Below are 226714 nucleotides of genomic sequence, written 5' to 3'. Positions count from 1 at the left end.
TAGATTTCTTTCGACAATCCTGTTTTTGTTAGACAGATATATTGACGACAAGCTGACAGTGTGTCCCACTGGAACCCCCAGTATTTAGCTTTAGTCCACCCAGATAGCTGCATATAATATCAAAAAATGGACACTAACCACCTGGACGGCAACACAAATCCATTCTGAGCCCTGTGTCCCCAACCGGACATGTGACATAAACAATATCACGTGACCAGTACAGCTAATCAGTGGATCATCTAAACAAAAATTACACATAGGAAATAATATAATATTATAATTAGAGATGGATGAACCTGCAGATATTCAAGTTTGGTGGGTCCAGCCAGGCATAACAAAAAGTCCAGTTCGGGACCAGACTTGAAACCGAGCTTGAGCCCGTACACTAAACACCATAAAGGTCTATGGGGCACTGAACTAGAAGGCTACATAAGGAAGTAAAATGCGGATTAAAGCAGGACTATTATGTTTACCAAGTTTTCCCACTGCTGTCACACTGCTTCCGGGTCCGTTTATTAACTCTCATGTATATTCACTATTTCTCCCACCCACCCTCTGTGACAGCGTCTGTCATTGTTTGCAGTCAGACTGCTGGGTGATGGCGTCTCTGATTGGTTGCCCTCACAGTAGCTTTTTGGGTCCCCGAAGTGAAGTGTAAAAATAGTGAAAAAACTGGCATAGGGTCCCCCGTATTTTCATACCCAGCGCAGATAACTGGAGGCTGCAGATCCAACTCAACTGTGTGTGTTATCTTGGTTGTGTATCATAATACAAGGGACCACATGTGGCTTTTTTTTTTTAAATTATTTTGATAAATAATGTTAAATAATGGTGTGTGGCCCCCCCCAATATTGATACCAGGCCTAAAAACAGCAGCCCACAGGCACCCCAGAATTGGAAGCGCCAATCCTGGCACTTACCCAAGTCAACCCCGATTGCCCTTGATCGATGGCAATCGGGGTTAATGACAAATGTGATTTTTCAAAAAAATCCCAACATCCCTATATGAGTCGTTCCGCCCGTAGCCATCATTTGCCTAGGTCCTCACTTGAAGACAACCAAAAACAAATGATTATTGGTGAACATAAGAATTGATAAGTAATGACCTTAATGGGGACCTCAGTCATCAGTCAGCACTCAGGCCAACTGTAACCACCGGGTGTACTTCATAGATTTGCAAAAATAAGTACATCAAACACTTTTAACAAACATTTTCTACAGAAGACCCAAAGAGGGATTCTTATTTAATAAGTATAATCCTAAGATGCATACGCCAGGCCTTAGGTCCCCAAAGATATTCCTCACCGACCCAACGCGTTCCCTCCAGGGATTGGGGTTCATCAGGGGTCGAGGGACTAAAAAGCATCCCCCAATAAAGGCCACCAGTCAAGCAGTCTTCCAATGGAAATATGATGCCCAAGAATAGTGATCCATCTAATCCTAGTGAGGCATATCACAATATCCTGTCATCTTGTAGAGATATAGATGATCCATCGACCCCTGATGAATGCCAATATCTGGGGGAAATGCTTCGGGTCGGTGAGGAATATCTTTGGGGACCTAAGGCCTGGAGTATTTTAGGATTACACGTATTTGATAAGTATCCCTCTTTGGGCCTTCTGTATAAGATATTTGTTAACAGTGTTTGATGTACTTATTGTTGCAAATCTATGAAGTACACCCGGTGGTTACAGTTGGCCTGAGTGCTGACTGGTGATCAAGGTCCCCATTAAGGTCATTATTTAAAAAATTCTTATGTTCAACAATAATCATTTGTTTAGGGTCTAATTCTCTAAATAGGGTCGAATACTAATTCTTTCCAAGTATACCAGTATGTGTGTACATGTTTGATGTTTTTTATCTGCACTTCTGAGGTCTGATGGAGGGTGATTCATCAGTGATAGATCAGGGTGCAACAGGGATAGCCGCCATGGAACGGGGGCGCCATACAAGTCAGGGCGATTTTAACCTCCGTTGTTAGGCAGGTTGAGGCTAGGGAGAGGCCCATGCCCCTTTTTTGTTTTTTGTTGTCTTTCTTTGTACACCTCTGGTATCTTGAGTACATTTAGGCCCTCACTTGCCTTGATTTCACCCTGGCTAGTGAGAAGGCTGAAGAGATCACTAGTGCCACCACTGCAATAATGCAACACAAGAGGATGATTGTAGGATGACGGCTGTAAAACACCTGAAAAATATAATGCTACACATCCAATTTCATAATTTCCATGATGTAAATTAGCAGGATGGTGTGTTAAGAGGAAAAAATTTGACGTAGTTGGACTTCTTTTGACTTGCTTGTCATATGTATTGTGACACACCCCAGGGCCTTGGGGTACTCGGTCCCGGGCCTTGAATCATGGGGACGTGTCATGGGTGGCCGTTGCCCAGCTCCGTGACCATGGGGGTCGCTTAATAAAAAGATGAAATAAAAGGGAAAATAAAAATAAATTTTTTTTGTGACACCACTTGCAGTATGTGGCTATATGGGGAAAGCCACTGCTGCCAAGTATCTCACTACTGGGGCTGGTGGTATTGAGCAGCTTGGAGGTTATGGCCCTCCGCAAGTAAAGCTAAGCCCCAGGGGAGAATGGTGGTGGTTCAGCATGGTGAAAGTTGGTGATGCAGAGGTGTAGGAGGAATTCAGACAACACAAGGGCTGTGGTTTAACTTGTCCTTTATTCACTGGTTCTGAGTAGCTGTAACCTGGCTGGTGCTGGTCTCTACCAATCTGGGCCTCAGGTAATCCGGTATTCCCTTCATCCCAGTGCCGGTGTAGTGACCTGGTGAGCTTTACTTCCATGCACCTGTCTGTAGTTGGTGGGTCCCCATGGCCTGAAGCGTTCTGGGATCCCGTCCTGTTGTCACAGTCCTGGCCCGTATGGCAGGCATCTTGAACCTCTCTTGGGTTGGACCTCTGTCCCAGTTCCTGGGTTCCCTCTTTGCTGCTGTGCCTGAGACACTAATGTTGATGAGGAAACCTGATGATTAACATTGATGATTCCCTCACCGGGCAAATTTATCATGTGAGCTTGAAGCGTCTCCCTGAACTAGGGCTCTGCACCCCGCCTGTGCGCGGTCCCGTGAGTACTCACACCATACTCTCCCTGGCGACCATACTCCTTTAGCCTAGTAACCCATTTTACACTTTCTGTCTGAACGTCAACTTCTGACTGACTGTCTGACTGACTCCATGTCACGATGTCCGTCCCTTGTCAACTGCACTGACTAGCCCCTCCTGGGTTTCTGACTAGCGGATTGGATAACTCCCGACCAATAGGTGGCCATCCATCAGATCTGTTTCTGGCCTGTTACCCAGTCTAGGAAAAAGGGCATGGATGTGTGAGTTTAAATGGTATTTACCGGAACTGGTCTTCCAGGAACCCGGGGTTAGCACTGCACCTGTTACTGGATGCAATACCCTGTGGCACCTGACGCCTCAGGGGCGCCAAAATTGGACTATGTTGGTGCGACAGTAGTCACTGCCCAAGTTGTCATATAGCCTCAGCCTTAAGGGTCTTTTGAGTTTTGTGGCTTATTTTAACAATTTTATACCCATGCAATGACCAAATAGGGTCTGCGTAACAATATGTATGGATATGATATAATGTTCTCTGCAGAACAGTTCTTCTTCTGGTCTTCTCCAGGCAGAGGTAATGCTCTTCAGAAAAAATGTCAACCTTGGTTATTTAATTATTGTGATCGATAGGGATTCCTGTGATCACACCCAATGACTAACAAGTGAAGGCCTACACCAACATAATGATGTTATTAAAGATGGCCGGACCTGCAGATAACCAGTTGAGGTGGGTCTAACCGGGTTAAAATAAAAAAAAAATGCTTCCAGCCCAGGATTGATCCCAGATATCTGTCTTGACGCCAGTCCCCATATAAGTCTATGTGGACCAGAATCTGGGGATTAAAAATGGTGGTAAGAGATAGGGGGATAGGAGTAAATACTTCATACTTACGTAGTCTATGTGGCTGTAACTCCTTCCTGGCCGCTTTACTTCCGAGGCTGCTCATTACCTTCATTGCATATGCACTGCTTTCCCCGCCCACCGGTGTCTGTGATTGGTTGTAGTTAGACACACCCCCATCCTGAGTGTCAGCTGACTGCTTCCAATCACAGACACTATGTGCATCTATCATGGTATAAAAATAAATAAATAAAATTGACATAGGGTCCCCCATCTATTGATACCAGCACAGATGAAGCATTGAAGCATACGGCTATAGGCTGCAGTCCCTAGTCATTCGCTTATCTTGGCTGTGTATCAAAATAAGAGGAACCACATGCGGCTTTTTTAAAAAAAACAACTAAATAAATAATTTTAAAAACTGACTTGCGGTCCCCCCAATCTTGATACCCAGCCAAGGTAAAGCCTGACAGTTGGGGGCTGGTATTCTCAGGCTGGGGAGAGCCAGCTTAAAAATGGCAGCCTGCAGCCGCCCAGAATTGTTGCAACCATTATACATGACAATCACGAAACTTTACTTGGCTCTTCCCGATTGCCCTGGTGCAGTGTCAATTGGGGTAATAAGGGATTAATGTCAGCTCACAGCTGCCACTAAGCCCTAGATTCGTAATGGGGAGGATCTATGAGACCCCCCATTATTAAACTGTAAGTGTAAAGAAATAAACACAAACACCAAAAAAATCCTTTATTTGAAATAAAATACAAAAAAAGCACTCTCATTCACCACTTTATTAACCACCAAAACACCACTGCAGGTCTGATGCAATCCACACGAGGTCCCACGACGATTCCAGCTCTGCTACATCTGAAGTCACAGAGTGCGATCAAGGAACATGACCGCCTGCTGTGGACTTCAGGCAGAGATCGAGCCGTGATGAGTGGTGACATCAGTCAGGTAAGTTGTGGGCACAGCTGGAGAGTCCCACAATTCTTCACCTGTTTATGCAAGTAACTTCACCTTAGGATATTTCATTAAACTCAGTGACCTCACCTCTGGTTACCTGCGGTCACAGGTTGAAGGAACCTCCAGCTCTGCCTACAACTGACCTGAGTCACATTACTGATTTATCGCTGCTCAGTCTCTTCCTGAAGTCCGCAGCAGACGGCCATGTTACATGATGACGCACTGTGACTTCAGATGTAGCAGAGCTGGAATTATCGTGGGACCTTATGGGGCTTATATTGGACCTGAAGGGTTGTTTTTGGGGTTAATAAAGTGGTGAAAGAGGGTGGGTTTTTTTGTCTTTTATTTAAGATAAAAGATTTTTTCAGTTTTTGTGCTTATTTCTTTTCACTTACAGATTAGTAATGGGGGTCTCATAGATACCTCCCAATACTATTCTAGGCCTTATTGCCAGCTGTGAGCGGCAATTAACCCCTTATATTACCCCGATTGTCACCACTGCAATCAGGAAAAGCTGGTTAAAGTGCCGGGATTGTCGCATGCAATGAATGCGGCAATCTAGTGGGGCTGTAGGCTGCTATTTTTAGGCTGGGGGGCCCAATAAGCATGGGTCTCCCCAGCCTGAGAATATCATCCCCCAGCTGCTGAGCCTTATCATGGCTGGGTATCAAAATTGGGGTGGACTGCACATCATTTTTAAAATCATTTATTTAAATACTTTTTGTTTAAAAAAGCCGCATGTGGTTCTTCTTGTGTTGATACACAGCCAAGATAAGCGCACGGCTGGGGGCTACAGCCTGTAGCCCTATGCTTTATCTGTGCTGGGTATAATGGTATGGGAGGACCCTATGCCAATTTTTTATTTATTTATTTAGTTTTACTTTATGATATAGAAAAACGCAGACAGGGTCTGTGATTGAAAGTGTCAGATGCAGTCACTCAGCATGGGGGTGCATCTGACTGCAACCAGTCATAGACTCTGGTGACTGGGAAAAGCATTGCATATGTATGAAGGATAATACGTGGCCCTGGAAGTAGAATGAGCGGACGTGGGAGTGGTTACAAGTGCGCCTGAGACTCGCTAAGTGTAACACGCTTGCTATATTATTTTTTTCTTTATTTTTCCTTTTATGTTTTGTATTATTCGAGTGCCGGATCTGGATCAATACCCGGAATTTCCTGAGAATTCGGGGTATGGGCCGGGCGCTTAGGTACCTTTTGAACCCACGTGAGTCTGAACTTTTAGAGTTCGGGTCAGCCCGTCACCTTTAAACATTTCATATAAAGTTGGAATAAACTAATTACTTGGCATCGCTTTTGCTTTGGAAGCTGTAAATGTACAACACAACAAAAGAATATAAATCACAGCTCAAAAGTAGGTTAAAGATGCCTCCAGGGTGTTGGTCTCAGGTCAAGTTCCATTCATTTTCTATTCTTTGTAGACTTTGAATGGGATTTACCTTGGCATTAAGTTCCTGTCTTAGAGGTTTCCAGTATTGTTCTCATTTATATTCTATACACAGAAGGTTTGATAATGAATTTCCGGGTAAATCACAGGTCTGAGGTAAAGCAATGCTGTGGAAAATTGATCCATTTGCTCTATTATTGCAAGTTTTTCAAGGCAAAAAAAAGTAATATTAGATGAAAAAACCTCAGTAAACACATAACTAAGGAATGTCCCACAATCTTTTTGCCCTGCATTTTATCATACAACCCCCTTTTCCTGGTCACACAGAATAAAGACCAAACAAACGTGGGACATTGGAATAATGGCCGCAGCAGCCTTGTATGCGTTACATAAATAATATATTCATAAATAATATATATATATATTTATTTACATATATATATATATATATATATATATATATATATATATATATATATATATATATATATATATACATATATATGTATATATATATACAGTTAGGTCCAGAAATATTTGGACAGTGACACAAGTTTTGTTATTTTAGCTGTTTACAAAAACATGTTCAGAAATACAATTATATATATAATATGGGCTGAAAGTGCACACTCCCAGCTGCAATATGAGAGTTTTCACATCCAAATCGGAGAAAGGGTTTAGGAATCATAGCTCTGTAATGCATAGCCTCCTCTTTTTCAAGAGACCAAAAGTAATTGGACAAGGGACTCTAAGGGCTGCAATTAACTCTGAAGGCGTCTCCCTCGTTAACCTGTAATCAATGAAGTAGTTAAAAGGTCTGGGGTTGATTACAGGTGTGTGGTTTTGCATTTGGAAGCTGTTGCTGTGACCAGACAACATGCGGTCTAAGGAACTCTCAATTGAGGTGAAGCAGAACATCCTGAGGCTGAAAAAAAAGAAAAAATACATCAGAGAGATAGCAGACATGCTTGGAGTAGCAAAATCAACAGTCGGGTACATTCTGAGAAAAAAGGAATTGACTTGTGAGCTTGGGAACTCAAAAAGGCTTGGGCGTCCACGGATGACAACAGTGGTGGATGATCGCCGCATACTTTCTTTGGTGAAGAAGAACCCGTTCACAACATCAACTGAAGTCCAGAACACTCTCAGTGAAGTAGGTGTATCTGTCTCTAAGTCAACAGTAAAGAGAAGACTCCATGAAAGTAAATACAAAGGGTTCACATCTAGATGCAAACCATTCATCAATTCCAAAAATAGACAGGCCAGAGTTAAATTTGCTGAAAAACACCTCATGAAGCCAGCTCAGTTCTGGAAAAGTATTCTATGGACAGATGAGACCAAGATCAACCTGTACCAGAATGATGGGAAGAAAAAAGTTTGGAGAAGAAAGGGAACGGCACATGATCCAAGGCACACCACATCCTCTGTAAAACATGGTGGAGGCAACGTGAAGGCATGGGCATGCATGGTTTTCAATGGCACTGGGTCACTTGTGTTTATTGATGACATAACAGCAGACAAGAGTAGCCGGATGAATTCTGAAGTGTACCGGGATATACTTTCAGCCCAGATTCAGCCAAATGCCGCAAAGTTGATCGGACGGCGCTTCATAGTACAGATGGACAATGACCCCAAGCATACAGCCAAAGCTACCCAGGAGTTCATGAGTGCAAAAAAGTGGAACATTCTGCAATGGCCAAGTCAATCACCAGATCTTAACCCAATTGAGCATGCATTTCACTTGCTCAAATCCAGACTTAAGACGGAAAGACCCACAAACAAGCAAGACCTGAAGGCTGCGGCTCTAAAGGCCTGGCAAAGCATTAAGAAGGAGGAAACCCAGCGTTTGGTGATGTCCATGGGTTCCAGACTTAAGGCAGTGATTGCCTCCAAAGGATTCGCAACAAAATATTGAAAATAAAAATATTTTGTTTGGGTTTGGTTTATTTGTCCAATTACTTTTGACCTCCTAAAATGTGGAGTGTTTGTAAAGAAATGTGTACAATTCCTACAATTTCTATCAGATATTTTTGTTCAAACCTTCAAATTAAACGTTACAATCTGCACTTGAATTCTGTTGTAGAGGTTTCATTTCAAATCCAATGTGGTGGCATGCAGAGCCCAACTCGCGAAAATTGTGTCACTGTCCAAATATTTCTGGACCTAACTGTATATATATATGTACACACAGTACAAAAGTTTTAAGCAAGTGTGAAAAAATGCTGCAAAATAAGAATACTTTTAAAATAATAGTATATTTATAGCAATTGCCAAAAAGCTATGTGAATGAGTAAAAAAGAAATCTAAATCACATCAATATTTGGTGTGGCCACCCTTTGCCTTCAAATCAGTATCAGTTCTTCTAGGTACACTTTGTGGAGACACGGGGCTCAGTGGGTGCTCTCGTCCACTAAAACCCGCCGCCTTTAGAAAGACAGCGTGGCTCAGGGCTCATCCCAACTGAACGCCGGCCTCCTTAACCGTGGGCGTAACACTACTCAGACAACACAGGGTGAGGGAACCACAATAATTAGACTTTATTGGATCCCCAAACAATTAACGGCACATAACACATAACCAGCAAAACACAAATGTAACAGGCAACAGAGTCTCACCCTTCCGCTGGCTCACCAGGGATTTAGAATGTCCATGCCTCAGAGCTTCCAGGGCCGCTTACTCCAGTCCAGCAGCACCCCGCTTTTGGCGGGCACCCACCGAGAAAGGAATAATGCCAGATTCAGGAAGCTGTGTGAGGTCTGCAAAGTCTGTAACAGGTGACTGAACTGTCCCAACCTGAGTGTCCTCCTTAGGTAGTCCTGGTTTGATGTTACAATCCTGGCAGCCGGAGTCGAAATCCCTAGGCTGTGGATATGGTCTCCAACCGGAACCGGGGTCCCTAGATTGAAGCCATAAGATATCCTGATCCTCTAGTCAGCTCCAAAGAGCTTAGACTGGATCCATCAGCATCCATCAACCTTCATCAACCCTGGTGGCTTAAAGAAGTCCCTTTTATAGCCATAACCTTCCCTTAGGATACACTGCGTCCTCATCGATTGGTTGGACAAGATTGCTTCTCCCATTGGATGAATTGCAAGCTGCATGGATAATGTTCATTTAAATGATGTGCATAGAAAGACTCAGTATATCTACATGGAGTCGGCAAGTCACCGACTAGACAATGGCTACTAAGGTAATTACATTATCAATACACAACTACAATACAATGATTACTGGAAAAGTCTGGAGAGCAATAGCTAAGCAAACATGACTTAGCACACATAAGAACAATAGTCTGGCTGAATGTTAAGAAACTTTAACCCATGAGAGTCCATGTCGTCACATTCCTCCCCCTTCTTAATATTAGCCAGACATGATAGGCTTCCGATCATCCTTCTCCTCTTGTCGGGAAAGCCCATCCGCATTTCCATGGTTCTTGACCTGTTTATGGGAGATGGAAAAATTGTAAGATTGTAATGCCAGACTCCACCTGAGCAAGCGTCCGTTGTCCCCGGCAGTGCGATTTAGCCAACTCAATGGATTGTGGTCAGTGAGGACTGTGAACTCATTGCCATAGAGGTAGGGCTGCAATTTTTTTAGGGCCCAGACTATGGCCAGGCATTCTTTTTCTATGGTGGCATAAGCCCTCTCTCGGTCCAACAGCTTCCGGGAGAGGTACGCTATTGGATGTTCCTCACCGTTGTCCCCCACTTGGCTAAGTACAGCTCCTAGTCCTGTGTCCGATGCGTCTGTTTGGACAATGAATCTGCGACGGAAGACAGGAGCAGTCAAGACTGGGCTTTGGACTAGCCGGTCTTTCAATTGGAGGAACGCAGTTTCACATTCTGGGGTCCAGATAAGGTTACGGGCATATCTTTTGGTTGTGAGGTCAGTGAGCGGTTTTGCTATGGTACTGTAATTGGGGATAAACTTTCGATAGTAGTTTGCGCTTCCTAGAAACGCACGGACCTGTTTTTGATTGACCGGGCGTGGCCACTGGATAATGGCTTCTACTTTTGCAGGTTCGGGACGAATGCACCCACTTCCCACCCGATGTCCCAGGTATAGCACTTTGGCCATCCCCATTTGGCATTTGTCAGGTCGGATGGTGAGCTGGGCTTTGGCTACCCTCTGCAGCACCTGGGACACATGCTGAAGATGCTCTTCCCAAGTGTCGCTGAAGATAGCGATGTCATCCAAATAGGCCTGGGCATACCCCTGACATCCCTCTAGTAAATGGTCTACCATCCTCTGGAAGGTGGCTGGGGTATTTTTCATCCCAAAAGGCATGCTGGTAAACTCAAGAGGCCAAAAGGGGTTATGAAGGCCGATTTCTCTTGAGCGTCTTTTGTGAGTGGGATCTGCCAGTATCCCTTGCTCTAATCGAGGGTAGATATAAACCGAGACCCCCCTAACCTATCTAGTAGTTCATCCACCCGGGGCATGGGGTAAGCATCTGTAATCGTGACCTCATTGAGCCGTCTATAGTCCACACAGAAACGAGTACTCTTGTCCTTTTTTGGCACGAACACCACACTGGCAGCCCATGGGCTATGGGAGGGGACTATGACTCCCATATTTAACATGTCATCCACCTCGGCCTTCATCATTGCCAACACAGGAGGGGTCACCCGGTAGGCGGGTTGTCTTAGTGGGGTGGCTGCCCCTGTATTGACATGATGCTGGACCAGGGGGGTTCTACCAGGCTGACTTGTGAACAGTGTTTCATATGTTTCGAGTAGGTCTGATATCTGTCGCTTCTGTGATGGACAAAGCTGCTCCCCTAGTGATACATCTTTTACCCCCATTTCCCTTTTGGAGTCCACTAATAGGTCTGGGATCTGGTCCAACTCTGAATCATCTAACTCTGGACAGCAAACTGCTTAATTGGTGACTTCTCGTTCCTCATAAGCTTTTAGCCTGTTGATGTGGTAGGTACGCTCACGAACACCTGCTCGATCCAGGGCCACGGTGTAGTCAGTATTGCCACATTTCTTGGTAATGGTGAATGGACCCGCCCACATGGCTTGCAGCTTGTTTTTCCGCACTGGTACTAGTACTAGGACCTTCTGTCCACAGGCAAATTCTCGGGGCCGGGCAGTGCGGTCGTAACATCGTTTTTGCCCTTCCTGAGCCACTTCTAAATTCCCATGGGCTAACGCCATGAGGTGCCTCATCCTTTCCCTAAACTTTTGAACATAGTCCAGTATGGGAACCTCTTCTGTGGGGAAGGTGCCCTCCCAACTCTCTCGTACCAGCTCTAGGGGCCCTCGTACTTTTCGGCCGTACAGCAATTCAAAGGGAGAGCACCCAGTGGAGTCCTGCGGCACCTCCCGGTAAGCAAAAAGGAGCTGCTGCAAGTTTTTCTCCCAGTCTCCCCCCTCGGACTCCACATATCGGCTAATGAGCTGTTTGAGCGTTTTGTTGAAGCGCTCACACAATCCATTTGTTTCAGGATGGTAGGGGGTTGTGCGCATGGGGCGGACTCCATGTTTTTCCCACAGGGTGTGAATCAGTTCACTTTGGAACTGTGCCCCCTGGTCAGTCAATTCTTCCTGTGGAAACCCTACCCGGCTAAAGATGTCCAGTAGAGCCTGAGCCACGTGCTCTGCATCTATGGAGGTTAAGGCAACGGCTTCTGGGTAACGGGTGGCAAAGTCTACCAGGGTGAGGATGAATCTTTTTCCACTGCGGCTGGGGATGGCTAAGGGGCCTACTATATCAATGGCAACTCTCTGGAACGGTTCTCCTATCAAGGGCATGGGTTGAAGTGGGGCACGGCATGGGGCTCCCCCCATACGCTGACACACTGGGCAAGAGGCTCTGTATTTTTGCACTTCTTGAGTGACCCTTGGCCAGAAAAAACTACGCAGCAGGCGGGCCCGAGTCTTTTTGGTCCCCATGTGCCCAGCCGCAGGAACATCATGAGCTAAATGCAATAGTTGGGGTCGGTATTGCTGGGGTACCACAAGCTGGTGTACACGGGTCCAGGGTTTTTCTGGGCAGGATGCGGGCTTCTCCCGATATAAGAGGCCTTTTTCCCATCTATATACCTCCCCCTGATTTCCTCCCCCAGGTTGGGCGGCCGCACTACGGATAAGCTCTAGGGTGGGGTCTGACAGTTGAGCTTCCCTGAACTCCTTACGATCTATCTCCCCCCAATCAATGGCCACAGTTGGGTCTGATGTACTCACATTTGTTGGCTCTGATGAGGAGGCTGAAGATTGAGGAGTTGGGTTCTCCTCTGATGGGCTGGAAGAAAGACCTGCACCAGGATGGTGTTTGGCTTGGCTGCGGGTGATGGCGGTGACAAACTGGCTGGATAGTCCTTGTCCTAGGTCATTTCCCAAAATTACAGGGGTGGGGAGGCCGTCCATGAGCCCCACTTCAACCTCTCCTTGGTCAGTTCCCCAGTCCAACTGCACTCGTGCCAGAGGGATGTTCGAGCGCTGGCCCCCAGCAAGGGTGATGGTCACTTGGCGGCCAGGTAAATGATGTTCTGTGGGAACAATATCTGGGCTGACCAGGGTGATGGAAGATCCCGAGTCTCGAAGTCCCTGAGCCTGTATATCACCGACCTTGACCGTCTGGATGTGGGGATGGAGGTTAGCTGGTGTACGGTGTCCGGCCTGCCGTAGGGTGAGGACTGGATAAACCACTTCCTCAGCTATTGGTGTTTCTTGGGAGTAGCATTCCTCAGGTCTCGTTGGTTCATCTCGGCATATGTTGACTGGTAGACGGGCTCCAGGCATGGGGCTCCAGTTTTGTAGACACTCTTTGGCCATGTGTCCAAGGCGCCCACACGTATAACAGCGCCGTGGGTTAGACAAGTCACCCACCCTGTTGGTAAACCTTTGTCTTGTTGGGGCTTCTGTGGGGTAATGAGTTAGTCCAGCACGTGAGTCTGGGGGTCGCTTGGATCCATGGTTGAGGGACCTCCTCAGATCGGTGGGCCTATTGGGCCTCCAGCTGGGTCGGTTGGCTGTAAATTCATCAGCCAATCGTGCTGCTTGCTCTGGGGTGTCAGGCTTCCTGTCAGCTACCTATTCTCGGATTCCCGGGTCCATCTGCTCCAGCAGATGTTCAAGCACTATCACATCCCGGAGGGCAGCAGCGGAGTGGGCAGCCCGACCATCGAGCCAGCGATTACAGTGTCGTCGGAGTTGACTGCCAAATTCGACGTACGAGACACCCTGGCGAGACATAGTCCGGAACTTAGTGCGATGTCTTTCGGGTGTTATGGTAAAAAGGGCCAACAAAATGTCCTTAATAATTCCGTAGTCCAAGCAGTGCTGAGGCCCAAGTGATCGGACAGCCTCCTGGGCCCGGACCGGCAAGCTTGTCCACAGGTATTTGGACCACTCATCTGTGGGCACCTGGTGCATACGCATTAGCATCTCAAAGTTTTGCAAGTGTTCATCTATCTCAGTGCTGGAATCATTAAACACTGGCACATCCCTGTAGCGAAGATGACTTCCTTGGTGGTAGTCTATCCTGGAGGTAGGTGCTGATGGTGAGGAAATTGGAAATCCAAACACAAATTGCAGAACACCAGCCCTCTCTTAACTTGAAGCTTCAGGCCCCAATGCAGTAAACAATTCCTTGACTCGGTCTGCTTGGGTTTGGTTTGTTTCCAGACTGTCACTGGATCTAGGATGAGATACAGGGTTTACCTCCTCTGATACCACAACGGCAGTGTCCTCATCATCCTCTGCATCATTCTGGGCATCCCAACAGACTAATTTCCGGATCAAGTCTGACCGAGTGTCAGTGTTCCTGTAGTCAATCTTTCGCATCTGGCACAGATACTGTAGCATCCATTTACTGCTGCGGTCGTAACTCCTCTCTGGTCCTTGTCCCATGGCTGAGCTGGTGGGGTTGGACATGGCAGCGTCCGAAACCTGAATGCCTCCCCTATGGCCTGCTGGGTGTGCTTATGTGCCTCCCTGGTTGTTGAGCCCTGGACGGTGTCTGAAAACACCAGTCCACTGCAGCTCCCCTGGGTAAACCAGGCTGAGTAGTATCTCACTGCTGCCACCAATTGTGGAGACATGGGGCTCAGTGGGTGCTCTCGCCCACTAAAACTCGCCGCCTTTAGAAAGACAGCGTGGCTCAGGGCTCATCCCAACTGAACGCCGGCCTCCTTAACCGTGGGCGTAACACTACTCAGACAACACAGGGTGAGGGAACCACAATAATTAGACTTTATTGGATCCCCAAACAATTAACGGCACATAACACATAACCAGCAAAACACAAATGTAACAGGCAACAGAGTCTCACCCTTCCGCTGGCTCACCAGGGATTTAGAATGTCCATGCCTCAGAGCTTCCAGGGCCGCTTACTCCAGTCCAGCAGCACCCCGCTTTTGGCGGGCACCCACCGAGAAAGGAATAATGCCAGATTCAGGAAGCTGTGTGAGGTCTGCAAAGTCTGTAACAGGTGACTGAACTGTCCCAACCTGAGTGTCCTCCTTAGGTAGTCCTGGTTTGATGTTACAATCCTGGCAGCCGGAGTTGAAATCCCTAGGCTGTGGATATGGTCTCCAACTGGAACCGGGGTCCCTAGATTGAAGCCATAAGATATCCTGATCCTCTAGTCAGCTCCAAAGAGCTTAGACTGGATCCATCAGCATCCATCAACCTTCATCAACCCTGGTGGCTTAAAGAAGTCCCTTTTATAGCCATAACCTTCCCTTAGGATACACTGCGTCCTCATCGATTGGTTGGACAAGATTGCTTCTCCCATTGGATGAATTTCAAGCTGCATGGATAATGTTCATTTAAATGATGTGCATAGAAAGACTCAGTATATCTACATGGAGTCGGCAAGTCACCGACTAGACAATGGCTACTAAGGTAATTACATTATCAATACACAACTACAATACAATGATTACTGGAAAAGTCTGGAGAGCAATAGCTAAGCAAACATGACTTAGCACACATAAGAACAATAGTCTGGCTGAATGTTAAGAAACTTTAACTCATGAGAGTCCATGTCGTCACACACTTGTCACTTGCGCATATTTTTTTAAAGAGCTTGGCAGAGAGGCTGTTCCAAACATCTTGGAGAACTAACCACAGATCTTCTGTGTATGAGGCTTGAGCAAATAATTTTGTTTCTTCATGTAATCTCACACAGACTTATTGATGTTGAGATCCGTGGGGGCTAGATCATTACTAGCAGGAATCCTTATTCTTTACTGTAGAAAATTCTTAAAGGCGTTGTCCCGTCTTACTGTATAATTTGTGTGTGTACCTTGGCTGCAGAATGCTGACTATTTGTAATAGACTCACTGTCAGCATTCTGCACTGGTGCCTAGCTACCACACTTAGGCTGCTTTCACACTACGTTTTTTTAACATGCGTCATGAACATTTTTTTGCTGCAAAAGCGGATCTTGCTTTAACAGCAAAAAAACGCATGCAAACGCATGTATTATTTTGCAGGATCCTGTCACTTTAAGTTTATGGGCGGGCATTGGAGTCATGTGATTGGGATTGAGGGGAACTGAACGCGATAGACTGGGAGCCGACATCTAACAGCTGTGGAGGCTCGTAACCAAGGTAAACATCGGGTAACTTGCTTGGATACCCGATATTTACATTGGTTACGAGCGTCTGAAGCTACTAGGAGCCGGCTGCCTGCACACGTAACCAATGTAAACATCGGGTAACTAAGACCGCGGTTACCCGATATTTACCTTGGTTACGAGCGTCTGCAGCTGCTAGGAGCCGGCTGCCTGCACACGTAACAAAGATAAATATCGAGTAACTAAGACCGCGGTTACCCTATCTATCTATTTATCTAGTTTAGAGTCGCCAAGCATGTACAGCACAGCGTGACCCCCAACGTCTGATGAGTGGTAACGTTAAATAGTCGGGTCTCACTCCCCAGTATGACTAACTGAGGGAGCTTGCTCTCAGGGTTCACGCTTGGGATTTCCTGTACCGTTTTAGTGGAAAGTCCTATCACTCTCATTGCACTATTACCCCAATTTTGGAGCACTTGGAGAGCGGATCTTGAAGGCTCCGTTCTCGTCGGGTCAATTGTCAGGTTGCCTGAAGCTACTCCCTGACCTAGGGTCCACGTACCCCATCGTGGTCTGGTCATAGCCCGGTGATGGTACAAGGCCGACGGCTGTCCTCCTCGACAATACCGTGCCCCTTGTCACGATCCCCTGCGACCGGGGGTCCAGCTCCTACTAGTCCCAGACCACCATCTGCTACCTAGTACTTCCAAGGAGCCCAGCTCCTGACCTCCTCTCACTTCCTGTCTCTGACTCTCACTCTCTCTTACTGACTCCTGACACTCCTGACCTCCCCTTAACCAACCATCCAAGTGGGTGACCCTATTCCACTCAGGCCGTCCACTGGTGTGTTTGGTGGGTATGGTGCAGAGTGTTCCTAGGATTTTAATTAGCTGCTGTTGGCAACTTCTTTGGTTGGGGACCCATAATAACCAAGGAGGATATGGATATTGCACAGAAGGGCAGATTGCACAATACCCTGTGACGACCTGATAGGCCAGGACATCACAGAAGATCTTAGACCTGAAGGGAAGAGTTTGGGTTGTCAAAGATGGGGTCAACAGGTCTGGCCTATATGAGAGAGGCCATATTTTAAGGAGTCTAGTCTAGACTAAAAAAATTAAAGAGGTGAGAACAGAAAAGGGAGACTTGGGAGATATCATCAGCATTTGGAGGTATTAAAGGGAGAGTCCTAATGTAAAGTGGTCAAAGGTTCTTTTCTAAAAACACTACAACTTAGTATTGTCATTATGAAACCAGTGAATGAGTCTGTAAGCAGGGAGGCCCAATAAGAAAGCTGTAAATCAGGGAAGCCTGCTCCACCCCTACACTTAGGTTTTATCAAAATGGATTTGGAAATGTGGGGTCTATTAACTCCCAAATATAGCAAATAAATGCTGAAGATGGTTGCCTGAAATATATAGCAGATTGAGCGATGAGATAATCCGGAATAAATTTAGTAATCTTAAGGCTACTTTACATCTTACAATTTATCGTAAATTGTAACGAGCAATTTGTTGCTCGTGTCGCACAAAGTCGGTAACCCCCGTCACATGTACTTACCTTCAAAACGACCTCGCTGTGGGCGACGAACATCCTCTTCCTGAAGGGGGAGGGACGTTCAGCGTCACCGCGGCGTCAAACAGCGGCCGGCCAATAGACGCGGAGGGGCGGAGATGAGCAGGATGTAACATCCTGCCCACCTCCTTCCTTCCGCATTACCGGCTGGACGTAGGTGCAGGTAAGCTGCAGTTCATCGTTCCCGGGGTGTCACACGGAGCGATGTCTGCTGCCTTGGGAACATTGAACAACCGGACATTCGATTTTTAGAAAATGAGCGACGTGTAAACGATCAACGATAAGGTGAGTATTTTTGCACGATCACAGTCGCTCATAGCTGTCACACGCTACGATATATCAAACGATGTCGGATGTGCGTCACTGATGACGTGACCCCGACGACATATTGTTAGATATATCGCAGCGTGTAAAGCCCGCTTTAGTAAAATGTTCATCTTTAAGGGATCCTGTCAGGTCCAATAAAACTACTATTATAAAGGTGCCTGCCTAAAATTGCAACACCTGGGAGAAAATTTACTTTATTTCTCCTGGGTGCTGCTGACTTTCAGTCATGCAGGTGTAGCAACAGTCTGTGTCTGTGTCTGTTTGAGTCTGTGACTCAAAGAAGTAAAGTTCCGTTGTTTAAAGAGAATACTACAGTGTGCACTTTATTGTCTCAGAAAGAGAATGGATTGAAGAATGGACTGTGAGGAGTCATCCTTTTAGTGGAGTGGCGACTAGAAGGCAAGGGGTTGCCGAGTGGCTGTGCTACGGTCTGGCAAACCCTGAACTCACAACTGCCACTACCTGCCCAGTGCCCCCACATAGAGCCCTTCACTTTTAGGCCTCTGACAACTCCAAGGGACATCAACGTCACAACCAGATGTTCCAGGAGTGCGAAGCATGAGGAGAGACAATTACCAGATTGGTGGGGTGAAACCACTGCCTGTATCTTCTGTCTGCAGCAACTCAATTTCTGTTGTAGCACAATTGTCTGTTACTGCAAAGCAAGCTGTGCGTCTCTTCATGCTTCTGAGGGGATTGCACAAAGTGGACAGATGAGACCAGGGGGAGACCCTGTACCTGTAAATCTAAAGATAATTACAATTTTTCCAAATGTTTTCTCAATTTAAAAAAAAGAGTCAAAACCGATTTCAGCTACTTTTGTGTCTCTGGTATCCAGCCACGTGTTGCAGTAATACACGTGTTTCCATTATTGTAATCAAAATTGTATTAGCAAACCTCACGTCTGCCAGTAGCCCTAGGAGTCTTCCTTCATCTATTCAATAAGTTGTCACATCTAATGATGGATTTCCCACTGTCTTAAGGAATTAGGTCATATGCCTACTTATGAAGAAGCTACAAGTAATCGCAATTAGTAACAGAACAATGGTTATAAAAACAATTAATGTATTGTGTTTAGGCCAAAACTGTAATACTCAACATGAACTGTTGTAAAAATGCCCAAAGACACAGCAAGAAAGAAAAAAAATAGCAGCACTCACCATCCCAGGAACTAGATTTATTGCAGCATAAATACGAGTCAGGGGGAACAAGAGGATGATGCCAATTTTATGTGGCCCACATGCTTCAACGGGAGTGAGGGGGTAAGGAACAAGAGGACCATGGGCTTTTTGTGTCGCCCTCACGCTTCAAGGGAGAGGGTAAGGAAGACAAGGACAACGGCTGTTTTGCATCATCCACATGCTTCAAGGGAGGGGGTAGGGAAGAAGAGGACGATGGCCGTTTCGCGTGGCCCACACACATCAACGGGAGGGAGGGGGTAGGGAACAAAAGGGCGACTGCCGTTTTGCATGGTGAACATGCTTCAACAGGAGGGAGGTAGGGAACAAAAGTACGACTGCCATTTTGCATGGTCCACATGGGAGGGAGGGGGTAGGGAACAAAAGGACAATGGCCATTTCGGGTGGCCCATAAGCTTCAATAGGTCCTATGGCCTCCTGTTTAAGCATATGGGCCACGCGAAACGGCTGTCATCCTCTTGTTCCCTACCCCTTCTCTTGTATTTATGCCTGTAGTTCCTGACGATGAGTGCTGCTATTTTTTTCTTTCTTACCTTGAACTCCATTTACACTTGCATAGTGTGCACCACCAATGCCCTACAGGTCGTGTGAAGCTCTATGCCCTATCCTGGTCTTTAAAAGTGTGCTAAAAATCTGTATTTTGTAATTTCCATCACAAAGTATAGGAGCTTAATTCCTGTGAAGCAATTAACTAAGTTTGGCCATTTGTCAATGGTCTTTAAAAGCAGTTTTTATGAGTCTCTAGGACAACGCGTTTTGGTGCACTTATTACATCCTGAGATTTCTAACAACAATATTTGTGTATATTTATATGTGTGAAATGTTTCCATATGTGTACTTGTTGGGTGCACTGTTGCCAGCCCACCACTAGGTGTCCCTGGTCCCTTAGTTTAGAGGAGAGGTTAGGGTTTGGATGGTGTGACAGGGCTGAAGGAGTTAATGGGGAAAGAGGTGGCCCATAGTAGGGGTTAAGGCAGGGAATACTTCCTGGTTCGAGTCAATTAGGGACACCAGTGTGGAGAGTGAAGAAGCTGTACCTGAGGGAGGTATAGTGAGAGAAGCCCAGAGTAATTTGGGCGGACCCTCACGGTCACCCCAGGAAACCCCGATCAAGTGGACAAAGGAAACTGTTCAGTAGCATAAACAGGCATGGACTGGACCTGAAGTTGTGGGCCTTAATTCTAGTGGAATATCCGGGAAGCAACTGACTCCAATAGGACCGGTCTAGGCATGCGGTAACATAGACCTGGGCGAACGGATCGACTCTCAGACAGTGGTGAAGGAACTCCATTCGATGGTGAATCAAATCCCTGTGGGAATAGACGGGGTTAGATCCATGTGGGACTCCATGCATTTACTAGCTGCCACTGTGGTGTTGCCAGGGAAAACAGACCGTCTTACAGTAACCGGAGAGATGTGGAGGAGGGAGCAGTGTGCAGGAAAATGTGAAATGAAACCAAACTGTAATATTCCTGTAATGTTCAAGCTATGTGCCCACAGTGGATGTGCTCCACAAAAACTGCACGAGTTATTCAGTAAAGAAGTGTTAAACGTTATCCTGGACTTCGTGTATGAATTTGTCCTGAGGAGAAGAAGCGGCGGGGTCCCTGGTTGCATACTGGAGGTGACAGGAGTGCAGCACCAAAGAGAGTCACTGCCTGGAAGCAGGGAATCGCCTTTGCCCACGACTACGCCCCCCTGCCACTCCCTCAACAAGCTTACACTGTACAGGTGAGAGAGAGGACCCCGCTGACCATAAAAGCTTACACTGTACAAGTGAGAGAGAAGACCCCGCTGACCATAAGAGATTACACTCTACAGGAAAATAGAAAGGGCTCCGCTTACCATAAGAGCTTATACTCTACAGAAGAAAGAGAATCTCGCTGACAATAAGAGCTTATACTCTACAGAAGAGAGAGAGAATCTCACTGGCCATAAGAGCTTACACTCTACAGAACAGAGAGGATCCCACTGATTACTGAAGCTTACACTCTACAGGAGAAAGATGACCTCAAAACCATAACAGCTTACTCTACAGAAGAGAGAGAGGACCCACTGATCATAAAAGCTTACACTCTACAGGGGAGATAGAGGACCTCTTGACCATAAGAGCTTACACTCTACAAGAGAGAGAGAGAGAGGACCTCCTGACCATGGGAGCTTACACTCTACAGAAGAGAGAGAGAGACAAAACCCAAGTGACTATAAGAGTTTACCCTTTACAGGAGAGAGAGGACCCCGCTGACCATAAGAGCTTTCACTCTCCTGGAGAGAGAGACTTAACCAGTAACTCTGGCGATAGAAAATGACTCTGTCATACAAACTGCTCCATTGTGAACTACTGATCTATGATGGCTGAGATGCTGATCACCACAAGACACGGTATCTGCTAGATGTCACAGCTGCAGGCAAGGCCAGATTATAGGCAGAGCCGTATGTCCTGTCCTCTGCAGCTGTGTGTGTGGCCCCTCAGAGCTGTGTGTGCAGATATCTAAGCTGCCCCCACTATAAGCTACAATTCTTGTATAAAAAGGAGATAACTAAAACAGTGTATGTGTGCAGCAGAGCAGTGTATACTGTATATATGTGTGCCGCCCCTGCGTCAGCAGAACGGGCTGCTCGGATCCGGATCAGTGGTGGCTCGAGAGGGCTCCGGACCCGGGGGTCGTGCGGCTACTCCAACAAAGGGGGAGTTATGTACAGGGGATGGAATGGAAAGTTTGTGACGCCACCCGTGGTGTGTGGTAAGGTGGAGTACCACCGCTCCGAGTGGGAGTACCCGGTGGCGATAGTGCAGCCAGCTAGGTGTTTAACCCCTCCACGGGTAGGGGGGATGCCCCTGGACTCTGTGATGGTGGTTGGGAGGTGCCGTTGGGGAGGTAAGGGTCACTTGCGTACTCACTCAGTCCAATAACGCTGACACCGACAACTGTAGTAAACCAAAGTTCTGGACACCGCTGCCGCTTGGGGGGAGCACGCATGGGTCCCGTTCCCTTAGTGTTGCCTGTTAGTCTGTGACCTTTTCCGTGGCACCTTGTCTTATAGCTGGTCCCTTTAGTCTGAAACTAATCGGGTCCCGCTCCTCAGTGTGGCTAACTGGAGGAGCTTGCTCTCAGGGTTCACGCATGGGATTTTCTGTACCGTGTAGTGGAAAGTCCTATCCCCCTCATTGCGCTAGTACCCCGATTTTGGAGCGGGTGGAGAACGGATCTTGAAGGCTCCGTCCTCATCGGGTAAATTGTCAGGACGCCTGAAGCTACTCCCTGACCTAGGGTCCACGTACCCTGTTGTGCCCTAGCCCCTGCCCGGTGATGGCACAAGGCCGCCGGCTGTCCTCCTCGACAGTCCGTGGCCCTTGTCACGATCCCCTTTGACCGGGGTCCAGCTCCTACTAGGCCCAAACCAACGTATGCTACATAGTAGTTCCAAGGAGCCCAGCTCCTGCCCTCCTCTCTCTCTCTGAGAGCTACTTCTATTCTCACTGACTGTCTCCTGACACTCCTGACCCTCCCTTAACCAAGCCCCCAAGTGGGCGACCCTATTCCACTCAGGCCGTCCACTGGTGTGTCTGGTGGGTGTGGTGCAGAGTGTTCCTAGGGTTTTGATTAGCTGTTCTTGGCAGTTGTTAGGGAACTCGTAAACAAGGGGGAGGTGGATATTGCACAGAATGGCAAATTGCACAATACCCTGTGATGACCTGATAGGCCAGGGCGTCACATATGTAGCAGAGATTTGTGCATGTGTGCAACAAAGCTGTGTGCTTATATACTTTTTGAGCAGCAGAGATGTGTGTATATGTGCAGTAGAGCTGTGTGTATGTATGTATATATATATATATATATATATATATATATATATATATATATGTGTGATGCCCCAGGGCTATATAGGATAAAACACAGAAGTAGGTTAAAGATGCCTCCAGGATGTTGGTCTTCCGTCAGGTTCCATTCATTTTCAATTCTTTGCCGTCTTTGAATGTTATTTAGATTGGCATTGTGCTCTTGTCAGAGAGGTTTCCAGTATTGTTCATGTATGCAAAACGTTGGAAGGTTCTTTACACAATTATTAATTTTTTGGGGGGGGGAAATCAATAGGTCTGACAAAATAAAAATTTCTATTTACAGCACTGTGGAAAATTTAAAACACAACATGAATTTCCTACATTTTTTTTTACAGGAAAGCTGATGGGACCCAAAAGCACGATAGGACATTATCCAGAGAACAGTGCGGTGGTAATCATCTGGCATTGTTGTGAGAAAGCGCAACACTTTATAGGAAAAATATAAAAATCCAGCTGCTGCTGCTCCGCAGGCTGGGGAGTAAAATGTAGAGATCAGTTGTAATAGATGCAGGTGTGCTGCGCTGCTGGTCGGTGTGGAATAAAAGATATCCAAAGAATCCAGGGTATGAAGAATGACAGCGGTTTTATTCTCAATGCATTTTTTAAGTATCTACTGTATAATGTCTTCATCAAAAGAATCTCAGGAAGTCTGTCTTTTGTTTTTTACCAACTTCCTGTTGATGACATTTCGTTTGACAATTCCCAGTACATGATTGGATACTGAAATGAGACCTCATCAGGGGGTAGAGTCTGTGGTCTGTGTCCCCATCCTAACACGCAGTGTCATCAGTGACGTCAGTTTCAGCGGGTGGGCTAGTCCCTGCTCTATGGAGCATGCAACTATTTTCAATTCCGACGTATGCTCCCTAGGATCTTGTCACTGTGTAATATTCTTTTTACTGCACAGTTACAGTGCACTCCCTTGCTGGTTTTGATGAGAAGTGACGGGCCGAGTGCAATGTCAGTGTGTATTTTAACGAAATACTGGTGAGCGGAAAAAGCAAAGAGAAATCTCTGGTCTCTGCTCACTGCATTCTTCTCCCCTGTTGTAGTGGAATTACTCAAAATGGTGTCAACTAAGTACCCAATATTTTTTTTATATGCATCACTATTATTTATTTACTTACTGCAGGGAATTTATTGTTTTATTCTAGATTTTGTTAATTTTATAGTTGACTATATATTTTCATTGTTATTAGCCACCTCTGCCATGTCTATTGGAGGAGGCTGGTTTTCTAGGCAAGGGGTGTATACTTGCAAGCTATTTGCTATGGAGCCGATCTCTGAAGCTCTCTTCTCCATGATCCGGGCAGCTTCAGTGGCCCTGGACTCCTCTGATACAGCTTCTGCTATCAGCATGGAACAGTGCACAGTTAAAACCAGTGGCGCAACATGACAATATTTAGCCTACATTAGGGATCTGCTAAACACCGAAACGCGCATCGGGACCTGGTACCATTCTAGCCGGATGAGATAATTATAGGTCCAAATACCTAATTACTATTTGGATATTTACTGTTTATATCTATTCACAGTCACATCGCTGTTATTGTCACAGGGCCGTTTTCTTCACCTATCTATCTAATTATATACTGTGACTGTAGTATGTATTTTTGTACATATCTTACCTGCTCCTGCTGGTTTGTGCTGTCTCCTATGTGTACTCATGGTGCCCTTTTTTATTATTATTGTTGCTAAAGATTTATTAGGGTACGTGCACACAATCAGGACCCACTGTGTCCTGGATGCGGCAGGCCCTGACCTGTGGGGCTGCGAGTCTCCTCCGCAGGAGACTGGCAGCTGTTCATGCCCATGATCCGGGCTCGTGCAGTTACAGTCTCTTGTTGCTTGTACGTTACAACATATAGCCATACAAAAAATGTTTTTGTGGGTCCATGCGGTATTGGAACCCCACATATAGCACAAACTCAAAAACATAATATGGAGAAGAAGAACAAAAGTTTTTAAAGTGAAAAATCATAATAATTTATTAAGGGAAAGTGACAATTGATTTTGTTTAAAATAGTAGCAATGTTAAAAGCTAAGACAAAACCGGGCTAGATATAGCCACCCCACCATTTGGTAAAATGTACAGATCATAACATAATGGCAGGTATATAATAAATAGGACATACAAGACTTCTAGATCTTGCATCAACAAATCTCTTTCACATAGTGTGATATAAAGCAATCCATAATCAAAGTTCACGTGATAACACGTATCATGCCCACAAAGTAATGACATGGAATAGGGCGGCGATGTCATAACAGCAATGTCACCGGCTAGTCTTGGGAAGAAAAAGGACCTAAGATAAGCCCAAAGGTCCTATTTATTATATACCTGCTATTATGTTATGATCTGTACATTTTACCAAATGGTGGGGTGGCTATATCTAGCCCGGTTTTGTCTTGGCTTTTAACATTGTTACTATTTTCAACAAAATCAATTGTCACTTACCCTTAATAAGTTATTATGACTTTTGCACTTTAAAAACTCTTGTTCTTCTTCTCGATATTGTACTTTACAATGCAGCGTTTTGGACACAGCAAAACATGCTGCATCCAAAACGCTATGAATCCTGATTGTGGACACGCAGCCTCATGCCGGCGTCACACGGTAAGATATATCGGGCGATATGTCGTCGGGGTCATGTCGTTAGTGACGCACATTCGGCATCGTTTGACATATCGTATCGTGTGACATCTCCGAATGACTGTGAACGAGCAAAAATACTCACCTTATCGTTGCTCGTTGACACGTCGTTCATTTTCAAAATGGCGGTCCTCCTTCTGCGCGCCGGTTGTTCGTCGTTCCCGAGGCAGCACACATCGCTCCGTGTGACACCCTGGGAACGATGAACACAGCATACCTGCGGCCACCGGCAATGCGGAAGGAAGAAGGTGGTCGAGATGTTACGTCCCGCTCATCTCCGCCCCTCCGCTTCTATTGGCCGGCCACTGAGTGACGAGGCTGTGATGCCGAACGTCCCTCCCCCTTCAGGAAGAGGATGTTCGCCGCCCACAGCGACGTCTTCAGGGAGGTAAGTGCGTGTGGCAGGGGTTTAACGACTTTGTGCGCCACAAGCAACAAATTGCCCGTGATGCACAAACAACGAGGGCGGGTACGATAGCTCGTGTGATCGTACGATAGATCGTCCCGTGTGACGCCGGCATTATGCCGGCATCACACGGTACGATATATCGGGCGATATGTCGTCGGGGTCACGGATTCCGTGACGCACATCCGGCATTGTCAGAGATATCATACCGTGTGACACCTCCGAATGACTGTGAACAAGCAAAAATACTCACCTTATCGTTGCTCGTTGACATGTCGTTCATTTTCAAAATGTCAGTCCTCCTTCTGTGCTTCAGTTGTTCATCTTTCCCGTGGCAGCACACATCGTTTCGTGTGACACCTCGGGAACGACGAACACAGCTTACCTGTGTCCCGCCGGCAATGTGGAAGGAAAGAGGTGGGCGGGATGTCACGCTCATCTCCGCCCCTCTGCTTCTATTGGGCGGCCGCTGTGTGACGCCGAACGTCCCTCCACCTTCAGGAAGAGGATGTTCACCGCCCACAGCAACGACGCCCGGGAGGTAAGTGCGTGTGACAGGGGGTTAACGACTTTGTATGCCACGGGCAACTAATTGCCCATGACGCACAAACGACGGGAGTGGGTACGATCGCTCGTGCGATCGCACAATAGATCGTCCCGTGTGACGCCGGCATAACTGTACCCCTCCCCTTTTTGGCTATACGTTTTGTGAATAGGCTTCTAGTATCAAGCAGAAGAGTTCTAACTGGCAAAATGGAAAGTGGGAGGCAGAGGAGCGATTGACTCCTGAAGAAGGAAGAGTATACAGTGGCCAATGTGGCATTCACCCACTTGACTCTTGGTAAAAGGAGGAAAATTATCAGCTCACCTTACCCCTTTGAAGATCTATTGCATGGATTCTGTGGTGCCAAACAGGAATTTGTAATGAATGAAGGAAGTCCAGCAACCGATCTTCTAAAAATCCAAATCCTTTATTATCAAAAAAGTTAAAATCATAAGGATGGTAGTACAAAAAAACAGAGAGCCATAGTATTAAAAACAGACGAGTTTCGGAAGTTTATTCCTTAGTCATTGTTCTCTTGGTGACCAAGTTCTCCTTTGGTTTAATTTAATCTCCTCTCTACAAATTCAGAACACCCTGATAAGGCAGTAGAAATGACCGCAATCTTAACCTTCTGTAAAATAAAAAGGATTGCTATGTCAGGCACCTATACCACCCTGTCTCCATCTCGGTCTCATACAGCCCTTTCCTATACGACTTGATGTCAATCATATGTGATGCCCTGGGCAAGCCAGGGGTCACAGGTCACAACACCACACGCACCCCACATTCCCTGCAGGTACACCGAAGTCAAAACTAAAATCCTTGTTGCCTTCCTCCAGGGGCTGGTGTCCACACCAGGGGGTGGGCCAGGCGGTTGGCTCCATCCACCGAGGAGTTCACAGCCCTGGAGGCGGGAAAACCAGGCAGATAGAGTTTGGAGTTTGAAGTGGAAGGAGTAAACAGTGGAGTTGTAGTGAAAGAAGGAAGAAGTGACAGAGAAAAGTGACAGCAAGCAGCCTGAAGTTAGTCCGGGTGTGTGCCCCAGACTGAGACAGCAAGGTTGGCAAACGGCGGTGACCGTCTGCAGGAGAGATTGCTCGGAGGTTGCCGAAAGGACCGTGGATGGGTGGTGACCCGGCGGTACCGGAGCGGTATACAAAGAACAGTCAGCACCAGGGCAGGGGCCTTTCGGATCCCGGCAAGGCTAGGAGTCGCCATAATTTGCCAAATCCGTCAGTGAAGGGGACGTCTGTCTCCCAACAACCAAGTCCCGTTTGAAGGCAACAGTCCGACCGTTAAGGGGAGACACCGCCACCGCCAAGGCACCAGTTTCCCAGGGCCAGCGCCTGCGGGCAAGAGTGGGGCTCCTCCGGCTCATATCCAGGTCGGGGAGCGGGTTACCGGTGGGAATCCATCGCTACCAAAAGATTACACATAGGTGCAGGGAAGAGACCGTCACCGTCAACTGCAGGGAACATCAGCACCGTAACCGTCTGAGGGACCCGTCCAACCAGCTGTTTGTTTACCGAGAACTGTGTCGTGTTTACTGGCTGAGTGAGTACCTCCGTGCCGTGCGGCACAGCGCTGCCCCTGCGCCCCTGCACCTCTACAGGCCCCATACCCGCCTGTCCACCATCCAACCCCCTCACTGGGCCCCGGGATTACCAAACCCCCTACCCACGGAGGTGCAAATCTACAACTGGCTGCTCCATACCATCACTCCCGGGCTCCCCAGACAGAGCAGCAGTGGTGTCCACTCAATCACTACAACTGTGGGTGGCATCACGGACAATAGACTATCCCAAAAACCAAACCCCTTTCACTCACGGGCGAGGAGCGCCGCTAGAGTCCCGGGGATCCGGCCCATCGCTCGAGCCACCGAGCAGCAGCAGGCCGCAGCCGCAGCGGCAGCTGGACCCGAGCAGTGGGAGAGCGCGGCGTCCCCTCCTCCGTCCGCGACAACTTGGCGTCACGAACAGGATCTTACCGCTCTGCCGTTGGTTAGAGGTGCGCCTTGTGACCGCCTGTGGTGTCCGGCCGGAAAATTTCAGAAGCCGCCATCTTTGGCGCGAAGAGTTCCCGCTCGAGCGTCTTCTCGAGTAGCAGAGGCGCGAAGGCGAAAACCCCGCCCCGATAGAGGAGGGGCCGGAAAAAAGCTAAGGGGGACGCGATGGCGACTGGATATATGTAGCGCGCGGCTGTACAAGCAGGGACGCTGGGACCCTGCGATTTGCCGAGCCTTGCAAAGAAATGTCTATTCCACCCAGCTATGCGGAGGCTACTGAGCCGGTGCCCGGGACAGCGGCATGGCTGAGGGCCCGAACGGCAGGGATCTGCCGACACTATCGGAGCCAGATTTGCAGGCTGATGGAGCAGTGGACCGTGGAGGTGGAGGATGTAGCTGCGGTCGCACGAGTATATGGAATGGAGGCCATGATGGAGGAGCTGGTGAGTGACCCACGCCCCTGTGTCCCCGAGGGACCGGCCGTTGCGGCTGAGGGACCCGGTCTGCCCCTGGCCCACACGCCACCTCCGTCCTCCTTGCCCGTGCACCACACTGCGCCTGGCCCATCGGGCGTACACCCCTCCTTGACCGTGGCCGAGAGAGTGGCAAGCCTGGAGGCTGCGGCCGCTGGCGGTAATCCGCCTGGCGCAGGGACTGACGATAGTGATTCCGGGCCTGACACCGAGCCCGTGTCGGAAGAGGATGAAGGAGTTGTTGCTCTGCATGGCATGGAGGCCACATATATCCCCCGAAGTGGAAATAACGGGTATCGGGCGGCCCTTGCTCGCCGTGCTTGCTATGCACTGGAGGGGCTGGTGCCCGTGTTCTTCCACCCAAAGCCGGGTGAGGAGGACGAAAGTGCACAGTTGGGCAGCGGAACCCCGTTGTCCAGTCCCCGTTGGGACCACCAGTGTGCCTGTTTAAAAGTTGAAAGTTTTGCAAATGATGATAAGAAAATGGAACCGAACAGTTACCTGATTGTCTACCGTGATTTGGAAAACCGGCCGTTGCCGGCACCGTTGTCCCTGTGGGGACCGTTTAAAGTTGCATAGAGAACTTTCTATGGACAAGCCCGTGAACTTGCAGGGCAACCACAGACGCTAGTGGCTTGTAAATAAGTTGTGTTACCGTTTCTGCAATTGCCGCCTCCGGAGAGGCAGATTGGAGGGAGGGCCCGCAGCAGAGCAGGCTGGGGCCCAGCCACCACAGGAACCAGTGGCTACCCTCTGGAGGGGAAGGACACTCGGGTAACTTGGTGCAGGACTGGGGTCAAGGGGTGCTGCCTGTTTTCTAGGGGCAGCATCAGGGCCAGGTTGCTTGGGTGGGAGAGAGCGGAGACCGTAACCGTAAACCGTTTGAAACCGTAATGTTTAAAGAAGAGTACCTCCCGATGTGGGAAGATGTTATTTTACTTGTAAATATGTTACCGTTTTCTACTTTTTCACAGAAAAACAAAAGGAAAATAAAACATGTGTTGGACGGGCAGCCCGAGGACGGTCTGCGTTTTGCTAAGGGGGAATGTGCAAGCCAGGGGTCACAGGTCACAACACCACACGCACCCCACATTCCCTGCAGGTACACCGAAGTCAAAACTAAAATCCTTGTTGCCTTCCTCCAGGGGCTGGTGTCCACACCAGGGGGTGGGCCAGGCGGTTGGCTCCACCCACCGAGGAGTTCACAGCCCTGGAGGCGGGAAAACCAGGCAGATAGAGTTTGGAGTTTGAAGTGGAAGGAGTAAACAGTGGAGTTGTAGTGAAAGAAGGAAGAAGTGACAGAGAAAAGTGACAGCAAGAAGCCTGAAGTTAGTCCGGGTGTGTGCCCCGGACTGAGACCGCAAGGTTGGCAAACGGCGGTGACCGTCTGCAGGAGAGATTGCTCGGAGGTTGCCGAAAGGACCGTGGACGGGTGGTGACCCGGCGGTACCGGAGCGGTATACAAAGAACAGTCAGCACCAGGGCAGGGGCCTTTCGGATCCCGGCAAGGCTAGGAGTCGCCATAATTTGCTAAATCCGTCAGTGAAGGGGACGTCTGTCTCCCAACAACCAAGTCCCTTTTGAAGGCAACAGTCCGACCGTTAAGGGGAGACACCGCCACCGCCAAGGCACCAGTTTCCCAGGGCCAGCGCCTGCGGGCAAGAGTGGGGTTCCTCCGGCTCATATCCAAGTCGGGGAGTGGGTTACCGGTGGGAATCCATCGCTACCAAAAGATTACACATAGGTGCAGGGAAGAGACCGTCACCGTCAACTGCAGGGAACATCAGCACCGTAACCGTCCGAGGGACCCGTCCAACCAGCCGTTTATTTACCGAGAACTGTGTCGTGTTTACTGGCTGAGTGAGTACCTCCGTGCCGTGCGGCACAGCGCTGCCCCTGCACCTCTACAGGCCCCATACCCGCCTGTCCACCATCCAACCCCCTCACTGGGCCCCGGGATTACCAAACACCGTACCCACGGAGGGGCAAATCAACAACTGGCTGCTCCATACCATCACTCCCGGGCTCCCCAGACAGAGCAGCGGTGGTGTCCACTCAATCACCACAACCGTGGGTGGCGTCACGGACAATAGACTATCCCAAAAACCAAACCCCTTTCACTCACGAGCGAGGAGCGCCGCTAGAGTCCCGGGGATCTGGCCCATCGCTCGAGCCACCGAGCAGCAGCAGGTCGCAGCCGCAGCGGCAGCCGGACCCGAGCAGTGGGAGAGCGCGGTGTCCCCTCCTCCGCCCGTGACACATACTGTTTGTAGCACATTATATATTTTCCTTATTACAACACAGACAGTGTTTGGTTGAAGCAGTTTTGCCTCTTTTTCACTTTAGAGGATTATGGAATATTTATGGCATATTGTATTATTCCTGTTGACTATAGAGTGAAACAAAACAGTCACCTTCGAGTGGGGCCAAGGGACCTGCAATCTCTTAATTAATGGGACTCATTTATGGTTATATAACGTGAATTAATTTTCAGGACAGTGTTAATGCGCTAAGTCATTAGCCTGTGGTCGATGAATGGAAGCCCTGCGAACTCCCTCTTACCTGCTGGCATATTTGGCTTTTCCCTCAATTAGTATCCTTGCCCAATGTCATGTATGTGTCACGCTGCAAACATGTTGCTCCAGCGCTGCAAATGAAAAGAGGAGAAGATGCTGACAGGTAGGACGACATCTGTAGGGTCCCCGTCTGGTGGCCATGGGAAACTTATGTGCCTGCTGTGTAGGTGGTGGAACCCCTACTAAGGATTTTAATGCAATGTTGAGGCGATCAAAAATATGTAATTCTGTTTTTTGATTTTTTTTTTTTTCTCGCTACACCATTTACCGATCAGATTCACTGATTTTATATTTTGAGAGATCGGGCATTTCTGAATGCGGCAATACCAGATACCGTATGTGTATTTTTTTTATTATTGTTTTATTTAATTTGTTTTATTTTTTGAACTTTTTGATTTTTTTTTTCATATTATTAAAAACTTTTTTTATGTTTATTTATTTTACTAGACCCCATAGGAGACTTGAAGCCTGTACTGTCTGTTGGGTCCTCGTCTGGTGGCCATGGGCTACTGATGTGCCTGCTGTGTAGGTGGTGTAACCCCTGCTAAGAATTTTAATGCAATGTTGAGGCGATAAAAATATGTAATTCTAGTGTTTTTGATTTTTTTTCACACTACACCATTTATTGATCAGATTAATTGATTTTATATTTTGATAGGTCAGGCATTTCTGAATGCGGCAATACCAAATACAGTATGTGTATTTTTTTATTTTATTTTTTTTTATTTTTGAACTTTTTGATTTTTTTTCGTATTTTTAAAAACTTTTTTTATGTTTATTGATTTTACTAGATCCCATAGGAGACTTGAAGCCTGCACTGTCTGATCACTTGTGCTGTTCAGAGCGTGCTGAGACAGAAATACTGTTCTCCTGATTCACAGCACAGATTGTAATGCGACCGCAAGTGATTATATCAAGGTACAGTGCGGCTGAGACACCTGTCAATCGGGCAGCCATGAACAGTTACTAGAGGACCGGCCCGGGGGCATCTGCCCCCTGCCCCCCAGCTGGGCCCGCTTCTGGTTATATGTAACATCTGGGAAAAATATATATGTTTTGGAGTTAAGACATTGGAAAAACTTTTGGAACAAACTACTAAAATATCTAATAATACATCCTTAGTTGAAGCTAATTATAAGGTGCTACTGAGATGGTATTTGGTCCCAATCCAACTGCAGAGCATGTTCCTGTAAATGTTTTTGGGGCTGCAGAGGAGATGATAAAGTTATACATCTGTGGTCTGATAATACAGTAATATTTTCCATAGCTGAAAAAAAATGCTGCATGTAGCTCCAATTTATATTGTTTCTATGACTTTTATAGTAATCAATAAGAACGAGCTATACATTTTTCTTAACTGGGGATTCCGCTGTATAATCAGCCAACATCTACAGTGTATGGGGTACTTTGCACGTTGCGACATCGTTACTGCGATCTCGTCGGGGTCAAATCGAAAGTGACGCAAATCCAGCGCCGGTAACGACGTCGCAACGTGTAAAGCCTAGAAGCACCAATAAACGATAACAAAAGCGTCGAAAATCGGTGATCTGTGTAGTGTCGGTCATTTCCATATTTTCGCTGCAGAGACAGGTACGATGTTGTTTCTCGTTCCTGCGGCAGCGCACATCGCTGTGTATGAAGCCGCAGGAGCGAGGAACATCTCCTTACCTGTGTCCCACCTGCAATGAGGAAGGAAGGAGGTGGGCGGGATGTTTACGTCCCGCTCATCTCCGCCCCTCCGCTTCTATTGGCCGCCTGCCGTGTGACGTCGCTGTGACGCCGCACGACCCACCCCCTTAGGAAGGAGATGGGTCGCCAGCCAGAGTGACGTCGCAGGGCAGATAAGTGCGGGTGAAGCTGCCGTAGCGATAATGTTCGCTACGGCAGCTATCACAAGATATCGCATGTGCGACGGAGGCGGGACTATCGCGCTCGGCATCGCTACAATCGGCTAGCGATGTCGCAGCGTGCAAAGTACCCCTAAGGCGTGGGCTCAGCCAACATTCACCCTTTCTCACATCTTCCCAACAAATACAGTGGAGAGGACTTGGATCAAGATGGATACATAACACTTATCTACAGGATAGGTGATAATTGTCTGGTCGGTGGAGGTCTGGCCTCAACAATCATGAGTTCCCCATTTGTATAAGGCTATAGCCAAGCTTGCATACTGTCACTCCATTCAAAGTCTATGGAACTCGCGTAGTTAGCCAACATTTAATCAACCTCTACATTCCCATGAGATCCTCCACGATGACCTAGAATTATGCTACAGTGACACGAGTATATCATTTATTGTGGTGACCTTGTGGGATATGAAAATCCATTGTGGAGGAAATACACGTGACAATGGTTTTTTACACAGGCTACATTGTTTATTGTGTATTCTGGATACAACTGAACTTCCCAGTTTCTCTGGTTGACAAAGGTCAAAAAAGTTTTTGCTACTTTTTGGCACTCATACATTTTACTTCACGTGTTGCAGTAATCCTGTATACGTCTATTAGTGTGATTAACAATGCAAAGCAGAAGCCTCCTGTCTGCCAGTAGCCCCAGGAGATTTCCTCCATCTATTTAATAGCATCTCATCTAATGATGAATGCCCTACAATTAGTATTAGGTAACTAGGTGAAACCCCAATAATGATCAGATCTGTATATTGTGAAGAGCCTCGCAAAACACCGATAGTAGATAGTAGAATAATCGGCATAATAAATAGGTAATGTGTCATGTCCCCTCCTCATTATCTTTCTGTGTATTATCAACTTCAATACAGTGTGTCCACCCATATCCTGTCCACCGCCATTATCTTGAGAACGGCGGCAGCTATAGGCATAGAAGTGGTGTCTAGGTATAGTAAAGTAGCCATGCGCCACACAATGAAACTACCTATAGTGCCACCTGGTGGAAAACAACGGAGTTAGCATTTTTATCTCGAAAACGGAACGAGATAGACAAAAGAAGTGAAGTAAAAAATTGTACGGCATCATCAATTCAATACGAATTGACACCTTGCATGCAGAAATGCTATCATATGAAACCCATGACCCCCCAAAACATTGAATGCTGGTCACGCATATGGCGCTCATTTAACTTTGATGCTCAAAGTATCCACCGTCAGCTGCAATGCACATCTGGACTCTGGACAGCATACTGTATCTTGCTGCACGTTGTGCAATATGGTAGGTGACACGTTTGCACAAGCATCTGTGATACGTCGTCGTAGGTCCTGCAATGTTGGTGGCGGGGTCGCATACACCTGCTGTTTGATGTGACCTCACAGAAAGAAGTCCAATGGGGTCAGGTCAGGTGAGCGTGGAGGCCACTCCACACAGCCACCATACCCAATGACTTATAGGAAGGTCTCCATGAGGTATCGCTTCACGTCCGCAGCCTTGTGAGTTTTACACGTTCTAATCATAGTATTTCTATATGCAAGGTGTCGATTCCTAATGAATTGATGCCCTACAACTTTGTAATTCACTTTTTTTGTCTATCTCGATCCATTTTCGAGATAAAAATGCTAACTCCGTTGTTTTCCACCAGGTGGCGTTATAGGTGGTTTCATTGTGTAGCGCATGGCTACTTTGCTATACCTAGACACCACTTCTATGCCTATAGCTGCCGCCATTCTCAAGTTAATGGCGGTGGACAGGATATTGGTGTTGCCTATTAGTCAGTGCGTTGTTAATTCTCAGGTCCCATTACGCTCCTGTATCTAGTTCTACTAATTGTGTCTTAGTACAAGTCTTGTGTTCCTAACCTGTGTCTCATCCTAGAGCCTGCTCTCTACCACCACCTCTGTGCTGTCACGTCTGAGCCACCACCGCCATGATGCCATCTCTGAACCATCTACTGGCTGCTCCTTCAGGGGAGTCCGGTGTAAGGCCCAGTGGGTCCACTCCTGGACGCTCGCCGCCCCTCGGTGAACGTAACAGCCAGGAGTGGGTAAATATAAGGGCATGATGACAAGATGCTGCAGTTGTGATTTAAGGCTATGAGTAATCTCAGCCAGAAAGGATAGAGTCCTTAACCCTTTCAGCGTGCAATTGAAATACATCTGCTCTAACACAAGATGTAACCTGGGCAAGTGACATACTTGTGACAGATTTTAGCTATACCAAATTTACATAGATGTTTCACGTTCTACAGCAAAAAAAAAATGATAAAAAAACCCATAACTATTTTTCCACGGTTTACTACAGGCTGTGGTTACATATATGCAGGGTCGGACTGGGGTGCCAGGGGCCTACCAGGGAAATTGCCTCTAGGGGCCCACACTATAGCTACCATAAACGTTTTTATTACTTGATCATTTTTGGCTTCTCTCAGTATAACGTGCGCCTTTTAGCAAACTATAGAGTGTGCAGTAGAGCCCTGTCCTGTGCCTGCAGATAGCGCAGAAGAGCCCTGTCCTGTGCCTGCAGATAGCGCATAGAGACCTGTCCTGTGCCTGCAGATAGCACAGAAGAGACTTGTCCTGTGCCTGCAGATAGCACAGAAGAGCCCTGTCCTGTGCCTGCAGATAGCGCAGAAGAGCCCTGTCCTGTGCCTGCAGATAGCACAGAAGAGACCTGTCCTGTGCCTGCAGATAGCGCATAGAGACCTGTCCTGTGCCTGCAGATAGCGCAGAAGAGCCCTGTCCTGTGCCTGCAGATAGCGCAGAAGAGACCTGTCCTGTGCCTGCAGATAGCACAGAAGAGACCTGTCCTGTGCCTGCAGATAGCACAGAAGAGCCCTGTCCTGTGCCTGCAGATAGCACAGAAGAGACCTGTCCTGTGCCTGCAGATAGCGCAGAAGAGACCTGTCCTGTGCCTGCAGATAGCACAGAAGAGACCTGTCCTGTGCCTGCAGATAGCACAGAAGAGACCTGTCCTGTGCCTGCAGATAGCACAGAAGAGACCTGTCCTGGGCCTGCAGATAGCACAGAAGAGACCTGTCCTGGGCCTGCAGATAGCGCAGAAGAGACCTGTCCTGGGCCTGCAGATAGCGCATAGAGACCTGTCCTGTGCCTGCAGATAGCGCAGAAGAGACCTGTCCTGGGCCTGCAGATAGCACAGAAGAGACCTGTCCTGTGCCTGCAGATAGCACAGAAGAGACCTGTCCTGTGCCTGCAGATAGCACAGAAGAGCCCTGTCCTGTGCCTGCAGATAGCACAGAAGAGACCTGTCCTGTGCCTGCAGATAGCGCAGAAGAGACCTGTCCTGTGCCTGCAGATAGCACAGAAGAGACCTGTCCTGTGCCTGCAGATAGCACAGAAGAGACCTGTCCTGTGCCTGCAGATAGCACAGAAGAGCCCTGTCCTGTGCCTGCAGATAGCGCAGAAGAGCCCTGTCCTGTGCCTGCAGATAGCACAGAAGAGCCCTGTCCTGTGCCTGCAGATAGCACAGAAGAGCCCTGTCCTGTGCCTGCAGATAGCACAGAAGAGACCTGTCCTGTGCCTGCAGATAGCACAGAAGAGCCCTGTCCTGTGCCTGCAGATAGCACAGAAGAGACCTGTCCTGTGCCTGCAGATAGCACAGAAGAGACCTGTCCTGTGCCTGCAGATAGCACAGAAGAGCCCTGTCCTGTGCCTGCAGATAGCGCAGAAGAGCCCTGTCCTGTGCCTGCAGATAGCACAGAAGAGACCTGTCCTGTGCCTGCAGATAGCACAGAAGAGACCTGTCCTGTGCCTGCAGATAGCACAGAAGAGACCTGTCCTGTGCCTGCAGATAGCACAGAAGAGCCCTGTCCTGTGCCTGCAGATAGCACAGAAGAGACCTGTCCTGTGCCTGCAGATAGCACAGAAGAGCCCTGTCCTGTGCCTGCAGATAGCACAGAAGAGACCTGTCCTGTGCCTGCAGATAGCACAGAAGAGACCTGTCCTGTGCCTGCAGATAGCACAGAAGAGACCTGTCCTGGGCCTGCAGATAGCACAGAAGAGACCTGTCCTGTGCCTGCAGATAGCACAGAAGAGACCTGTCCTGTGCCTGCAGATAGCGCAGAAGAGACCTGTCCTGGGCCTGCAGATAGCGCATAGAGACCTGTCCTGTGCCTGCAGATAGCGCAGAAGAGACCTGTCCTGGGCCTGCAGATAGCACAGAAGAGACCTGTCCTGTGCCTGCAGATAGCGCAGAAGAGCCCTGTCCTGTGCCTGCAGATAGCACAGAAGAGACCTGTCCTGTGCCTGCAGATAGCACAGAAGAGACCTGTCCTGTGCCTGCAGATAGCACAGAAGAGACCTGTCCTGTGCCTGCAGATAGCGCAGAAGAGACCTGTCCTGGGCCTGCAGATAGCGCATAGAGACCTGTCCTGTGCCTGCAGATAGCGCAGAAGAGACCTGTCCTGGGCCTGCAGATAGCACAGAAGAGACCTGTCCTGTGCCTGCAGATAGCACAGAAGAGACCTGTCCTGTGCCTGCAGATAGCACAGAAGAGCCCTGTCCTGTGCCTGCAGATAGCGCAGAAGAGCCCTGTCCTGTGCCTGCAGATAGCACAGAAGAGACCTGTCCTGTGCCTGCAGATAGCACAGAAGAGACCTGTCCTGTGCCTGCAGATAGCACAGAAGAGACCTGTCCTGTGCCTGCAGATAGCACAGAAGAGCCCTGTCCTGTGCCTGCAGATAGCACAGAAGAGACCTGTCCTGTGCCTGCAGATAGCACAGAAGAGCCCTGTCCTGTGCCTGCAGATAGCACAGAAGAGACCTGTCCTGTGCCTGCAGATAGCACAGAAGAGACCTGTCCTGTGCCTGCAGATAGCACAGAAGAGACCTGTCCTGTGCCTGCAGATAGCACAGAAGAGCCCTGTCCTGTGCCTGCAGATAGCACAGAAGAGCCCTGTCCTGTGCCTGCAGATAGCACAGAAGAGACCTGTCCTGTGCCTGCAGATAGCACAGAAGAGACCTGTCCTGTGCCTGCAGATAGCACAGAAGAGCCCTGTCCTGTGCCTGCAGATAGCACAGAAGAGCCCTGTCCTGTGCCTGCAGATAGCGCAGAAGAGCCCTGTCCTGTGCCTGCAGATAGCACAGAAGAGACCTGTCCTGTGCCTGCAGATAGCGCAGAAGAGCCCTGTCCTGTGCCTGCAGATAGCACAGAAGAGCCCTGTCCTGTGCCTGCAGATAGCGCAGAAGAGCCCTGTCCTGGGCCTGCAGATAGCACAGAAGAGCCCTGTCCTGTGCCTGCAGATAGCGCAGAAGAGCCCTGTCCTGTGCCTGCAGATAGCACAGAAGAGCCCTGTCCTGTGCCTGCAGATAGCGCAGAAGAGCCCTGTCCTGTGCCTGCAGATAGCACAGAAGAGCCCTGTCCTGTGCCTGCAGATAGCACAGAAGAGACCTGTCCTGTGCCTGCAGATAGCACAGAAGAGCCCTGTCCTGTGCCTGCAGATAGCGCAGAAGAGCCCTGTCCTGTGCCTGCAGATAGCACAGAAGAGACCTGTCCTGTGCCTGCAGATAGCACAGAAGAGCCCTGTCCTGTGCCTGCAGATAGCGCAGAAGAGCCCTGTCCTGTGCCTGCAGATAGCGCAGAAGAGCCCTGTCCTGGGCCTGCAGATAGCACAGAAGAGCCCTGTCCTGTGCCTGCAGATAGCGCAGAAGAGCCCTGTCCTGGGCCTGCAGATAGCACAGAAGAGCCCTGTCCTGTGCCTGCAGATAGCGCAGAAGAGCCCTGTCCTGTGCCTGCAGATAGCACAGAAGAGCCCTGTCCTGTGCCTGCAGATAGCACAGAAGAGACCTGTCCTGTGCCTGCAGATAGCACAGAAGAGCCCTGTCCTGTGCCTGCAGATAGCACAGAAGAGACCTGTCCTGTGCCTGCAGATAGCGCAGAAGAGCCCTGTCCTGTGCCTGCAGATAGCACAGAAGAGCCCTGTCCTGTGCCTGCAGATAGCACAGAAGAGACCTGTCCTGTGCCTGCAGATAGCGCAGAATAGCCCTGTCCTGTGCCTGCAGATAGCGCAGAAGAGCCCTGTCCTGTGCCTGCAGATAGCGCAGAAGAGACCTGTTTTGTGCCTGCAGATAGCGCAGAAGAGCCCTGTCCTGTGCCTGCAGATAGCGCAGAAGAGCCCTGTCCTGTGCCTGCAGATAGTGCAGAAGAGCCCTGTCCTGTGCCTGCAGATAGCGCAGTAGAGACCTGTCCTGTGCCTGCAGATAGCGCAGAAGAGCCCTGTCCTGTGCCTGCAGATAGCGCAGTAGAGACCTGTCCTGTGCCTGCAGATAGCGGAGTAGAGACCTGTCCTGTGCCTGCAGATAGCGCAGAAGAGACCTGTCCTGTGCCTGCAGATAGCGCAGTAGAGACCTGTCCTGTGCCTGCAGATAGCACAGAAGAGACCTGTCCTGTGCCTGCAGATAGCACAGAAGAGACCTGTCCTGGGCCTGCAGATAGCACAGAAGAGCCCTGTCCTGGGCCTGCAGATAGCGCAGAAGAGCCCTGTCCTGTGCCTGTGTGAAGCCCCGCATGTGCAGTGTCGGTGCATTACCTTCAGGGACTCCACTCGGCTGGATCTTGTCACAGGTAGGAAATCTTCTATTTGTCGTGACGCCACTCTCAGAATTGCGGTCAGTGGGGACCGCCACTGCAGGTTAGGGGTGCCTGGGGCTGATGGTATGTGCAGTCAGGTGTAGTAGCCTCCTGAGAGTGAGGCAAGCCCCAGGGCCCTGTGTAGGTGTGTAGAACCACAAGGCGCAGAATAACTCCACACAAGCAGAATGTCTTTCAGGGGTTTTACTCACAGTTGATGGCAGGGTGAGTAACCCGGGCGTAGCTGGGATGAACCAGGCTGGAACCAGGTATCCTTCAGGCTGACTGATGATGGTGACTACCGACTCGCCTTCCTTAGCCCTTGGTGGTTTGGGGTAACCCCGACTTTTAGTCCCTATGGGGGTCACCCAGGGAAGTTGCTGAAGCCTCTCTCCCCTTCGTTTGCCGTTTGCTTGTTGCCTGGGCCAGATCACTCCAGCTGCTTGCCTCCTGTGAACTATGGGCCCTAACTGTGGCTACGTGGCTGCGGCTTTTGTGGTGTTGTGGTGTGGGCTTTGAGGGCCCCACACCGGCAGGTTTAGCAAGGAAAGGTGGATCTATCCCCGCTCCGGGATCTGCCGCCCGTTTGGGCCTGGTACTCCCTAGCAGTCTCCTTACTTCCCACTCCGTGCTCTCTCTTTAGCTGAAGATGGATTTCGGGTAGCACTCCTAGGTGACCGTTCTCCCCCGTCGGTAGCCACTGCGCGGGCGCTGTCAGACTGCAACAGCCCCAGGGGTAGGGGTCAGCTCCTCTCGGAGCTCCCTGGACTCTGCACTGCACTGAACCGGCTCACTGCTCCTCCTCTCCTGTTCTTGCCTACGCCACCTAGCAACCAGGCTCTCTTACCACACCCCTTGAGAGGAGATGGAGGCTTTTGGCCCCCTCCACTATTCCAGTGAAGGTGAAGGCTTTTCCCCCTCCTGGGATCCCCAGGGGTCCTCTCATAGGTACATGTGTGAGACCTGATCACTATGCGCCTGTGTAGTCACACCTCGGTCAGCCTTCTGGATTACCTGTATTGTACTGTCCCCAGCATGGGTGCAGTACTCAGTGGTGCCTGACCAGGTCAGGGGCGCCACACTTGCAGATAGCGCATAGAGACCTGTCCTGTGCCTGCAGATAGCGCAGAAGAGCCCTGTCCTGTGCCTGCAGATAGCACAGAAGAGCCCTGTCCTGTGCCTGCAGATAGCGCAGAAGAGCCCTGTCCTGTGCCTGCAGATAGCGCAGAAGAGACCTGTCCTGTGCCTGCAGATAGCGCAGAAGAGCCCTGTCCTGTGCCTGCAGATAGCGCAGAAGAGCCCTGTCCTGTGCCTGCAGATAGCGCAGAAGAGACCTGTCCTGTGCCTGCAGATAGCGCAGAGGAGCCCTGTCCTGTGCCTGCAGATAGCACAGAAGAGACCTGTCCTGTGCCTGCAGATAGCACAGAAGAGACCTGTCCTGTGCCTGCAGATAGCACAGAAGAGCCCTGTCCTGTGCCTGCAGATAGCGCAGAGGAGCCCTGTCCTGTGCCTGCAGATAGCGCAGAAGAGCCCTGTCCTGTGCCTGCAGATAGCGCAGAGGAGCCCTGTCCTGTGCCTGCAGATAGCACAGAAGAGACCTGTCCTGTGCCTGCAGATAGCACAGAAGAGCCCTGTCCTGTGCCTGCAGATAGCACAGAAGAGACCTGTCCTGTGCCTGCAGATAGCACAGAAGAGCCCTGTCCTGTGCCTGCAGATAGCACAGAAGAGACCTGTCCTGTGCCTGCAGATAGCACAGAAGAGACCTGTCCTGTGCCTGCAGATAGCACAGAAGAGCCCTGTCCTGTGCCTGCAGATAGCGCAGAAGAGCCCTGTCCTGTGCCTGCAGATAGCGCAGAAGAGCCCTGTCCTGTGCCTGCAGATAGCACAGAAGAGACCTGTCCTGTGCCTGCAGATAGCACAGAAGAGCCCTGTCCTGGGCCTGCAGATAGCACAGAAGAGCCCTGTCCTGTGCCTGCAGATAGCACAGAAGAGCCCTGTCCTGTGCCTGCAGATAGCGCAGAAGAGCCCTGTCCTGTGCCTGCAGATAGCGCAGAAGAGCCCTGTCCTGTGCCTGCAGATAGCGCAGAAGAGCCCTGTCCTGTGCCTGCAGATAGCGCAGAGGAGCCCTGTCCTGTGCCTGCAGATAGCGCAGAAGAGCCCTGTCCTGTGCCTGCAGATAGCACAGAAGAGCCCTGTCCTGTGCCTGCAGATAGCGCAGAAGAGCCCTGTCCTGTGCCTGCAGATAGCGCATAGAGACCTGTCCTGTGCCTGCAGATAGCGCAGAAGAGCCCTGTCCTGTGCCTGCAGATAGCGCAGAAGAGACCTGTCCTGTGCCTGCAGATAGCGCAGAAGAGCCCTGTCCTGTGCCTGCAGATAGCGCAGAGGAGCCCTGTCCTGTGCCTGCAGATAGCGCAGAAGAGCCCTGTCCTGTGCCTGCAGATAGCACAGAAGAGCCCTGTCCTGTGCCTGCAGATAGCGCAGAAGAGCCCTGTCCTGTGCCTGCAGATAGCGCATAGAGACCTGTCCTGTGCCTGCAGATAGCGCAGAAGAGCCCTGTCCTGTGCCTGCAGATAGCGCAGAAGAGACCTGTCCTGTGCCTGCAGATAGCGCAGAAGAGCCCTGTCCTGTGCCTGCAGATAGCGCAGGATTTCTTGTAGCATATTATTTATTGTAGTTAATAATGGAATCTGTTATTTACAATCAGTCGCAGTATTTCTTACACACGAACATTCCTTGTCCTAGGAAAACCACCGAGTCCATCAGCCAAACAATATTTAAAGAGAAGCAAAATGTTATCCAACATCTTCAGATGGAAAAGATTACTAACGTTAATCCCCCTCTGCCTCCATCTATCCACCCATATAGGGTCTGCCCTAACTGACTTGGGAACTCCCCTATAGAGTCAGTATGTGGAGGTGCGCAGCATTACCACCCAATACTCTTTCATGTGGAGACTGGTGAATTCTCTTCTCTTTCCACCCTCACACATTACATAATTACCAGGTAATGATCGGCCCCCAGTGTCTGTACTGGATGTGACCAATCATTCTGTGGGGACAGAGGCCATAAAAGCTGCACTATGGTGTCCACATTAGTCTTACATGTTGGATAAACCCTTTATTAGCCCTGTGTATTCTGACAATACTGCTCTATAGGCAGATCATGTAATTTTTTTATTTTTACATATACAGTATTTATACTGAATCTCCTCCTGTACTATTATCACATATAGAAGCCGCCTAAAGAGTAATTACATATAGCCTAAGATACTGACACTGGGGGTACAGAATAATGACACTGACACTGGGGGTACAGAATAATGACACTGACACTGGGGGTACAGGATAATGACACTGACACTGGGGGTACAGGATAATGACACTGACACTGGGGGTACAGGATACTGACACTGACACTGGGGGTACAGGATACTGACACTGGGGGTACAGAATAATGACACTGACACTGGGGGTACAGAATAATGACACTGACACTGGGGGTACAGGATAATGACACTGACACTGGGGGTACAGGATAATGACACTGACACTGGGGGTACAGGATACTGACACTGACACTGGGGGTACAGGATACTGACACTGGGGGTACAGGATAATGACACTTACACTGGGGGTACAGGATACTGACACTGGGGGTACAGGATAATGACTCTGACACTGGAGGTACAGGATAATGACACTGGGGGTACAGGATAATGACACTGACACTGGGGGTACAGGATAATGACACTGACACTGGGGGTACAGGATAATGACACTGACACTGGGGGTACAGGATACTGACACTGACACTGGGGGTACAGGATACTGACACTGGGGGTACAGGATAATGACACTGACACTGGGGGTACAGGATACTGACACTGGGGGTACAGGATAATGACACTGACACTGGAGGTACAGGATAATGACACTGGGGGTACAGGATAATGACACTGACACTGGGGGTACAGGATAATGACACTGACACTGGGGGTACAGGATACTGACACTGACACTGGGGGTACAGGATACTGACACTGGGGGTACAGAATAATGACACTGACACTGGGGGTACAGAATAATGACACTGACACTGGGGGTACAGGATAATGACACTGACACTGGGGGTACAGGATAATGACACTGACACTGGGGGTACAGGATACTGACACTGACACTGGGGGTACAGGATACTGACACTGGGGGTACAGGATAATGACACTGACACTGGGGGTACAGGATACTGACACTGGGGGTACAGGATAATGACACTGACACTGGAGGTACAGGATAATGACACTGGGGGTACAGGATAATGACACTGACACTGGGGGTACAGGATAATGACACTGACACTGGAGGTACAGGATAATGACACTGACACTGGGGGTACAGGATACTGACACTGACACTGGGGGTACAGGATACTGACACTGGGGGTACAGGATAATGACACTGACACTGGGGGTACAGGATACTGACACTGGGGGTACAGGATAATGACACTGACACTGGAGGTACAGGATAATGACACTGGGGGTACAGGATAATGACACTGACACTGGGGGTACAGGATAATGACACTGACACTGGGGGTACAGGATACTGACACTGACACTGGGGGTACAGGATACTGACACTGGGGGTACAGGATAATCACACTGACACTGGGGGTACAGGATAATCACACTGACACTGGGGGTACAGGATAATGACACTGACACTGGGGGTACAGGATAATAACACTGACACTGGGGGTATAGAATAATGACACTGACACTGGGGGTACAGAATAATGACACTGACACTGGGGGTACAGGATAATGACACTGACACTGGGGGCACAGGATAATAACACTGACACTGGGGGTACAGGAAAACACTGACACTGGGGGTACAGGATAATCACACTGACACTGGGGGTACAGGATAATGACACTGACACTGGGGGTACAGAATAATGACACTGACACTGGGGGTACAGGATAATGACACTGACACTGGGGGCACAGGATAATAACACTGACACTGGGGGTACAGGAAAACACTGACACTGGGGGTACAGGATAATCACACTGACACTGGGGGTACAGGATAATGACACTGACACTGGGGGTACAGGATAATGACACTGGGGGTACAGCATACTGACACTGGTACTGGGGGTACAGGATAATGACATTGACACTGGGGGGTACAGGATAATGACATTGACACTGGGGGTACAGGATAATGACACTGGGGTACAGGATAATGACATTGACACTGGGGTACAGGATAATGACACTGGAGTACAGGATAATGACATTGACACTGGGGGGTACAGGATAATGACACTGGGGTACAGGATAAGGACATTGACACTGGGGGTACAGGATAATGACACTGGAGTACAGGATAATGACATTGACACTGGGGTACAGGATAATGACATTGACACTGGGGTACAGGATAATGACACTGGAGTACAGGATAATGACATTGACACTGGGGAGTACAGGATAATGACACTGGGGTACAGGATAAGGACATTGACACTGGGGGTACAGGATAATGACACTGGAGTACAGGATAATGACATTGACACTGGGGGGTACAGAACAATGACACTGGGGGGTACAGGATAATGACACTGGGGTACAGGATAATGACATTGACACTGGGGTACAGGATAATGACATTGACACTGGGGGGTACAGGATAATGATACTGGGGTACAGGGTAATGACATTGACACTGGGGGGTACAGGATAATGATACTGGGGTACAGGGTAATGACATTGACACTGGGGGGTACAGGATAATGACACTGGGGTACAGGATAATGACATTGACACTGGAGTACAGGATAATGACATTGACACTGAGGGGTACAGGATAATAACACTGGGGTACAGGATAATGACATTGACACTGGGGGGTACAGGATAATGACACTGGGGTACAGGATAATGACATTGACACTGGGGGGTACAGGATAATGACACTGGGGTACAGGATAATGACATTGACACTGGGGGGTACAGGATAATAACACTGGGGTACAGGATAATGACATTGACACTGGGGGTACAGGATAAGACACTTGATGTCAAAGAATGGGAAAGCTGAAAGCTGAGGACAAGATGGATATCTATCAGACCATATGAAAGATGGATGATTAGGAGGAAAAGAGCCTCTTTCCCTCAGCACAGCACCCAGGGTTCCCAATCCCATCCCATGCTCTGACTGCTGTTATCCCTCTTTCCCTAATCCCTACTACTGATATATGGCTACTGTGTGGACTTCATTTACATTATGCAGCCCCCCTAAATCACACGGCACACACCCTTTTCCGTATATTACTATTATTATATTACCCCTCTCTCAAACACACTTAAATCGCATGTGCCACACCCTGTATCCCTTAACACCCCTCTGTCACAGTCTGGACCCCCCATATGCCACTCACCCTGCACCCCCCCCTCATGTCCCACTCATCCCCCCCCCTCACCGGACACTTCTTCCTCCGGCACACATCATCCCTGAAGGGCAGCTCCTGCCCGGCTCCTCCCACACGGTCACATGGGCATGAGTCATCGCAGGTCCTGCACCACTAGAATGCATCTTCTTCCTCTCGGATGGATCCTGCTCTGCCCCTGCCGCGCTGCAGCTCAAACCTCCGGGTGCCTCCAGGTCAGGAGCTCGCCTCCCCCCGTCATCTGACTGCTGCCCCTGCATACAATATTATCACCTGTGGTGGCGTCTGGCGAGCCGCGGCCGCAGGCATTGTAATACACCCGGCGGGGGGCCCTGCATGCTGCCGGTGACAGCATAGATTACAAACAAGGGCGGGGCCTACCGGGGGAAACCGGTACCCCGCCACGCCAGACTGAGCCTGCATATATGTTTTGATCTCCTTTTTATTCTAATTTTTTGGGTTGGAAAGGAAACATGACTAAAACACTGGACTGGCATTTTTTATGGTGTATATCATGTGAGATTGAATAAATTAATATTTTGAAAGTTTGTAGTTTTACAGAAATGGAGTTACCTACTTTTTCATTTGACAGGTGTTAAAAAAAGGGGGACATTTTTTTAATTGCTCCATTTTTTACAAAGGATTTTTTTGCATATTTGTTTGTCCTGCTGTTGGACTTGAACCAAGTTCAATACTTTTGTTTTGCACATTTTCAATCTCCTGATTATCTGTAAAAGCTCAATGAATGACTGACATACAGTACAGACCAAAAGTTTGGACACACCTTTTCATTCAAAGAGTTTTCTTTATTTTTATGACTCTAAAAATTGTAGATTCACATTGAAGACATCAAAACTATGAATTAAAACATGTGGAATGAAATACTTAAAAAATTGTGAAACAACTGAAAATATGTCTTATATTCTAGGTTCTTCAAAGTAGCCACCTTTTGCTTTGATTACTGCTCTGCATACTCTTGGCATTCTCTTGATCAGCTTCAAGAGGTAGTCACCGGAAATGGTTTTCCAACAGTCTTGAAGGAGTTCCCAGAGATGCTTAGCACTTGTTGGCCCTTTTGCCTTCACTCTGCGGTCCAGCTCACCCCAAACCATCTCGATTCGGTTCAGGTCTGGTGACTGTGGAGGCCAGGTCATCTGGTGTAGCACCCCATCACTCTCCTTCTTAGTCAAATAGCCCTTACACAGCCTGGAGGTGTGTTTGGGGTCAATGTCCTGTTGAAAAATAAATGATGGTCCAACTAAACGCAAACCGGATGGAATAGCACGCCGCTGCAAGATGCTGTGGTAGCCATGCTGGTTCTGTATGCCTTCAATTTTGAATAAATCCCCAACAGTGTCACCAGCAAAGCACCCCCACACCATCACACCTCCTCCTCCATGCTTCACGGTGGGAACCAAGCATGTAGAGTCCATCCGTTCACCTTTTCTACAAAGACACGGTGGTTGGATCCAAAGATCTTAAATTTGGACTCCTCAGACCAAAGCACAGATTTCCACTGGTCTAATGTCCATTCCTTGTGTTCTTTAGCCCAAACAAGTCTCTTCTGCTTGTTGCCTGTCCTTAGCAGTGGTTTCCTAGCAACTAATTTACCATGAAGACCTGCTGCACAAAGTCTCCTCTTAACAGTTGTTCTAGAGATGAGAAGGTGTGTCCAAATTTTTGGTCTGTACTGTATGTCAAATTCTACGACCTATTAAAGAGGACATGTCATTTTCCATAAATATATACTAACTCTACCTTTGTGTAAATGTCGTTCTGAATGTGATGTTCTTTTTCTTTTGCTCTTTGACCTCTCCGATCCTGAGTTATTTCCCCCTATTATTAGCATGTAAATTTAGTTTTTATAGCCAAGTGGGGATGATTATTAATTGTTCTCAGTAGTTGTCTACTTGAGGACCACACCCAGTTGGCTAAACATATTACATTTATATACAGGGAAAAGAGGGCAATATCTCAGGAATGGAGAAGCGCAGGAAAAATGTGAAACATCGCCAGATTCAGAATAACAGCGGGATTTACACCAGGTGAATAATTACATATTTTTAGAAAGTGACAAATACTCTTTGAGTTACCAATTTAATGAGAATTAATTTTCTCCACACAATGTCTGACTTGCAATATATTAAGGAGAATATTCCTCATAGTGTCCATTTAGACAGTATTATATTAAGAATGTACTTATTGTCATCCGCTTTATACTTATACTAGCTGTAGTACCCGGCATTGCCCGGGATAGTAACTGTGTCTCTGTCTCTTTCCCAGTCTCTGTCTGTTTGTGTATGTGTCTCTGTCTCTTTCCCAGTCTCTGTCTGTTTGTGTATGTGTCTCTGTCTCTTTCCCAGTCTCTGTCTGTTTGTGTATGTGTCTCTGTCTCTTTCCCAGTCTCTGTCTGTTTGTGTATGTGTCTCTGTCTCTTTCCCAGTCTCTGTCTGTTTGTGTATGTGTCTCTGTCTCTTTCCCAGTCTCTGTCTGTTTGTGTATGTGTCTCTGTCTCTTTCCCAGTCTCTGTCTGTTTGTGTATGTGTCTCTGTCTGTTTCTATCTGTCTGTGTCTGTGTGTTTGTCTCTCTCTATCTCTGTGTCTATCTGTCTATCCCTGTCTCTTTCCCTGTCTCTTTCCCGGTCCCTGTCTGTCTGTCTGTCTGTCTCTTTCCCTGTCCCTGTCTGTCTGTCTCTTTCCCTGTCTGTCTCTTTCCCTGTCTGTCTGTCTCTTTCCCTGTCTGTCTGTCTCTTTCCCTGTCTGTCTGTCTCTTTCCCTGTCTGTCTCTTTGCCTGTCTGTCTGTCTCTTTCCCTGTCTGTCTCTTTCCCTGTCTGTCTCTTTCCCTGTCTTTCTCTGTCTGTCTCTTTCCCTGTCTGTCTCTGTCTGTCTGTCTCTTTCCCTGTCTGTGTCTGTCTGTCTGTCTCGTCTACTGTCTTTCTCTCTGTCTCTTTCCCTGTCTGTCTCTGTCTGGCTGTCTCTGTCTCTTTCACTATCTGGCTGTCTGTCTCTTTCCCTGTCTGCCTTTTTGTCTGTGCCTATGTCTGTTTGTCTCTTTCTGTCACTCTACTTGTCTCCCCACCGACATCTTATTACCTCACACATAAGCTTCTTACACTAACAATTTATTTTATTCCTATAGCAACCAATCACAACTCCTATTAATAACCTGTAGCTCACAGCTCCATTGACTTTAATGGAGGCAGGTTTTTTGGAGAGTAACTGTAAAGTGTGGGGTTTAATTTTCTTGTAAAACACAGTCTATGATGTTCCCTGAGTCACATGGCGGTGTCTGTGTAAAATTTTGTGATTGTAAATGCGACAGTGTGTATTCCTTTAGCGGACATACAAGCATACATACATACACTCAGCTTTATATATTAGATTTGTTGAGACAATCCCTTTAATTACTGTGATGACGGCTTTTTAAAAGAAAAGACAGTTCTCAATAAAGCAAATATTTGTCATTTATTGAAGTACTGACAGTTGTTAGCAATCCCGTAGGAGCTTCATACGACTTCAGCTGACTGCAACGTTCAATGATCTTTTTCTTTCACTAAAACAAAAGACATTCTTAAGTCAGAAATAATAACATGAGAAAACACCAATCGAGTATTTACATGGTTACACCCCCTGGCGGACACAGGCGGAAAAGGGCCCCCGAGAAAAAAAACAAAAAACAGAAAATGGGTCCTATGGAATCCAATAACTCATCAAAACTCCCAATTCCCCCAACTTTGGAGGTAGAAATTTGTCCACCCTAACCCTTGGGCCTTTGTGCGGCTTCACAGGTTGCACCAATAATATGTCCACCCCTCATTATACTTTCCTAGGAGTGGATTGAATGCCTTATTATGCCTGAGTGTCTCTCACCCATGGTATAAAGGCCACCAGATGTTTGCTGTATACCACCATTGTACCTCAGAGGACTCAATATTTGGAGGCTGTGCAGGTCTAAAGATTATCAGAAAATATAACTTATCATAAGTGATAATTAGGAACAGACAGTGTGGTTACTAGCTAATTATCTGATAAACACCGGTTTGGATGCTGTAAAAACTGTAAAAGAACCCCAACCCCCCAAAAAAAAGGAATGTGATTTGAATATAATACAAGCCTATGGGAGATCCTGGCAGAAAAACATAGTGTAAATTACACTTTAAGAATTGATATTAATTACCTGTACTGCAGGGGGAATTGTATTCAGTCATTGCATGCTCTTCTAGAATTGGAAGAAATAGAGTAAGACACTGATGATGGAAAGGTAAGAAACATGATAGCAGTTCAAGTGGTTATCCGATCACATGATATTGATGATGGTCTACCCTTAGGCGGGCTTTACACGTTGCGACATCGGTAACGATATATCATTGGGGTCACGTCGTTAGTGACGCACATCCGGCGCCATTACAGACATCGTAGCTTGTTAAACCCTAGGAGCGACGATCACCGATCGCAAAAACGTCAAAAGGGTGATCGGTGACACGTCGCTCCATTCCATAATGTCGGTACGATGTTGTTTGTCGTTCCTGCAGCAGCACACATCGCTATGTATGACACTGCAGGAATGACAAACATCTCCTTACCTGCGTCCCGCCGCCAATGCGGAAGGAAAGAGGTGGGCAGGATGTTATGTCCCGCTCATCTCCACCCCTCTGCTTCTATTGGCCGGCCGCTTAGTGACGTCGCGGTGACGCTGAATGCTCCTCCCCCTTGAGGGAGGGATTGTTCGGCAGTCGCCGACAAGGTATGTGCGTGTGAAGCTGCCGTAGTGATAATGTTCACTACGGCAGCTATCACCACATATCACATGTGCAATGGGGGCGGGTGCTATCACGCTCGACATCGCTAGCCGATGCTAGCGATGTCGCAACGTGTAAAACCGGCCTTAGGGTAGGTCATCAGTATTAGATTGGTGGGGGTCTTACACAAAGGACTATAACAATGAGCTGCTAGTAGCTTCATCATTGTAAAAAAATTGAATGGAGCTGTAGAGGCCACTGCTGCTAAATACTGAATGGCTCCAATCCTTAGATACATCTGGTCACCGCCAGGGCTACTAGCAGCTGATTGCTGGTGATGCGAGTGCTTCGGAACGCCACCAAACTGTGAATGTATAACCCCTTTAATCACAAGTTCATAAACTACTGGTAGTTTAAAAATGTCTTATCCTGTGCAAAAGCAGTATATGGGCCCTTTTCAGTCTAATAGCTCATCAAAATAAACAATTCAACCTTCTTTGGAGGTAGAAATGGGCCCTCTTAACCATTGGGCCCCTGTACAGTCGCACAGGTTACACCAATGAAATGTCCGCCACTGGCTGATTGACTGTCATGGCACTATAGGACCCAGTATATGAAGTCTAGCAGAATCACTGTATGTCGCTTACGTCATTGTGCCGAAAAAAATGGAATAAAAACAGATCAGAAAGTCATATAGAGTCCAAAATGGTACCAATAAAAGTTCAGATCACCACATAAAAAAATGAAGTCTTTATATGGTTATGTGAAAAACAAAAAGTTATGACTCTCAGAATAAAATGGTTGAAGCCAACATTTTTTTTGCAAAATTTAAGTAGTAAAACAACAACATAAAATAAAACTTAAATAAATTTGGTATCTCCATTATCGTAAATTAGAACAAATTTACTGAATCATTTTTAGCACAAAATTAAACCAAATCCAAAAAAACAATGGTGGAATTGATGTTTTTTTTTTCAATCCCACCTCACTTGGATTATTTTCTCGCATATTTCAATACACTGTATGACAAAAGGAACAAAGGTTTTCAAAACTACAACTTGTCCTGCAGAAAAACAAGCTGTTACTTGACTGTCAATGGAAACATTAAAAAGTTATAATTCTTGAAAGGTGAGGAGGAAAAAACTAAATGTAAAAAAAATTTTAAGTGGACGAATTTATAAAGAGATTAATTGAATTATTATTATTTAATTTAATTCTTAATTTTTTTCTAACTTAAATGTATGCATTTGGGGTTGAAATCATTTTTGCTATTGGGTTCTATCAAAATCTGGCACTGTTTTGGTTTTTACAGCCTTTTTCCTTCCCTACATACTCAACGTTCATGTGGTCTTCAGTCATAAATCATCTGAGAGCAGCTCAGAAAAATACGGAAAAAAAAAGGTTGTCATTCTACACACAACAATAGATACAAAGGCAACAGTGCAAACGTTTCTATAGAACTCAATTGCAAGGATGATTTTTCTTAAATCTATGTATTATCGCTAAGATCCTAGCTCAATAGGCAGTAGGTGTAATACAAATATTAGAAAATCCCTCCAATTAGATATGTAATATAGTTGTCCTGATATAGCCATGTCTCTTACCATATGTGCAGGGCATTGCAGAATCTTAGGTATCAACGGTTACGATCACGCATATTGTCACAGTTAGTTGCTAGTGGTCATAATGACTCGCCCACCCCAGGGCTATGGGACACCCGGTGCCGGGCCGGACTAGTCCGGGGGTCGTCAGTGGTGGCGGGGCCCGACTCCGTGACCCTGGCGGGAGTCAATTAATAAGGCTTCAGTGGGGGTGCTTAAAGCTTATAATATTCGTGACGCCACCTGTGGTTTGCGGCTATTAAGCCGCCGCTGCTGTATGGAACCTCCGGGGCTGGTGGAATGGCAGCTTGGATGGTCCTGCTCCCCACAGGTGGAGCGGTACCCCGGGGCAACAGTTGGTGCTCGTAAGAGTCTATGCAGTGATGGAAGTCTATGCAATGATGGAAGTCTATGCAGTGCAGATGAAATAACAAAAGGCAACACCAGGGGGTGCAGTTTCAAGATATTTACTCACAGTTCCTGGCTGGTGTACACTGGTGCCTTTGGACTGCTGAGACCCACTGTCAGGGACCTCCGCCGATCCTGGGCAGATCTGGGAATAAATGCCGATGCACCCTTCTATTGTGTTCCTCTCTTCAGCTGACTTCTGAGCCTCACCCTTGTTGGCTGAACCTGGCTTGGCCTCCACTACAGCCTGCGGGCCAGGGGCTTGCCTGTCGGTAGTTTGCTTGCAGCTACCCTGGGCCTCGGTTTTTACTTTTGGAAATGACTTCTCTTCCTCCAGTTTCTAGGGACCGTCCCCTGTGTGCAGCTTGATCCCTCCACCGAATCTTCTTGTGGAACAGGCCACTAGCCTGAAAGCTCTCTGTGGCCCTGGAATCCCTTCTGTTCTCTACTTGGTGTCACCTGGACCTACAGGGCCCCAGGGTCTTCACCAGGAAGCATCACTTTTTCCTTCTTGCTCCTGACTGACTAGAGCACTTCTCTCAGCTTTCCTCCTCTGCCTCACGCAGACCTCCTCACTCCCCTCCTCCCTGAGGTAAACTGAAACTCTCTGACTTGACCTTCCTGTAACTACTCTTCTCTACGCTGGCTCCTCCCACCCACCCAGTTGCTAAGCTCTACCCTATGGAAGCAGGGATGGGTCTACGGCCCCTCCCAGCATGCAGCATGGGAGGGTGGCTGCCACTGTCCCTGGTCCCTGTGTGTACCTAACAATGGGTGTAGTGTGAATTTGCCTGTGGACCGGCGTTTACTCCTTTCCTTACCCAGGATGGGACATCACACCTCTGGCTGGGGTGCAATGTTCCTGTGGCGACGGAAGCCTCATGGGTGCCACAATAACCAAGGATACCTTAGGTCCACTTATATAGTGACAGTTAGTAAGTTGTGTGGCGCCCTGGACAAGCCAGGACGTCACAGGTACTACAACAATATACCCCACACCCCGGCTAGGCACACCTTGGTCAAACACAAATCCTTGTTGCCTTCCTCCAGGGGCTGATGTCAACACCAGGGGGTAGGCCAGGCGGTTGGTCCCGCCCACCAAGGAGTTCACAGTCCTGGAGGCGGGAAAGGAGTGCAGAGGAGTTCAGGAGTTGAGCTCGGGCAGAGCTCGAGTGCAGTTAGGGAAGTGAAGTGGTAGTGGAGCAGACTGACGGCGTCCGGGTGTGTGGCCCGGACGGAACAGCAAGGTTGGCAGATGGTGGTGACCGTCTGCAGGAGAGGCCGATTGGAGTGAGCCGTAAGGACCGTGGATGGGCGGTGGCCCGGCGGTACCAGACCGGTGAACAAAGAGAAGCCAGCACCATCCGACAGGGCTTACGGACCCCGACCAGGCTAGGAGTCGCCGTAAAACTGGTCAAATCCGTTAGCGAAGGGAACCTCCGGGGTTTCCCAGCAATCAAGGCCCGATTGAAGGCGACAGCTCAAACCATAAAGGGAAACACAGTCACCGCCAAGGCTACAGTTCCCAGGGCCAGAGCCTGCGGGCAAAAGGGGCTCCTTCAGCAACCATCCAAGCTGGGGAGCGGGTTACCGGTGGGAACCCATTGGGACCGTAAACACAACACAGGTGCAGGGAAAGGCAGTCACCATCAACCTACCGGGAGAACTACTGCAGCCGTCTGTGGGACCCGTCCATCCAGCCGTTTGTTTGACCAGAGACTCCGTGTGAATTACTGGCTGAGTGAGTACCACCGTGCCGTGCGGCACAGCGCTGCCCCCGCGACCCTGCACCTCACCAGGCCCCGTAACCTGCCTGCCATCCATCCCTACCCCTCACCGGGCCCCGGGACAACCAACCCCCCTACCCACGGAGGGGAGAACTAACATCCAAGCTGCTCCCTGTCATCGCCCCCGGGATCCCCATCCAGAGCAGCGGTGGTGTCACCAATCTCACCACAACCGTGGGTGGCGTCACGGACAATATCCCTAAACCAAACCACCCCCTTTCACTCACGGGCGAGGAACGTCGCTCGAGTCCCCGGGATCCGGCCCACCGCTCTAGCCACCACCGAGCAGCAGCAGCAGCCGGACCCAAGCAGTGGGTGAGCGCAGCGTCCCCTCCTCCGCCCGCGACAACTGTTCATGGTCGTAACCATGAATACATGACCTGCAATGCCCTGCACATGAGGTAAGAGACATGGCTATATCAGGAGAACTATACTACATTTCTAATTGGATGGATTTTCTAATATTCTTATTATTACACCTACTACATATTGGAATAAGATCTTGAAGATGGGCATACCCCTTTAAGTAAGAAAAAAAAAATTAATGGCCCCAAAGGTGGACAACTCCCTAAAATACATTGGCATCAGAGATAAAAAAGAATTATTGATATATGTAATAAATTGTTTAATTTAGGTCTTTACTACTCACCTGGAGCATAGCAGTCACAAATCTTCACTTTTGCAGGTTGCAGATTGCTTATGTTTAATTCTTGCTTGATGGAGAATCTGAAATGCTCAACTTCATGGGTGAGCTGTGGACAAAAGAAAATTGTAAAAGAAATGGACATGTGCAGAGGTACTGTATAATTGATGCTATAGGGCCACAGTTTTAATATAGCTATCAAAAAAATAAAAACACAAGAGTAGGATAACTCTGCCCAACTAGGATCAATAATTTGGCTTCTAAAATTATTATTTTTTTTATTATTATAGCGCCATTTATTCCATGGCGCTTTACATGTGAAAGGGGTATACATAATAGGGACAAGTAAATAATCATACACAATACCAGGCACAGACAGGTACAGGATGATAGAGGTCCCTGCCTGCGAGGGCTCACAGTCTACAAGGGATGGGTGAGGATACAGTAGGTGAGGGTAGAGCTGGTCGTGCGGCGCTATATCAGACTGAGGGTTACAGCAGGTTGTAGGCTTGTCGGAAGAGGTGGGTCTTGAGGTTCCTTTTGAAGCTTGTCAAGGTAGGTGAGATTCTGATATGTTGTGGCAGAGCATTCCAGAGTTTGGGGGAGTTACGGGAGAAATCTTGGATGCGATAGTGGGAAGAGGAGATGAGAGGGGAGTAGAGAAGGAGATCTTGTGAGGATCGAAGGTTACGTGCAGGTAAGTACCGGCAGACTAGGTCACAGATGTAAGGAGGAGACAGGTTGTGGATGGCTTTTTAGGTCATGGTTAGGGTTTTGAACTGGAGTTGTTGTGCAATGAGAAGCCAGTGAAGGCATTGGCAGAGAGGAGAGGTCGCGAAGTAGCGGGGAGACAGGTGGATTAGCCTGGCAGCATAGTTTAGAATAGATTGTAGGGGTGCGAGACTGTTAGAAGGGAGGCCACAGAGCAAGAGGTTGCAATAATCCAGACGGGAGATAATAAGAGCATATACTAGGGTTTTTGCAGCTTCTTGAGATAGGAATGTACATATCTGGGAAAAAATGTTTCTTCACTGAATCACCCTGCAGGAGCTGTCCTTATCTATACTTGTTGTTCTACATGAGTTGTATGCGGGCTTTACACGAGACGATCTATCGTGCGATAGATCGTCGGGGTCACGGTTTTCGTGACGCACAAGGGCATCGCTTGCGACATCGGCCCGTGTGACACCTATGAGCGTCTGTAAACGATCGCAAATCGGTTACGAATTGTGAGTCGTGTACAGGTCGCTCATTTTTAAAAAATCGTTTAATCTTCTTTGCGCCGGTTGTTCATCATACCCAGGGTAGCACACATCGCTCCGTGTGACACCCCGGGAACGATGAACAGCAGCTTACCTGCATCCCGTGGCACCTGCCGACTATGCGGAAGGAAGGAGGTGGGTGGGATGTTTACGTCCTGCTCATCTCCGCCCCTCCGCTTCTATTGGCCGGCGGCTGTGTGAAGTCGCTGTGACGCCGAATGTTCCATTACCTTCAGGAAGAGGATGTTCGCCGCCCACAGCGAGGTCGCTCATCAGGTAAGTACGTGTGACGGGGGTTTAATGACTTTGTGCGACACGGGCAGCGATTTGCCCATGACGCACAAACGATGGGGGCGGGTATGATCGATCGTGAAATGGCACGATCGGTCGACTCGTGTAAAGCCCACATTAGTCTTAACATGTCTAAATCAGTCACTGACCACATTTAAAAACACTGAAACAGATACTCCCCTGATGACATCACAATTGATTAAATAGGTTACACATGTGAACTAACCCTACTAACCACTTATATATAATATAGTATTATTTGTCTATCTTAACCACTTAGCCATATTAATAACTTAAATTGATTATTAGCAGCAGCCACTACATTAACAGGCATGAATAAATCTATACAAAAAAAATGGTGTTTTTAAATGTGGTCAGTGACTGATTTAGACATGTTAAGACTTAAGCCTGCTTTACACGTTGCAATTTCGCATACGATATCGTATGCCATCGTAACCGCCCCCATCGTATGTGTGGCACGTTCAATTTGTTGAACGTGCCGCACAAACGATTAACCCCCGTCACACGTACTTACCCGTCCATACGACCTCGATGTGGGCGTCGAACGTCCACTTCCTGGAGTGGGAGGGACGGTCGGCGTCACATCGACATCACGCGGCAGCCGGCCAATAGAAGCGGAGGGGCGGAAATGAGCGGGACGTAAACATCCCGCCCACCTCCTTCCTTCCGCATAGCTGGCTGGGAGCCGCAGGACGCAGGTAAGATCTGTTCATCGTTCCCGGGGTGTCACACACTGCGATGTGTGCTACCCCGGGTACGATGAACAATCTGACGTTCAATTCTTGAGAAATGAACGATGTGCATGCGATGAACGTTTTAACGTTCAATCGCAATCGCACGTACCTGTCACACAGTACAATGTACTTTACAATGCCGGATGTGCGTCAGTTACGACATGACCCCACCGACACATCGTAAGATATATTGTACCGTGTAAAGCGGGCTTAAGACTCAAGTAGAGTCAAAACGCGTCAACATACTTGTACAGACTCAACAGGTGTTTTAATACTTGGAATACATAAAATAATTTTATGGATTCCTGAATTGCAGTATTGGAAGTGTAGGAAATTATTGGACACACCTACCATAAGCTACAGGTGACTGCAGACTTGGAACAGGAGGAATCGCTGCAGCAATTCTTGGTGTGCAGAAATTTATAAATGTTCATGGGGAATTAGAACAGATTGTCCACGTATTAGAAGGTGAGTGATAATCATCGCTTATTGTGAATGGCCAATGCTTTAAGTTTTACCTTTTATTATAATCCTGTCTGCGATGATAATGAAATGACTGCTGAAAAATTATCTATACACAACAGGTAGCATCTGATGATTATTAGAGCCAGTGGCCAGAGTGAAAACTTAAAGATTTCAGGACAGTTTTAATACACACATGGACATGGAAAATTAGAAATAACATCACCAAATTGGTAGCATTTCTGACCATACACTACCGGCAGAGAGGAATACAAATTATAACCTGAATACAGAATAGATATTGATTAAAGAAAAAAAAAAAAAAAGTGTGTGTATATATAATAAATATATATATATATATATATATATATATATATATGTATATATATTAGTGTGATGACTATTTTAAAAATTTTGCAAAAACGAAAATAAAACCCCTTACATTCGAGGAACAATTGCATTCAAATGACATTAGTATCATCAAATTTGTAAAATATTCAAAAAAGTTCCCCCTCTTTTTCATTTCAAAATTTAAAAAAAAAAACGATTTTTCGTGTTTTAATTTTTTAAAGATTCTGGAATGATTTAGAATATTCAGGAATAATTTAGAACATCTAGAATAATAATAATCTAGTGAAAAAAAAATGACAATTTTAATTGTTACCCATTAAAAATTTATATTTAACGTTTTCTTTAAAAGTAAGATCTAGCCTTACAAACATGTGCTATAAGAAGAGCTGAAAGAATTGAAAAGCATGTGGTACGTTTGGAGTCAGGCAGCCATCTTGGATACTAGAAAGTGAATTTTACTGTGAATAAGTTTTTTAATTTAAAAAGTGTATATGAAGTGAATAAGTGATAAAATTATCGTAATAAATAAATAGTGTAAATGTTTATAGATTTCTAAGTAATATTGGGAAAGAAAATAAGAAAGTAAATGTTGATATGAAAGAGTGCGTACAGGGATAGGTCTGGTAGTTCAGTGAAAGATATAAAAAGAAAGTGAGACAAATATCATAATTTGTTTGAGGAATTTAATACGATATTGCCCTGAGGCAAGTTGAGAGTGGAGGCAAGGTTGGTTATTTGACACTCAAACAAGCTCCTTTGGAATCAATTCATCCAAGAAAACGAATCTGACTATCAATATTTCAAGCTCAAGCCAGCACTTCGCAATCGCAACCCACACATGATACTGTCTCTGAATCTTTACCCGAGACTCCAAAGCCAACCTCTTCTTCCGCGTCATCTTCTCCTGAACGCACACCGAAATACAAAAGAACAAGCACTACAACAGCGAGTTTACTGGTACTGAAAAACAACATTTCTACACATAAAGCAAATAAGGTGCTTGCAACCATTGCTGAACAAGGTCATGATGTACCGGCTCCAAGTCAGTCGAGTGTCTGGAGACGAATAATCTCAGAAGGACAGAAAATGAAAACCAAAATTTTTGCAAAACTTCAAAGCAAAGATCCCTATTGTCTCCACTTCGATGGTAAAAGAATCCAAGGGGAAGAGTATCAAGTAGTTCTGCTGAAAAATACCACAACCGAAATCAAACTCGGTATTCTGAAATGTGAGAATGGTTCTGCCACGGCTATTCACAAGGAACTACATCAGCTAATTGATGAATACGACGCTTGGGAAAATATTCGCATGATAATCTGCGACACGGCAGCAGTAAATACTGGTCGTTTGAACGGGATTGCAACGCTGATACAGGATGATGTCTTGAGAAAGGGCTTTCAGAAGCCACAATACATTGGCTGTCAACACCATGTACTCGACCTCCTACTGAAGCACGTCATGAATTTCCTTATTCCAGAGTCAACGAAGAAACCAGAACTCAATTATTTCTTCATTGACAAATTAACAGAAAACTATGCCTCACTTCAGATTGATTACCACCAAGTTGCAACAGATGATGTCAACACAGGCGAGAATCCTGGGTGGCGAGATGATTTCAAGTTCTTATATGAACTATGTCAGGCATATCGTCATTACAAAACAACATCACGTTGGCCTCGAATCAGTTGGAAGAAACTCCCAAACCTGCACATGCCAAGATGGAACTCGCGAGCTGTATATGCTGTTATAGCATTTTTTCTGATACCAGAGTGGCGCCGCGTCATCGGTATAGCATGCGACTTCAGCTGCTATGAATGGGCAAATGCCTGGTTCCAGTCGCAACACTACAACGAAGCGTCCTTCAATGAACTGTTAACCTCACTCACCAACACAAAGTGCAAGAAGGCAATTAAGTGTTTGAAGGCGCACTGGTTGGTCGAGGAGTCATTAATTGACATTCCCAGATCTAACCAAAATGCTGAACGTGCTGTAAAACTGATGGAGGAACTACATGCGAAATCGAAAAAAATTGAATTTTTGAATCTAAAATTCATAGGAAAAATTTTTTTTTAAACACTTCTTTTGTACATATTGTACTTATAATTAACTGTTTTATACCGTATTTGTTAAAAAACGAATAATAAAAGTTGCTTAGTTATTACTATTATTGTTTCAATAATGAAAAATTGCATGTCCTTTTTTTGGGGGAAAAAAATAATGTTTGCCTTATTTCATTTGAATGAAAGGGGGAAATTTTTTTTAAAAAACAAAAAAAAGCAATACTTATTCTTAAATTACCCATAAAAGTTCCTCGATTGCACATGGTTTCATGAAATTTTTTTGTCATTACACTAATATATATATATATATACCGTATATATATATATATATATATATATATATATATATATATATACACATATATATATATATATATATATATATATGGGTTTGCCTAGGAGAAAAACATGTCATTACCTTCGCCATGTGAATCATAACTTTATCAGGTCTGATCTCTGTTCTTTCCACAATAGGATTATCTTTCAACTAAAATAAATAAGACACATGATTAAGGGATCATTTTTATGTCTTTGTTTTAAGCTTTGTTAAACTAAAAAATGATGCAATTATATCAAAATATGAGGTTAAAATACAAATATAAAATGATAAAAAAATGTATTTCAGTTTGCAGAAGCAAAAATATTAAAGCTTAGGTAGACAGCAAGTATATTGCACTGAGCTAACACTTGCAACACTTTTTTCTTGTGCTTGCATCAATCCGCTGGCAATCACTTCAGCAGCTCTCCCATTGCAGTGCAGCACACATCTACAGTTCTGGGCACAGACACAATCATCTCATTTGACAGCAGCTCTCTCCAGTAGCTCTCGTGTGGAAAATTGCACACTTTTGCAGCCAACTAGTGACTATAATTCTTGCTTGGCTGCAAGTCTGCATATGTGTCCTCTTTTTTGTTCTCTGTAAACATGAAGGTACAAGCATACAAATTCATACTCCACATATCTCATGACTCACACAGCAAACAGTTTTTAACGTTTTATGCTCTTTTACGTCCTCCCCTGTCCAGAAACTCTGGTATGATCAGACCATGTCCTTGTACGGTCAGACACGGCCATTACACAGTACACAGCAGGCCACATATATAAGATTATCTCAGCACAGGAACATTTTTTTAATCACATCCAATTGTGGAACTTATTATTATTCCAAGATCTATTGATGAAAATTAACTTTTAAAATTAACTTTGTTTGTAGGAAAACCCCTTTTTGTCTTAATGAATTTGACTGCTTCGCATCACTGCAAGAAATAATACTCCAGTCCCTGATTTTTCTGTTATAATTTGCTCCACTTTGGTAGCATAAATTATGATGAGTTTATCGGGCGCCACTTGAACTTTGCCCACTTTGACAGAAGTGGCAAAATGTTGGCACAACATTGATTTGCACAAGAATTGTGAAATTTCAATTAAGTGCCTGGATGAAGTTTTGTATGACGTTTCTTAATGGAAATACCTGTGCCTTACCTTTTTCACACTTCTTTTAATAGGGAGAAACCCTGATAGAACTTGCACCTCTATTATTACTGCATTGGCTTCGGTTCTTTTGCCTGAATACCTGCAAAAAAAAAAAAATGAGAATCCAAGCTCCAAACTAATAATAGAAGTAAGTACCGTATTTTTCAGACTATAGGACGCACTTTTTTCCCCCCAAATGTTGGGGGAAGTGGGGGGTGCGTCTTATAGTCTGAATGTGGCTGCGGGGAATGAGGGTGCTGCGGTGGAGCGGGTCATCGGCGGCACGAGCAGGCTGTAGCAGCCTGCCGTGACCACGTGCGTCCGCTCATTTCACATGCATGTATCCTCCCGCCCATCATCTCTCAGCGCCAAAGCCAGCGCTGACAGGTGGGCGGGATGATGGGCGGGTGGTGCGCGCATAGTAAAGAGCTGGCCCACGTGATCACCGATGGCAACTGCAGCCTAGAGTGATCATGTGCGGCTATATTTATTGCCCCCCCCCGCGCAGATGATGAATAAGTACGGTATACTCACCCGTTACCGCTCCCCTGCAGCATCGCGATCTCCTCCTGTCTGCCTGCCCGCTGATCTGTGTAGAGAACGGTGAGCACAGGGATGACATCATCTCTGTGTGCACATGGCTCCACACACATCAGCCGGCAGACAGGAGGGCATCATGGTGCTGCAGGGGAACAGCTCCTCACAGGTCAGCGGCGCTGCTGCTGACACAGACAGGAAGAGAGCGATGCTGCGTGGCGTGAGGAAAGGTGAGTATAAACGTTTATTTTTTTTTTCTGTGCCATAGGATACAGGCCATATACCAGGATGGGAGTATATAGCAGGATGGGGGTATAATATGAGCAGGATGGAAGTATATTATGAGCAGGATGGGGGTATATTATGAGCAGGATCGGGGTATATAGCAAGATGGGGGTATATTATGAGCAGGATGGAGGTATATAGCAGGATGGGGGTATCTTATGAGCAGGATGGGGAATATAGCAGGATGGGGGAATATAGCAGGATGGGGCTATATGGCAGGATGGGGCTATATACAGTTAGGTCCAGAAATATTTGGACAGTGACACAATTTTCGCGAGTTGGGCTCTGCATGCCACCACATTGGATTTCAAATGAAACCTCTACAACAGAATTCAAGTGCAGATTGTAACGTTTAATTTGAAGGTTTGAACAAAAATATCTGATAGAAATTGTAGGAATTGTACACATTTCTTTACAAACACTCCACATTTTAGGAGGTCAAAAGTAATTGGACAAACAAACGAAACCCAAACAAAATATTTTTATTTTCAATATTTTGTTGCGAATCCTTTGGAGGCAATCACTGCCTTAAGTCTGGAACCAATGGACATCACCAAACGCTGGGTTTCCTCCTTCTTAATGCTTTGCCAGGCCTTTACAGCCGCAGCCTTCAGGTCTTGCTTGTTTATGGGTCTTTCCGTCTTAAGTCTGGATTTGAGCAAGTGAAATGCATGCTTAATTGGGTTAAGATCTGGTGATTGACTTGGCCATTGCAGAATGTTCCACTTTTTTGCACTCATGAACTCCTCGGTAGCTTTGGCTGTATGCTTGGGGTCATTGTCCATCTGTACTATGAAGCGCCGTCCGATCAACTTTGCGGCATTTGGCTGAATCTGGGCTGAAAGTATATCCCGGTACACTTCAGAATTCATCCGGCTACTCTTGTCTGCTGTTATGTCATCAATAAACACAAGTGACCCAGTGCCATTGAAAGCCATGCATGCCCATGCCATCACGTTGCCTCCACCATGTTTTACAGAGGATGTGGTGTGACTTGGATCATGTGCCATTCCCTTTCTTCTCCAAACTTTTTTCTTCCCATCATTCTGGTACAGGTTGATCTTTGTCTCATCTGTCCATAGAATACTTTTCCAGAACTGAGCTGGCTTCATGAGGTGTTTTTCAGCAAATTTAACTCTGGCCTGTCTATTTTTGGAATTGATGAATGGTTTGCATCTAGATGTGAACCCTTTGTATTTACTTTCATGGAGTCTTCTCTTTACAGTTGACTTAGAGACAGATACACCTACTTCACTGAGAGTGTTCTGGACTTCAGTTGATGTTGTGAACGGGTTCTTCTTCACCAAAGAAAGTATGCGGCGATCATCCACCACTGTTGTCATCCATGGACGCCCAGGCCTTTTTGAGTTCCCAAGCTCACCAGTCAATTCCTTTTTTCTCAGAATGTACCCGACTGTTGATTTTGCTACTCCAAGCATGTCTGCTATCTCTCTGATGGATTTTTTCTTTTTTTTCAGCCTCAGGATATTCTGCTTCACCTCAATTGAGAGTTCCTTAGACCGCATGTTGTCTGGTCACAGCAACAGCTTCCAAATGCAAAACCACACACCTGTAATCAACCCCAGACCTTTTAACTACTTCATTGATTACAGGTTAACGAGGGAGACGCCTTCAGAGTTAATTGCAGCCCTTAGAGTCCCTTGTCCAATTACTTTTGGTCCCTTGAAAAAGAGGAGGCTATGCATTACAGAGCTATGATTCCTAAACCCTTTCTCCGATTTGGATGTGAAAACTCTCATATTGCAGCTGGGAGTGTGCACTTTCAGCCCATATTATATATATAATTGTATTTCTGAACATGTTTTTGTAAACAGCTAAAATAACAAAACTTGTGTCACTGTCCAAATATTTCTGGACCTAACTGTAGCAGGATGGGGCTATATAGCAGGATGAGGGTATTTATCAGGATTGGGGTATATAACAGGATAGGGGCTATACCAGGATGGGGTTATTTATCAGGATGAGGGACAAATATACAAGGATGAGGATCATATACAAGGCAGGAAGATCATTACCAGGATGGGGTACCTTAGTAGAGAATTTGGGAACATTACCCCCATAACAGTGTCAGCAGCAGATCCTCGCCCCATAACAGTGTGTCATGACCACATTTTTTGCTTAAAATTTTATTTTCCTATTTTCCTCCTCTAAAACCAGGGTGCGTCTTATAGTCAGGTGTGTCTTATAGTCTGGAAAATACGGTACATAAAGTATGTACATCGCTAATTTGTTCCAAGGAAGGAGCATAGAAGACAGTAGATGGGGCTATGCTGCCTCTGCGCACCACCAGGATACATTGTACTTTGTATGTACGAAGATTTTATCCATAGAACGTGTGCTCTATAGTAGAACAATTCTACATATATAGAGTTCCAAAGGGAATATTTAAACAATTTGTATGCGTCCACAAATCAGATCTGCAATTCTGCGCTGCTTCTATAGCGTAAATGCTGCATTACAAAGTACTTGGTTTACTCAATGGATTGTCCGTGTAATGCACTGATGTGGCAGATCCTCCAGAGACTCTCTATATGTCAGCTCTCTGCAGTCTGAGACCCATCCAATAATCTGAATTTAATGGTTGTTATTGTTTTAACAAACTTTGTGATAATGATTGTTACAAGCAAATCTAAAGCTGAAAACAAACTGGAAGAGAAAAGAGTGCAAATACGGTCTTCTACGAGTAGGAAACAGGGGTAAAGCACTGATAAAGGCTCACCTTGTAGGAGTTATGAAAGTTACAACCACTTGTATTCGTATGAAAGCTGTTTCAGCCCCCCATGGATGCAAACTGTAGTGTAGGCGGTAATAGAAGGGGTTAACGTCCCACTGCATTTGGAGAAAAGACAATCCGAGGATTACTCAATGGTGATTTTATTATACAACGCGTTTCAGGGATTTCATCTCCTTCAGGAAAAAATCACTGTGGTGATGGAGTGTCCAAACTGCGTTGTATAATAAAGTCACTATCGAAGATTCCTTGGATTGTCTTTTCTCTGCGGCAGTGCGACGTTAACCCCTTCTATTACTGCCTACAGTTTTCATCTACATGGGGCTGCAACAGCCCTGTTTTTCATACAAATACAAGGGATTGTAACTTTCACAACCCCACAAGGTTCGCCTTCAGTGGTGTTTCACCCCTGTTTTCCTACCCGGATAAGACCCTATTTGCGCTCTTTCTTTTCCGGCTTCTTTTACCACCTACAGTAATCAATTCTAATACACTTTGTTGTATATCTTTTCAAAGAATATACGGTACTCCTTTCTACACTTATGAGCCACTTCTCCCTACTTTCTTCTGAACTCTTCATTTGAACTTTTCCTATGTACACAAATGGTAGAAATCTGTCCGTCAACTGGAGAAAGGAGAAGTTGGCTGAGGGCGGTGCCGGACTAGTCTTATCCACAACTATAGTCCCTTGCCCGATTTTTGAAATGCCGGAGTTTTCCTGAAAAAAATATAGCCAATTGCAATTGGTCAACGAGGCTGTGAGTCATGCTGCCCGTGGTAGTGGTAGTATGAATTGACTGACAGGTTCCCTTTAAGGGGGTTTCTTTCAGCATGAAAACCCCGTCTCCTTTTTAATGACCTTTCTTACCTGACTTCCACTAGTATGTCCAATTTTGTCTTTGCTTCATTGGTGCAAACCGATGGCTCCGTGCTGGCGGTGATAATGAAGAAGGAGTCGGATTTGATAAGAGGGGTATAGTATTTTAAATGTGTCTGCAAATAGAAGGACATGATAATTGTATGGATTTAGTATCCAAGAATGACAGGAATGCAAAAAATGGGACAAGTCAATCATTGTCTTGAAATATTCAGTTCAATGCAGTAATATTAATCATATATGGGGACCAGCTTCTTCATTACAAATCTGTATGTTTTACCTATAACCACTTCAGCATTTCTCAAAAGGCATAATGTATACAGGGCCAGAAACAAGGAGACTAGGAAGATATGATTGACAGTTTTTCCCCTATGTGGATATTGTAAAATTATGTAGTTGTATTCTGGAAATTGCATATGTACAGTATAGAGGGGGTAGGCAATTCTATATTACACTATGTTTAGGTACAGTGATAAGATAATATACGGTAATACTGCATCATTATTATTATTTCTGCACTAGGATTATTACTGGGCATTGCATTGTTTTTTTTTTGGAAATTGTATGGCAATATTATTTTAATAGCAACAATGTGGTAGAAAAAGGAAAAGGCCGCACATCTAAAATTCATAACTTGATCTAATGCCGCCAAGCAGAAAATTAAATACCTGAACATGAGGTTCTTGGTTTAACATTCTGATCAGTTATGAATTTTAGATGTGCGGCCATTTCTTTTTTCTACCACATTGTTATTATTTTAATAGTGTAAACCACTGCTTTAAGACTGCAATTGTAATACTGTAATTTGCACATATGTTTTTAATAATTAGGTCACTGGGCTGTATCATTACAACTAAGCATCCGTATTGTAAGCGTTCCTAGTGCTATTATTTACCCACGGTAATCTTATTAAAACTTTTTGATGCAGTGCAATTAACGATCTTCATGGGAGTATGTTACGTCCCTACCGGAGTCCGCTCCATCGACTTCTGCTCCGATCGCCAGGCGACGCCGTGTTCCTGCCGTGGATAGTGCTGGTGATAGGAGAGGAGTCGATACCAGCGGCGCTGGTGGGCGCAGGCTCCGATCATCCACTGGTCTGGGTTTCCTGGGGATCTGCAGTACCACTGGCTGACTGTAGGTGGCGGGTGTCTCCCAGCTGAAGTACCATCATTCAGCTACAGCCAATGGGAAGACACCCTTCTTAGTTCCCTTCCTGTCTGCTGACCTCTGCCAGAGATAGTTCTGATTTCCTGGCTCCTGGTCCATCCTATTCTGTTTAATGATTCCTGTGTGCTGACTTCTGTGTTTTCTGACTACCCTCCTGCTTACTGTTTTTGTACCTCACTGCCCGATCCGGATTTGACCTCTGCTACATTTTCTGATTACGTCATTGCCTGTCGATTCTGTCCCTGTTCCGCTATTCCTGGTTTGACCTTGCCTGACTACTACTCTCATCGGAGTGCAGCCTTCCACAGGTAGTGATCACCGAGGCCCTGTGTAATTCCAAATCCCTGTATAGGGGTTAAAGGGTTTCAGGATTCTGGGGGTCCTGCTTGGTGAGTGGCTACCCTCTAGCCTGTCCATTACAGCCCGTCTGAGTCTGTGTATCCAGGCAGGTGTTACAGAGTATTATAGAGGAACTACATAAAGGGAAGGTGGTGCGATTTTTATTTTTAAATTAATATTGATTGTATAGTCAATTATTTTTAATACAAAATAAAATTCACCGTTTTTCACTTTTTATTTTATTTTTTTATTTTATTTATTTTTGTTACTATTCTTATTATTATTAGTATTTTTTTTCTGCAGCTACTGGGGGCTGCAATTTGTATTTGCTGGTGTGTAACTACACTAAGGCCCTGTGTGCACACTGCGTTTTTACCCGTGTTTTTGTTGCGTTTTTGCTGCAGACATTTCTTGTGAAAATGGCTGTAACCTTTCTGCAGACATTCCCCAGCAAAACCTATGGAAAAAAAAAATAGCTGTGTGCACACTGCGTTTTTTTCTCAAGAACATTCTTTCTGCAGAATTTCTTGAGAAAAAGAATGAGCATGTGTAGCGCCCAGGACTAGCCAGGTCGTCACAGGTAAGACACCAACACACCCCACACCCCCAGACAGGCCCATTAGTCAGACACAAAATCCTTGTTGCCTCCCTCCAGGGGCTGATGTCCACACCAGGTGGGGTGGAGCCAGGCGGTTGGCCCCACCCACTGAGGAGTTCACAGTCCTGGAGGCAGGAAAAGCAGTTAGTTAAGCTCGGGGAGAGCTCGAGTACAGTTCAGGGATTGAAAGTGAAAGGAGCTACTGCTGGTGTCTGGGTTGGAGCCCAGGCACTGACAGCAAGGTTGGCAGACGGTGGTTGCCGTCTGCAGGAGAGGAAAATCGGCGCGGAACCGTAGGACCGGGGTCGGGCGGTGGTCCGCCGGTACCGAACCGGGGAGCGAAGTGAAGCCAGCACACACAGGCAGGGCCTGCGGACCCCGACCAGGCTTGGAGCCGCCGACAAAGGTCAAATCCGTTAGTGACCGGAACCTCAGGGGTTTCCTAACAACCAAAAACCAGTGAGAAGGCAACCGTCCGCACCAGAGGATATACAGCCACCGCCACAGGCTAGAGATCCAAGTGCCAGCGCCTGCGGGCAAAAGGGCTCCTCTGGCACCTATATGTGGCGCCCTAGGACCTGGTCGCCACAACGGCATTGCCCTCCTGAGGGTTAATGCTGAGCCTGGAGGTAATGGGGAAATCTACTGGCCAGTAAGTTAACATCCACCGCAGTTTCTCCCTCAGGCCAGTAGGGGGAGCTCTGAACCTGAAGTTTCAGGGAGCTTCCTTAAGCCTGACCTGGGGGAGGAGTGAGGTAGTCTGTAGGGAGCAGCAGAAGTGAACAGACACAGAGTGAGCTGTCCTGTGAATCTGGGGCCTAGAGCTGGAGCAGTTTGGCCCAGAGAAGCAGGAGTAGCTGAGAGGCAGCAGAGAGACTCGGACATCGGAGTCTGTGGTTGCCAGGGTATAAAATCCGTCCCTGGTAGCCGAATCCGAAGGGCAGGGGAGCTGCAAGCCCCTGGCCCAGACACATCCAAGGTACAGCTGCAGCATCAGGGCCCGGTGTGGACCCCAGCGGAGAAGCACCAGGGAGTGGGCCTGCGCAGCCACCTACAGAGGGAAGGGACGTGCTATTGGTCCCAGCAGCGAAGAGGGCCATTGCTGGATTCAGAGAAGCAGGGTCCTATCATCACCAAGAAAGGTACAGGAGTAGGCCTCATACTCAGCTGGCCAGAAAGATCACCCCAAGTACTTCCAGGCCGACCGGATCCCCATCACCACCTGTAACGGTCTCCCAGGACTGGACTGTTCCCAGAGTAAAAGAGGAAAAGGTAAAGAGACTGTTGTTTGTGCCTGGTTCTTTCCTCGCCTGTCGGCCCTGCACCGTGTTAGTCACACAGCACCATAGACTTTCACAAGCACCAACTGTGCCCCGGGCATTGCTCCACCTGTGGGGAGCAGTACCATCATAGCTGCCATAATATCATCCCGGAGGCCTCACACAGCAGCGGCGGCTTATTAGCCGCATACCACAGGTGGCGTCACGAACACAACCATTAACAAGCAAGCCACATATTCTACTGACACCCACCAGGGCCACGGAGCCGGGCCCAGCCACCACTGACTACCACCGGATTAGTCCAGCCCGGCACCGGGTGTCCCATAGCCCTGGGGTGGGCGAGTCAACGTTTGGCGTCACGAACAGGATTTCGTGCCCGGTCCCACCGGGTACTGTGCGCCTGCCGGAATTGTGCTTAAAAGATTGTGTACTGGCTGCAGACCACCGCCGCCATTAGCCTCGCCGAGCGCAGGAAGAAGGGGGGCGTGCCTGACAAAGAGCGCGAAGGGAGCGCGCCATCAGAGCAGAGCGCTGTTAACCCCGCGCGACCCGGAAGAAAATTTGAAAAGTGAACGGAGCCTGGTAAGGTTCACTAAGGGGGAGGAAGATGTCCGACTCAGAGGGAGGGCAGGTGGCTGCCATAGCCCGAGACGCCGCAGCACCAGCAGAAGCAATCCCAGTCGCCGTCGCCCCGGCCCCCACTGTAGCGCCGGTAATGCCGATCACCATGCCATACATACCGGGAGCAGAATGGCTGCCGCAATACTTCGGGGAGTCCCATACCTTGAGTGACTTCAGAGAAAGCCTGCACAGCTTATTCCAGGTGTATCCGCTGACTGAGAGCCAGAAGGTGGGCATATTAATGGGACAGCTAGCCGGCGCAGCCCAGCGTGAAGCGAAGTCATGGCCTGATACAGATAAAGGGACAGCAGCCCAGATACTGGCCAAGCTAAAGAGTACGTTTGACACTCGCACCGCAGCAGAGATAAAGATGAGATTCTTTGGGTGCAAGCAGCGGGCCACAGACAGCATAAGGGACTATGCCCTAAACCTGCAAGAGGCCCTGAAAGCAGTTAAACAGGTGGACCCAGAGAGTGTACGTGAAGAAGACAAACTCCTAACTGAGCAGTTCATAGAGGGGCTCCTGTCAGATGCCCACAGGACCCAGCTGCGTATCCTGGTCCTGCAGAACCCTGCTCTGGACTTTGCCAAGTTTAAGGACCAGGCCATCAGGGTACTGAGAGAATCTACGCCGAATGACCCAGTACCCCTCCGGCCTCCTGCTATCACGTACCCCGGGGTGGTGCCTGCAACACGAGCCACTGCAGGGGCTGAGGCGCAGTCCCTGGATAAGGATCCCACTGCGGAGCTCAGACAACAGGTCCAGGAGCTGACCAAGACTGTGGCTGCCCTTGCCAAGACCGTGCAGTCTCTACAAATGACCCCCTCGCCTGCGAAAATCGAGTTGGCCTCCAGCCCAGAGGACGTCCCATGGATGCGACAGAGAAGGATTCGGCCGACCCGAGGCAGAGACACAGACCGGTACGATTCAACAGGACAACCGATCTGCCGCAACTGCAACCAGGCGGGCCACATTGCACGACGCTGTCCTTTAAATGGGCCGAGCCTGGGGCCAGGAGCCGACCCCCAGGTGTAAGGAAGCCCGGCTCAACCCCCAGCCGCAGCAAGTATGTGGGAGGACGACCGGTCCTTCCTATTGTGCTGGATGGAATCCCTTTGAATGCCCTCCTGGATACGGGGTCCCAGGTAACAACCATCCCCCACAAACTGTACAAAAGATATTGGGCCGATTCAGACATTGACCATGGCCCAGATGATGATTTAACAATTGTGGCCAGTAATGGTCAGCCCTTACCTCAGATTGGGTACAAAGAAGTAACCATTAAAGTGGGGCGGGTGGAATTGCCATGTCAGGGGATGATAATTGTAGATATTGATCGCAAAGAATCTGACCCACTGCTAACTCTTGGTACAAATGTGATAGAAAATTGTATTGCCGAAGTGATAATTTTGTTACAGCAGGCGTCTGAAACTGCCAGCTCCGGGCAGCAGCGTGTCCTACAGAGGGAGATCAGAGCCCTGATGAGGAGGCAGCAGGTAGAGCTGGCCGGAGGAGAAATTGGCAGTGTGAGGGTAAGTGACCCCCTCCCCATTGTAATACCCCCAAGAAGTGAAATGTTGATATGGTGTCGGGCAGCAATAGGCCTCAAGGGTCAGGATTACCATGCCTTGGTAGAACCAATGTATTCAGACAGTAGGCCTGGAGTCCTGATAGCCAGAGGGGTAGCGGACGTCCGCAAGGGGAGAGTGCCCGTCCGTGTCCTGAATTGTGGGGAGGAGGAGGCCAAATTGCCCCGGTATGCCACTGTGGCAAAATTGTACACTGTCAGCAACAATACCATTAAAGCAGTGGAACCCTTGATCCCGTCCGACCAGGCGGAAGACAATGGCTCCAAGGGGCAGCCGGAAGACTGGTGCCAAAAATTACATGTGGGCACCGACTCCACCCCCTCACACCAAAAGCATGGGGTTTACCGGGTGGTACAGGAGTATGAGCGGGTCTTCAGCAAACACCCCCTAGATTTTGGGCAGGTGAAAGGGGTTCAACATCAAATCCCCACGGGTGATCATCATCCCATTAAAGAAAGATACCGCCCTGTACCCCCCGCACAGTATCAGTGTGCCAAGGAAATGTTACGGGAAATGAAGGAGGCTGGGGTTATCAGAGATAGTTGTAGCCCCTGGGCAGCTCCACTAGTGCTCGTAAAGAAAAAAGATGGTACAATGAGAATGTGTGTAGATTACAGGCAAATTAACCGCATTACACATAAAGATGCCTATCCACTACCCAGAATAGAGGAGTCACTAACAGCCTTAAAGTCAGCTAACTATTTCTCCACCTTGGATCTCACCAGTGGGTATTGGCAGGTTCCCGTGGCAGAGGCGGACAAGGAGAAGACTGCCTTCACGACACCAATGGGTCTCTGTGAGTTCAATTGTATGCCATTCGGGCTCTGCAACGCCCCAGGGACATTCCAACGGTTGATGGAGTGCTGCTTGGGCCACCACAACTTCGAAACCGTGCTGCTGTACCTGGATGACGTAATAGTCTACTCCAAGACTTATGAGGACCACCTGAAGCACTTAGCAGAAGTGTTTGAGTCCTTGTCGAAATATGGCCTGAAGATCAAGCCGTCCAAATGTCACCTCTTGAAGCCAAAGGTACAGTACCTGGGTCATGTGGTCAGCGCAGAAGGCGTGGCACCTGATCCGGAGAAAGTCACGGTAATTAAGGACTGGCCAAGACCCACCACAGTGAAGGAGGTGCGGCAGTTCCTTGGACTGGTGGGCTACTACCGAAGGTTCATTGATGGGTTCACCAAGATAGCAGCGCCCCTTCAAGATCTCCTGGTGGGCCAGCCGAAGCAGGCTAAGAAGCAGAGCCCTCCATTTGAATGGGGCAGCCAACTGGAAACATCCTTTGTCCGGCTGAAAGGGGCTCTCACGGGAGAAGAAATTCTGGCCTACCCTGACTACAGCCAACCGTTTATACTGTACACAGACGCCAGCAACGTGGGACTGGGAGCAGTTCTGTCCCAGGTACAGGGAGGCAGAGAGAGGGTAATAGCGTACGCCAGTAGGAAGCTTCGGCCCACGGAAAGGAATCCAGAAAACTACAGTTCCTTCAAGCTGGAGTTCCTCGCTATTGTGTGGGCAGTGACTGAACGCTTCAAGCACTATCTGGCATCGGCCAAGTTTACCATCTTCACGGACAACAATCCGTTGACACACCTGGCAACAGCCAAGTTAGGTGCGATGGAACAGCGATGGATGGCCCGGCTGTCTAACTTTGACTTTACCATCAAGTATCGGGCTGGCAAGAAGAATAACAATGCTGATGCGCTGTCCAGAATGCCTCACTTACCCGAGTCTGGAGAAGACCTGGATGAACTCGAAGAGATAGAGTTACCGGCTTTCCATCACCAGGGTGTTTCACAGTGTGAGCATGCTGTGGGAGTGAAGCGCTTAACCCAGCACGAGGTCTCGGTCAATCCATTACTCCACCATAATTGGGAAGAAACACAGAATGGTGACCCGGCCGTGCGATTGGTCAAAGAGAAGCTAGCGCAAGCTGAGACCCATCTTGGCCCAGACGCTCCAGAGGAAGCCCAGCAGCTGTGGAAGGAGAGGGGACGACTGTTCACCTACCAGGGCAAGCTCTGCAAGAGATATGTCAACTATCGAACAAATGAACTTGTCTGGCAGATAGTGGTTCCGCAGAGGGATGCTCCAATGGTCCTAGCAGCGTATCATGATAACGCCGGGCACTTCGGGTGGAAGAAGTTGGAGGCCTTACTCCGTGATCGGTTCTACTGGGTGCACATGAGAAAGATGATCGAGAAATGGTGCCGAGACTGTGGCCCGTGTAACTTGAGGCGGAAGGATGATGCCAGCCAAAGGTCTCCCCTACAGCCAATTGTCACGAAGCAGCCCCTGGAGTTGGTGGCCCTGGACCACGTGAAGTTAACACCAAGCCGGTCAGGCTATGTGTACACCCTCACCATTGTGGACCATTACTCTCGTTTCCTGGTAGTAGTGCCTGTGAAGGACCAGACAGCCAGGACGGCAGCTAGAGCGTTCCAGGCATCCTTTTGTCGACCGCACGGCTATCCGGAAAGGGTACTGACGGATCAGGGTCCTGCATTCGAGGCTGAAGTGTTCCAAGAGTTCTGTAACATGTACGGTTGTAAGAAAATTCGAACCACACCGTACCACCCCCAGACCAATGGACTGTGCGAGAAAATGAACCATGTGGTTATTGATATGCTGAAGACCCTACCGCTGGAAGAGAGGAACCAATGGCCAGAAAAGTTGCCAGATCTGGTAGACTTGTACAACCACATCCCAGTGAATTCGACCAACTGCAGCCCCGCTTACCTGATGCGAGCCAGACCAGGCAAGTTGCCTGTAGACTTTGAGATGGGGACTGTGTCGCCTGAGGCGGTTCAAGAAATAGAGGATTGGGATGCAGAACGGCAGCAGCGGTACCGTAAGGTCCAGGAGTGCGTGGAAAGGAGCCTGTCTCAAGCAAGAACGAGACAAGAACAGCATTACAATCAAACAGCCCCAGCAACTCCCTTAGCACCTGGAGAACAAGTCCTCAAGAAGAAGCGGAAGACGCATAAGTTGGATGATCAGTGGGAAAACGAGCCCTACACCATTATCCCCTCCAACTTTGACAATAGTAAGGTATGCCTCATAAGCAAAGATGAAGGCAAGACCTGTCAAGCAATTTCCCGAGACCGCCTGAAAGCGTGCCCTGAACGGTGCCGAATCCAAAGAGAAATGGAAGGAGTACAAGGAAGTCCCCAAAGTCAAGAGAAAGAAGGGGAGATGATTCAAACCATCCTTGGGAAGTTCCCCAAAACTTGGACCCGAATCAACAATGCCATAGTGGTACCAGTTTTGGCGTTTCCGCAGTTGGTCGAGCCAGAAACAGAAAAGGTTCCGGATCCACCTAAAGAATCGTCCGCTCCAGCACGAGATGACACGCCAGCAGTGGAACAGGAGGATCAACCCCCTGTCAGTGGTGAACCTGTCATACCCTTGGCGACTCCTGGACCACAAAGGCAACCATCACGCTTACCTATTGGGGTTAGGCCCACCTGTAGTGCTGAGATAGAAGACGTACCACGTAGTCAGGGGCAAACACCAGAGCTACGTAGGTCCCAGCGCAGCACTCGGGGACAACCCCCTCTAAGGTATAGGGAGTCTACTGTATAAAGTAAAGAGTACTTATTAGAGTGTAAATAGTTATGCAAAATGTCTGTCATGTTGTGCACAAAATGTTTTCTTTTTCTTTGATTGCGAAAATGGACAATTGGGCCACTGGACTATGGGTGGCCAACACCTAAATTGTTCATAGTTAGCACCAGTGTGCTCAAACACCCCTGAAGAAAAACCCGTCCGGCGTGCATAGAGTGGGGTCATCAATGCTCTGACGCACGCCCAGAGCCTACGTTGGGGGTTTGATCGCGGCGGGTCCCCCATGGAGCAGTGTAATGGACACCCGGCAGGGAGCCACACTGGACTCTTATAGAAATGTTTAAGATTGTAACGTTAAAGAGAATGTGCCTCCCATATTGGGATGAAATGTATGACATGTTATGTTTTGTTTCTACAGTCCGGGAGTACTGAATTTAACTAAGGGGGAGTGTGGCGCCCTAGGACCTGGTCGCCACAACGGCATTGCCCTCCTGAGGGTTAATGCTGAGCCTGGAGGTAATGGGGAAATCTACTGGCCAGTAAGTTAACATCCACCGCAGTTTCTCCCTCAGGCCAGTAGGGGGAGCTCTGAACCTGAAGTTTCAGGGAGCTTCCTTAAGCCTGACCTGGGGGAGGAGTGAGGTAGTCTGTAGGGAGCAGCAGAAGTGAACAGACACAGAGTGAGCTGTCCTGTGAATCTGGGGCCTAGAGCTGGAGCAGTTTGGCCCAGAGAAGCAGGAGTAGCTGAGAGGCAGCAGAGAGACTCGGACATCGGAGTCTGTGGTTGCCAGGGTATAAAATCCGTCCCTGGTAGCCGAATCCGAAGGGCAGGGGAGCTGCAAGCCCCTGGCCCAGACACATCCAAGGTACAGCTGCAGCATCAGGGCCCGGTGTGGACCCCAGCGGAGAAGCACCAGGGAGTGGGCCTGCGCAGCCACCTACAGAGGGAAGGGACGTGCTATTGGTCCCAGCAGCGAAGAGGGCCATTGCTGGATTCAGAGAAGCAGGGTCCTATCATCACCAAGAAAGGTACAGGAGTAGGCCTCATACTCAGCTGGCCAGAAAGATCACCCCAAGTACTTCCAGGCCGACCGGATCCCCATCACCACCTGTAACGGTCTCCCAGGACTGGACTGTTCCCAGAGTAAAAGAGGAAAAGGTAAAGAGACTGTTGTTTGTGCCTGGTTCTTTCCTCGCCTGTCGGCCCTGCACCGTGTTAGTCACACAGCACCATAGACTTTCACAAGCACCAACTGTGCCCCGGGCATTGCTCCACCTGTGGGGAGCAGTACCATCATAGCTGCCATAATATCATCCCGGAGGCCTCACACAGCAGCGGCGGCTTATTAGCCGCATACCACAGGTGGCGTCACGAACACAACCATTAACAAGCAAGCCACATATTCTACTGACACCCACCAGGGCCACGGAGCCGGGCCCAGCCACCACTGACTACCACCGGATTAGTCCAGCCCGGCACCGGGTGTCCCATAGCCCTGGGGTGGGCGAGTCATATACGCCGGGGAGCGGGCTACCGTTGGGAAGCCATCGGAGCCAAAACACTACACAGGTGCAGGGAAAGACAGCCGCCATCACCTGTCCGGGGAGAGACACAGCAGCCGGCTGCGGGACCCGTCCATCCAGCCGTTTGGTTTACCGGAGACTTTGTGCATCTGTTGCTGAGTGAGTACACCAGTGCCATCCGGCACTGCGCCACGCTGTCCCTGCGACCCTGCACCTCACCAACCCTGCCTCCCCGTCACACCACCGGGCCCCGGGACCACCAACCCCTACCCACGGAGGGGGAAAACAACATCCCAGCTGCTCCCTGCCATCGCTCCCGGGATCCCCGTTACCAGCAGCGGTGGTGCCCATCTTCACCACAACCCGTGGGTGGCGTCACGGACTAAATCCCCAAACAAACTACCCCTTTTCACTCACGGGCGAGGAGCGCCGCTCGAGTCCCCGGATCCGGCTCACCGCTCGAGCTACCGAGCAGCAGCAGCAGCGCCGGACCCGAGCATTGGCGAGCGCAGCGCCCCGCCGCCGGCGACACATGTCACTTCTTTTCTACAGGTACCTGCGATTTTTGCCATAGAAAATGGTAAAAAAAAACGCAGGGACCGCCCTGCGAAAAAAAACGCATCAAAAACTCGGTAAAAACGCATGCATTATTGGTGCATTTTTTTAATGCAAGTGCGCTAATCTGTCAGACTCTCAAGAAATTTCTTGAGAAAAATCCTTTTTTCTAGTGCGCACAGGGCCTTAGGCTTCATTCCCACGATCAGTGTTACTAGCGTTCTGGACTCATTTTTGTTGCATTTAAAACACTGCATTGTACATTGTACAGTACAAGTACATGGAGGATCGGATTAAAAGAAATCTAATGCCCACTGTGCTTCTCTTTTATGCTGTGTAAACTGACCTGCAGTGCTTATGTAGGAGGTGGCTAGATTACCCCACTCCTACGATAATTAAATAAATATATCCAATGTATTTTATAGTATGTGCATCATAATAGTTGTGTTTTATAAAATGTCTAAGTGTTGCTGAGCGGCTAGAGAGTCTAGCGGCTGAGAGTTTGAAGTGTTTTTATTGAAGAATGCATTTTATTGTAATGTGTATTTTATAGTAATGTAAAGTATAACCCATTATGTGTGATTAACGTATTAACTGTGTAATGTAGAGTATAGGATTGTTAGCTAGATAGGAATTAGAGCAACGGGGATTTTGGAGGTATCCGCCAAGTGTCCGGAGCCTAAGGGGTACTTTACACGTTGCGACATCGCACCTGCGATATCGTCGGGGTCAAATCGACAGTGACGCACATCCGGCGCCGGTAACAACGTCACAACGTGTGAAGCCTAGATGCGCCGATAAACGATCGCAAAAGCGTTGTAAATCGGCGATCTGTGTAGCGTCGGTCATTTCCATAATATCGGATTGACCGCTGTTACGATGTTGTTCCTCCTTCCTGCGGCAGCACACATCGCTGTGTGTGAAGCCGCAGGAGCGAGGAACATCTCCTTATCTGCCTCCACCGGCTATGTGGAAGGAAGGAGGGGGGCGGGATGTTTACGTCCGTTCATCTCCGCCCCTCCACTTCTATTGGCCGCCTGCCGTGTGACGTCACTGTGACGCCCCACGACCCGCCCCCTTAGGAAGGAGGTCGCCGGCCAGAGTGACGTCGCGGTGCAGGTAAGTGTGTGTGAAGCTGCCGTAGCGATAATGTTCACTACGGCAGCTATCACAAGATATCGCATGTGCGACGGGGACGAGTACTATCGCACTCGGCATCGCTAGCATCGGCTAGCGATGTCGCAGTGTGCAAAGTACCCCTAAGGCTCACCTCGGGATGGGCTTTAAGAGTACAGGGATTAGACAAACATGCCCAAGAGAGACAGTTCCTTGGGACTAGAGAAGTCGAGGGGCTGAAGCTGTCCGAGGTGGTGAGTGGACATGGGTAGCCACGGAGAGAAGAGCATGCGGAAGCAGAGCCGTAGGCTTGGCATCTGGAAAGCTAATTCCAAGGCAGCGGGCTAGTTAGAAGAAGTGCCCCACAGAATAGCGGCAAAAAAATGGGATAGAAATAGCCATGTCTGTTGAAAAGGTTGAAGAGCAAATAAACCATTCCATGTTGTTTTGCAAAGAGACTCTGTGCGATGTGTTGCCCTGCCACATCTATGATGGTGACCAGCTGTGGGGATATGGACACTTCCCTGAAGACAGAAATAAGTGTCACACCCCCTTCTGGGGTAGATCACAAACACAGGTTCAGTCTGGTGAAATACAGCGGGAGATCTGTAATCCCGGCATTTGCTCGCCTCTACAAGTGGTGCTGTGAGCAGGGTCATTCCTCAAACAATCTGTCAAGACAGGCTGCGAGGAAGACGCCTGAGAAGAACAAATTACGGAACGTGGAAACAAAAGTGATAATGTGGCGCCCTGGACAAGCCAGGGGCCACAGAGAACAACAGAACACACCCCACAGTCCCGGTCAGGCACACCGAAGTCAGACAGTAAAGGGGGCTTTACACGCTGCGACATCGCTAATGCGGAGTCGTTGGGGTCACGGATTTTGTGACGCACATCCGGCCGCATTAGCGATGCCGTTGCGTGTGACACCGATAAGCAATTTTGCATCGTTGAAAAACATGCAAAATCGCTAATCGGCGACATGGGGGTCCATTTTTAAAAATCGTTACTGCAGCAGTAACAAAGTTGTTCCTCGTTCCTGCGGCAGCACACATCGCTGCGTGTAACGCCGCAGGAACGAGGAAGCTCCCCTTACCTGCCTCCCGGCCGCTATGAGGAAGGAAGGAGGTGGGCGGGATGTTACGTCCCGCTCATCTCCGCCCCTCCGCTGCTATTGGGCGGCGGTTCAGTGACGCTTCAGTGACGTCGCTGTGACGCCGCACGGACCGCCCCCTTAGAAAGGAGGCGGTTCGCCCGTCACAGCGACGTCGCCGGACAGGTAAGTATGTGTGACGGCTGTTGTGCGGCACGGGCAGCGATTTGCCCGTGTCGCGCAACAGATGGGGGCGGGTACCCACACTAGCGATATCGGGACCAATATCGCAGTGTGTAAAGTAGCCCTAACCCTTGTTGCCTTCCTCCAGGGGCTGATGTTCACACCACGGGGTGGGGCCAGGCGGTTGATCCCCGCCCGCCGAGGAGTTCCCAGTCCTGGAGGCGGGAAAAACAGGCAGTTAGGTTGTAGAGGTGAAAGTGGAAGGAAGCGAAGTAGTAGTCGAGCAGTCTGAAGTTGGTCCGGGTGTGTGGCCCGGACGGAGCAGCAAGGTTGGCAGACGGTGGTGACCGTCTGCAGGAGTGGCCTATCGGAGTTTACCGAAAGGACCATGGACGGGCGGTGGCCCGGCGGTACCGGACCGGTACACGAAGAGAAGTCAGCACCATCTGGCAGGGGATTGTAGACCCCGGCAAGGCTAGGAGTCGCCGTGAATTTTCCAAATCCGTTAGCGAAGGGAACCTCCTGGGTTTCCCAGCAACTAAGTCCCGACAGAAGGCAACAGTCCAACCGTGAGAGGGAAGCACCGCCACCGCCCAGGCAACCGTTTCCCAGGGCCAGCGCCTGCGGGCAAAAGGGGCTCCTCCGGCTCATATCCAAGTCGGGGAGCGGGTTACCGGTGGGAACCCATCGGAACCAAACATTACATAGGTGCAGGGAAAGGCAGTCACCATCAACCTGCCGGGAGAAACAACACCGCAGCCGTCTGTGGGACCCGTCCATCCAGCCGTGTGTTTTACCGAGAACTGTGTCCTCATCATTGGCTGAGTGAGTACCACCGTGCCGTGTGGCACAGCGCTGCCCCCGCGACCCTGCACCTCACCAGGCCCCGCAACCCGCCTGTCATCCCTACCTACCCCATAACCGGGCCCTGGGACAACCAACCCCCTACCCACGGAGGGGAGAACTAACAACTAAGCTGCTCCTTGTCACCGCTCCCGGGATCCCCGTCCAGAGCAGCGGTGGTGTCACCAATATCACCACAACCGTGGGTGGCGTCACGAACAATAACCCAAATCCCCACAACCATCCCCTTTTCACTCACGGGCGAGGAACGCCGCTCGAGTCCCCGGGATCCGGCCCACCGCTCGAGCCACCACCGAGCAGTAGTAGTAGCAGCAGCAGCCGGACCCGAGCAGTGGGAGAGCACAGCGTCCCCTCCTCCGCCCGCGACAATAAGACATGGCTGGGAGCCAAGTGTGGGCAATGCCCATCCTGGGCGGAACCAAAGAAAAAGAGAGCAGAATGCTATCCAGTGTACTCCGAAGCTGGGGCTTAAGAAACGCCACATGTGCAGTGGATCCCGCCCCTGGCAGGTTCACCAGGGGGTGAGGAAAAGAGCGTGAAGTGCTGCCCTGAGTATTCAGAAGCTAGGGATTTTTCTTACTCCCCTCCCTATTTTTGTTGCACTCCCAACTGCTGGAATGCCGAATTGCTAGGTGGGTGCCGAACCCATATTCCCCTGCCCTGTGGACACTGCCCCTTGCCAATGGATTTTGCCCTTGGCCCAAGGACATTTCCTCATTGTTCCAAAGACTTTGCTCTAATTTCTCAAAGAACTTTTTCCCATGGAACTTTTTCTACCTTGGTGCTTTGGGACAGTGTTGTTTACCCTGTACTAGCATCCGCAGACAGGGGAGGAGGTGGAAGGAACTTGTGGACCCCGACGCATTGGTCCGGACATGCTTCCCTGCTGGAAATTGGCAAGCGTGCGGAACATACTGCTGTTGGCAGATAAGAGACTGTTGCCTGCGGGCAGCCTGCTTGTGGGTCCCCGTTCAGTACCCGGATAGAGGAAAATGGACTCTGGCCTAAAGCGGGCTTTACACGCTACGACATCGCTAATGCGGAGTCGTTGGGGTCACGGAATTCGTGACGCACATCCGGCCGCATTAGCGATGCCGTTGCGTGTGACATCGATTAGCGATTTTGCATCGTTGCAAAACAGTGCAAAATCGCTAATCGGCGACACGGGGGTCCATTCCCAATTATCGTTACTTCAGCAGTAACGAGGTTGTTCGTCGTTCCTGCGGCATCACACATCGCTGCGTGTGACGCCGCAGGAGCGAGGAAGCTCTCCCTACCTGCCTCCGGCCGCTATGCGGAAGGAAGGAGGTGGGCGGGATGTTACGTCCCGCTCATCTCCGCCCCTCCGCTGCGATTGGGCGGCGGTTCAGTGACGTTTCAGTGACGTCGCTGTGACGCCGCACGGACCGCCCCCTTAGAAAGGAGGCGGTTCGCCGGTCACAGCGACGTCGCCGGACAGGTAAGTATGTGTGACGGCTCTGGGCGATGTTGTGCGGCACGGGCAGCGATATGCCCGTGTCGCGCAACAGATGGGGGCGGGTACCCACACTAGCGATATCGGGACCGATATCGCAGTGTGTAAAGTAGCCTTAAGGCCATTCAGACTTTAGAGTAAATAAGTGCAGTCGCCTAGTAAAAGCTTCTGTTTTTTAACATTGGAGTCTATGGTAAACGGATCCATTATCTAATTGCTATATAGCCATCCATTTTTCTATAATTTGTAAAGGATCAGTTTTTTCTTAGTGGATCAGTTTGAAATCGAAGATAAATAGCAATCCATTAACGGATTAGTTTTCCATAGAATTCAATGTTAAAAAGATGCATCCTGCAATAATAAATTTATTCAAAAGGGACAAGAAAGTTGTATTGGTAGAACTTTTTTGCCAATGGATCACTGCAGGATCAATTCTAATGGATGATTACTGGACATGTGAACTCAGCCTTAAGGGGGCTTTACACGCTACGATATCGCTAATGCGAAGTCGTTGGGGTCACGGAATTTATGACGCACATCCGGCCGCATTAGCGATGTGGCGTGTGACACCGATGAGCGATTTTACATCATAGCAAAAACGTGCAAAATCACTCATCGGTGACATGGGGGTCCCTTCTCAAATATCGTTACTGCAGCAGTAACGAAGTTGTTCCTCGTTCCTGCGGCAGCACACATTGCTCCGTGTGACACCGCAGGAACGAGGAACCTCACCTTACCTGCCTCCCGGCCGCTATGCGTAAGGAAGGAGGTGGGCGGGATGTTACGTCCCGCTCATCTCCGCCCCTCCGCTTCTATTGGGCGGCGGTTCAGTGACGCAGCTGTGACGTTGCTGTGACGCTGAACGAACCGCCCCCCCCCTTAGAAAGGAGGCGGTTCGCCGGTCACAGCGACGTCGCCGGGCAGGTAAGTACGTGTGACGGGTCTGGGCGATGTTGTGCGTTACGGGCAGCGATTTGCCCGTGTCACACAACACATGGGGGCGGGTACCCACGCTAGCGATATCGGTACCGATATCGCAGCGTGTAAAGCGGCCTTTAGTCACATATTGTACCCCTGCATTACTAAGGGTGAAATCCTCTAAGTTGCATACATCTCCAGTGGGAACATACCCTAATCCAATGCCCTTCCTTTACCTGTATATATGCGCAGCCTGTCCCGGTAGCTGTCAGTGTATACTCTCCTGGTATATCCGGTAATGTCTCACTTTGGAGAAGCAGGCTGTTCTTCGAGTCCACATGAAACTGTCTATGAAAACCAGACAGCGACTTGACAGTCACCGTTACATCCGGATCATCTTTGTAAGTTATCTTTGCGTATTTTGTCAATGCTTGAACCGCCACTGCCGTATCCTGTAAGACAGGAGACCTGTATAATTCAACCTAAATCTATAAAAAGAGACAGTGAATATGATAAGATATTGTATTGTGAGGGTGGCATATTATTGTAAAAGTTCAACCTGAGTAGATCGGAAGCCGCCGTATGGACTCTGCCCTTTGAAAATCCAGTTGACTATAGAATAAGCCTCCTCGACATCTCTATCTGACGCTTCATGTGAGAGTAATGCAAGGAGAACATAGGAGGAGATCTCAATATCTCCATTATCATTTCCATCTGCTGCCCAATACTTGCTTTCACCTGCCAAAAACAATAATACTGTGAGATAAGAAACCAAAGAACACCAAAATATCATTGTCTACAGTATCTATCTATCTACGGTATCTATGTATCTGCGGTATCTATCTTTCTATGGTATCTATCTATCTATCTATGTATATATCTATTGACTCGCCCACCCCAGGGCTCTGGGACACTAGTCCGGGGGTAGTCAGCGGTGGCAGGGCCCGACTCCGTGACCCTGGCGGGGTCAACTAATATGGCGGCTGTGGCAGTGATGTTCTCAATAAAGTTTAAATAGAGATTTGTGACGCCACCTGTGGATTGCGGCTATGGAACCGCCGCTGCTGGATGGGGCCTCCGGGGCTGATGGATTAGCAGCTGGGATGGTTCTGCTCCCCACAGGTGGAGCGGTACCCCGGGGCAACCGTTGGTGCTTATAAAAGTCTATGCAATGGTGGGGGCGGTGCAGGGCCAATCAGGTAGTGTAAAGAACCGACACAAACAACAGTCTCTTTACCTTCTTTTCTTTTACTTGGCAACAGTTTAGTCCTGGGAGACCGTCACAGGTGGTAAGGGTGATCCGGTCGGCCTGGAAGTACCTGGGGTGATCTCCTTGGCCAGCCGAGTATTGAGGCCTTCTCCCTGTTCTTCCATTGCTTCTACAGGACCCTGCAAGCTTGGTTTAGCAGTGGCCCTCTTGCTGCTGGGACTTGTGGTACGTCCCTTCCCCATATGGTAGGCTGCGCAGGCCCTCTCTGGTGCTTCACTGCTGGAGTCCACACCGGGCCCCTGTAATGCAGCTGGACCTTCGGGTTCTTTTTTGGGGGCCAGGAGACCTGCAGCCCTCCTGTCCTTCGGATTCGGCTACCGGGAGGGGGGGGGGTTACACCCTGGCAACCTCAGACTCCGACGTCTGATGTTTTTTTGCATGCTCTTCTGAGGCGAACAGGTTCTGACCCGTCCTCCTCTAGAGTCTTCTCTACGTGCCTCGCTACGGCTCCTGCTTTCCTGGGTCGAGCTAACCTAGCTCCAGGCCCCAGCTCACAAGACCGTACTACTCAGCTCCTCTCTCCTTGAACTTCCCTCACAGACTACCTAACTCCTCCCTCAGGTCAGAGCTTAAGGAAGTGCTCCCTGGAACTCCAGGATTAGAGTTCCCTCTGCTGGCCTGATGGAGAAACGGTGTTGAATGTTGGTACTTACTGGCCATTAGACTTCCCCAATCACGCCCAGGCTCAGCATTAACCCTTTGGAGGGGCAACACTGTTGTGGCAACCAGATGTTGGGGCGCCACACTATCTACGGTATCTATCTATCTATGTATCTACGGTATCTATCTATCTACGGTATCTATATCTATCTATCTACGGTATCTATCATCTATGTATCTACGGTATCTATCTATCTACGGTATCTATCTATGGTATCTATATCCATCTATCTTCGGTATCTATCTATCTATGGCAGGGGTGGGCAATTAATTTTCCCATGGGGCCGCATGAGAAGTTTGGATGGTTTTAGAGGGCCGGACTAATATAACTAACTCAGTTCTACATATACATATATATATATATATATATATATATATATATAAATATATATATATATATATTATATATATATACACACACACACACACGCACACACAAACACACATATATACTGTGTGTGTATATAATATATATACACATACACACAATGTATACATACATACATACACACACAATCCCCATATACTACATCACTACACCCAGCACATACACCTGTAATATACATCCCTATACACTACACCTGTAACAAACGACACCTCTATATACTATACCACTATATACTACATCACTACACCCCTATATACACCTGTAATATACTACATCACTATATACTACACCTGTAATAACCTACATCACTACACCCCTAGATACTACACTTGTATTATACTACACCTGTGATAAACTACACCACTACACCCCTATATACACCTGTATTATATTACACTCCTATATACACACCTGTATTATACTACACCACTACACCCCTATATACACCTGTATTATACTACACCCCTATATACACCTTTATTACACTACACCCCTATATACACCTGTATTATACAGGTGTATATAGGGGTGTAGTATAATACAGGTGTATATAGGGGTGTAGTATAATACAGGTGTATATAGGGGTGTAGTATAATACAGGTGTATATAGGGGTGTAGTATTATACAGGTGTATATAGAGGTGTAGTATAATACAGGTGTATATAGGGGAGTAGTATAATACAGGTGTATATAGGGGTGTAGTATAATACAGGTGTATATAGGGGTGTAGTATAATACAGGTGTATATAGGGGTGTAGTATAATACAGGTGTATATAGGGGTGTAGTATAATACAGGTGTATATAGGGGTATAGTATAATACAAGTGTATATAGGGGTGTAGTATAATACAGGTGTATATAGGGGTGTAGTGGTGTAGTATAATACAGGTGTATATAGTGGTGTAGTATAATACAGGTGTATATAGGGGTGTAGTGGTGCAGTATAATACAGGTGTATATAGGGGTGTAGTATTATACTACACCCCTATATACACCTGTATTATACTACACCACTACACCCTTATAAAACTAAAAGTTAACCCCCTCCCCCGCCCGCCCCCCATTGTCCCCGCAGGTTACTAGTAACCACTCACCTCTCTTCTTATTGTCCCCTCCTCAGGCTCCTCCACACGTGCCCCCGCTGAGCGGCTTCTCCTTCACATGGCCAGGCTGCGCCGATGCTGTTTTCTTAGGAGTCTCCGCCGCTGCTTCTCTCCATACGGCCCCCTCCGCTCCTTCTCCTGCCAGGCGGGAACTTTTCAAATGACACACGCGCGCCGTACTGACTATATCAGGGCGCGCGTGTGTCACAGAGAAAGGTGCCGGACAGGGAACAGAGGAGAGATTCTTGCGTTCCGCTGCCTGCACTGACTGTGCGGCGCTGCAGGATCTGTCCTCTGTTCCCTGTTTGGTACGCAGCATCTGATGAGGGCAATCTGACCACACGCCTCCCGGAGCCTGGAGCTCCGGACAACAGGTCAGATTGCCCTCATCAGTGACCGGCCAGCAAGGACGCCCTGAACCAGGCGTGCCGGTTACAGAGAGTAGGCGGGCCGGATGTGGCCCGCGGGCCGCCCCTTGCCCAGGTCTGATCTATGGTATCTATCTATCTATCTATCTATGGTATCTATCTATCTACGGTATCTATCTACGGTATCTATCTATCCATTATCTATCCACGGTATCTATCTATGTATCTATGGTATCTAAGTATCGTATCTATCCTTCTGTGTATCTATCTTTGTTTTCCATTTTGAATCTGTTTTTGTTCCATTTGTAACAAAAGAGATGTCTCTGTCTATTGTTCCAGACATACGCAATGATTAACAAATAGATTAATCAACGGATGACTACCCGTTCCAACCAGTACATCATAGACTTCAATGATAAAGGACGACTCCAGTGGTGTTTTTCTAATGTCCCCGCTAGAGTGTTGCTTTAAATCTATGTCCACTGCCCCGTCTTATACTCACCTGCCTCCATCTTCAACTTTTTCTACTGTTGCTCCAGTCAGTATCCTGTGATATGTGACCTGCTCCAGTGTTTCATGGAGCTGGAGGTCACAACTCAGTGCAAGTCTATGAGAGCCTTGTTCTGGCTCTCGTAGAGATGCACTGAAAGCTTGTAGTGTAACTTCTGACTTCTGGCCAGTCAGCAGTTATGGTCACAAGATGGTGTCATGGGAAACAGAGGGGTGCCAAAAAAGGATGAAGATGCCTGAAGGGGAGTAAGACAGGGGGCAGTGGACTTATACATAAAATAACATTCCAGTGCTGAAATAAAACCAAAAAACAATAGAGTAGTATTTTAATGGGACTCTGTCACCAGGTTTTAGCCAACTAATCTGAAAGCAGCATGATGAAGGTAAAGAGACCCTGATTCCAGTGATGTGTCTCTTACTGGGCTACTTAGTGTAGATTTTAAAAAATCTCAGTTTAATCAGCAGTAGATTATCATTATGGGACTACTTGACGTGCTGGCAGGTAGTCCAGCATATCCATGAGCTCTTTATAACTGCTAGATCGCAGCAGAGAAAACAATGATTTTATCAAAATAACAGCAAACAGCTCAGTAAAGGCCGCTTTACACGCAGCGATATCGTGACCGATATCGCTAGCGTGTGTACTCGTCCCCATCGGTTGTGCGACACGGGCAAATCTCTGCCCGTGGCGCAGAACATCGCGCGGACCCGTCACACTACTTACATGCCTAGCGACGTCGCTGTGACCGGCAAACCGCCTCCTTTCTAAGGGGGCGGTTCGTTCGGCGTCACAGCGACGTCACTAAGCGGCCGCCCAATAGAAGCAGGTGGTGGGCGGAGATGAGCGGCCGTAACACCCCGCCCACCACCTTCCTTCCTCATTGCCGGTGGGCGCAGGTAAGGTGAGGTTCATCGTTCCTGCGGTGTCACACATAGCGATGTGTGCTGCCGCAGGAACGACGAACTACATCGCTAGCTGCAGCAGCAGCTATAATCGAGAATAGGGGGGCATGTCACCGATTAGCGATTTTGAACATTTTTGCGCCGATTCAAAATCGCTCATAGGTGTCACACGCAACGACATCGCTAACGCGGCCGGATGTGCGTCACAAATTTCGTGACCCCAACGACATCGCTTGAGCGATGTCGTGTGACGCCCTGGATTAGCCAGGTAGTCACAGGCATAACATCGCCCACACCCCCTCCCCTAGACAGATACAACCGTCAAACTTAAAATCCTTGTTGCCCCCTCCAGGGGCTGATGTCCACACCAGGTGGGGTGGAGCCAGGCGGTTGGCCCCACCCACCGAGGAGTTCACAGTCCTGGAGGCGGGAAAAGGCAGTCAGTTAGAGTCGGTTAGTGTTGGGAGTTAGTGAGAGAGGAGTGAAGTGAGGAGCCCGGGGTGGGCAGGAGTGAAGTGGAGAGCAGTAGAGGAGAAGTGAAGCTGCCGGTGCCTGGAAAGGAGCCCGGGCATGGAGAGCAAGGTCGACAGATGGTGGTGGCCGTCTGCAGGAGTAGGTGCAGGTCAGTGAAACCGAAGGACTGGAGACGAGCGGCGACCCGCCGGTACCGAACCGGGAAGCAGAACCTGCATCAGCACAAAAGGGCAGGGCCATCGGACCCCGACGAGGCTAGAAGCTGCCGGCAAAGGTCAAATCCGAGTGTGACCGGAACCCCCGGGGTTCCCTAACTACCAAATCCTGTCAGGATATAGAGCCACCGCCAAGGGCTAGAGATCCAAAAGGCCAGCGCCTGCGGGCAACGAGAGCTCCCTAGGGCATATACACCAGGGAGTGGACTACCGTTGGGAAACCATCATAGTCAAACCAGTTTCAGGGTGCAGGGAAAGACAGCCACCACCACCTGTCCGGGGAGAACACAGACGCAGCAGCCGTCTGCGGGACCCGTCCATCCAGCCGTTTGGTTTACCGAAGACTTTTGTGCATTTGTATCTGAGTGAGTACAACAGTGCCATCCGGCACCGCGCCGTGCTGCCCCTGCAACCCTGCACACCAGTTATCCAGCCTCCCCGTATCACCACCGGGGCCCGGGATCACCAACCCCTACCCACGGAGGAGGAGTCAACATCCCAGCTGCTCACTGCCATCGCTCCCGGGATCCCCGTCACCAAGCAGCGGTGGTGCCCACTATCACCACGCCCCGTGGGTGGCATCACGAACTAATAACTTCCCCTAAGGCTATGTGCGCACTAGGCCGTTTTACCCGCGGATTTGCTGGGGAAATTTCTTGAGAAATGTCTGCAATCTTTGTGCAGACATTTCCCAGCAAATCCTATGTGAAAAAAAACTAGCTGTGCGCACGCTGCGGATTTTTCTCAAGAAATTTCCTTGAGAAGATTTTCTTGAGAAAATTTCTTGAGAAAATGAGCATGTCAATTCTTTTCCGCAGGTACCTGCGGATTTCTGCAGTACAGCCTGCAAAATCCGAAGGGAACAACGTGCGGGAAAATCGCGGCTAATTCGCGGCTAATCCACGGCAAATCCGCATGCGGATTTACCGCGGATTTGGTGCGGATTTTTTCCGGACGTACAGAAATCTTCCACTCCCAGAAGTTTCTCAAGAAATTTTCTTGAGAAAATTCACATTTCTAGTGCGCACAAAGCCTAAAACAAACAAAAACCACCCCTTTTCACTCACGGGCGAGGAGCGCTGCTTGAGTCCCCAGATCCGGCCCACTGCTTGAGCCACCGAGCAGCCCAGCAGAAGCCCCGGACCCGTGCGTAGCGAGCACGCGCCCCGCCGCCCGCGACAACTTGGCATCACGAACAGGATTGAACCGATCTACTTACCAGTAGAAGTGCGCCTTGTAGTCCCCGCCAACGGCGTCCGGCCGAAAATTTCGAAGTTCTGCCATCTTTTGGCGCGAAGATTTCCCACTCGAGCGTCTTCTCTGAGCAGGGAAGGCGTGAAAGCGAAGCCCCGCCCCCTGAAGCCGGGAGTGCTAGAAAGAACCAAGGTGGGGCGGGTGGAAGCCTGCCTAATGTACCTGAGGGCATAAAAAGCGGGGACACCAGGACTCTGCAGAATATCCGGTTCCTGGAAGCCTGCAAGCAGCATGTCCGTCCCGTCCGGTGATGCCGAGATCCCCGAGCCCACGCCGGGAACGGCGGCGTGGGTGGAAGCCCGGACCGCCCAAATGTGCTGCCGCCTGCAGACCCAGGTCCGGTTCTTGATGGAGTGCTGGGTGGCCGAAATGGAGGAAGTGGCGGCGGCCGTGCGGAGACGCGAGGTGGAGGCAGTGTTGGAGGAGCGGGTAAGCGACCCACGCCCCTGTGTCCGAGAAGGACCGGTCGCTGCGGCTGAGGGGCCCGGTCTGCGTCCGCTCACTCTCCTGCCTCCCACGCCATCCATACCGATTGCTGTTGCCCCTCCACTCGGTCCGCTACCACCAACATCGGTAGCGAAATCTAACCCGTCCGCCCTAGAGGACCGGCCTGAGGACGTTACCAAGAGACAGCCCTCACCGATTCCACTGCCGTGGAAAGTCCCTGTGGAGGTGCCCGTCCGTGAAGCGAAGCCGTCGGACCCGGAAGTGGCCGCGCCCACGGATGACCCGGCTCCGGCAGTCCGCCCGGCCGTGGAAGAACCGGAAGCTGTGGGCCCGAAGGCCCAACCGGTGAGGCCAGCTGTCCTTAGACTCCCCGCCTCGGCTGAGGCTGCGCCGGGTCGTCACTACAGGGCAGCACCCCAGGCCACGTCACCGCCGGACCCCCCAAAGAGCTTGCTGGTTGTAGCCGGCGTGGGGGAAATCCAGCGGGGCCCGACCCGAGCGCAGGGGTACGTCAACGCCCCGTACTGGGACAAACCGACGAACCCGTTGGGCCAGGAGATAGCCGCCAGGGAGCGGGAGAGAGCCGATGTGGTGGCCCGAATAATAAGAGAGAAGGACAACCTCCGGCACGCCACCTTCCGGGTGCGGGGCCCGATCCACAAGGGCCAAGTCAGGAGGTTTGACCCGCGAAGAGGGTTAGGCTTTATCTACGAACCGGGCCTGGAGGCCGAAGTGTTCGTGGCCCGCCAGGACGTCAACTCACACCTTCCAACAGGCCACCCAGGTCGTGATCTGTTACCAGGCGACCTTGTGACCTACACCTGACATTGCGGGGAGAGGGGCTGGTTTGCCCTAGATGTGAAGCAGAGGGAAGGCCGCGGTGAGCAGAAGCGGTCCCAGTCCCCTCCCCCACCGTGCCGTCCGGATGTCGAGCTGGAGGAGGTCTTTGATGAGTGTGACCTGAAGTGAAGGCAGCGACTCTCCGTTGCAACCCAGTTGTCCCCCGTTGGGACCCTCAGCACCTTGTTTTATTTGAATGATTGAACCTTAATTACCCGAATAATTCACCTGATTGCCGTCCGTTTTCAGAAGAAAGAGCCGTCCCCGTTGGGACTGGAGTAGTCCCCATTGTTCCCGTTTTCCATTTAAAAACCGTAAGCCCTGTACCGCATGAGGCACTGCTCATGTACAAGGCCGAGAACTTGCAGGCCACCCACGAACTTGTGGGCATGTAAATAGTTTTGTGGGCTGTTTCCGTTGCCGCCTCCGGAGAGGCAGATTGGAGGAAGGACCCGCAGCAGAGTAGGCTGGGGTCCGGTCACCACCAGGACTGGTGACCATCCTCCGGGGGTCAGGGGTCCACCTTGGACGTGGGGTCCCCTGAGATAACAGCCGGGTGCGAGACACCATACCCGTTCCCGCTCGGGTGACCTGGACCTGGACTGGGGTGAAAGGGGTGCTGCCCGTTTCTTAGGGGAGCATCAAGGTACAGGTTGTTTGGGTGGGAGAGCAGAAGACACGAACCCGTCCGTTGATAATAAAAGTGATTTTATATATGTTTATGCCGTTTAGTAACGTTAAAAGAAAAGTGCCTCCCATTAAGGGAAGATCAAAAGCCTGCTTAATGTTGAATGTTTTACTTGTTAATTTATCTTTTACAGAAAAAATAAAACCAGTGATGGACGGGCAGCCCGCGGACAGTCTGCATTTCACCAAGGGGGAATATGACGCCCTGGACTAGCCTGTGGCATAACATCGCCCACACCCCCTCCCCTAGACAGGTACAACCATCAAACTTAAAATCCTTATTGCCCCCTCCAGGGGCTGATGTCCACACCAGGTGGGGTGAAGCCAGGTGGTTGGCCCCACCCACCAAGGAGTTCACAGTCCTGGAGGTGGGAAAAGGCAGTCAGTTAGAGTCGGTTAGTGTTGGGAGTTAGTGAGAGAGGAATGAAGTGAGGAGCCCGGGGTGGGCAGGAGTGAAGTGGAGAGCAGTAGCGGAGAAGTGAAGCTGCCGGTGTCTGGGAAGGAGCCCGGGCACGGAGAGCAATGTCGGCAGACGGTGGTGGCCGTCTGCAGGAGTAGGTGCAGGTCGGTGAAACCGAAGGACCGGAGACGGGCAGCGACCCGCCGGTACCGAACCGGGAAGCAGAACCTGCATCAGCACAAAAGGGCAGGGCCATCGGACCCTGACCAGGCTAGAAGCCGCCGGCAAAGGTCAAATCCGAGTGTGACCGGAACCCCCGGGTTCCCTAACTACCAAGTCCCGTCAGAAGGCAACCGTCCAACCCGTCAGGATATAGAGCCACCGCCAAGGGCTAGAGATCCAAAGGGCCAGCGCCTGCGGGCAACGAGAGCTACCTAGGGCATATACACCAGGGAGTGGACTACCGTTGGGAAACCATCATAGTCAAACCAGTTTCAGGGTGCAGGGAAAGACAGCCGCCACCACCTGTCCGGGGAGAACACAGACGCAGCAGCCGGCTGCGGGACCCGTCCATCCAGCCGTTTGGTTTACCGATGACTTTTGTGCATTTGTATCTGAGTAAGTACAACAGTGCCATCCGGCACCGCGCCGTGCTGCCCCTGCAACCCTGCACCCCAGCTATCCAGCCTCCCCGTATCACCACCGGGCCCTGGGATCACCAACCCCTACCCACGGAGGGGGAATCAACATCCCAGCTGCTCCCTGCCATCGCTCCCGGGATGCCCGTCACCAAGCAGCGGTGGTGCCCACTATCACCACGACCCATGGGTGGAGTCACAAACTAATAACTTCCCCTAAAACAAACAAAAACCACCCCTTTTCACTCACGGGCGAGGAGCGCTGCTCGAGTCCCCGGATCCAGCCCACCGCTCGAGCCACCGAGCAGCCCAGCAGAAGCCCCGGCCCGAGCGTAGCGAGCACGCGCCCCGCCGCCCGCGACAGTCGCAGCATGTAAAGCGGCCTTTAGTGACACATCGCTGGAATCAGGATCTCTGTCTCTACATTATGCGGCTCTCAGATGGGGGAGCATAAACCTGGTGACAGATTCCCTTTAAGAAAATTATTTTCTTACTATCCGTTTGTTTGGAAATTTCTGCAGATTACATTTTTTTTTTCCAGCTAAAAAACTGATTACAGCCTTTAAGGACATTTTCATCCCTTTTCAAAGAAATGGATCCAAGACTGGATCATTTTATTTCCATTTTTGCCATCCTAAAATAGCATTACCAAGATGGAGATGTTGGGCGCCAGATGTTAAATAAACACAAATGATTTTTTTTTGTATGCCTTATGCCACCAGTCATCTATGTCGGAAAGTGTGTACGAACAGCTCCCATGTTATATATGTACCGCCCTGCGCTCGGCTGTAGCCGAGCCGCTCGGATCCGGGCTCGTTTGTCGGTGGCTTGAGCGCCTCCGGACCGGGGGTCACTTCGCTCCGAAAGGGGCTGGCGCTTTGAAGGGGGTTTAGGGTTACGGCCGAGGCCGTGGTTTTTGGTTAGAGTTCGTGACGCCACCAACCGGTTGTGGTGAATGTGGACACCACCGCTGCTATTCACTAGGCACCCGGGGGAGATGTTGTGCAGCTTTGGTGCTAACCCCTCCGTGGGAAGGGGTGATGGCCCGGGGACCCATTTGGTGTGATGTGTCGGTGCTTGGCGGGTGCAGGGCGATGCGTGGCCCGAGGGCACAGTTGTACTCACTATTACAGATGCACAAGAGTCTCTGGTAAACCAAAAAGATGGTGGTCGGTGCCCGCAGCCGGCTGCGTCTGGTCCCCCAGTCGGGTTGGTGGTCTCCGCCTTTCTCCTGCACCTTTTGTGTAGCTGTGGGCAACCCGTGCTTCAGCAACGGGAGCCCGCTCCCTGGCGTTATGTGTCGGGAGAGCCCGTTTGCCCGCAGACGCTGGCCCTTCGGATCTCTTTGCCTGAGCGGTGGCTTTTTATCGCCTTTCGGTGGGCTGTTGTCTTCAGTCGTGATTTGGGTGGGAAAGGACCTAAAGACCAGACCTCAATCAGTTAATTAACTGGGTCCACTGGTTTCGGGACCTCGTTTCAGCGTCTGACTACCCCCCTTTGTGCTCCGGTTTCCAGTCGGTTCCCCGGTTCGGTACCGGCGGGCCACTACCCTGTCCCGGTCCCTTACGGTTACACTGAGCCATCTTCCCGGCTCCTGCCGGCTGAGGCCACCGTCTGCCTCCTAGCCAGAGGTGACTGGGCTCCGACCCAGACACCCGGAGTTAGACTGCGGCAGACCTGGGCACAGGTCTGCCTCTGCACTTGAACTTTACTCCTTCACTCCTCAAACTAATCTAACTGGCTTTTCCTGCCTCAGGACCTGTAAACTCCTCGGTGGGCGTGGCCAACCGCCTGGCTCCGCTCCCTGGTGTGAACATCAAATCCTGAGGGAGTTGACTAGGGTTTTAAGGGTGGCTGGTGACACCTTTTTAGGGGAAGAGTGTTTGTGCATGGGCCTACCTGTGACTACCTGGCTAGTCCAGGGCATCACATATACAGTATGAGTGATTACCTGCAGAATTGTCGACAGCACTGCAGACAAACAGAGACTGGGAAAGTGGAAGAGATACTACAGTGGACTCAGTGAGGGTGAGTGAAGCACATTTTCTTATGTTTTTACACAGAACTGTGCATGTTGACAATAATTTGCTGAAACCAGAAAACCATTTTAAGGATGGACATAAGTCTACCTTTTATTATGGCAGCCTTATCCAGGATTTCTAGAATACGGTTTCTTAGATGGCTGTCACTTGACAATGTAAATACATAGGCGAGGAGAGCTTGAGTGTAGGTCGTCTTCACATCATCGGCTGCGTTCTTCAGACACTTCAGTGCATTCTCAACAACCGAGACCTGTAAATGTGATATGTAATGAGGGCAAAGTAAATGCCAGATATTTTATCCAGGTCAGATCAAGATTACCCAAAAAGCAAACTAGACAACCCTAAAGGCAGTAAATAATAAGGATATCAGTGGTCACTGAGCAATACTCTGATCCAGGTACTCTCCATGTAATTTGAATGGCTGTTCTCGCTCAATATACAGAGGGTGAAATAAGTTTAGAAGACATTACCAATTTTCTAAGCAAATACATTTCTAAAGGTGCTAGTGTGGCACCCCTGAGTCTTCAGTTGCCACAGAGCATTGCACCTGATTTTAGGTGTAATGCTAAACCTGGTTCCCAAGGAGATCAGTACCGGTGTCACCACTTACACATTCAAATATACACTAGGTTGCCCATGTTCCCACTGGGAACTGGGCTAGGGTTGGGTAACACAAGGGAGCCTTGAACGAGAGGTGCATTTTCAGGATGCCGTCCAACCGTGGGCCCCAGTCCCATTAGCTTAGAACCTGGCTGTAGAAGGTACAGCCAGCAGGAGGAGTCAGGAGTCAACACAACAGTTAAGAGAGTTCTCCAGCAGGAGAGGAAGTGAGCAGTCGTATCTTAAAGGTGTTTCGGTGGGAAGAAGGAGAAGATCTCACGGTCGCCGCAGGAAGAGTGAATCTGCTCCCTCGGGAACGGCGCCACGCAGGGCGGCAGGACCATAAGGAAAATCATACTTCACGTTAGTTTTCCAGAATCTGCCTGGACGAGGGTTAGCTTCAAGCTTCCCTGTCCCCTCAGCACAGTGCTATATAGGATCCGGGGCCTCACCACGAGCCGGACCCCACATCAGAACCGCGGCACCTGCCTATAGGGACAAGAGTAATACTCATGAAAACCCGGGTCCCCAAGTAGCTTCAAGCATGGGGATCCATAGACAGGTGCATTTAAGGAGGAATCCCATCGAACACCACACCACACACCGGGCTGACCTCTCGAAGGATTCAGGTTCGGCGGAGCCCATAACAGCAAGTGACCGGTATTACCTGGGTGAGCGGCACAGCAGAAAAAGTGAGTAAAGACACCTGGACCCACAGCTATAAACTCTGACTCTTTATTAACAACGCCGCCACCCAGCGCCTCAGCGCCCCCCATTAATACTCCCCTCATCATCCTCCCCGGGGCCCGCTCCACCTGTGGGGAGCGATATTATACATAGCTGCTATCGGAGGACAGCAACAGCAGCGGCGGCTAATCCCCTGGCCGCATACCACAGGTGGCATCACAACAAACTTTCCACTACTACCTTCATCATCTCTCCCCCAAGCCATCTTCTGTATGCCTCGGGGCAACGGAGCCAGGCTAGGCCACCCGTAACAGCGACAGTCAACGGCCCGGTGACAAGTAGGTTAAAGGTTAACCCCCTTGCCTATCCCCTGGGGCGCTACACTATTGACATGAATTTCTCACCAGATGTCTGTACTATAACCCATCCTATTCACACAGGCAAATAACTTAATTTATGGACATCCAGGGTTTGATTTATGTGTAATAATGGGGAATGACAAAGTGAAAAAGTTTTGAATGAACACACTTACTGAAAGCTATTTAATACCTCAGACGAAAGCCTTTGTTGGTGATAACGGCTTCAAGATGCCTCCTGTATGAAGAAGCTAGTCATATGCATTGCTCAAGAGTGATTTTTGACCATTCTTCCATTCAAACACTCTTCAAATCCTGATGGCCCAATGGGCTCCTTCTATGAACTCCGACCTTTAGTTCCTTCCATAAATTTTCTATTGGATTCATGTTTAGTGATTGGCCAGGCCATTCTAGTGTCACGGGCGGCGGGGCGCGTGCTCGCTACGCTCGGGTCCGGGGCTTCTGCTGGGCTGCTCGGTGGCTCGAGCGGTGACCTGGACCCGGGGACTCGAGCAGCGCTCCTCGCCCGTGAGTGAAAAGGGGGTGTTTTTTATTTATTTTTGGGGTAATAGTTAGTTCATGACGCCACCTACGGGTCGTGGTGATAGTGGGCACCACCGCTGCTTGGTGACGGGGATCCCGGGAGCGATGGCAGGGAGCAGCTGGGATGTTGATTCCCCCTCCGTGGGTAGGGGTTGGTGATCCCGGGGCCCGGTGGTGATACGGGGAGGCTGGATAGCTGGGGTGCAGGGTTGCTGGGGCAGCGCGGCGCGGTGCCGGGTGGCACTGTTGTACTCACTCAGATACAAATGCACAAAAGTCATCGGTAAACCAAACGGCTGGATGGACGGGTCCCGCAGCCGGCTGCTGCGTCTGTGCTCTCCCCGGACAGGTGGTGGCGCCTGTCTTTCCCTGCACCCTGAAACTGGTTTGACTATGATGGTTTCCCAACGGTTGTCCACTCCCTGGTGTATATGCCCTAGGGAGCTCTCGTTGCCCGCAGGCGCTGGCCCTTTGGATCTCTAGCCCTTGGCGGTGGCTCTATATCCTGACGGGTTGGACAGTTGCCTTCTGACGGGACTTGGTAGTTAGGGAACCCGGGGGTTCCGGTCACACTCGGATTTGACCTTTGCCGGCGGCTTCTAGCCTGGTCCGGGTCCGATGGCCCTGCCCTTTTGTGCTGACGCAGGTTCTGCTTCCCGGCTCGGTACCGGCGGGTCACCGCCAGTCTCTGGTCCTTCAGTTTCACCGACCTGCACCTACTCCTGCAGACGGCCACCACCGTCTGCCGACCTTGCTCTCCGTGCCCGGGCTCCTTCCCGGACACCGGCAGCTCCACTTCTCCTCTACTGCTCTCCACTTCACTTCTGAATTATTATTTATTGTTTAGATAAAAGGTAAAATACCACATTCATATAAATAACGTGACTCGGTGCACAGAGGAGAGAGGGAAAATACAGTCCCTACAATATCCACTCCCTCCTGCACCCTGCCTAGCCGTGGAGGTTGGCACCCTAAAGATACGTAGTGGCGCCCCCACTCCTCGACGGCTGTCCCTACTATATCCCTGCAAACCCTTACATGAAAGGATAAAGTGCAGTGCGCAAATTTAAAGTGCAGTGCAAATACAAAAAGTGATAATATGCATGACAGGGTTCACAGTCAACCTCAAAGATCAGGAGGCTGTAATTGTTCACCTAGGAACACATAAATAGCAGGGATATAGAAAAAGATAAACTTAGCTAATGTTGCCTCATGCCTCTGCCTCAACGCGTTTCCCCATTACATGGTTCATCAGGAGGCCGATATCCATCTGTTGTGGCTCAATATACCTAGAGCAGCAAGTGTGCTGCTAGATTTTCATGATGCTAAGGGGGCCAACAGGTGCATCAATCCACCCTATAACCCCTCAAATGTCCTCAAATCTCAAATCCGCCCAATCAGCGTGGCGGCTATTAGTTACCTTGATTGCTTTCACACTATTCAAATCCTCCATAGGTCATACAATGATGACCGCGTCCACTTCCGCGTTCCACAGTGGAACGCACGGAAGTCCCGCCTCCGGAGGTATAGGATCGTGCCACAGCGCAAGCTCAGGGGGGTGTATCCCCGGCTCCGCCCCAAACGTGGAACGCCTCCCATATGTATCCAGCATCCTGCCCCCCCATGTACATGGGCGCCGCGTCACTCGCTCCACCCACCAAACGAACGCGCCGCGTCACCAGCTCCACCCAGATGTAAGGTGGGTCTGGGGCGCAGCGTCAGTGGGCCGGATAATGTCATAGCCACGTTACTTCCGCATTCCACAGTGGAACGCAAGCTACACCACTTCCGGATTAGACACTACAATAATAGGATTAACCGGATTATGCATGGCGTCCCACAGGGCAAAAGTGACAATGCGACATAATTAATTAAGACAATAGATATGGGGCCATGTTGAGGCGGATCCCAGGTACAGGGGAACCGTAGGGCCGGATTTAATGTGTGGAGGGGGCCCTATAACAATAACAACCCTATCCTGGTAACATTTTATATTCTGAGAGTAAAGGACACAATTTAAATACATGGATAGTTAGCTTATGGCTATCCCATATATAGGAGAGCTTTGCCAAATTTTCCATCATAGACCCATATCAAGTGACACCTTGTCGTTACAGAAAACACGTATATGATAGCTGTTCATTAATTCCCTTGGGGGCTAGGGAATCAAATCTAAAAGTCCACTCGCTTTCTTTGCGTAATATATATCGATCAAAATCCCCCCCTCTAGGATTAGGCTTGACAACCTCCATAACACAGAAGGACACCTGGTGTGGATTTCCCCCGTGATACTCATTCACGTGTCTAGCAAGCGGGGTGTCCCGCTTGTTACGGATGTCGCCCAGATGTTCCCCCACCCGCCTCCTGAACTCTCTCCTCGTCTTCCCCACATAGTCCAGGGGGCAGGTGCAGGTAACCACATACACGACACCCGATGTCTTGCAGTTGGCAAAGTCTCTAATGAAGAATTCTTTCCCGTTACCAGCACTCTTGATGAACTTAGATGGCCTCATATTCCCACAATAGGAGCAGTCCCAACAGCAGAAAAAACCACACACCCTCCTATCTAACCACATCCCTGTTGGTGCTGGTTTCTTGTAAAAGCTGTGTACCAAATGATCCCTAAGTGACCGTCCCCTCCTAAAGGTTATACTGGGTTTTTGGGGGATAAACTTTTTAATGTCCGGATCCGCCAACAACACCCCCCAATGTCTCTTGAGAATCTCAAATATGCGGCCATTTTGACAATCAAATGTCCCTATCAGTCTAGTCACTGGGTCCTCATCCTCACATGATCCCCGGGGGTTCAACAACCTCTCCCTGTTTTGCCTCTCTGCATGTTCACGTGCTGGATGGAACGTGAACGTGCAGAGAGGCAAAACAGGGAGAGGTTGTTGAACCCCTGGGGATCATGTGAGGATGAGGACCCAGTGACTAGACTGATAGGGACATTTGATTGTCAAAATGGCCGCATATTTGAGATTCTCAAGAGACATTGGGTGGTGTTTTTGGCGGATCCGGACATTAAAAAGTTTATCCCCCAAAAGTCCAGTATAACCTTTAGGAGGGAACGGTCACTTAGGGATCATTTGGTACACAGCTTTTACAAGAAACCAGCACCAACAGGGACGTGGTTAGATAGGAGGGTGTGTGGTTTTTTCCGCTGTGGGGACTGCTCCTATTGTGGGAATATGAGGCCATCTAAGTTCATCAAGAGTGCTGGTAACGGGAAAGAATTCTTCATTAGAGACTTTGCCAACTGCAAGACATCGGGTGTCGTGTATGTGGTTACCTGCACCTGCCCCCTGGACTATGTGGGGAAGACGAGGAGAGAGTTCAGGAGGCGGGTGGGGGAACATCTGGGCGACATCCGTAACAAGCGGGACACCCCGCTTGCTAGACACGTGAATGAGTATCACGGGGGAAATCCACACCAGGTGTCCTTCTGTGTTATGGAGGTTGTCAAGCCTAATCCTAGAGGGGGGGATTTTGATCGATGTATATTACGCAAAGAAAGCGAGTGGACTTTTAGATTTGATTCCCTAGCCCCCAAGGGAATTAATGAACAGCTATCATATACGTGTTTTCTGAAACGACAAGGTGTCACTTGATATGGGTCTATGATGGAAAATTTGGCAAAGCTCTCCTGTATATGGGATAGCCATAAACTAGCTATCCATGTATTTAAATTGTGTCCTTTACTCTCAGAATATAAAATGTTACCAGGATAGGGTTGTTATTGTTATAGGGCCCCCTCCACACATTAAATTCGGCCCTACGGTTCCCCTGTACCTGGGATCCGCCTCAACATGGCCCCATATCTATTGTCCTAATTAATTATGTCGCATTGTCACTTTTGCCCTGTGGGATGCCATGCATAATCCGGTTAATCCTATTATTGTAGTGTCTAATCCGGAAGTGGTGTAGCTTGCGTTCCACTGTGGAACGCGGAAGTGACGTGGCTATGACATTATCCGGCCCACTGACGCTGCACCCCAGACCCACCTTACATCTGGGTGGAGCTGGTGACGCGGCGCGTTCGTTTGGTGGGTGGAGCGAGTGACGCGGCGCCCATGTACATGGGGGGGCAGGATGCTGGATACATATGGGAGGCGTTCCACGTTTGGGGCGGAGCCGGGGATACACCCCCCTGAGCTTGCGCTGTGGCACGATCCTATACCTCCGGAGGCGGGACTTCCGTGCGTTCCACTGTGGAACGCGGAAGTGGACGTGGTCATCATTGTATGACCTATGGAGGATTTGAATAGTGTGAAAGCAATCAAGGTAACTAATAGCCGCCACGCTGATTGGGCGGATTTGAGATTTGAGGACATTTGAGGGGTTATAGGGTGGATTGATGCACCTGTTGGCCCCCTTAGCATCATGAAAATCTAGCAGCACACTTGCTGCTCTAGGTATATTGAGCCACAACAGATGGATATCGGCCTCCTGATGAACCATGTAATGGGGAAACGCGTTGAGGCAGAGGCATGAGGCAACATTAGCTAAGTTTATCTTTTTCTATATCCCTGCTATTTATGTGTTCCTAGGTGAACAATTACAGCCTCCTGATCTTTGAGGTTGACTGTGAACCCTGTCATGCATATTATCACTTTTTGTATTTGCACTGCACTTTAAATTTGCGCACTGCACTTTATCCTTTCATGTAAGGGTTTGCAGGGATATAGTAGGGACAGCCGTCGAGGAGTGGGGGCGCCACTACGTATCTTTAGGGTGCCAACCTCCACGGCTAGGCAGGGTGCAGGAGGGAGTGGATATTGTAGGGACTGTATTTTCCCTCTCTCCTCTGTGCACCGAGTCACGTTATTTATATGAATGTGGTATTTTACCTTTTATCTAAACAATAAATGTTAAGTTTTAATAGGGTTTAATGATAATTTTGCATGGTTACCCTTGACTACTGAATTTTTTTTTTCACTTCACTTCTGCCCACCCCGGGGCTCCTCACTTCACTCCTTTCTCTCTGACTCCTAAACACTCACTCTCTCTGGCTCTAAACACTCACTGACTGACCCTAACTCTCTGACTTTTACCGCCTCCAGGACTGTGAACTCCTTGGTGGGTGGGGCCAACTGCCTGGCTCCACCCCACCTGGTGTGGACATCAGCCCCTGGAGGGGACAACAAGGATTTTTAGTTTGACGGTTGTACCTGTCTAGGGGAGGGGGTGTGGGCGATGTTATGCCTGCTACTACCTGGCTAGTCCAGGGCATCACACTAGCATTATTTATTTTCTTTCTCTGAAATCAATTGAGAGTTTCCTAGGCTGTGTGTTTGGGATCATTGTCATGTTGAAATGTCCATCCTCGTTTCATCTTCATCATCCTGGTAGATGACAGATTTTTATCAAGAATTGCCACTCTAGGGAAGGGGGAGATGGTGACCCCTGACCAAACTTACCGCTGGTCCCTGGGGTCCATCACCACCCTAGATAGGTTCCGCAACTATGCACGAAACCAGATACCTCTCCCTATGTATCCCTACTGCTGGGTGTTGTGAATACATTTTCCAGTTGGGTCTTCCTCTTGTGGTCAGTGCTGGCGGTGCAGTTGACTTGTGGAGTGAGAGCCACACACCTGTAGAGAACTGGCAATCAGGTCTTTCAGATTGGGACTCTATAACTCAGTAGTTTTCTCCTGTTACTTACTGGTGCTCAATTGATTTCCTGTGTGTTAAGGACATTCTGAAACCAGCCCTGCTCTCTACCAGAACTCCTCTCAAGATAAGTTGGTCTTTGTACCTCTGCTTATTGTTTCCACTTTCTTGTTGTTTTTTTCTTTTTTGATACTATTGATTGATTCCTATTTTGCCTGTGTGGAGTTCCTGGTGGAATTGGATTATTCCCTGCTGGGAGTGTCTGTATATGTAGCTCCATGATTCTGCAATGTATTGTGTTTTGTCATGCTTGGTATTAAATTCAGTCCCTCATCTATATTAGTGTTTTTGGATCCCAGTAACATCAGAGTACTGATATAGTGGGGGAGAGGCCATGTGGTCTCAGGGTTTTTCCATGTCAGGTGTGCTGAGATTGTTTAGGGTTTTTACGGCTGCATTCAGTGCTCTTTGCTTTTCTTTGCTATAAAGCTAGTTTGAGCCTCATCTTTGCTGAATCTGTTTTCTAGCTTTGTATTGTGCTATCACCGTAGTCTTTACATGTGGGGTTCTCTCTATCTTCGGGGATTGCTCCGAGGCAGATTAGCTTTTCTTATATTTCTATCTGTAAGAATATTTAGTTCTCCGCCTGTGTCGAGACGACTAGGTCATCGTAGGCTAGTCCCATGGCTACTTCTTGTTGTGTGTCAGGAATAGGTCTGCAGTCCGTTAAGGTTCCAGCCACTCTGGTTACTTTTTGGGTTTCCGCATTTTTTGATCCTCCGCAGTCCCTGAATTATAACAGTTGGGCCCTAAATAGGGAACAGATGAGATGAGCTCTTTGTCAACCCAACTAAACAATAAATAAGACAACAAGGAGGACACACAGGGGAAAATGTATGAACTACTTATCAACAGATGACTCAGGTAGAAGTTCAGCAAAGTAACAGCAACATCACCACAGCTGAGTGCAAGTCACCTGCTTGCAATCAAAGCTTGAATGAACTGAATATTATCACCAGCACCAGTCCAGGGAAGATGAAAGTCTTTAAGAACCAAGAGAATACTGATAATCAGCAGCTGGGTGGAAAGCCAGCTCCTGCTAGGTCCTAAAGGGGAGAGATGAAAATCCAGCAGGAAAGCTATCTAGTACAATGAATACTGAAAGCAAGAACAATGGAAAGTTAGGGAGCATTTTGCGCAGCCAAACACTGTGACCTTCTATTGCCAGAAACCACATGACAGTGTCATCTGTGACAAGAATGTCTTAGTACATTTGTCCATTCATCCTTCCTTCAATTATATGACGTTTTCCAGTGCTGTTTCCTGAAAACTAGCCCCACACCATAATGATCCCACCTCTAAACTTCTGTGTTGCTATTATGTTTTTGGGGTGATTTGTCCTTTGGCCTCAACACATGTTGTGTATTATGAAATTCAAAGTTCAACTTTGGTCTCTTCTGACCAGACTATATTCTCCCAGTACGTCACATACTTTTCTAAATGTTGTTGAGCTAAGTTTAAATTTGCTTGAATATGCTTTTTGTTCAGCAATGGAGTCTGGCGAAGTGAGTGTGCATACAGCCATGGAGGTTTAGTGCATTACTTATTGTTTTCTTTGAAACAATTGTACCTGCTGAGTCCAGGTCTTTCTTTAGCTCTCCACAGGTTATTGGTTTTTGGACAACTCTTCTGATAATTCTTTTCTGACTGAACTCTGGCAGGGACTACCTGGTTGTCTGCAACATATGTACCAAAATCACTGACGTGTGAAAGAGGCCTTATACAAATTTGTGAACAGCATTTGAGACAAAAAGATTTTGAGTTCAGCTCATGAAAAATGGGAGCAAAAACAAAAGTGTTCTGTGCCGCCAAAGGCGCAGACCGGGGTGCTCGGATCTGGGGTGGTCGTGGCTTGAGGGGTCCGGAACCGGGCTCGGCACTCGCTCCGATCCTTGAAAGGGGATTATTTACAGGGGAGAAGTTCATGACGCCACCTGCGGGTTGTGATAATGGGAGTAGCACCGCTGTGGAAGAGGAGTACCGGGCAGATGGTGGGGAGCAGCAAGGTGTCAGTCCCTCCGCAGGTAGGGAAGGCCCCGGCCTCTAGGGTTTTTGATGAGATGTTTGGGAGCGCAGGGTGCAGGGGAGCCAGGGTACTCACTGTGGGTAGTCGTGGTGCTGGATGAGGATTATAAAGCAGGCACTCACACTGAGGATAAACCAAAGTCTCTGTGCATCACAGTCACTACAGGGGAGCCCGTCCAATGTCCGCTCTCACCGGTGTCACTTGGTAATCCGGAGCTGCCTCTATGCAAAAGTTAGTTCTCTGTTGTGGCTCCTCGGCTCGAAGCTGCTGGGGCCTCGCTCACTATATTTTTAGTGTAGCTGTGCTCTTGATGGCTGGCACTTGGGATTTTAGTGGGCCGCGTTACTGGAAAGACCTATCCCCCGCGGTGTGCTCTTGCCTTCAATGTCTGAGCTCCTAGGAGAGTTCATAAAGAGATTCTCCCTCCCAGGTTAATCAGGACGGTTGAACCTGCTCCTGACCTAGGGTCCTGTACCCCGTCGTGCTCGGTACCGGTCAGTTCTTTTGGGTTTCTGATGCCGAGAGTCATCCTAGACTATGTCCGTCGCACCCTTTCCAATGTCTCTGCCGCCGGTCCGCGACTCCTCTGGTCCCGGACAACCGTCTGCGACCCAACCTCGGTCTAGCTCCCCGGGAGCTACTACTCCAGCTCCTCACTCTTTGAGGGCTCTCACTACTCTGCCTCCTTCCTCCCTCTCACCAGTCTGCCTGACTCCTAGGTGGGTGGCCTTATTCCGCTTAACCAACCCACTGGTGTGTCTGGCAGGTCATGATGTGAGGTGTGATTGGGATTTGTGCTGATGGTAGTGACACCAGTTTCTTAAGAACCTGTAACCATGGGGAGGTAGGCCCTGCACACTGAGTAAGAATTGCAGTACCCTGTGGCACCCTGATATACTCGGGGACGCCACAGGTGTGTTTATATTTTTGGTCAGTATATATTGCATAGAATATCAGCTGTTTCATGGCGCGCCAGGAGCAAGACAAAGGAATTTAATTTGTCCTTTTTGCATTCGATCCTTCAATGTTTGGATATTTAGTTTGATAAAAGAAACTTAAATGACTTACATTAACAAAAAGTGAAAAATAATGAGTAAGCAGATACTATAAACCATGTAATGTAAATATGCAAATAAGAGCCCTTTACTAATGATTTCAGGGCCCAATGATGAATCCCAGTAGAAACTTCATAAGGAAAAAGTATCTTACATTATGCACTTGGCCGTGCTCCAGCAGAGCGATTGTTATGTAGCCAGTAAGAGTCACATTGTCATCAGATTCTCTCTATAATAATAAAACAGAGCACATTTTAAAAAGTAAAATTATCAACCATGTTCAAATAGTTAAAAAGTTTTTCTGGATTCAACGACTTTTTAATAAGCCCTTATGGCCATGCTGTATTAATAGGAAGCCCCTGGAGAGTCTCCTTTAAATATGGAGGGTCTTAGCCGTGAAGGACTTTGGCATCCATAGAAATTAATTAATGTCCTGTTTTAGGAAATACAGTGTGTCCACCAATATCCTGTCCACCGCCATTAACATGAGAACGGCGGCAGCTAGAGGCATAGAAGTCCTAGGTATAGTAAAGTATCTGTGTCTAGGTATAGTATAGTGTCTAGGTATAGTAAAGTATCCATGTGCTACGCAATGAAACCACCTATAGCGCCACCTGGTGGAAAACAACAGAGTTAGCATTTTTATCTCGAAAACGGAACGAGATAGAGAAAAAAAGTTAATTACAAAGTTGTAGGGCATCATCAATTCAATATGAATCGACACCTTGCATACAGAAATGCTATGATTAGAACGTGTACAACTCACAAGGCTGCGGACGTGAAGCGATACCTCATGGAGACCTTCCTACATTTCATTGGGTATGGTGGCTGCATGGACTGGCCTCCACGCTCACGTGACCTGACCCCATTGGACTTCTTTCTGTGAGGTCACATCAAACAGCAGGTGTATGCGACCCCTCCACCAACATTGCAGGACCTACGACAACGTATTACAAATGCTTGTGCAAATGTGTCACCTACCATATTGCACAATGTGCAGCAAGATCCAGTATGCTGTCCAGAGTCCAGATGTGCATTGCAGTTGACGGTGGCCACTTTGAGCATCAAAGTTAAATGAGCGCCATATGCGTAACCAGCATTCAATGTTTTGGGGGGGTCATGGGTTTCATATCATAGCATTTCTGTATGCAAGGTGTTGATTCGTATTAATTGATGATGCCCTACAACTTTGTAATTCACTTTTTTTCTCTATCTTGTTCCGTTTTCGAGATAAAAATGCTAACTCCTTTGTTTTCCACCAGGTGGCGCTATAGGTGGTTTCATTGTGTAGCGCATGGCTACTTTACTATACCTAGACACCACTTCTATGCCTATAGCTACCGCTGTTCTCAAGTTAATGGCGGTGGACAGGATATTGGTGGACACACTGTATATGCATTAACAAGAAAAATGTTAATTGTTGATTTTAAATTGTCTCTATTTTAGGATTTCCAAGCAGTTGGACTTAAATCATGGTAATTTTTCCCACAGAAGTAAATGGTGTTTATTTAAATATGTTCTCCCTTTGTTTTCGTGGGTTTCCTCCAGGTTCTCCGCTTTCCTCCCACACTCCAAAGTTATCTATATTTTAACTATATTTCCTGTTTTTATTATTGATTGTATTTTCTTTTCCCTTAATGAATTAACTTTTATTTAAATGTTTGTATAAAGATTTATAATTTTGTGAAACGTTTTAGTTGTGTCTTCAGCGCCAATATAAGGACCTATTAACAATAGAATAAGTGCATACCATAATATTCTAACTGTTTAGTATAAAAATAAATATATACTGTATATAAAATAATATAATGTTCCTGGTTGAATATTCAATTAAATACGTCCCCAGCTTAGCTCCAATGCCCAAATGGCCATTTTTCCACCCTTGGAACCCAATCACCAATTCTGTCTCTAAAATAATAGAATGTATAACATTGCCATTTGTATTAATACATTTAGTAAAAATCCTAATGATAAACATTGTATTTTATGTATCTCAGTTGTCTATTCTTATAGTAATGTGGACAAAGCTTGAAAGATAATAGCAAATATTTTTGTGCTAGTTCAACTTCCTACTGGCTATAGGTGACATTATAAGGCTATTGGAGAGATAATTTGCAGACCTTTTTCCAAAGGTAAATAAATAAGATCCACCAAGTGCAAAAATAATCATTCAACACAGAAAGATTAAATGGCCAATTCCGAATAAATGGCAAAAAGCAACTCTGCATGTAATGATTAGATAAGGGAGAAAAAAAACTGAGCATTAAGTTAAAACGTTCCAATTTTATTGGTACATAAATTTTAAAGTATATAGAAGAGCTGTAAAGACAGACAGAGTACAGGGGTAACCAGGCAGTATAAACACAATAGCAGCAATAATTTAAAGAAATATTAATGCGTGGACATGTATTCCCATTAGTGATGAGTGAGCACTACCATGCTTGGGTGCTCGGTACTCGTAACTAGTGATGAGCGGGCACTACCACGCTCGGGTGCTCGGTACTCGTAGCTAGTGATGAGCGAGCACTACCATGCTCCGGTGCCCGATACTCGTAACTAGTGATAAGCAGACACTACCATGCTTGGGTGCTTAGTACTCTTATCTAGTGATGACCGAGCACTACCATGCTTGGGTGCTCGGTATTCGTAATGAGCAGTCAGATACTCGGATGGGCTTGACTCAAGTACTGAGTCTAATGGAAGTCAATGGGAAACTCAAGCATTCTTCCTGGCAATCTTCCATTATCCCCCATTGACTTCCATTATACTTGGGTGCTTGAGTTGCGTCCATCTCAGCGTCCAGAAGATCTTCCTGAAAAATGCTCAAGTTTCCCATTGACTTTCATTATACTCGGTATTCGAGTCATCCCAATCTGAGCATCCAACTGCTCGTTATGAGTACCAAGCACCAGAGCATGAGTAGTCCTCACTCATCACAAATTCTCACATAAATGTAATGGACACAGTGGTCATCAGTAGAGATGAGTGAACCTGAGATTTGAAAGCCGGGTTCGGAAACCGACTACCAAAAAAACCAAAGTTCGGGTTGAAAGTTGGAGGGAATTACGAGTGCAAACCACTCAAGCGAGCAGCGCTGTGCTTGGATATGAGTGATACTCAGCCCTGTTCGAGCCGCTTGCAGTGTTTGAATGGCTCGCACTGGGGGTAACATCAGCATGATCAGATGTAGTTTGCACACAAAAATAACAATTGAAAACCCCGGCCACCCTCTCTCGTAAGTGTTCTGCTTATGGCTGGCTGCATGTGGGTGCAGACATGAACTGCCCAATTACTGACTTCCATTGAGGTTTATATCAAGTCAGAGTCACAAACCGAACCTTATCTAACATTCGACTGTGCCCTGTGAACTCAACTTCCAAAAGTTCGTTCATATCTAGTCATCAGTGCAAGTGCAGACATATAGGAATCAAAAATTGTGTGTACATGGAAAACAAACTCCTAACCCATAACAATAATGCAGACTGCAAGGTTACTAGCTAAAAACAGGGACTGGTGCATCATTGCTATGGTTAGGAGCTCATTTTTGTAACTTTTTAGCTTAACACTCCAATTTTCACCCTTTTGTAACCTTTTCCTAAGGTTATATTGCATGCCTTACAGTTCTTTTTACAACAGCCTATGGTCTCCACAAGGAAACACAGCCCCCCCCCCCAAAACATGGATTAAGACAGACATAGATACCATTAAGTAGTTGTTAAAGATTTTTCCAACTTCTTTAAAGCATCCAGTAGGTAGCTGCAAAGTACTGAGCCATTTTACTGCATCCTCAAAATGTTTTTCCTGGATGTAGATTAGATCTTGAGCATGACTGAAGGACCTCAACGTAAAGGCCGTGAGCCTAAAAAAACAGACAGTCTTACACATTCCGCAAGAGTGTTAGATCATAAGATTTGCCTTTTTTACCACAACACATAGTGACAACCTTCCACATGAGCTGCTTCTGGAGTTCAGCCCAATTTTTAACTTCTTAATGGGGTTGTTTAGGTTTTGAAAAAAATATACAAAACTCATTTGGCAAATTCCCACCATGCTCCAGCACCGACACTCCAACCAGACTCTACAACATGCTGCAGCAATCACATGTCAAACATGCATGTGACCACTGCAGCCAATTATTAGCCTCACAAGAGATGTTTTATGCACAGTGGAGTCCTGTGATTGTCTGCAGCAGTTAGATATAGAGGGTGGGCCATTTATATACACTTAAATAAAATGGGAATGGTTGGTGATATCAACTTCCTGTTTGTGGCTCATTAGTATATGGGAGGGGGGAACTTTTCAAGATGGGTGGTGACCATGGTGGCCATTTTGAAGTTGGCCATTTTGGATCCTACTTTATTTTTTCCAATGGGAAGAGGGTCATGTAACACATCAATCAAATTGAGAATTTCACAAGAAAAAAAATGGTGTGCTTGGTTTTAACGTAACTTTATTCGTTCATTAGTTATTTACAATTTTATGACTACTTATAAAATGTGTCCAAAGTGCTGCCCATTGTGGTGGATTGTCAATGCAACCCTCTTCTCCCACTCTTGACACACTGATAGCAACACCACAGAAGTAATGCTAGCACAGGCCTCCAGTATACATTGTTTCAGATGCTGCATATCTTGTATCTTCACAGCATAGACAATTGCCTTCAGATGACCCCAAAGATAAAAGTCTAAGGGGGTCAGATCGGGAGACCTTAGTGGCCATTCAACTGGCCCACGATGACCGATCCACTTTCTAGGACACTGTTCATGTAGGAATGCTCGGACCGGACACCCATAATGTTATGGTGCACCACCCTTATACTAATGAACCACAAACAGGAAGTTGATATCACCAACCATTCACATTTTATTTAGGTGTATCCATATAAATGGCCCACCCTGTACATATATTATGTGTTTGCTGCAGCAAAGTATACAAAAACTGATGGAGACCACTAGAGGATTTACAGTATGTTGGATTTATGTAGGATTTAACAGATGATTTTCACTATTTTTTTTTATTTCATACCATTACTGATTGTTATAAAAATAATAAATCATGAACAAACCATTTAAGTGCAAAAGATGCTTTTCACCACTTGTCTCCAACATTAAAATTAAAAAGTCACAACTCCAGTAACTGGATGTTCAATATGGGACCCCCAATTTAGTATAAATGCATCAAGGTAAAAACAGTCACATTTATACAAAAATGTATTTCTCCGAGAGACCTAACTCTTGGCTACAGTACGTACCATGTGCTACCGTTCATACCATGGAATAAGCTGTAAGAGCCGTCATCTTTCTTAAACATCAGCTGTCTCAGATAACCTGCATAGTAAAATACATGAAAAATTAGGACTTGTTCACATCTCTCCATATCATCAGCACAACAGTCAAAACATATAACCATCCGTAACCTGAAAAGGTTCAGATCTGATTGCAATTATCTTAAAATATCCCAAGATGTCACACTGATCACTCATAACATCCTTTCCCTGATTTTACTGGCTGCTGACATAGATAGCGTTCTCCTTTGTAGTAGCAGTCTAGGGCTTCTTGCTTTCCACCATCTAATGTGTCATGATTTGTTCTGTGACTGTTAATTTGGGTTGCTTTGGATAGGTCATGGACAGAATAAAGGGGGCTTTACATGCAACGATATCGCTAACGATAAGTCGTCGGGGTAACGGAATTCTCTCCTTGACTGGAGACTGCACTTCCCGTGGTTGTTCCTTCCCGGTGAAAGACCTGGCTAGTTTCTTGGCAGCGTTGAGAAACACGTGATGGTGTCTCCGCGGCTTTCTCATTTGTTCTCCTTGACTGGAGACTGCCCTTCCAGTGGTTGTTCCTTCCCGGTGAAAGACCTGGCTAGTTTCTTGGCAGCGTTGAGAAACACGTGATGGTGTCTCCGCGGCTTTCTCATTTGCATAAACACGTGATGGTGTCTCCGCGGTGGATATGTTGATCTCCCTAAGGTCAATGATGCTTGCTTAAGTAGTCTTTTACTAGGCATTGCCCCCACTAGCCAGATTCCTACTCCACACTGATGAGGGGCAAATACCCTGGAACAGCTGTCTGTGGATGGATACCATGCTTGGCATAGGTGGTCTCCTTGACTGGAGACTGCCCTTCCCGTGGTTGTTCCTTCCCGGTGAAAGACCTGGCTAGTTTCTTGGCAGCGTTGAGAAACACGTGATGGTGTCTTCGCGGCTTTCTCATTTGCATACTTCCCAGGGGGCGTTGCTCTAGAATCACTGCGTTGAGAAACACGTGATGGTGTCTCCGCGGTGGATATGTTGATCTCCCTAAGGTCAACGATGCTTGCTTAAGTAGTCTTTTACTAGGCATTGCCCCCACTAGCCAGATTTCTACTCCACACTGATGAGGGGCAAATACCCTGAAACAGCTGTCTGTGGATGGATACCATGCTTGGCATAGGTGGTCTTCTTGACTGGAGACTGCCCTTCCCGTGGTTGTTCCTTCCCGGTGAAAGACCTGGCTAGTTTCTTGGCAGCGTTGAGAAACACGTGATGGTGTCTCCGCGGCTTTCTCATTTGCATACTTCCCAGGGGGCGCTGCTCTAGAATCACTGCGTTGAGAAACACGTGATGGTGTCTCCGCGGTGGATATGTTGATCTCCCTAAGGTCAATGATGCTTGCTTAAGTAGTCTTTTGCTAGGCATTGCCCCCACTAGCCAGATTCCTACTCCACACTGATGAGGGGCAAATACCCTGGAACAGCTGTCTGTGGATGGATACCATGCTTGGCATAGGTGGTCTCCTTGACTGGAGACTGCCCTTCCCGTGGTTGTTCCTTCCCGGTGAAAGACCTGGCTAGTTTCTTGGCAGCATTGAGAAACACGTGATGGTGCCTTCGCGGCTTTCTCATTTGCATACTTCCCTGCGTGCAAAGCACCCTTAAGTCTCCTTCCTCCTCTGGCAGCTAACAATATAGGATGAATTGATACCTGAGTATATATCCACCACAGAGATATACCCTGTTTCTCCAAAAATAAGCCCAAGCTTGATTTTTTAGGGATTTTTGGAGTAGGCTTTAAATATAAGCCCTACTCCAAAAAAAAGCCCTAGTTAGTCAGCGCCTCCAGTGCTAGGTTATGTCACGTGATGCTATTAATGATGTTACTAACATCACGGAGACATAACCTAAAGCTGGAGGCATTGGAATAGGCATAATGTAGCTCCCACTTCCGCTTTCTCCCACCATGGCATGGTAAAATCTGCTCACCCGCTCTCGAGTTCTGCCTCCTGAGTGTTGTCACTTGGTTCCCGCCTCCTGGCCTCTACTGTGCTATGGTGTTTGCTTGGCTGCCCCTCCCGAGTCCCACCTCCTGAATGCTGCCTTTTGGGTTCCACCTCCTGGCCACTACTGTGCTATGGATTGGGCTTCGCTGCCGCTCCAGGGTTTTCCCCCTGTCTCCCGAGTGCTCCCTCTTGGATCCCTCCTTCCGGCCGAACCTGCTATCTACCGCGGAAGCAGCCACGTGTAACGTCACAACCACCATTTCCAAGTCCCGCTCCAGACTCCCGCCTTCTGCCCCCTCCCGGTTGCATATGTGACGCCCTGGACCCCAGGGGTCACAGGTAGTAACACCTTACACTCCAAAACACACACCCACCCCGGTGAGGACACACCCAATACCCGAAAGGGAGACCTGATGCCTCCCTCAGGGCAAGTAGAGCACACCAGGTGGGTGGAGCCAGGCGGAAAGGCACGCCCACCGAGGAGACTACTGTCCTGAGGCAGGAAGTTCAGACAGTTTAGTAGAGACAGTGAGAGTGGTAGGAGCTGAGCAAACACATCAGGCAGACAGACGGTGGTGGCCGTCTGCAGGAGGACCGGTAGACAACCGGCGGAACCGTATGGACCGGCTGTGGGTTGGATCCCGCCGGCCCTGAACCGGAGAGTCAAACGTTTTACCGGAGCACCGAGTACCGGGTACTCAGACCCTGTCCTAGCTCAGAACCCACCGAGTTAAGGCAAATTAACTGATTGCTGGCTGGACCGAGGAGGAGCGGGCTACCACTGCTCAGGCAGGGGAGCCGAACACACAACACTGGTGCCAGGGAAAAGGGGCCACCACCAACCCCACAGGGGACACCGGCAGCCGGCTGCGGGACCCGACCATCACTGAACTTTGGTTTACTACTGACTCTGAGTCTGGTTAATTGTGAGTACATCAGTGCCACCCGGGCACAGCACTGCAGCACGCCCCTTGCACAGCGACCAGCTGCCCAGCATCACCTTTCCCTCACCACCGGGCCCCGGGACACATCGCCCCAGCACACGGAGGGGTTAACACCAAGGCTGCGCCACCACATCGTCCCCCGGGAGCCCCACCATCATCCGCAGCGGTGGTGCACCATATCACCACGAACCTTGGGTGGCGTCACGACTCATCCAGCAACCACGCGGCCTTCCTGGCTGCGCGCCCCCACCCGACACCGCCAACCCGGCTAACAGAGCGACGTGGCCCCCGGTCCGGAGGCGCTTGTGCCACCGACAACCCGAGCCCGGACCCCGAGTGGCTCGGCCCGAGCAGCGGAGCCGCCGAGCCCCTCTCAGGGCGGTACACATCGTGTCTTCTGGCATCACGAACAGGATTCGGACAGTCCACTTACCTGTGGAAGTGCGCCTTAGACGTACCCGTCAGCGGCGTCCTGCCGAAAAAGTTGAAGATCCGCCATCTTGGCGCGAAAGTTTCCCGCTCGAGTCGTCTTCCCCGAGCAGTGAAGGCGCGAAGCCCCTGGGTAGGAGGAGTAAAAGAGAGAACTAAGGGGGAGCGGATGGAGAAATGTCGGCGTTCCCAGACGGGAGCGCAGGGGCGCCCGCCGCTGGAGCGGCGAGGCTCGGGAGAAGCAGAGGAGGAGTAGCCTTTGAAGACTGCAGCCCGGGTGAGCTCCCCGCCGGGACCGCTGCTTGGTTGGAGCGGGAGCTGGGCTGGTTCTGCATGAAGGTGAGGGCGCAGAGCCTACAGCAGCTGCTGGATTGGAAGGCGGAGGTCCGCAGGATGGTCACTGTGGTGTGGGCCCGTGAGCAAGGGGCCGCCGCGGCCGTGCAGCGCTTAGATCAAGCCACGCAAGCACCCGAACCGGTCCTGATCGAGTGGGAGCCGGGACCCGGCGGCGCCGGAGCAGGTATGCCTGAGATGGTGCAGCTGATGGAGGAGGAGGTCCCGAGCACGCTGCCCCCGCCGCCATTCCCGTTAACGGCATACAGCCCTGGCGCTTACTGCGCATGGATGGGAAGCCCGGTAGATCGTCAGACCGTCGGCCGGGTCGGGCCTCTGCGGTGGTAGCCGCGCCCCGATGTGATCTAAAAAGAAGTACCGTCCCCGTTGGGACTTGTTTGATCCCCGTTTTGCCCCGTTAACCCCCGTTGCATGAGGGACTTCTCATGGACAAGGTAGTGGACTTGCTGGCCACCCAAAAACTATTGGGCTTGTAAATATTGTCCCAACCTGCCCCTTTGACATGCCTTCCCGTCCCGTTAGCCTCCGGAGAGGCAGATTGGAGGAAGGACCCGCAGCAGAGTAGGCTGGGGTCCGGTCACCATCAGGACCGGTGACCATCCTCCGGGGAGCCCTTGACAACTGCCGGGTGCGCCACACCGTACCCGTTCCCACCTGGGTGATCTGGCCAAGTTCCTGTTTCTGGACTGGGGAAAAGGGGTGCTGCCTATTTCTTAGGGGCAGCATCAAGGCTAGGTTGTTTGGGTGGGAAGGCGGAGTGAGTGCCACCGCCAAGGGCCAAACACCCGAAGGGCCAGCGCAACAGAGGGCTCCTTCAGCAGACAAAACGCCGAGGAGCGGGCTACCACTGCTCAGGCAGGGGAGCCGAACACACAACACTGGTGCCAGGGAAAAGGGGCCACCACCAACCCCACAGGGGACACCGGTAGCCAGATGCGGGACCCGACCATCACCGAACTTTGGTTTACTACTGACTCTGAGTCTGGTTAATCGTGAGTACATCAGAGCCACCCGGGCACAGCACCGCAGCGCGCCCCTTGCACCGCGACCAGCTGCCCAGCATCACCTGTCCCTCACCACCGGGCCCCGGGACACACTGCCCTTGCCCACGGAGGGGTTAACACCAAGGCTGCGCCATCACATCGTCCCCCGGGAGCCCCACCATCATCCGCAGCAGTGGTGCACTATATCACCACGAACCGTGGGTGGCGTCACGACTCACCCAGCAACCACGCAGCCTTCCTGGCTGCGCGCCCCCACCCGACACCGCCAACACGGCTAACAGAGCGACGTGGCCCCCGGTCCGGAGGCGCTCGTGCCACCGACAACCCGAGCCCAGACCCCGAGTGGCTCGGCCCGAGCAGCGGAGCCGCCGAGCCCCTCTCAGGGCGGTACACATAGAGAAGAAGACTGCCACACAAAGTGTTTAAGAGTGCCAGTAAGTGTTACCATAAGAGACACTGACACTTCATCAGTAATTGTGAATGGAAGTTAGGGTTATTAACCCTAAGGGGTACTTTGCACACTACGACATCGCACGCCGATGCTAGCGATGCTGAGCGTGATAGTCCCCACCCCGTCGCAGCTGCGATATCTTGTGATAGCTGCCGTAGCGAATATTATCGCTACGGCAGCTTCACATGCACTTACCTGCCCTGTGACGTCGCTCTGGCCGGAGAACCACCTCCTTCCTAAGGGGGTGGGTCGTGCAGCGTCACACGGCAGGTGGCCAATACAAGCAGAGGGGTGGAGATGAGCGGGACATAAACATCCCGCCCACCTCCTTCCTTCCGCATAGCCGGCGTGTACTGCCGCAGGAACGAGGAACAACATCGTAACATCGGTCCTTTCGTAATTATGGAAATGACTGACGCTACACCGATGATACGATTTCGACGCTTTTGCGCTCGTTAATCATATCAAAAACGATTTACACACTCCGATATCGACAGCGACGCCGGATGTGCGTCACTTTCGATTTGACCCCCACCGACATCGCACCTGCGATGTCGTAGTGTGCAAAGTTACCCCTAAGGCCTCTTTCACACGTCCGTGAAAATCACGCACATGTCAAAGATGCGTATTGCCCTCCGTGTGCCGTGTTTGTTTTCCGTGATAACACACGGAGAACAGGAAATTTCTGCTCACCTGTCCCTGGCGTTGCTGTCCGTGGTGCTGATCTACGGTCTCCGACCCTGCCCACTCTCTGCTGCTGCTGCTTCCGGCCCGCAGTGGAGTGAATATGCAATGACCATAATGAGCGGGGGTCGGAAGCAAGTGACAGCAGCGGCAGAGACAGCAGGGCTGGAGAAAGCGAGTATAGAAATTCTTTTTATTTCACAGGCACATGTGTTTTCTCCAGTGTGATCACATCCGTGCGGTTCGTGTGACACCCGTGATGCCGGAGAAAAACGGACATGTCTACGTTTGGAGCACACGGGCACACGTATGCTCTACACGGACACACGGTCCATGGCAAAACACGCATGTGAGTGCAGACCCACTGATTTTAATGGGTCTACATGTGCCCGTGTATCCGGCATGTGAGGAAACGGACCAAACACGTACCAGAAACATGGACGTGTGAAGGAGGCCTAAAGCTGGCCATACACCTTCAAGGTAAATTGAAGCATAAATGTGTGATTGTCGTTCATGGGAAAAAAATAAGTCCTGGCACTGTTTTCCCAAAACAAAAATAATATAAGACCCTGTCTTATTTATTGAAAAAACACGGTATTACAAAGAAAAATAAAGAACAAGTTACCGTATATGCTTTGTTTGCAGAGGCCCTTTGTACAGAAAAGTGTATTTTGCATTGATTTCCTAAAAATAAATGGTTTGCAGACACACATTAACCAGACAGACTTAATAAATATACTAATGGCCTTTTTATGGTAGACGGCCTATGGAAAGATAAAATATGCTTTGGGAAAACTTCCTGATGTATACATTGGACTAAAGACCCCCACAAACTTTAGTTCTTTTGGCTGACAGGTATCTCTCCCAATTCTTCCTACTCTTCTGTACACAGGAATGTTTGGCTTGGCTGAGCTCTCTAGTTTCCTCTCTGTATAGAGACATCTTGCAGCCGAATGTCTCCTTGATGAACAAGAGTATCAGCCATTAATATTCCAGTGTTTCTTCCCCGACATCATCTGTAAAGGTTGGTTTTTCCAACATTAGACCAAGGTATACAGGGTCTTTTTAAGTACACAAATGCAGTGTTCACTTAGACTAAGATCAGATACACAGTGATCCCTCACATATCGTGGGAGTTACGTTCTAGAGACCCCCACGATAGGTTTAAATCTGCAAAGTAGTGAAGTTATTTTTACTTTATTATTTACTCGTATTTTTTGGATTATAAGACGCGCCTTTCCTATCAAAAATTGGGGAGGAAAATGAGGGGTGCGTCTTATAAGCAGAATGTAGCTTACCGGGGGGTGGTGGAGAATGATGACAGGAGGCAGGGGCAATATTGCAGACTGTGGACTGTGCTTGCTGCGGAAGATGAGGCAGGGGCCATCCAGAAAATGTAGTGGTGCAGGCTTCAAATAATGGCTCCCGGAGTCAGCTCTCGGCACGGCCACCTCCGGCCCATTGATCTCCCAGCAGTGGACTTAAGCAAAATTGCACCTGGAGATGGCGCATGTACAGATGAGATCTCGGTTCGTCATTGAGCCGATAGCTCAATATGTGCATACGCCGACTCCATGCGCCATAAGCCTGCACCGCTGACAGATGTTCCTGCCAGCACCCGTAGCAAGTGTCTGGGACACCTGCCGCACCAGGTGAATGATGTGAGCAGGTACTCGAGTGAGAGTTGCTTGCAGTCTCTGAATGGCTTTCACTGGCGGTAAAAACAACGCGTTCGGATGATGCACATTTTTTAAAAAACCTTCCTACCCTCCCCTATAAATGCTCTGTTTATAACTAGCTGTATGTGGGTGGAGACTGCCCAATAATTGACTTCCATTATATTTGTTAATCGAGTTGAGCCCGTTTGAGTGTCCAACCTGGTCGTCTCGATAACAAGCACTCGAGCACTTTAATCCTCGCTCATCATTAACTATCAATATTTGTGAGTAAAGTTACCCGTTATATTCTTAAATAGTGCACACATCTTTACACCTTTTTGAAGTTTCAACCTCCAAGCCTATTGTTTCTCTTACACTTATACTGTACATGTAACTCACCTTGGGTTAGATATATAATAGCTTTCTCTTTTATTTTTGGTGTTAATTTCTTGGTGGCCTCCAAATATTTTACAATATGAGAAAGTGGAATAAATGTCATCATATTTTGTTCCCCAGATCCGGAGGGTAGTTTCATTCCCTCTCCAATGTTATACATGACATTGCCTAATAAGTTACCTGCCAAAACAAAGGCACCAAAAACTATGGCTCACCACTTATTCATATGGTAATTTCTCAATCAATTAGACAAGATTAGATAAGTATTTCTTTACTTATTTTTTGTTGTTCTCACCGAAAACACTGATATGAGCATGGTCTGCGTCTGGTACCATCTTCTCGGGGACTTCCAGTGTAACTGTTCTTCTTACACTGTCACCTAAGGGAATAGGAAATAATACTTCTGTGACTGGGCTGGGAAGATAATTAGAAATGAGAAAATCCAATATTCGGTGTTCAGTTTTTGGGTTGAACACCAACTTTTTAAAAAAACAAACAAAAAAAAACAGAGTTCAGGTGCATTATGTATGCTGGACCACTCACGCAAGCATCACTGAACGCAGGTATGCTCGGTGCTCAGCACAGTGTGAGCCACTTGCAGTGTTGGAATGGCTCTCATTGGGGGTAAAAACAGCGTGATCGGATGTAGTATTCAACCCAAAAAAAAAGCCCTCGCTCAACCTACCTGGGAAGTGTTCTGCTTATGGCTGGCTGTTTGTGGACGGAGATCTGAACCCTCAATCAGTGACTTCCATTGGGATTCGGATCCAGTCCGAACCCGTAGAGAATCGGTTCGGCTGCACTCACCGAACCGAACTTCCACGGGTTCACAAATCTGTAGTGAGAATGTGCCCAGATAATTTCTTTATCACTCTTATTTTATAATTATTGTGTTTTTGTCTTTGTATGTTACATACAGCTAAAATATATAACTAATTTCTTTAGCTTTCTTATCAAGTTTTCTTTTTCAAATGAAACCTTCACAATTATTGTCTTCCTGGCAGTAGTTGTTTCTCTAGAACTTTAAAGTTAATGTCCCACCATTTATTTCCATTGTTTCTTATTATGTTGTATTCAAGCTTGGACCGGCCCACAGGGGAGTAGGAGGATCTCCCGGTGGGCCCCTGTGAATAAATTCTAGTGAGAAGAAGTCTGTTCACCGTAAATTGACCCTACTGGGAGCTTTAGAGCTTACAGAATGTTATGTTTTTAGTTCAAAGTGCTAAGAAAATGAAGTAAGATCTTAAAATTTACCAAACATATATACAGTATATCTTAAACATAGTCCCAACAGTAATGTGTTACCTGATGGGCACAGGAGAAACGTCTGTGCTTTTTCCTCTAAAACTCCAGATGGCTGTTGAAAGAAAAATAAATCTGTGTTAAAGGGGTGGTCCACTACTTTGACATTGCTGGCCTATCCTTAGGGGTACTTTGCACGATGCGACATCGCTAGCCGATGCTAGTGATGCCGAGCGCGATAGCACCCGCCCCCGTCGCACATGCGATATGCGGTGATAACTGCCGTAGCGAACACTATCGCTACGGCAGCTTCACACGCACTTAACTGCCCTGCGACGTCGCTCTGGTCGGCGACCCGCCTCCTTCTTAAGGGGGCTGGACGTGCGACGTCACACGGCAGGTGGCCAATAGAAGCAGAGGGGCGGAGATGAGCGGGACGTAAACGTCCCACCCACCTTCTTCCTTCCGCATAGCCGGTGGAGGCAGGTAAGGAGATGTTCCTCCTACTGCGGCTTCATACACAGCGATGTGTGCTGCCGCAGGAAAGAGGAACAACATCGTAACAGTGGTTGATCCGACATTATGGAAATGACTGACGCTACACAGATCGCCGATTTACAATGCTTTTGCGATCGTTTATCGGCGCATCTAGGCTTTACACGTTGCGACATCGTTACCGGCGTCGGATGTGCATCACTTTCGATTTGACCCCGACGATATCGCAGGTGCGATGACGCAACGTGCAAAGTACCCCTTAGGGTAGATCATCAATGTCTCATCGGCTAGGGTCTGAGACGCTGCACCCCCACCAATATGCTGTTCTCAGTCCCGCCGGCGGCAGCAAGCTACCTTAAATGCTCAGTTATGGAGCTGCTCTGTTTTATGACAGTGGCTGCGGCAGGGTACTGCAAATCTGCCTCCTATTGATTAGAATGGGAGGCGGATGTGCAGTACCTGGCCGTGGCCACTATCAGAAGATGGAGCAGTGCTGGAATTGAGCATTTCTGGCCACCTGCTGCTGCCGCCTAGTCTGAGAACAGCTGTGTCCATAAGATTTACCAACTCATTTTGAGAAAACTATCAAGTCTGCAGTTAGTCAACATGGTCTAAAAATTTGTATTTACTATATGGCTGTATTTCTCTTGGGGAAAAATGGATCCTCAGGGCTCACGCATCCTACTTAGGGACTGTAGGTGTCCATCTGCAGCCACCTGACCCTGCTGTGTAAATGAACCCTTAGGATTCATAGTAGGAAGATGTGGGCACACATGTACCACCATACGTTTGTAACGGGGGCAGGGGGCGCCTCAGGGGTTGTAGTCGCGGTCTCCCGCCTAGGGGGCGGCAGGCTGACCCCCGGCCCGGCCGTCACTGTTAAAACAGAGGTGTTGTTTGTGGGGCAGAGTGTAGGTGGCAGGGACGCTTCCATGTGGGCAATTTGCTTCTCGGTAACACCTTTTTCTCTCGGCTCACAGGCCTCTTCACCACTCCCAGTAAAGAGCCACAGACAGGCAGTTGATGAACCAAGAAACATTTTATTGATCACAACTTCCACTCTTCTCTACACCTTTCAGCATCAAGTCACTTTGGTTTACAGGTTAAACTTCTTGCTGACGGTTTCCTCTTTCCCCGGTAACTTTCCCTTGCCTGCAGGGGACATGCGTTAACCCCCTAGTAGCTGCACACTGAACCCTGTTTCACTGTAGGGCAGATCTAGCACAGACTACCGGCTCCGGATAAGTTCTCACCTCTCCACTTCCTTGCCGGGGAACTGCTTCACTTGTTTTCTACGGGCGTCCCCATTTACCTTCGCTTCTTTGTCAGGGCACTACCCTTCGCCTGCAGGGGCCTCTTGTTATCCCCCTGATAGCTGCACTGCACTGTAGTACACACTACCGGCTTTGGGACTAGTCTTGACTCTTCCACTTCTTCTGCCACTGCACCACTTCCACACTCTGCCCCGTCACCTCAGACTCCTTTCTCCAGTCACATCTCACTGCACACTGGACTCTGCATTCAGAACCCTTCCTTCCCCACCTAGGCTGCCCTGCCCCTTCATTCCCTGCCACTGTTACCAGGGGAACCACTGCTCTACACTGGCACCTAGTGGGGAAACAGTTTATGACAGGTAACATTTTACCATTAACATTTACAATTTGCCACCATACTACTGTGGCATCTTCAGGGGGGGAAAAACAGCTCCTTCACTACCAGGGGTCCGACTACCCCTTACATTCCTCCCCTCTTTAACCTCAGCCTCCTGGCGAGGTTCGTACCTGCAAAACAACACATGTAGGAAAACACACAGACTGGCACACAAGTTTGGTGCCCGGAGTCCCTCCAGGGAAGCTCCCGGTCTTAGTTGCACGTCTGCCCGGAGGCCCTCCTCAGGCGCTCCCGGTCTTAGCTGACCTTTTGCCCGGAGGCTATTTCCAAGCGCTCCCGGTCTTTGGGTGGGCAGAAACCAACAAGACAACAAGATTCCTTCTTTTTTTTTAAAAAAAGATTCCTTCTTAACAGTCACGGAAGGAGTCCACGCACAGTTCTGCATTAAGCTCCTCCCGGGTTCAGTACTTTTAACGTTACTGTAACTGGAAACATTCACCGGCATTCAACAGTACTGGTTTTCAACGGCAAACAAATCACTCTCTTCCGGACGATTACCTCCTCACTGCGGGGCCCGGCCATCATTTCTCTGGCTACCGTCTCAGCCAGGTGTCTCTCCTGCACTGGATCTACTTCGGGCGGTGGGGACTGTCTTTGGGTCGGGGGCGCCGGCTTCACGGGTTCCCAGACGAACCCCAACTCATCTACCTCTGGTTCTGGGATATCTTTCCAGTACGGGGCCTTAACTCCTGAAGGGGGCGGAGGGCCTACCTTAACAGACGCGGGCGCCTCCGGAATCTGTACGGATGCTCCTGGTGGCCCGCTCCCCAGAGTCAGCCGGGACTTGTAGGTGGCCCGGACTTCCGTCGTCGTTTCCCCGGTAACGGCATCCCATGAGGTAAACCACGTGACCTTCGCTGGTTTCTCCGAGACTCCAGTCACGGCCGGTATCATGCTTGCCGGCAACGTGATGGTGGGTAACTCTCCCACCGAGCTCTCCATCGGACGTTCTCTTCTGCATCCTACGGGCACCAGCGCGCCCGCTACGGCTTGCTTGTCTGTCCTGGCCTCCATTCTGTTTAGCGCAGGTAACTGGAACTGTTGCTTCTGCTGCTGGGATTGCAATGGCGCCGGGGAGGGTGGAGGCGGTTCTTCTTTTCCCGTTTTTGCACACACTCCGCCCCCGGCTTCACCCACCAGGTCTGCATAGCGTTGGCGACCCCTTTTCTTTCTTGCGGCGCCGCCCACGTCTCTAGACCTCTGCAGCTTCTTGGGGCAGGTACCTCCCCTCTTTGGGCGGTGCACTCCGGGCTTCTTCCTCCCAGGCCAGCCCAGCGCTTTTCGTTTGGCGCCAACTTTTCGCGCCTCTGCTGAGTCCTTGAGGACGGCCGCCATCTTGCCGCCATCTTGTGGCCTGTTCAGCACGTCAGGCACCACTTGATCTTCCTCACAATCTCTGGTCGGGGTTTCTTGCATGCAGGCTTCATCCTGCCGACTACACCAGTTTGTAACGGGGGCAGGGGGCACCTCAGGGGTTGTAGTCGCGGTCTCCCGCCTAGGGGGCGGCAGGCTGACCCCCGGCCCGGCCGTCACTGTTAAAACAGAGGTGTTGTTTGTGGGGCAGAGTGTAGGTGGCAGGGACGCTTCCATGTGGGCAATTTGCTTCTCGGTAACACCTTTTTCTCTCGGCTCACAGGCCTCTTCACCACTCCCAGTAAAGAGCCACAGACAGGCAGTTGATGAACCAAGAAACATTTTATTGATCACAACTTCCACTCTTCTCTACACCTTTCAGCATCAAGTCACTTTGGTTTACAGGTTAAACTTCTTGCTGACGGTTTCCTCTTTCCCCGGTAACTTTCCCTTGCCTGCAGGGGACATGCGTTAACCCCCTAGTAGCTGCACACTGAACCCTGTTTCACTGTAGGGCAGATCTAGCACAGACTACCGACTCCGGATAAGTTCTCACCTCTCCACTTCCTTGCCGGGGAACTGCTTCACTTGTTTTCTACGGGCGTCCCCATTTACCTTCACTTCTTTGTCAGGGCACTACCCTTCGCCTGCAGGGGCCTCTTGTTATCCCCCTGATAGCTGCACTGCACTGTAGTACACACTACCGGCTTTGGGACTAGTCTTGACTCTTCCACTTCTTCTGCCACTGCACCACTTCCACACTCTGCCCCGTCACCTCAGACTCCTTTCTCCAGTCACATCTCACTGCACACTGGACTCTGCATTCAGAACCCTTCCTTCCCCACCTAGGCTGCCCTGCCCCTTCATTCCCTGCCACTGTTACCAGGGGAACCACTGCTCTACACTGGCACCTAGTGGGGAAACAATTTATGACAGGTAACATTTTACCATTAACATTTACAATTTGCCACCATACTACTGTGGCATCTTCAGGGAGGGAAAAACAGCTCCTTCACTACCAGGGGTCCGACTACCCCTTACACTTCTAAACTTCGAAGCAAGGATATTCAAGCTACAACTTGCCTACTTTGGACACATCATAGAAAGAGAGCAGCCACTGGAAAAGGACATCATGGTTCGGAAGAATAGAAGAAACAAGGCGAAGAGGAAGACCAGCATTCTGATAGCTTGATACTATCAACATAATGGTGGAGAAGACTCTGGTCGAATATCCATGTGTGATCAGAGACCTGGAGCCTTCACTTTCTTTGGAGCAGATTCCTCAGATTTTGTAGTAAGCAGTGCTTTTTTTGCGGCGGTACATGCCGGTACGGTGTACCTGAAAATCTGAAGAGCGCTGAGGGCCAGCACCTCTGGCTCTGTCCACATGGCTAATTTGTAAACTTTACAAATTAGCCATGTGTGGAGCGGAGGCACAAGCAGAGCAGCTACTGGAGCAGCAGGACCTGCGATGATGTCACTTACATGTGACTCGGGTGGGCGGAGCCATGGAGTTTTGCCCAGCGGGAAAGAAGCTGGAGAAGATAGAGAAGTGCAGGGTATGTGAAAAGGGGTGCAGAGGGCGGCAGGCTGTGCATGGAGAAGAAGGATGCAGGGGGATAGAGTGAGATCGGGGTATGGAGAATTGAAAGACGAGGGGGATGGAGGATGGAGAGAACAGGGGGATCGAGGATGGAACGAGCAGGGGGATGGAGGATGGAGGGAACAGGGGGATGGAGAATGGAGGGAGCATGGGGATGGAGGATGGAGGGAACAGGGGGATGGAGAATGGAGGGAGCAGGGTTCATTGAGTTTTGTTTTGTCAAACTTGTCTTAGAGAAATAAAATAATGCACTATTTCTCGGTCGCTGCAGCTCCGGCACGCAAAAGACCCCGAACAGACGTGGAGACAGAAACAAATGGATACTTCGAGGTTGGTGATCAGCCATTGCCAGAAACAGTAAAGAACGAACTTGTGACATCGTGGCTGATGAAAATTTTGCAAGTGAAAAAAAACGATTATACAGTATTAGGCCTCTGCCACACTCACGTGAAATTCACGCACGTGCCGAGAGACACGTATTTTCCCTGCGTGTTGCGTGCAGGTAAGTACGTGTCTCTGGTACGTGCGTGACACGTGTGTTCTACGTGTGCTATCCGCGATAGCACACGTAGAATCGGTAATTATTATACTCACCTGGTCCTTCCTGATGTCCGCGCTGCTGTCCGTGGTGCTGATCCTCGGTCTCCAGCCCTCCCGTCTCCCCGCTGCTGCTGCTGCCAGGCAGTGAAGTGAATATTCAATGAGAATAATGAGCGGCGGTCGGCAGCAAGAGGCAGCAGCGGCAGAGACAGGAGGGCAGGAGAAGGTGAGTTAATGTTTTGTTTTTTTTTCAATGACATGTGTGTTTTCTCCGGCGCGTGTCACACGGGACCGCATCCACACTACACCCGTGTGGTACGGGTGCGGGCCGCGTGACACCCGTGCTGCCGGTGAAAAAACGGACATGTCAGCGCTTTCAAAAACGCACACACGTACAAACGCACACGGACACACGTTCCGTGTGGTTTTACGTGTGTGTGCCTGCTACAATAGGGTAGCATTGGTTAAAGTGTCTCCGTGCCGCCGGTACGTGTAAAAAATGACAAACACGTGCCGGAGGCACGGATGTGTGGCGCAGGCCTTAGTAATTTTTTATTTTTCTTTTGAAATCTGAATTACATAGTTTTTGATTGAAATTAGCATACAGACTACAAAACTGAATAATGAGAAACAGGGATGCACCGTCCATTGTACAAGTTGAGCAGTTTGCTCAGGCAGCACTATATTCAGGGGGGCGGCAATGCGGCTGGGGGGCAGAGCTGTATAGGGACTGCCGTTTTCCGCCGCCCAGTGCCTCAACAGGTAAACCACGCACAGGAGGATCTCCCGGACACCCGGCAGCACAACAGCACCCGCTCCTCAATCTTGGCTGCTGGCTGAAAGTCCCCCCCTCATCAGTCTCGGCTGCCGGCGCCTGACAGCATCCCCCTTCCCCCCACTCAGAGATGCGTACCGGCAAATATTTTCTTTACAAAAAAAGCGCTGGTAGTGTCGCGGGCGGAGGAGGGGATGCCGCGCTCTCCCACTGCTCGGGTCCGGCTGCCGCTGCGGCTGCTGCGGCCTGCTGCTGCTGCTCGGTGGCTCGAGCGATGGGCCGGATCCCGGGGACTCGAGCGGTGCTCCTCGCCCGTGAGTGAAAGGGGATTGGGATTTGGGATAGTATATTGTCCGTGACGCCACCCACGGTTGTGGTGATTTGTTAACACCACCGCTGCTCTGTATGGGGAGCCCGGGAGTGATGGTATGGAGCAGCCAGTTGTTGATGTGCCCTCCGTGGGTAGGGGTTGTGGTGCTCCCGGGCCCCGTGATGGGGTTGGAATGGTGGACAGGCGGGTCTGGGGCCTGTGGAGGTGCAGGGGCGCAGGAGCAGCGCTGTGCCGCACGGCACGGAGGTACTCACTCAGCCAGTAAACACGACACAGTTCTTGGTAAACAAATGGCTGGTTGGACGGGTCCCTCGGACGGTTTACTGTGCTGATGTTCCCTGCAGTTAGCGGTGACGGTCTCTTCCCTGCACCTATAAAAGTCTCTTTGGTAGCGATGGGTCCCCACCGGCTACCCACTCCTCGGCTTCAAGCTGGGCCGAAGGAGCCCTACTTTGCCCGCAGGCGCTGGCCCTGGGAAACTGGTGCCCTGGCGGTGGCGGTGTCTCCCCTTCACGGTCGGGCTGTTGCCTTCAATCGGGACTTGGTTGTTAGGAGACAGACGTCCCCTTCACTGATGGATTTGGCAAATTATGGCGACTCCTAGCCTTGCCCAGATCCGAAAGGCCCCTGCCCTGGTGCTGACAGTTCTTCGTATACTGCTCAGGTACCGCCGGGTCACCACCCGTCCGCGGTCCTTCCAGCAACTTCCGAGCAGTCCCACTGCAGACTATCACCGCCGTCTGCTGACCTTGCTGTCACAGTCCGGGGCACACACCCGGACCAGCTTCAGGCTTGCTTAACTGTCACTTTCTGTCGCCACTCTTACTGTCCTCCTTTACCACTTCACTTCCTCCTACTTTCCCTTCCTAAACTCTTCTGCCTGGTTCCTCCCGCCTCCAGGGCTGTGAACTCCTCGGTGGGCGGAGCCAACCTCCTGGCCCACCCCCTGGTGTGGACATCAGCCCCTGGAGGAAGGCAACAAGGATTTTGGGTTAGCTTGATGTACCTGCAGGGAATGTGGGGTGCATGTGATGTTGTGACCTGTGACCCCTGGCTTGCCCAGGGCGTCACATTCCCCCTTAGCAAAACGCAGACCGTCCTCAGGCTGCCCGTCCAACACCGGTTTTATTTTCCTTTTGTTTTTCTGTAAAAGATATGAAAAAACGGTAACATATATACAATTTATGGCATCATCCCACATCGGGAGGTTCAGTTCTTAAACGTTGCAAACATTTTAAACGGTTGCGGTCTCCGCTCTCACCCACCCAAGTAACCTGGCCCTGATGCTGCCCCTAAAACCCAGGCAGCACCCCTTGACCCCAGTCCAGCACAAGTTACCCGAGCGGGATCTGTCCTTCCCCTCCAGAGGGTAGCCACCGGTTCCTGTGGTGGCTGGGCCCCAGCCTGCTCTGCTGTGGGCCCTCCCTCCAACCTGCCTCTCCGGAGGCGGTAAATGCGGAAACGGTAACGGTAACACAACTTATTTACAAGCCACTAACGTCTGTGGTTGCCCTGCAAGTTCACGGGCTTGTCCATGAGCAGTTCCTCATGCAAAACAACTTGTCAAACGGTCCCCACGGGGACAACGGTGCCGGCAACGGCCGGTTTCAAATCACGGTTAATCAGGTGAAGCTTCGGTTCCATTACTTATCATTTTTGCAAAAACTTCTCAAACACACTGGTGGTCCCAACGGGGACGGTGCAGCGGCACTCCGCTGCCTTTTGCGGCTCAACAGTCCATTCTCACTCGTGGGGCTCTAGTGCCACCTTCACATGGTGCACCGCTCTGGACCCCAATGGTAGCTCGCTGCAGGCGATCTTCCATATACATGCGGGCATGCACATCCGCTCTACACCCCTCTCGGGCATCGATCTCCCTGCGCAGGTGCTGTTGCCGCCGCTCCCAGCCGGGAGCACTTTCTGTTTGCTCCGGTTCAGCGTGTGCGGGGGACGGACCCAGCCAGAGTCCCTCCGTGTCGGCTACGACCGGCACCTTCAGTAATGAGGGACCCCGCTGTGACATGGCCTGCTCTGCCTCCTGGCAGCGGCATCCCCGCCGTGCCTCCGGTGCATCTTTGCTGACGGCCTCAGCTTTCGGCTTCTTCCATTGAAGTGGATCAGGGTGGTCACGTGTTTCTGCTGCAGGTCGGTCCGCCGGGGCGGATTGGCAGGGTGCCGCTACCGGTGGTGGTGGTAGCGGGCCTAGTGGCGGGGCAGCAGCAGCCAACATGGGTAGCGGGGGAGGTAGCAGGGCGAGCGGGTATGGACCGGGTCCCTCAGCCGCGATGACCGACCCACTAGGGGTACAGGGGCGTGGGTCACTTACCCTCCCTTCCAAGACTCCCTCCACCTCGCGTCTCCATATGGCCGCCACCACTTCCGCCATGTCGGCCTCCCACTCCTCCAGGAGGAGCTGCATGCGGACCTGCAGACGGCTGCTTAGCTGGACGGTCCGGACTTTCACCCGCGCTGCAGTGCCAGGCGTGGGGACCACGGTGTTGCTGGTCGGACTCAGCATCTTTAGTAGCGACCTCTTCCAGGAACCAGTAAATGGCCGCAGGGTCCTGGCGTCCCTGCTTTTATAGCTGCGTTCACATGCAGCCAGCCGCCATCGCGTCCCCCTTAGCTTCTTTCCGGCCCCTCCTCTATTGGGGCGGGGTTTTGGCCTTCGCGCCTCTGCTACTCGAGAAGACGCTCGAGCGGGAACTTTTCGCGCCAAAGATGGCGACTTCTGAAATTTTTCAGCCGGATACCTCCGGCGGTCACAAGGCGCACCTCTACCCAACGGCAGAGCGGTAAGATCCGGTTCGTGACGCCAAGTTGTCGCGGGCGGAGGAGAGAACGCCACGCTCTCCCACTGCTCGGGTCCGGCTGCCGCTGCGGCTGCTGCGGCCTGCTGCTGCTGCTCGGTGGCTCGAGCAATGGGCCGGATCCCGGGGACTTGAGCGGCGCTCCTCGCCCGTGAGTGAAAGGGGATTGGGATTTGGGATAGTTTATTGTCCGTGACGCCACCCACAGTTGATTTGTTAACACCACCGCTGCCCTGTATGGGGAGCCCGGGAGTGATGGTATGGAGCAGCCAGTTGTTGATGTGCCCTCCGTGGGTAGAGGTTGTGGTGCTCCCGGGGCCCGGTGATGGGGTTGGAATGGTGGACAGGCGGGTCTGGGGCCTGTGGAGGTGCAGGGGCGCAGGGGCAGCGCTGTGCCGCAGGGCACGGAGGTACTCACTCAGCCAGTAAACACGACACAGTTCTCGGTAAACAAACGGCTGGTTGGACGGGTCCCTCGGACGGTTCACGGTGCTGATGTTCCCTGCAGTTAGCGGTGACGGTCTCTTCCCTGCACCTATGAAAGTCTCTTTGGTAGCGATGGGTCCCCACTGGCTACCCACTCCTCGGCTTCAAGCTGGGCCGAAGGAGCCCTACTTTGCCCGCAGGCGCTGGCCCTGGGAAACTGGTGCCCTGGCGGTGGCGGTGTCTCCCCTTCACGGTCGGGCTGTTGCCTTCAATCGGGACTTGGTTGTTAGGAGACAGACGTCCCCTTCACTGACGGATTTGGCAAATTATGGCAACTCCTAGCCTTGCCGGGATCCGAAAGGCCCCTGCCCTGGTGCTGACTGTTCTTCGTATACTGCTCAGATACCGCCGGGTCACCACCCGTCCGCGGTCCTTCCAGCAACCTCCGAGCAGTCCCACTGCAGACTATCACCGCCGTCTGCTGACCTTGCTGTCACAGTCCGGGGCACACACCCGGACCAGCTTCAGGCTTGCTTAACTGTCACTTTCTGTCGCCACTCTTACTGTCCTCCTTTACCACTTCACTTCCTCCTACTTTCCCTTCCTAAACTCTTCTGCCTGGTTCCTCCCGCCTCCAGGGCTGTGAACTCCCCGGTGGGCGGAGCCAACCGCCTGGCCCACCCCCTGGTGTGGACATCAGCCCCTGGAGGAAGGCAACAAGGATTTTGGGTTAGCTTGATGTACCTGCAGGGAATGTGGGGTGCATGTGATGTTGTGACCTGTGACCCCTGGCTTGCCCAGGGCGTCACAGTAGTAAGTCATAAATCCTCCTGGCAGATTTATTCCCTTTGGGAGGGTAAAGACTGTAATAAGTCTGTATTCCCAGACCCTTCTATGTTTTTGTGATTTGAAGTTGCCTTTTCATATGACGTCTTTTATATTGTTTATATTGTGTCCTGGATAACAGAAACATTTGGCCATAGGAAAATGAGTGTTTTTGTATGCAATCGTGTGGTGAGGAGACATCATCCTCACTCAGTTTCAATCTGTTTCTCCAACATAGAGTCCCCCAATAGGACATTTTGTATAAAGTCAGGCATACAAGTACAAGTACATTAGGCCCCTATATTCGCAGGTTATACATAGCTGTCATGTAGTCTCTGATGTATAGGTATAATTTGAAAAAAATTCCTCGATAATTAAATTCTACACACCTTGATTAATATGGATTTCTCGACAATGTCTTCTTTTTGGTCCTTTCTCTCAGTTTGGACGTAGTCTGTGCAGCCTCCTTCAAGCTCTTGAGCAGTACTTCTCACACTGAACTTAATTTTACCTTACAGTAGAAGAATATTAAGTTCATTTGTCAATCATGAGTGTAGACATCATAAAACTGGCTTAAAGCACAACTTCAGCTTTTTTTGTTTTGTTTATTTCAATGAGTGGTATTATTAAAGGGGCGGTCCGAAAGCAAAGCATTTTTCTCCTAACTTCCTATCTATTTAATCCCATAATCTAAAGCCTGCTTTACACCTTACAATTAGGTGTGCGATCTCGTATGCGATGTGACACGCCCAGGTCGCATATGCGATTGAATGAGATTGCACGTAGGTCGTTTATTTGCTGTCACACGTGCGTTAGTAGTCTATGTTAAATTGTTCAATATTGTGTGCGATCTTTTAGATCATGTGTTCTGTGACGTATGCATTGGGCACCCTTTTTTTTTTTTTTATTTAATGACTTGCCAAGCGTGTGTAATGTGTGTGTAATGCGTAGGGGATCTGTTTTTACTATGTCATCTGCCATTCAGCTCTGCTACATGGCCGCTGACAGCAGACACAGACAGCCATGTAGCAGAGCTGAATGGCAGATGACAGCAGACACAGACAGAGCCGCAAGATCAGAATGAACTCGGGTGAACTTCACCCGACTTCATTGTCATGCCGCAGCTGTGTCTGTGTCGCGTCCTGATTAGCGGGCACCCGTGAAGGACTCACCAGTGACCGCTAATCTCCTGAGTGACTGAATTGAGCAGCGCGATTAGTGCTGCCATCACTCAGGTTACCCGCGGCTAGCTGTATTCTCCCCCGGTGACCGCAACTCACCTGTGACTTCATCGCTGTCACTCAGGCGACTTGCTGTCACTGTTGGAGGATCCAGCGGTGGCCGCGAGTAACCTGATTGACATCATCAGCTGATAGCGCTGCTCACCTCAGTTGCTGCGTGGAGCTGACAGGAGCGGCGGTGTCTTCTGCAGCTCCTGTCACCTTCATGTAGCAGAGCTGGAAGCGTCGCGAGACCTCTGTGGATTACGTTGGACATGGATGGGTTATTTGGGGACTTAATAAAGTGGTGAACAAGGGTCTTTGCTTTTGTGTATTATTTCAAATAAAGGATTTTTTAACTGTGTGTGTTAGCTTTAATTTACAGGTTAATCATTGGGGGTGTCTCATAGATACTACAATGATTAATCTAGGACTTATTGGCAGCTATGGGCTGCCATTAACTCCTTATTACCCCGATTGCCAACGCACCAGGGCAAATTGGGAAGAGCCGGGTACTGTCCCAGAACAGTCGCATCTCATGGATGCGGCCATTCTGGGCGGCTGTTGGCTGATATTGTTAGGCTGGGGGGCTCCCCATAACGTGAAGCTCCCCATCCTGAGAATACCAGCCTTCAGCCGTATGGCTTTATCTGGCTGGTATTAAAATTGGGGGGGACCGCACGCCGTTTTTTTAAATTATTTATTTATTTATTTTACTGCACAGCATAGACACGACCACCGGCTGCTGTGATTGGTTGCAGTGAGACAGCTGTCACTCATCGTGGGGGCGTGTCTGACTGCAACCAATTATAGGCACCGGTGGGCGGGGAAAGCAGGAAATACGAGATTGAATAATGGGCAGCCAGCATTTTCAAAAGAGGAGAAGCCGCCGGAGCAGTGTGAATGCCGGGCAGCGCCGCACCAGTGATCGGAGATTGGTGAGTATGAGAGAGGGGGGGAGAGGGAGACACCTACATGGACAGAGAGAGAGGGACAGAGATTGTGACCGACCGACAAAAGCAGCATGCTGCGATTTTTTTTCTCAAATCGGACTGAGAAAAAAAAATCGCAAATGCGAGCCGAATCATTCACTAACATGTGTCCAATTCCAATGCGAGATTTTCTCGCATTGCTCTACTGCGAGAAGCTCGCAAGTGAGAAGCCGGACTTAAAGTTGTATTTGCACAATTGTATGAGGGATGTCACACGTTTCAATTGACTAGGTTCATGCAACAAAACGTTCAATGCTAGAGAAAGAAACGATGTGTATGCGATCAACGTATTTGCGCTCAATCTTGATCGCACATAGGTGTCACATGCAAATACGTCATGAACGATGCCGGATGTGCGTCACTTACAACTTGACCCCGACGACGGATTGTAAGATCAATTGAAGTGTGTAAAGCGGGCTTAAGCTATTTTCTAATATTCTTGCTTTAAAAATTCCCTACAATTCCCTAAGTATACTATCTGACAGCTACTCTGTTTTTTTCTATTTCTTGTCTGATGACAATTTATTTGTTGAGAAGAAGTGAAGGGTGGATCCAGCACCACAATCCAGTATATTAAAATATCAAAAATTTATTGGATATTAAAAATCCAACGGATCCAAAACTTGAGAGAGAACGGATAAGCGTACCTTATGCGTTTCAGACAATAAATAAAAACAAGTCCTTAATCATAGGTGATCACCTATGATTAAGGACTTGTTTTTATTTATTGTCTGAAACGCATAAGGTACGCTTATCCGTTCTCTCTCAAGTTTTGGATCCGGTGGATTTTTAATACCCAATAAATTTTTGATATTTTAATATACTGGATTGTGGTGCTGGATCCACCCTTCACTTCTTCTCAGCTACATACCAGCCTGGCCGGTCTGGAGGACCACGAGCACCTGCAAGTCCTGGAGTGCAGTTGCTTATGGTAAGCTGAAGTTTCATTACTTTTTTCTTACTGACTCAACAATTTGTTTGTGCACCCTAGTGCATGCTGAGATATTCACAGCATCAGCAGGGGGCAGAGGTTTTGGTCACTATCACAGCCTATTCCCCTCCCTGAAAAAAAACTTCATCAGTGGCGCTCGTTTCAGGGGTGGCGCTGTCACTGCTGTGTCCTTGAATGCATTCATAATTCAGTGTCTCACTGATGATGCTTAGTTTCACAGTAACTGTAACAACCTCTGCCTCGTCCTAAAACAAAGAATTATCAGTGGGCGGTGCTATCACTGTTGTGTCCTTGAGTGTCTTCCTAATGCTGTGTCTCAATCCCTGAGCCCCCCCCATCAGTGTGCTGTCTCCCACCCACGTGCTGTCTTCTTTGTGCAGTATCTCCTTTCGTGCCGTGATTAGCACAGCGTCTGGACTGTCAGCTTATGACTAGTAATAAGACAGCAACAGAGCAGTGTTACTATACCAGGAGATCAGCACCTCCCCACAGGTGACGCCACTGGTCTCTGCCAGTGACCCCGCTCTGCTGCCAGCTTTATTACTATTCATAAGCCAACAATAGTCTGGATGTGGTGCTCATCGCAGGGCACAGAAGGAAATACTGCACAAGGAGGTGTGAGACAAACCACAGAGGGAAGACAGTATACTGGAGAAGACGAAAATTTAGACACTGTACTAGGAAGACACTCAGGGACAGAGCAGTGACATCACCGCCCTTGAAACAAGCGTCACTGATGATGCTTCTTTTCAGGGAGGGGAAGAGGCTGTCACAGTGACCGCAGCCTCTGCCCCCTGATGGCGCATTGAATATCTCAGCATGCACTGAGCTATTCAAATGAATCGTCATCAGACAGGAAATAGAAAAAACTCACAGTAGCTGTTAGATAGTATAGTTAAAGAATGGTAGGGAATTTTTAAAGCAAGTATATTAGAAAAGAGCTTAGATTGTGGGACTATATACTTACCAGCCTCCGTCTTCTGCTGTTCTCGCGCAACTCTGGTCCTATTCCGCTATTTGTCACCTGCCTGATTGCTCCAATGTTTGCTGTGGGGACTAGAAAGAGGTATGCCATAGAAATTCTTTGCCAGCGTTTGCTTTTTCTCCTCTGACATTGACCAATCAAAACATGATTGTGCCCTTAGAGAATCTCTGTGGTATACGCCTGAATGGTTGAATGGAAAATCAGCACCTTTAGTAGCAGGGGGTATAACTTTGGAACAGAGAGGCACAGAAGAAAAAGAAAAAAAACTGTTTCAGAATGAGTGGAACAGCGGTAATTGGAGAGGTACGCAGTAAGATTCTCTTTAATGGGGCTGTTTAGGAATAAAAAATATCTGACGCTTTCATGCTCGGGTCAGGAGTACCGTAGCATTGCGATCCGACATCGGACTAATTTGCACAGACATGTGAAAGAACCCCAACCGAGCTGAACTGCAATACCAGACTCCTCTCATAATGGATAAAGCAGGAGCAGAGGGGGTTAAGACCGCGCTGACATGTATAGTAAAGGAGGATCCAGGAACAATCAGTATTATGATTTTATTGTTCTAGCGTTTCGGAGTTTTTCTCCTTCTTCAGGCCAAAAATCACTGATGTACATCCTTGATTTTTGTCCTGATGAAGGAGCAAGACTCTGAAACGCGTAGAATAATGAAATAATACTGATTGTTCCTGGATCCTTCTTTACTATACATGGCAGCCTGGATTTAACCCCTTCTTCTCCTGCTTTATCCATTTTGAGTTTACACGGGGTCTGCAGCAGCCATCGCACAGCTATATACCTTTTATAGTTGTTGTGACTTACACAACTACCCCAGGTAAGCAATTCCCTGTACTTTCTATCCCTTTCCACAAGGATAAGACCCTATATTGCGCCTTTTTGTCTCTCCAGCATCTACTACTATTATCTCCAAGTTTCACCTTCTAGATAGTTGTGACACTATATCCATAAAAAAGCAGCCATGTGACTATAATCATAGCCTATTTGATTTTTTTTTCTCCTTTACTGCTTTTATAACTTTTCATAGTTAATAAATCAAACTATTTGGATAACTATCAATATCATACATTCGAGGTCTCCAGTATACCTGGTTCTGAAGCCGATAGGTTCCATGTAAAAGTTGCAAACGGATCTTCACAGACACATTTGGACTGATCCTTGTTCCTGACTGATAGGTTATTCTCCAGGTCAGAAAGAGACACAAATACCTGTAAATAACATAGTGTGATTTCCATAATGTTTTTTATTGAAATAGTTATAACTACCAAATTTGTAATTTTATTTCCTTAAATATATAGAACAAACCAAAAATATCCTAATGGCTTTGCCTTTAAAGGGACTTGGCATGTAGGGCATAGGAAGCGGAGTAAGATGATATCCTGATATCTGCGATCCGATGTCTTATTTCAGAGAAATCCACGTTTTTCTTCCAGCGAGTGAAATAAGTATTGACCACAATCCCCAATTTTCTAAATACATATATTCCTAAAGGGGGTATTGACATAAATTTCTCACCAGATGTCAGTAACTAAAAATTAGTAACAAAAAGGAGACAGTTGCATTCTGTAGTGCTAAGATATGGGTAACAATGAATATGGGAATATAGACATGCATTACCGCTATAACAAATATGTAAAAATTTGGATACTTAGCACATAAAAATGGCCTGATTTATGTGAGCCCAACAGCCAATGGCAAGGTGACCTCTTTTTGTTGAGTCCCTGCCTACTCTAATGCCTTTCTTTGGTTTTAAAAATCTACAATGTATGGGTGAACAAGAACCTGCAAATGAAGAATTAAAATTGCCTAAGGCTGAAGAGCAGGAGTGCTCAATAAGAAGGAATGACCCTGTAATCTAAAAAAAGACTGATGGCACATCCTAACTTTCTAATGTGAACAGGTGCAAACTGATCACGAAACATACTAACAAAAAGGAGACAGTTGCACTCTGTTGTGCTAAGACATGTGGAACAATGAATATGGGAATATAGACATGCATTACTGCTATGAAAAACATGTAAACATTGAGATACTTAGCACACTTAGATACTTGGGTTCCTGTCTGCCCATAAATTGGAGGTTTTTTAACCCAAAGAAAGGCGTTAGAGTAGGCAGGGACCCAACAATAAGAGGTCCCCTTGTCGTTGGCTGTTGGGCTCACATAAAACTAGCCATTTTTGTGTACTAAGTATCTAAATGTTTTCATGTTTTCCATAGCAGTAATGCACGTCTATATTCCTATATTCATTGTTACACATATCTTAGCACTACAGAGTGTAATTGTCTCCTTTTTGTTACTATGTTTCATGCTCAGTTTGCACCTGTTCACATTAGAAATGTAGGATGTGCCTTCAGTCTTTTTCTTAGTAACTAAAAAATTATACCTAGCATTAGCCTAATCTTACTTTCATGAAAATTCATGTTTTCAGGCCATTTTTACATTGCAATGACTCAAAAAACAATTGTGAGTTGTGGTTTTTTTTCACATAACTTCACTTTTTTCCCCTGCTTTACAGTGTATTACATGGTAAAATGAATAGTGCCTTTAAAATGCAATCCATCAATCTACTGAGATGGAAAAAAAAAGATCATGACTTAAGCTGGGTTTACACACTGCAACATCGCAAACGACATCGCTGTAACGTCACCGGTTTTGTGACGTTACAGCGACCTCCCCAGCGACATTGCAGTGTGTGAAACCTATCAGCGACCTGGCCCCTGCTGTGAAGTTGTGATCGCTACAAATCGTTCAGGACCATTCCTAGGTCCTTTGTTTCCCGCTGTGCAGCATGCATCGCTAGCAAGTTTCAGTGTGTAAAGGGGACTTTACAGCGACTCCGCGGCTCTGTCTGTGTAGCGTCCTGATTAGCGGTCACCGGTGAAGGATTCACCGGTGACCGCTAATCCCCCGAGTGACTGAAGTGTCCCCCCCTCTCTCATACTCACCGATCCCCCATCACCGGCGCTGCACGGCGTTCACTCTGCTCCAGCGGCTTTTCCTTTTTTGAAAAAGCCGGCCGCTCATTAAACAATCTCGTATTCCCTGCTTTTCCCCGCCCACCGGCAAATATGATTGGTTGCAGTGAGACACGCCCACACGCTGAGTGACAGCTGTGTCACTGCACCCAATCACAGCAGCCGGTGGGCGTGTCTATACTGTGCAGTAAAATAAATAAATAAATAATTAAAAAATCCGGCGTGAGGTCCCCCCCAATTTTAATACCAGCCAGATAAAGCCATACGGCTAAAGGCTGGTATTCTCAGGATGGGGAGCTCCACGTTATGGGAAGCCCCCCAGTCTAACAATATCAGCCAGCAGCCGCCCAGAATTGCCACATACATTAGATGCGACAGTTCTGGGACTGTACCCGGCTCTTCCCGATTTGCCCTGGTGCGTTGGCAAATCGGGGTAATAAGGAGTTATTGGCAGCCCATAGCTGCCAATAAGTCCTAGATTAACCATGTCAGGCGTCTCCCCGAGATACCTTCCATGATTAATCTGTAAATTACAGTTAAAAAACACACACACCCGAAAAATCCTTTATTAGAAATAAAGAACACTAACAAATTCCCTCATTACCAATTTATTACCCACAACAAAGCCCTCCTTGTCCGGCGTAATCCATGGTCCTCCAACGTCGCATCCAGCTCTGCTGCATGCAGGTGACAGGAGCAGCAGAAGACACAGCCGCTCCTGTCACCTGCACGCAGCTAATGAAGAGAGCCGTGTGATCGGCTGAGCTGTCACTGAGGTTACCTGGATCCAGCGGTGGCTGCGGGTAACCTCAGTGACAGCTCAGCTGATCGCGCTACTCACCGCCGCTCCGGTCAGCTCCACGCAGCAAATGAGGTGAGTAGCGCGATCAGCTGAACTGTCACTGAGGTTACCCGCGGCCACCGCTGCATCCACCGCTGGATCCGCTCTCTTCATTAGCTGTGTGCAGGTGACAGGAGCGGCTGTGTCTTCTGCTGCTCCTGTCACCTGCATGCAGCAGAGCTGGATGCGACGTTGGAGGACCGTGGATTACGCCGGACAAGGAGGGCTTTGTTGTGGGTAATAAATTGGTAATGAGGGAATGTGTTTGTGTTTTTTATTTCTAATAAAGGATTTTTCGGGTGTGTGTTTTTTAACTGTAATTTACAGATTAATCATGGAAGGTATCTCGGGGTGACGCCTGACATGATTAATCTTGGACTTATTGGCAGCTATGGGCTGCCAATAACTCCTTATTACCCCGATTTGCCAACGCACCAGGGCAAATTGGGAAGAGCCGGGTACAGTCCCAGATCTGTCGCATCTAATGAATGCGGCAATTCTGGGCGTCTGCTGGCTGATATTGTTAGGCTGGGGGGCTCCCCATAACGTGGGGCTCCCCATCCTGAGAATACCAGCCTGCAGCCGTATGGCTTTATCTGGCTGGTATTAAAATAGGGGGGGACCGCACGCCGGATTTTTTAATTATTTATTTATTTACACGGCACACAGCCGCGCGGCATTAAATGAAGTCGGGTGAAGTTCACCTGCTGTCCCCAACGACCAGCTAGTCGCTCTGCAGGTCCGGATCGCTGTTAGGTCGTTGGCCAGGTCTGCCTGTTTGACAGCTCACCAGAGACTTTGTAGCGATCCGGGCTAGGTTGAGATCGCAGGTTGGATCGCTAGAAAGTCTCAGTGTGTAAACCCAGCATTAGGGTACGTTTCAACTTGCTCACAGCTTCCGATGCGAGAGCATCAGAAGTGATATGCTAATGTATCACAGCCTCTTAGAAGAGGGAGGGAGCACTTTCTCCCCATCTCTTTCCCGGCCTGTCTCTACGTATATTGCACTGCGGTCGGATGACATGCGAGTGCAGTGCAATGTTTCACACGTTCCCATAGACTTGTATGGGGGTGCGTGAGCCGAGAATCGCTGCTATACGCAGCGTGCTGCAATTCATTCTGCGTGCCGATATGGCATGAGAAATCAACCGCAGATGGACACTGCTCCATAGTTTTGCACTAGAGTGAGAGCAATCCGATGATTTATCGAATTGCACTCGTCCGTGCAAAACGCAAGTGGAACCGAGGCCTTAGAAGGAGGAAAGGAAAAAAACAAGCGTGCAAAAATAAAAATTGGCAATGGTGGAAAGAAATGGTGATCTCTCGTACCATTATACAGGACTTTAGGTAGTTGAAGACATGGGCAGTGATGGTGAATTCCTCTCCTTGTACCACAGAGTAAGGTGAAATCAGTTCGATGAAATAAGGCTGAAAGGTGGCGAGTCCAACGGCATCGGCCTTCCCGAATCCAGAGCTGCCCAGGCAGAATGCTTCCGTTTCCCATGTGGTGATACTATGTGGAGTAGTCAGATTTAGAGCAATGTGTCCTTGAGGACTGAAAAAAAAACAAAGGAAAAACATATGTTCAAATTGCCTGGAAATAAAAATACAAACATGAGGCCTCCCGCTAAAAAAATGCAACAGATATATCACTGAACGTTTAAGGTCTCAACGTCTAAGGGCGGCTTTGCACATTGCGACATCGCACGTGCGATGTCGGTGGGGTCAAATCGAAAGTGACGCACATCCGGCGTCACTTTCGACATCGTACTGTGTAAATGCTAGATGATACGATGAATGAGCGCAAAAACGTCATTATCGTATCATCGTTGCATTCACCGACATTTCCATAATGCCAGTGCCGGGACAGGTACGATGTTGTTCCTCGTTCCTGCGGCAGCACACATCGCTGTGTGTAAAGCCGCAGAAGCAAGGAACATCTCCTTACCTGCCGCTGGCGGCTCTACGGAAGGAAGGAGGTGGGCGGGTTGTTTACACCCTGCTCATCTCCGCCCCTCCGCCGCTATTGGCCGCCTGCCGTGTGACGTCGCTGTGACGCCGCACGACCCGCCCCCTTAGGAAGGAGGCGGGTCGCCGGCCAGAGCGACGGTCGCAGGGCAGGTGAGTGCATGTGAAGCTGGCGTAGCGATAATTTTCGCTACGCCAGCTTTCACAAGATATTGTACCTGCGACGGGGGCGGGGACTATCGCGTGCGACATCGCAGCATCGGCTTACGATGTCGCAACGTGCAAAGCCCGCCTAAGTTTCTATTGCTCCATAATTGAAAGTTTGATGTCTAAGAATAGTCATGCATATAGTATACTATTATTGAATAATGACTTGTGTTCTGCCTTCTGCATTTAATGTGTTTTTCAGTGTCCTGATTTGTTGTACATCTATGTTCACTAGTGAACAAACTTTTCTCAGCATTAACCTTGTATTTCATACCTCTTTTCGCCTCCCCTTTGTGGTGCATTCTGGGTAGGAAGTCTCCATTGTCTAATGACTCACATACTGAAGACATTCTCCATTTTATCCCCCTTGTGAACTCATCGCTGGTAAGGAAATCTGTTTTGTTGCTATCTGAAGCTCTGGAATCTCACTATGTTTAGTTAGCTTCATCTACTAGCTAAATTCAAGCTGCTTGTACATTTGTATGTATATTGTACAGATATCTGGGATGTATGTTCCCCTGTTGCATTATACATGTGCTGATTTGTACATATCTTATTGTTCTTAGTTTCACCAAACACATTTACCAACGTTTAATAAAAACAGATTTCGAACAACAATCTCCTTATAAAGCTATGGTGGATAAAGGTTTAGCTGCATGTCAAACTTCACACGCCTCAGGGCCCGTAAAGGGATGACAGAACAACTTGTATCCTGCAGTTTTCTTTTTGCATTTTGCCGTTTCGCCACATCCAGGCTCCAGCTGTAGTTATCCCTGAGTTCAGCCCCTGAGTTGGAGATTAGCTACTACGATATTTTACATTCATTGCACACAGAGAAGGGGAGGTCCTGCTCCGCCATTTTTGTTTCTAACAAACTCTTTAATGTCTCTGCACCTCAGTATATCTCTGCGGCTGCTCTATGTTCCTCTATGTTCCTTATTCTCCCTTGTCTATATAACCCCACCTACACCACTGATTGGCATCTTTCTGTGTACACTGTGCATAGGCAGAATGCTTCTAATCAGTGGTGGGGATGGAGTTACACAGAGCACATGAATATGAAGGTCTAACTGAAAACTGTTTTACTAGTCCTCTAGTGATAATCTGCTGATAAAACAATTCTTTTATCAGAACTGCAAAAAGTAGCCCAGTAAGTGACACATCACTGGAATCAAGGTCTCTATTTCCACAATATGCTGCTATTAGATTGGCTAGCAAAAACTTGTACAAAGATTCCCTTTATGGAGGACCATTCACCGCTTGCCCTATAAACTGTATATTCCTGCACGTAGCAGCAGGAATGTACATATGAAACTTTTCTTTTTTTCTACTTTGTTGGGGAAATACCGTTAGCTGAAATGATAGTTTTCTAAGAGGGTGACCTGCGGTTGTGAAGACATCAATGCTTGTATTTTATATTTGTAGTAGTACGGCCGCGCTCGCATCAGCGGTATTTTGCCGCAAAACCGGATCCGTCACAAATGCGTTTCAGCTCCATTCATTTCCTATGGAGTCGCAGCAAGATGCAGTCACATGCGATGCACGCGACTGCATGTGAGCGCATCTTGCTACGATTCCATAGGAAATTAATGGAGCTGAAACGCATTTGTGACGGATCCGGTTTTGCAGCAAAATACCGCTGATGTGAGCACGGCCTAAGATGTGTCAGGCTTTGTGCGCACTAGAACTGTGAAGTTTCTCAAGAAAATTTCTTGAGAAACTTCTGGGAGTGGAAGATTTCCGGACCTCCGGAAAAAATCCGCACCAAATCCGCGGCAAATCCGCATGCGGATTTGCCGCGGATAAGCCACGGATTAGCCGCGAATTTGCCGCGATTTTCCCGCAGGTTGTTCCTTGCGGATTTTGCAGGCTGTACTGCCGAAATCCACAGGGTACCTGCGGAAAAGAATTGACATGCTCATTTTCTCAAGAAATTTTCTCAAGAAATTCTTCTCAAGGAAATTTCTTGAGAAAAATCCGCAGCGTGCACACAGCTATTTTTTTTCACATAGAATTTTCTGGGAAATGTCTGCACAAAGATTGCAGACATTTCTCAAGAAATTTCCGCTGCAAATCCGCGGGTAAAACGCACTAGTGCGCACATAGCCTAAAGTTCTCGTGTGGTTATGTTACAGTACTGCCAGCTACCACTGGGTGTCACTGAGCTCTCTAGCTGTAAGATATGAGCTATAGTGGCAGGACTGAAAGGGCAGAGCTGAGAAAGGCAAAGGCCCACAGTGAATGGAATATAGTAGGAGATATTTGTGCAGGAGGAAGAAAAGCTGGTGACCAACTACAGATTGCAGTAGAGAGAGGCTTCCTGGAAGTATTGAGAGGGACAAAAGACAGCGCCTCTTTGGCTAGCATGCTATCGAGAACAGTGCGGTTAGTGAAAGGGCCATAAGCAGGCTTTACACGCTGTGACATCTCTAGCCGATGCTAGCGATGCCGAGCGTGATAACACCCGCCCCCGTCGCACATGCGATAAGTGGTGATCGCTGCCGTAGCGAACATTATCTCTACGGCAGCGTCACACGTACATACCTGCTCTGCGACGTCGCTGTGACCGGCGATCCGCCTCCTTTCCAAGGGGGCGGTTCGTTCAGCGTCACAGCGACGTCACAGCAGCGTCACTGAACCGCCGCCCAATAGAAAAGGAGAGGCCAGAGATGAGCGGCCAGAACATGCCGCCGACCTCCTTCCTTCCTCCTTTTTCGATGGACGCAGGTAAGGAGATGTTTGTCGGTCCATCGGTGTCATACACAGCGATGTGTGCTGCCGTAGGAACGACAAACAACTTCGTACCTGTCGCTGCAGTGATATTATGGAAATGAGCGACGTGACAACGAGCCACGATTTTTGACGTTTTTGTGCTCGTTGATCATCGCTCATTTGCGTTACACACTGCGATGTCGGTAACGGCGCCGGATGTGCGTCACTAACGGCGTGACCCTGACGATATCTCGTTGCTGATGTCGCAACATGTAAAGCCCGCTATAGTCTTCGGACAGCCACCGTCACTGCGGGATTGGGAGCCACGGACTCAACTCAACCCAAAGACGTATTATAGCCCCTTTGGGGACAGCATAGTGCTTACATTAAAGTGGAAAAAACTCATTCTCCCTGGTAGCCAGGGGCACTCTGGCTGCAGCTGTTACGGAAGATCCGCAGTGTATTTGAGAGATAATGCCCTTTGAGAACATTTGTCTCTTTGAAAGAGAAGGACAATAGTGTGTGAGTTACACTACAAGTAAACTTGAAGCAGTTGGTAACCCGTCTGAGTTCGTCTTTAATCACTATGGAAGAAAATCCGCACAGTGTGAACCGTATTCGAAGCCGCAGGCTTATAGCCCACAAGCACCATGGAGCTCAGGTAACCATTCCATACCCACTCCAGCAGGCACCCCATCGCACACTGTATCTCCCGTTTCTGTAGCGCGCCAGGATGGGAGCAGCAGGACTACGTCCCTCGCCCATGGCTACCACCCAGCCCCACGTCACAGTTTCATAGTTTTTTAGGTTGCAGATAGATATAAGTTCATCAAATTCAACCTATAGCCTAACATGTTGATTTGGAGGAAGTAAAAAACCCTTGAGTCAGATGTTCACTGCCCCAGATTGGGATACAATTCATTATCAACTCACACTGGCGGACAAAGACAGAAAAGGGCCCTTTGCAGTACAATAAAGCGGGCTTTACACGATGTCAAGCGCAATAGCACCAGCCCCCGTCGTACATGCGATATCTGATGATCGCTGCCGTAGCGAACATTATCGCTATGACAGCTTCACACGCACATAACTGGTCGGCGACATTGCTGTGACCGCCGAACAATCCCTCCTTCAAGGGGGAGGTGCGCGTTCGGCGTCACCGCAACGTCACTAAGTGGCCGGCCAATAGAAGCGGAGGGGCGGAGTCCACCTCCTTCCTTCCGCATTGTCGGTGGACGCAGGTAAGGAGATGTTTGATGTTTGTAAGTGGCAGCGCTCCCGTGCCTTCCCTTTACAACCAAGGCACGGGAGCGCCGGCACTTACACAGGCTCAGATTGCATGCACAAGGCACCCAGGGCAGAACGCCCCCATATTTTTCCACTAATACCACAGCCACAGCCATTTTCCTCTAGGATTCTGAACCACCTTTGACAGTAAACTCTGTGAACAAGGACGTTGGCCGAAACGTCAGAGAATATATATCTGTCTAGATGAGTTCACTTCCTTTGCTTGGCTTTTTTGAATAAATCAAATTTATACATGTTACTTTGAGTATGCAGTGTAACTTCTATACAGTCAGAAGTTACAGTCAGAAGATGACATCACAGGAACTGAGCGGCACCAAAAAAGTATGAAAACACCAGGGGATGAATATATCACTATGGGTAGGGGACTTACATTTAAAGTGCCAGTCCGGTCCGTCTCCAGAGATTTGTGACTTGCCGGCAGCTCCAGTGTTTGCTGGAGGTTGCAACTCAATACAAGTGTATAAGAGCCTCGTTCTGGCTCTCATAGAGTTGCATTGGGAGCGTGTGTTGTAATGTCTGCCAGGGGTAGGGGACTTCCATTTAAAGTGTCACTCCGGCATGGAAGAAAAAAAAACAAAACGCTTGCGTGGTCTTTTAACTTTACAGATTGCTAAATGTGTACTTCCCCATGAAACATTTAGATGAATTCCCTATATGAGTTTTATCTAACAATCAAAATTATTATTATTAGTTGTTTTCACTGAATATTGATTATGAGATAATAAGTAAATAATTTGGAGCTTTTCTAGAAGTTCTCAAAGTCTACAAAATACATGGAGATGTCCTTACCCCACAGAAACTAATTCATACAGCCACGTTTCTGGGAAATGTATTCTTTTCATGGGCTTCTTCGTCTCTTCTTTACTTTTTGAATCTGTAGATATTAGGCATAAATGAAAATGTGTCACAAATAAACAAAAAAAGAGAGTATGCAGCTAGTAAATAAGTAGTAGTCAATCTCTTTGTGTAAAAAGTGTCCCTTTATGGTAAGCAGATCCCAGGGTAACATACTGCCGCAGTCACCATCAATGATCACCTGTGTGTGGTTTGTGGTGAAAACCATGACCAAGTTTTTGGTTACTCCACAGCACCAGTACTGGAGAATTGACGAATTATACTGTCCTCCTCAAACAATGAGCTGTCAGTGTATAAGGTGGATGTGAATATCCTTAAGGCCTCTGCCACATTCACGTGAAAATCACGCACGTGCCGAGAGACACGTATTTCCCCTGCGTGTTGCGTGCAGGTAAGTACGTGTCTCTGCTACGTGCGGGACACGTGTGTTCTACGTGTGCTAGCCGTGATAGCACACGTAGAACCGGTAATTTACATACTCACCTGGTCCTTCCTGCTGTCCGCGCTGCTGTCCGTGGTGCTGATCCTCGGTCTCCAGCCCTGCCGTCTCCCCGCTGCTGCTGCTAACAGGCAGTGAAGTGAATATTCAATGAGAATAATGAGCGGCGGTCGGCAGCAAGAGGCAGCAGCGGCAGAGACAGGAGGGCAGGAGAAAGTGAGTTAATGTTTTTTTTTTTTCACCGACACGTGTGTTTTCTCCGGCGCGTGTCACACGGGACCGCATCCACACTACACCCGTGTGGTACAGGTGCGAGCCGTGTGACACCCGTGCTGCGGGAGAAAACACTGACATGTCAGCGCTTTGAAAAATGCACACACGTACAAACGCACACGGACACACGTTCCGTGTGGTTTTACGTGTGTGTGCCTTCTGCAATAGGGTAGCATTGCTTAATGTGTCTCCATGCCGCCGGTACGTGAAAAAAATGACAAACACGTGCCGGCGGCACGGATGTGTGTCGCAGGCCTAATAGAGAGAGAATCTTTAGCTAAGCGAAAGTCTGGAACAGGAAAACCCTTTCCTTAACTAAAAAAACCTAAAAAGTATGAGAAAATAAAAATAAATGGTTTTACTCAGCCTGACAACTACTGCAGAAATGTCACAAATGTGTAGCGTTCACAGATTACATCTTGTATTGGAGTAGTTTTACATTCTGTTAAAAGGTTAAGGACCTTTTCCCTGCTGGCTGAGGTTACTCTTAGCCTTAATCACAGCTCTAACATTTTATCATCCCGTCCTTCCATTATATATACCCACTCCTGGCTTTACTCCGTGCCGGTGAGAGTCTCTGTTCTGACCATGTTGAAAGAGCTCTTTTCTACATAGCTGTGGTGTTGTTTCTGTTGCAGCTGCGTAGTTTCTTGCTGAAGAATCCAAAGGTTGCTTTTTGTTGTGTCTTTCCCTACCTGTTTGTCTTACCTTTCTTGTGTTGTTTTATTGTAGTAGTGGGACTAGTGTTTCGCTAACCTACTCACTAGCCAGGATAGGTTCAGTATCAACGAGGGTCTAAGCACGGGATGGCTCAGGGGGGAAGAACCCATCTAGGGACATAGAGGAGCTCAGGGATCAGTCACAAGTGAGTGTGAGTTGGTGCCCCTCTCCCTATTGCTATGACCTTCTTTAACATCTTCCCAAATTTTCACTCTGTTTTGCACCACATACTGGGGGTTCCCTCGCGACACACAAGAAGAAATGAGCAATTCTTTTGAAATTCAAATTTCCCTTCAAAATCTTCTTCAATGTTGAGTTGTCACACATGATCTGTACAGTTTCTTCAGTGTCTTTTTCTCTCCTGATTTGCATCAAATCCATTTGCTCATTTCTATGAACACTTCTCAACTATGATCAATTGGGCTTTTGGAGACAGCCAAGTCAATGGCAAAGACTTCAAAAGTGAGAGCCACCTCTTTTTTCTAAATAAACTTACCCAATAGCTATCAGGGGACACCTTTTTTTACCTGGGGACATCAACCTACATACACAAACTACTACTAGTGATGCTAGGAACATAAGTAGAAAATGTTGAATACGGCATATTAGAAGAACAAGGCTTGGTAGAAAATGTGGTTAATGGAAGTTACTGAAGGTGGTAGAGGCCCGCCGTGGTTTTTGCCTCTTGTGCCTCCCCTATAATCCCACCCTGCTGTTTACTTTGGATGGATTATGAATGATCTCGGGATTTAGTTATGTAATAGATAGGAAAATGGATGAAAACTGATAGGAGTCAAGAAAAAACAACTTTCCCTACAAGTAGAGGATCGTACAGCAGATTGCTATAGGTAAAGGATATATACATACCAGGAGAACCCTGTAACTCTACTTTTTTAGGTTGATTGGAGATACGTCTTGTGATGGTTGGGACATTGCATGTCACCGGTTTTCTTATCTTAGTATTTGTAAAAATCTTCAGATTGCTTTCCTATTATAAATAAAGAATACACATGTTAATAATGACATTGCCTCCTTTCAGGGTTTTTGAGGGTTAATTTATCATTCCCTTATGGCAAATTTCTGTGATATTTGTGCAAAATTTTGCATCTTTTTGCCCTCTTGTGTCAATACCAGCACTTTTTCAAAAACTAGGTGGAGCTTAACAAATGAAAGGGTGACCCATCAACAACAAAAAATTACTATAATAAAATCTATACAAAAAGGTTGTAGTTTATTAGGTAAAGTCAATAATTTGTCATTTTTCACAAAGAGAAATCCATAAAAATATTAAAAACACAGGCAAGACAAATAAAAAAAAAAGGTCCTGTTGTGCTCCTGGCTCACCTAAAATGCAGCACTGTAAAGTGCAAGCACATGTAAATCCCAAGTTTGGAGTTCTGTTTTTCACATAGACATAAAGGATATCATCCTGTCATTAACAGCCACCAGTAGAAGGTGCTCACTGTTTACCGCTATACATTGCACGCAATAAGAAAAAAGTATGCAGTAAGCTCCATCTAGTGGTGGCTGCAGGTAACCAGCATATTATGTGTGATGCTTTTATAATTTTAGCCACTATAAACGTATACTAGGGAATGAATTTCCAAAGAATGTTAGACCTTAAGGCCTTGATCAAACATCCTTTTTTAACCTCTTATATAAGAAAAATGGACCATGTTTGGACACGACCATGTTTGCGTGCTCCGTACTTGTAACGAGCAGTTGGATGCTTGGATGGGCGCGACTCGTGTACCAAATGAAATGGAAGTCAATGGGGGACTCAAGCATTTTTCCGGAGATCATCATTATACTCGGTTGCTCAAGTTCCCCATTGACTTCCATTATACTTGGTACACAGGTTATGCCCATCTAAGCAGCCAACGGCTTGTTACAAGTACCGAACAATTGAGAATGGTAGTGCTTGCTCTTCACTAATGGAAATATGTGATCTGTGAGATATTTCAAAAACCATACATTTGTATGGCTGATTTTGATTTCCAAAGGTCTTTTATACGTATCTGAATGAGGCCTATACCAACATATTTTTAACTCTTATCAACACCAACTGTACACATAGCAGGTGTGTGGAGCAATACCGTCAGATAACGGCTGTGACACACAGCTAGGATCTGTCTCTAACCTCTGAGGATAAAGTAAAGCCCCGCCCATGTTAACCTGTTAAAGGGGTTGTCCACAACTACAACAACCCCTTCTGATTCCATTTGTTTTCCCCAGTCAAAATAAAAGACCCTGTACTCACTTCCCATTCTGGCGCCATTCCAGCATTGTCAGTATTCGCAGTTCGGAGCTCATGTGATATTGTGAAATCATACAAGACCCGAGTCCAATCATCGTCGGACCAAATGAGATATCAACAGGAAGTGAGTGGCAGTCGCAATGTCACTTCCTGTTGATTCCTCATTTGATCCGAAGGTGGTGAGAAAGAAACTGGGGATAGTTGGATGAGGAGCTCGCGTGATGTCACAATGTCACATGAGCTCTGAACCGCGATTACCAACAGAGATGGAATGGCACGAGAATGCTCCCATTCTGAGTATAAGGTCTTTTATTTTAACTGGGGGAGACGAGTGGAATCAGGGGGGTTGTCCTAGTAGTGGACATCTACTTTAAATGCCACTGTCAAACTCTGATAGCATCATTAACAGCAGGTTGACACGTGGAAGCATCATTCTATCCTTCCATTTGCATCTCCGTGATGCAATTGTGGCGCGCAGATCACTTGCTATGACAGTCGGGGGTCCACTGTCATTACTGAGCTCTTTTGAAATCCTGCCTGTTGCCAGACTTCAAAAGATATTGTGTTTTTTTACTATATGCAGCAATACTTTCAGATAATCACAGGTTCAAGTCCCCTAATGGCAGTAATAAATATAATAAATAGTAAAAAAAAAAAAAAGTTTTAAAAATAATATGAAACAGATTTGAAATCACCCCTTTTTTACATTAAGAATAAACATAAAGGGAAGGGAAAGAGACAGACAGGGAAAGAGACAGACAAAGAGAGAGAGAGACAGACCTTGAGAGAGACAGACAGAGACTGGGAGAGAGACAGAGAGACAGTTACTATCCCGGGTAACGCCCCACATTTATGATATCACCGCATCCAGAACAGTTAGATCTATCAACATATAAAATAATTAACCCGATCTGTAAACACTGTAAACAGCAGAACAATTAAAACGCCAAAATACATTTTTTGGTTGATGCAATACCGCAAAAAGTTCTGTAAGAAGTGATCAAAATGTCTTATCTATCCCAACATAGTATCAATTAAAATGTAATCTCATCCCACAAAAAATAAGCCATCACACGGCTCTATCAACCGAAAAATTTAAATTTTTTGTCTTTTTTAACAATTTTTTTTATTTTTTCACCACTAAAATAATATAACTTTGGACAAGTTTTGTCTCATTGTAATTGTACAGATGAGGAAAATCATATCACCAAGTCATTTTTAGAACATAATGTGCAGCATAAAAACAATTCCTAAAAAAAAATCTTAAGAATGTCATTTTTTTGTCGCAATTTCACCGCACTTTGACTTTTTTTTCTTGTTTCCTGGCACACTATGTGGTAAACTGGATGGTGCCTTTCAAAAATACAACTCATCCGCAAAAAAAAAAACACAAGCACTCGTTATGTGGACCGAAAAATAAAAAAGTTTGGAAATTGGAAACTTGGCCATGTCAGGAAGGGCGCCAGACTAAGTTGTCTGCATAGTCGTCATCACCTTGAGCATCATGTACACGTCGGCGTTCCCATGGTACCACGGCGCCTCTTGGATTCCAGTCTGGGGATCTTTCTCGTTTCTCAAACAAGGATATTTTTCAAAATCTTCAATTGTGTAAGGAAAGCCTCGCTTGTTTACCCTTACGGAATATACCATCATTTGAAACTGCAAAAGTAAAAAAACAAATGTTCCTTGGTTAGCAGGGTCTTTTAAATGATGACATTGGCAATATGATAATATGATAATCCATGGTGGTCTCCACCTGGAGCAGCCATGGAGACTTGCTGGTGTAACCTGGGACAATGAACAACATGCGGTTTGGATTTTTAATACCTAACTGTGCCATGGAATGAATATTTCCTGAAAGAGGACAACCCTTTTAAACGTACGGTGGAGATTTATTATGCTAAATGCAGTACGGAACTATCTTCCATGACTTGTAGAGCATTTACTATGTGTTTTAGTCACGTTCTGTGATGGCAAGTGGACATGGCCTAATGTAAATGGGTTTGATCTCAGTGAGGCACTATATGACAAAAAAAGCCCCAAATATTAGTGCAAACTTAAGTTGTAATTAATAACTTTTGATAATCTTGAAACTTATTTGGACCTGTAACTATGCCAGGATTAGACCCTCTTTCTAAAAGGGCAAAAAACAAGTGAGGTCACTGAGTTTAATGAAGTCACCTGAGGTGAGGTTACCTGAGGTCACAGGTAGGGTACCGTGAGAACCTCTAGCTGTGACCACAAATAAACTGAGTGACGTCACCGCTCATCACTGCGGCTCAGACATTCTCTGCCTGAGGCCCACTGCATGTGATCATGTTCTCTGCCAGCGCTTTATCACTTCAATATGTAACAGAGCTGGAATTGTTGTGGGACCTTGTGTGGATTAAGAAGGAACTAGTTGTTTTGGGGGTTAATACATTGGAGAAAGTGTGTTTTTCATTTTATTTTATTTCAAATGAATGATTTTTTTGATGTTTCTGTTCTCTTATAGACACCTCCCATTACTAATCTAGGGCTTAGTGGCAGCTTTGAGCTGTGATTAACCCCTTATTACCCTGAGTGCCACAGCACCAGTGCAACTGGAATGAACCAGATAAAGTTTTGGGTTTGTCGTATCTAATTGATGCAACAATTCTGGGTGGTTGCCGGCTGCTATTTTTGAGCTGGTGAGGCCCCCCATAACCATTGGCTTCTCCAACTTAAGAATACCAGCCCCCAGCTGTCAGCTTTATTATGGCTGGGTATCAAAATTGGGGGGGACCGCACACCGAGTTTTTTAATTATTTATTTAAATAATAAAAAAAAAACATCATGGGGGCCTTCATTTTGATACACAGCCAAGATAAGAGTATGGTTGGGGGCTGCAGCCTGTAGCTGTATTTTATGCTTAATCTGTGCTGGGTATCATAATATGGGGGGGACCCTACTCCAATTTTTTTATTTAGTTATTTTCACACCAATGTAGACACACACAGACAGCATGTGTGATTTCAAGCAGTCAGACAGGGTGGGGGCATGGTCTGACTGCAACCAATCACAGACACCGGGACTGCCAGTGGACGAGGAAAGAAGTGAATATGCATGGGTAGAACGCGCCTGCCCTAATCCCCCTATTCCTTCTACCACCATTTTAAAGCACATGATTCAGCTCCCCACAGTGCTTATTTTGTAAAAAAAATATTTGCCGGTACGCATCTCTGAGGCGAGGAGCGGGGGGGGGTGCTGTGTGGGAGGGGTGCCGCCGGTGCCAGTGGAGAGAGTGGACGATCATGTACATCACATACTTCCAGCTTCATAACCTTCCACTCTCACCGCCGGCACCAGAGAATCCTGACAGCGTGCAGTGTGCACACTGTGAGAATTCAGAAGGCTGCAGTCACAGAGTGACACAAGGAGTGTCTGCAGACTCATCACAAATTTGGACAACCCCTTTACTGATCCTAACAACATAAATAAAAACATAGTAACCCTTAACTTGTCAGACGGCACAAGACTTTATTAAAGAGATTGTCCACTAATTTAACATTAAAGACCTTTCCTTAGGATAGGTCACCAATGTCTGACTGGTCGGGGTCCGGCACCTGGCAACCCCGCCAATTCCCTACTCTAGGTGCCGGTAGCAGGTGGTCGGAAGTGCTCAGTTCTGGATTTGCTCCGTCTTCTGATAGTGGCAGCAGTCTCCTATTAAAATCAATGAGGTGGATGTGCAGTACCCGGCTGCGGACACCATCGGAGGATGGAGCAGATCCAGAAGTAAGCATTTCCGGCCACCAGCACCATAATCAGCTGATCAGTGGGGGTCCCATTGCGCTCACATCAGAAGCAATGCGCAAGTGGGACCAAGGCCTAATGATAAGACATTGTCAGTATCACAAATAAATATTTACATTCCGGTACCTTATAGATGATGTTGTCTCTAGTCATTTCTTTCTATTCTTCATCTTGTCCTGACGCAATGATGACTTTTCACATTCACATCTCGTCTCTGCAGATTTCCATCTTCTCCGGTCTTCTGCAGCACATCCCGACACGATGCCCCTAAAAGTAGCAGAATCATTATAATAATTCTACTTAAAAATATCTGCCCTACACTGTGCCCCAGAATAAATAATGGCCCCTCACAGTATTCTCTGCACAAAATATGACCCACACTGTCCTTCTTATAGGTACATGCCCTCAAAACTCCCTCTCTTTCCAAACTGAGCCTACTGTTTACTCTGTCCTTTACAATGTGTCCCCTTATACTGCCCAGTCTTTATACCGTGCCTTCATCACACTCCCCCTCCTTGCTATAACCTTACACTGTCCTCCCATTCTGCCCCCTCTCCATATCACCCCCCTCCACTACCCAGTCTTTATTCTGTGCCCCTCACATTCTTCTCATCCCTTACTGTCTCCTCACTACCTCCTGTGTGTCCATATACTTTTCCACCTCACTCCCCATCCTGCCCACTTGCTCCTCTTACCATGTCACTCTTTATTCTGTGTCCTCAAAATTTCTTTCCAGTTCGCTCCACATCCTCTCTGTCCCCATGCATCACCCCTCATCCTCTCTGTCCCCATGCATCACCCCTCATCCTCTCTGTCCCCATGCATGAAAGCTCATCCTCTCTGTCCCCATGCATGAAACCTCATCCTCTCTCCCCCCATGCATGAAACCTCATCCTCTCTCTCCCCATGCATGAAACCTCATCCTTTCTCTCCCCATGCATGAAACCTCATTCTCTCTCTCCCCATGCATGAAACCTCATTCTCTCTCTCCCCATGCATGAAACCTCATCCTCTCTCTCCCCATGCATGAAACCTCATCCTCTCTCTCCCCATACTGTGTCCAAAGATACTTCCTCCTCCCCATCCTCTCTTCCCACCATACTCTGTCCACAGATAGTTCCCTCCACCATCCATACTGTGTATATAGATATTGCCCCCTCCCCACCCTCTGTCCCCCTAAAGTGTGTCCACATATGGCTCCCATTCCCCACCCTCTGTACCCCTAATGTGTGTCCACATATGGTTCCCATTCCCCACCCTCTGTCCCCCCATAGTGTGTCCACAGATGGTTCCCATTCCCCACCCTCTGTCCCCCCATAGTGTGTTCACAGATAGTTCCCTCCCCCACCCTCTCTCCCACATACTGTTTCATAAATACTCCCCTCTCACCCCATAATGTTCCTCCTCCGTGTCTTCTTCAGCTCCACAGTGGAGCACTTATCAGCGTTTCTCTGCTGCCTCCGCATTGCGGCGCTAGATTCCGGGTCAGCAGTCTGATTAGCTGACCTGATCACATGAAAGCCGTCGCGCTGACCCGGAGGTCAGCGCCAGGGATCACCGCTTCAATTGTCCTCAAGTCTGACAGATACAAGGACAATTGAGCAGTGCGAGCCTCGTGCTGCACTTTCTATGAGTGCGGCTGTCAGCGTGACAGCCACGCTCAGAGAATAGCTGGCTCCCACCCCGGCAGACTCCCACACTGCAGCATCAGGCAGCCCAACAGTGCCCCGCCTGTTCTCCCCTAGATACGCCTCTGGCTTGTGCCTCCGCTCCACACATGGCTAATTTGTATAGTTTACAAATTAGCCATGTGGACAGAGCCAGAGGTGCTCTTCAGATTTTCCGGTACGCCGTACCGGCGCGTACCGCCGCAAAAAAGCACTGGCTCCCCATAGACTTATACAGGGACTGGCATCCGCCCACAACTACATATAAGCTTTTAACCCTTCTAACAAAAAACGATGTTTAAAAAAAGGTGCTGTAAAGTAGACATATTGTAAATGTTATTTATTAAGTATTTTGTGTGACATACCATAACTCTTGTTTAAGGGCATGAAAAGTCAAAGATTGAAAATTGCCAAATTTTGACAAATTTCCAATATTTTCACAAATAAACACAAAAAATATCAGACTAAATTTACCACTATCAATATGCCTTGAAAGAAAACAATCTCAGAATCACTGGGATCTGTTCAAGCGTTCCAGAGTTATTTCCTCATACAGTAACACTGGTCAGAATTGAAAAAATGTACCTGGTCAGAATGGTGAAAACCAGGCTCAGTAGTAAGGGGGTTTATGGGATGGAGAGAGTTGGCTTGGATCTCAGGAGTTAACTTTAAAATTCCAGCCTTAAATATAACTACTGGGCATGTTTTGGCACCCTCCGGTGGTCTGTTGCCTTGGCAACCAGTTATAAACAATGGAAGAAAAGTTATCACAGCAGGAGAATGACAGCAGATCGGAAAAGGAAATGGATTACAAATATGTTTATTTTAATGTAGTTTAACTAATGATAATTTCAAAACATGAGGTTTACACTTTAATTGTGAATTACAATTGATTTAGATATCATAATGGAAAACTATTCTTAATCTTAACATTTAGAGAAATCAGATTGTGAAATGTCCAAACTGTGAAGGGGCCCACAAATGCCCAGGCACCTGCTAATATTATTATTAATCAAATCTATAGCAGTTTTACTAGTATAGAATTGGTTTTAAATTAATGTATATGAAGTTATTTGATTTTGTATCTTACCTTTATTTGACCATTATTTGGTGGTATTTATGTAGCACTGCTACTTAACCACCGTATTGTGTTGCATTTTTTGCAGTGTACGGTGATGCCACATACAAATAATTGATTTTATTTTTAATTATGGCCTCTTGTATAATTTTAGAACTCTATAATGTCTTGTAGGTGAATCAACCTCATCTACTATAGAAAACCAGTTGTCAAAGTAAGCTATTAAAGGGTTATTCCCATTTCCATGATCCTAGCCCAATATGTAGTAGGTGAAATACTAATAATATTAGCAAATACCTCCAATTAGACATGTATTATAGTGCTCCTGATATACCCATGGCTCTTACCTCATGTGCAGGGCATTGCAGCTTAGGTATCCATGGTAATGTCCACTCATATAGTGACAGTTAGGCTGGGGCCTCACGGGGGATTACTGTGATCCTCGCATGACACTCGGCTCACGCTGGCAGCACAGCGGGAGCCAAGTGTCATGCGAGTGTCACTGCGACTGTTGTCCAATCATGCGATAAGACCACAACTGTGGGGGTCGGGCCGGCACTGAGGGGGGGTGGGCCGCTGCTGCGGAGGGGAGGGAGGGATTTCTCTCCCTCTCTCCTCCGTAGCCGGCTATTGTCATTCTTGCTCAGCACTCGCATTACACCAGTGTACTGCGAGTGCAGTGCAATTTTTCTCTCGGCCCATAGACTTGAATGGGTGCGAGAGAAACAAGGATCGCATTACAGTCACAGCATGCTACGATTGTTTTCTTGGTCCGATTAGGGCTGAGAAAATAATCGCTAATGTGTGCTGGCACCTAGGCTAATATTGGTCCGAGTGGAATGCAATGTTTTATCACATTCCACTCGCTCCGATTTTCATGCCGTGTGTCTTAGGCCTTAGTTAGTTTCTGTGGTCGTAACCATGGATACCTAATCTGCAATGCCCTGCACGTGAGGTAAGAGACATGGCTATATCACGAGAACTACACTACATTTCTAATTGGAGGTATTTGCTAATATTATTATTATTACATCTACATATTGGGATAGGATCTTGGAGTTGGGAATAACCCCTTTAAGATCAGTGTGTCAGATAAACTTACCTCTATACTTGTATACTAAATGTCACATCATCATATTTTCTAACACGGCTGCTTCTAGATCAATCACCATATACATTATTTAAAACTAGAAGGTATTGATTTATCGACTGCTCAGGAGCGAAGAATCTCACCATATACTTGAAGTTCTCATCATACTTCGCATGTTTGCTGTGGAGTAATAGTCCTTTATCCACTGAGCGCACAGAACACAGTGATCCAGAACCTGCTTGAACTTCCAGATTTACTTTTTCTCCCGGCCGCACCTCTTGTTTAGAAAACTTAAGCTCAACCTGAGGAGAAACAACATCATGTACACGCTAAACATGTTGTGGTCTTCGCAAAAACATTATCACAGTCTATAGGTAAGATGAAGGTCTCCTATGAAGCCTATTCTGAGACTTGGCTTCACAGGTATATTATTATGGTCCACAGCTGCCATGGCAACTCATAGAGACCCCATGATCACTATGTGGTAGCAGCAATGGGTGCTCGAAATGGCACAACAGTGGAGTCACATGCCTGAAAAGCTGTTATCAGTGATTGACAGCGGCATTTAAGAGATTATGGACTGTCTCTGATCGCTGCTGTTAAAGGTAGATGCTGGCTGTAAAACAAAACCAGCACCGGCCTCGTATTGACGGATCTCAGCTTCTGACCTTGGCACCCAATGTGTTATTTGCATGTACAATTGAAACCATAACTTTACATCCACTCTCTAAAAAGACACATCTGCATGTTTTTCTCACTATATGACATGAAATCAGAATAATCCTTTCCCATTTTAGGTGTATTAGGATTACTAAAATTATTTATATTTGCCAAATGCCAGAATAATGAGAGAGAGAGAGAGAGAGAAAGAGAGAGAGAATGTTTTAAGGCATTTTATTACTTTCTGCAAAGTAAAAAATTGACTGTGTTTTTGTTAGATTCCTAGCTTCTGTGACGCCCTGGACTAGCCAGGTCGTCACAGGTACTGCAACACACACACCCCCACCCCGAGATGGGCACATCAGCCAAACACAAAACCCTTGTTGCCTCCCTCCAGGGGCTGATGTCCACACCAGGTGGGGTGGAGCCAGGCGGTTGGCCCCACCTACCGAGGAGTTCACAGTCCTGGAGGCAGGAACAGTAGGCAGATGAGTTTAGGAGGTGAAAGTGGAAGGAGTGTCTGCTGGTGTCTGGGTGCATGGCCCAGGCACGGACAGCAAGATTGGCAGACGCTGGTGGCCGTCTGCAGGAGAGGCGAATCAATGCGGAACCGTGGGACCGGGATCGGTCGGTGGCCCGCCGGTACCAAACCGGGGAGCGAAGTGAAGCCAGCACACACAGGCAGGGCCTGCGGACCCCGACCAGGATTGGAGCCGCCGAAAAGGTCAAATCCGTTAGTGACCGGAACCCCAGGGGTTTCCTAACAGCCAAGACCCGATAGAAGGCAACCGTCCAACCAGCAGAAGGGAATACAGCTACCGCCAAAGCTAGGATCCCAAGGGACAGAGCCTGCGGGCAAAAGGGCTCCTCCGGCACATATACGCTGGGGAGCGGGTTACCGGTGGGAAGCCACCGGAGCCGAACAAACACACAGGTGCAGGAAAAGGCAGCCATCACCAACCGTCCGGGAGAAGTCACAGCAGTCGGCTGCGGGACCCGTCCATCCAACCGTTTGGTTTACCAGAGACTTTGTGTATATTTGTGGCTGAGTGAGTACAACCGTGCCATCCGGCACTGCGCTGCGCAGTCCCTGCGACCCTGCACCTTGCCAACCCTGCCTCCCTGTCACCTCACCGGGCCCCGGGATCACCAACCCCTACCCATGGAGGGGGAAAACAACATCCCAGCTGCTCCCTACCATCGCTCCCGGGATCTCCGTCACCAGCAGCGGTGGTGCCCAACTTCACCACAAACCGTGGGTGGCGTCATGGACTACATCCCCAAACCAAACCACCCCTTTCACTCACGGGCGAGGAGAGCCGCTCGAGTCCCCGGATCCGGCCCACCGCTCGAACCACCGAGCAGCAGCAGCAGCGGCGCCGGACCCAAGCGTTAGTGAGCGCAGCGCCCCACCGCCCGCGACACTTCCTCATTACAATGTACTTATACAGGTCTCAGTGATGTTGCCTATTGGGATCTATTCTATGAGGGAGCTGCTACCAATCTTTTATTAGGAAAATTTCTATCTGGATATTTGATAATTTGACTTGAGACTGTGGTTATTTATTCTTGGTGACGGGGGCCTTTTGGCAATAGTAGTATTGTCACGTCGCCATCGGAGTCCGCTCCTGTGACTTCTGCTCCGATCGCCAGATGATGCCGTGTTCCCACCAAGGATAGTGCTGTTGATGGGAGAGGAGTCGGTGCCCGTGGCTCTGCGGAGCTCATCCACTGGGCTGGGTTTCACTGGAACCTGCAGTACCACTGGCTGACTGTAGGTGGCGTGTGTCTTCCAGCTGAGGTTGCCAGCATTCACCTGCAGCCAATGGGAAGACACCACACCCTTCTTATTCCCCCCTCCTGTCACATGATCACTGCCAGAGATAGTTTTGTACTCCTGGTTCATGTGCTGTTTGTATTTTGATTCCTGTGCGCTGACCTTTGCTTGTTGTTTGACTACCCTCCTGCCTGTCGTTTTTGTGCCTTGCTGCCAGTTCCGGATTTGACCTCTGCTTTGTCTCCTCACTACGCCCTTGCCTGCCGATTCTGTTCCTGTTTAGCACCTCCTGGTTTTTGACCCTGCCTGACGACCACGGACTACAGCCTACCACAGGTAGTGATCTCTGGGGCTCTGTGTAATTCCAAATCCCTGTATAGGGGTTAAAGGGTTGCAGAGTTCTTGGGGTCCCGCCTTGTGAGCGGCTTTTCTCTAGACTTCCCTTACAGCCAGTCTGAGTCTGTGGCTCCGATCAGGCATTACAAGTATATAAGGACAGTTTAGGGCCGGCCGACGCAGAACGCGAAGTACCCAAAAAAGTATGGTGCCCCTCCGTTGGTAGGTAGGAGAGCGGGAGGGTATAGCTAGTTCTTTGCTAGCCCCCCAATATAGCTATTAGCATTTTATCTGAAAAGTCGGTTTATATTAATTGAAACCCCACTATCTATGTACTAGCTATTTGCCACTGCACCCATTTCACCTGACATTTGTCTGCATCATAAACTATGGTCGTAATTATACTACATAGTTTTTTCTTAAATATTAATTTTAGAGGGTTTGTTTTTTGGTCTTTAATATAGTATATTTTCCTCTATTATTCTATTTTTTTTGGTCCTTTATAAAAACAACATCCCAAATGTGAAACATGGGGGTGGCAGCAGCATGTAGTGGGGTTGTTTTGCTGCAGGAGGGACTGGTGCACGTCACAATATAGATGGCATCGTGAGGAAAGAAGATTGTGTGGCAATACCGAAGACATCAGACAGCAACTTAAAGCTTGAGCGGAAATGGGTCTTCCAAATTAACAATGACCCAAAGCAAACTGGTTACAAAGTAATTTAAGGATAACAAAGTCAATGTTTTGGAGTGGCCATCACAAATCCCTGATCTCAATCCTATTGAAAATTTATTGGCAAAGCTGAATAGGCCGATGTGAGAAAGGCGACCTACAAACATGGCTCAGTTACACCAGTTCTGGCAGGAGGAATGTGTCCAAATTCCTACCAACTATTGTGAGAAGATTTTTGAAGGATATCCAAAACGTTTCACCTAGGTCATACAGTTTAAGAGCAGTGGTACTGTAGCACCCAGAGGGCAGGGGGTGCAGGTCGGGTCTTGTACCTGTTTACTCGTCACCGGGCCGGTGCGGAGGTCTGGGATGTCGCGGTGGCCTGCCCGGTTTCGTGCCCCAAGGTGTCCACAATATAAGGGGGTTTAAGAGGTGGATGTTTGTAATGATTGTTGTGACACCACCTGCGGTACGCGGCCAGGGAATTAGCCACCACTGCTGTCGCTGTCCTCCGGGGAGGATGGTATCGCTCCCCACAGATGGAGCGGGTCCCGGGGAGGATGATGAGGGGAGTAATAGTAGAGCCAGTGGCCATTGGCGCTGAGGCGCGGGGCGACGGTAATAACAGTCCGAGTCGGCCGCTGCGGTTCCAAGTGTCTTTACTCACAGTTCTTTAAGTAACCCGGTCGCTGCCGCAGTAGCATTCATCACCGCTGTGATGGGCCCCGTCGACCTCAGATAAGTTGGAAGAAGTGACTGAGTTTGGAAAAGGTTCTTTGTAAGAGTTGCCCCTCCAGCAGTGAGGAACCCAAGCTGAGGGTTCTGCTCCAAGCCTAGGCCCCGTATAAGAAAAAGATGTAGAGAAGATGGTGGTGTGCCCCAGAACTGATGTCCCAGGTAGACTGACTGAAGATTGTGTAAGTTGCTCCTACTTCTACCCCAAGTGGAACCCGCCCCCCAGGTGGTTGTCTTAGTGACTGGGAAATTCCTATGCTTCGTGATGGCCACCCCCCTTCCTACCCTAGTCAAGCTCCCCAGTGACAAGGCTTCTAAGCTGCATGTAAAGTGTGAATGTGGAACACCGGTGATTAACCCCCTTCTTACCCGAGGCAAATACCACACCTTAACTGAGGTGCAATACTCTGTGGTGACTGTAGCCTCAGGGGCGCCACAGTACCAAACACTAAATAAAAAACTTTTGACTTTGCAGAAAATAATAAAAATGCCTTAAAATATTCTCTCTCATTATTCTGGGATTTGGCAAATATAAATAATTTTGGTTCCTAATTGACCTAAAATGGGAAAGGTTTATTCTGATTTCATCTCAGATAGTGAGAAAAACCTGCAGATGTGTCCTTTTAGACAGTGTATGTAAACTTGGTGGTTTCAACTGTACGTCACGTTGGAAGGGTTTACACGGGACTGATCTGCATGACCACAACCCATCAACAAACGTGGCACTATTTCTGTAAATTGGGTGCAATTGCGCCCTCTGCAACCCTATAGCTAAGTTCTGGTTGTGTAAATAAAAGAATATTAATAATAGCAATAATAATATCCATAATTCACCTTATTCTTCAGGCATAAAGGCGTTGTGAACTCTTTTGTATAGGATGGGATATCACCATTATTCAATATTGTGTGGACAACAAAAATAAATCCAGGATAATATTCAACACCTGTTGGGATCTTCAGATTGTATTTTCCTCGAAGAACTGAAGATATACAGATATATTATGAAATCAATATTTATGGATTAATTTTCCTTTTTATTACATAGCACCAACCTATTCCACAGTGGTGCTAATCTGCATTTTAATGTTTTTTAAGTGGATCTGTCACTAAAATACATAATGCTGACCTCATAAATTAGTAAGTAGCTCTTTAGACCAGATAAGGTTGGTATATATACTTTAAAAAGTCATGTCAGAAAAGCTATGTAACCAATATTGTATGAATCCAGCTAAGGAATGAGAGCTCATGAGTCCAAGTCCACCTAAGGCCGGTTTCACACATCCGGCTTTTTGCCGTTTTGCCGGATGCGGCGCTCTCCCGTACAGTTAATACAGTACAGTGACAGCGCAACAAGCGCCGGTCACATGCTGTCATGTGACCGGCGCATGTGACCCAGAAGTTACAGCGCTGTCATTGTACTGTATTAACTGTACGGGAGAGCGCCGCATCCGGCAAAACGGCAAAAAGACGGATGTGTGAAACCGGCCTTACCAGTCTGACCGACCGCTGCAGCTTGCACTGAGCAGTGTGAGATCTCATTTTGTTTTTTTTCCTCCCCTTCTTCCAAGACCTGTAATGTTTTCTGGGACTGTGTGAAGGCTTATTTTTTTGTGCCCTAAGTTGACATTTTTACTGATACATTTTTGGGTTGATGCTATGTTTTGATCACCTCTTATTGCATTTTATTGCAATGTTGCAGCTGCCAAAAAACTGGAATTCTGGCTTTTTGATTTTTTTTTCCTTTTATGCTGTGTATTGATAATTTTTTTTATATTTTGATCGAATATTTCTAAACGAAGCGATACCAAATATGTGCATTTTTTTCGGTTTTCAAAGGTGCTAACATGCTAAGAGGATGGAATGAGTGCACAAACTAATGCCCTTGCGACTAGTCCCTGCGCTCATTAGCATATCATCAAGGATCTCCAGCTTTAAGCTGGGTTTACACACTGCAACATCGCAAAGGACATCGCTGTAACGTCACCGGTTTTGTGACGTAACAGCGACCTCCCTAAGTCTCTGCTGAGTCTCTGGTGAGCTGTCAAACAGGCAAACCTGGCCAACAACGCAACAGCGATCCGGACCTGCAGAGCGACCTAGCTGGTTGTTGGGGACGTTGATAAGCAGCCTTTTGAAAGGGAAGTTGCTAACAAAGTCTCTGCAAAGTCTTTCACACACTGAAACTTTCTAGCGATCATGCTGCACAGCGGGAAACAAAGGACCTAGGAATGGTCCTGAACGATTTGTAACGATTACAACTTCACAGCAGGGGCCGGGTCGCTGATGTGTTTCACACACTGCAACATTGCAAACGACATCGCTATTGCGTCACAAAACCGGTGACATTACAGCGATGTCGTTTGAGATGTTGCAGTGTGTAAACCCAGCTTTAGAAATACTTTTTCTAAAGATCTCTTTATTTATTCTAGTGTATACAGGGACGGTTAGACAGGGATTAGAAATCTGCAGCCAGAATTGCTCCTGGATCTAAGTGCATATTGCGCTTGACAGGTTCACTTTAAAAAATAAACATAGTACAATTTTTTCAGAGGTGCAAAAAACATACTCACCAGACCCAAAGGGTTGTCCTCTAATATCCACTTCATGTTGACCATGAGATAAAATGGCCCCTTTCGACACATACTACATGATCACAAATGGAAAAAGATATCAAACCAATAGCATTTATGGTGCAATACAGGACAGAACAGCATCCACAGTGTGATATTTACGTCCTCTTTTTTTTTTTTTTATAAAGGAGACTTTGGAGGCACCAACTCTGCATCCACAACAGCAGACTTTCCAGCTTCCCAACTGTCCAGAAATTCCTGCACAGTCTGTAACATTAGGACACTTAAAATTGAGACGGCCGTGATTTTTGGAAGCTGGAGAAACTTGCACAGATCATTATTTCTGTAATTATCATCATTTTACAGTTCACAGTGAGTGCAGCTAATATCTTCATATCATAATTATGGGAAGTAGACATATATCACTTATAATAACAAAAAAAGACCAATGCATTCTGAAATGCTAAAGCGTATAAACAATGAATGCAAGACTATAGATATGCATTACTGCTAAAGGAAATCTAGGAAAAATTGAGATATTTAGCATGAAAAAAATGGCCATTTCTATATCTGCCCAGTAGCCACGTCAAGGCACATGTTGTATACTGGGAACCTACACTGAACTGAAGCCTTTCTCTGGGTAACAAACCTCCATGTGTATGGTCAAGTAAGAACCTGCTATAGAGAATAAAATTATCTGTGGCTAATGGAAGAGGGGTGATTTTATTCTCTAGTAGCAGGTTCTTACTTTCCCATACACATGGAGGCTTGTAACCCAGAGAGGCTTTAGTTTATTGTAGGTTTCCAGTATACGAAATATGCCTTGACGTGGCTACTGGGCAGATATAGAAAAAAGCATTTTCTATGCTAAATATCTCAATTTTCCTAGCTTTTCTTAAGCAGTAATCAATATCTATATTCTTGCATTCATTGTTTGCACACTTTATCATTTCAGTGTGCAACTGTCTTTTATTGTTATATATCATGTTCAGTTTTGCACCTGTTCAGACTGAATTTTGGGAGTGCCTTCAGTTTTTTTTTGTCTAGATTATATATCACTTATAATCTTAATGATGTCATATGACTTTCTACTGTGTCCATAAAATTGGTGGCTGTCCATTATTTTTTGAGAGGCTGCTTGGAATAATAAAAAAATCAAGCTGGCAATCCTGCACCACAACCGTACTACAGGACTATATGGAGAAGAGAGTCCTTCAAAGGTGAAACCTTGGTTGTCATCTTTCCTTTAAGTTTAAGGGGCACTTTGCACGTTGCGACATCGCACGTGCGATGTCGATGGGGTCAAATCGAAAGTGACGCACATCCGGTGTCGCTCTCGATATCTCAGTATGTGAACCCTTTTACATACGATTAACGATTGCAAAAGCGTCTTTATCGTATGATTGGTGTAGGGTCCGATCAGTGCTTTTTTTGTAAAAAAATATTTCCTGGTACGCATCTCTGAGGCGAGGAGTGGGGAAGGGGGTGCTGTCGGGCGCCGCTTGCCGACATTGAGGAGCGGGGGGGGGGGGTGTTTACAAGCACAAGCCTTTATTAAAGGGATTGTCCACTACTTTAACATTAATGACCTCTCCTTAGGATAGGTCACCAATCTCTGACTGGTCGGGGTCCGGCACCTGACAACCCCGCCAATTCCCTACTCTAGGTGTCGGTGGTGGCAGGTGGCCGGAAGTGCTCAGTTCTGGATCTGCTCCGTCTTCTGATAGTGGCAGCAGTCTCTTATTAAAATCAATGAGGCGGATGTGCAGTACTCTGCCGCGGACATTATCAGAGGACGGAGCATATCCAGAAATAAGCATTTCCGGCCACCTGCACCATAATCAGCTGATCAGTGGTGGTCCCATTGTGCTCACATCAGAAGCAATGCACAAGTGGGACCAAGGCCTAATGATAAGACATTGTCAGTATCACAAATAAACATTTACATTCAGGTACCTTATAGATGATGTTGTCTCTAGTCATTTCTTTCTATTCTTCATCTTGTCCTGACGCAATGATGACTTTTCACATTCACATCTCGTCTCTGCAGCTTTCCATCTTCTCCGGTCTTCTGCAGCACATCCCGACACGATGCCCCTAAAAGTAGCAGAATTATTATAGTACTTCTACTTAAAATATCTGCCTTACACTGTGCCACAGAATAAATATTGGCCCCTCACAGTATTCTCTGCACAAAATATGACCCACACTGTCCCTCTTATGGTACATGGCCTACATATTCCCTCTTTCTATACTGAGCCTACTGTTTACAGTGTCCTTTACACTGTGTCCCCTTATGCTGCCCAGTCTTTATACTGTGCCTTCATCACACTCCCCCTCCTTGCTATAACCTCACACTGTCCTCCCATTCTGCCCCCTCTCCATACCACCCCCCTCCACTACCCAGTCTTTATTCTGTGCCCCCTCACATTCTTCTCATCCCTTACCGTCTCCTCACTACCTCCTGTGTGTCCATATACTTTTCCACCTCACTCCCCATCCTGCCCACTTGCTCCTCATACCATGTCACTCTTTATTCTGTGTCCTCAAAATTTCTTTCCAGTTTTCTCCACATCCTCTCTGTCCCCAGGCATTAAACCTCATCCTCTCTGTCCCCATGCATCACCCCTCATCCTCTCTGTCCCCATGCATCACCCCTCATCCTCTCTGTCCCCATGCATCACCCCTCATCCTCTCTGTCCCCATGCATCACCCCCTCATCCTCACTGTCCGCATGCATGAAATCTCATCCTCTCTCTCCCCATGCATGAAACCTCATCCTCTCTCTCCCCATACTGTGTCCAAAGATACTTCCCCCTCCCCATCCTCTCTTCCCACCATACTCTGTGCACAGATAGTTCCCTCCCCCACCCATACTGTGTATATACATATTGCCCCCTCCCCACCCTCTGTCCCCCCCAAAGTGTGTCCACAGATGGTTCCCATTCTCCACCCTCTGTCCCCCCCATAGTGTGTCTACAGATGGTTCCCATTCCCCACCCTCTGTCTCCCCCATAGTGTGTCTACAGATGGTTCCCATTCCCCACCCTCTGTCCCCCCCATAGTGTGTCCACAGATGGTTACCATTCCCCACCCTCTGTCCCCCCCATAGTGTGTCCACAGATGGTTCCCATTCCCCACCCTCTGTTCCCCCCATAGTGTGTCCACAGATGGTTCCCATTCCCCACCCTCTGTCCCCCCATAGTGTGTCCACAGATGGTTCCCATTCCTCACCCTCTGTCCCCCCCATAGTGTGTCCACAGATGGTTCCCATTCCCCACCCTCTGTCCCTCCTATAGTGTGTCCACAGATGGTTGCCATTCCCCACCCTCTGTCCCCCCCATAGTGTGTCCACAGATGTTTCCCATTCCCCACCCTCTGTCCCCCCATAGTGTGTCCACAAATGGTTAACATTCCCCACCCTCTGTCGCACCATAGTGTGTCCACAGATGGTTCCCATTCCCCACCCTCTGTCCCCCCATAGTGTGTCCACAGATGGTTGCCATTCCCCACCCTCTGTCTCCCCATAGTGTGTCCACAGATGGTTCCCATTCCTCACCCTCTGTCCCCCCCATAGTGTGTCCACAGATAGTTCCCATTCCCCACCCTCTGTCCCCCCATAGTGTGTCCACAGATGGTTCCCATTCCCCACCCTCTGTCCCCCCCATAGTGTGTCTACAGATGGTTCCCATTCCCCACCCTCTGTCCCCCCCATAGTGTGTCCACAGATGGTTGCCATTCCCCACCCTCTGTCCCCCCATAGTGTGTCCACAGATGGTTACCATTCCCCACCCTCTGTCCCCCATAGTGTGTCCACAGATGGTTCCCATTCCCCACCCTCTGTCCCCCCCATAGTGTGTCCACAGATAGTTCCCATTCCTCACCCTCTGTCCACCCCATAGTGTGTCCACAGATGGTTCCCATTCCCCACCCTCTGTCCCTCCCATAGTGTGTCCACAGATGGTTCTCATTTCCCACCCTCTGTCCCCCCATAGTGTGTCCACAGATGGTTCCCATTCCCCACCCTCTGTCCCCCCCATAGTGTGTCCACAGATGGTTCCCATTCCTCACCCTCTGTCCCCCCCATAGTGTGTCCACAGATGGTTCCCATTCCCCACCCTCTGTCCCTCCCATAGTGTGTCCACAGATGGTTGACATTCCCCACCCTCTGTCCCCCCCATAGTGTGTCCACAGATGTTTCCCATTCCCCACCCTCTGTCCCCCCCATAGTGTGTCCACAAATGGTTAACATTCCCCACCCTCTGTCGCACCATAGTGTGTCCACAGATGGTTCCCATTCCCCACCCTCTGTCCCCCCCCATAGTGTGTCCACAGATGGTTGCCATTCCCCACCCTCTGTCCCCCCATAGTGTGTCCACAGATGGTTCCCATTCCTCACCCTCTGTCCCCCCCATAGTGTGTCCACAGATAGTTCCCATTCCCCACCCTCTGTCCCCCCATAGTGTGTCCACAGATGGTTCCCATTACCCACCCTCTGTCCCCCCCATAGTGTGTCTACAGATGGTTCCCATTCCCCACCCTCTGTCCCCCCCATAGTGTGTCCACAGATGGTTCCCATTCCCCACCCTCTGTCCCCCCATAGTGTGTCCACAGATAGTTCCCATTCCTCACCCTCTGTCCACCCCATAGTGTGTCCACAGATGGTTCCCATTCCCCACCCTCTGTCCCTCCCATAGTGTGTCCACAGATGGTTCCCATTCCCCACCCTCTGTCCCTCCCATAGTGTGTCCACAGATGGTTCTCATTTCCCACCCTCTGTCCCCCCCATAGTGTGTCCACAGATGGTTCCCATTCCCCACCCTCTGTCCCCCCATAGTGTGTCAACAGATGTTTCCCATTCCCCACCTTCTGTCCCCCCCATAGTGTGTCCACAGATGGTTACCATTCCCCACCCTCTGTCCCCCCCATAGTGTGTCCACAGATGGTTACCAATCCCCATCCTCTGTCCCCCCCATAGTGTGTCCACAGATGGTTCCCATTCCCCACCCTCTGTCCTCCCATAGTGTGTCCACAGATGGTTCCCATTCCCCACCCTCTGTCCCCCCCATAGTGTGTCCACAGATGGTTCCCATTCCCCACCCTCTGTCCATCCCATAGTGTTTCCACAGATAGTTCCTCCCCCGCCCTCTCTCCCCCTTACTGTTTCATAAATACTCCACTCTTACCCCATAATGTTCCTCCTCCGTGTCCTCTTCAGCTCCACAGTGGAGCACTTATCAGCGTTTCTCTGCCTCCTCCGCGCTGCAACGCTGGCTTCCGGGTCAGCACTCTGATCAGCTGACCTGATCACATGACCGCCGTCGCGCTGACCCAGAAGTCAGCGCCAGGGATCACTGCTTCAATTGTCCTCGCGTCTGACAGATGCAAGGGACAATTGACAGTGGGAGCCGCGCGGTGGAGATTCTATGAGTGCGGCTGTCAGCATGACAGCCATGCTCAGAGAATAGCTGGCTCCCACCCCGGCAGACTCCCACACCGCCACATCAGGCAGCCCGACAGCACCCGCCAGCTCCCCCTAGATACGCCTCTGGCTTGTGCCTCCGCTCCACATGGCTAATTTGCTTAGTTTACAAATTAGCCATGTGGACAGAGCCAGAGACCCTCTTCAGATTTTCCAGTACGCCGTACCGGCGCGTACCACCGCAAAAAAAGCACTGGGTCCGACATTTCCATAATTCCGCTGCAGCGACAGGTACGATGTTGTTCCTCGTTCCTGCGGCAGCACACATCGCTGTGTATGAAGCCGCAGTAGCAAGGAACATCACCTAACCTGCGTCCTGGCTGCAGTGAGAAGGAAGGAGGTGGGCGGGATGTTTACGTCCCGCTCATCTCCGCCCCTCTGCTTCTTTTGGCCACCTGCCGTGTGATATCGCTGTGACTCCGCACGACCCGCCCCCTTAGGAAGGAGGCTGGTCAGCGTAGCATCGGTCATCCCCAAATTATAGAAATGACCGACGCTAGACCGATGATACGATTATGACGCTTTTGCGCTCGTTAATCGTATCATCTAGGATTTACACACTACGATGTTGAGAGCGATGCCGGAAGTGCGTCACTTTCGACATGACCCCACCGACATCGCACTTGCGATGTCGCAACATGCAAAGTACCCCTTAGGGTCAGAAACAATTCACTCTCATTGGTTAACTTTTACATCATGTATTATTGACCTATAGAATACTCACAAAATAGAAGAAGTGGAGTTGATCATCTGCAGGATCCAGCTGGGACGGATTAATGAAGTATTCCACCGTCAGATAATGATCTGAGTCACACGACAAGGCACTTTTATTTGCTGCTACCTTCAGGTAGCTGTTACTTTCAGAGTAGAACGGATACAGCCAAGTAAGAGCATACGAATGCTTAGAGGTATCTTTTTCCTCATCTTCTAGAGAAAACTTTCCCTGGAAAGAGAACAGTAATAAATGCAATGCCCGCACCTTGTGATTGTAATCACCATTCCATAGCGCTGTAGTTCTAACTGCTTTTCCTACAGCAGCAAACTGTGTCTGATGAAGGCCCAGGATTAAGGGTCGAAATGTTATTGAGGTTGATACGTCATTTGAAATGTTAAGCATTCTTCGTAGCAATAAATACATATTATTTTATTTGCCGTTCATTTTTATCCATAAAAAAAACTCTATTTTGATTAATTTGAACTGTTATTTCCTCTTTAAATATTCTAAAATATAGAATACCGAGGTATGCAAAAGTATGGGCACCCCTGGCCAAAATTACTGTGATTGTGAACAGTATGAGAACCTGTCAGATGCAATATGTACCCAGAACCACAAGCAGTTCTGGGTGCATATTTCTAATCCCTGCCTAACTGTCCCTGTATAGACTTGCATAGATAAAGAGATCTTTAGAAAAGTATTTCCAAAGATCTTTTATAATATGCTAATGAGCGCAGGGACTAGTCATGAGGGCGTTACTTCAACCGACAAGCCGCCCTCTTAGCATGGCAGTACAGCCACTGGGGTGTGCTAACATGGTATTCAATGCAGTGTCTCCAGCAGTGTTGCGCGTACCTGTATCCGCGGTGAACGCTGAGCTGAATCTCCCGCACTTCTGGTCATGCGTAGTAGACCTCTCTGAAGCTGGGACGCGTACACCCGAAATCATACTGCGCATTATAGTAGAAAGACCTGGCTCAACTAGAGAAGGAGAAAAATAGGTGCTCGGAGAAAATAAGTCCAAATTTTGTAAAGAATCCGGCACACAAAGATGATTCGTTTGAAAAATTTATTATTATTTTATTCTTGTAGGGATATTGAAGACATATGCAAAAAAGTTCTATTGAAGAGATATGCAAATAAGCCCAACGTTTCGACCAAAAATCATCGGTCTTTTTCATGGACTCAATAGATTGTAGTCTGGCGCATATCGCGTAGAAAGGTCACTTGCATATAATTAAAATATTTCATTTATATAGAGCCTTAATATCCTCATATAGATGGTAAGATGGCAATCGTCCTCTTATCTAACCTGTTCAAGGTGATAGTCATCTGACTATCCAAGGTGGGAGAAAGTAGCGTCTCCAACGTATCTTATGCAAAAAATAGGGGTTTTTTTTGTAGGCAAAACCAACACTTGGTATTGAATTAGAACACCTGTGGCTTATGATCTGTGGGAATTCTATGCATGAGGCAAATTCTATGCTTGAGGCAAAAAGGGCAAGAGGCAGGTATGATATGGCACCCAAAGGGTGAGGTTAATGGAAAAAACGTCCTTTATGTGATCATGGGGCCTTAAGCCTGTTCCTCGTAGTGATCGTGTCCGTAGGTGCCTGCCCTGAGCCACCACAGAAAGAACTGATGCCCACCTTAGCTGGAGCAGAATTGGAGTCGTATGCCAGAAGGTCCTTATGCACATTGTACCTTGAGTATCGGCTCAAATCTGCGACTCATTGTTGGCCACAGAAGTCCCACTCCCTCTAAATGTAAGTGTTTTCTGAGGCCCTACTCTGTGTGTTCCAGGATATGTTGGAGTGCTTCCTTGTTATTATTGGCAGCCCTTGCACAGAGTACATACACTTTATCAGTATAGGAGTCCCACTCCTTCTAAATGAGAAAAAATGTTTTCTGAGGCCTTCTTTACTTCTATTCCAGGGTGTATTGCAATCTCTCCTTCAGTGTTTGATAGGCCTTGTACTTAGTCCATAGGCTTCACCAGTCTACGAGTCCCACTCCTTACAAATGCAAAAAAAATCAGAAATCTCATGCAGATTTTTTTTTCCCTGTCTGAAACGCAAAACTGCTGTGGGTCATACTGTGTATAGGGGAGCTGTGGGCCTATCATACTGTGTATAGGTAAGCTGTGGGCCCATTATACTGTGTGTAGGGGAGGGGTGGGCCTATCATACTTTGTATAGGAGAGCTTTGGGCCCATTATAATTTATATAGAGGAGGTGTGGACCCATCATACTGTGTATAGGGGAGTTATGGACCCATCATACTGTGTATAGGGAGCTGTGGGGGCATTGTATTGTTTATAGGGAGCTGTGGACCCATTATACTGTGTATAGAGGAGCTGTGGGCCCATTATACTGTGTATAGGGGAGTTATGGGCCCATTATAATTTATATAGGGGAGCTGTGGGCTCATCTTAATGCGTATAGAGCAGCTGTGGGCCCCTTATACTGTGAATAGGGGAGTTATGGGTCCATTACACTGTATAGGGAGCTGTGGGCTCATTATAATTTGTATAGGAGAGGTGTGGGCTCATTACACTGTGCATAAGGAGCTGTGAGTTCATTACACTGTGTATAGGGAGCTGTGGGGACATCATGCAGTGTATAGAGAACTGTGGGGACATCATACTCTGTATAGAGAGCGATGAAGCCCATCATACTGTGTATAGGGAGCTGTACCTGAGAGACTCAGGAGACATTGTTAAATGTTAAGTAGTGGACACTTAAGGCTAAGTTCACATTTCCGCTAAAATCTATCAGTCACAATCCGCTGCTCTTGTAAACAGCGGAATCCGTTTAGCGGATTCCGCTGCTCCCATAGACTTGTATGAGCAGCGGATTGTGACTGATGATGCTGCGTTGCACCCTCCGCCCGACTGATCAGTCGTGGAACGACTGACCGCCGGGCGGGAGGAACGCAGCATGTAACGTTTTTTGAGCAGCGAGATCCGTCGGATTTCGCTGCGCATGCTCTCTGGCTCCCTGCACACGTCACCAGCTTTGGTTGGTTACCCGATATTTACCCTGGTTACGGTGCAAGGAGCCAGCGCTAAGCGGTGTAGGCCCGTAACCAAGGTAAATATCGGGTAACCAAGGTAAACATCGGGTGCTTTGCTGTTACCCGATATTTAGGCTGGTTATGTGTGCAGGGAGGCCGACACTTCCCCGCTCGGCCCCGCCCCCTCCCGCACTCCGCACATGTATGTACACACACACACACACACACACACACCTGTCCCCAGCCATGCAGACAAGCACTGACACCCTCGTCTGGCCCCGCCCCCTGCTCGGCTCCGCCCCCTCCCGCACTTTGCATGTGCACACACACATACATACATACATACATGCACATACACACACTCACTCACAGATACACTCACCTGTCCCCAGCCATGCAGACCGCAGCACTTCCACTGACATCCTCAGCGCCTGGCCCCGCCCCCCGCTCGGCTCTGCCCCAGAACTTTGCCCCCCGCACACAACGGAATCCGACAAAGAATTCTGTTCTTTGTCATCCGTTGTACAGCGTTGAACAGCGCATCAGTCACATGCGTCAAGCGACGCATGTGACTGATACAAATCAACGGAAATGTGAACTTAGCCTTAGAAGCATTATTGGTATAGGAGCACTCAGGGCATTGTGACCATCACAGGCATACTGGGGGCATTATTACATTCTAAGAGCAAAATGTGGACACTTTTTTAGGGCACTTGCCAAGGGCAATAATATTTTTGAGGGGCCAATTTTACCATCTAGAGAGCACAAACGAGGCATTATTACCATGTGGGGGTACAGTGGTGGCATTAAGGAGCACTGTTATTGTACCACACGGCAGGTGCAATAATGGGTAACATATGTCGCGGGCGGCTTGGCGCTGCGCTCGCTAACGCTCGGGTCTGGCGCTGCTGCTGCTCGGTGGCTCGAGCGGTGGGCCTGATCCGGGGACTCGAGTGGCCCTCCTCGCCCGTGAGTGAAAGGGGTGGTTTGGTTTGGGGATTTAGTCCGTGACGCCACCCACGGGTTGTGGTGAAGATGGGCACCACCGCTGCTGGTGACGGAGATCCCGGGAGCGATGGTAGGGAGCAACTGGAATGTTGTTTTCCCCCTCCGTGGGTAGGGGTTGGTGGTCCCGGGGCCCGGTGAGGTGACAGGGAGGCAGGGTTGGCGAGGTGCAGGGTCGCAGGGACTGTGCAGCACAGTGCCGGATGGCACGGTTGTACTCACTCAGCCACAAATATACGCAAAGTCTCTGGTAAACCAAACGGCTGGATGGACGAGTCCCGCAGCCGGCTGCTGTGGCTTCTCCCGGACGGTTGGCGGTGGCTGCCTTTCCCTGCACCTTAATGTATGTTCGGCTCCGGTGGCTTCCCACCGTTAACCCGCTCCCCAGCGTATATGTGCCGGAGGAGCCCTTTTGCCCGCAGGCTCTGGCCCTTGGAATCCTAGCCTTGGCGGTAGCTGTATTTCCTTTTTGCTGGTCAGACGGTTGCCTTCTATCGGGTCTTGGCTGCTAGGAAACCCCTGGGGTTCCGGTCACTAACGGATTTGACCTTTTTCGGCAGCTCCAAGCCTGGTCGGGGTCCGCAGGCCCTGCCTGTGTGTGCTGGCTTCACTTCACTCCCCGGTTCGGTACCGGCGGGCCACCGCCCAACCCCGGTCATACGGTTCCGCGTTGATTCGCCTCTCCTGCAGACGGCCACCACCGTCTGCCAACCTGGCTGTTAGTGCCTGGGCCACACACCCAGACACCTTCAGTTCCTTCCACTTCACTCTCCTCCACTCAACTCAACTCAACTGAACTGACTGCCTTTTCCCGCCTCCAGGCCTGTGAACTCCTCGATGGGCGGGGCCAACCACCTGGCTCCGCCCCACCTGGTGTGGACATCAGCCCCTGGAGGGAGGCAACAAGGGTTTTGTGTTTGGCTGTTGTGCCTGTCTCGGGGTGTGTGTGTGTGTGTTGCAGTACCTGTGACGACCTGGCTAGTCCAGGGCGCCACATTCCCCCTTGGTTAAAAGCAGACTGTCTGCGGGCTGCCCGTCCATCACCGGTTTTATTTTTCTGCAAAAAATAAATTAACATTAACGGTAAACATTAAGCATACTTCAGGTCATCTTGAACGTTGCAAACATATATAAACACATTTTTATTAATAACGGACGGACGGCTTCCACTCTCCCACCCAAGCAACCTAGCCCTGTTGCTGCCCCTAAGAAATGGGCTGCACCCCTTTACCCCAGTCCAGGTTCAGGCTACCCGAGCAGGAATGGGTACGGTATCTCGCACCCGGCTGTCACTTCAGGGGGCCCCACATCCAGGGGGACCCCTGACCCCCGGAGGATCGCCACCGGTTACGGTAGTGGCGGGCCTGGGCCATCCCTTTCCTCCAGGCCCATCCTCCAAATCATCCTCTCCGGAGGCGGCAACGGAAACAACCCCTCAATTATTTACAAGCCCACCAATTCGTGGGTGCCCTGCAAGTTCTCGGGTTTGTCCATGAGCAGTTCCTCATGCGGTACAGGGTTAACGGTACAACGGGGGACAACAACTCCAGTCCCAATAGGGACGGTTCTCTTCTTCAGACAATCAGGTGATTCGATCGGTTTGATTAGTTTCATTAACTGGAACAACGGTGCTGAGGGTCCCAACGGGGACAACGGTGCAACGGTGGACCGCTGCCTTACTCATCAGTCCATTCTCAACCGTGGGGCTCCAGTGCCACCTTCACATGGTGCACTGCTCTGAACCCCGATGGTAGCTCGCTGCAGGTGATCTTTCTCCACATACATGCGGGCATGCACATCCGCATTACACCTTTTTCGGGCAGCGACCTCCCGGCCCAGCTGGCTCTGCTGCTGCTCCCAGTATGGAGCGTCTGCCCGCTCCATCTCGCTCTGTGCGGGGGTAGGGCCCAGCCGGAGCTCCCCCGTGCCGGCTACGACCGGCACCTTCTGCACTGGGGAACCCCACTGTGTCGTGGCCTGCTCGGCTGCCTTGCAGCGGCAACCCCGCGACGCCTCAGCCGAGGCCTGGATTCTGGGGGCGGCCAGCTTTACCCGCTGAGCTGGCTTCTGGTCGACGGCCACCTCCATCTTGGCCGGGCGGACTGCCGGGGCCGTTGTCATCTGGAGCGCGGCTTCCTCTGGGATCGCTGGTGCGTCCAAGTCGGGATGAGGTACTTTCTGGATGCAGGCGCGACGTGGGGCTGGTACGGGTGTCGGAGCGATGACGGGCTGACTGCTCGCGTCTTCTGCAGGCGGGTCTTGCAGGCTGGTAGAACAGACTCCGCTGCCGGTGTTGGTGGCAGTGGACCGAGCAGGGGAGCAGCAGCAACCGGTACAGGCAGCGGGGGAGGCGATATAGAGGGCAGGGGCAGACCGGGTCCCTCAGCCGCAGCGGTCGGTCCCTGGGGGACATAGGGGCGTGGGTCGCTTACCCGCTCCTCCACGGTTGCTTCCACTTCGCATGCTCGCACAGCCGCAGTCGGTTCCTCCACTTCGACTATCCATCGCTCCATCAGGGAATCAGCCTGTGCCTGGATCTTCCGACACATCCTTTCACGTTGGCATCCAGGAACGTGTTTCGGCAGAGTCCTGGCGTCCCTGCACTCCGCAGCGCTAGTTACATGCCGCCATTCTTCACCCATCCCCCCTTGGTCTTTTCTCAGCACCTCCTCTTTAGGGGCGGGGATTCGGCTTTCGCGCCTCCACTGCTCGGGAAGACGCTCGAGCGGGAAAATCTTTGCGCCCAAGATGACGGAATCTAAAATTTTTCGGCCGGACACCGCCGGCGGGGGCTACAAGGCGCACTTCTACCAGCTGGTAGATGGGTAAGATCCTGTTCGTGATGCCAAGTTGTCGCGGGCGGTGGGGCGCTGCACTCGCTAACGCTCGGGTCCGGCGCTGCTGCTGCTCGGTGGCTAAAGCGGTGGGCCGGATCCAGGGACTCGAGCGGCCCTCCTCGCCCGTGAGTGAAAGGGGTGGTTTGGTTTGGGGATTTAGTCCGTGACGCCACCCACGGGTTGTGGTGAAGATGGGCACCCCCGCTGCTGGTGACGGGGATCCCGGGAGCGATGGTAGGGAGCAGCTGGGATGTTGTTTTCCCCCTCCGTGGGTAGGGGTTGGTGGTCCCGGGGCCCGGTGAGGTGACGGGGAGGCAGGGTTGGCGAGGTGCAGGGTCGCAGGGACTGCGCAGCGCAGTGCTGGATGGCACGGTTGTACTCACTCAGCCACAAATATACACAAAGTCTCTGGTAAACCAAACGGCTGGATGGACGGGTCCCGCAGCCGGCTGCTGTGGCTTCTTCTGGACGGTTGGCGGTGGCTGCCTTTCCCTGCACCTTAATGTATGTTCGGCTCCAGTGGCTTCCCACCGTTAACCCGCTCCCCAGCGTATATGTGCCGGAGGAGCCCTTTTGCCTGCAGGCTCTGGCCCTTGGAATCCTAGCCTTGGCGGTAGCTGTATTTCCTTTTTGCTGGTCGGACGGTTGCCTTCTATCGGGTCTTGGCTGCTAGGAAACCCCTGGGGTTCCGGTCACTAACGGATTTGACCTTTTTCGCGGCTCCAAGCCTGGTCGGGGTCCGCAGGCCCTGCCTGTGTGTGCTGGCTTCACTTCGCTCCCCGGTTCGGTACTGGCGGGCCACCGCCCGACCCCGGTCCTACGGTTCCGCGTTGATTCGCCTCTCCTGCAGATGGCCACCACCGTTTGCCAACCTTGCTGTCAGTGCCTGGGCCACAGACCTAGACACCTGCAGTTCCTTCCACTTCGCTCTCCTCCACTCCACTCAACTAAACTGAACTGACTGCCTTTTCCCGCCTCCAGGCCTGTGAACTCCTCGATGGGTGGGGCCAACCACCTGGCTCCGCCCCACCTGGTGTGGACATCAGCCCCTGGAGGGAGGCAACAAGGGTTTTGTGTTTGGCTGTTGTGCCTGTCTCGGGGTGGGGGTGTGTGTGTTGCAGTACCTGTGATGACCTGGCTAGTCCAGGGCGCCACACATATGGCAGCAGTGGCTCAGTATTGGGGTGTCAGGAGGATGAGGGGTTTGTGCAGGTCGGGAATAGATGGGGCCGGGGCTGGAAATGTGAGAAGTCAGATGAGTCTGTGTTGTAATCTCTGCAGATGAGTCCTGGCTGGAGAAGTTGTCATGTCGGGCTGGGCCAGAAAGAAAAGACGAGAAAAGTGAATGACTCCATCAGAAAGAACATTAGCTGTAAGTCACCACCTATAACTGTACTATAATCTCTCACATGTACTGCAGGACTGATATCTACCACTATATGGTCACCATATGGCGGTAATATCAGTGTTGGCCCTTATGTAGATCTATTTTCAGTAACAGCGCGGTCATCTGCTGAGGTTCCTCTATACCCATTATTAAGGCGTGATACTATAGTTGTTACCAGGTTAGGGGCTCATTCAGATGTTTCGCCCCCCTGAGCTGAACCACTAGCTACGCCACTGGTGCTCGCCCATCACTAATAATTACCTTATTAGCAAGATACAATTTGAGGGCATGGCATATTAAAGACACAAAACAGTCACAAAAAGTTGCATAATGTTTTTTATGGTTCTACATATAGTGAGTGGTGGTAACACTTACATGCAAAGACACCATGTCATCCCACGATGAGGTGTCCACAGTGAAAACTGCAATTCCTTCTTCATTTGTCACTGCGGTCAGATTTAAGTCTTCTTCTTCAAAGCCCAATACCAGGTAGACCTTTTCATTCACTATAGGTTTAGGCTCAGTCATTTCTGAAACTTTCAACTGTGAAAGGAAACACAAGATAATTTACTAATAGTCTTTGATTCCGGAGGCAAATACACACCGGTGGGGGATTATTGGACTGGCAGTGCTAAAGTGGCAGGGAATAGTTTCATATAACCACAAAAAAAGGCTTGAGAGCTAGCAAAGCATGCTTATATAATAAAGGGGGGAATTTATCCTGATGGATATTTATGAAGTCAGTTTTGATTGTGGTTAACTTGTCTTAACTTGACCCAAATTCACTAACGAAGACCTAACACTTCTATTAAAGGAAACCATATAGGTCCCCTATGCCCTCCAACCCACCAGCATTTATATGTTTATTACTAAATTCCCTGCCTAACTAGCCTTTATACTTTCTGACACCTAAATACATGTTTAAAAAAAAGCCTTTGTAAACTTTGTTTTTTAATATGCTAATTAGGCTTTGACTCCTCAATGGTCCATTAGTTTTCCCAGACTACTTGCCCCTATGGGCATGATAACATCATTTGCAAGAGGCGGCGCCATCGCCAGCACTCTACAAGTCTTGCGCATGCGCGCGGCTTTCTTCACTAACATTATTGCACCTCTGAAAACCCTGTATAACTGTATAAATAGTCGAATTCACATTTTGCTGGTTACAGACTCCTTTTAGCCCTTCAAAGGGGTTGTCCACTGCTTAGAAAACCCTTTCATTCCATATGTATGCCCTTAGAAAAAAAACCCAAAGCCTATACTCACCTCCGGTACTGACGCGGTTCCAACCATGTCAGAGCTTGCTTTCGCAAGGCCCATGTGTCAATTGTTATGACACGCGAGCTCCACTACCAATCAGCGCTGGCTTCCTTCTACCGGATTCATGCGGTTAACTAATTAACAGGAAGTGAGTGGCAGCTGCAGTGCTCATTTCCTGTTAATTTCGAAGGTGGGGAGAAGGAGGCCGGTGCTGATTGGTCTCGAGGCTCGCGTGTCATAGCAATGACACATGGGCTGCAGGAAAGTAAGTTGCAATATTGCTGGAACCGCACCGGCACCGGAGGGGAGTCTAGTCTTTGTTATTTTTATAGGGGCAAAAATGGGGAATAAGAAGGTGTTGTCCAAGTAGTGGACAACCCTTTAAATGCACAGTTACATCATTTGCTGGCTCCCTGACATTAATGTACGCTAAGAAGCTATGCCCACAACACTTCCAGCAGTCATCTGCCTCTATCATCCACATGTTTAGCGGAGCTCCACTTGGCTGTTAACCTGTTAAATGCCACTGTCAATCTGTGACACAAGCATTTACAGGATGCATTCCAGGTGTGCACTGTTCTAACCACTCATTGATGCCCCTGTAACATGATTGGGTCCTGCGGGTTAACATGACAGCTGGGTCTGCTGAAGACCCCTGGGTCTGTCATGACAGTGCTCCTACGAAAGCTGGCTTATGATTTTTGTTATGTACAAGAATACTTTGGTATTGTATATACGTAGCATAAGTGATCGGATGACCTTAAGGGGCTTTACACGCAGCGATATCGCTAGCATTATCGCTAGCGAGCGTACCCGCTCCTGTTGTTTGCGTGTCATGGGCAAATCGCTGCCTGTGGCGCACAATACCGTTAGGAGCCGTCACACGGACTTACATGACTAGCCAACATCGCTGTGGCCGGCGAACCGCCACCTTTCTAAGGGGGCGGTTCATGCGGCATCACAGCGGCGTCACTAAGCGGCAGCCCAATAGAAGCGGAGGGGCGGAGATGAGCGGTCGTAACCTCTCGCCCACCTCCTTCCTTCCTCATTGCCGGCAGCCGCAGGTAAGCTGTAGTTCGTCATTCCCGAGGTATCACACATAGCGATGTGTGCTTCCTCGGGAACGACAAACAACCTGTGTCCTCAACAAGCAACGATTTTTTGAAAAGGAACGACCTGTCAACGATTAGGATTAGGATTATTTTTATTTACTTTCTCTCGCAATGAGTCTCTCTGTCTCAAACTTAGCTAACTTAATTTGCTTTTTACATATTTTATTTAATTTTCTATAATTATATAATGCCTCATCACTACCTACCCTCTTTAATTCTTTTAAGGCTTTCTGTTTTTCTTTTATTGCTTCCCTTACAGCTCTATTTAGCCATAGGGGTTTCCTTCTATTTCTAGCATGTTTGTTCCCATAGGGTATATTTTCTGCACAAGCCCTATTCAGGATGCTCATAAAAGTCTCCCATTTGCTTTGTGTACTTTTATTACTTAGTACATCATCCCAGTTTATTGCACTAAGATCATCTCTCAACCGTTTAAAATTTGCTTTCCTGAAGTTTAGTGTCCTTGTAGCCCCTCTACAAGACATCTTACTAAAGAATACATGAAAACTTATTATTTTGTGATCACTATTCCCCAAGTAACCCCCAACTTGTATATTTGATATGCGGTCTGGCCTATTGGTTAGTACAAGGTCTAGTAGTGCTCCCCCTCTTGTGGGGTCCTGTACCATTTGTGAAAGGTAATTATCTTTCATTGTTATCAAAAATCTATTTCCTTTGCTGGAACTGCAAGTTTCTGTTCCCCAATTTATATCAGGATAGTTAAAGTCCCCCATAATAATTACCTCTCCAAGACTCGCTGCTTTATCAATTTGCTTTCTGAGGAGATTCTCTACCTCTTCCATAATATTCGGCGTCTTATAACACACCCCTATCAGTATTTTATTATTCATTCTCCCCCCCCTTATCTCCACCATAGGGACTCTACATTCTCAGTACCCTCACATATGTTGTCACGCAGGATGGGTTTTAAGGATGATTTTACATATAGACACACACCTCCCCCTCGCTTATTTGTACGGTCATTCCTGAATAGGCTATATCCCTGTAAATTAACAGCCCAGTCATAGCTCTCATCCAGCCATGTCTCTGATATCCCCACTATATCATAATTTTCTTCCAACAATATTAATTCTAATTCCTCCACCTTATTTGTGAGGCTTCGGGCATTAGTGTACATGCACGTTACGTATGACTCTGTACCTGTATTCCTGCTTACTGTATTAACTGTCCTAACCCTTCCCCCCGTACCACCCCCAATTTCATTACTTGTGCCCTGGTCACTATCTGCACTACATTCCCCTTCTATAAAGTGAATACCCTCGCCCCCCATTCCTAGTTTAAACACTCCTCCAACCTTCTAGCCATTTTCTGCCCCAGCAGAGCTGCACCCTCCCCATTAAGATGCAGCCCATCCCTAGCATAGAATCTGTAGCCAACTGAAAAGTCGGCCCAATTCTCCAGGAACCCAAAACCCTCTTTCCTACACCAATTCCTGATGGGATGTATTAAAAGAGGTATAAGTGTTCATGAAAAAAATATAGTTCTACCTCTGTACAAGTCACTAGTGCGACCGCACTTAGAATACTGTGTACAATTCTGGTCACCGATATATAAGAAGGACATAGCTGAACTGGAGAGGGTGCAGAGAAGAGCGACCAAGATTATTAGAGGAATGGGTGGGCTGCAATACCAAGACAGGTTATTAAACTTGGGGTTATTTAGTTTGGAAAAACGAAGGCTTAGGGGGGATCTAATCACAATGTATAAATATATGAGGGGACAGTACAGAGACCTTTCCAAAGATCTTTTTACACCTAGGCCTGCGACTGGAACACGGGGGCATCCGCTACGTCTTGAGGAAAGAAGGTTTAATCATAATCACAGACGAGGATTCTTTACTGTACGAGCAGTGAGACTGTGGAACTCTCTGCCGCATGATGTTGTAATGAGTGATTCACTACTAACATTTAAGCAGAGCATGGACGCCTTTCTTGAAAAATTTAATATTACCAGTTATGTATATTAGATTTTATGACATGGTATTGATCCAGAGAACTAGTCTCATTGCCGGATGTGGAGTCAGGAAGGAAATTTTTTCCCCATTGGAACTTGTTTGCCACATTGGGGTTTTTTTGCCTTCCTCTGGATCAACATGTTAGGCTACGGGTTGAACTAGATGGACTTAGAGTCTCCCTTCAACCTTAAAAACTATGATACTATGATGAACGATGGACGCTTTGGTGAGTATTTTCCATCGTTAACGGTCACTCGTTGGTGTCACACGCAACAACGTCGCTAACGATGCCGGATGTGCGTCATGGAATCTGTGACCCCGGCGATATATCATTAGATACGTCATTGCGTGTAACGGGGCCTTTAGGCTCAAGTCTCCTGTGGGACTAATTAATTAACCTGGTAAATGGCATATAAAGAAAGAGAATCGAAACTCCACAATTGCTTATATTGTGAGCCACCACAGAATAAAAAAAAGAAGTGATCAAAACATTATATCCACCCCAAAATGAAATCAACATAAACATAGCGACAAGGTGCAAAAATCCTCCAAGTCCTCACAAAGCTTCATCACCAAAAATTGAAAATGGTTTAGGGGTCGGAAAACGGCGACACAAGATGGTTTGATTTAAAAGTACAACATATTCTGCAAAAAACAAGCCCACATAGGGCGATATCAACAGAGTAATAAAATGTTATGGCTTCTAGAAGAAGAGGAGGAAAAAATGAAAGAGTAAAACCACAAAATCGATGTGGGAAGAGTTTTAATTCTTTATAGAAGTATGCAAATTTATTTTTTTTTTAATTTCCCGGGATAAAAATTGTGGCATGTCCCTTTGAATGCCTTATGTATGGAGTATTTTCCTCCAAAAGCATTGTATCCAGTGCACAATACAGTAGTTCCGTGTATTGTATATCACGCTGGCTCTGTATCCTGGTGTGATCCTCCATGCCAAGGGGCATTCGAGGGGCTGCTGATAAGTCTTTTGCTTTACCCAGAAAGAAATGAGATAGGATGATAAAACTTTAATTTATTCCACATACTTTCCATTGATAACAACGCACGTTTTACATCAGTATTCGAAGTTCTGTAAGCCTAGCAAAAAAGGCTTTCGGTTATGCCTCAAACCAGGCACCTGTAGCAGCCATGGCATCAGAAATGGTGTGAAATTTGGTACCCTTGAGGTGTTTCTTCAGACTTGGAAACAGATGATAGTCGGAGGGAGCTAGATTTGGTGAATAAGGTGGGTGGTCAACAAGCTGAAAGCCCAGCTCTGCCAGTTTTGCCATGGTCACTTGTGCAGTGTGAGCGGAGGCGTCTTGCAGGAACAAGATTCCTTTGGACAGCTTGTCATGCCTTTTGGCCTTCAGAGCTGCCTTCAATTGGTCCAAACGTTCAATGTAATCCCTTGCATTGATGGTGGAACCTTTTTGAAGGTAGTCCACTAGCAGAACGCCCACCTTATCTCAGAACACAGACACCATCACCTTAGTGGCTAATTTTTGCACCCTGAACTTCTTTAGATGAGGAGAACCACTGTGCCTCCACTCTTTTGACTGCTGATTGTTTTCAGGGTCCTTCAAATAAATCCAGGTCTCATCCATAGTGACCAGTCGATCCAGGAAGTTCTTATCTGTCCGGAAACGCTGACAAATGGATCGGGAGGTTTTCACTCGCATGTTTCTCTAATCTGTTGTCAAACATTTCAGGACCCACCTTGCAGATCACATTCTCATGTCAAAATGTTCATGGATAATGACACAAACATGTTCACAGAAAATCCCCATGATGTCAGCTATTGCTTTAGCTGAAATTCGTCGATTCTCCAGTGTGAGGTTGTGTGGAGCATCGACGATCTCCGGAACAACAACCACTCTCGGTCGTCCAGGACGTTCCTCATCATTGCTGCTGAAGTGGCCCATTTTAAATTTTTCCAACCCAGTTCTTAACTGTGGAATATGAAGGGCATTGATCCCCCAAGGTCTGCGACATATCACCATGAATATCCTTCCCGGACTTTCCTTGCAGAAATAAGAATTTTATCTCTCCTCTGCTCTCAGTTGCCTTGAATATCGCATTAGACTCCACCATTGTATTTTCCCACGTGTGTAGAACACTGTTGCCATAAGCAACAAACAAAATTTAAAAAAAATATATCAGACACATAAGGCATTCAAGTGATGTACCATTCATTACCATAGAAGCAAAAAAAAGATTACAAAGCCAAAGAAATATGAGCAGCCCCTCGTAACACTGCACAGACATGGTCTATGGATCACACTACTTAGCTTTTAGTCCGGTTCACCATATTTCTCAAAAAACAATTCTGCCTATACTTATGTCATCATCACCTCTGCAGTAAATGGGATTCCTTTCTGATAAAAGTTAGGAATGTTCTCAAACATCATCTTGATACCAGAGATAACCATGGCAAGGGTGAAAGCATTTACGGTGTCACCTGAAAATAGACAAACAAAAAGATTATGGCCCTGATTCACAAAAATGTTGCCTCTTTTTTTTAATGCCAATTTTGAGCACCTCTTCTAAAATGGGCAGAGCTGGAGAGGAGCCAAGGGTGAGACGGGGCATGGCAATGCCCACCTAACAAATTCATTAAAAGCGGCCGCGTTATGTACACCAGAACTGTTACTTCAGTTCAGGACTACTTCATTCACTCTCAATGAAGCTTCTCGAAAAATCTGAACGAAACGCCGAGCAGCCCCATAGGGATTGAATGGAGTCGCAACCAAGTATGTGCACTGCCGGCCACCACATTCTAATGGGAATAATAGTTCCCTAACCTCTCGATCGGCACAGATCCCAGGGGTTGATACCCCACAAATCAACAAGTAATTACCAGTAACTACCAGCAACCCCTTTAAATATTATAACTGGTTTTTTAGCATGTAACTCACCAGAAATGTCCTCTGTAAGTGAAGCTACGATTATTAAAGGCTTACGTAGATTTGTACCGGAGATATTGAAAAAAGTAAGGTCAATCTCTCTTGATAGACACCCTTTGTCATCAGTCTAGGGGAAAAAAAATAGAAGAAAGGATAGAGAACATAGCAAAAGAAAAATAAAAATATTTTCACATTTTTTTAACCTGAATATTGGATATTCCAATTGAAATTGTTGGTTATTTGGAAATTAGCGATTCAGGGGTCCTACCAGTTATACCATGATTCACCACTGTTTTCATCTACCTTAAAAGGTTATTAAAGGGGTATTCCCATTTCCAAGATCCTACCTCAATATGTAGTAGGTGTAATAATAACATTAGCAAATACCTCCAATTAGAAATGTAGTATAGTTCTTCTGATTCCCTAGGCTACTTGCCTCATGTGCAGGGCATTGCAGGACCTTAGGTATCCATGGTTATGACCACTAGCAGCTAACTAACTGTGACATGTCGTAACCATGGATACATATGATCCTGTGATACCCTGCACATCAGGTAAGCGACAGCTTATCGGGAAAACTATAATACATTTCTAATTGGAAGTGTTTTCTAATATTATTATTATTATTATTATTATTATTAAACCTACTACATATTAGGATAGGATCTTGGCGATGGGAATACCCCTTTAAGTCCAGTCAAATAGGAATGAGGGAATTCTGTGTGTTTAGGCTACGAAAAGAAACAAACACTTGCCTAGAATAAAATCATCACTTTAAGGGCTCACTCACACCAGCATATAACATGGACAAAAGCTTTCCGATGTTTTATCAGATAGCACTCAGACCTATGTATATGGGGCAGTGCCAATCACCGTTATTTTCTATGGGTGTGTGCAACACAGTGGACAGTCCGATTTCAGCGGACTCATAGGGCGGCTTTGCACGTTGTGACATCGCACGTGCGATGTCGGTGGGGTCAAATCGAAAGTGACGCACATCCGGCGTCACTTTCGACATCGTACTGTGTAAATGATAGATGATACGATGAACGAGCTCAAAAACGTCGTTATCGTATCATCGTTGCATTCACCGACATTTCCATAATGCCGGTGCCGCGACAGATACGATGTTGTTCCTCGTTCCTGCGGCAGCACACATCGCTGTGTGTGAAGCCGCAGGAGCGAGGAACATCTCCTTACCTGCCGCCGGCGGCTATACGGAAGGAAGGAGGTTGGCGGGATGTTTACATCCTGCTCATCTCCGCCCCTCCGCCGCTATTGGCCGCCTGCCGTGTGACGTTGCTATGACACCGCACGACCCGCCCCCTTAGGAAGGAGGCGGGTCGTCGGCCAGAGCGACGGTCGCAGGGCAGGTGAGTGCATGTGAAGCTGGCATAGCGATAATTTTCGCTACGCCAGCTTTCACAAGATATTGTACCTGCGACGGGGGTGGGGACTATCGCGTGCGACATCGCAGCATCGGCTTGCGATGTCGCAACGTGCAAAGCCCGCCATAGAATGGAGAAGATGGTGAACTTTTGTCCTTCTTCTCTTGATAGTGTGCTCCGATTCTCACATTAAAGAGAATCGGATCACAGTAAGAGTTTGATCCAAGTGTCATTAGCTTAATTGTCCCAAATTTTTCACAAGAAAATCTACGGCCAGCTGACTGCATTCGAGAGAATCAGCTCACAGTAAGAGTTTGATCCAGTTGTCATCAGCATTAGAGATAAGCCAAACCAAGGTTCAGTGTTTGATGTTCGTATTGAGCACAGACTTTACAAAAAACAAAGTTCGAGTTCAGAGATCGGATACTTTATGTATGTGTAGCGCCCCTGAGCCACTCAGGGCACTACTAGGAACTGCATCCTCATGGGGATGCAGGGCCTATTCCCAGGGACCTGGAACACCAGTGCCAGCAACACTTAGACACACCAAAATCCTAGTTTCCTCTCCACACCAGGGGTAATTGGCTAGTCGGACACAAGGGAATGGCCACCTAGAGGATGAAGCCAGACCAAGGTACTAGACAACCTGGTTGGAGGGGACTGCATGAGTCTGTAGAAGTGAGTGAAAGTGGAAAGATGTGCCTAGAGCTGGGTCATAAAAAGCTGTGGAAAGAAAAGGCGCAATAGGGTCTTACCCAGTATGACACAAGGGGGTGAATGCAAGTAGAAGCACTCACCTGATAGGGTTGTGCCAGTCACAACCCCTTAGCAAGCATATATGTAGCATGGAAGGCAGCGGTCCGGCAACAAAATGGTATATCAAACAGCAGGAGAAAAGCAGGTTTAAATACCACGCCAAGCCACAGGAGTCCAGATGGTGTTAGTGAAATTCTTCCCTTTATTTTCACAGGTCTACGCGTTTCGAGGACATGTCCATCCTCTTCCTCAGGACAATGTACAGAGAATACTATCAATACTATGCCTAGAGCTGGGTCATGTAACGGTGACCCGGGGGCACAGGAGAGTGGTCGCCAGGGCAGGTACACCCAAGTACCACTAGGACCAGAGCACCGACGGGGCACAGGGCCCTAGGTTAGGAAGACAGTTTCATATGGCCTGGCAAATACCTGCACAGTGAGGGAACCTTCAGGGACCTCACTGACCCACAGGGGCATCAGCAATAAAGCAAGGATCAGGGTTCGGGACACAGAGCAGCCCTACAGGGTCCACACTGCCTGCCATACGGACAAGGAGACTGCCACAAAATGGGACAGTCGGGTCCCAAACCGCTCCATGCTATGGGGACCCAACTACACTGAGGGTGCCAGGTCAGAGCAAGCGAGGCATCAACTGGCACTGGAACTACAGGGACCTGAACCAGCCATCCGAGGGTCAAGAGTGAGTAGAGACTGTTAACTACAACCCACGGTGTGGCCTCCCTTATTAACGGTGAAAGTCTCCATCTTGCATCTCCCCTGGCTCAGCCCTGCCTGCGGAGGGCCTACCACCATAGCTGCCATTACCACCAGCTCTAGGAGCCACCGACTCAGCAGCGGCGGTTCCCCCATGCTAACCGCAACTCGCAGGTGGCGTCACACAAATGACTTTAATCTCCCCTGTAAATACTCCCTATTAAAAAAATCACCCAGGGCACGGGACCGGGCAACGGCCACCAAAGTGACATTCCCCATTTATACACTGCCCGGTACCATTGCTGTGCTCGGGTACGCTCAGTGCTCAACCCAGTGCGAGCTGCTTGCAGTATTTGATCGGCTCGCACTGGGTGTAACAACAGTATGATCGGATGTAGTGTGTACCCCCAAAAAATGGAAAAACACCTCCTCTCACCACTGGAAGTGATCTATTTCTGGCTAGTTGTATATGGGCGGAGACCCGAACTGCCCAATTAGTTACTTCCATTGGGGTTCAGATCAAGTCCGGGTCCAAAACCAAACTTTTTGGGTCCACTCATCTCTCAGCAGCATACTCGGCCCAATTCTCTCATGAGAGAATCTACAACCATTTGACTGCAGCCTAAATCAAACTTTTAAAATTTGTGTAAGAATGGAGAATGACAAATAACGCTGTACATAGCTAATCATTACTAAGAGCGCACGCAGCACTTGAAACGCGTTGATCCATATTTTTCATTCACCATTCTTACATGGATTTTTAAAAGTTTGAATGAAAGTGATGATTTGATTTTATTTGGCTCAAGCAGGATGAGTTTCAAAATGTAAAATGTAGACATATATTTGAGCTGGAGATTTCTCTTCACCTGACACAATTGTTGAAGATATATTAAAATTAAAAAAAAGACCTCCAAATTATGGTGGTGTGAATCCGGTGTAATTACAGTTTTAGTATTCCTACTTACATGTATTCCAGTTACGTTTTGGCAATCACCAAAATTTGTTTTGTCATTCATTTGAATATCCTTATCACGGTCTAAATAAAAGTAAAAAATTGATTCATCGGTTTCTTTACAGACATAGAGTTGAAAAGATCCTGAGACTGGCTTTCCGTATGTATACCTAAAATATAAGAATATATTACTTGTTTTCAGATAATCAATCAATAGGTTCAGAAAAAATTCTTAAAAGGGTTGGTTCATTAATACAATTCCTGTGAATAGAGCTTATGATAGTATATGGATACCATATGATGGGTCTCCAGACTTTGAGTCAGAGTGGAGATTTACTAAGAACAAGAAGACTTAATCCAACAATGTATTCTATACTTTATATACTCATACATTAATTTGAGAGAGGCACATTTAAAACCGAACATAAAAAGGATTTTTCTGGAAAAAATGTTACAAAACATTTTTTCCTGTATAATGACTTGTATATAAAGGAAAATAAAAAAAGGGAGAAAAAAAACCCCTGGCTCCTCCACCTCTTAGGCTATGTTCACACGTAGCGTGTTTGCATTTTCTCATTGCTTTCAATGTTGCAAAAAAGCTGCAAAAACACTGGAAGAATTGACATGCTGCTTCTTTAAAAAACACAGTAGTTTTCCATTACAGTAATAAAAAAAAAATTGTGTGCAGTAGATTTCTGGAATCTCCTAGCTTTTGCTGGTACTGTAAAAACTATTTTTTAATTGGCATAAAGCTCATGAAAAAAACACTGCAAAAGAACACAGGAAAAATGCAACGTATTAACATAGCTTTAATAGCCGGGCCATCTCTCACCGTATTTTCCCGTCACCTATGACTACAGTAAATGACATATTAGAGGGGAAAATATAACAACACCTGCCGATAGTTACCTATAAATATAATTGTAACATTTTATTACCTTATCTGGGCATGTGGTGTGTGTGACATGGACAAACGCATCATGTTTAGTTTATGAAGGATCGACTCTGAAACTCACAAAGCCTATGCAGACAATGCATGAACTGCCAAAATTTGAAGGTAGAGGGACACCAGTACATCCTGTATTAGACATAAAGTAGGACCTCATACACATTCTGTTAAAATTGGTATTGGGACTCCTAGACTCATAAAGCCTAAGTGCAAGGGCTGTCATAATTAGAACGAAGGACTGCAATAAACCCTGGAAGACACATAGAGGATGGCCTCAGATTTTTTTTTTACCATTATTATTAACAACTTAACAGCATCACTTGTTGGCAACTGTGTCTCAGCATCATCTTTTTATTGAGACACTAATTTCCATTCCCCACCATCGTCTTCTATTGACTGTGGCTTCTCAAATATTTGGGCATAACTACACACAATCTCCTCATGTCCCCATTGAAACTTGCAGGTCGAAATGCCAGAATCAATAAACGGAAATATAAAGAGCTCCTTGGAGTGTCCGAGTTAGGATAACTTGTCTTCTTGGACTCACCATGGAGGGAGGAAGGAGGATGAAGGTGAGGATTATGTGGTCCACTCCAGACTTTTGGCTAGTGAGACTAGACTGTGTGGAAGATGTGACGCCCTGGCAAAACCAGGGTGTCACAGAGCCTGCAGACATCCAACAAAGTGCAGGCCATTCTCCTCCTTGGTAACCTGATCCCACACCAGTGCAGCAGGACAGACACCCCCCCCAGTGTAAGAGTTAAACAGAGCAGGAGGGGAGGGGCTAGAGCAGAGTGAGTGAGGAGAGTGAAGAGAGCAGACCAGGAGAGAGATAGCTCCTGGCTGCTATAAGGAAGGGAAGTGTGAGGAAGGGGCCCGAGGTGGCCGGGGCAGGGTAGTTGCCCACCGGCATCCAGGGGTGACCCGGATCACTGCAGGGGCAGTGGGCTCCCTGTTCCCGACTGAGGAAGGAGAAAGAAGCGTCTGGCTGCAAAACAAAACCAGGATCCTGCTGTACTGTGTGTGGGACCCCAAACACCCTCCGCACCGAAGGCTGCAGACACCGGCAATTTCTGGTTAATTCCTGACTCTGTGTGAATTTCCTTGAAAAGCGAACTGTGAGTAACAACATCCCCCGGTCCAACCGGGTGCACAGCTCTCAGACGGTCTCCATCTCCTCCCTGCACCACCTCATCAGGGTCCCGGGACACCAACACCCTACCCGTGGAGGAAAATCACCAACTTGCTGCCCACCACCATCCCCGGGATCCATTAACCGGCAGCGGCGGTGCTCCGTTACTTCACCGCACACAATGGGTGGCGTCACGGACAATCTCCCTTACCTAATCCCCTTCTTACTGTGGAGTCTGGGATCACAGATCGGGTCACGCCACCGTGATACCCACAGAAGTGACCCCGTGGCCCGGATCTGAGTACCCCTTATCCCCGGGCGACACAAAGACATACTGAGAAACATACTGCAAACATACTGGAAGCATTATCTGACATCCAACCAACTACCTGTTCACACTGTTCAGGCTTCAAGATTGGTCTCTTGTGCCCCCTGCAAAGTGAGATAGGAAGCTAGGTTTTATGTATGAGCATGTTTCTTGTGCTCTCGCTGAAGGCGCAGTTTCACCTGGTCCACAGCCTTGGCCTCTGCGTGTATCATCAGCAGTATGTCCACTTACAGTGCTGCACGCCTTATGCATATTAAATTAGGTAGATGGTATATGCCTGCAAACTTTATGGTATTAATAGAGAATCAAATACATGAGCCCTGAAAAGGGACCCTTGGATTTAGAATGCAACAGCAAGGATTGTAAAGCTATAATCGCTGCCTATATGCCTTTAATCCAAACCTATCCCTCCTCCAGCAGCTATCCCTACAATGAATGTAGCTAACAATGGTATTAACAGGGAAAAGAATAAATGTAGCCCTGACAAGGGACTTTTGTTTTTAGGTTGCAGCAGCAAGGACACCAAGCCTATAATCCATGCCTATGTGCCTCTAATCCAAACCTATCCCTCCTCCAGCAGCTATTCCGTCACTGAATGCAGCAAACAGTGGTATTAATAGCAAATATAATAGATGTGGCCCTGACAAGGGACTTTTGGCTTTAGGTTGCAGCAGCAAGGACAGTAAAGCTATAACCCATGCCTATGTGCCTCTAATCCAAACCTATTTCACCTCTAGCAGCTATCGCTACACTGTTTCCGGGGTAGAGTGTGCCAAACGTTGCGTCACTGGGTCTTATATGGACCCAACATGGATATGGCATTACTGTCATTGGTAGGCAATCTCCGCATGTTTAGTGGCTGATAAACAGCTGCGAAACATGTTGGGCACCTGCAATACTCAATTGAGTACCGAGCATGCCCTAGCACCCCATTCAAGTATCGAGCAGTAGTGAGCATTGCTCACCCATCACTAATCCTTATGTATATCAGAATAAAATTAATACTTGTCTTGATGGAAGACTACACATAATATAGAGATAATCCATATAAATCACTCCAGTGACCATTTCAAAACATAATTAATCTTTATTATCATGATTAAAAAAACATATACACAAAAGACAATTTAGTACATAATTAAAAAGTAGATGAGGTGTAAAACGGAGGGTCTGTCAAAATAACCACTAGTCAAGGTTATAATATGAAACCATACAGCTCCATGAAGCACACCATTGATCCTCAAGTGTATTACACATAAGGTGATTTTATTCAACTGAGCCCATCAGGGGTTAATGTATGGTGGTTTTCATAGAGCTTTTAGGTAAAAAGCATCAATCAAATAAGCAAAAGAATCACATGGAGAGATACATTTGATTTAAACACTATTACATGCAATGCACATATCATCAGTGCATCAATCCATATAAAGCTGATATTCAACAGTTTGTTAGGGTATAATACCTGGTAAAGACAGACCCCCCACACCACTCCAACGATCGTTTCACGTAGCTTCGTCAGGGAGTGATGTGAGGGGATGTTAGGGCACTTAATATAGCTCCCACACAGCTGAAATATCAATTCAATTAAGCGCTTTGCTTACCGGACGCTGCTGACACGCGTACCATGGCGTCCCTCCCCCACCACGAGACGCAGGCGCGTCAGGAGAGGCGACACAGTCGCCCGTGATGACGCACCGGCAATCCGAGGCAGGGGGAGGAAAAGCCACGCACGCGCACAGCAGCGTCAGCACTCATAATGCTGTGCATAGAGGGAGTGAGCGCCATTTTATTGTATACTTCAGGGAATCTTCCCAAAAATGGCAGCCATTACATAAGCTTTACAAACTTTAATAGATAAGTGTTTATTATGTCAATTATAAGAAAAGAATTCATAAAGTCATGATGTGCCAGGTTATGTATAGAAGGAAGGAATAGTAAAAAACACCAATTCTTTTCATGCAACCAGAATACGCATTATATTTAGAAAAAATACATCTATATTTATATGTAAAGTAAGTTGCATCTTGTACTTTTTATTCTTTATTCACAAAGATAATAAGTGCTCCGAATCCCCCCAGTTTAAAATAAAGGAGATAGTATAGTGATGCAGCTGGAGCATCCAGAAGATAATACAATATGTGCATATAAATCAGTCCATACAATCAAAAAGTCTTATTATTTTCATAGACCATAGGCTGGGGAATCACTACAGTAATGTCAGAAATATGGAGAGACATCCAATCAGCATGACATCCACGTGGTCCAAAGGACCCTTCTATAACAATGTCGCAGAGAGGAACGGCATAAAAGTGTCATTGCCCTCTGTACATGGCATAGAAAATACAAACTCCAAAAACCAGTCAATCTCACAATTGGAGAAATTCCACAATATCGTTATTTCGAAGGGAAGGGATACCTAACCAGGATCCCGTCCCCTTGGTCATATCGACCCTACTATAACAATACTACAGAGAGGGACGGCACATAAAAAAGATCGTTGGAGTGGTGTGGGGGGTCTGTCTTTACCAGGTATTATACCCTAACAAACTGTTGAATATCAGCTTTATATGGATTGATGCACTGATGATATGTGCATTGCATGTAATAGTGTTTAAATCAAATGTATCTCTCCATGTAATTCTTTTGCTTATTTGATTGATGCTTTTTACCTAAAAGCTCTATGAAAACCACCATACATTAACCCCTGATGGGCTCAGTTGAATAAAATCACCTTATGTGTAATACACTTGAGGATCAATGGTGTGCTTCATGGAGCTGTATGGTTTCATATTATAACCTTGACTAGTGGTTATTTTGACAGACCCTCCGTTTTACACCTCATCTACTTTTTAATTATGTACTAAATTGTCTTTTGTGTATATGTTTTTTTAATCATGATAATAAAGATTAATTATGTTTTGAAATGGTCACTGGAGTGATTTATATGGATTATTGATTAAGATGCACTCGGGGACCACAAGATTGTTTTTTTGATAAGGATTATCTCCTTGTGAGTAAAATATTGGTTGTTGTTTTAGGAGAAATCACCAACATGGATTTCAAAAATCGTGATTCTACATGGTTAAATAAACTACCATCCATTTTTGGAGATATAGGTGGTGATGCAGCGGAGAATAATTCAGAGGATATTGTCCAAGAAAAAAACATCTTAAAAGAATTATTATACAGAAGGACAAAGACGTGGTGGAATAAGGCCTCTTTGGAACACTATGGTCAGCGAAAATTTATACCACGTGGTTTGCGAGTACAAGTTATGCCGTCCTTCTCTTTAGAAGAAGAACAACTGGCGAAGAGATGGGAGGAGGCATGCGATGCATGCTCCCTCTCATTTCTTTCAATCTTGATTGAGGCTGATAAAAAACACCTTGATAAACTAGAAGAAAAAATTAAAGTCTCACAAGACAAGGTGAGACAGGCATTATCTCCTGAGCAAATGCAAAGTTTTGATCTTGAGCTTAATAATGCTTTTCTAAAATGGGAGAAGGAGATACAAACTTTAAAGACGGATAAATTTCAACGAGACACCCGTGACTATCAGACCAATAAAGTATACAAATGGAGATCGCGACAGAATCCAATAAGGACGACATCGTTTTCATCATCAATGAGTGATGTCTCTAACATCTCCATGGATACACGGGGTGAAGCATCGGGAGCCTCTAGTGGTTATTACACACGCAATAAAGCAAAGAAATATAAACCAACCACCTCTGAATCGGATCCCAAAGCGACCAATACACTAAAGGTAATTAATTTATCTGATATCAATCTGACAACAGCACAAGAGTCGGTTCTCTGTTTAGGTTTAGGGTTTAGCCCAACAGCCAACTTTGACCACTTCACGGCAATCAAGGATACGTTCTTGTTTGCCAGAAAAGTGTTACTAAAGAAATATCACTCTAATAAGTCTACATGTGGTCTATTTTCAACAGAGGAAGAATTGGCGGCACTACAAGCATTAGAAGATCTCTTATTGGAACAAGTGGACATACAACCTGGTAAGTTCCCTGAATCCCTTAAGAAGAAAAGCATGTTTTTTCCATCTCTTTCATCATGTTCCTCGGTAGAAGTTTTTGTCAGAATGGTTGTTGAGGCAATATTTAATATTCCTCAGCACCGTCCATATGACAATCTTCGTAGAGAAGAACGACAGGCCTTGGAAGAACTGAGGCACATGAGGAATGTCATTTTCAAGCCGGCGGACAAGGGGGGTAACGTGGTAGTGTGGCCTGTGGACCTCTATGAAAAATAGGCCTTCAGGCAACTCCACGACCCCCTTTGTTACCAACGGCTTTCTAAAGACCCCACAGATGCCTTCCAAATTGAATTGAATGAGATATTGGATGAAGCCTTAGAGCATGGCATCTTATCAAAGAAAATATGGGAGGGTCTTAAAGTTAAATGTCCCAGTGTACCTACACTATACCTTCTACCGAAGGTACATAAAGACATAAAAAAACCCCCCGGAAGACCCATTGTCTCGGGGAATGGGAGTCTAGTGGAACCTATATCAAAACTACTTGACCATTTTTTGAAACCGATTGTGATGGAATTACCATCATTTGTGAGGGACTCTACAGAAGTCTTACAGAGACTAGATGGTATACACATGGACGAGGATATGTTCCTTGTCACATGCGATGTAGAGTCCCTCTACACTAGTATTTCACACTCTCTTGGTTTGTCGGCTTTAAGATTCTTTTTGACGAACCGTGGTATGGAGACCGATCTTGTTGATTTTCTTTTAATTGCCATGGAGTATGTCCTCTCCCACAATTATTTTGTTTTTAAAGATCGTTTTTTCCTACAGAAGAGGGGCGTGGCGATGGGGGTGGCGTGTGCCCCATCCTACGCCAACCTCTTCATGAGAATGTGGGAGAGGGAATTTGTACAAAATAGAGAGGCGAATTTTTCTGGTTCAGTGGTACTCTGGCTGAGATTCATTGACGATGTCTTGTTTATCTGGCAGGGTTAAACCTCAATTATCAATTAGAAGAAGGAACCCACATAACAAGAAAACCAAAATGAAAAATTCCTATATTAAAATTACCAAATTTTATTAGTCATTTACTAAAAAACTGTCAGTGCAGTCAGAAATAGAATAGCCTCTAAAAAGTGGTATGGGCGGGTGTAAGGGACAAAGTGCGCCAGATATCGATATGAGGAGTATTCAATATATCCAGAAAGGGGTGGGGCCTATCCTAGCCCTATGAATGTCCCCTACTTACCAGCGGAGTAAACACCCTAATGTACTTGGTGCCCCCGCTCCTCGGCGGCTGTCCCTCACTGTCCCTCCAACCACAAAACCACCATCACCATAAAGTGTGTGTGCAAAAGTGCAGTCAAGACTAATAGTCTAAATATCCACTCTATAAATTAAATATTACAACAGTGGTTCCCAGATCAGGGTAACCACTCTATAGAGTCATAAAATAGAATGCAATAAACCTTTCAAGGGTAAGTGTGCAATGCTTTCATCCTCCAGGTCATATAGATAAAATGCAGTTATAGTGCACCTACACACCTGTCTCATATTATCATATAGGTCATCACAATATAAGGAAAGTACTTATCATAGTGTTGTCATCTCAATATAAGGAAAGTACTTATCATAATGTTGTCATCTCGACGCGTTTCTCCCTCAGAATGTCTGAGGGTTCATCAGGAGATGTTCAGTCTTTTTCCTTTTCCTTGTCACAATGGAAGTAAGGTGCCTAATAGCGTCGCTGGGAGCCACACAGATCTGGGTCCCATCCCAGTCAATGGTAACAGAGATAATGCCCCATCAGGCCAATATATCACCACCCCTTCTTAATATAGACTCAGTCAATGCCGAGTAGTCCCGCCCCCATGAGGCTTCCCGTCCTAGCGTCTTTGAACCGCCGCGCCATATTGCCGACGGTCACTTCCGGTTCGTGATCTTGTGACCGGAAATCAGTATTTCCCATCAGGCTCAGGCCACCGACGTCACATCGGAAGTTCCGGCATGTGGAACGCAATGTATTCCACCTACAGGGGAACGCCCCTGCAGGAGGCAAGATCACCACCAGAATCCGCCCACACTTACAGGCCTCCGACATAATACCGGAGGTCACAAAGCGTGGAGCGCAAACTGCGTTCCACTTATAGGGACAGCAGCCTCATACATAGTGGGTTTTTAGGGTGAATAGTTGATCACGGACTGAGGGGTCATATCAGGCTATTCATAGCAATAAGAAAAATAGAAAGAGTGCGATATTATTGAATCGCTATTAACCATTGCTCGTCCTATAGGGACAATAAACACTTAGGCATTTCTGCCTGCTCCACTAGAATAACCCATCACATGATGATAGAAAGAGATAATTCCCAAAGATACCACAGACATCGTGTGAGATCATATAAAACTGGTGAAGTTTAGTTGTTCATTAATCCCAGCCGGGGACATACTGCGCAACAGGTAAATCCACCTGGTTTCCCTCTGGAGGATTAACCTGTTCCAGTCCCCCAGTCTCTCATGTTTCTGGACGGTCTCAATTACTTTAAATAGGACACTTTTGGTGTCTCCATTGTGACACTGGACTATGTGCCGGGCTAGAGCAGTATCTCTTTTGTGAAGGATATCACCTATATGCTCTCCTATCCTCACTCTTAGCTCTCTTTTAGTTTTGCCCACATAGTTTTTAGGACATTTGCAGGTACACATATAGACCACTCCCGTGGTTTTGCAATTTGCAAAATCCCTATTGGAGAAAACTCTCCCTGTCACCGCGCTTGTAAATGTTTTAGAGGGGTCAATAAATCTACAGAAGCTACATGATCCACACCTAAAGGTCCCAATAGGTCTCCTGTCCAACCATGTACCCGCCATTTTTGGTTGCTCAAAATGACTGTGGACCAAATGGTCCCTTATTGACCTCCCCCTCCTAAAAGTGACCGAGGGCTTCGTGGTTAAAGTGTCTACCAAGTCTGGGTCTGCCCGCAGAATGTCCCAGTGTCGCCTCAATATGTCCATAATCCTATCCGTTTGGTCGTCATATGTCCCAATTAATCTCGTCATCCCATCCTTCTGTATTTTCTGTCGGGGGACCATTAGCTCTGTCCTATTAGTTCCCTTAGCAATCCTATATGCCTTGTCGATCACACCCACTGGGTAACCTCTATCTCTGAACCTACGTTTAAGGTTATTAGATTGTGCCTGGAAATCTCCCAAACTAGAGCAGTTCCTCCGAAGTCGGAGGAACTGCCCCTTGGGGATCCCTCTTTTCAGACTCGTAGGATGACAGCTCTCCCACCGCAACAAACTATTGGTTGCCGTGGGTTTCCTATAGATGCTGGTGTCCAAATAGCCGTCCTGATTTCTCTTGATATATAGGTCCAAAAAAGAGATCCTCTCTCCCCCTATCTCAGAGGTAAACCTAAGATTAAGGTTATTCACGTTTAGGTGTGCAACAAAGGCCCTAAAGGAGTGTTGGTCACCCGACCAAAGGATGAGGATGTCATCGATGTACCTCCCCCAGAACAAAATCCTGGGGGTCCAGATGACATCCTCATCCCTAAAAACAACTGTGTCCTCCCACCAACCCAGGAGCAAATTAGCGTATGTGGGAGCACAAGGGCTCCCCATCGCCGTGCCCCTGAGTTGGTGGTAGAACTTCCTGTCAAACAGGAAGTAGTTGTGTCCTAGGACAAACCTCAACAGTTTGATGATTAAGATGTTATGGGATCCAAAATGGTTCCCCCTACTTTTTAAGAAGTACTCAACTGCCTCAATCCCCTTCTCATGAGGGATACTGCTATAAAGGGCTTCCACATCTATAGATGTTAAGATGGTGCCCGGTTCCAAACAAATTCCTTCCAACTTTCCAATAAGATCAGCAGTATCCCTGATGTATGATGGCAGTGATGTTACAAACGGCCGCAGAAGTTTGTCCAAATAGACACTAACATTTTGACACAGTGCCTCAATGCCCGAAACTATAGGCCGGCCTTTTAATGGCACATAACCCTTATGTATCTTAGGGAGTGAATAGAATGTTGCTATTCTCGGATGTTTAGGATACATAAAGTCTAATTCACTCTTGGAGATAAGCATATCATCCAATGCCTGTGTTAAAATCTCCAATAGTTTGCCGGCATAATCTTTTGTGGGGTCCCCCCTCAGTATCTCATAGGTCACAGAATCATGGAGGATCGAAAAGCACATATCCCTATATTTTCTTACATCAAGGATAACAGTGTTCCCTCCTTTATCGGAGGGCTTAATTACGATGTTTCTGTTTTTTTCTAGAGACAACAGTGCTTCCCTCTCCAAAGATCCCAAATTAGTCTCAGATCCACCCCTTCTTGGGTTAATTTTGCTAATCTCAGCCGAGACAAGTTTAGCAAATATATCAATATTGCTACATTCCCCCAATGGTGGTAGTCGTACACTTTTAGGCTTTAGATCAGAGAAAGGGCCTTCACCAATTTCACGATCACTTTCCTCAGCAAGCCCGGCCAGCAACCTAACATCATTCAGGGACTCCACCGGAATTCCCAATTGTTGGCATTTAATTCTATCAGTAATGACAAAGTGTTTTTTCCACTTTAGTTTCCTAAGAAACAAGTTAATATCCTTGATCCATAAAAATGGATCGCACCGTGTAGTTGGAACAAAAGTAAGGCCTGCGGCCAGAACCTTTTCCTCATCTGTAGAGAGGGTATAAGAGGACAGGTTGATAATTCTCTGTCTATCCTCCTCCAAACCTGTTCCTACTATTTTTTCTGTACCCCCACTAGTCGTGTGCGTAATTGGTATGACATACCGTCTGTCCCCTCTAAGATAGGGGGAGAGAGGATCTCTTTTTTGGACCTATATATCAAGAGAAATCAGGACGGCTATTTGGACACCAGCATCTATAGGAAACCCACGGCAACCAATAGTTTGTTGCGGTGGGAGAGCTGTCATCCTACGAGTCTGAAAAGAGGGATCCCCAAGGGGCAGTTCCTCCGACTTCGAAGGAACTGCTCTAGTTTGGGAGATTTCCAGGCACAATCTAATAACCTTAAACGTAGGTTCAGAGATAGAGGTTACCCAGTGGGTGTGATCGACAAGGCATATAGGATTGCTAAGGGAACTAATAGGACAGAGCTAATGGTCCCCCGACAGAAAATACAGAATGATGGGATGACGAGATTAATTGGGACATATGACGACCAAACGGATAGGATTATGGACATATTGAGGCGACACTGGGACATTCTGCGGGCAGACCCAGACTTGGTAGACACTTTAACCACGAAGCCCTCGGTCACTTTTAGGAGGGGGAGGTCAATAAGGGACCATTTGGTCCACAGTCATTTTGAGCAACCAAAAATGGCGGGTACATGGTTGGACAGGAGACCTATTGGGACCTTTAGGTGTGGATCATGTAGCTTCTGTAGATTTATTGACCCCTCTAAAACATTTACAAGCGCGGTGACAGGGAGAGTTTTCTCCAATAGGGATTTTGCAAATTGCAAAACCACGGGAGTGGTCTATATGTGTACCTGCAAATGTCCTAAAAACTATGTGGGCAAAACTAAAAGAGAGCTAAGAGTGAGGATAGGAGAGCATATAGGTGATATCCTTCACAAAAGAGATACTGCTCTAGCCCGGCACATAGTCCAGTGTCACAATGGAGACACCAAAAGTGTCCTATTTAAAGTAATTGAGACCGTCCAGAAACATGAGAGACTGGGGGACTGGAACAGGTTAATCCTCCAGAGGGAAACCAGGTGGATTTACCTGTTGCGCAGTATGTCCCCGGCTGGGATTAATGAACAACTAAACTTCACCAGTTTTATATGATCTCACACGATGTCTGTGGTATCTTTGGGAATTATCTCTTTCTATCATCATGTGATGGGTTATTCTAGTGGAGCAGGCAGAAATGCCTAAGTGTTTATTGTCCCTATAGGACGAGCAATGGTTAATAGCGATTCAATAATATCGCACTCTTTCTATTTTTCTTATTGCTATGAATAGCCTGATATGACCCCTCAGTCCGTGATCAACTATTCACCCTAAAAACCCACTATGTATGAGGCTGCTGTCCCTATAAGTGGAACGCAGTTTGCGCTCCACGCTTTGTGACCTCCGGTATTATGTCGGAGGCCTGTAAGTGTGGGCGGATTCTGGTGGTGATCTTGCCTCCTGCAGGGGCGTTCCCCTGTAGGTGGAATACATTGCGTTCCACATGCCGGAACTTCCGATGTGACGTCGGTGGCCTGAGCCTGATGGGAAATACTGATTTCCGGTCACAAGATCACGAACCGGAAGTGACCGTCGGCAATATGGCGCGGCGGTTCAAAGACGCTAGGACGGGAAGCCTCATGGGGGCGGGACTACTCGGCATTGACTGAGTCTATATTAAGAAGGGGTGGTGATATATTGGCCTGATGGGGCATTATCTCTGTTACCATTGACTGGGATGGGACCCAGATCTGTGTGGCTCCCAGCGACGCTATTAGGCACCTTACTTCCATTGTGACAAGGAAAAGGAAAAAGACTGAACATCTCCTGATGAACCCTCAGACATTCTGAGGGAGAAACGCGTCGAGATGACAACATTATGATAAGTACTTTCCTTATATTGAGATGACAACACTATGATAAGTACTTTCCTTATATTGTGATGACCTATATGATAATATGAGACAGGTGTGTAGGTGCACTATAACTGCATTTTATCTATATGACCTGGAGGATGAAAGCATTGCACACTTACCCTTGAAAGGTTTATTGCATTCTATTTTATGACTCTATAGAGTGGTTACCCTGATCTGGGAACCACTGTTGTAATATTTAATTTATAGAGTGGATATTTAGACTATTAGTCTTGACTGCACTTTTGCACACACACTTTATGGTGATGGTGGTTTTGTGGTTGGAGGGACAGTGAGGGACAGCCGCCGAGGAGCGGGGGCACCAAGTACATTAGGGTGTTTACTCCGCTGGTAAGTAGGGGACATTCATAGGGCTAGGATAGGCCCCACCCCTTTCTGGATATATTGAATACTCCTCATATCGATATCTGGCGCACTTTGTCCCTTACACCCGCCCATACCACTTTTTAGAGGCTATTCTATTTCTGACTGCACTGACAGTTTTTTAGTAAATGACTAATAAAATTTGGTAATTTTAATATAGGAATTTTTCATTTTGGTTTTCTTATCTGGCAGGGTACCAGGACACTACTGGAACACTTTCTACTGTATCTGAATGACAACACATGGAACATTAAGTTGACATATTCCATCAGCAAAATGAACATCAACTTCTTGGATCTTGATATTTCTGTCGACGATCGGGGATATCTGCATACTAATATACACCGAAAGGAAACAAGTGTCAATGCATTTTTGCATGCTAAGTCAGCTCATCCGTCACACATCATCCGTGCCATACCCACTGGCCAATTTATCAGAGCACGACGCATTTGTGATAAGGAAGAAGATTTTGAAGGACAAGCGGAAAATCTGCGTCTGCGATTTCTACAACGAGGATACAAAGTGGAGCACATCGATCGAGCCTATCAGCGATCAAAGAGTTTGGAAAGATCGGCACTCTTGACTCCACACCCAAAAAGACACTCTGAGGATAAGCTGCGCTTTATCACCACTTATCACTCCAGATGGCCGGAATTGACCAACGCAATTTCTAAACATTGGTCAATCCTAAAACAGGATCCAAATTTACGTAATATTGTGACTAACGAACCTTTCTTTGTAGCAAGAAAAAGTAGGACGTTACGGGAGTTCTTGGTACATAGCCATCATGTGGGTACACCGTCCCAATTCATTTTTGATTCTAGGGGACCGAAATGGGGGTCTTGGAAATGCGGTAACTGTTCTGCTTGCAAATATGTCGTGAAGACCCAAAACTTTTCGGATGCTTCTGGCATCAGAACATTCAAAATATTACAACATATAAATTGTAAAACCACACATGTAATTTATCTGGCACAATGCCCATGCAAAAAATTATATGTAGGTATGACCACACGCGAATTTCGCGTCCGAATTCTTGAACACATCAGGGACATAAGAGCCGCAGAATCGGTTACTGCAGACCAAACAGAAAAGATTGCCAAATTAAAACCTATTGCAAAACATTTTCGGGAATGCCATCCGGGTCAGGGTCATCGTCTCCAATTTTTGGGTATTGATAAACTACATGTGGGTAATAGGAGAGGTGACGTAACCAAGAAATTGGGACAGATGGAATGTAAATGGATCACCTTGCTAAGATGCATGAAACCAGTGGGTCTAAATGACCAATGGGGATTTTCCAACTTCCTGTAAGTCTGAGGGGATGAGTACCCTTATTGACTGGGTCTAAGTCGCATATAAATATACATTTTTCTTCTATGCCATTCAAAGAGGGTTTGGCACCCTTGATGCCATTCTCTCTGTAGCATTGCGTTAGAAGAAATTCCCCCCGTTTTTGACCCTACAAGAATTATGTCAACTGACCCCCTTAATGGCGGGTCCATATTGTGACTGTGTATTGCCTTGTAATATCTCTCCTTTTGTACTTTCTATGCCATACACAGAGGGCGTTGGCACCCTGGTGTGCCACCCCTCTCTGCAGTATTGCTATAGCAGGGTCTATAGGACCATGTGAACAGGATCCTTGCCAGGTGTCCCTTCCTTTTGAAATAACGATATTGCAGAATCTCTCCATCTACGATTGGTGAGACTAGCCGGTTTGGGATTGTTATTTTCTATGCCATGTACAGAGGGCGAGGACACCCTTGTGCCGTCCCTCTCTGTGACATTGGTATAGAAGGGTCCCTTGGACCATGCGGGTATTGTGCTGATTGGATGTCTTTTCATGTTTTCAACATCACCGTAGTGATTCCCTAACTTACGATCTATGAGAATAATAAGATTTTTTGATTGTATGGACTGATTTATATGTACATACCGTGTTACCTCCTGGATGCTCCAGCTACTCTTTTTGCATTTTCTATGCCATACACAGAGGGCGACGGCACCCTTATGTACCGTCCCTCTCTGTAGTATTGTTATAGTAGGGTCGATATGACCAAGGGGACGGGATCCTGGTTAGGTATCCCTTCCCTTCGAAATAACGATATTGTGGAATTTCTCCAATTGTGAGATTGACTGGTTTTTGGAGTTTGTATTTTCTATGCCATGTACAGAGGGCAATGACACTTTTATGCCGTTCCTCTCTGCGACATTGTTATAGAAGGGTCCTTTGGACCACGTGGATGTCATGCTGATTGGATGTCTCTCCATATTTCTGACATTACTGTAGTGATTCCCCAGCCTATGGTCTATGAAAATAATAAGACTTTTTGATTGTATGGACTGATTTATATGCACATATTGTATTATCTTCTGGATGCTCCAGCTGCATCACGATACTATCTCCTTTATTTTAAACTGGGGGGATTCGGAGCACTTATTATCTTTGTGAATAAAGAATAAAAAGTACAAGATGCAACTTACTTTACATATAAATATAGATGTATTTTTTCTAAATATAATGCGTATTCTGGTTGCATGAAAAGAATTGGTGTTTTTTACTATTCCTTCCTTCTATACATAACCTGGCACATCATGACTTTATGAATTCTTTTCTTATAATTGACATAATAAACACTTATCTATTAAAGTTTGTAAAGCTTATGTAATGGCTGCCATTTTTGGGAAGATTCCCTGAAGTATACAATAAAATGGCGCTCACTCCCTCTATGCACAGCATTATGAGTGCTGACGCTGCTGTGCGCGTGCGTGGCTTTTCCTCCCCCTGCCTCGGATTGCCGGTGCGTCATCACGGGCGACTGTGTCGCCTCTCCTGACGCGCCTGCGTCTCGTGGTGGGGGAGGGACGCCATGGTACGCGTGTCAGCAGCGTCCGGTAAGCAAAGCGCTTAATTGAATTGATATTTCAGCTGTGTGGGAGCTATATTAAGTGCCCTAACATCCCCTCACATCACTCCCTGACGAAGCTACGTGAAACGATCGTTGGAGTGGTGTGGGGGGTCTGTCTTTACCAGGTATTATACCCTAACAAACTGTTGAATATCAGCTTTATATGGATTGATGCACTGATGATATGTGCATTGCATGTAATAGTGTTTAAATTAAATGTATATCCATGTGATTCTTTTGCTTATTTGATTGATGCTTTTTACCTAAAAGCTCTATGAAAACCACCATACATTAACCCCTGATGGGCTCAGTTGAATAAAATCACCTTATGTGTAATACACTTGAGGATCAATGGTGTGCTTCATGGAGCTGTATGGTTTCATATTATAACCTTGACTAGTGGTTATTTTGACAGACCCTCCGTTTTACACCTCATCTACTTTTTAATTATGTACTAAATTGTCTTTTGTGTATATGTTTTTTTAATCATGATAATAAAGATTAATTATGTTTTGAAATGGTCACTGGAGTGATTTATATGGATTATTGATTAAGATGCGCTCGGGGACCACGAGATTGTTTTTTTGATAAGGATTATCTCCTTGTGAGTATAATATAGAGATAGACCATGACAAGCTCCTTCGATAAAGAGCTCTGCTCTGGTTGGTCCAATCACCTTGGCTAATGGATGGCTTGAACCTGTATAGGACAGTTACTCTGAGGAACTGTTTTCTTAGCAGTAACTTGTCTGTTAAATCAGCTCTTGAGTAATAGCATCACAATAGGGTGCCCAGTATGATCATTACTGTGGTGCCCCCTCCTCTATGTAGAGCTCTGCCTGATGGAATATTTCATCTATAATAATATGAATATAGGACAGATACCTTCCACATACGTTCACGGTAAATAACTTATCCGTCACAGATACGTATTTTGGAGCTTCTATGTTAACAGCATATCTCTTTAGAACTGAAAAGAAAATTTCCTGTGTTAGAAAGTATCAGCAACATGAAATTCTTATAAAATATCAAACATAAAAAAGAAAAAAACATTGAGACATGAGAGATGAAATTGTGCTTATTTTCTGATGTAAATTTGCCCTCCTGGACAAAATATTTATAAAGCGCATTAACCCTCTTTTTAAGGTTTACAATTAGTGATGGGCGATCCCCCCGATGGTCGGGTTCAGGAGACTTGCCCGATCGTTTTTTAAAGATCGGGATCGGGATCGAGATAACACGATCTTGCGTCCGATCACCGATCTCGGGCTTTAAACTTATGGGATGGGGCGGGGGGGACTGTAAAATAAAGAATATAGTTGATAATAAACATTGTCATTATACTTACAGGTCCCGCAAAGTGTCTTGCAGACTCTGTCTCCCGGCCGCATCTGCTTGATCATTTACAGATCGGGATCGCTCATCACTATTTGCAATGTGTCAAAAGGGGATATGACTTGCAAGTCACATGGTGGTAGACCTACTTGCTAAAAAAAATTCTTTCCATGTGGTATATGCAATGTGCCAAATCCAATGTGGGGTAGCTCAATAGTTTCACTTTACAAAAGAAAAACTGCATTGGCCATATTAACGAATATAGTGCATCCTGAAAATTAGTTCTGGTGATGACATGATCACCTGGATGCACCTCATTTTACAAAACAGACCTCTAATAACTTTACTGTACTGGCCGGGGCAGATTTTTATCCCCTAGAGCACTGGGCCCCAAACTTTCTGACCTTGAGAGCCACAGCCAGCTCCCGAGCCACAGATTGGGCACCAGTGCACTAGAGGAGCATACTGAAGACTCCTACTGGATGGCAGCTCATTACTTCCACCTTATAGCTATTATATTCACTACCATTCACTACCATTCAGTTACATACTATATACAATTTTGTAATTTATTTTCAAGCTTCTGCAAACAGCCAGTGGGAATCCTGAGCAGGAGGCTCTGAAATGCCACGTTTCAAGGAACAGTGGCCGAGCATGTGCACCTCTGCTGCTCTTTTTATTATTGCAAGAGAGAGGTGAGCGCTGTACGTAGCAATTTCTGTCAGTACCATAGACAATAAAGGGAAGACATGCATGTGTGGGGGATGATCCATTTAGATTACCGTATACACTCGAGTATAATCCAAGTTTTTCAGCACTTTTTTATGCTAAAAATGCCCCCCTTGGCTTATACTTGAGTGAAGGTCCCACAAAAAATTATACTTACCTGTCCTCCGTTCCAGCGGTGTCCTCTTACCTGGTTCTTGCTGACTGCAGGCACATAAACCACTCGATGATCGCAGCCGGTACACGGGGTGCCACAAAGCACTCAACTGAAATAAAGTGCTGACAGCAGACGGCAGTGGTGGCCCCGTCTACAAGCCGTGATCATTGTGGTCCGCAAGATCCAGGTAAGAAGACACCGCAGGAATGGTTAACAGGTGAGAATTATTTTTTTTGTGTGTGTGAACAACGGCATAATATGGGACAAGAAGGGAGCCAGGAGAAGGATATTACTAAAGGATGGGCACATTAGTATAGGGCACAATTATGGCTCACATTACTACAGGGCACAAGAATGGGCACATTACTACAAGGCTCAAGGATGGGGCACATTACTAAAGACTGGGCACATTACTACAGGGCACAAGGATGGGGTACATTGCTAGAGGATGGACACATTACTACAGGAAAAAAGGATGGGCACATTACTATAGGGCACAATGATGGCGCACATTACTACAGGACACAAGGATGGGGGACCTTACTAAAGGCTGGGAACATTACTACAGGGCACAAGGATGGGTTAAATTACTAAAGAATGGGCACATTACTACAAGGAAAAAGGATTGGCAGATTACTACAGTGCACAAAGATGGGGCACATTACTACAGGTCACAAGGATGGGGCACATTAGGAAAGGATGGGGCACAATAGTAAAGGATGGGGCACATTACTACAGGGCACAAGGATAGGGAACATTACTACAGGGCACAAGGATGGAGCACATTACTACAGGGCACGAGGATCGGGCACATTACTACAGGACACAAGGATGGGGTACATTACTAAAGAATAGGCACATTACTACAGGGCACAAGTATGGGACACATTAGTAAAGGATGAGCACATTTCTACAGGGCACAAGATTAGGGAACATTACAGGGCACAAGGATGGGGCACATTACTACAAGGGGGGACAAGGATGGGCACAATACATTTTATTGGTATCTATTTTTATTTTTGAAATTTACCAGTAGCTGCTACATTTCCCACCATATCCCACATTTTCCTATTTTTTGTGATAAAATTTGGTGCCTTGGCTTATACTCGGGTCAGCTTATACTCAAATATATACAGTAAGCAGTTTTCCAGCAGTTGGACTTCCACAGATCAGTAAAGTATCACCTATCCAATGGATAATGTTAAGAATAACCCAATAATTGTAAATTATGTACAACATATAAAAAAGAAAACTTACCAGGTTCAGATACAGTAAAAGAAGTTCTGTATGCATTGGGTATATTTATTTCGTAATCTCCTAGTGGTAGTTCATTTGCCAAAGGAAAACTTAAATCTGCGATTCCTTGATATGGCAAAACATCCAACCACTGTCCAATCCGATTCTTATTTGGATCCTGTTAGACAACAGACACATATCACTCTGATAGAATAAAGCCAGGAGTGAAGGCATTGTTAGTGTTTTGTTCTACATGAAAGGTAAAATGAGCCCATTGATGGGTTTCTCATTGATAATCATGTCTTACCTCATATAGAGATCATTAAAAATTGTCAAACCAGTTCTGATGCATTCAACCTTCTTGACCAGCAAATCGGGGACTTACAGTCATATGTAAAAGTTTGGGCACCCCTATTAATGTTAACCTTTTTCTTTATAACAATTTAGGTTTTTGCAACAGCTATTTCAGTTTCATATATCTAATAACTGATGGACTCAGTAATATTTCTGAATTGAAATGCGGTTTATTGTAACAGAAAATGTGCAATCTGCATTTAAACTAAATTTGACAGGTGCATAAGTATGGGCACCCTTATCAGTTTTTTATTTTGAACACTCCTAACTACTTTTTACTGACTTACTGAAGCACTAAATTGGTTTTGTAACCTCCTTGAGCTTTGAACATCATAGGCAGGTGTATCCAATCATGAGAAAAGGTATTTAAGGTGGCCACTTGCAAGTAGTTCTCCCATTTGATTCTCCTATGAAGAGTGGCATCATGGGCTCTGCAAAACAACTCTAAAATGATCTAAAAACAAAGATTATTTAACATAGTTGTTCAGGGGAAGGATACAAAAAGTTGTCTCAGAGATTTAAACTGTCAGTTTCCACTGTGAGGAACATAGTAAGGAAATGGAAGAACACAGGTACAGTTCTTGTTAAGCCCAGAAGTGGCAGGCCAAGAAAAATATCAGAAAGGCAGAGAAGAAGAATGGTGAGAACAGTCAAGGACAATCTACAGACCACCTCCAAAGACCTGCATCATCATCTTGCTGCAGATGGTGTCACTGTGCATCGCTCAACAATACAGTGCACTTTGCACAAGGAGAAGCTGTATGGGAGAGTGATGCGAAAGAAGCCGTTTCTGCAAGCACGCCACAAACAGAGTCGCCTGAGGTATGCAAAAGCACATTTGTACAAGCCAGTTACATTTTGGAAGAAGGTCCTGTGGACTGATGAAACAAAGATTGAGTTGTTTGGTCATACAAAAAGGCGTTATGCATGGAGGTAAAAAAACACGGCATTCCAATAAAAGCACTTGCTACCCACAGTAAAATTTGGAGGAGGTTCCATCGTGCTTTGGGGCTGTGTGGCCAATGCCGGCACCGGGAATCTTGATAAAGTTGAGGGTCGCGTAGATTCAACTCAGTATCAGCAGATTCTTGACAATAATGTGCAAGAATCAGTGACGAAGTTGAAGTTACGCAGGGGATGGATATTTCAGCAAGACAATGATCCAAAACACCGCTCCAAATCTACTCAGGCATTCATGCAGAGGAACAATTACAATGTTCTGGAATGGCCATCCCAGTCCCCAGACCTGAATATCATAGAACATCTATGGGATGATTTGAAGCGGGCTGTCCATGCTCGGTGACCATCAAACTTAACTGAACTGGAATTGTTTTGTAAACAGGAATGGTCAAAAATACCTTCATCCAGGAACTCATTAAAAGCTACAGAAAGCGACTAGAGGCTGTTATTTTTGCAAAAGGAGGATCTACAAAATATTAATGTCACTTTTATGTTGAGGTGCCCATACTTCTGCACCTGTCAAATTTAGTTTAAATGCAGATTGCACATTTTCTGTTACTACAATAAACCTCATTTCAATTCAGAAATATTACTCAGTCCATCAGTTATTAGATATATCAAACTGAAATAGCTGTTGCAAAAACCCAAATAGTTATAAAGAAAAAAGGTTAACATTAATAGGGGTGCCCAAACTTTTTCATATGACTGTATTTGTGGGTGGGGGCAAGTTGGGCATTTTCCCTGGCAGTGGGGCACAATGGGGCAGCATGATGGGGAGGTCCGAGCTGTCCCCCCTGAGCATTAATTTTGTTGCCCCCCTGTGGTGGGATTCGGCCATTCTCTGAGTCAGCTGTCAGCTGACAGCTAGTACAGAGAATGTGTAACATGACAACCCAGCAATTAATTGTACTCTCATCTTTCAGGTGTGAGTACAATTGAAGCCCTGACCACCATCACTTCCAGGTAAGCATGACATTAGCAGTGTTATCAGGTCATCTGCACAGGCTGTGAGAATTCAAAAGTCTGCAGTCATCTAGAATGACTGCAGACGTTTCTCACAAACCTGGATAACCCCCTTTAAAATACACAATTAAGCACTGTAGCATAGCCAATCCTAAAGGGCGCTTTACATGCAGCGAAATTACAAGCACCCGCCCCTTGTGTGTAACGGGCAAATCGCTGCCTGTGGCGCACAACATCGCTAGGATCCGTCACGTACTTACCTGCCTAGCGACGTCGCTGTGGCCAGCGAACCGCCTGGTTTCTAAGGGTCGGTTTGTTCGGTGTCACAGTGGCGTCACTAAGCGGCCGCCCAAAAGAAGCGGAGGGGCGGAGATGAGCGGACCGAACATCCCGTCCACCTCCTTCCTTCCTCCCTCATTGCGGGCGGCCGCAGGTATGGTGATGTTCCTCGTTCCTGCGGTGTCACACATAGCGATGTGTGCTGCCGCAGGAACGACGAACTACCTGCGTCCTGCAACAGCAACAATACTTGGAATTTGAATGATGTGTCAACGATCAACGATAAGGTGAGTAATTTTGATCGTTAACGGTCGTTCGTAGCTGTCACACGCTACGACGTCGCTAACGATGCGGGATGTGCGTCATGAATTCCGTGACCCCAACGACATCTCGTTAGCGATGTCACAGCGTGTGAAGCCCGCTTAAGTGTATATAATATACTCACTGTCAAGATTCAGCTCTGCTTTCCGGTTTCAGCAGTCATCACATGAGCACTCATGTGATTTTCATACTTCCGGTCATGTGTCAACTAGCTTTCCTATCATCTTCTATAAATGAAGCAGGGACTGTAGTATTGCACTGAATATTAAGAGAATTAGGAAAAGTAGCTCGTTGGCAAGTGACTGTATGTGAGCAAATTGCACATGAGCAGTCTCATGATGACTATTATTATTCCTAGTCTTGGCTTGATTTCCCTCAAAGGCACAATAGGCTTGTGGTTTCAAAAGCAGAAGAATCAATGTTGGAAACTGGCCATGGGGGAGAGATAATCAGAGCTAGTTAGTTACAGGGAACCTGTTAGGTGAAATATGCACCCAGAACCACGGGCAGTTCTGGGTGCATATTTCTAATCCCTGCCTAACTGTCCCTGTATCTAGTAGCATAGATAAAGAGATCTTAGAAAAAGTATTTCTAAAGATCTTTTATCATATGCTAATGAGGCCAGGGACTAGTCTCAAGGGTGGTAGTTCCCTTGGCAAGTCGGCCCCCTTAGCATGTAAGCACGCCCCTGTGATGCGCAGCATTATAGGCATGGTCGCTCTCACCTCTGCTGCCACTGCTGGTTTTTGGCTCAGTGCGCACGACTAGAACATCCCTGGACTTCCGCTCATGTGCACTACACAAGTTTGAAGCCGGAACGCGTACACCCGTCTTCATAGTACGCATGACTGGAAGTACGGGACTTCTGATCATGCACACTAAGCCAAAATCCAGCCTTGGGTGCGGTGGCAACAGAAAGCAGTGAGATTGACCATGCTTCTGACACTGCGCATTAAGTAGCATATTAGCACGCCCACAGGGGCGTGCTTACATGCTAAGGGGGCTTACTAGCCAAGGGAACTAATGCCCTTGTCACTGGCCTCATTAGCATATGATAAAAGATCTTTAGAAATATTTTTTCTAAAGAACTCTTTATCTATGCTACTAGATACAGGGACAGTTAGGCAGGGATTCGCAATATGCACCCAGAACTGCTTGTGGTTTTGTTTGCATATTGCACCTTACAGGTTACCTTTAATAGTTGCCTATGTGCTCCTCATTTATCAATTTCTGTTAGTAAATGTTGAGTTAGGATGAGGATGAATCCTGATTCCTGATGTTTTAGGAAAACCTGCACTCGCAGGGGGTTGGATCCGATGGCCCTTGAGGTCCCTTCCAACTCTACCATTCTATGATTCTATTATTTCAACAGCTTTAGTGTTGCATGAAGCACCATTAGAGGTGCACCTTTGGGGCAAGCTATGCGAGAACATCAGTATATTTTTTAAACAGCAAATCTAAGAAATCTTTCCATGTGGAAGTGTAACGTTTTTTTCAAGGACTTTGTCCTGTAAGCTCCATCTGACGTGTTAGGCTAGTTTCACACTTACGTTGAACGGCATCTGTTGCATTGCGTTGTGTGATGGATGCAACGGATGTGTTGCATATAGTGGCACAACGGATACAACGAATCGTACAAAACAACGGAATCTGCTTTTTTTTTTTTCTTTACAGTTTTACCAGCCGCAGACTATTTTGAACGATCAGCTGATCACCCGGCCGCCGAGAATCTGTGCGGGGGGCGGAGTGTGAGGTGGGTGGAGCCAAGCGAGGCCAAGGCGCTGAGGATCTCAGTGCCGGTGACTGCATGGCTGGGGACAGGTGTGTGTGTGTGTGAGCGCGTGTGCGTCTGTGTGTGTGCGTGTGTCTGCGTGTGTACATGTGGAGTGGAGTGCGGGAGGGGGCGGAGCAGAGCGGGAAAGTGTCGGGCTCCCTGCACACGTAGGCAGGTTAAATATATTTTCCAAAACGGCGGATTGCGACTGAAGGAAAACAACGCAAGTGTGAAACTAGCCTTAATCCAATCTATCTGATTTAGATGTGCCGTAAAACTGACCTTGGTGTCTTGGACTTCTTAGTTATGGCACAACAATTGTCTTAACTTGAATTCAATTCCTATTGCTGAGTTCACTTGGATTTATATCACCTTAAGGTTTTATGTACAGTCATGACCGATAGGTGTTAGCACTCTTAAAATTGTTCCAGAATTTGAGGTATTTCTCTCAGAAAATGATTACAATTACAATTACATATGTCTTATGCATGTTTATTTCATTTGTGTATATTGGAAAAACACAAAAAAACTAAGAAAAAATTGGACATAATTTCATACAAAGCCCCCCAAATGGGTGTGAGCACCTTTCCAAAATTGTCGGTAAACTACTTTATCTGTTTATCTGTACATGCATCGGGAGATGTTAATACTTACCTTCAATTCCACCAGTGGATACTGTAAAATAAAATGATTACATTGTTAGAAGAGCTGGTTTTATATGAAGCCACTTAAATGATGAATAAATATTAAGGTGTAAGAAGGAACTCTAGCTCCTTTGGGAATGCCTTGCAAAGATTGGGAGAACATTGCGCTTCTAAAGGCTACTTTACACATTGCGATATCGGTCCCGATATCGGTCCCATCTGTTGCGCGACACGGGCAAATCGCTGCCTGTGCCGCACAACATCGCCCAGAGCCGTCACACATACTTACCTGTCCGGCGACGTCGCTGTGACCGGCGAACCGCCTCCTTTCTAAGGGGGCGGTCCGTGCGGCGTCACAGCGACGTCACTGAAGCGTCACTGAACCGCCGCCCAATAGCAGCGGAGGGGCGGAGATGAGCGGGACGTAACATCCCGCCCACCTCCTTCCTTCCTCATAGCGGCCGGGAGGCAGGTAGGGAGAGCTTCCTCGCTCCTGCGGCGTCACACGCAGTGATGTGTGCTGCCGCAGGAACGAGGAACAACTTCGTTACTGCTGCAGTAACGATAATTGAGAATGGACCCCCGTGTCGCCGATTAGCGATTTTGCAACGATGCAAAATCGCTTATCGGTGTCACACGCAACGGCATCGCTAATGCGGCCGGATGTGCGTCACAAAATCCGTGACCCCAACGACTCCGCATTAGCGATGTCGCAGCGTGTAAAGCCCGCTTTAGCCAAGGTTTCTCTAGTAGGAACCAAAGTCAGAAGTCATGTTGTAAGACTTCATGACTAACCCCATGAACCACCAGGATGCAAGAAATAGGCAATAGACCACTTTTCAACTCGTTAGTTTAATTCTATCAACATTTTCATCTCATTTTAAAGAACAGTCCTATCCAAAACATAAAACTCATTCCTGATTTTTTATCTTTTCTTCTATTCTATTTATTTCTATTGCACTACATTCTAATATGCCCATTAGATGGATCTTAAAAATCAAACATGGTGTCCGGACTAGAAGTTAATGTTCTTTGTTGTGACACCCTGGCAAAACCAGGGTGTCACACAGCCTGCAGAAATCCAGCAAAGTGCAGGCCATTCTCCTCCCTGGTAACCTGATCCCACACCAGTGCAGCAGGACAGACACACCCCCCCAGTGTAAGAGCTAAACTGAGCAGCAGGGGAGGGGCTAGAGCAGAGTGAGTGAGGAAAGTAAAGAGAGTAGACCAGGAAAGGATAGCTCCTGGCTGCTATAAGGAAGGGAAGTGTGAGGAAGGGGCCCGAGGTAACCGGGGCAGGGTAGTGGCCCGCCGGTACCAAGGGAAGACCCGGATCACTGCAGGGGAGTGGGCTCCCCGTTCCCGACTGAGGAAGGAGAAAGAAGCATCTGGCTGCAGGGCAAGAACAGGATCCTGCTGTACTGTGTGTGGGACCCAAACACCCTCCGCACCGAAGGCTGCGGACACCGGCAGTTTCTAGTTTACAGGTGACACTGTGTGGTTTAACTGTGAGTACACCAGTGCCCTCAGGCACAGCGCCGCGCTACGCCGCCCTGCCCTGCACCCCTCTGACAGCTCCACCATCATCACCCCAGCGGGCCCGGGACTCACACCCCCTACCCACAGAGAGGTCAACACCTAGCTGCGCCACAACACCGCCACCTGGGAGCCCCGACAATCATCAGCAGCGGTGGTGCCAACTATCACCACGACCCGTGGGTGGCATCACGAACAATCTCCATAGCGACCCCGGCTGCGCACCCACCCGATCACCAAAAACAAACAACCACCTCTTTACAGAGTGATGTGACCCCCCCAGGTCCGGGGACGCTCGAGCCACCGACACACATCCGAGCACGGACCCGAGCGGCTCGGCGGCGGCAGCCGAGCCCCAGGGCGGTACATTTGTCATCAGTGGATAAATTACTTTTTCGATATGCCTGATTTACAAAAACTCTGTTTTTAGAAATTTCCTAAATACATAATATTTACAAGGGCTATCCCAATCTGGGAAGTTATCACCTATCCATGAATAGAGTGGCCACCAATCCATTCCTACTATGCATTACAAATCCTCGTTCTCTAGTTAGTTAGGATTTTATCACTTTTCATTGCAGTTTTACATACAATAGTTTAATTCTATAAATTACTTTTAAATTATCAATGTGAATACTTTACGGCACAAAACACAGTGTTCCCCAACGTTAGTGCTCAAGAGCCACCAACATATGTTTCCATGTATTGGACAGGTAATGGATTTATACTTCGGAATTCCTAAAAGTGTGAAATGTTGGTGGCTCTTGAGGGAACACTGATCTAAGGCGTAAGACCATGTACAAAAACCCTCACATTTGTTTAGTTATCCACAAAGGTAACATAAAGAGCATGAAAGCATCTCACCTTGTCATTTTTAGCATGATAATTCCTGTCCAAGGTTACGATACGGAAACTCACTGGAATGATAAATATATGATGTCAAAAACCAGTTATGGATCCAACTTTTTTTATGACATCCAATAGATATAAAAAAGTGTCTCTAGATATCTACCTGTCTGTCCAGGCTTATAGTTGGGTTTATCAGTCTGGATAAAAGTCATATGATCTGCTTTAATGAGCATGATCTTCTTGGTCTGGTCAATGTTTATGTTGTCTCCATGAGCAAAAACATGAAAGAACCAGACTTCATTCTCATCCAACACAGTTGGAAGCTGAGGAAAAATGAACTTTTATTGAAATTCATACACAATTTTACAAATTTTTAATGATATGTTCAGTTCATGGCTTTAGCCCTATGCCTGAATATAGTGACTATCACAAAGAGACTAAAGCAAAGGCTTATTACAGTAGTTTAGACATCTTGGCAGCCAACACCAGGGCACATGGCCGTCTCCATTTTTGTTGGCACCTAGCACTAGGGCACATGGCCATCTCCATTTTTGTTGGCAGCCAGCACCAGGGCACATGTGCATCTCCATTTTTGTTGGCAGCCAGCACCAGGGCACATGTGCGTCTCCATTTTTGTTGGCAGCCAGCACTAGGGCCAATGGCCGTGTCTATTTTTGTTGGCAGCCAGCATTAGGGCACAGGGCCATCTCCAATTTTGTTGGCAGCCAGCACAAGGGCACATTGCCGTCTCCATTTTTTGGCAGCCAGCACCAGGGCACATGGCCATCTCCCTTTTTGTTGGCAGCCAGCCTCAGGGCACATGTGCGTCTCCATTTTTGTTGGCAGCCAGCACTAGGGCAAATGGCCGTGTCTATTTTTGTTGGCAGCCAGCACTAGGGCAAATGGCCGTGTCTATTTTTGTTGGCAGCCAGCACTACGGCACATGGCCATCTCCATTTTTTTGGCAGCCAGCCCCAGGGCACATGGCCTTCTCCATTTTTGTTGGCAGCCAGCACCAGTGTTAAAATATTTTTATTAAAGGGTTTAACAATTAATAGGGGGAAAAGTAATATCATAGAAATTATTTAAATAATGCACATAAATTACAGATTAACAACAAACTTAATATAATAAATACATAGATCATAAGGAAGGGAGGAGAGTGAAAGGAAATGGGAAGTTGGAGATCAAATACTTTCATTCGTTGGGTTAAGGAGAAGGGGGAAGGAGTGAAGAAGGAAAGAGGGACATAGGAGAACTATATAAAAGAAAACAAAAAAAAAAACCCAAAAAAATCTAACAATACAATAGTGCACAAACTAACCTTTATATAACATAGTTACATAGTTACTAAGGTTGAAAAAAGACCTAGGTCCATCTAGTTCAACCTTCTTCCACCAGTTCTACATTTCGTCACTAACCTTAAGGTGGCTTTACACACTGCAACATCGCAAACGACATTGCTGTAACGTCACCGGTTTTGTGACGCAATAGCGACCTCCCCAGCGACATTGCAGTGTGTGAAACACATCAGCGACCTGGCCCCTGCTGTGAAGTTGCTGATCGCTACAAATCGTTCAGGACCATTCTTTGGTCCTTTGTTTCCCGCTGTGCAGCAAAGTCTCAGTGTGTAAAAGGACTTTACAGCGACTTTGTTAGCGTCTTCCCTTTCAAAAAGCTGCTTTACAACGTCCCCAAAGACTAGCTAGGTCGTTCTGCAGGTCCGGATCGCTGTTGCGTCGTTGGCCTGGTTTGCCTGCTTGACAGCTCACCAGAGACTTTGTAGCAATCCCGGCCAGGTTGGGATCGCTGGTGGGATCGCTAGAAAGTCTCAGTGTGTAAAGGGGCCTTTAAATAACTATGTTGAGTTACAAAAACCCATAAAGTAAATTACCACAATATATAATTAAATCATGGGAATAGTAAGCAAGAAGGTATGCGATACACAATTTCATATGATGGACACGTATTTAAAACCAAAAAAAGTTAATTATCCATGCCGATAAGACAAATAAGTTACGCAATACTCTGGAGGTACTCATTCCAGAGGTTCCACTTTTTATGGTATTTAGGAAAGCAATTATTTAAAGTGGTGTATCTTCTCTCAAATTCATTATGTTGTTTAATTGAGTTTGTTACTTGGGTTATATCGGGGGGAGAGGGTTTTTCCAATGAGAGGCAATTAATGATTTTGTCAGGAGAATGTGGATGATTAAAAATTTATAGGAAGGGCATAATGAATCCACATCAAGAGAAAGGACAGCTAACTGGGGTGCCAATACAATATCTAAATGAGTAACTCTATTGATTAGATTTTATATTTTTTTCCCAGAGAGGCTTCAACACTGGGCATTCCCAGAAGATATGTAACAGACTCCCAATGCCTTTACAATTTCTCCAACATAATGGGGACCGGGAAAGATTATATTTATGCAACCTAGTTGGAGTGTAGTACCAGCGAGAAGTTATCTTGAAATGAGTTTCCAGAAGAGAAGCACACAAGGAAGAAGAGTTAGTTGCTTTAAGAGAGTGAAACCAATCTTCCTCTGAAAACGCCATCCCAAGACCTTTTTCCCACTCCATCATGTATTTCAGCTTATTAAAGGTCAAATCGCCTAAAAGGTGATGATAAATATTTTTTGTGCTCCAACTCAGGGCATTATCCAGTTTGCAAAAGAGAGAATCAACCAATTCATGAAGCGGGTGCTTGTTAGCCAAAGGTTTCCTACGAGGATCTCTTAAAGACATTAAGGTTTTGAAGTCTATACCGGAATTTTATGCTTGATTTTGATATCAAGAAAGGAAATGAAATCATTGCCGTCATGTATATGAGAAACCTTTTTTAAGTTCAGGGAATGCCAAGCTTTGGGAAGTTCTATATTAGCCAACAGTGCTAAAAAATGGAGCGAAAAATTCTTTATTTGAGAGAATTTACTAATTTTGGGAGATTGTTTCAACAAATATTTCCATGCATTAATTGTGGCCCAAAGTGTAGGAGTGTTCGGAGGAGGAAGGGAAGGATTAAGTATGTGGGAAAGAAGGAGGGTCTTGAGAGGTCTATAGGTCTAGGCATGGAAAGGGGTTGGCAGCCAGCACTAGGGCACTTGGCCTTCTCAATTTTTGTTGGCAGCCAGCACCAGGGCACTTGGCCTTCTCCATTTTTGTTGGTTGGCAGCCAGCACCAGGGCACATGGCCTTCTCTATTTTTGTTAGCAGCCAGCACCAGGGAACTTGGCCTTCTCCATTTTTGTTGGTTGGCAGCAAGCACCAGGGCACATGGCCTTCTCCATTCTTGTTGTCAGCCAGCACCAAGGAACATGGCCTTCTCCATTTTGTGGATGAGTAGAACACAATAATTTATCTTTAAGTCATGAATTTTTATCTAGAAAAGAATTCCACTAACCTCAAAAGAATAACAGTGAAAATATGTTGGGGTGTTGATTGTGTCCTCTGTCACCAAAACGCTTTTCTGTTCTCTCATTAATTCCATTTTAAGTTTAAGCTCCCCCTTCAACTTCAGGATAGTAATGCATGCTCTCTCCTCTGATGGGTAGAACATCTGAGCCGATACTGTGATTGCATAGTACCTAGAAAGAGATCAAACATCTGTAAATTCAATGCTCATTATAGCTCAGACTTGATAATTATAACTAATGGGTAGCTTGATTGATTTATTTAATTTGATCATTTGTAGGCATAATATGGTTTTATATATATATATATATATACATATATATATATATATATATATATATATATATATACTCAAAAAAAATAAAGGGAACACTAAAATACCATTGTGTTGTTTATGTGTTAACTTTATTTTTTTGAGCAGTGTATATATATTAGTTCTCAGCATAAATGAGTTCGACACCTTTGAAAAGTAGGATTTTAATCACTATCTCACAGAATAGTTTCCAAAATGTTGACAAGGCTAGGTTTCATAGAACATATTTTTCACCAATAACATGAAAGTAAGATTAATAATAATGTAATTTTCATAGCAAAATTAGTTAATTCAAAAATAACTGCACCCCACATCAAAAACTTCTATATCTAAAATTTTGTATGACCGCTATAATTTTTAAGGACAGTAGCAAACCTTCTAGGCATGGAACGAACAAATGAGGAACATATCGCAACATCTATCTTTTTCTATTCTTCAAGAACATCCTCTTTTAGAGCCTTCATGCTGTTCGGAGATTGATGCTCAACTTGTCTCTTCAGAATTCCCCATTGGTGTTCAATCGAGTTCAGATGAGGAGACTCTTGGCCACTGAATCACTTTCTTCTTGTTGTTTTCAGAAATGTAACATATGTGTATTTTGAATCATTGTCATGTTGGTAAAATGCTCGTCTACCAAGAGCATGGAGTGATGGTAGCTTCATCTGTTTCTGCATAGAGCAATACTTCTATGAATTCATCGTACAACCAATGTAGCTTCCCAATTGGAGCACTTTTCATTGGTTATTATAAAGAGCTAACATTTGCTAAAGTTTAGGTTATATTTGTTTCTTTGATCTGAACACTGAAGTGAATTATTGTTTAAAAGGAGAAAATAAATGAAAAAAAGCAGCTAAAAAGTAAAAAAAATACACTAGAACCATTCATCAAAGAAAGTAGACATCCCTAAACATCCCTAAGGCCGGTTTCAGACGTCCATGTTTCAGGTACGTGTGACATCCGGTTTTAACACAGATGCTACACGTACCCATGTTATTCTATGCTGTTACTTACACGGCCGTGTTTTCACACGGACCGTGTGACCCCGACGCTCACACGGAGACATGTCCATTTTTTCTCCGGCAGCACAGGTGTCACATGGACCGAACACTGATGTGATTTGTGACATCAGAATGACATGTACTGGAAAAAGCACGGGTCTTTGCAATAAAAAGATTTGATATATTCACCAGTATCCAGTGCTGCTTTCTTCGGCTCTGCTGTCTCCCAGTCCTGACCTCCGCTCATTATATTCATTGATTATTCACTGTACTGAAGAGCTGGAAGCCGAAGCATCGCGGGGACAGCGCTAGGTACAGTACCGCCAAGGACAGCATCGCGAGGACAGGTGAGTATTCAGCAAGCCGTGTGCGTGCAGTGAAATCCAGGAGGTCATTGGAGTTTCCAATGAATTCTGATGAACACGTGAAGTCACCGTGGTCATCATCAGGATGTCATCAGAGTTCATTGGGAAACTGCTTGCTGAATACTCACCTGTCCCCGTCGATGCTGTCACTGACACTGTACCCAGCGCTGTCACCGCGATGCTCCTGCTTCCAGTTCCTCAGTGCAGTGCATAATCAATGAATATAATGAACGGCGGTCAGAAGCAGGAGACAGCAGAGCTGAAAAAAACATTGGATACAGGTGTATAAAGAAAATGTTTTTATTCCAAATAAACATGTTTTCTTCGGTATGTGTCACACGTATGCAAACACAGATGTCACATGTGTGTCACACCTATGATCATAACCATGCATGTGGCTTGTGCCTGATTAAACACGGATGTCTGAAATCGGCCTTAAAGAAAGCAGACACTCCCCCCCCAAACACACCCCCCAAAAAAACCCATTCTCAGTTACAAGGTTTCAAATAACCACAGCTGGCATATGCTAATAGTGGATGGGCTCTCACACAGAAATGTGTCGCTGTCAGGTCCCTCTCCATTCTGACCTCATTGCATTGCAGCTCTCACAAACAGATTGAGTCCAGTATCTCTCTGCGCAATACTGCTTCCAGTCAGCAGGGGAAGTGGACAGCAATGCAAATTTGTATGTGAGAGACCATTCACTTGCCAACTCTCATTGTTTGGGCTCTGATAAGTTCGATTCTTTTAGTGGGTGTCTGCTTCTTTTGGTGGCAAACAAAACAGAGAGAATAGTGAATAATACATTTAAGCAGGTAATTTAACCCTTTGTAAATATGGTCTGTACCCACCACTATAGGACGGGTTCTGCACCACGGGAAAAGCAGATCAGATAAGAAAATGTGCATCTGAACCAGTAATAGGAGTAAAGGCCACTTTACACACACAGATAAATCTGCGGCAGATCTGTGGTTGCAGTGAAATTGTGGACAATCAGTGCCAGGTTTGTGGCTGTGTACAAATGGAACAATATGTCCATGATTTCACTGCAACCACAGATCTGACAAAGATTTTTCTGTGTGTGTAAAGTGGCCTTAACACAAAATGTTGATATTCCAGAATGTGATGACAAGATTAGATTTGAATAAATGTTGATTTTTTTTTGTTCAAGAATAAATGTGGATTGTTTTTCATGGGAAAATATAAAACATCCCCTGGAAATAAGCCCTAGCGCATCTTTTGGAAAAAAAATAATATAAGACCCTGTCAAATTTTTGGGGAAACACAGTATATTCCCTATCACTATGTCTTTGTCGCGTAGGAGGAAACTGGAGAACCCGGCGGACACCTACACGACATACCACTATACAAACTAATCTACAATTTTTTCAATAAAGGAGCTGAATAAAGATATATTAATCTACTCACGGTTCTGAAGCTGATGCTTCTTCCAAAGAGAAGATGGAGAAACATACGGACAAGAGAAGGATCCACATTTTGGATCAAGACTTTACTTCTTTTTTGTGAGAATGTCTAGCTCTACTAATGTCTGAGATTTGCAGATAGCTGCCTACCCCGGCTGTCACTTTGATGAACTTGAGGGCATGGGGTCTTTGATGTGAGGAAATTTTGGCTTAAATGTTACATTGCAACACAGCTTCATGATCATGTAGCTGCTTTACTCTTGTATCACTCAGAATCGTGCCAATGTGGAGCGCTCAACTCAAATATACAGCAGTCAATAAACAGTGAACCTTGGACAAGGCCAGTCTGAGGTTCCGAAATAACTTAGTGCTCACGTTTAATAGAAACTTCAAGCTTTTTATCTATAATGAAGCACCAGGGGAATTTCTTTCAAACATCATGGCTTTATAAATGCTAAACATTATGTTATCTAATATTATATGTTAATACAGAGAAGAATTTGTTGGAGGTCCCTGGTAGAAATGTTCTGGGTCTGGAGTACAATGGTCTTCTTTGTTTTAAAAACATCTCACGATGCATCCCTAAGCAACTTGAATTTTACACCTTGTTAAAATTGCTTACCCCGGACTAAATTCAGATCCTCATCTTGTGACCCCACCAGCTCGCTTCTATTCCTGTCTCAGATGAGGTGCCATTCATAGCACACGCGATATTTGCTTGCTGGCTACTCCCAAAATGAACGTATCGCCATTGTCTACCCAGTCTACTGTACAATAGATGTAAATAACGGAGATTCAATTTAATGTATTGTGGCTTCATCTAGGTTTTTATCTTTTGATGGTAAGGTTATGTAGTTTGCTGGAGGAAAAAAACCCTGCAAAATAGGGTCTTATCCAAGATTGACAATTAGGGATGAATATTGGAAAGGCTCATCTTAAAGGGAACCTGTCACCAGATTTGGCGATCATGAGCTGCGGTCACCACCATTCTAACATGCAGTACATAAGAGCCCAGGCCGCTGTATAGAACGTAAAAGTCACTTTATAATACTTACCTAAATGGTTGCTACGGTGCAGATGGCTCAAATGGGGTGTCTCCGTTCTCCAGTGCCGGCACCTCGTCTTTCGGCCATCTTTGTCCTCCTTCTTCTGAAGCCGGGTTGCATGACACGTGCTACTGTGGCGCCCCCGCGTCAGCAGCCTGCCGCTGCTGCTCGGATCCGGATCCGCGGTAGCTCAAGGGGTCTCCGGACCCGGGAGTCGGGGGTCGCGCTGCCACTCAGAATAAAGGGGAGATATTTACAGGGGATTGTATGGACAGTTCGTGACGCCACCCGTGGTGCGGGGTAAGATGGAGTACCACCGCTGCAATGGGGAGTACCCGGTGGTGTATCCTGTCAAAGATGTAGGGCCTACCCCCAGGGACCCAGAAGACCAGTGCCGGTAATACCAAAACACATATATAATCCCTGTTTTTCCCTTCCCCAAGGACTGGTGACAGGTTAGGGTTGGACCCAATGGATGACTACCTAGGGATGGAACCAATCCAGTCATCTAGGCGACAACCAGGGAGGAGGGGTCAGACAGTCAGTAAGTGGAAGTGAAAGGAGACGGACGTAACCGTACTGACGAGAGTGTGCAACAGTGACATGTTAGGCAGAGGCATGTGGTTGCCGAAGGAGTACAGTGGAGTACTCTCGAAACCATAGCACCGACGGGGTGCAGAGCCCTAGGTCAGGAAAACGCTCCAGGCAGACCTGAGAAAATCTGCACGGTGAGGGGACCATCCAGGACCTCACCGACCGTAAAGTCTGGGGCACCAGCAGTGACGGGAGAACCAGGGACCGGAACAGAGCACCGACTCGACAGGGTTCAAACGGCCTGCCGTACGGATTAAGACTGGAAGACTACCAGGAGGTGACCCCCAGATGCTCCATGCCACGGGGACCCACCAACCAGAGAAAGATGCAGTGGAAAGAAGCCACCAGGTCACCACACCGGCACTCGAACTATGGGGACCAGTGGTGAGGACCAGCCTCCATTGGGTTGCAAGCAACACCATCGTGAGTAAAGAACCAGTTACACTGCAATACCTTGTGCGGTCTACCTTCTTTCTGCTTCCTGATACTGTTAATGGACTTAAACATCAAATACCATCATTTGTCCCCTGGGGCCTAGCCCTACTTGCGGAGGGC

General features: G+C 47.5%; 1 protein-coding gene across 1 annotated transcript; it reads right to left on the bottom strand.

The window, feature by feature from the left end:
* Positions 1-49906: 49906 nt before the first annotated feature.
* On the bottom strand, positions 49907-224591 carry LOC142312623 (alpha-2-macroglobulin-like protein 1). The gene is made up of 36 exons (XM_075351618.1): positions 224524-224591; positions 221409-221592; positions 218169-218328; positions 218021-218073; positions 215631-215651; positions 210347-210503; positions 207757-207841; positions 190552-190708; positions 186739-186853; positions 186175-186281; positions 179852-180019; positions 171242-171460; positions 165036-165108; positions 163300-163445; positions 158428-158586; positions 152170-152334; positions 149286-149406; positions 146921-147005; positions 141266-141491; positions 137207-137327; positions 132342-132463; positions 121187-121238; positions 120177-120260; positions 119885-120061; positions 111951-112026; positions 110402-110558; positions 106854-106928; positions 95845-96007; positions 84118-84296; positions 83795-84010; positions 66649-66773; positions 62216-62306; positions 61151-61219; positions 55558-55660; positions 50244-50324; positions 49907-49926 (listed from the first exon to the last, which is right to left on the bottom strand). The coding sequence occupies exons 1-36, from the start codon at positions 224589-224591 to the stop codon at positions 49907-49909; spliced, it is 4380 nt and encodes a 1459-aa protein (XP_075207733.1).
* Between the last annotated feature and the right edge of the window lie 2123 nt (positions 224592-226714).

The sequence above is a fragment of the Anomaloglossus baeobatrachus genome, chromosome 5 (genome assembly GCF_048569485.1).
Source record: "Anomaloglossus baeobatrachus isolate aAnoBae1 chromosome 5, aAnoBae1.hap1, whole genome shotgun sequence".
Classification (NCBI taxonomy): domain Eukaryota; kingdom Metazoa; phylum Chordata; class Amphibia; order Anura; family Aromobatidae; genus Anomaloglossus; species Anomaloglossus baeobatrachus.
This window is presented reverse-complemented; position numbering and strand designations above follow the sequence as displayed.

What these genes read in the sequence shown, in the direction of transcription:
- LOC142312623 (XM_075351618.1), bottom strand. Translation starts at nt 224,591, where the DNA reads ATGTGGATCCTTCTCTTGTCCGTATGTTTCTCCATCTTCTCTTTGGAA. An exon ending in GTTTCTCCTGTGCCCATCAG is followed by an intron (nt 120,261 to 121,186) that starts GTAACACATTAC and finishes CTATTCCCTTAG; the next exon opens with GTGACAGTGTAAGAAGAACA. An exon ending in AGCACGGCCAAGTGCATAAT is followed by an intron (nt 96,008 to 106,853) that starts GTAAGATACTTT and finishes TCACATTTACAG; the next exon opens with GTCTCGGTTGTTGAGAATGC.